This window comes from Ictidomys tridecemlineatus, chromosome X (assembly GCF_052094955.1).
Source record: "Ictidomys tridecemlineatus isolate mIctTri1 chromosome X, mIctTri1.hap1, whole genome shotgun sequence".
Lineage (NCBI taxonomy): Eukaryota > Metazoa > Chordata > Mammalia > Rodentia > Sciuridae > Ictidomys > Ictidomys tridecemlineatus.
Window position 1 is genome coordinate 67,811,103 of NC_135493.1, and position 288,358 is coordinate 68,099,460.

At 37.7% G+C, this 288,358-nt stretch overlaps 2 protein-coding genes and 2 pseudogenes across 10 annotated transcripts; 2 read left to right on the forward strand and 2 right to left on the reverse strand.

Annotated features, from left to right (window-relative positions):
• Positions 1 to 7,428: 7,428 nt before the first annotated feature.
• On the reverse strand, positions 7,429 to 150,106 carry Arhgef9 (Cdc42 guanine nucleotide exchange factor 9). Of its 9 annotated transcripts, none has more exons than XM_078034618.1 (11): positions 122,905 to 123,103; positions 107,450 to 107,488; positions 94,359 to 94,538; positions 71,806 to 71,997; positions 61,750 to 61,929; positions 50,936 to 51,168; positions 47,288 to 47,417; positions 39,297 to 39,428; positions 30,709 to 30,952; positions 13,382 to 13,450; positions 7,429 to 10,774 (listed from the first exon to the last, which is right to left on the reverse strand). In XM_078034618.1, exons 3-11 carry the CDS (start codon positions 94,482 to 94,484, stop codon positions 10,593 to 10,595), a joined length of 1,488 nt encoding a protein of 495 aa, XP_077890744.1. In that variant the 5' UTR covers positions 94,485 to 94,538; positions 107,450 to 107,488; positions 122,905 to 123,103; the 3' UTR covers positions 7,429 to 10,592. The 9 variants fall into 9 exon arrangements, with proteins under 9 accessions (XP_077890744.1, XP_021588848.1, XP_021588847.1 ...); XM_021733173.3 differs by lacking the exon at positions 107,450 to 107,488 and adding an exon at positions 120,231 to 120,284; XM_021733172.3 differs by lacking the exon at positions 107,450 to 107,488 and adding an exon at positions 120,231 to 120,284 and having other exon boundaries at positions 122,898 to 123,103.
• On the reverse strand, positions 123,013 to 123,777 carry LOC144371714 (uncharacterized). The gene has a single exon (XM_078034619.1). It carries the CDS (start codon positions 123,292 to 123,294, stop codon positions 123,115 to 123,117), a length of 180 nt encoding a protein of 59 aa, XP_077890745.1. The 5' UTR covers positions 123,295 to 123,777; the 3' UTR covers positions 123,013 to 123,114.
• Positions 150,107 to 201,951: 51,845 nt separating the features above from the next.
• On the forward strand, positions 201,952 to 204,906 carry LOC101955517 (small ubiquitin-related modifier 2 pseudogene; annotated as a pseudogene).
• Positions 204,907 to 275,365: 70,459 nt separating this feature from the next.
• LOC106145183 (melanoma-associated antigen B10-like) lies at positions 275,366 to 277,261 on the forward strand (annotated as a pseudogene).
• The last annotated feature ends 11,097 nt before the right edge of the window (positions 277,262 to 288,358 follow it).

Genomic DNA, 288,358 nt, shown 5'->3' on the forward strand with positions numbered 1-288,358 from the left:
ACTTTCTTCTTGTTTGTTTAAATATTTTTCACTTATTGAATCTGATCCATGGTTAGTTTATACGAGGTTTCCTATTTTATGTAATTAGACACAATTACTGATAAAAGCACCAATGCTTAAATTATAGAATATGCATAACACTCACACAATACATAGTGAGTATAACTTATGTCTTAGCTGATTCTCCCTAAGAAACACACCCTCTGATAGGAAGGGAGTGGGGAAATGATGCATGGAAGTGAAGACAGCCAATAACGGGTGTATTATTAAACCAGCTACTACACTGTTCAACTGAAACTTAGTCCTGGGGAAGCTCTGGGGAAAGGCACACATACTTCCTATTATTGCTGCTGAGAGGCAATGTAGCCAAGATATTAATATCCAATCATTAATCATTGGTTATGAGACATCTTGAGAGCAGGGGAGGCAGTAATCCCAGGCACTTTGGGTCTGCTATATTCTAGACAAAGTGGATTCCAGTAGCCTGAGGAAGGTCCTCTAACAATAGATATAGGTGCTGGATATTAGAAGTCATATTGGTATGCACAGAAACTGTAAGGGAAGATGGATGGAACACCAAAAGCCTCTCCTACAATATGTTAGCTTGCATCCTCATCAATATTTTTTTCAGTTCTGGTATAATTATCAGTTGATGGGTAGCCAGTCAAGTGTTGTGGTGCTACAGGAGTGAATGGCACAGTGTCATAGGTAAGAACCTTAGATGGGGCAAGTCTGAATTTTATGTCAAGCTTATGTACTGTTATGGATTGGATATCAGGTAACCCTCAAAATTTCCTGTCTCTGCAGGAATATTCAAAGGTGAAATCATGAGATCTGGAACGTATTTCGAATGGACTATGTGGTAACTGTAGGTAAATGGGGTGTGGCTAGAAAAGGCAGGTCATTTGTGGCATGCCCTGGAAGGGTTATTCTTTCTGTGGCCTATATATCCTACCCTCTGGTACCTTGCTACCATGAGTGGAGCTCCTTTTCTTTAATGCACCCTTTAGCCATGATGTGCTGCCTCACTTTGAACTGAGAAAAATGGAGTCATTTGTCTATGGACAGAGACCTCTGAAACTGTGAGACCTAAACTAAGTTTCCCTCATCTAAATTGTTCTTGTTGGGTATTTCAGTCACAGTGATGCAAAACCTAACTAAATTATGCACAAACACTGTGACCTTACTACTTACTTCTGACTCTATAAAATGGGAGATATATCCATATTTATACCTTACAATCATTGTGAGAACTTGTTACAGATATTAACACATTCACAAATGCTCCATAAATGCTAGCTAGTATTTATTAAAGCAAATAGAATTTAAATTTATCATGTTTAATCTATGAAACAGGGCTATATAAGAGTCTAGGTACAGGCATAGACCCATGGAATTTAACCCGGTGACTAGGAGGCTGGACATCTAGGAGGGTCTGCCTGTGCCTGTACTTGTGCTTCATTTTGGAGCTCTATTTGCCTATCCCAATAATACTTACTTACAGAGGTGTTTGTATTTCAAAGTGATTTATCATGCTATAAACACTATATATCTGAGCAGTATCTGATTTGTTCTCCTTTATATATATATCCCAGAGCCTGGAGGTGTTAGGCATTTGTGTTAGTCAGTTTTTTATTTCTCTTCTGAAATTCCTGAGCAGACTACTCATGAAGAAAAGAGGTTTGTTCAGCACAAAGCCCCCCAACCTTAGCTGTATCAATTGATGGCTGCTAGATAACAATGATAGGAACATATGCAGGAGCTAATGATTACACGTGGTTATAGGAAGCCAGTGGGAGGGGCAAGATTACTCATTTTATAATATCCCTCTCATGAGAAATACTAAGGTGTCATATGAGAAATACCTTCATTCTTTTTCAAGAGCATGTTCCAAGTAAGACCTTAGGACCTCCCCCTACTCTCCATCTCTTAAAAGTTCTGTTACCTCCCAACACCTCCACCCTGGGGACCAAGCCTCTAACATGTGGGCCTTCGGAGAACAACCAAGCCATATCCAAATCAGTTAGCAAGTAAATATTTATGAATTAATTAATCAATGAATACAAAGTGATATTCAGAGACTTTTTACTCAGTATGACCTAATCTGTAAGCTTAGGTCATGTTATTCCCTCTACATGGAATACCCTCTATTCCTCTTTCCATCCTCTGACCCATGCTTTTTTCACATGTAAAGATTTAATCTTGGCCAAAGAGAAATTTGACTCTTTCCCTCAGATTTTACTTGGTAATCTCTAAAGTCTTAAAAGGTTGTATTTGATAGGAGTATTTTTGTTTACCTGTGTTTCCTGGTCACTTGTCTAACAATGTGACTTAGGGTAGGCTTTCTCCATATCCACAATGTGTTTCAGGGTGGTTGCTTTGGGTTACCTGGCACTGGTTCATCTCCTAAAGAGAATAGAAACTGAGAACAGGGGCAGTGCTGGTATACTCACACAAATCTCTAGAAACTTGTACAGGTATTCATGTTCAGTAATAGTCCATGAATATTGCCATATATTGATGCTGGGAAAATGAAACTGTCTTGATTCTATGGGAAGAGGTAGCTCTGTGTTTTGGTACCGTCTTGGACCCTTCCTTATGTGCTCTTTCCATTGACTGTTTTTAATCTGTATTATTTTTTTAGCTGTAATAAACTGCACCTGTGAGCTGGGGTTGTAGCTTAGTGGTAGAGAGCTTGCCTAGCATGTGTGAAGCATTGCGTTCGATTCTTGGCACCACATAGAAATAAAATAAAAGTACATTAACAACTAAAAACTATTAAAAAATAAAACAATAAACTTTACCTGTGAGCATGAAAGTGAGTTGAGTATTTCTAACATTTATTGAGCCCAAGAATGATCTTGGGGCTCCCCAAACTTGCAACTGGCTCAGAAGTAAGGGAATTCCTGGGAACCTCTAAACTTGATATTTATGTCAGAAGGAAGAGTAGAGAGGTCTGAGAAATCCAAGTTCAGATGCTACCTATAGAATAGCCACAGCTTGGATCCTTTATTCCTCCATTTGGATATGTTGCCATTGTCCCTGTTATTGTGATAGTTTCTCACTTGTTCCTGTCATTGTTTAATAAAGTTCTAGATGTACACATGTGGAACAAAAAACCCAATGCAGGTACATATACCTTGAATTCCTGGATTGTGGAGAAAAACTTAAATTGCTTCAATTTCTTTTGGAAAACGTTGCTCCATGTCTTCTAAGACTCACAATAGAGTTCCTCAAATAGAAAACAAATTTATACACCAAATATATCATGAATATTCTACTAAATTAAAAAATATATTAGTTAAAAAGTGAATATGTTTATATGTGAATTTTCCTCTTAAGTTTTCAGTTATTCTAACCCTACAATATGGTAGAATTTTTCCTTAACTTTTGAGGAATAATTTAAATCTCCTTGGCTTAGTCAGCTTTTCATTGCTCTCACAAATACCTGAGAAAAACCATTAAAGGAGGACATATTCATTTTGGCTCACAATTTCAGAGGTTTTAGTTGGTGGTCTGCTGGCTTCATTGCTTTGTGAATGAGGTGAAGCATAACATCATGGTGGAACAGCATGATAGAAGAAAGCTGCTCACCTTGGCAGTCGGAAAGCAGAGGTGGGGAAGGATTTAGGGATAAGAAATATCCTTCCAGTTCACACCTCCAGTGACCTACTTCCTCTAACCATGTTTCACTGTCTAGTTTCTACCACCTCACATAGTCCATTCATTTGTCAATGGATTAATATACTGACAAGGTCAGGGCCATCATGATCCAATCCTCCCCAAAGTCCAACCTGTGAACATTGCTGCATTGGGGATTAAGCTTTCAACACCTGAGCCTTTGAGGGACATCCCAGATCCAAATCATAACACTCTGCTTTGGTACATATTTCCAATATTTATTAATATCTAGTTCTCCTGTCCTTTTGGGTTCATATGATTTTCACATATATCAGCTACTTTGAAGTTGTGTGGGGCATGTGACTATTTCTGGCCTTTTGGGCTATGATCAAAAGCAGGGTTAGATAATTTGTCAGTGAGATGATTAACACTCTGGGGTTCTCTGTACTGCTGTGGTGATTATGAAAGTATGTGTTGAGATTGAGATGCAATAAGGTAGAAGATATTCATAGCTATTCCAGAGAGCCACCTGAACCCATGACAGGATTTGAATGAGCAAGAAATAAATGTGTATTAAACTACTGAGATTTGGGGAATATAAATTAATGAAGCACAATCAAACTTATTCTGACCAATAAAGAGATTTTCTTCAGTTACAACTCTGTTTTTTGAGTCCTTCAGGTCCACATTCATACCTGTTATAGCCCTTGTTCTATATTGCCACTAAATATGAGGTGACTTGTGGTATTGAGTTGGAGTATTTTAGTCATCCTAGTATACTTACTGCGGACAGACACCACAAGACTTAACACAGAATAGGTACCCAGGATATATGATTTTAATCTAATTCAGTTTTCTGACAGTAGGACTGTGGAAAGGTATAGTTGTTGTGGAGATGGATGTTGCCTAGTCTAGGAACCTATCTTAAATGACACATTGGTGGAGATGAGTAGAAATGATAGAGTATTCAGAAGAACACAGGGCCATTCTATGCCTATGTGTCATTCTTTTTTGCTCTTCTCCTTCAACTAGATGACACAACATTGTTTGTCTGAAACTCAAAAGTCCAGTGGTGAAGGTGGTCACACCAAGGCAGAAATGAAAGAGAACCAGGACCATGTGCTTCTAAGGACAGGAATCTTACCTCCAAACATCCTTCTCCAGCTGCGTGGCAAACACAACTGGTCTAATATACCCATGTTGCAAACACAACTCATCTAATAAACCAGTGATCAGGCTTAATGGTTGTCCTGCAGGTTATAGGACTTGGGGGAGGATACTTGGAAGTCTTATTTTGGGTTATCTTGGGTTTGCACATAAAGTTTTGGACAAGCAAAATGTACTGCAACAACTCCATATCCTGATCAAGAAAGAAGTCTTTAAGCCACAGGTCAGTAGGTCAATATGAATAAAGAAATCCCTAATGGACCAAAAGCCAAGTGTGCCAAGCAGCACAGTGGTGCCTTCAGTGACTTTAATGCTAAAGTAAGCCAAACACACATAAGAGAACTTGCTTCTCTCCCCCAAATAAAAGGACCTAGTGGCCACCATTGTCTATTAGCCTAGATTAGAAAACTTAAGAGGTAGTGCTACCAAGAAGAATATGGGGAATGACATTAATTGACCTATATCAGTTTACTCCATGTTCTTGCCTTCTCTCACTCCAGCAATGCTGAGACCCAGCAGCTTTGAGGTCAGTTTCAGTGGTTATAGAGGGTAGATGAGGAACACTCAGAAGCTGGGTAATCCTGACTAATCACCTTCAGTCTCCGTTTTCTCCTGTGTTAAATGTAGTTAGTAAACCCATTGCCAAATGGTTGTCAAAAGTATTAAATAAGACCCCATATATAGTAATGTCACTGCAAATATGATGAATTATTAATATTTTATTTTTTAGCTCTAGTTGGACTCAATACCTCTATTTTATTTATTTTTATGTGGTGCTAAGGATTGAACCCAGGGCCTTGTACATGCTTGGTGAGCACTCTACTGCTGAGCCACAACCTCAGCCCATGAGGAATTATTTTTGGACAAGCTATAAGCCTCCTCCCTAGACCCACAGGAACTTTCCCAGAACACAGAATTGCCAGGGTCAACTTGTTCTAGGTAGAGATCTTCCTTGCAAGCTGTGATGAGGCTCCTTTCTCCATTCTACTTCTGATCAACTAAGCAATACACAAGGACAAATCTCCCCACCCATCAACCCCTCAGAAGACTCTGAGGAAAGTAAAGGGAAATGCCATGACCATGGTCCTTTGGCCCTTCCCTGATTGGCATTGCCTTTTTAAATGAAAATGATACTTCAAATCCAATGATACTTGGATACTTCAAAATGATACTTCAAATCTCTCTGCCCTCAGTCAGGGGAGAAATAGCAATTAGAGAAGACAAATTAGAAATGGTAATTAGACAAATGACATTCTCATCAGTGAATATGTCGTGATTTGTAATAATACCAAGAGCAGGTAGGGGTACATGCTCTTAGAAAATAAGTTCATGGGCTGGGACTGTGGCTCAGCAGTAGCGCACTTGCCTGGCATGTGTGAGGCACTGGGTTTGATTCTCAGCACCATGTATAAATAAATAAAATAAAGATCTGTCAACAACTAAGAAAAAAAATTAAAAAATAAGTTCATATGTAATAGAGATACTTTATGGTGATAAGGAATATGGATTTATCATGTGAACCATGTTGAGGCTTTCCAGATATAATTTTTGGTGATTTGCTTGATTTTTTGAGATGAGACTGTAGCTGTTCTCTTTGTTATGCAGGAGGTAATAGAGATTTAACTCCTGGAAGCTGGGGAGGGTGGGAACTGGCAAGATGCAGAATGAATTGCTTAGAGAAGTTAAGTCCTGCTGATTTGGGAGGGGAGAAAGGACAGACAAGAGAAAGAACAGCAATAGTAGAGAAAGAGTTAAATGAGGAGAGCCAAGAAATGGAAAAAGGAAAAGGTTCGTGAAGGAGAGGAAGATTTAATTATCATTTTTTCCAAATCCTTGGGTCTAACAGGGGATATCCCCAAGGCCTAGACAGACTAGAGGCACTAAGCCTATTCCCTCTGACAACTATGCAGCTTGGAATAATTATCTGCACCCTTTTAATAAATAAGCACTTTACTGCATTTAGTATTCAGTTACTCTGTAGAAAGGTGAGGGAGTGCCAGCATGATCCATTTTGGGGTTTCTGACAGGCAGCATAAGATATCACATGGAGACCTAAAAGAAAGCAAGAATCATGTGCATGCAGGAAACACCATGTTATAAAAAACAGTAAAGTCACTCTACCCCTCTGAGGGACAGATAAAGAAGGATCTTTACCACAGAAGAGAAAAGACCAAAGGCTTTATGAAGGAAATTGGAGAGGGGGATTCCTAAGTGATATGACCTTTGATTGGGTTCAAAAGGCAGATTTTAAGCTCCTGTGAATTCCCAAGGCAGGAATTAGACTGTAGCTACAAGGAAAAGAAACAAGGTCAGCAATGGTCAAAGTTTTATCAAAAAGCCAATTGACATGAAAGATAATGCCATCCATAAAAAACATTTGAAATGCCTCTGGCTACAGGTTCAGATTGGGTTCTTGTGGTCTAATCTTCCAGAATGAACATATAAAGTCACAGAAAATCCATGGGGTGCTTGGAAATGAAATGGCAGGTCTGAAAGGTCAAGACTTTTGAGGTTGGCTGTCCCACACCAGGCAAATTCCCTTTATTTTGCAATTGGCAAAAAACAAAACAAAACAAAAAACAAAAAAAACACATACACACATTCACACGCACAAAAAGGCATGAGAGCTGTGCCTGAAGGTATCTTTTTACTTCTTTTATTGAACTCCATAAATATTTTCATAAGGCTTTGTGTCATTACAACATCTTGTTTTGTTATTAAACATTTTTAACACACAACTTTGACACTTGTTTGACAGGGTCAAACAGTCAGATAGTAGAAACAAAAGAATAAACTGGCAAATGCAGAGCAGCAGGGGTAATCAAAATCACTGTTGCCCAACTATTCACCCCAGCCCACCCCACCCCCAAAGCACTAAAAGATCACTATTTGGCTTCACACTAGAATTGTTAGAACTCTCTTGTTGCTGTCCTTAATAGATCCATTAAAGATATACACATATAGAAAGGGGGAGAGAAGGAGAGAGAAAGAAGAGTTTAATTTCTGTATTAGGACCTCCCCACAGCAGGGCCCATAGAACATACTAGGAAAGTGTTTTACAGAGCAAATCCAGGCCTAACTGAGTTGAGGAAACAGGAGCTCAGGGCCATGCAGAAATTGGAGAATTACAGAGTTTGTGGGGATGGCATTGCTGTGGGGATACAATAAATTTAGATTTTGAGCCCAAGTTAATTATTGGGCTCCCCTTTGAGCTATTGGACACTGGTCTGCTTTGTTGCCATAAGTAGAGGGGACATTCCAACCCACGGAGAGATGATTTCTTTTTTTTTCTCTCATAAAATATTGGCATCTGATAATGCCAGTGGGTTGGGTAGAGTAGAAGGGGTGGGGGTAAGAGGTAATATCCCTGATCCTACAGCCCTGGATACAGGCCCCAGGGAGGGGAAGGAGATGAGAGTCACTGGCCCACTCAATTGATAGGTGCTATAGGCTCAGAGACTTGTCCAAGCATCTCCTCATGATGTGCTCCCAATCCCTGGAGAAGCATGTCAAGGCCAAGCCTAGTAAGGAGGAGTGGAAAGTAGGAAAAGGAGGTATACAAAGGGGAGGTCTGCATAGCAATTGAAACACACTTTATTTGCCAGAGAGGACATTTTAGCTTGGGTTCTGGACACCAGGGTCCTTGAAAAGGGGGCTTAAGTAGATGGGTCATATACTGAGCATGGTGGCCAGTCCCGAGCCCTGGCTCTCAGCTCAGCTCAGATTCATCCTTGACTTAACTCTGTAAGTCTGACTTGGCTGTGGTGGAATGAAAATTTCAACAGCCTGTAATTTAATTCTCACAGGGGAAAATTTCCTAGGCTGTGTAGAATCTGGCCTGGGTCAGGAGACACAAAACTGACCAAGCCAGCTATGAGGAAGCCCTCATGCAGCCATGACTGCTGCTTGATGAGATGAGGTCCTTTTGTGATGTAGTCTTCTCCCATGGGGTCCAGGACAGACTCAATCTCCAGATTCCTGGCTATAGTGGCTTTGCACAGTAGGGCCCATTATCACTCCTTTTTATCCCATTATCCTTGTTGTTCAAAGTCTATCCATGCAAAGGGTCACGTGGGGAGGAAGAACATGAACTCCTACACCCACAGGGATCCTGCTTCTTCAGGGGAGTAGTTAGTTCTGTCCATGTGGAACACCTACAAGAATTGATCCTGAGGATAGCATCTGTGTCTCAGACCCTTTGTCCATGAGGAAAAATATCCCTGGGCCCCTCAGTCATTTGCCTCAAATGTCCTGGGATAGGAGGATCTTAGAAACGGGGCCTTCTTTGGATGCCATAACTGTTTTAACTATGCCAACACCAGCAATCCTCCTATGCCAGGAAGGCAGGAGAAAGAAGAAAAGCCAGGGAAAGTGGAAAAAGGGAGCCAAGGAAGATTGTCCATGCAATCTAGTAACAATAGGGGAAGCCTTACACAATTGGGGTGGTAGGAACCGCAGGTACAATATCTTAGATGAAGGCTCTCTCTTTCCATGCTCTTCCCTGTTTTATCCTGTAAGATGTTCTATCAGCCTTAGATTCTGTCCAGATTAATTTAAAGGCAGCTGATGATCTTGGTCAAGTGGGTTCTATCTTGAACCCCTCCATAGACTCCTATCCATGCTGCCTTAAGAATCTACAAATGGGAGCAGGGATGACCAGAACACTGAACTGATTGTTGTAGGGAGCCCTGCCTTACCTTACACCTACTTGGTAGTGGGCGAAAGGAATGAAGATATTTCCTTCCCCCAGGAGGCAGAGTCTCAACCTCTTTGCTTCCAGTTCAGATCTTCTATTGGGCTAGAGGGGAGACAGGCCTAAGAGGATATTTCATTATAAAGGGGACTTGAAAAAGACACTAGTCGGCCCAAACTAACTCCCAGATGCACAACTGCAATGATTCAGCAGATTTGCAACATGGGAATCCCCAGTGCTAGAAGAAATAGCCCAAATGAAGAATGTTCCCTGAACAGATGCTCCCTTCCTTGTGTTTGGTTCTGTATCTCTCCATAACACCTATAACACAGTGAAAGCAATAGAAATACCAAGCAGTTATGTCACAGGGCACAACAAAGCATGTCCAGACTGGCACAACTGTGGACAAGGGTTTCTGGGAAAAGGCTGTTTGGGGCAACTGCAGGGCTACAGGAATATTTGCAAATGGTTGGCTGAGGGAGAGGAGATGGGACTCCTCCCTTCGTCCGTGAGAAGTGAAAGATGGAAAAAAGAAATCCCAAACCCACCATATCAAATTAAATTCAAAACTCATCAGCATTGGTATCATCAGATAAGAAATACAAGTACATCTATAGTAATAATGACAAGTCAATGAATCACTCACAGAGGAGCAAAGAGATTATCTTAACAGGAAAAAATCAAATAGAAATGTTAATTTCTGAAAAGAAAAGAGGAGGGGAACAGGTTAAGAACTGAAAACTTTTAGAAGGGTTAGGGTTTGAAAGTCATTTGTACCTCTTCCTACCAACTACAGATTTCACTTCCCCAAAACAACAGAAAATGTTTTTTGGTCCTTCTCTGTGTGTGTATATATGTATGTTTGTATATGTGTGTGTGTTTGTGTGTGTGTGTGAGTGTGTGTGAGCATGTGTGTACACACATGCTCACACACACACGTGTATATTCAGGGTCTGTGTGTGTATATATATGTTCATATATTATATATATATATATATACACACATATATATATATATATAAATTTTCAACAGTGCTTCTCCGAAAAAAGGTCCATCTATAAATATAATTTTATTTACTTTATTTTAAAATCATCTGCCTCCCTGTAGTTATTATTTTTTGAAGGGGGTTAACCTGCTGAAGTTTTGCCAGAATGGTGACTGGCTACGCTTGGGTTCGGTGAACTCAAAGACTTGTGACTGAGCGATGCCATCAGGGACCAGGTACTGGCCCTGGTTTAATGGGTCCTGCGGTGGTGGGTAAGAAGGAGGAACTGAGCGGGCAGAGTTGACACCTAGGAGATCAAAGAAAAAAAGGTTATAAGTTAAATACCAACAGGGTTTTCAAATCACCTAGCGACTACCCCGGGCAGACAATTCAGAGTAGAAAAGTTTCAAGAGTGTGTGAACTGGTACATACTGAGCATTCTTAATCTGAAAATCTGAATAGCTCTGAAATCTGAAACTTTCCTGCATCAAAAATTTCAGATATACAAATGCTTGTATTTCACATTTCAGATTTTTGGATTGGAGGTCAATTTCTGGGTTCTGTTCAATGGATCTAATATGTCTATCCCTCTGCCAAAACTACATTATCTTGGTAACTATAACTATATAATGAATGTTGAAAATGGGTAAATTGATTATTCTTACTTTATTCTTCTTTCTCAAGATTGTTTTATTTATTCTAGGGTGTTTAGTTGATTTTGAGCTGGGCCTAAAGCCTCTGGAGATGAAGTTGTGATCATGTTCTTGGGGATCTCTGTGTTAACAAATTTATTTGGGTTGATGAACCAGGAATATAGTACCTAACTTCCAAGAAGTTGTATGTCAATTTTTGAAACCAAGTCAGTGGGAAAAGCAAAGGTAAAATGAAAAGCTCTTTGATACTAAAGCTAGATAAATCAGTTCCTTTTTGCTATTCTCCAAGCCAGGCTGGAGACATCTTGACAATGTCCACTTGTAATTTCTAAGGAGGGGTCAATGGAAGGAAAGAAGGCTAGCATTCCTGGGTGTCTAAAAAAACCTCTTCGTGTTCTTTCCATATATGTACTATAACCACTGAATTCCTAGATTCACTTCCACTTGTGTAGCTCCTTTGGGTCTTAAGAAATATATCAATCACCTTAGCCCTAGACTAGGAAGATCTTGAAGACCAAAAATAGAATGGGAAGAGGATTATAAGCTGTCCCAAAGCTTTATGAATTTCTTTAAATATTTTAGAATTTCTTTTAGGGTAAGAAAAATGGGTAAACCATGTTTAAGACACTGGGATTTGAGGACCTGAAAGGGATAGTCTGGAGATTAGATAAGGTAATGGAGGAACCTGACCCAAAGGCTTACTATGATTTAAGACTGTCTTCTGGTTGGTTATCTTATTGTGTTTGAAGTATTCTCATGAAAATACCAGCCAGTCACAGATATGCTTGAGGGAATCTGGGCTGGGATAATGGAGTATCATCTCCATGATTGTCTGTGTACTAGGGACAGTAGAGTGAGAGAAGCTCAGAAGGTGAGAACCTTCAGGAGATAGAGGCAGGCTGCAAGTACAGTATTGCTTTTGTAGCCTGAGGGCTCTCCAGCTGGCTAGTACTATGTTTTGCTCACATCTCTGAGGAAAAAGTCATTCTCTCACAGAGAGTTCTGTAAATGCAGACAAGATCCTTATTAACTCCAGATTGCTACATAACATCTTTTATATTTAAACCCTAAAATTGGTGGCTGGCTTAATTCCCTACACGCAATCATTTTTGTATGACAAAGAAAGATCCAATGAGGGCCTCCAAAGAGCAGAAATAATAAAAGCAGTTGAAAAGAAGGCATGTCTTGTCAGAGGGGCCTGCAAGATGTATTACTTAATTGAAAATCAGATTTTTACAGGCACTAAGCCTCCTCAAAGAGTGTTTCATTGGAAATAATTAGGGGTGCTTTATATGGTTGCTGGAATTTCAGGAAACTTAAATCTGATAATTTTTGTACAGTGACTCATTCAAAACCAGAATGCCCACTAAGAAAGCAGAAGGGTGGACCTGAGAAAAATGAGGTCTCCTTAAGATGGTCCACCACTGGAGACAGTGTCAACAGCAGTTAGTAACAGACACAGCTCTCAGTAATTGAGGAGAGGCAATAAAGTGAGCTCTTCTTTCCTAGCAAGATTCTGAGATAGAGAGGAGTCAAACTCATTTAGGTTCAGAGTCATTTCACTTTGAAGACCCTTAATTTCTTCATCTAAGAAATGGGGCTAATACGGCCCATCTTAGGGTTACCATAAAGATGAAATGACAGAACTTATATAAAGAAACAGATAATGAATGGAAACTCCAATTAGCAGATGACTGTTCCTCCTTTTGCTCAGCTAAGTGTTTTAGTTTTGTTTTGGTTCATGATAAACAGAAAATAAATCTTCATTTCATATTTAAATAGATTTTCTGTGCATTTTTCTTTTTTAAGTACTTAGTTAAGTTTAAAATTCCCCATTCTGATTTGGGACTCCTGATTTGGCAATTGCCCCTAGACAAGTGAAAGAAAGCTGAACACATGACCTTATATGTATGTGTTTGGGTGAATGTGTTTGTGTGTATACATATCTCCTTTTTTCTGTCTCTAAATTATTAGTAAAATTTCTTATATTTTTAAGTAAAAATAGAAAAAGGTTTTGCTTTTGTACCCAATGAGCTTTCTTTGGACACGATTACACTATAACATTCACTACTGAGTGTTAAAAAACTTTGAGACAATTTTCTACCTGTTATAAGGGACACCTGGGAATCTAATAACTATCCCAGCACTCCAAATGATCCCCAGTATGTAAAGGGGACTAGAACTATTAAAGAACATAGCTAACATCTTTGTAAATGTCACTCAGAAAATGAATGGGACTAAGTGAGCAAAGACCAATTTACCTTTTTGCTTAGGAACTTTTCTCACAGTCATTGCAGCCTGCCTTTTCTGATTTTCAGAAATTTCAAAGCCTAAAAAAGAGAAATGCAAGAATTTGTTACCAGAAATATATTCCTTTCTTTAATGCATAAAATAATAAAGCTTTTATGTAAAAACAACTTTGTAAGATTTATGTCTTTTGGTATCATATATTCTGAAACACAAAAGGTCATTGTCTTTAATCCAGTAATTCCTTTATAGGACATTCATTAGAAAGTTGGATAAAGTCTTATGTATATTTCTTTTGGGTATATACTGAGTAGTAGGATTACTGGATCATAGTACTTCTAGTTTTTGGTTTTTTGAGGATCCTCCATACTGCTTTCCATGATGACAACACTAACTTACATTCCCACCAACAGTGTGTAAGAATTCCCTTTCTCTGCCTTCCCAACAGAATTTGTTATTTTTCATTTTGATAATAGCCAAACTGGGGTGAGGTTATATCTCATTGTGGTTTTGATTTGCATTTTTCTGATAATGTTAGAATACTAGTAACCCATAAAAATGATAAAATCCTGTCATTTTTGACAGAATGGCTGGACCTAGAAGACATTATGTCAAGTGAAACAAGTTAGGCACAAAAAGATAAACAGTGTGGGATTTCATTTACATCTAAAAAACTGATCTCAAGTGATATTAAACATTTTTTTAATATATTATAGGCCATCTGAATGTCTTCCTTTGAGAAATGCCTATTCAAATCTTTAGCCCATGTTTTAACTGCATTATTATGATATTTTTGCTATTGAGTTGAGTTCCTTATAAATTCTAGATATAAATACCTAGTTCAATGTATAGTGGCAAATATTTGTTCCCATTCTGTAGGTTGTCTTTTGGCTCTGTTGGTTGTTTCTGTTGTTGTGCAGAAGCTTTTAGATTTGCATGTAAAAGAGCCACCTGCTCTCATATGTTTATTGCAGTGCTATTCCAAACAGCCAGGATAGGGATTTAACCTAAGTGTCCATCATTGAATGAATAGATAAAGAAAATGTGGCATATATACACAATAGAATACTAGTAACCCATAAAAATGATGAAATCCTGTCATTTTTGACAGAATGGCTGGACCTAGAAGACATTATGTTAAGTGAAACAAGTTAGGCACAAAAAGATAAACAGTGTGTGATCACATTCACATCTAAAAAAAACTGACCTCAAGGAAGCTGAAAGTAGAAAAGTGGTTACCAAAATTGGGAAGAATAGAGGGGAGAGATGATGTGTAGAGGTTGGTAAATGGGCACAATTTATAGTTAGAAGGGAAGATGTAGTTCTGGTATTCTACAGAACTGCATATATTTATCTTATGAACATACACAAAAATGCATTTACATAAGAATAGTTAGATAAAGAGTATTTTGAATGTACTTGCCATAAAGAAATAATAAAATTTAAGGTGGTTTTATATGCTAATTACCCTGAATTGGTCATTACCCAATGCATACATGAATCAAACATCACAATGTACTTCATAAAATATATAAATATCATGTATCTGGAAGAACTAAAAAAAAAGACTTAGCTACAAAGCTGCATATCACATAATACGGTAGCAAAAATATTAAGAACATAGGTTAAGAGTCTATTAAATGGAGTATATTTAAACAAATTATGGTGATAAATGGGAAAAACCATAACCAAAAGCAAAAATATGGGGGAAGGAATAATGAGTTAAAAGATAAGTCACTTAGAACAGAAAATGTATATACAGAAATATTTCAGGAGGAGTAAAAAAACAAATAGAAATAATAAAAAATAATAGACATGTCCGTCTGGGACAGTAGAGAAAGGGGGTGCCATAACAAAGAGAAAAGAGAGAGATTTGGTAAAATTACTTTGAAAACAGAAGAAACTCTTAGCATGGACTGATACAAAAGCTGCACAGTAGGCTGATATAAGGGGAGTGTTTCACTCTTCTTAATTTGTAAGTGGAATACAATGACAAGAAGCCACTTATGAAGGTCATGCCTTAGCTTTTTAATTTGCTAATTAATACCTAGCAACATGATAAAAGCTAATTTCCAGCATCTTCTCATTCTTGCTCCTGCAGCAAATTTTGCAAGAGAGAATAACAGAATTATATACAGTGAGGTTGCAGTGAGCTGGGAGTGGAGCCATGGTGAGAGAGGGGCTGTGGCTGTGGCAAAGGCAGAACTGGATCAGGGTGCACTACTTTACCCAGTCTCAAGGACACACAAAGCCACTGCTCAGGTGGAGATGTTCCACTATCATCTATTTCAAGTGGCAAAGGGCTGTTAAGTAAGTGAACCCATAGAGAAAATTTTAGGACTACCTCATTGGAGCCAAGGTGAGACGTGTGCTAATAGCATAAGGTACAGACTTTATCATGCAAGCATATAGTCATCGCCAATGCCAGGATAGGTTTTGGCCTCTGGGCTACACAAATCTTGGGCCACCAGAGAAATCTCTGGCATGTGGCCTATAAAGGAATTACTATGCAGAATGACATGAGGGGGCATCATTGTTGCCTCCATCAAATCCAGAGACTTTCAGAGGTCAAACCATGGTGGCTTGAACATTTGGCACTTCTCCAATACCTCATGGATTCCTAAATCAGAAGTCCCCTAAAAGTGTCTGCACTGCACCTACCTGGGCAAGTAAAAATCTTTTCAACTACTCTTTTTGATTTTGCTTGCATGGCTTTCTGTGGTGGTTAGATTTTTTTGTTTATTTGTTTTGTTTTGTCTTTGATACTGAGGATTGAACCCAGGGGCACTTAACCACTGAGCCATGTCCCTAGCCCTTTTATTTATTTTGTTTTGAGACAGGGTCTTAGCTAAGTTGCTTAGAGTCTCACTTGGTTGCAGAATCTGCATTTGAACTCATGATCCTCCTACCTCAGCCTCCTGAGCTGCTGGGATTATAGGCATGCACTACCATGCCTGGCTTTTGCTGGTTACTTTCAATCCCCCTCATTAATTGTGACTTGGTAATTTCATAAAAATTTGCTTTTTAATTTGTTAATTGGACTTACTCTTTTTTATTTCTATACTATCCTTTTCAACTTTGCTTTTCTCTTAGTTTCATCTTCTATACCTCTTCACCTCCCTTTTTTCTTTCATTTTTATTTTGTTTTTGTTTCATACACACGCATGCATATGTATTTATAAAACTTTCTGCTTAAGCTGTATCTTTCACTTTTCTATGTTCTGTGTAGTTAAAAATTAATTGTATATTCTTTTCTTATTCTTGATTTGTTGTTGTATTAATTTTTTAGCTTTTATTGTTTCCCCCTTATCTTTCCATGTTTCATGTATTTTAAAATTTTAATTTTATTGTTTTTTTTCCTCAATCAGTACAAAGGATTTATCTCAGAGGCACTCTGCTGCTGACCTGTATCCTAGCCCTTTTCATTTTTAACTTTTAATTTTATGATGGTGTCTTACTGCAAGTGACAAGCTGGCCTGGGCTTTCCATAATCTTGCCTCAGCCTTCCCACTAACTATGATTGCATAAATATGCCACTATGGGCTGGGGATGTGGCTGAAGAGGTAGTGTGCTCTCCTGGCATGCATGCGGCCTGGGTTCAATCCTCAGCACCACATACAAATAAAGATATTGTGTCCGCCAAAAACTAAAAATATATATTAAAAAAGTTTCTCTCTCTCTCCTCTCTCTCTCTCTCTCTCTCTCTCTCTCTCTCTCTCTCTCTCTCTCTCTCTCTCTCTCTCTCTCTCAAAAAATATGCCACTATGGCTGGCTAATTTTATATTCTTTATTACCTAACCATTCATACTTTCCCATTTTATTACTCCTCATTTCTTCTATTTCTTCTTTCTGGTTAGTATAGTTCTAGAAAACATTTCCAAATAGTTTTTATTATAGTTTATGATAGAATTTGCTTTTGAATCATTAGTTACTGGGGGTTATTCACTCTTCTCAAAGCAGTGCTGGAGACTGAACAGAGCATTTTGGACATGTTAAGTGAGTGTTTGAATGCTAAGATAAACCCACAGCATGGGAAACACTATAATGAGAAGGCAGCACAATAAAAAGTTCTCAAAGAACAATGGAAGACATAGTCTTCACAATACATACGCAGTTATCAACATAGCAACATAAAGTCATAACTCCTAATACTAAATCCATGGATAGTGAAGAAAATACCTGACAAAGAATTTTAAAAGCTAAATGTTAAAATGATCAATGAATTAAAAGAAGTTCTATGGAAGGAACTAATAGAGACAATACAGAATATGAAAGATCATTTTAATAAAGAGATTATGGAAAAGAACTGAACAAATATTTTATAAATGAAGGTCACAATGAGTGAAGTAAAAAACTCAATTGAATGTCTCTCTAATACACTAGATCAAGTGGAAGAAAGAATTACAGGGCTTGTGGACAAGAGTTACAAACTTAAATATTCAGATGGAATAAAAAATAGAAACTATGACCATACTATACAAGAACAATGGGGCAACATTAAGAGACTTAAATTTAGGCTCATAGGTATTGAGGAAGAAGAGGAGATTAGGTTAATGGCACTGAAAACAGATTCTGTGAAATAACAGAAAATTTCACAAACCTTGGGAATGTGATGGACATTCAGATAGTGGAGGCATTTAGAACCCTGAATAGACAAGACCAGAAAATAACCTCTCCACAACACATCAGAGTTACATTACCAAAATATAGAAAAAAGAGAATTTTTAAGGATTGCAACAGAGAAACACCAAGGCACTTATAAAATGCAAACCAATCATAATGACAGCAGACAGCTCAATAGAAACCCTAAAGGCCAGAGGGCTGGGAATGATATACTTCAGCTCTTAAAGAAAAACTGCCAAGTAGGTTGCTATATTTAGCAACATTATCTTCCAGAATACAAGGAAAAATAAAAATCTATAAGAAAAGCATAAACTAAACATATATATGCATAACCAGTAATCCAGCATCACAAATGATACTGAAAGGAAGTCTACACACAGAATATTAAAAAAAAAATAAAGACATTATAAGAGTAAATAAGCAAATGATAATTATGATGGAACCAAACACCAGAAATAAAAGAAAATGACATGAAGTAATACATAGCTCTCTTTTATCACTAAATGTAAATGGTCTCAATTCTCCTATTAAAAGACATAGGTTGGCAAGTTGGTTTACAAAATGATGCCCAGCAACATGTTGCCTACAAGAAACACATCTCATTGGCAAAGATCCACAGACTGAAAGTGAAAGCAGGAAATTGACATTACATGCAAATGGAATCTGAAAATAAGCAGTAGTAGCTTCTCTCATTCCAGCAAAGCAGACTTCAAGCCAAAATTAATCAGAAGAGAAAGATATGATCACTATATATTAGTAAAGAGAACAAACCAACAAGAAAATATGATGATTATAAATATTTATACCTTGAATATCAGTGTACCTATCAGTGTACCTAATCTCATCAAACAAATACTAAGTGACACAAAGTCTCAGACAGGACTCCTTATACTACTAGTGGGTAACATCAATACACATTTCTCACTAATGGGTAAACCAGATATAAAATAAAGATACTAATGGGTTAAATACTTCTAAAGGTCAAATGGACTTAACTAACATTGACAGAATATTTCATCAAATCACAACTGAATACAGGTTCTTTTCAGGTACTCATAGAATATCCGGAAAAGATATAGATCATATAAAAGACCAAAAAGGAAGTTTTAGCAAATGCAAAAAAAGTTGAATAATGTCTTCATGGCATAAGATCATAATGGAATGAAACTAGAAAACAACAGTAAGAAAAACTACAGAAAGTATACAAATAGATAGAGATTAAGGAATACATTTTCGAATGATGAATGAATCACTGAGGAAATTGAGGTAGAAATTTAAAAATTCTTATAATTGAACAGAAACGTAAATACAAAATGCCAGAAAAGATAGTTCTAAGAGGAAAGTTTTAATCCATGAGGGACTACATTTAAAAAAAATCATGAAGTTCTCTTCAAAAAATCCTTAATGTTATATATAAAGGTCTTAGAAAAACAAGGACAAAACATCCCCAAAACCAACAGAAGGAAAGAAATAATAAAGATATTAGTGAAATAGAGAATAAATGTACAAGGATCAATAAAACAAAGGGCTTGTTCTCTTTTAAAGAAAAATAAGAGATTAAATGTTTAGTAAATCAAACCAAAATGAAGACAGAGGGCACTCAAATTAGTAAATTTAGAGAATAAAAGAGATATTAAAATAGACATCTCTGAAATCTATATGATAATTAAGGATAAATTTGAAATTTTACATTGCAATAAATTGGAAAATCTAGATGAAATTAATAAAGTTTTAGATATATGACCAAACCAAATTGAACCAAGAGGATATATAATATCTAAACAGACCAATAACAAGCAATAGGATTGAAGTAGTAACAAAAAGTTTTCCAACAAACAGCTCAGGACCAGATGGATTTATAGCTGATTATAGAAGACCTTTAATGAATAACTAACACAAATGCTTCTCAAATTGTTCCATGAAATACAAAGTGAGAGAACACTTCCAAATTCATTCTATGAAGTCAGCATCACTCTGAATACAAAATCAAAAAAGAACACATCAAGAAAAGAAAACTATGGACCAATATATTTGATGAACATATATACAAAAATCCTCAATAAAATATTAGCAAATCAAATTCAAAAATCAATTTAAAAGATCATAAATGATCCTCAGTTTAATTTGAGGGATTCAAGGATGTTTCATCATGCACAAATAAATAAAACCTAAAGTCAACATCATACTGAATGCAGAAAAATTTGAAAACATTTCTTCTAAAATCAGTAACAAGAGGAGGATGTCCATTCTTACCAGTCCTATTAAATATATCACTTTAAATATTGGCTAGAGGAACTATGTAAGAAAAAGAAAAGGGACACAAATAGGAAAGGAAGAAGTCAAATTATCCTTGTTTTCAGATATGATCCTGTAGTTAGAATATCCTAAAAGTTCCACCAGAAGACTTCTAGATCTGAAAAACAAATCCAGTAAAGTAACAGGACACAAAATTACCATACAAAATTCAATAGCTTTTCTATATACCAATATTGAAAGAAAAACAATTCCATTCAAAGTTGCTTCAAAAAATAAAATAATTAGGAATTAATGTAACCATATATGTAAAAAGGATTTATAAAAAATATTTCAGAATGCTGTAAGAAGAAACTAAATAAGACACCAGGAGAGAGAAAGTCTTTCCATGCCTAGAGATAGGCAGAATTAGTTAAAATGGCCATATTACTGAAAGCAATCTGTAGAGTCCATGCAATATTCATCAAAATACCAATAATATTGTTCTTAGAACAAGAAAAATCAATTCTAAAATTCATATAGGAGAAAAAAAGAAGATCCAAAGTGATTCTGAGAAAAAAGAACAACGTGGGAGGCTTAGCAATCCAACGTCATGATATACAACAGAGTTGTAGTTAACAAAAACTGGCATAAAAACAGACATGTAGACTAATGGAACAGAATAGAAGACACAAAACAAATCCACAAAGATACAATTATCTGATTCTTGACAAAGGCGTCTAAAACATACAATGGAGAAAAGGCCGTCTCTTTAAAAAGCAGTGCTGGGAAAAATGAAACTAGAAAAAGAGAAACTAGATCCCTATCTCTATCCTGTACAAAAATTATCAAAAACCTAAGAATTAGAATAGGAACTTTATAATTACTGAATAAATAATAGGGAAAATTCTTCAACATATAGGTTTAGACAAAGACTTGCTGAATAAACCCTATAGCTCAGGAAATAGATAATCATTAAATGGGATGAAATAAAATAAAAAAGCTTCTGAGTCTACATAATGGGAGAAAATCCTTACCAGCTACTATGCTGACAAAGAAATGATATCCAGAATTTATAAAGAACTTTAAAAACTCAACATCAAAATAACAACCCAATCGATAAATGGAGAAATAAATTGAACAGATACTTTCAAAGAATAAGTGCACATTGCCAACAATGATATGAAAAATATTCAACATCATCAGCAATAATGGAAATGCAAATCAATACTACACTGAGATATTATCTCACTTCAGTTTGAATGGCAAGCTTCAGGAATACAAACAACTATAAATTCTGGCAATAATGAAGAGAATAAAGAATGCTTACACAGTGTTGACAGGAATGGAAATTATATAGCCAATATGGAAATCAGTATTTAAATTCCTCAAAAAGTTGAAAATATAACAAACATGATCCATCTAGACCATTCCTTGCATTTATAAAGAAAAAATAAAGTCATCATGTTTTATAGATGCATTAATATTTATATTTTTCATAGTACAATTCTTAATAGGTTATATAATTATTCTGGGTATCCATCAACAGATGAATGGATAAAGAAAATATATACATATACAAAAGAGTTTTAGTGAGCCATAAAAAAGAAAACAATTATGTCATTTGTTACAAAAGGGATGGAATTTGAGACCATATTTTGAGTGAAATAAGTGAGACTCAGTAAATTATGTTTGCTCTCATATGTGGAAACTAGAGGGAAAAGAAAGGAAATATAGGAATGCTGTGAAAGCATTAGGAAAACCGTTAGGGTAAAGGAAAGTGATCAGAGGAGGTAAGGTGGGGGAGGTGTTTTGGGGAATAAAAATGATAAAATTAGGTTCTTATGTATGGGTGAATATGGCAGAATGAAACCCACCTTTCTGGGTTAATATGCACCAAAAATAAATAATCAAAAACTTGAGTAAACAAAAGTCATAATTGTTGAAAAGAGGAAAAAGTTCTTGCCACAATCCAGGCACGATTAGGATACATAGATACCTGGATGTTGATTTGTGAGTATAATTCCTGAACATCATGGATAAAAGACTGTTTCCGACTTCAAGAAAGAAAGGACAAGTCATTTATAAAGGGAGAGATAACAGTATGATTAGAAATCTCATCTGAAACAATGAAGTCTTCTGAAAAAATCTTTAGGTCAGAAGAAACCAGAAATCACAAATTATATAGAACATGAATAAAAATGATACATCATATCAAAATCTATCAGATGTTGCAACAGCTTTACCACCATAACATTTTATTTTTCAAGTATTTTTAGTTGTAGATGGACACAACAAGTGGTGCTGAGAATAGAACCCAGGGCCTCACATGTGTCAGTCAAACACTCTACCACTGAGCCACAACCCCAGCTCTACAGATATAGTAACAGCTTTAACCAAAGGAAAATGCATACTACAATGGCTTTATCATTTTTCAAAATTAAAACTAATCACTTATTGTAGCAATGAAAATGGAAAAAAATATAAAATAAATAATTAAAAATCATGTTATGACTTGGATCTCAAATGTCATCCAAAAGATCATATGGTGAAGGTGTCATCCCTATCTGATGGCACTATTTGGAGGCTGTGTTAACCTTAGGATGTTATGATTAGTTTAAGGAAGTAGGTCATTGGGGGCATTCCCTTAAAAGTATATTGAGACCCCTTCTGTCTCTGTTTGCTTCTTGACTATCATAAGTTGAGCAGTTTTATTCTACCACATGCTCTCTTCCATGATGTTCTACCTTACCACACACCCAGAAACAATGGAACCAATAACTATGGACTGAAACTTCTGAAATCATGAGTCAAAATAAATCAACTTAATGTTTATTTTCTCTTATTTTGTCACAGCAACTGAAAGCTGATTAACATAGAACATTGGTACTAAGAGTGGGGCTGTTCCTGTGTCTGTATCTGACCATGTGATTCAGAAGCTTTTGGAACTGGATTTCAGGAGGAATGTGGAAAGGTTTGAAAAAGCAGGATATAAAAATCTTAGAATGCTGTAAGCAGAGCTTAAATGCTGTAAGCAGAGCTTAAATGAGCTCAGCAGACCATACTACAGATAAGAATGCAAATAGTAAAGATGGTGCTGATGAAGATTCAGATGAAAATGGGGAGTCTATTGTGAATTGAACTAGAGGCCATTCATGTTACATTCTAACAAAGAACTTATCTACATTTTGTTCATGCCCTGAGATTTTATGTAAGGCTGAGTTTAAGGGTAATAATCTAATCAATATGGCCCAGGAAATTTCAAGGCAATATAGTATTCAGCCTGTGGCATGTGTATTACTGACGGATTTACAGTGAGAATCAAGATAGGGAAAAAAAGAGTGGAAAGATTTTTAAAACTTCAATTTGGTCATAAAAGAAGCCTTTGTAAAGGTGCAATCAATGGAAATGGTTTAAACTTGCCATTAAAATGAAGCCAAGTAATTTGCACAGGATTACCAGGAAAGATCCCTTGAGGGCATCTCAGGAATAAGCAGGACATGCCCCCCAAAGGCTCAAAAGTGTGAAAGTGTAAAGTGTAAACCATTAATTTAAGAAAATAGACTTGGGCACACTGTAGCTACAGAGTTGCCTAGTAAGTTGTTTCCCATGTAGTCATTTCATGGTGGTGAGATTTCTAGTGCTCGGAGGTTGCTGCAGTCATGGTCCTAAAAGTCTTGGCTACTGCTCAATTTGGTGGTAGACATTTTTGTCAACCATGTGGCAATGGTTTTCTGGCATGCAGAATTCAAGAGCTATCGGGTTGTGGAGGCCTTTACAAAAATTTCAAAGGAAAGTTTGGGAGGCCAAGCATTATATGGTAGGGATAGAGTCCTTATGGGAAGTTCCTTAGAGGGTGAAGGGTGAAGCTGTGAGAATGAAGCTGAAGTTGCAATGGAAATCCCAGAAAGTTATAGATGTCAGGAACATTGGCAGGTCTGCTGAGCCACAGATGTGAGCAGAGTCAGGCCAAGAGAATGGCCTTGTGGGTTTCAGCCAGAAGTCTGTAAGAGTAGGGCTGCCCATGTACTTGCAGGCACATACCCTGGATTGTAGGCATGGAGCTGTAGGATTTAACATTTTCTCTGCTGGGTTTCAGTTTTGCTTTGGTCCCCTCTCTCACTTCTGCAACAGGAAAGTTTACCCTATACCTTTCACGTCATTGTATGCTGAAAATATGTGATTTGCATTTTTAAATTATTTTCACAGGATCTCATAGCAAAGAGTTGTCTGAATCTCAGGGGAGACTTTGGACTTGGACTTTTAAGCAATGCTGGAACTATTGAGACTTTAGAAATTCATATAGATGGGGTAAATGCATTTTGCGAGATGAACAGGAGGCTTCAGGGACCAGGGCAGAATGTTATTATTTGGATCTGAAATGCTCCCCCAAAGCTCGTGTATTGAAAGCTTGGTTCCCAGTTGGTCTCACTATTGAGAGGTGGTGGAAAATTTAGGAGGTAGTGCCTAGTTGAAGGAAATAGGTCATTGGGTATATGCCCTTGAAGGGCATCTTAGGATCCCAGCCCCTTCCTTTCTTTGCTTCCTGGATGCCATAAGGAGGGCAGCTTTATTCCACCATGTGCTGTCCTACACCACAGACCAGGAAACAAGATAGCCAAGAGATCACAAATTAACACCTCTGAAACTGTGAGCCAAAATAAACTTTCCCTCATTTTAGTTGATTTTCTTAGGTATTTTTTCACAGTGACAAAAAAGTTAATACAGCATAAGTAGTACACAAAAGCTAAAATTAATTTTTTGAAAAATAGAAATAAACTGCACAAATGATTTTAAAAAAACCCAAACCACGTTCTTTCAAAAGATTAATGCTCCCTGATAAGCCTAATTAAAATACTAATGTCAGGGAGGTAGAACAGAAAGAAGTTGAATATGGGCACCAAAATACATTTAGAGTAGAAGAATTACTTCTGGTTCTTCAGCACAGTAGAATAATTATATGTTAAAACACTCTATTATACATTTCAAAATGGCTAGAAAAGTATGAAATTTCCAACTCATAAAATAATTATTGCTTGAAGAGATGACATACTTATTATTCTGATTCTTACACATTATATACATATATTGAATTATTATAATGTACCTCGTAAGGATGTACAGATAATATATCCTAATAAAAAGACTAATGAGAGAATAAAAATTCATAGTATTAGAAATATGAAAGAGCAATACTCAATTATGAAAGATATTAAAATAATAAAATAATATATAATTAAAATAAAATAATATATATAGCATTAAATTGAATATCCAGAGAAAATAATGATCTCCCAGCCAAATATAAATTATCCAAAGTAACATGAGAAGAAAGGCATAAAATTCAAATGAATAAAATCACCATTTTCGGGGGCTAGGATTGTGGCTCAGTGGTAGAGTGCTTACTTTCCATGTGTGAGGCATTGGGTTTGATCCTCAGCGCCATATAAAAATAAATAAATCAAAATAAAGGTATTGTGTCCAACTACAACTAAAAAAAATTTTTTTAAAAATCATCATTTTCCTGAAGTAGCTAAGAACAAGATGTGGATGAAAAGAGAAAAGGGCCATATTTCTGAATGAAAAAACCTAATAAAAATTCCAAATCTTCAAGTATTAACATTTTTAAAACAGTGCCAATCAGAATCCAAACTGTTTTGGCCTAGAAAAAAATAAATTTGATATTTATATCAAAGAATAAAGATTTAACAACTGATAAGAAACAATATGAAAGAAGAGTGATTAAGAATTCATATTACCAGGCATTAAAATTTACAGAAATCTACTATGATTTTGAAAGTATTGTCTTGACACAAGAATTGACAAATATAATAATAGAACAGGGTAGAAAGTCTAAGTCCAAGTATGTACATAGAGCTACTAAGCAAACTAGCATTTTAATTATGTGAGAAAGAAATGATTGATATAATAAATGATTCTGTGCAACTGGTTATTCACCTTAAGGAAACAAAATGTAACCCCTTCCTGCACATCATATTCAAAGTGTAAATTTCAGATGGAATACAGCTCTAAAAAATAAACAAAAATATCAAAAGGAAATTTAGAAATATGCAAAGTGTTCATGGAGAGAACAACTTATTCAAGTTGAACTTAGAAGCCAAATAGACATTTATCAAAGTAATCAAATTAAAATTTTTAAGGTTTCTATTTATTTAAATGTTATAGTATACATTTAAGGTATGCAAAAAAACTCAAACCAGAAGGCTTAAAAAGAAGGAGATCCTATCATTTGCCGCAACATCAATGGACCTGGAAAACATTATGCTAAGTGAAACAAATTAAATTTTTATAAATTTAAGTATCATAAACTCAAAAGACATGTAACAGACTCAGGAAAATATGTGAAAAAAATTCAAAACTAATAATGTACTACCCTCCATTATATAGATTCATTATAAAATTATAAATTTATAAATACCATCTTTCTTTTGTAGTGCTGGGATAGAACCAAAGGCATCATGCATGCTAGGTAGGTGCTCTACCACTGAGTTATAACCCCAGCCCACAAATTTATATTCACACACACAAAAAAGTAAACATAAAGTGTATGAACAAGCAATTCACAAAAGAATTGCAAATACCTAGCAAGCATACAAAAAAAGTTAATCGTTGACAAACAACATACTGAAAACAAATAGGTGCTATTTAGTGCTGGTGTGGGTGTAAAGAAACGAATAGCTACAAAATGATATTGGGAATGTAGTTTTTGTAACTTTATAAAAATTCAATATGAAAGACTATATTATAGTAAAATTCAAACTGCTCATATTCCCACACTCAGTTATTCTACTTTTGGGTATCTATCCTACAGGAAGAAAAACATCAATATATAATGAGATTCATTCATGGATATGTTTTCAGAAATATCTATAGTGGAAAAAATCTGGAAGTAAACATAATGTTTAGCAAGAGGGGATAAGTTGCTACAAAATACTATGGAATATTTTACAGTAATTAATAAAGAAGTTTGAAGGCTTTATTGATGTATTTGACTAGAGTATGACCTTAACTGACATAGGTGTTTCCATGAAGGTATTTTACAGATGTAATCAAAGCCCCTAAACAAGGAGATATAGGGAGAATATCCTGGATAATTTGAGTGGATCTGATTGAATATGATGAAAGGTTTCAAAAACAGGGCTGAGGTCTCTCCAAAAGAGAACAGAAATTCCACCTGTGGAACACAGCTTCAGCCCATGTCCACAGAATTCCATTCTTCTCACGACCTTGCCTTCCTGGCTGCCTATATATGACAGCTTTGTACTATGCCCATGTGTTTGAGCTTACCCATGAAATTCTGTTTCTGACTGACTGCACTACAGATTTCAGAGTCACCTAGGAAGCCTTTATTTCTAGTAATATATCTCTTACTGTTTATGCTACTCTGCTTGAACTCTGATTGACATAAGAAGTTACAGATAATATACTCTTACCTGTAGAGTTATTTATGATAAATTAAGTTTAAAAAAGTGAGTTGCAATGTGTGTATACAAATTAATCTGAAATATACATATATATATATAATTTTATAAATAAATATTTATAAATATTTAAAGAGCATAGCATAGGTATGTAAAGAGGCACAACAAATTGCAAATACTTATTATTTCACAAAGACTGAGCAAGAAAATAAAAGAATTTTAAATATTTTTTATACATTTCTACATGAGTTTAAATGGTTGTGATGGCCCTGTGTAAATTTTATAACTAAAAATAAAAACAATAATAATTATGGTAAATCAACATGGAAGTCATAAAAATAATCACTAAAAATATTAAAAGAGCCAGGTGTGGTGGCTCATGCCTATAATGCCAGCAACTTGGGAGGCTGAGACAAAAGTATTGCAAATTCAAGGCTAGCCTCAGCAACTAAGTGAGGCGCTAAGTGAGATCCTTCTGTAAATAAAATATAAAAAGGGCTGAAGATATGGCTCAGTTGTTATGCACCCCCTGAGTTTATTCTCCAGTTCCAAACAATAAAATAAATTAAAAAGGACTGGGGATGTAGTTCAGGGGTAAAGTGCTCATGAATTCAATCTCCAACACCAAAAAATTAAAAAAAAATAAATGATTTGACAATTCTAATGATACAATGTGGAGTGAAAAATGTTACAAAATTATAACTGTGTACCATGAAGAGGCAGGTATGGGGATAAAAAGATTTAGTCACTCATTTTTTTAACATACAGGAAAAATAGAATAGATGGAGATACATCAAAACAAAATGTTTACAAATTTCTTGCTGTGTTGTATGTACTCTGTGTGATTATTAATTTTTTCTCATTTTTTCTAGGTTTTTTGTTTCCTTACAATTTCCTACAATGAAAGTGATTTAAATGAGACTAAAAACAAAAATCTGCAAAACTCTCATTAAAAAGATGAGCATAGGTCTATCAGGAAACAATTTCTGGAAGCTTTTCTAAATTAGAAATAGACTTTTAAAAGTCACAGATTGGGCTGGGGCTGTAGCTCATTGGTAGAGTATCTGCCTCGAACATGTGAGGTACTGGGTTCGATCCTCAGCACCACATAAAAATAAATACAGATATTGTGTTCAACTACAACTAAAAATATTTTTAAAAAAGTCACAGATTATTAGTCAGAGATTATGTGGGAGACATGGTATTTGAACCAGAGGGAATGGGAAGGATCTCCTAACTGATTTAGAGTCTGCACATTAAGATCAATCTTTTTTTTTTTGAGAGAGAGAAAGAGAGAGAGAGAGAATCTTTTTAATATATATATTTTAGTTTTCGGTGGACATAACATCTTTATTTTATTTTTATGTGGTGCTGAGGATCAAACCCAGTGCCCCACGCATGCCATGCAAGCACGCTACCACTTGAGCCACATCCCCAGCCCAATCTTTAATGTCTCTACAGCCTGAACAGGATCAGTGGTTGCTGATGTCTGCAAATGGGAAAATAGCAACAACATTTCTATATTACTACAAAGCATGTCTTAATGCAGTACCCCTATGCTAAAAGCATTTTTTTACTTTAATGAGACTCAAAGTGAGTTATCAATGTGCATTCTACCCAATACCTGAGAAGACTGAGATTAACAGGTCTTTCTGAACATCCCTCCTGTCCTCTGACCATTTTGTTCCCCAATATGGAAGGGTAGGAGAATACTTCTGTACTCAATGGGTAGGCCCATTTTTCTAGAGGCAGGGTTTTTTTTTAAGCAACTTGAGCATATAAGCATTTTAACAACTCCATTTTCATAAGGAGTGGGGCAAAGACAAAAACTGTGTATCTTCTCAGATAATTACAAAGGCTGCTTGTTTGTTACTTCTATGACAGAAACAGTACCATAAACAAAATATGTGGTAATACTTTATAATGCACAAACCAATAACTGAGGCACCTGAATTCCAGAGTTTGGAAACAGCATGAGAAATTATATCACTGTGTAAAAGAGGAACAATCTGTTTCAAGCCAAAAAGTATGTTTAATTGTAAATCTAAATCATGCAAATGATGAAGGTTTTATACCTTGTTATATTTTCTACAATTTACTTCAAAATAGATCCACAGAGTATAATGTATACATGCATATCCTTTCAATCTACACTTTAGGGGTATTTACTTAATATTTAAAATACCTTAATCATTAATACTTACTCCAGAGGTGATTTGTAAACATTAAATACTTAAAAGCCTTTGCTTCTATCAGTAGTTCAGTCATTTCAATGGAGAAGAACTAATTAGCCTAACATATATAAAATAATTAATTTTTCTTAGTAAAATGAATGTCATTAAAGGGGGTGCACCAACCAGAAATGTCTTAAGGATATTTTAGCTTTTATAAAAAATTGATATAAGAATCTCTTTGATCCCATAACATATTCCATTCAAAGGGGGTCTTAAAGCTTACAATCAAAAAGGGTTCTTTGTCCTGGTCCCTATCAGGATTGTATTGCCAAACTCTGACCAGAAAGTTGGTTGACAGCTGGTGATTTAGCTCAATGGCAGAGTGCTTGCCTAGCATGTGTGAGGCAGTGGGTTCCATTTCTAGCACTACATACAAACACAAAAAGTTGTCTGAATCCCATCAGCATAATTCTACCAAATCTGCCTTGACCCTTTTACAGAAGGTCCTATTATGTACATAAAAACTGAAAGCTGAGACCTCATTGAGATTACAGAATAGGATATATGAATGATTTTGTGTGTTTGTTCATAAATGTTTATATGCTAGGGAGAATAAAGGCTAAGACTGGCTTTCAGTGCAATATGCTTGTCTGCTGATGTAACTTTATTGGAATCTAATAGGTAACTCATACCTACCTCTGACTAATGAAAGCTTTTGGTATTTATGAAAAAGAACCTAATAATAAGGAAAGGCCAAAGTGGCTTACATGAGTTTGTAACAGAAATCTTTCCTCTGACTCTAGAAAAATATAAACCAATTCAAACTCTAGGTTGATCACAGATTCTTCTATCTTCCCTCAGGTTACTTACCAATTTTTTCATCTTCCTGTACCATTTTCCTCTCTTCTCTGAAAGCCCTGAGCCAACGAATTTTCTCCTCCAGCTTCTTGGCAAAGAACAGATGTACCTCATTTTTCTCCTTGTTTTGAAGCTTGAAAGCATTCTTCATGCTGACATTAAAGTCATCATCTCTGCCATCTTCGATGTCAACCACCTCATATTTATCCATGTCAATGCGGCCTTTGTAGTACAGGATGTCTCTACGGATTAGATCCTAGGTAGGAAGAAAGGAAAGGTATTTTTTTAAGAGAAAGATTGACATTTATTTTTTAGTTTTCAAGGGACACAACATCTTTGTTTGTATGTGGTGTTGAGGATCGAACCCGGGCCGCACGCATGCCAGGCAAGCGTGCTACCGCTTGAGCCACATCCTCAGCCCTGGAAAGGTATTTTTGTGTAGGTACATGCAGAGTGGTAACAGGAGAGTTGGCATATGAGCACAACAGAATACTAATGCTGTCACTGTTTTGGAATACCAACGGGGGTTGTTAAGGTCTAAATTTGGGCATGTTAGATTACCAGTCTGACATTGACAAGATGATTAACTAGGTGTCCTAAGAGTTGCCCCATATCCAAACAATGTCTCAGGCCCCAATATAAATCCTTGAATGTGTTTGCAAGCCTGTTGCTGGGAAATATGAAGCAGCATACCACAAAAACACTGCTAACAGGGACTTTTCCTCTTTGAAAACATTGGCCACTCTACCAGAAATATGAAATGCACTGGCTTGTTGTCTGGAATGTGCTGAGAAATCCAAGAAGGCCAATGAAACTAAGGTATCAGAAAACAAACTTGCAGATGCATATAAACACTATGTTGCCTATCTGATATTTTGTTCTCAAGTACTAGATTAATCCTAATTTTCTTCAATGAGACATTCAAAATTAGTTTGTGAATAGTGTTCTTATTTCTCTACTTATTTACTTACATTTTTAATAATGTAATCAGTATTAGTGAACCTGCCCCCAATCCAAATGCAATGACCCAAGGTATACTCTACCCTAAATCTCATGTTCATTATTCCCCTGGTTTCCTTTGTGTGTGTGTGTGTGTATACTGGGGTGGAACCCAGAGACCTTATCTGTGAGCCACATTCTCAGGCCTTTTTATTTTGAGACAGGGTCTCACTAAGTTGCTTAGGGCCCCATTAAATTACTGAAGAGGCTGGCCTCAAACTTGTGATCCTCCTGCCTCAGCCTCCCAAGTTGCTGGGATTACAGGCATGCGCCACTGAGTCCAGCTCCTTTCTGTATAGTTCTATCTAATTTATATCTATTCCACCTGAAAACATACAAAGCGTGACCATATAATATTAAGATTTATATATATATACAAAAGTTATAAAGGAATATTTGACAATGATATATGCCAAAATCAAAAGTATAAATCAGAAAATGGGAAGAGGTGAAAGAAGAAGGAAATGGAAGTGTATAAGGGGAGGAAGTTTACAGTTTTAAATAATCATTTAAGTTAAACAGTAAGTACATGAGTGTACATTATATTATTTTAAATATTTATGGACATCAAATAAATAATAAGTCAAAAAAGCAAAGAAATGGAAGAAATCACATATGGGTCTATGTTAGATCTGATAAGTCTCTTGGAGTGGCCTTTTAGCCTAGCCTCTCCTCCTATCAACACTTCCCTCATCCTCCTCAGAGAAGAGATATTCATTGTAGTGGTTCCTATGAACTGTATTCCAAATTCTGAGATTATCTGTGAGATACGTGCTCAAAAAGTGGGCCCTATTAGGCTAATCTAACTGGATAAAAGGGAAGAAAATCTATGGATAATGGATGGAATCTATCCTGATCTCAGAAAGGTTTGAGTTCAACTTTACTATTCATAACATAATAAATAAAGACCTAGAAAGGCAGATCTGGATCATGCAGCTAAGAAGTGGGCACCTATAGTACTAAAACACTGGCAACCTCAACTACCCTATTCTGAACTTCAGTCCACAACTTCCTTCCCCCGCCTACTAAACTAATGTCACATTATCATTGTCAGCCTTCAATACCTTTTCTAGTTTCCAAAAATGGAAAGTATGTGCAAGATCTTAGAACTACATTAATTGAACCTTCTTGTTGTTTCTTTAGATATTTAAGGATGACAAGGAACTAAAGAGAATTTTAGCTTCTGTTGCAGGGTAACAGGGGTAGAGTGACATGTTATTAAAATTCTTTCTTTGCAGCTCCACAGTCAGTTGAATGTGAGTGTTCAGGCATCAGATTAGTCATAAGCCAAATGCAAGGATATAATAAGAATGGCTAAAAATGATCTACTGGCTTAGGAAGTTCAATCAGAAAGGGTAGCTAAGGCCATGAAACAACATGGGGCAGTAGAAAGAGCATGACATAGAATCCAAAGACCTGAGTTTGAATACTAACTGCTTAACCTACTAGCTGTATGGTCTTGGGTAAGCCACTTTCAGCCTCAATCATAAAATGAGAGTTTTATTTACACTGTAAAAATGGCAGAAAAATTCTAATCTAAACATGCAGCTTCCTGGTTATGAGGCAAGCCTTATTCACTAAAAACAGCCTTAAGCTTTCTTGCTCCTGTGCCAGTGCTTCATACCCGTTTGAATTCCCTTTTGATAAACTTAAAAATCATGCTGCCTCTTTCAGCTCATTTAAACTTTCCAAATAAGTTAAATATTATGAGTAAAAATACTGTCTCTAGAAATTCTACATATTCTTTCAGGATGGGGGAGGTATTTGCTAAATGGTATTTGCCACCTACTCACCAACATCACAGATCTACTTGGGCAGCTAATGCTTTTCCCCGAGGTTTTTGTCAAGTCTGTAAATGCCTAGGCCCTGGTCATAGCCTGTGGCTCCTGCAAAGAACCTCTGCTCATCGCTGATACTGCATAATTGAAATAGCTTCCAGCTATTTTAATTTGGCCTCTGTAGGTATTCCTGGGGTTTTGTAAGACAAAGCAAGACATTTTGTACAAATAACAGATGCTGCAATCAGGAGAATGCAAGTGTTCAGGACTGTAGCCTGCTTCATTTGTTTGTCAGTAGATCCTCCCTGCCACTTTAGAGGGGGGCCTGGTTACTATCACACAGTCTCGACAATGCCAATTTTCCCTTCAGATTCTGAGGAACATGAAGCTGGAACTGGGTTTATATTGGTCACTACCATATTCCAGCATCTAGAGTGCATGTTTTATTCTCAAAACAAAATTTTAACAATAAAAGCAACAGAAAACACTTAAATGGCAGACATATGTGCCAGATACTATCTTAAGTGCTTTGGTTTATGAACTTAAATAAACTTCACAACAATCCTACAGGGCAGGGGCTATCATAATCCCATTTAATGAGAAACTATAGACACAGGAGTTAAGGAACTTAATCAGAGATAAAAGCTATTAAATGGCAGAGCTGAGATTTTATTCCAGGGTGTTTGGCTCTAAGATTTGTGCTTTTGGTACTACAGTGTTATAATGCTTCCCAATAAAAATGCTGAATGATTGTTAACTCTACATACACTATAATAGTATCAATAGCTAACATTTACTAAGTATTTACATGACACCAGCCTTGTCTCATTAACTCTCATAATCTACCTTTGTTGTAGATAAAAATATGATTCCTATTTTACAAATGAAGGATTAATTATAAGCACTGAGAGCTTGATCAAGATCAGAAAGCTCATGGGAGAAATGGGAATAGCATCCTCTAGTCTTTCCCTAGTATCCATGATCTTAATACTCTACTACTCCCCATTACCCCAGATTGTTCTCCTTGAGACTTTGGGGATGACTTCTATCATTCACTTAATTTGACATTGAGGAACAAAAAGATGAAGTTAAATAACTGGCCAAAGTCTAGACAAAAGAATAAAGTCAAGTATCCAAGTACATTTTTTTCAAATTCCCATCTTCTTTTTGCTCTATCCCCACCTCTTTTTATTTTATTATGGTTTGTGAGTTGTCTCACAAACCTCCCAGTTGGGCCTTTCAGTCAGTGCAAGAAGAAATGGTCCCAATGCAGAAATTTCCCTGAACAAAAGTCTTCTGTCTACTACCATTACATGCTGTTTAATTATGATTCCTTACCGTATGGTGAAGGCAACAGAAACACAGAGCAATTATTACACATAGCACAAGGGAGCATGCCCAGGCGGATTGGCATGAAGTTTAAGAGAAGAGGTTGTTTAAGGCAACTATAGGGTTATAAGATGTTAGTAGATGATTTGGGAAAGGAGCTGTACTATCTTTCACAGTAAGTAGTGAAAGGGAAACAAAATAAAGGGAGAGGGGGAATCCTTCCAAAGCATCACAATAATCCAAAATAATCATGTCAGGAATTAAACAGCAAAACACATACAAAGCTAACATGACAAGGCAGTGAGACATAGAAGAGCAAGGACAGTTAGCAGAGAAGCTGAGAGACAAGAAATCAAGTCTTACCTGGATTTCTCAAAAGAAACATGACAAGAAAAGAGAAGGTGTGAGGGAAGCTGAAGAAGGGGTCACATAATTAGAAGCCATGGATGTCTTTCTCATGTACTATAATATAAACTGAAAAAATTATCTTCTCTCTCTTTCCCTCTAGTCCTCTTAAGTTATAAGCTGTACAAACGATTATAAGTGGCTTAGTCATTCCCAATTCCTAATCTATAAAATGGCGAGATTTTTGCATAAATGGGAATAAAGAGTTAAATAGGCTGGGCCACATGATTTTGGATAGAGAGCAGGTGGAATATTTCAATGTCTTCTAAGCAATCTCTGGCAGGTAATCATCTAGCCCATATTTGGATGAAACTAGAGATGGGGACCACGTTACCTTATAAATCTGCCTATTTCTTTTTGGGCATGAGGGAATTCCAAGATTAATAAGCTCCTACTAGATTCCATGCACTCTAACAGGTACTTTATCTGCATTGATATCATTTATTCTTCACAAAAATCCTGTACAGAATTTGTTCTCCCCATTTTATAAATGATATAATGAAGGCATAGGAAGTGATAGATCACTTGCTTGAAATAATACAGTAAGTTCTGGAACCAAGATTTGTACTGCAAATTGTCTGACCATAAGTTGTATATCTTATTATTCCATATTTATTCTCTCTGCAAGGAAATTATGGGAGAATCTGATATGCCAGAATGAAATCCAGATATGCCAGAATAAAATCCAGATACTCTCTGCCAGTTTTAATCCTCCCATTCACTAATCAAATTACTGGCAAAATAGAAATGAAGCTTTATGAGTCATGGCTTGCTCCAAATGCTGAGCCCTCATGGTCGCTGCATCTTTTTCTAAATGTTCATAGAATATTTTATAATTACAGAATTCTGACAAGCTCAATGGCAGTAATGATATTGAGGTTGCCAATGTAAAAAATAGAGCCAGCTTGAATGAATTCAATCCCTGATTCTATCACTTGTCAGCTATTATCACCTTGGGGGAATTATATAACTTCTCTATATTTCAATTTACATATCTTTAAAATGGGAATAGTGACAGTGACTTCCTGAGAGATTTGTTATGTGGATTAAATTGGGTTATTCAATGTAAAGTTCTTAGAACAGAATCATACAGGCACTCAATAAATGCTAGTTCATGATTTTTTTTATCAATCTATATTGTCCATAACATATTATTTTCAGTTTTTAAAACTGGTACATTTTCCTATCTATAGTGTTCTCACAGATTTCATAAGACCCATAATTCTAGAGAAATTCCACTGTGAATATCTGAGATTTATTTCAGTGTAAAGAAATATATATTTCTAAATTAAATCTTACTTAAATTTTATTAGACTATATATAAGCCCCATGAAGGCAGAGTTTGCAGGCCCAGAATAGGACTCAAAAATATTTCAGAGCAGTGAAGTGTTTTCTTATAACCTCAGATTCTTTGGGTCTCAATCCACTTGTAGTCAGTTTTATGCTCTCCTTGCCTTGACATTGAAGGAATTTATGTTACTCTGCTAACATTAAACCATCTGTCTAAGGCAAGGGGTTATCAGACTATCATTTTTTTTAATTTTTTCTTTATTTGAATAGATCTTTTAAAATCACTGATATAGAATTGAACATTTTTATACCAACTTTATTCATTGTAGGACTCATGAAACTATTTTTGCCACTACTGTTAAAAATCACATATAAAATGTTTTATTACCTATTCACTTGCTAGGGGCACTTACTTATTCCTCTTTAAATATAATCTAATCAGAAAGCTTACTGTAGCCACATCTGGCTTAGCTTGCGTTTCCCCCCATTTTTTCCTTGTAAATACATTTTTAAAATTACTGATGAGCTTTCAGGTATTATTTTAAATTGGATTCCTAAGGTGAATAAGGTGAGTAAAGAGAAACCTTCCTCACCTCTTTCTAGTCCTGGTCCTTCCCCTTCCTTTCCTTTGTCAAAGGAATCCTCATCTCCAGGGAGCCTTATCTATTTCTCTCAGTTCTATCTCAAAAAGAAAATCTTTTATAGTAATGGAAAGTGGTCCCTAAGCAATTTGGCAAACAAAATATCTTGTCTGTTTACATAACTTATTTGCACTGCATGATCATTTTTCAAGTTTAACTCCTATTTGATGAATAGGAAGTCCTATTGTAGATATCAAATAGAAATCTTCAACCACAGCCTCAACAGTAAACATCAGATATTTTTAATGACCAACAGCCTGTAGTTTCTTATGCTCTGGGAAGCCAGTGTCATGAAGAACTGGGTATATGGAATTGGTACCCTTATACACTGACCCTAGACTAGCTTTACTCTGGGGAGAAAGACTCTGGGGAGAAAGACTTCAAGATAGAAGAAGATATCTCCCTTCTGAGGGAAACTATGCCTGCAACAAGGTATCTTTCATTTTTGTCACTCCTGTTATCTACTTCTCCCATACTGCCAGTGTGGCTGGTCTGAATTCCCAAGTCCTCCTTTGACTTCTAGTTTCTTCCTTACAATTGGCTCCTACTAGTTGGCTTCGAGTTGACTCATCACTTCACCCTGGTCTTCTGTCCCTTGATTCCTAAACTTAGCCCACTGTTCATCTTGTTTCTTTCCCTTTATTCCTAGCCTCTGCCTTAGTGTTTAGCATCCTAGGTCCTGGTCATACCACCTATAAGCACTGCTTTCCAGAGCCTAGATTCACATTTTACTTAAAGTAACTGCAGTGTTTGATGAAAGATGTCTAAATCAACATGGTCTTTGGGATTGGGGACCCTAAAATAAACCAAGTTCCTGTTTGAAGTCTTTCTCAATGACTAGTTGTTCTGAGCATGAACATAATTTAGTAGTGAACGGGCACATGACTGTTGGTGACATGGTTTATATGTTGAGAATTCCCTTAGTTGCCTAAAATAATCTTCAAAAATTTGCCTTCCAGTTGTATGGAAGACCTGAGAACTGAGGAGTCTAAAGATAGATATTAGTTTGGGGCTGAAATCCATATTCAAAAAAAGTTTTCTCTTCCAGGGTTAACTCCAGATGGAGGCAATTATTATTCCTATGAACTAACTTGCTATTTTGGTTCCAGAGCCAGCATTCAGAGTTGATTGCCAAATATTAAGGCAGTCTGAATCTATTTAATGCAAGATATGGTACACATATACATGCACACAGAGTTTAGGAGGCTTAAACCAAATCTGTGGTTATGTTCCAGGCCAGAAAAATAACAGTGTTTAATTTGTAATGTTGTGACTCAGCACTCCTCTTCAGAAGCATTCACTATGGATGAGAAAGAGAACAAAGGGACTAGGTATGAAGACAGTGAATTAGGAAATTCACGTTAAGTACTCTTAGGTTTCTCCCTCATCTTTTACTTTCCCTGCTCCCAAATTCTTCCTAGCCAGTCACTAGAGAGAAAAGTAGTCTGAACTTTGTATCCTGAGGAAGAAGGTAGGGGGAACAGTATTCCATCAGGATCCCTCAGAAGGATTCAGGATAAGAATGTATACTGTCCTTTTTCATCAAGAATAAAAGGCTAAGAAACCAACATTCAGTTATCAAGGGGGTAACTGAGAAGTACAAATTTCTCCTCAAATGTATTACAGGGAAAGGGTAATATAGGAGAGATGGTTGGGAGTTGTGAGGAACCAATGAACCAATGCAGGAAACAGGGAGAAATCTTGTATCACAGAGGTACCTACCTGCTTGGGCAAAAGTAGTAGGCCCTTTGTTGGTTTCTATAGAAGAGAGGGGCCAGTTGGCCAGAGACATCAGATTGTAAATGGGGGAAGGTACTGAAGAAGCTATTGTTTACCAATTGGGATGAAACTATTATGATATTTTTCACAACTGATTTAAACTTGCTGGTTATCAGATCTGGGTATAAGGGAATGAGAAAGAAGTACCATTCAAGTCATGAGAGCAAAGGTGAAAAATAGATACCAAGACAAAATTGTTCATTGCCTATGATATTCATGCCACACCAGTGCTCCTTATATGGAATTGCTGCCAAACTCCAGCCTGTTTTTCTCCTAGCAGTTGCTGACCACTTCACTGGCAGCCTGGGTATGAGGAAAAGGAAGGGGATGGTGCCTCATGAGGTGTCCATCTCCCTCAGGGAAGAAAAGGTGGGGTTACCTTCTTGCAAAGAACCATCTGGTGGTCAAACAGGAAGAAGACCCGCTGCTGGTTGCGGCCATAGGGCTGGTAGATCCAGGCCATCTCCCCAGTGTAGATCAGCTCCGAGCTCCTGTCTAGGATATCCTCGCCCTAGGAAGGACATGTGATGGTGAGAGGCAGCCAGGTAGGAGGGATGGTCCCATTTCTTACCTGGAATCACCCAAAGCTAGGATAAGAGGAAGCCAGAGAGGGCCTGGTGGAAAAGGAGGGAGAAAGGGACTCCTTGGAGTCCTCGAAAAGCTTTACAACCATATTCTTTTTCACTTTGAGGCTACGGGCCTTACTACCCAGGATTGATACAGCCTTTCTATGTACTCTCTTACTCATGTTCTCTCATTCTTTGTTATCCATCTGTCTTCCTTAAGAATCCTTTTATGCTCCAGTTTCTCAATCCCTGCTCTATTCTCTCAGTATCTAAAATTGAGCAAGTGGTAGAACTTTTTATGCTTCCCAGACAAGTAGAAGGGAACAGGGAAGGGCAAGAAAAAAGATGATAAACAGAGAAAAAGAGAATAATTCACTCCCCCTCTTATAATTGTTTTTTTTTTCTTTCTCCTCTTAGTTCATTAAAATTCACTGATTAAAAAAAGAAACTTCACTACCACATTCTTCCTTGGTTTATTATCCAGGGAACCTTTAACTCCTCTGCTACATAGAATCAGATTTGAAAAAAAAGTACTAAGACACTTGACTCCTCCCTAATTGAATTCAATAATGTTTCCAAAGGCTCCCCTTCTTTTTTGGACTGGGGACTGAACCCAGGAGCACTTTATCGCTGAGCCATATTCCCAGTCCTTTAATCCTTTTTTTTTTTTTAAATTTTGAGAGAGAGTCTAGGCTGTCTTCAAACTTGTGATTCTCCTGCCTCAGCTTCCCAACTCACTGACATTACAGGTATGCATCACCATACCCAGCAAGGCCCCCTTCTTTAAGGCAAGTCTGCTAGGGCAGAAGTATGATGGGATGTCTGTAGATGCCAAGCCAGATGTGGTCCCCGTTTTCAAGGAGTTTACATCTCAGCAGGGGAGATTAAGGTAGGTGGGCTCAGAAATCATAGAATACAAGGAAAACCAAACCAAAGTCAAGATCACAGAGATAAGAGTTTTTAAGGTCTATGTGAAGATGTGAAATAAGAGCAGTAGCCCATGAAGTAGAAGAATTAATATTTTCTGAGTTCCTATATGCTAGATATTCCAGTCTACCATATAATTGTCCATGGGGTGGATATTTTTACTCCAATATGATAGTACAGAGAGTTTAAGCATTAGGCCAAGATCACCCAGCTACTTTGCTACAGATCTACAACTCAACTCTAATTTCTATGGTTCCAGAGATTGTACTCACTTTCTATCCTATATTGTCTCTAGGCCAAAATGTCACTGGAAGGTCTTCTCCCTGGCTTTCAGTTTTCTAAACTGAAAAGGATTATCTTTATAGCCCCAGACCTAATACTCCAACACTAAGATGTCAAGCCTTATATGCAAAAGCTTCAAGGAATGATTAGAAATATAAGTCCCTTCATCTGCCCATAAATAATCAGAGGCAAATAGCCCAGGCAGGATGGTACGCCATAGTGGGGGACATCTGGAAATGGTGTTCATGAGTATACCATTTGCTCTAATTTAAGTGATGGGAAAAAAGGGAACTCAGTGGAATTATTTTCTAATAATAGAATTTAAAAGAAGCTCAGAAATACTGTTTCAACTCTAGGCTCAGCTTCAGGATTATCTAAGATCTAGGTAAACAATCCTACTTGAGGGAATGAAATACTTTCCTCCAAGTTGGGAAATAGTGTTGGCTTTCCTGTTGGAGGTATGGGAAGTTAATAGTAGTACCTGTCTACCATGCCCCACCTTGAAAGAAAGCTATCGAAGGCGCCAATAATAGAAAAATATAGCAAAGATGCCTTAAGGTATTAATTGCTCAAGTGAGGATGATCAGACCAGAGGGAATAGTCAGAATTATCTGGTCTACCCACTGCACCAGCAACGGGCAGTCCAATTTTATTTTAAGTACTTGCCCCATATAATTCCAAGAAAAAAAAATTGAAAAAAAAACCTTATATACTCACCGAGCTGAGTGAGCTAAAGCAATCTAAATATCCTAATTGTGCCTCAGTTACCTCATACTTAATAAGGATAAAAACATTATCAACCCTATTGTGATAACTATTTAAATTAATATATAACAAAGTGCCTAGGAAGGTACACATACTGTAAGATCTACACAAATGATATTTATTATCCCATGGCTGCATGCCCTGGGTACTATATGTAACTTGTTTCCTACTAACACTATAATCTGATAAGGTTTGTACTATTTTATTCCCCAAAAGCAAGATCAGAGAAATTGGAAGTAACTTTCCCAAAGGGGAAGAACTCAGGCCAGACTCCCTCTAAAGCCCATGTTCTTATTCACCATACTGCATTAGAATGATGACACCTACCCCAGTGGAACAACCAGCTTCAATTGAAGATTTCTGAGGCAAGAATCTCAAAAGAGCTGAGCTCTGGGTCTAGTGCTGCTATCAACTCAACTCTGTGCCCTTAGAATGTATCTCTTTCAATCTCTTTCCTCATTTAAAGTGGAACAAATAATTATATCTACTGTTTGTTCCACTCCACATGGCTGCTAGAACACATCAAACTTTATTGTGATGAAAAGGGCCCTCTCATTGTTCACAGCTCTAATTCTTGTCTCTTCTGCCCAACCAGCACCAAGTATGTATCTGTTTGTCTTGCTCCCAAAACTGCAATACCTTCCCACTTCCCAATCCCCTGGGCCTTCTGTTCCATTCCTTCAGGATTTTGCCCATGCTGTTCTCTTTGCTATGAATGTATCTTCCCCCCATTAGATGACCAAGGGCATATAGCATTGATTCCAATATCCTCTGTTATGGTTTAGATATGAGGTGTGCCCCAACAGCTCATGTTTGAGAAAAATGCAAGAAAGTTTACAGGGGAAATGATTGGGTTATGAGAGTTTAACCTAATCAGTACATTAATCACCTAATAGGGAATAACTGAGAGGCAACTCTAGGTTAGGTAGGGTATGGCTGGAGGAGGTGGGTCATTGGGGGTACATGCCTTTGCAGTATTTACTTTGTTGTAAGTCAGTGGAGCTCTCTGAATCCTGGTGACCATGTTCTGAGCCATTTTCCTCCACCACATTCTTCTGCCTTGATGTTCTGCCACACCTTGTGGCCAAAGCAATGGAGCCAGCTATCTAACAACTGAGACCTCTGAAACTGTGAGCCTCAAATAGACTTTTCCTTCTCTAAAATTTTTCTCAGGTCTTTTGGTTACAATGGCAAATAAAGCTGACTAAAACATCCTCAATGACTAGTACACAGGGACTGGTAAAGAGATGTTAATAATCACATATTTGCTCAAAACCATCTAGTAGCTCCCAACCAAAGTGAAAGCCAAAGTCCTATAAAGACACAATCTTACCTCTCATTACTTTTATACCCTCATCTACCCCTACTCTCTCCCATTCTTATGCCACTATGGCCAAACTGGTCTAGTCCTTGGCATTCCTTGAGCACATATTTCCATATTTCATGGCCTTTGTATTTTTTTCTTCCATCTGCCTGAAATTCTGTGTTCCAAGAATGATATGCTCTTTAATCTTCTTCAGATCTTTTCTCAAAAGTCATCTGCTCAGGTACTACCCCATTACTCTAGCCTGTTAGCCTACTTTAATTTTCTTCATAGCCCTTATCACTCCCTGACAACATAGTATATGCTTGTTTCTTTCCTTTCTTCCCTACTGGAATATAAATTCAATAAGGGTGGGAATTTTGTCCCATTCATTGACATATCTGCAGAATCCAGAATGAGACCTGACACAGATTAGGTACTCAATAAATATCTATTTAATAAATGAACCAAGGAATATTAAATAAATAGTGGCTATCAAAAACTACACAGAGCTTTCTTACCAGTTCATTTGCCTTCCTGTTCTGAAGCCAAAGTCTCAGAGAAGAAACTTTACCTTTTTCTAATGAATTATAATTCATCCCATTTTGCTCAACTTTATTCCACTCTAATTACAGGCTGACTGATACGTGTTTGTGGTCTGAGAAGATCCAGAGAAATAAGGCAAGGTAAACACCATCCTTTTTGATCCACTTTGTCTTCAACACTGCCTACTGACAGAAGGGCAGAGAAATAAACAATCCATCCAGTCCCTCATTTGATTTTCTGGTTCTAGAAGCTTTTAAATAAATGATTTTGCTGCCTATATTACATTGGGATTTTGTATTTCCTCCAACTTCTTTGGATTCAATCATCCAGTAGTAAACTGGAAAGGACCTTGGGTATTATACAACCAGGATGGAAGGGGATGGGTACCATAAGACGGATATTATAACCACATAAAATTAAACTCCTGAACATGGGCTGTGAACATGGGCTCCTGCTAAAATTATACAGAGGAAAAAGATTTAAAAGAAACTGTCAGGGATATGTTCCTTTTCCCTTCGTTTCAAGAGGATTTAATGAATCTGAAAGGTACCAAAGTGACAGTTCAACTAAACCTCAGCATCAGAGAAATTATAAATAGAAATTTTCCAGAAACTGTAATTCCTGAGAACAGGTATTTCTACCTGCTGCTCACAGAAACTGCTCTATTATATTATTACTTAGAGAGATGGGTAACAAGTTGACTTATCTATTTATTTTTAAGAAGTCCTGAGGATGCGGCAAAGGGAAGGGTACTTCAAGATGACAAGAGTCAGGGATGATAACTGGAGTTGGGTAAAGAGACTCAAAATGTTCATGGAGAAATATGAGGGAAAAAACAGGTCTTGAAATAATACAAGACTTCCTGCTCTCCAGCCAGATGCTGTGATTTATTGAGCAAGCATCAACTGCCTACATTTCACCACTCCTCCCATTTCCTCTTAAAGGGAGATTAAACTCTAAAGGTTTCTCTTATGACTCCTGCTTTTCATTTAACAAATGAAGCTAAAATTACTATTTGGATGATTTTGACAGACACTCTATTTGTTCAAACATCTGGGAGGCAAGGGGATGGCAGAGATAGCAAAGCATTGCTTCTTTTTGGTTTGTAAGGCTTGTCCATATCAGCCCATAGCAATATGGCAAGAGCTTTTCTTTTTCTGTCTCCCCTCTCTCTCTCTCTTGTTCTCTCTTTCTCTATCTGCCTTTTCAATTTCTTGGGCAAATGGAATACACAAATAACCTATATCAGAGAACCAGAGAGGTTCTGTCACCTATCCCAAGAGGCAGCAATCCTTTGAATGTCCATGTTCTATTGCTTTCAGGGAAAGACTCTTCTGTACTCATCCATCTTTAGTTGTACAGGTATTTGGATCCTCCTCTCTCCAAGGTAGACTTACTCTCTTGTTTAAACATAGATTCTATTGAAAAAACAAGTTGCTATAACATTACAAAGGACAGCAACTGGGCTGCAGGAGGCAGAAGGTTAGAGAAATTTGTGGTTTAGTAATGAAAATAAAACGACAAAGGGAATCAGAAGACTAGATTCAAGTTCCACTTTTGTGACTGACTTGTGTGACCTTGGTCAGTAATAAGTCTCTCTCTGCTTCTCAGTTCCTCACTATCATGACAAGGTATGGGAAGGTAAATAAGGATGAATGTGAGTATAAATGAGTATTTATGCACACACTATAATGGTCAGGGCTGTTGGGGAGTGCTCTAAGAGCCCGGGAACTCTTGAAATTCTGTAGTCTTTAAGACCAGATTCAGCAAACATGACAGATACCTTCAAAGCTCTGGCCTCTGAAATGTACCAATCAGCCCTCACTAGAGGAAAAGCTTCCTAGACAGCAACACCCATAGAGCTAACAATTTCTTCAGTGACTACAGAGTCTGAGAAGAGCATTTTTTCTCCTTCCAAGTCATTACAGACTCAATGTTTATGCCCCCCCCAATTTTTTATTAAAATCTAATCTTTTATCTACATTCTTTGAAGGTGAGGTCTTCTGAAGGCTTCTAAAACTGTGAGAAATAAATCTATGTTGTTTACAAGCCACCTAGTCTATGATATTGTTATAGCAGACCAGAAGAAATAAGACACCAATTTATATGAGTAAAGGCTTCATCAAGCAGGAAGGTGCAGTGTTGTACAGGTTTAGATGAGATTACAGAATCAATCTATTGTACTAACAAAGGAACAATTAAAATTACTTTTTGTACCCCTTCCCTAGAGAAACATAAATGAAATGTCTTCTGAGATGTTGAGCCTTTAAATCACAGCTCAGGACTACAGAGTTGGGTGCTAATGAAGCTCCTGCTGTAGGCCAAGGGATTTGAAACTGTTATTTGTCCCCCATGGCCTATGATCCAGGTATTAGAGGCACAGAGCACATGGAGGAATTAAAAAGTCTTTTAGGAATAGAGATTTGGAAAGATGTTCCAGGAATAGAAAGACAACTGCTCCTGGACACCTTCTCTTACATAGAACCCTGCCATGGTAAGAGACAAAGGCCTTCTAAGTAGCCACAATTTCAGAATGCCTCAGAGTTCATGGGCTTGCTAGAAGGCATTTGGCCCTGACCTCTACCTTGAATCAGGAAACTGGCCAAAGCAAAAAGATACAAGGGAAGGAGAATCCACAACTTCTGAGTAAATCTTTGTCAGTACTGGCTTAATCTTACAAGCAAGAGGGTCCCATTATGTGAATTCATTTCTTTCTGTAAATTTCAAAGAGTCACTGCTATAATATTCTTTTATGAGGAAACTATCCTTCAAATAGGACCCCAAAATGTGTAAGCTGATCAGAATTGTGGCCTTTTCCAACATCTACATTGAGGAGGAACAGAGGTATTGCAAAAAAGAAAGATGATTTTTTTTTTGGTCTAGAACTTGGTTAAGTATCTATGTATAAGGCTGATGACAGTCCACTTGGAATAGGCCAATAGAGTTGCAATGGAGTTGCCTCTACTTCTACACTGTGACCACAAGGCATAATATTTCCACCCTCTCCCTATAGCATGTCTAGCCTTGGACAGACCTAGTGACTGTGTCAGGACAAAATGATCTCACCAACAAGAAAAGAAGTATGTTGCTGTCCCAAATGGTTAAGAACAAGAGAACCAACCCCATTGTGTTAGTTAGTTTTCTATCACTGTGAGAAAATACTTGAAAAAATCAAGATACAGAAGAAAGGTTTATTTTGTCTCACAGTTTCAGAGGTTTCTATACAGGCTCCACTGGCTCCACTACTATGAGCCTGTGGTGAAGCAGAACATCATGGCGTAATTACATGGCAGAGCAAAGCTGCACACCTCATGGTGGCCAGAAGTACACAGAGACACAGAGAGAATGTGTGTTTGAGAGAAAGCAAAAAAAAAAAAAATTGTGAACCCTGCTGCCAACACTGGGGCCAAGTATTCAATACATGAGCCTTTAGGGAACATTTACCATTCAAACCATAACACACATATTCGGTGACTAGGAGTATATTAGTACATACTACTACTTATCCAAGTGTGCATCCCATGGTCATAAATCTAGGACTTGAAAAATGTTTGAAGGGCTACTGACTTAACTCAATTGTTGTTTCCAAACAATACTCAAAGAGATAAACCTTTCTTTTCTTTTTAATTTTTTTTTAGTTGTGTATGGACAGAATGCTTTTATTTTAATTTTTTATTTTTATGTGGTGCCGAGGATCGAATCCAGTGCCTCACACATGCAATGCAAGCACTCTGCCACTGAGCTACATCCTCATCCCCTTTCTTTTCTTAATGAATTATTGTCACAAAGATTTCACTAATCTTCTTAGAAAGCTATTAATTACCTAATACCTCTCATTAGCAGGAAGCTTTGCTTTGGGCCTAATCTAAATCCTTCCGGTTGCTCCTAAAATCTAATTTCTCTTTGTTCCCCCCCTTGGCTTAGTTGAGCTTTCAGCAAGCTCCCTGGAATCCCCAACACCCCTATTGGTAAGAATCCTACCTCCCAGTCTAGGACAGAGGCCTGCCACTGGGCAATCTTGTCAATATTCTCCAAACGTCGCTTGCGTTCGTTGATTTGCTGAGTCACATTTCTCATGACAGCCAAAGCAGCTGCCACATATCTGTAATCACTGTGAAGAAACAAGAATGCAAGTTGGATGAACCAATATGCCAGAGAACCAATGTTCTAGATGCCAATCTTAACATCTACTCTATACTCTTTCTCCTTAGTAACAGTATTGATTTTCAGATGGGAACCCATGAGACATAGAATAAAAGACTACACTTCCTATCTTTTTTTCTCAGCAGGGATGACTATATGACTAAGTTCTGTCCAGTGATTATACAAATTATCATGTTGGGCAGGACTTTTGAGGTATCTCCTTTAGGGAACAGAGCACATCCTTCTTTAGTGCTTCCTACATCCTGATGTTTAAAATATGAATAGATGGCTGAAGCTGTACTCATATGCAGGATCATGATGACAAGGCCAATACCCCAGGGGTACAATAACTGAAAGCTGAAAGGAGCCTGAGTCACTGATGACCATGAAGCCACTATGCCAGCCATGGGCCTCCTAACTTATGGTTTCTTTTGCATGAGAAATAGAGTCCCTCTCTGTTTTTACACCACTATTGTTGTGTTGTATTTGATACAACCAACCAAAGTCTAAGAAGGGAGATTTTCACATGACATAGTCCAGACAACATAATCATCTCTCCCATTATTTCTAGGGAAGCCTCTGTCCAAAGTCACTTTTCTTCCTGCACACAGTTTTTAAAAATACAGAATTTGAAACCAAAGTCTATGAGCTCAAACTCCACTTATTTGGCAAGTCTCACTCACTCCCCCCTTAATTCAATTTTCTTTTATATAAAATGTGAAGAATCGTGGTAGAATTTATTGATGGGGTTAATAAATTAAATACAATCATCCATGTAAATTGTTTTACTCTTGGCCCATAAAAAGTGTTATCAGTATTATTACAAGTCATACATTTCTCTATTAGAGATATCCCATGGGATGTCTTCCCCTAAACCCAGAATTTTAACACTTGGCCCAGCTTCCTAGGACTTTGGATAATCCATGTATTGAGGTTTGAATCATTCTGCCCAGTTTTCTCTGTTTTTCTCTGATCTGATTTCCAATTGAATGGCTCCTGTGAAAGGCAAAATGAAAGTAAGATGTCAGCCATTGGATGGAGCTACAATAAACTGAGAAGGCAAGGCATGTGTTATAGTTCAGTCTTAATGCCTTTCCTTAGAAAAGCTGAAAATGCCTTGTGCTCATTAACCTGCTCACTTTCATAGCACCAATTAGAAAATAGAAGGGGAAAATGAAGAGGTACCATTACTGCCTTTTTCTTTCTGAATACTTTGAAGAATGTCGTAGACCAAACACAGGCACAGGGAAGGGAGTTCTAACTGCCAGGGCAAAAGTTATAGAGCATATCCCCTTAGTTGGTATCCATGACTAATTTGTACCCTATGTAACTTCCAGATCCATGGACCTCAAAAACTACTGTACTCTATCACCTCCAGTTATAGGTTACACCACCTAACCAATTTATTCTGTCACAAGAAACTTATTGGAAAAATTGTTTTAATTCTGAGCAATAATGAATGTTAGGTATTAACTGTTTTTCTAGTGGCTCTCACTAATGACTCATCTTGAGATTGTGACAAGCTGTCTAGAACATATATCTTCCTCAACCCGTTCCTGAGCAGCTAGCTATCTTACCATCTCCCACCAAACTCTACAAAAATTTGGGGTTCATATAGTTTTTAACTATGCTGAAAAACTGCCTTTCTGGAAGGAATTCTTAAGATCAATTATGGAATATATAATTTAACTAGTGAATATTATTATTCCACAAGTAAGATTTTTAGAGCTCTTGACAATGTCCATTCAACAGATACTCAAGATATAGGGCAATTTAAAAACTGTCATACAAAAACATATAAGAATCACTCTTTGATGGCTCACAAATCTCTCTGTGCACAAAATTTACCTAGATAATGCTTTTAAAAGCTAGATGTTGAGACTATTACTTATATTTTATGTCCTTATTTCAATATAGACTTGCACTCTGTCATTTTCCCTTTCTGGGTCTCAGCCTTTCCAGCTGTATAACAAGGAAATCTGACTACAAGGGATAGCTTTCCTAATCTAGGTAGGATATATATTCTTATTTTAAATTAATATTGAAATATCTTTTAATTTTATCAGGGGGTTCTTCAATGTCCTTATTTGCCCTCAAGAAAACATCTCAGCTGGGAATGTAGCTCAGTAGTAGCGCACTTGCTTAGTATGAATGAATCCCTGGGTTCAATCCCTAGCACCACCCCCACAAGTGCAAATAGATCCTCAGAAAGCTTGGAACTCAGTTCTGGTGATGGGCTGTACTAAGTCTGTTCAAGTGTGACCTAGTAGTCATCTCCAAATTTCAGGTCTAATAAGCAGCTAATATCATTGCCTCAGGGAGAAGAGAGTAGAGTCCTCCTTAATAAAGTCCTATTTCGCTTGCCTCCCTCACAGCAAACAGGTCAAGGAAGGCAGATCAATCATTGACCCTGTTACTCATACAAGAGGGAAGTCAAGTATTATTACATTTGTGTTAAAATATGAAATTTGCCTAGTGCTCCAGAACCACAGAAGCATATTACTTATACTTTACTAAAGAAACAACATCAATTTGAAAATGAACATGAGGATTGACCTAGAAGCTAACTTAAACCAAACCAACTGGTCCACACCCATGGCCTTATGCATTTGAATTTGTAAATCAGCACTAAATGTGCCAGGCAATGGAGCCAAATGGAAATAGAAAGTGGGCCTAATAAGAGTCATGGTGAAAGCTATGAGAAATTGGGCAAAGCCCTTCTTTCTTCTCAGAGTACTCAATCCAAGGAATAGAGCTGAACAAGTCTAAGATCAGGGATTCAAAATTAATTAAAATAAAGTTAGAAATAAGGTAGGGGTCAAAGTCTGAGGTAAGACCTATGAAAGAGTGGGAATGTTCATTGTAGGTCATACCTACTGTTGAGAGATTACCTGCAGCATGCACCTTAATGGTAGGAGGTGAGTGGTATCATTTATATTCTTGGTACTTATTTATTTTTTAATATTTTAAAAATAGGAAAAGAAAATTCAGGGGAAGCCTCAGTCTGTTTTCCAATAGCCATACTCTGGCTTTATTGAAAATACACAACTGGGTTGGGACACAGTAAGGTAAAAACACTAAAGAAGACCATGCAGAAGTTCAGAGTTAGTACAAGTTGTCCAGACTATCACCAGGACATTTGAGTCTTTTAACAAGAGTGAATTATATAGTTGAACATTTATTGCATCAGGGTTGATTCATGAAGCCAAGCTCAGGACTAAGGAAAAGCTTAAATCTTTGCTGCTTGAGAGTAGGGCATGCATTGTACAATAATAATGTGCATGCAGTTTGTGTGTGTGAACCAATTTACAACTTCACAAGCAACTCTCAAAAATATTCCTTCACTTCACACAAAGCAGCCTTGTGAGGTAAGCAAGCATGTATCATGCTGTTTTGCAGATAAGGTAACAGAAGCTCAGAAAAGGTAAAAATGATATACATCTTCAATAAGGATCAACATGTAAAATAAACTCACTCCTATCTTACCTGTGGTCTTGAGCAGTATACTTGAGGAGCTCAGCCAACTGTAAGGGATACTTGCAGATCTTTTGCACTGGAGTCAAAAGGAAACCATCAATAGCAATGTCAATCATCTGCTGCAAGAGGCGACAGGCCTCAAAGAAGTGCTGGTAGCGACTATCCTTCATCAGCTTGGAGAGCTCCATGCAGGCGTCCAGATGGTTGTTGCAATATTCAGAGTATATCCAGAATCCATCTTGCTATTGCCAGAAAAAAAATGAAAGAGAAAGGCTACTCAGCATTCCAAAGCAAGTCTTGAAATAATAGAAAGGAAGACCATGTTCTTATGTAGGAATGTTAAAATAATGTCAATTATGCTTAAATTGATCCATAATTTAATCATAAACATCTGAAAAGAAATTATTTAACAATTAGAGAAACAAACTGTAAAACTCAATATAGAATAAGTAGAAAATAAGTAGAAAAAAGAAAGGTAATGAGAGGAGACTGATTCTAACAATAATAAAAGAGAGCTTGGCAAGTATATATGATATTTGGTCATAAAAAGAGATCAGAGATTCTACTTTTGTCAATGACAAACTAAGGTGTTTCAATACACCTTGCCACTGAGAGCAGCTAGAAAAACTGAAAATTATAATAAAATCTCTCTGAAGAAATCATTATCCAGAGCTTCAAATTACCTTCATAAAATATACCTTCAGAAACATATCATGAAGTATTTAGGCCACGATGAGTGTAAGATGAGTGCTGAGGAAAAAATGTATGAGTATGTGTACCTATGTAAGTATTATATGCATATAGAGAAAAGAGAACAGTTGAGAAATAGGGAGAGCATACTCAAATGATGAAACAAAACAAAAAGGTGAAATGTTAACAATAGTGAACCTGGGGGTAAATAGTATATGGATATCTTTTGTATTGTTTTTATTTTTTCAACATTTCTATAAAATTTAATTAATTTCAAAGCCTAAAAAACCCTTATTTTTCTCATATGTTGCTAAATACTAAATAAAAAATCACCTGATACATAAGAATATAAAACATGAACAAAACATGATAGAAAAAGAAGCAATAGAAAATAGACAAAAAAATCAAGATGAAGTTATTACACATGTACTTTTCAAAACAAAACAAAAAAACAAAACAAAACAAAAAAACAGTATACAAAAAGAATAATATGCCATAAATACAAAGGATCTGTCTCCTCCAAAAAGTTAACATCATTCTCAAGGGTGAAATATTGAATGTTTTCTCCTAAGTTCAGAAACAAAGCTCCTAATTGAACCTATGTATGTATATTTCCTGCCTAGTTTTGCCACCTCTTCTCTCTTAGAAACTCCTCTCATTAGAGTCTCCCAATGATGGAAATTTCAAAACAAAAAGGATATTATATCTTCCTTCAAAGTCAGCTTGAATTAAACCCATTTGCCTACCAAATTGACTCCAAATATTGGTGGAACAAAAAGCAGTGTAGCTTAGCCTTTTTCTCTGAGTGTCAATAATACCAACCAGTATCAACATCAGTAATGTGTCAGGATACAAAGCCAATGTACAAAAATCAACTGTTTTTCTATATGGCAAAAACAACATAAAGTTGAACCTCAAAAAATACCATTCATAATAGTATCAAAAAGCATTAAATACTTAAAAAAATTAAATTTTCAGTAGAGAACATCAGCAAGGTGTCACAGTAAGACATGTCAGATTCCAAAACTTTGGCAGCTGTCCATTCATGAACAAAAATATTTCAGAAAGAGAGTAGGAGTCCACTTAAGAAGCCACAGAAATATAGCTGAAGAAAAAAACCTAAGAATAACTACACAAAAAGGGTTGGAATAACAGTTTCATTTTTCCTGTCTCATTTACATCCCCCAAATTCTGCTCAGGTCAGAGAAAGCACTTCTTTGGCTCATATGCCCCCTTGTGGGGAAAAGGAGAGCAGCATATACAATCAGATTCCTCAGCTTTTTAGAACATTGCTCAAATGACCAACTTTAGTTTCACACCACCCAGGTTTCTAGAGGATGGGATGGCTGAGATGTCTGGAGACAGTAAAGAACAAGGAAGAAGAATGGGCATCAGTATCAGCCAGGCACTGGGAATCACTGTGACGCCCCAGTGACCTGTTTAGCAAAAGAATCCAGCATCTCTCTGCTGAGGACTTCAACAGCCCTCATGGCTGTTGGGTACCACCTAGAACTTCCACTACCAAGTACTACTCAATATTCAATGTCACAGGCCATAGTAGTTTGTTCTGCAAAGGACCCTAGCAGTTATCAATGCTGAGAAAACTAACTACTAACTTAGCAACAACAGACCCACTACAACCTGTCACTGAGGGTGCCGGAGGTTTTGTTTGTTTGTTTGTTTTTTGTTATTTTTTTTTTATGTGTGGCAGGGATTAAACTCGGGGTGCTTAATCACTAAGTCACATCCCAGCCCTTTAGTTTTTATTTTTGAGGCAGGATCTTTCTATGTTACTGAGAACCTCACAAAGTTGCTGAGGCTGAACTCAAACTTGTGATTCTCTTGTCTTAGCCTCCCATATTGTTGGGTTTTGATTTATTTTTGCCTTAACAATCTACAGTTACATAATTCATGCTCTCTCTCTCCCTGCTCCCTGAGGCTACTTGGTGTTACCAAATTGCTATTACAATAGGTGCCCCAGTCCTACAGTCTTCATAAATTCTAGGTCCCTGACCCACAAGCTCTTTCTCTCCTCTGGGTCTGGAGTTACTTGAGCTTGCCCCTACCATATTCACTCTGTCCCAGATACCCAGCCTTCTCTAAGTGCCTAAGCCACCAGCCCTTTTCCCTATAGCCATCATAGCTACTGTCTCCTTGGGAGCTCTTGCTCCGTGACCCAGGGCAACTACCATGCATGTGTCCACAACAGTTCCATAGTCCTCCACCACAGTCTACATCCTCACTACCATGTACAACCAAGGCTTACTCATATAGTCAGATGCCAACCCTGGCCACCACAGTTATACATAGATAAGCAGGTAGCCTTGTACCTCAGAGACTGCTCTCATTACCATGCTTATACCAATAGCTGGTCCAAGCAATTTTGGACACATGGACAACTCCAGCTCAGATGTGTAGCTGTCCATTTATAAACAGATGGTTTGAACCTTGTCATTAGCCTGAAGAGGGCTCTGCAACTGAGAAAGATTCATGGCCCTTCAAGCTTGTGGCCACTGTTGGCACCACTCATTGCCAATGGCTCTAGACCTTGTCACCCTCTATAAGTCCATAGCTGGCCTCTGCCCAACATATATGTGCATAAACTGGCCTCTTCAATATAGGTGTACACATTTCTAGCTTTGGTATTCATCCAGTCTCTGAACATATAGGTATATTAAGACTTCAACAATTTTCACAGCACTGTTGACCTTCTACATCTTTTGCAGTTGCTAACATACCAGATCTCAGCTGCCTAACCCAACAAGACATCTTTCTTCCCAGATATGGAATCACTGCATACTCCTAGAAAAGGTACTTTAAGACACAACATTTGTTGCCACACTGTACCCCAGTATGCATACCCTCATTATCCATAGCAGAGGAAGGTCTTTCCTTATCTACACTAGTCTATAAAATCTAGAGGAGGTGAATATTTCTTAAAATTTGCAGTCACTTTCACAAAACTACAAAGATCTGGAAGAATCATGGAAATACAACACCACCAAAGAAATACAACTGACCGCAAAGAATTAGAGATGTTAAAAAAGAAAAAAAAAGAAGAAGAAAAAATAAAAATAAGATAAAAGAATAAGTGAAATCAATACAAATCATTTGAAATCACCCATAGTAGAAAAATAAATATGAAATAAAGGAGAGGGGAAAGTGTAGAGGATCTAATGTGACATCAAGAAAGCAAACATTGGGCTGGGGTTGTGGCTCAGAGGTAGAGTGCTCGCCTGGCATGCATAAGGCACTGGGTAGATCCTCAGCACCATATAAAATAAAAATAAAGACATTGTGTCCACCTATAACTAAGAAATAAATACTTTTTAAAAAGAAAGGAAACATCTGTAGAATTCAGGCATCCCAAATGAAGAAGACACAGAAAGAGAAAGAAATGTTATTTAAATAAATAATGTGAAAAGTCCCCAAACCTGGGGGAAAATGTAAACATTTAGGTGCAGGAAGTTTGGAGATCTCTAGTCAAATTCAGCCTGAAGAAGAGTTCACCAAGACAAATTATAAATAAACTGTCAAAAATCAAAGGTAGAGAATTCTAAAAGCAGCAAAAGAAAAGCATATCACATAGAAGCAAGTCTTGAGGACTTGCTATCACCATATTTCTGGAAGATTCTTAAATGCATGGTCCTATGGTTTATGGATGTCTCCTCCAAAATTCACATGGCAATTTAACTGCAATTGTAGCCTTTTTAAGAGGTGATTATGTCATGAGGGCTTTACCCTCAAGAACAGATTAATGCTGTTGTAACAAGAGTGACTTACTTAATAGGAGAAGTGGATTCCTGATTAGAGAATGATTTGGGCTCATTGCACGTGCTGCTCCAGAAGTTCTAAGCAACAAATATTGGAGGTGTCCTTGTGATATTAAGCCTATAGATTTGCAGAATTCAAGAGCTATAAGGATATAGTTTCCCTTACCTAGATTTCAAAGGATATTGAGCACTTCCTTGAGTCTCGAGCAGATACTTGTCACATGGGTAGTACCAAAGAAGAGAACTCTCACTAGGGCAATGACTCATGGAGTCACGGAAGTGGGGTTACCTCCCATTCCCAGAACTATAGAACTACCAGTGTACAATGCGAGACTTGGAGAAATGCAAGCCTGAGACTTCTGAGTGAATTGAAGCATTGGGCAATCCCATAGAAGTGGAGCTCCCTGATTTTGGTGGGTACAACTTCCCAGTGTGTCCTCAAGACAGCACAGGAAGTAGAATGCTATTCTTGAGTCTTAAGACTTAATATTGTTAGCTCTGTTCTTTTTTTTTAATTATTCATTTGGGATATTATATTTATCTTGTTTCCCATTTTGACTTTTTCAAGTGGGAATGTCTGTCTTATGCCTGGTCCACTATTTTGGAAGTAAATAAATTGCTTTAACTTTACTGGTTCACAGCTGGAATGAATTTGCCTCACAATAAATTAAGCCTTGAATTTCACTCATATCTAAATTAGATGATACTCTAGACTTTGGACTTTAGATTTGATGCTAGGATGTATTAAAATTTTGAAACTATTGACAAAGAAGAAAGTTTTGTACATAAGGATACAAGTTTTGGGAGGCAAAATGCTATGATTTGACTGTATAACCCAATCTCATGAAATTTGTCCCTGTAAGAGTATTAAGAGGTAAGGTTTTTAATAGTTGATTAGGTCATGAGGGGGCTCCACAATAACTAAAATCTCAATGCTATTATAGCAGGAGTTGGTTAGTTATTTTGGGAGTGGGCTCCTAATAAAAGGATGAGTTTAGTTCAGTTTTTCTTTTGTATATATTCACTTATTCTTTCATCAAGTTATAATGAAAGAAGGCCCTCACCTGAGGTCAATAGCATGCTTTTGGATTTCCTAGCTACCAGAAATGTAAGAAATAAATTAATTTTTAAACACATTAACCTGTCTGTAGTACTCTGCAATTGCAATATAAAATGGACTAAGACACATGAAAATTAAACAATGTGCTATTGAATAACGAATGGGTCAAAGAAGAAAAGGAAAATTTTAAAATACCTTGAGAAAAATGGAAATGGAAGCACAATATGGAGCAAAAGCAGTTTTAGGGGCTGTAGTAGAGCTCAGGAGCAGAGCACTTGCCTAGTATATCTGAGTCCCCAGGTTCAGTTCCCAGCATCACATGCGCAGCCCCCCCACACACAGAGTTCTAAAATGTAAATTTATAGCAACAAATGCCTATATTAAATAGAAAAAAGATGTAAAGGAAACAACCTAACATTACATATCAAGGTACTAGTAAATGAACAAACTAAAACCAATATTAGTAGCAAGAAGGAAATAATAAAGATCAGAGCAGATATAAATCAAAGTAATAATAGAAAAACTCTAAACTTTAATTTTTGGGGAAAACCAGAAAGCCTTTAGCTAAACTAACTAAAAAAAAAAAAAAAAGAAAAAAAGAAAACACAGAAATAAAATCAGAAATGAAAGTGGAAACATTACAAAAATGACTTAAAAATAAAAAGGATCAGAAGGTATCACTATGAATAAGTGTATGACAACAAGTTAGCTATCCTAAAGGAAATGGATCAGGGGCTGGGGCTGCAGCTCTGTGGTAGAGTGCCTGCCTCACACGTTTGAGGCACTTGGTTTGATCCTTGGCACCACATAAAAATAAATAAAGATATTTTGTCCATCTACAACTAGAAAAATTTGAAAGAAAAAAGAAATGGATGAATTCCTAGGAATGTAGAATCTACCATGATTGTCTCAAGAAGAAACATAAAGCCTTAACTGAACACCAAGACAGGCATTGAATAGTAATTAAAAATTTCCCAGTGAAGAGGAGCCCAGGGCTGGGTATAGTGGTGTATGCCTGTAAACCCAGTGACTTGGTAGTCTGAGGTAGGAGGATTACAAGTTAGAGGCCAGCCTCAATAACTTAGTGAAACCCTGTCTCAAAATAAAAAGGGCTGGGGACATAGTTTAGTGGTAAAGCACCCCTGGGTTCAATCCCCAGTACCAAAACAAAAGATGTTCCCAGGACCAGATGGCTTCAAGGCAGAATTCTACAATTCATTCAATTAATTAACATTAATCCCCCTTATACTTTCCAAGAAAATTAGAAATAGAAAGAATATTTCCAAACTCATCTTGTAACTCTAGCATTACCCTGACACCAAACATAGAAAAAGAAACATAAGAATAGAACACAGGCAAGTATCACTAATGAATATGAATGCAAAAAAAATCCCAACAGAATGCTAACAAACCAGATTTAATAACTTATCAAAAAGATTTTACATCATGACTAAGTGGGATTTATATCTGTGATCAGTTTGGTTTAACAGTTTGGTTTAACATATTCAATCAATTCATATGATACATCACATTAATAGAAAGAATGATTTAAAAAATGATCATCTCAATAGGAGTTTAAAAAACTGAAAAGTTCAACATCATTTTGCTATAAAATTTCGAAACAAAAATTTCCTGGAATATTATGCCTATTTCATGGAAATAGACACAATGGTAAAATTCATATGGAACCACAATAAGACCCAAAAGCAAACCTGAGAAGGAAAAACAAAATTGAGCATGGGAAGAATGGAGGAATTTTGGGCAAATGGGAGGGAGAGGAGTGGGGTACATGGGGGGGTAAGAAAGTTGGTGGAATGAGATAGACATCATTAACCTAGGTACATGTATCACTAGACAAATGGTGCAACTCTACATTGTATACTACCAGAGAAATAAAAAGTTGTGCTCCATTTGTGTACAATGAACCAAAATGCATTCTGCTATCATGTATAACTAATTAGAATTTTTAAAAAAGAAAAACAAATTTGGAGACATCACATCCCTTGATTTCAAAGTATATTATAAAACTATACAAATCAAAACAGTATGACACTGGCATAAAACCAGATACCTAGACCAATGGAACATAATGGAAGGCTCACAAACAAACTGAAGCAAACAGTAAACTAATTTTGACAATGGTATCAAAAAGACACAATGGAGAAAAAGGCTAATGTCTTCAATAAATGTTCAAGAAACTGGATATCCACATGCAAAAGAATGAAATTAGACCTTATCTTATACCATACACAAAAATCAAATCAAACTGTATATAAGAGAACTAAATACAAGGTCTAAAACCATAAAACTGCTAGAATATAGAGTATAAGCTCCTTTACATTATTAATTTTTTGATATGACAAACAAAAGCACAAGTAACAGAAGCAAAAACAAACAAGTGGGACTATATCAAGCTAAAAATCTTCCATAAAACAAAGGAAACAACAAAATGGATAGGTAGCCTACATATTAGCAAAAAATATTTGCAAATATATATCTGATGGGAGAGTTCAATATCCAAAATATATAAGGAACTCACATAACTCAATAGCAAAAAATTAAAAATAAAAAAATAAACCCTGATTAAATATTGGCAATGGAGGGCTAAGTTTGTGGCTCAATGGTAGAGTACTTGTTTAGCATGTGCAAGGCACTGGGTTTGATCCTCAGCACCACATAAAAAAAATAAATAAAATAAAGATATTATGTCCAACTACAACAAAAAAAAATTTAAAAAATATTGGCAATGAATTTGAATCTTTTTTCTCAGAAGAAGGTATAAAAGAAGCTGGGTGTTATGGTGAGACCTGTAATCCCAGCATATTGGGAGGCTGAAATAGGAGGATCACAAGTACAAAGCCAGCCTCAGCAACTTAGTGAGCACCTAAGCAACTTAGTGAGACCCTGTCTCAAAATAAAATATAAAAGGGCTAGGGATGTCACTTAGTGCTTAAACACCCCTGGGTTCAAGTGTCAGTACAGGTACATGAAAAGAATTCAACATCATCAGGAAAAGGCCAATCAAAACCACAATGAAATATCACGTCACATTTTTTAGAATGAATATTGCCAAAAAAGAGAAGAGATAATGTGTGCTTTCCAGGGTATAGAAAGAAAAATGAATAATTAGATTTCCACAAAATTAAAAGCCTATGGTTTTCAAAGACACTGTTGAGAAAATGAAAAGCTAAGTCTTGTACAGTGATGCATGCCTATAATCTCAGTGACTGGGGAGGCTGAGGCAGGAGAATTCAAGTTTGAAGCCAACTTAGGCAACTTAGATTGTGTCCCAAAATAAACAAAATAAATACAAAGGGTTGGAGACATGATTCAATGCTAAAAATGTTTCAGGGTTCAGTCCTCCGTACTGCAAATAAAATAAGAAAGAAAAAATGGAAGGCTATATCACAAACTTGGATAAAATTTTGCAAAAAACATATCTCTCAAAGGACTTATAAAAAGAATACATGAAGATCTCTCCAAACTAAGCAATGAGAAAATAACCTATTTAAAAATGGGCAAAAGACATAAACATATACTTAACTGAAAATTTTATACAGATGGCAAATAAACACATAAAAATGTTCAGCATCATTATTCATTAGAAGATACAAATTAAAACATCTATTAAAATGGCTAAAAGAAACATTACTGATGATATCATGTGTTGATAACTATGTAGAGCAACTGAAACTCATATTAGCAGTAATATACAAATTTTCCAAAACTGTCATTTGGAAAACTGTCATTATCTTATAAAAGTTAAGGAAACACCTACCATACAACCCAACAATTCTAACCCTAGGCAATTACCTCCCCAAAATCAGCGATGTAGGTTCTCATAAAAATCTTGTACTGAAATAGTCATTTCAACTTTATTCAAAACAGCTCAAAACTGGGAACCCATATGTCCATTAACATGTGAATAGTTATAAGACACAACTATTGACACATGCAACAACAGGCATATATAAGGCATATGTATTAGAGACATTATATTAAGTGAAAAATGCTATACACAAAATATCCAACTATATGATTTAATTTATATGACAGTCTACAAAGAAAAAATTATGATAAGAAAAAGCAGAGCATTGTTTACCAGGGTCAGGGGTGGAAGCACAGATTGACTGCAAAGGGAAGATAAGAAAATGCTTTTAGTTTCCAGTACTGGGGCTTGAACCCAGGAGAGCTCTAGCACTGAGCTACATGTCTATCCCTTTAAATTTCTGATTTACTTATTTTGATTTTGAGACAGGATCTCACTAAGTTGTGCAGACTGGCTTTGATCTTGTGGTCCTTCTGCCTCAGCCTCCCCAATAGCTGGGCATACAAGTATGTACCACCATGCCTGGCAAAGATAACTTTTATGGATTAATAAAAATTCATGCCTATAATCTCAGAAATTCAGGAGGCTGAGGAAGGATGATGTTGAATGCCAGCCTTGGCAACCTACTGAAACCCTATCTCAAAAAGTCCCACTTGTTTGTTTTTGCTTCTGTTACTTGTGCTTTTGTTTGTCATATCAAAAAACAACCAGGTTATCTGTGAATGAGATCCAAACCATATTAGAGAACCACAGAGGTCACATACAGAAATATCCCCATATTCTACAGGAGGCAAATAAAGCCCCAAGAGGACAGGGTACTTGTATAGAATTACCAAGACCATTATCATAGGCATAGATATCAAATCCTCAATGTCCTATTTCCTACTGTTCCCTCCTCTAGGCCCATACACCTTTTCTTGCACTTATTGATTCTACTACTCTAGTGCTCTCACCTAAATGCCTTTCAGAGTCCTACTCTCTTGCTAACTCTGGCCCCCTTTATTTCCCAAATCCTGGATTTACCATGTAATGAATATGTTGAGTTCCTCCCAAAACACTGATTCTCATGGAAACTGAACCCAACAAGAAAACAAAATAGAAGCTAAAGAAAAATCCTACTTATAACTATCTTGAAGTACAAGGAAAGGAGAGTGGAATTGAAAAGAAAGAGAATCCTAGGCCAAACCACAGTACCTTCTTAAACCCTCATATCCTTTTTAAAGACCAAGAATCAAAAGCTGGGCTAGAGAGGAATTTGTCCTTCACTACAGGATAAAGCAGATGAGTAGAACCAGACATGCTCCTTCTATTTCTTCCTAATGGTATTTCAAAAACCTCCCCAGGGTCGAGATATAGCTCAGTTATTAGAAGCACTTAGAGTGCTTGCCTTGCATGTACAAGGCCCTGAGTTCAATCCCCAGCACCACAAACAAACCAACAAAACACTTCCCCAAAGGGATAAGATACTTACATGCTCTAGGAAGCAGGGTCCTATCTCACTGAGGTGGGGGTCATCATTGTTGTACTGTTTCTCCAGGTCTCTCACGAAGCCCATCTGAAACCTGTAGATGTCTTCAATGTTCCCAAAGATTACCTTCAGTTGTTCATCACTGAACATGTCCCTTCTCTTCCGGCACTGCTTCAGGTAGCCCTGAAGACAAAGGAAAACTCCAAAATGAAGATGTCCACTACTCTCAGAAGGCTTCATTGCTTCCCAAACACTTGAGAGCATCACTTCAGCTCCATGAAGTAGGCAGAGAATAGTCATTTCCAATTTTCATATAAGGAAATTGAAATTTAGAGAAGGAAGGATACTTCACTAGTAAGTGATTTCCGCAAAAGTCTTCAGAGTATAAAGACACCAGAGTGCAGGGTTTTCCCCACAATTCTTTATGATTGGGACCCCAACATCAAAGGGCCCCTTTCCAGAAGGTGGTTTTGCACAAACTTGTCTTAGTAGCTATTGGTTTAGCTGGATCCATTCACATCTCTTAAGTTTTATTCCTTATAAGACAAACCCAAATGTCTTAATAATATTGAGAATAATCTGGCAATGGAGGGCAAGGAGGAAAATTTCCATTAAGGGAATGTTAATAGACCAAACTAAACCATTTTTTAAGGTGAATATCTCAGCTATTTAAGGTAGCTGGCCTGAAGCGATTATTCGGATGAGCTCAGCCCCAAAGCCCATGAGTGCCTGGGCATGGTATTTCTAAGAGGGTAAGTGTTAGGGCACATTGATAAATAAAGACATGTATTAACACAGATAATCATGACGAAAAGAGAAGGGATCAGACGAGATCGGGCGCATTCAGGGTGGTATGGCCGTAGACATAGTAGAGGATAGGGATAAGAAAGGCAGTAGAATACAACAGACACTAGTATGGCAATATGTAAATCAGTGGATGTGTAACTGATGTGATTCTGCAATCTGTATATGGGGTAAAAATGGGAGTTCATAACCCACTTGAATCAAAGTGTGAAATATGATATGTCAAGAACTATGTAATGTTTTGAACAACCAACAATAAAAATTTTTAAAAAAATTAATTGAAAAGATGTCCCTGTATATTTTATATAAATCAAACTATTAAATGTCATTATGTTGTTAAAAAAAGGAAAAGAGAAGGAATGAAAGGAATCTTGGTTTGGTAAATGAACACTGAGGCAATATAATGAGATCTGGGGCACACTATAAGTCAGGGAAATAAAAAAAAAACACAGCTGAGGGGCTGAGGTTGTGGCTCAGCAGTAGAGCACTTGCCTAGCACATGTAGAGGTGCTGGGTTTGATCCTCAGCACCACATAAATAAATAAATAAATAAATAAACAAACACATAAATAAATAAAGGTATTTTTAAAACACAGCTGAAATTGGGTCTTCCATTCTAAACCTACGTGTGTGGATTCTTTAACTGATGATTATGTCCTTATTAGAAATTGTAGTAAATAAAAATGTTCTAGGTGAGAACGAATTATGCTCACTTGCTTTCATCTAAAAACTAAATGTAACTTTCTGAACACCTTCATTATGTACTGAGACCCTAGTGCATGGAGTGTATTTAGTTTCTGATTTACCATATTTACCCTGCCTCCATCCTTACTTTGTCTCCTTTAACACAGCTGCCAATAAGGTCATTTAAGAGTACTCCAGGACGATTCTCATCCCTGGTGTCAATTCCTTTACCCACCAGTTTCAAAATCTCATTTCTATTTCTCTTCTCATCCACCAAATTCATCCATTAATTTGTAAGTATACTTCAAGTTTTCAAATTAATAATCTGTGCCTGTTTTGACATCTATTTAACTGAAGTCTTCTACCTCATAGACTGGCATGCTCAAGATTTCCTGCATCCTTTCATATCCAGTGCTTGACCAGAAAGAAGAAGCTCTATAATTCCTATAATACCTTTCTGGCTCCACTCTCTTTACTAAACAATCTCCCCAAATTCTCCTTTCCTAGAAAGATTTCCTTGACTAATAGAGAATCAATAAACTGTAGCCCCTTCTTGCTTAATATGTAACTTCTAGGGCTTAATCTGTCTGGGTTGGTCTGTGTGTCTGCCTCTGTGTGTATATATTTTGTGTCACCCTACCACCTTTGATAGTGTCTTAGCCACAATGGATTAGGGAGAGCAGTGGGCATAATGTAACAACATTAAGCTGAGGGACAGAAGCTTCCTCAACTCTGCTCCCATTTTTTCTCCCTAAGATAGGCCAAGGATGAAAAACAAACTTTAAGTATGAGCAAATTAAAATGCTAATACCCCTTTAAATTTTGAGTTTTTGATAAACACGAAATTTTTGGCATATTTAGTAAATTTTTAGTATAAATTTCTTAGATTTAGCATATCACTTCTTGGTAAGCAGTTGGTAATGATAAGTGATTGCACGGAGTCCAGCCTAGACAGCTCCTTTGTTCCCTGGGAAGTCATTCATAAGGAAGGAACCAAACATCATAATATCCCCAAAATGCAGCAAGAATGCTAGAATTCAATGTTATATTTCATATAACAGAAATATAAGAAAGAAAGTGATCTCTGGAAAAAAGGGTGGGAGAGAACATCAGTTCAGTTTCCTAAATTCTCCAAATATGCCATTCATTGCCATTATTAGGGATATTATTTTCTATTAGATTATGTTTGCTGGGATTAAAGATGCATATTAGGAAAAATATGACTGTCCACAGGATGGTGAGAACCTGGAGTGTTTTATCAATTGTTGTTCTTAATGCTAGATTGTAAATATGTTACATGAAGCTGGATGGAATATGACATAACTATTAAAATTATTATGAAGACTATGTAGAAACATGAAAGAATGTTTATGGCATCATGTTAAAAAGCAGAACATAAATGTTAGATCCCTATGATTAGAACACTTCAAATATATATATATATATATACATGTACACATTTGAAAGTGTTGAAAGGATTATGCAAACCAAAATTTTGTTCTATTTTGTGGGTATGACTGATTTTGGTACTATTTTTAAACTTCCTGTAATGCTTTTTTTAAATTGTCTTCATGATTAAACGTGAGAAAAAGTCTTTTCCAGAGAGTATAAAGAAAATACAGCTATAAGAAGGCTTCCTTGAATGCAATATTATCAATGAAGAGGGAAGGATTAAATGAATGCCTTATAGAAATTTCCTCCAGCACAAGGGTGTTTAAAACAAGTGACTTGCTGAAAGGTTTACAAACAATTTTTAGAAACTACATTTATCAAGGAATAAAGGATAGGATAAGAATATGTGAGTATTTGGAGCACCCCAAAAGGTTAACTTCAACCTCTATATCATCCAAATGTCTTGGCTTCTGGGAAAACAAAAAATGAAGAAATATGAACAGTTCACTGCATTCTTACCTTTATTTTTTATCCCCTTCCTTTGTTTGGCCTGATGACTATTGAAATTTCTACAGCAGTAATGAACAGAGATTTGGTTTAGGGACCTATCAGTATCTGTTGCTTCTCATTCACTCATTTTTGAAGGTATGTAAGTTTAAGATGAACTGGCCATGAAAAGTGACTGCCAAAAACCCCAAAACTTAATATCATTTTAAATTATTGAAAAGAAAAAAATTAGACTGAGAGGCAAAAATGAGAAAGGTAATGGAAGGTAGTCACACCACTGTAGGATAGTTACAATCAATTCTGTGGGACCCTTCTCTCCAGTCCCTTTTCAGAGAAGCACCAAGAAAACAGTGCACAGTCAGAAGGGAATAAGTAGGATCTAGAGGGACCTGAAAAGCAACACCATTAAAAATGGTGGGAGGAGTCTAGTATATTTGTCTTGTAAATTACTTAGGGGTCCTCTGAAGACCTATGACAGGTGAGAGAGGGAAAAGAAGGGGTCCATAACTTTTACTTTCAGGCGTGTTTCAAACACTCTCTCTGACCGCTGTCTCAATGGCAAGAGTAAATAGGGGCTATAGAAATAGGAATGAACTAATTCAAGAGTTGCTGTTTACTGAGCCTCACTTGTGTTCTGGGGGGTAATATGGGCATATAATAGAAGGAAGACCACAGAGAAGTTAAGAATTATGTGGGTGTTATCAAATCAGTCACAATTGGCATGAATCAGCACTGGCATTGCTATGGTAACAGCCAAGGAATGTTGCTCATCCATTTCACTTTGTTCTTAAACCCACAAGGGCTAATGTAGAATTCTAAATCTAGTGCGTTGATCCAGAAATAGTGCTTTGACATGGAATATAAACCATACCTAAGATTTGCAGGGAAGATTCCAAAAACTTCTGAGAAATAAGATGTATCAAAGAGCTTCTGGATCACCCATATTATGAGAAAATCTTTAGGGAAGTCTATATAGCATTAGTGTCTTCAACTCTAAGTTGAAGGTATCAAAAATTATTTCATTGGCTCCTTTCAGGTCTCATTTTCTTGGTTTTGTGGGTTTTTGTTTGTTTCTTTCTTTTTTTGGTTTTGATTTTGGTTTTTTTGGCCTGGAAGTCTGAAGACTGATGTGAGATCAACAAACCAACAAATATCATCTTGAGTATGAATTTAAGAAAATAGAGAGATAATAACCATAGTTATCTTATTCATAGCTGTTTCCTTAGAGTTTAACATAATACCTGGAATATAATTGTGCTCTGTAAGTATTTGTTGAATAAATGCAAAATGACTAACTCTTCCCATGCTAATGATGGCAAAACATAACTTAAAAGGAGGATATTCAAATTGATGGCTTTCTTTTTTTTCTCCTTTTTGGGATAGGAAACTCTTTCTTTAAATGAAATAAAACCATGTTTTTAAAAAGGAGATAACAGGAAGATTTTTTTTTTTTTTGGTACTGGGGATTGAACCTATAGCCACTCAACCACCTATTCATATCCCCAGTCTTTTTTATCCTTTATTTTGAGACAGGGTCTCACTAAATTGCTTAGGACCTCACTAAATTGCTGAGGCTATCCTCGAAAGTTAATCCTCCTGCCTCAGTCTCCCTTACTGGGATTATAGGTGATACCACTATGCCTATCAAGGAAAGAGATATCTTCAACAGGGAAAAATGACAAAACAACATATGGATTATTCAAGGTAGTCCTATAAATCAGCAAGAAAGATATGAGATACTATAGGAATATGGGAAAAGGATAGGAACAGTGCTTAGAATGTCCATGGGGTCTATATAGGGTAGGGCTTAATGTAAGCAAAAAACCCTGAGCTGGTCACTTTAGGCTAACTAGCAGCCTCATCTTTTTACCAAAGTACGCTATTGAAATATTACATTCTACATAATGTGTGATCTTTTTCTATATATGCCAAAATATAGGAACAATTGGGAAATACTGGGATAGTCAAATTAATAAGAAAATCCAAATAGCTAATAAATTTGAAATCTCGGGTTTGAACATATCAAGTGGAAATGAAACTATAGCATGATAAAATTGATTAGACTTAAGGAAGAATTACTTCATAGTGAAGGATATGAGATATTAATATAGGTATCTCTGGAAAGTTGCTCTGGGCTTCTTTTCCATGTTTAGAGGTCCCAGGTTGGCTTTTCTGTGTAGGTGCTGAATATTCCTAAGGAGCAGGCCTGGTTCCCAAAATCCCGAAAATGTGAGATACTGGAAACCTTCTAGGACTCTCTAAGTCCACAGGGTAGAAAATCTACTGCCTTAGATCCAGACTGTTGGATGGGTAGACACACAAACAACATGAAAAAGCAAGGGAACAAATCACTCCAAGCAAACCAAGATACTCCAATAACAGAACCCACTAATACCACAATGGAAGAAATATAAGAGAAGGAGTTTATAATGTACATAGTTAAACTGATCTGCGAAGTAAAAGACAGTATAAGGAGTAAAATCAGAGAGAAAATACAGGAACTGAAAGATCACTTCAATAAAGAGATAGATTCTGGGGCTGGGGCTGTAGCTCAGTGGTAGAGCACTGCCTTGCACATGTAAGACATTGGGCTCAATCCTCAGCACTACATTAAATAAATAAATAAATATATTGTGTCTATCTACAAAAATATTTTTAAAAACCCCAGAAATCCTTAAAATGAAATGTCTCAGTAAAGCTGGACTAGCTCCTGTGCATGCATTTTAAGACAGAATTTATTTCACAGATACAGAATGACTTGAAAGACCTCATCTTCCCCCAAAGAGTCAGACAAGACAGCTTTATAAGGCATCTTTAGTCCTGGTTTCCCTGTGCCTCAGTTTCCCTGATTGTTAAATGAGTACTGAGGTTACAAGAGACAATATAATCAATCGTTGGTCATGGTGATTTAGAGTTAAATTGAAGGTCTCATATACTACTGTCTGGATTTAGAAATAAGAATATGGTCTTAGAGTAGAACTTGGCTCATTCAAAATGACCTTTTATTGACTTTACTGAATAACTTTCATTAAAAATCATTTATTTACAACTTACTCATTTATAAAATGAAAGTGTTGTTGTACCTTAAATGTTTATAAAGCAATTTCTGCTACCATCAGTGTGTATATAACATAGATAGATAGATATACATACATATATATAGAAAGAAGAAAGATTCTCTAATAGTGTCTTTTTTCTATACTGAATACAGTGTCTCTCATTTTCCCTCCAACAAATACAAGAGTGAGAATTATTTAAGCTCTTCTTGACCCACAGAAAAAGAAAATCATGTCATATTGAGTAAAATGTGCCTCCATGGGTACCAAGAAGAAAGTAGAAACTTCAGAAGAATCCTGTAATACTACAACTTTCCCTAGTGACGACATATCTACATCTTACAGAATCACAAAAAGTAAGAGCCAATAATCACTTAAATAGCAACTCCAACCTACTCATTATAGAGATGAGTACAAGGTCCAGGGTGAAAAAGACTCTCCTGAGCCTTCCTAACCAATCAGTGACTCAAATTGAACCTTAAATGGGCGTCAAAAATTCTCAGTCTGGTGGTTTTTTTTTTTTTTTGATAGATCATTTGTTCCTCACAGGATTCAGTTTAGAGGTGACACAATCCAGGGCAAAAATACTGTCTCTGGCTCAACTAGATGCAGCTTTCTCCAACTGTCTTTGACATCTGTGGCTACAGGGACAAAGGGAAAGATTTCAAGACATCAACAAAAGCTCCTAATTAGGTTGGCTATATTGGGCAAATCCTCAAAGTAAGGTTATAGCACTCCATATGGGAAGATGAATACTTCCATTATGTGTTCTGTAAGAAGAGGCCTAGATATTTGGGAGTTGGAAACAGATGATCCTCTAAGACTAAAAGACTCCCACGGGGCCATTACCTGGAAACTCTTAAGAAAATATTCTGCTTCCTAGTCACTCAATCTGTTGATTCCAAAAATAGGAATAACAACTTTTGCTCTGTTTGAAAAAGAAATGGCATATAATGTAAATATATTTTGACATGGTAGTATGTATATGTGTGTGTGTATATATATATATATAAATAATTATATTTAATTCTTGTTTTAAGCAATACTTATGAAGCATCTACTATGCTCCAGGCATTGATTAGGGGCAATGCATCAGAAATCATGAGATGAAAACCCCTGCACCTCAACAGAATTTACATAATGGTGGGAGATGGACAATAAGCAAAATATATAAGTAGAATATATATCAGCCATAGTGTAATTGAGAAAAATTAAAAAGGAAAGGGAGAAAGGCAATACAAGTTTATAGATATAATTGTCAGGAAAATTTCTACAAAAATGTATTCCTTGAGTAAAACCTTGAAGAAGACAGGGAAGGCAGCCATGTAGACATCTGGAGGAGGAATATTCAAGGCAGAGGACAATACAGTGCAAAGACTCTGAGAGAGAAAGGAGGAAACTGAAGATCTGAAAAGTTAATGGGTCATCTTTAAGAACACAGGGATAATTAATAACTAAGGATGTAAAAGCCAGCACTCCCTGTCCCCAGAGTCCTTGTTCTTTTTCCCCTACCTTATTGCCTCATGAAGAGGGGGAAGATAGCCTTTAATCTTCAAAAAAAGGGGTAAGAAAATGTTGAGGTAAAGAAAGTTAAAGCCCATAGGTAATGAAAGTTAAGACCCACAGTCCTTGGCCTTGGTCTTCTCTGAAGAGCCCTGTCCAATATGGTTGCCATCAGTAGTATGTGGTTAAATTTAAGTAAATTACATTTAAATAAAATTGAAAATTATATTTCTCTGTCACACTAGTCACATCTAAAATGTTCAATTGTCAAAAATGGTTGGCTAATAGATACTGTACTAGAGAGGGAATGAAGAATACTTTACCCAGTAGGTAGCACTGATATAGAGAAACAAGAATGTTGAAAAATGTTGTAGTACTACTGACCTCAAAATGGCCCCAAGGCTGGGGGATAGAAAGTAGGATTTGATCTCTCCTCTAGAAGGAAGGAGACAAAAAGACTTAAAGAAGAATTTTCCCTGCATCAAGTGGAAAGCTATCATTGTGTGTGTTTAGTTCTTTTTCAAAAACATATTACTATAGAGTTGAGACTATAGCTCAGTGATGAAGTGATTGCCTGGAATGGGATATGTCCTGGATCTGATGCCCAGCACATAATTTTTTTCCCATTTCTCATAACTGTTTAGTAAAATGCCCTTTGACAATGTCAGCTTGCCTCTACTGAGCTCAAAAGAATATGAGCAGAAAAGCTCTCACCTTAGGAGAGGAAGATATAGAAGGGATGGTGTTAGATAATGTATCAAAGTGACATACTGAAGGAACTGAAGTTTGTACTTCTAGCCTTTATCTTTTATGGATTACTTTCCCCAAATTCTTTTCTGCTCAAACCAATAAATGTTCTCCAAGTAAGGGAGGAGGACCAGTAGCATCAGCCTCAGCCTTTATACTTAGAGATGCTTAAGCCTTAACCCAATCATAAAATTGACAACTTAGGTTCCAAGAGTGAGGATGCTGGGATCTGCATGCTTAACAATCTCTCCTGGGGACTCTGGTACACATTCTAGAATGCCAATTACTAGCTTGGAGGAACATGTGTTTTGATTTAATGAGTAAGGATAGGCCCTACATGAGAGCAGAAGCTGGATCCAAAACAAAGAGGGTAAGGGTAGTGTTATGGTTTGGATGCACATGTGTGAAACAATATAAAAATGTTCAGAGAAGAAATGATTGGGTTGTGAATGTCTTTTTTTGGTGGGGGTAGGGGGCAGTTATCGGGGATTGAACTCAGGGGCACTCAACCACTGAGCCACATCCCCAGCCCTATTTTGTATTTTATTTAGAGAGAGAGTCTCACTAAGTTGTAAACCTCGCTTTTGCTGAGGCTGGCTTTGAACTCGTGATCCTCCAGTCTCTGCCTCTGAAGCCACTAGGATTACAGGTGTGCAACACTGAACCCAGCTTTGTTTTGAGAGTCTTAACCCAATCAGTGAGTTAATCTCCTGTTAGGGAGTAAATGAGTGGTAACTGAAATGGTAGGGCGTGGCTCGTGTGGCATGCATATATATGTATATATATATAATCTGGTAAGTGGAGACCTCTCTTTGCTTCCTTATCACTATGATGTGAGCTGATGCCCTCTGCCACACTCTTCCATCATGATGTCCTGCCTCACCTAGAACCCTGAGGAATGGAGAAGGCCTTCTATGGACTAAGATCTTTGAAACCATGAGCCTTCAAATAAACTTTTCCTTCTCTATGATTGTGCTGGCCGGATCCTTTAGTCACAATAGAAAAAAAAATGCTGACTAAAAAGGTAGAGATTCAAGCTAAGGAAGGAGACAAACATGGGGGAAAATGTAAAGGGGAACAAAGAGAGAGAAGGGGAGGGGAAGGAGAGAAAGTGAATATGGATGTATGAATAATAATGAGAAAAGGAGAGAAACCAAAATCAAGAATCTTAAGGGAGTAGTTTCATACATTTTCCTACACAGGTTGTTTTTACCCCACTGAAAAGCTGTTGATCCCACTAAATAGAATCTGGCAGGCCAATTCATTTGCCCTTTCTAACATCTTGGGACCATCACAGGCAGGCCCATGAGGATTGTCAGTTCTTCATGAAAGTGCCCTCCACCCCCACATGTAACACCATGACTACCTCACAAATGTCCTTGAGGTGCTTGATGTAGTGACGCTCAGTACTCATGATCTCATTGATGACATTGGCCCGCATCTGGTCCCGGTTCTGTAGTGGCCGGCCCAGACAGAGGCAGTCTGAGTTGGGGTCCAGGTGGCCATTCTGCACATCACTGGGCCCTTCCTCCACCCCATCCTCCTGGTTCACCCAGAGCTGTAGAAGCAAGCAGAAAATAATAATTTATTAACCTCTCTTCTTTGAAGACTTTCAGTCAAGTAGAAAAAGGACAAATTAAAACTTTTAGGAATTCAGAGAGCCTTCAATCAAAGGTCCCTGCAAAGAGAAATGTCAGACTTGGCCCTGAGCATGATTCAAATCCTCTCTAGGTCTCTGGTGACCTATCTGTGAAATGGAAAATATGGGCATGAATAAATGATCTCTGGGTAGCTTCTTGGCCAAGAAGGTCTCAGAAGAGTGGGAAATGGTGGCAAGAAGAACTTTTTTATGCTGAAGCACATCTAGATAACCCAGCAGGATCAAATAAAAGAAAAAAATTAAACTATACATCTTAAGTGCCACACCTGGATTACTGTCAAAACACAGCATTTAAGTGCCTATGAGTGTGACCATCAAAGTTAGATGCTGAAGTGGGTGTCTCACAAAGAGGGCTTTGGTATGACTTCCATCATAGGGTATACAAATAATAATAAAATTTTAACTAAAATTTCTGGGACATGCAAATATTTCTAACTCTTCAAGATCATGATGGGGATGGCATAATATTTCTCAGGGACCTAAAAATAACAGTCACTGATTAAGCACTTAATATACAACAGGAACTATGCTAAGAACTTTCAGTAAACTTATATTCAGTCTTGCTAAGTAGGTTCCATTGTTACTCCCATTTCACAGAAGAGGAAACTGTGGCTAAAAGTAATTAAGGCATGAGGTTGAAGTCACACAGGAAGCAGAGAAGCTGAGATAAAAGCCAGACAATTTGATTCTACAGCCTACCCACTTAACCACTATTCCAGCAAATTTGTGCCTCTAACTCTTAAGGGGGGCATGAAGAAAGATAGAAAGGGTTTGGGCCAATGTGGGGTGAGAATTATTAGAATTATCAGAACTGGATATAGTTGACACAGATTGAAATTGTCTATTCCAAATCATGAAGTTGGAGGGAAGCTGGAAAAACTTCTTTTGGGAAAGCTGGGTGATTTGGAATAGACTTAGCTTGAATCAAAGAGATGACCTATTTCACCTCAGTCCTAGAAAGGGGGGAACGTATGGCAGTAGGGAGAAAAAGATGGCTTGGAACCCTAGGGAGAATGGTAAAATTTGTCAAGGTTAATTAGATAAGGAGCTCTCCAATTGTCTCAACATCATTAATCAACTCTCCATACTTCCCTTCCCTACTCTCCATTTTTTTTTCCACATCCCTGACTCAAGAAGATCAGGTCAAACAATTTAGATTCATCCTCATTTCTGCCATCTGAAAAGCCTGTTAGTATGTGGCTTTAGGATAATAGAGGCTTTAAGATGAAGCTAGAGAAAAAATAGTTACTTCTCAACTCTGAGTATTCTTCCTTCTCAGTTTCTTTTCTAGGAGGCAGGGAGCATTGTTATCTCCCAGGAAAACCTAGAGATGTTATTAGCATATATTCTACTTCCTTGCTACAGGCCAAAGCAAGTAGTGATCACTCTGTTTTAATACATTTTCCATAGTCAAGTGTACAAAATTTATCTAACCCCAAATCTATCACCTTCCTTAAATTGTCTATTGGAAATCTCTTCCAAAAGGTCAGTTTTGTGCCTTCAATATGCTAATAGCTACCCTGTAATATAATTGAGAGACAATATGAGAGATGATTATTCAAAGGTTGAGACCTGCTGAAAAGGTGATTCCAAGGCACTCACAGTAAACACCTCATATGCATGATGTTGCTATTTATAATAATGAAAACATCGCTCACAAGCAATCTATTAGCTTGCTCTACTTCTCAGACTGATCTAAGCCCTGCTATACAAAAGGTACCACTGGGAGGCCTTTAAAATATAAGAATCATTTATTTTCTTCTCTGGAGTTTAAGACAAATTCAAGTCAAAACATTGGTTTTTGGATGACTGAAATAAGATGGAATATTTAGAATAGTTCCAGTGGGAAGGAATACAGAATATGAGGCCAGAAAACTAAAAAGTGAGGAAGGCAACTTCATTCCAACAACCCCAGAAGCCCATTCCTTAGGTTAAGACACTGCTTTCATCCAAAATAACTATCAGTATATTCGTTCATTTATTCAATAAATCTATGTCAATGCCTACCATAGGTCAGATATTGGGGATAGAACAGCAAACAAAATAAACAAATCTTTCCCTTTGTGGATCTTAACTTTGGAGAGACAATGTTTCCTAGCCTAGAAAAAGGTGCCATGCAAGGCACAAAATATTGTGTTCCTGAACTCAGAGTCATAGAAAAGATCCTCTAGGCCTTATGATATGACGTTTTGGCCTAACCCCTAAGTCTCTGGTCTTGAGAGTTTCCCTATTCTGGGCAGATGAAGGCCCTAGTCCACTTGCATGTCAGAGTGCAGAGAAACAGGTGAGCCTATAAGCTTCTCTTCCCTGGGCAGAATTTCAGCCCAGAATGCCATTATCAACCTGCACAATGGCCTGTGTAGGTTAATGTGTACCTTTCTACAAGTGTTCTTCACGGATGCTGCAATTAAAACCTATAGGCTGCTGGATTATTAGTAAGAAGAAGGGCAATGTCCCAAAACTGCCAGGTTGGGAAACTTCCAGAAACCCTCTCAGAGTACTTAAAGGCTGGTTTCCTCAGCCTTAATTGAACACCAAAGTAGACTGGAGTAGTGTAGTTCAATGTAACAAATAATTACATGGGACCATTTCTGTGCCTAACTAGCATTAACTGTGAGACATAGGTGAGCAAGACAACCAACACCTTCATCTTCTTTCAAAACCAAGGTGTGCTTTCCAAATCAGAGACAATCTCTGGTCTCTCATTTTTCCATTGCAACTGGTATTGCCTTCATCTCTATATCTGCATAAGTTTCACATGTCACTATCAAACCAATTTCTTTGACTTTCACTTTGATTATCTATCTCATGCCCCCAAATTTTCATTGGCTTCCAACTGATTATGAAGCAAGTCCAAATCTTTCTTTTTGACATTCAAATCTTACTAAAATCTGACTCCAATCTCTATTTCCACCTTTACCTCCTACTACTCCCTTTAGGAATGTTGGGCTCCTCTCAGACTGATCTGTTCTCAAATATTCCAATTTATATTCTTTAATACAATGCTGGAACAAAAAAATATAATATAGTTCGGAGGCTTTCCATTACTTCAGTAACAATGACCCAACCTTTCAACTTACTGATAATTAAACTGAGGCCCACAGATTTCCATGGAGTTAGCAATATACCCACAATTTTCTACAAAAATTTATTGGTGCATCATAATCATATATAATAGTGGAATTCACTGACACACTCATATCATCAATGTGCCCATTTATTTACATCTTCCATTTTTCTTTCTTTTCTTTGTATTATTATTATTATTGTTGTTGTTGTTATTATCATCATCATCATCATCATCATCTTTGCATCAGAGACTGAACCCAGGGGTGCTTAACCACTAAGCCACATCCCCGGCCCTGCCTCCCTTTTCTTGAGACAGGGTCACACTAAGTTGCTTAGGACTTTGCTAAATTGCTGAGGCTGGCTTTCAACTTGTCATCCTTCTGCCTCAGCTTCCCTAGCTTTGGAATTATAGTTGTGCGCTGCTACACCCAGCTTGCATCTTCTATTTTTGGTTTTATTTTTAAATTATACAGTTTATACAGGAACATATTTGCCTTGTAAAATGTTGAAATAGAGAAAAAGGAAGAAGACTCAATTGATTATAATATGAGATGAGAGAAGAAATATCACTATCATTCCTACATAAGGATTAAATGGGCATACTATGAACAATGGTATGCTAAGAAATTAGTTAAAATGATGAAATGAACAAGATCCTAGAAAGACATAAATTACTGAAAAATGACTTAAGAAGAAATAGAAATTTGCACAGGACAATAAAAAGTAAAGACTTTGAATGAATGAGAAAATCTCCAATATGAGGGAAAAAACATGATACAGAATCACAGACAGCTTCACTCATGAACTTTACTAAACATTTAAAAAACAATTAACAATAATCTTTCACAAATTCCTCTGAAAATTAAACGTAGAACTCCTCAACAGAATACTAGCAACCTAAACCAAGCAACATAAAAAAAATTCCATCTTGCCAGACAGAATTGATCTTAGAAATGCAAGATTGATTGAATATATGAAAATCAATGTAATAATGAAATAAAGGTTACAAAACACCACATAATAGTCTCAATAGACATAGAAAAAAGATTTTAAAAAATTCAGCACTCATTTAAAATAAAGACAGAAAATAGTGTTTTGAGGGAACTTCCTCAAAATGATAATAGACATTTATGAAAAACCATAAAATCATTCCTAATGGTGAAAGAATGAATGCTTTCATTGTATACAATCAAGAACAAGACAAGGATACCTGCTTTCATCACTTCTATTCAACCTTGTACTGGGGGTTCTAGCCAGTAAAACTGGACAGGAAAAGTAAAGAAAAGGCTTTCAAGATTGGGCAGAAAGCAAGACTTCTTTCAAGTGCAAGAAGTAAAATCAAGAATCAATAAATGGGGGCTGGAGTTGTTGCTAAGTGGCAGAGTGCTTGCCTAGGACATTCAATCTTCAGCACAACATAATAATAAATAAATAAAAATGAAGGTATTGTGTCCATATACAACTAAAAATATTTTTAAAAAAGAATCAATAAATGGGATGGATTCTAACTAAAAAAAATTCAGCAAAGGAAGTATTCAATAAGGTGAAAAAAGAGCCTATAGAATGGGAGAAAATCTTTACCACATGCACCTTTAATTGGGCATTAATCTCTAGGAACTCAAAAAACTTAACACCAAAAACAAAAACAAAACAAATATCAAATAACCCAATCAATAAATGGGCTAAGGAACTGAACAGACACCTCAAAGAAGAAGAAATATAATCAATCAAAAATATATGAAAAAGTAATCAACATCTTTAGCAATTAGACAAGTGCAATTCAAAACTACACTTAAATTCCTTCTCACTCCATTCAGAATGGCAATTGTCAAGAATATAAGCAATAATAAATGTTGGTAAGGATGTGGGGAAAATGTTACACTCACAAATTGCTGGTGGGACTGCAAATTGGTACAACCATTATGGAAAGCAGTATTGAGATTTCTCAGAAAACTTGGAATGGAACCACCATTTGACCCAGTTATCCCACGCCTCAGTTTATACCCAAAGGATTTAAAATCAGCATATTACAGTGAAACAGTCATATCACTGTTTATAGCAGCTCAACTCAAAACAGTTAAAATATGGAACCAATCTAGGTGTCCTTCAACAGATGAATGGGAAAAGAAAATGTGATACATACACACACACACACACACACACACACACACACACACACACACAATGGAATACTATTTGACCTTAAAGAAGAATGATAGTATGGCATTTGCTGGTAAATAGATGGAGCTGGAGAACATCATGCTAAGCGAATTACGCCAATTCCAAAGAACCAAAGGCTGAATGTTTTCCTGATATGCGGATGCTAATTCACAATGGGGGGTGGGCTTTGGAATAATAGAAGTACTTTGTATTAGAGGAATGAAGGGAAGGGCAGGGGGTATGGGGTTAGGAAGCATAGTAGAATAAATTGGACATTATTACTCTATGTGCATATATGATTAAACAACTGGTATATTTCTACATCATGTACAACTAGAAGAATGAGAAGTTATACTCTATTTATATATGATATAATCAAAATACATTCTACTGTCATGTATAACTAATTAGAACAAAATAAATGAAAATAAGCAGAAGTAGTAAAACTATCTCCTGTTAAAGATCATATGATCTTATGTATAGAAAATTGTAAGGAGTCCACCCCCCCCAAAAAAAAACACCCTGTTTTAACTAAAAAGTGAGTTCAGCAATATTGTACAATGGAAGACAAATACAACAAAAATCAATTGTACTTCCATAAATTGGCAGTCAATAGTCTAAAGGTGAAATTAAGAAATAAATTGCATTTAAAGAGCATCAGAGAAAAAATACTTAGGAATAAACTAATAATTGAATTGTATATACTGAAAACAGCAAAACATTGTTGAAAGAAAGTAAAGATGATTTATCTAAATATAAAGACCTCTCCTTTTAATGGAGAGAACAAAATACCCCCAAATTGATTCAACATAATCCATATCAAAATCTCTCAGCTGGTTTCTTTTCAGAAATTGACAAACTGACCTTAAAATTCAAGAGATCCAGAATAAAACAATTTTGAAAAAGAATCAAGTTGGAGAGTTCACCCTTCTAGCTTTCAAAACTTACTACATATCTACAGTAACTGAGGAATGTGGTGCTGGCATAAGAATAGACATAAATATCAATGTAATAGAATTAAGACTCCAGAAATAGATGACACATTGTTTATTTTTTTATTTGTTCTTTTTAGTTATACATGACAGTAGAAACTGTTTTGATATACATACATGGAGTATAATTTCCATTCTGTACATGATGTGGAGTTACACTGGTCGTGTATTCATATATGTCCAATTCATTCTACTGTCTTTCCTATTCCCATACCTTCTCCCTTCCCCTAACTCTGCCCTGTCCATCTTGGTGAACTTTCCCTTCTCCCTCCCCCCCTCAACAGATTGTGATAGACCGCACATTTTTACTGGATTGATTTTTGTCAAAATGGCCAAGATGATTAAAAAGGGAAAGTATAGTATTTTCAACAAGTGCTATTGAAAAAAAAATGGGTATCCCACATGCAAAAAAATAAACTTGAACCCCTACCTCACACTATGTACAAAATTCGCTAAATCTGTTGAAAGGCCTGAATCTAAAGTTAAAAAAGGAAATTGAGGAAAATATTTGGGACTTCAGATTTAGGTAATAGTTTCTTAGATATGACACTATTAAAGCATAAGCAACCAAGTGAAAATAAATTGAACTTCATTAATTTTTTCATCAATGTGCTACAAATGATACCATTAAGAAAGAAGAAAAGCAGCTGTGTGCAGTGGTGAAAACCAATCCTAGGGACTGGGGAAGCTGAGAGAAGAGGATCTCAAGTTTGAGGTCAGCATCAGCAATTTAATGAGACCCTCAACAACGTAGTAAGACCCTATCTCAAAATTAAAAATTAAAAAAAAAAAGGGCTAGGTATGTAGGTCATTGGTAAAACACTCCTGGGATCAATCCCCAGTTAAACTCCTCCCCCCAAAATAAGAAAGAAAGTAAAAAGACAACTCATATAATGGAAGAAATTATTTATATATGTCTGATGAGTTCCACATATTCTGCATACTAGATCCTTATCAGATATGATACGCAGATATTTTCCCATTATGTGGGTTGTCTTTAATCCACTTTAAAAACATCAAAGCATTTCAGTAGATATTTCACCAATGAAGATATACAAATGGCCAATAAATACATAAAAAGACAATATTATTAGCCATCAGAAAAAGGCAAATCAAAATCACCTCACACTAGGATGGCTATAATAATGATTAAACAAAAAGGCCAATAATGTGTTGAGGAGGATTCAGAAAAGCTGGAATCCTCATGCACTGTTGGTAGGCATAAAATATGGTATAGTAACTGCAAAAACATTTTGGTAATTCCTTGATGAGTTAAACATATAGTTACCATATGATCTAGCAATTACACTCCTAGTGTATATACTCAAGAGAACTAAAAACACAGGCTCACACAGAAAATTGTACTTGAATATTCACAGCATTATTCATAAAAAGTGTAAATAGCCCAAATGTTTATGAATTGATAAATGGGTAAACCAAATGTGGTTTCTCTATATGAAAGAATATTATTCACAATATGAAGGAATGAAATACTAACATATGTTATAATGTGGATAAACCTCTGAAACATTATGCTAAGGAAAAAGAAGCTAGACAAAAAAGGCCATAAGTAATATATGATTCCATTTATAGGAAATGTCCAGAATACACAAATACATAAAGACAGAAAGCATATTAGTAGTTTCCAGGGGCTTAGTTGAGGGGGAATAGGGAAATTTTATACAAAGGGCACAAAGCTCAAGTTAGTTGAGAATACTGGAGCTGGGCATGAGGTTACATGCCTGTAATCCCAGCAGCTCGGAGGGCTGAAGGAAGAATGATTTTGAGTTCAAAGACAGCCTCAGCAATGTAGTGAGGCCCTAAGTAACTCAGCAAGACTCCTTCACTAAATAAAATATAAAAAAAGGCCTTGGAAGTGGTTCATTGGTTAAGCACTCCTGAGTTCAATCCCTGGTACCAAAAATAATAATATTAGATACCTTTTATAAAGTATGTTGACTATAATTAATACTAATATTTAGTGGAAATTACTGAGGGTAGATTTAAAATGTTCTCACAAAAAATGATGAATAATTCTGTGAAGTAATGCATGGTAGTGAAATAATTAAGGAAAGAGTGTGTGTGTGTGTGTGTGTGTGTGTGTGTGTGTGTGTGTGTGTGTGTGTATGTGTGACATTGTATCCCATTACTTCTGGTTCTTCTTTAGCATAGTATGGTATCTTTAGGTTAAAACAATATGATATATTTCAAAATGAATAGAAGAGTATAAAATTCATAACACATAAAAATGATTATTATTTGAAGAGATGCCCATACTTATTACCCTGATTTGATTATTACATTGTATACATGTACTGAATTAACATAATGTGCTCCATTAAAGAAACAGAAATATTTTGACCCAATAACAAATAAAAATAAATAAATAAGACCTAGAGTTTAAAAAACAAAATATATTTCTTCTCATCATGTGGCAAGATTCATTAAAGTTTTGACATAATGTTTATAGATCAAAAAGTAAATAAAACTGTTTTGGAATTAGGCAATTGTGATAGCTGCACAACTTTGCAAGAATACTACAACCCACTAAATAGTAAATTTTTAAATGTTAGATTTTATGGCATATAAATCTATAAATATAAACATATAAAATTAAAATAGTCCAGAAAAAGTAAAAATTTCTCTTGGACAATTCCCCTTCCTTCCTACAGTTTTATTTTTTTCCCCGAGAAAAGCCAGGTTATGCATTTTGTATGCAAAAAACAAAATCCAAGAAATTACTTACCTACATTTCTACTACAGTAGACTTGCCACAGTTCCACATGATAAACTGATGCTCACTCAGCCTTGGGCATATACAACATCTTTAGTAGCCCCTCCCTCAAAATGAATTGGTAGTTCTAAAAAGAGAGGTGTCAAAATATCCATCTGGTAGCTCCCTCATAACTTCAATAAAGACTTTTAGAGTGTCTTAGAAAGCTAGTCTATCCCTGGTTCCAGTAATGGGATGTTTCCAAGAAGAGAATGGATAAGCAATATTGTCTAAATCTCACTTCAATATTTTCGGAGGCCCCATCTAACCAGCCAGAGGAGTGATAAGTGAGCTATCCTCCAAGAAAGTGAGGAGTTACTGCCAGTCACATTAAACAACAGAATCTCAGAGCTGGAAAATAAGAGTTACAAAGGAGAATAGAGGTTACCTTTGTCCCCCAATCAATACATAAACTCCCTCAAAAACATCCCCTGCCAATACCTGCCCAACCCAATGGCTTAAACACAATCAGTGATGAGAAGATTACTGTCTCCTAAGGTAGCTCTTTCCTTTTTTGATAATTCTAATCGTAAACAGAGCCCTTAGCTCTGCTTCTGTTCAAATGAAAGCACCATCCTAACATCTTAGCAAACACTGCAAAAGGGCAAAACACAGGCAAGAGTGGGATTAGAGGGAACATGGATTCTCCTATAACAAAGGTCACCAAAATGCCTTTCTCTGCTAACACAGTAAATCATCAGCAAAGTTTGGATGTAAAAGTAGATGTGGCTGAAAGAACCTGGTTAGCTGAAGGCACAGCTTTCATTCATACATACATATACACACCGATCTGTTTTAGAGCTCCAATCCCAGTTTATAGGAGGATAAGGAATGCTTAGAGATCCCAGAAAATGTATGCCAGGAAGCATTTAGCATTCCTGCCTGGCACAAAGACAATCAGCATGGTGTGTACAGTCAAGCACAAAGCCACTCCTCAGCCCCTCGAGGGAAAGAGATTTAATAACTGTCACTAATTACATGAAAGATCATCATAAGAAGGCTACTAAAAATTGTTCTCTCTTTCCAGCACAGATGCAATGAGAAGAATGAGCTTCAACCACAGAGATGAAATTTTTCATTATATAACAGAAAAAAGGGGAGGGAAATGGTTGGGGGGGGGAAACCCATGTGAATATACTATCTTTGCATTCATGGCTTTCTATCAACAGTGTATCCCAACACACACCCATGACCTCAACCAGGCTACATTTTTCCATTTATTCCAACACATGTTGTTTATTCCAACTTCTATATCCTTGTGTTCTTCTAATGTGTGAACACTACCCCCACTCCAAGAAGGCCTTCCCCACTCATTTCTATCATTCTTTTGTCCCTGGCTTCCCTGAATACTTTGTCCAAGAACCAGCCCCTTTCCACAAACTTTCTTACCTGTACTTTAAAACATTCCTGCAAGGTAGGTAAAGCCAGGCTTATTATCCCAGCTTCCCAGATGAGAAACCCAAGGCCAGAGAAGGAGATGCCTCACAGTAAATAGATAGCATTCAGGACTGAAGCAAGACCTCCAGACCTCCAAAATCAGAAGAGACAATCTGTGATAGAGGTAAGTGGTACAGACTTGGGATCCTAGGTGCAATATTATTAATTTTGGGAGAGTTACTAGGCATTGAAATGAGGGTCATTCGACTACTGAGCCACATCTCCAGACCTATATTATATTTTATTTAGAGACAGGGTCTCAATGAGATTCTCAGTGCTTCACTTTTGCTGAGGCTGGCTTTGAACTTGCACTCCTCCTGCCTCAGCTTCCTGAGCTGCTGGGGTTATAGCAATGAGCCACTACCGCACCCGGCCAAATATTTTTAACTCTACAACTGCCTTGCTGTGTAACACAGAAAAATTTACTTAAGGGCTAGGGTTGTGGCTCAGTAGTAAAGCGCTTGTCTAGCATGTGTGAGGTGCTAGGTTCGATCCTCAGCACCACATAAAAAATAAATAAAATAAAGTTATTGTGTCCAACTACAACTAAAAAATATATATATTTTTTAAAAATTTACTTAATTTCTCTAATCATCAGGTTCCTCTTCTATGAAAAAGAATAATATTACCCTACTTTGTGGGTTGTTATGAGAATTACATAAGGTAATACACATTAAATAGTTCCTGACATAGAACCATTAGTTCTTCTTTTCATTATCCTTAGGTTGATACCATCAACATCTAAGAATAACTGCCCTCTCTAGGGGCATTATTTTCCCTGACACAATGGTTTTAGGAAGTACTTTTGTAATTGTTCTCATAATTTCCCCAAATTTCACACACTCCAAATGTCACCTCCTTTACAAGCAGACTCTAAGCATGCCTCTACCCCACAATCAAAGAGAGACTTACGTAGCCTGGAATGGGGATGTTTATGTCACCTTCCCATGACAAGGCTTCTTAAGGTAAGAGATCAAAATGAACTGGGGTGAGTTAAGGTATAGGGAAAACATTTACAAATGACAGTTTTTCTTTTTTTCCCTCCAGTGAAGAAAACTAGATGACTTTAAGATGAACTATATTCCACCCTACCCCTAAGCCTTCTCCTTTTGTTGGTTATCATGGGCCTATCCTGCTTAGAACCTTGATAGAATATGTTTATTAGTAGTCACCAAAGGAATACTCTGACAGGACCTTTAGAAGTTCATTTCTTCTACATTCCTTTGATTTTCTTTCTGTTTGAGTTAAAAGAAAATGAAGGCTTCTATTTCAGTTATCTAGATATAGAAGTACAAAGCCCCACTCTCCCTGATTTCATGATGAAAGTCACAATAAGGGAGGATGCTGAAAATCAAGGAGACCTGAGTTACTCATCTCCCAGAAAGCTTGCACTTATTTGACATTCAGAAAAGAAACAAAACAAAACAAAACAGAAAACACTTTAGGATGGTGACCTGGAAAAGCACTGGCTTTGGAGTTAGACCTTAAGCTCTTACCTTAGGAAGTTTGGTCATGGGACAAATACATCAACTGGCAAAATAAGAGTCACTTTTGCAGGGAGGAGGATTTAAAACTTGGCTCTGAAGGAGGTGGCATTTGGAGTATGAGAGTTTGGTAAAATTATGAGAGCAATTATAAAAAGTACTTTCTCAAGCCCTTCTCAGAATAGAGAAGGCAATTTTTATTAGATGTTGCTTTATTGTTCTAGGGGAAGATGGTGCCAGCTCAGGGGATAATAATAACCTAGGGGATCTTGTTTTGGCTATGTATCTATTAGCATAGGTAAGTTCACAAGGTCTCACTCACTATCTGATCTGCACAACTCTACAAGTGACCCAAATATGGTTTGATCCTTTTGAGGGTTCCTCAGCAACATCTACCTGGCATTTTTTAAGCCTCAGAATTCCCTACCCAGCTGTGTTATTCTCTCAAAGCCACCTGAGTCATTGCTTCTTCCTGACCTCAATTCCTACTAAAGCACAACCCTTCCCTAACAATCCTCACCTTTCAACCATATGCAAGCATTAAGGGATCCAGTAGATGGGAAAAGGGAATAATGGAGAATGACTGATAATGGTTAGGAAATTTCTTTTTTGGGTTAAAAAAGAGAAGCTCTATAACAAGATAGAGGTGATGGTTGCACAATATTGTGTATGTATTAAATTGTATATTTTTAAATGGTTGAAATGGTAAAATATATGCTTATTTTACCTTAAAAATAAAGAAAGAGTATGGGCTAGAAAGTTTCTTGGAGTTTATCTGGTCTAATCCCTCCATTTCTAAGGGAGAAAACAGACCAGGCCAAAGTAAATATTTTCACTAAAATCAGAGATACCAGGAGTGGGGGAACATGCCTGTAATCCCAGCTACTCAGAAGGTTTAGGATTACAAGTTTGTGGTCATCCTCAGCAACTTAGAAAACCCTATCTCAAAAAAAAAAAAGTTAGGATACAACTCAGAGGTAGAACATTTGCCTAGCATATGAGTCCCTGAGTTCAATACTCAGTACCCCCCCCACACACACACACAAAGTCACAGAGCTTAAGTAGTCACCTCCCTTCTCTTTATAAGTTCCCAATTCTATACTTAGCCTCCTGAAGAATGTTCTAAATGCTTCTGTACCTTCTCAGTAGTCAACTGAAGATCGGCTGTTGGATGAATTAATTTATACCTAAGCCCCTTATTCTACAGTTTTGGAAACTCTTTTATTACATACTGCCTACTTCTTAATTCCCAGTTACCATACTTGACCTCCTTATTAATGCATACTTACCAACTTCATGTTGTATTCTCTAGTACCAACCACTTGCCATGACAACAGTGCCATCTGTCTGCTGCCTACTGGTACAACACTCTATCTACTTGGTGGGAATTTCTCACAACATTTACAGTTGGGAGGGTTCTAACTGACTCCATGTGCTCCCCCACCAAACCCACATGAAAAGCTGAACTGCTGGGACTTACCCACAATTCAAGTTTAACTACAGAGCTAATACTGGCTTTTTTCTATAAGTAAGAACTTTATTAAATGTTCCCTTAAGAGTAGGCATTAGACCAGAGACCCTGCACCTATTAGAAGAAAATGTAAGCCCAATACTACAAGAACTCCTAAAGCACAAATTAAAATCAAGAATCAATAAATGGGATGATATCAAACTAAAAGCTTCTTCACAAAAAATGAAACAATCAAGAACATGAAGAGAGAGCCTAAAGAATGAAAGACAAATTTTGCCACCTGCACCTCAGATAAAGTGTTAATGTCCAGGATATATAAAGAACTCAAAACAACAATAAAAAAAACTTAACACCAAAACCCCAAATAACCCAATCAATAAATGGGCAAAAGAACTGAATAGGCACTTCACAGAAGAAGAAATACCAATGGTCAACAAATATGTGAAAAAATGCTCAACATCTCTAGCAAAGAAAGAAATGTAAATTAAAACTACACTGAGATTCCATCTCACTCTAATCAAAATGGCAATTATCAATAATACAATCTACAATAATAACTCTTGGCAAGGATGTGGAGAAAAAGGTACACTCATACACTGTTGGTGGGACTGCAATTTGGTGCAACCATTATGGAAAGCAGTATGGAGATTCCTCAGAAAACTTGGAATGGAACCACTTTTTAGCCCAGTTATCCCACACCTCAGTTTATACCCAAAGGATTTAAAATCAGCATATACTACAGTGATGTAGCCACATCAATGTTTACAGTGGCTCAATTTGTAATAGGTAAGCTATGAAACCACCCTAGATGCCCTTCAACAGATGAATGGATAAAGAAAATGTGGTATATATACACAATGGAATATTACTCAGCCATGTAAAGAATGACTTCATGATTTTTGTCCAGTAAATGGATGATTCTGGTTACTATCATGCCAAGTCAAACAAGCCAATCCCCCAAAATACAATTCAAATATTATCTCTGATATGCATATGCTAACACAAAACAAAGCCAGAAGAATAGAAGATCAATAGATTAGACAAAGGGGATTGAAGCGAAGGAGGTGAGGATATGAATAGGAAAGACAGTAGCACTAATTATACATAACTTTCCTATGTTCAAATAAAAATATACCATCCATAAAACTCCATATCATGCACAACCATACAATGTGATCATAATTAGATTGTTATATACTGTCATATGTATCTAAAAGAACAAATAAAAATGTACTGTACTGTCATATGTACTGTATTGTCATATGTATCTAAAAGAACAAATAAAAATGAGTAACCTATACTTACCTAATATATAACTGAATATGGGAATGAGTCTGCTCCACACATGGCCCTCAGGCCCAAGCTCCACTGAGCAGCAATGTCAACCTCACTACCTCAATAAGATTTTCAAACAAGTAACAAGCTGGACCAATGGGGCCAATTTACAAGTCTAATATTATTGCTTTTTTCCCAAATGTATCTTACAAACGATGTTTTCCAATCCATTCTTGGCAACTTATGCATAGCACAATGCTCCATCATTTATTTGTTCATAAATGAAAGCTAAATGCGGAGGTGCTACTCCACTAACAATATTATGACTCTTGTTAGAGATCAGAGAAACCAAGAAAGCAAAATGTCCAAGTACATGTTCAGTAGACTCATTAGTTGCAGCACCACTCCTATTAATCTTGAAACCTGGCAGTATCAGTATACCCTATATTCCATGTAGCCTGTGTCCTCATATGAGTGCTTTGCTGATCTTATTTGTGTTATTTGATGATATATTATTACCTACCCTATTAAATTGTTGCGAGAACTACACAGAATTATGCAAAAAATGCTGACAGTGGTGTATGACATATGGGAAACAATCAATAATACTAATGGTATTCACAGAAAACACTAATGTTAATGGAAAAGTATACTTCTTTCCCCTCGATCACTCCATCCAGCCTCTTGGGAATGTACTTACTCCCTACTCTGTTGGCAGCCCTTCAGAGGTCCAAAGTCTGAAATTAGATCTGCCAAGACTTTCCTGTCCTCCAGGCTTCTAGACTTTTACTCATCATTTGGATGAATCATTCAATCTGCAACAGCTTCTCATGAGTGTAAGATCCAAAAAGACAGATTTCAGTTTAACATAAAAACAGTCTGTCAAACCTATCCCTGAACCATAACCAGTGGAATAAAGAGGTAGGGAGCTACCTGTCAGTAGACATGTAAAATAGCAGAGACTGAGTAACCACTTAGGAAGCAAGACTATTTTAAGATGTGTTCAAATATCAGCAAGAGGACAAAATTAGATAACTTTTAAAATCTCCCACAAACAACACCGAACCAATTTGAGATTGGAACTGCTCTTCAAATCTAACCACCTACAGGTGGGTCATATCCCACTTGGAACAAAACTTCCCTCACTTATTATCTGTAATTGGGATAGGAAGGGTCATAATGAAAGGATTCCATAAGATATGATATGTCAAGTAATACACAAAGGTAAGGGGAGGGCATGGTGATGTAGTGATGCTAGAAGGGAAAGAGGGACATGAAGATAGGAAACCTAGATCCTTTAAATGTCTTCAATGATTTTATTAACAAGAAATTTCAGACCTCAACTACCCCAAATGGATTTTTCCTAACATAGCTGCCACCTTTGCCACCTCCTCCTCCTCTTTCTTCTTTCTTCTTTCCTTTTCCAGCAGAGAGGAGAAAAATCAAAGTGAAACAGAACTAGCTATTTAAGAGTTTAGAAATGCCTTACTTTTACCTTTAAGGAAATTACTTGTTTTGTCTTCTCCGGGATCGCTATATAGCAGGATCAAGGAGAAGGGGCTTGGCATGATGCCATCTTTGATGTTCTGTTACATAACACCCATCCCTAGCTTCCTTCTAAATACTTTGATCTCTCTCCAAACACAGACATGGGTATCTAGAGTCTTATGTGAGAAAACAGAAATTAAAGTTAGTGAATCAGAGAATAATTTAGAGTATCTTCTAATGTTGCCAGCTCTTAAACATCATCTTCCTAGCACAAAAGCCATATGTTTCAGGAAACTGGCTTAAAATATAGTATTAAGACTAGCAGCTGGAAAAAAAGGAAGTAGTTTGGGCTCTGCTACCAGATGCTGGCCTTCTCAAAAGTCAGAGTGATTTAGAAATGATCTTGATTGGACATTGCAGGATAATCTATGTGACTCTCAAGGTGGCTTTCAATTTGAGGCTTCTTCAAGAAGTCCATAGGGTGACTCATTGTATCTGAATTTGAAGGAGTCAGCTGGGTCATGAAAAAGCTAATTTAAGGTTTTATCTGAGCTAGAGAGGGCCTTGTGTTTTTTGAAATATTACCTCCAATTAGCTACATGATGTACTGGATAATTCAATCCAAAGCATGTGCACAATGACAAACTATTAAGATGGATCATACAAATGCAAATAAGTGCTAACAATGCTATTTGAAATTCTAGTATAGGAGAGAGAAATATTTGTAATCCAGGAAGAAAGATACTCCCTGCTATTATCAGACTTAAATCACAGAGCCTATAATATGTGACCTCTAGGATTAATAGCAGCACTTTCTACAAAGATGGTTAAGGCCACTTGAACCTTGAGTAGATAAACAAGGGCTTGCATATCTAACTTCATCCCAAGATAGAAAAAACACTGATGCTATTAATCTTGAGTGAAAGGTAAGTCTTCAAATGTTAAATGTTTCTCAAGGCTCTTGGCTGCAAAAAGAGACACTATAAAATAAAATAAAATAAACACTCTAAACAGTGGTCTTCCCAGTGAACAGGAGGGGTTGAGTTTCTGTGTCATCTGGTCTATCTATACAAAGGCAAGGAATGAAAAGTAATAAAATGCTTAGGCCATCCTTTCATGTCCCTACCTCTAAGCAAGCCAGAAACCAAAGAAATCTAGAATTTCTTTCTTCTTTTGTTATAAAATGAAAATAAATATCCCCTCCTGAAAGCATCTGGATAGGATCTTTACTTTCTGACCAAACCCATGCCTTGTCACACAAGGCCTCACCTCCGATCTGTTGTGTGTCCTATACACATCTGCCCTCAAGAAGGCAGCAAGCTCTATCCAGGCCATGGCCCAAAGCAAGACCAAAGGCCCTTTTTATGCACAGTTACAAAGGAGAAGAGCCAGAATGACTTGGAGTTGGGGTCCTATACACAAAAGGAAGCCTACTATGAGGATGAGATTTGTTATTTAGAGACACAACTATCCCAGCAGACTGTTCTTGGTTCCTTGGGGCAGGAGAAACCAACTCAGGAAAGCAATTAAAGATGACAGCAGCTAGATATGGGGAATTATATTCACCAACCTCTAATTCATTAATCTGACAAAATGCTAGGAAGGTATATCCACTCCTGCATTGCTCTTATAAAGCCACATCCAGAATAGAGAAGGAAAGGAACCTGAGAATACACACATATACACATATGAAATTCTACACAAGGGAGGCAGATTTTACTAGGTAGAAGATGGTGCAATGTGATGGACATCATTATCCAAAGTACATGTATGAAGACTCAAATTGGGTGTCAACATACTTTATATATAAACAGGTATGAAAAATTGTGGTGTATATATGTGTAATAAGAATTGTAATGCAAAAAATACATGCTTAAAGGCATGAATTGGCATGAACATACTCTATACACAGATATTAAAAAATATGCTCTATATGTATAATAAGAACTATATTGCATTCCGCTGTCTTGTATTTTAAAAAAAATAAAATCAATAAAACTAAAAAAAAGTATATTCACATAAAAAAAGACACATACCTGGTAACTTCTTGTATAGGAGTCAAAATGTTATTAGAATTTCTATTTAAATGTATCCATTATCACAGGTTACAAAGAATTTACACAAGACCAGTTATTTCCATTTTACAAGGAGGAAAGCTGAGCTTTGAAGATGCATAAGATGCTACAGAAGCTGTGTATCTAATGCAGAACTTATGCAAGAAACTGGGTTTCTCAGATTCTACATCTTGTTTTAACATGATCAACAACAGATAGGGCCAGCTCAGGCAGAACCTCACTAAAACACTTTTGATTACCATCCTGGGGCTAGAATGTTTATACAGAAGTGAGAATTCCAGGTAGGGAATGGAGATGTTCCAGTATATCAAATATCAATGTGGCCCAATAGAATACAAAGTATGCATTTGGTATAGGGTTAGGAGAAGACTTTCTCTTGTTACTGTGCTTTCCCATTATATTCTACATGACCAAAGATGCTACTAAATCTCAGCTCAGGATGAATCTGGACAAATCAGACAACTATCCTACAATGTGAAGGTACAGCACTCTGGGAAATCACCCATTCACCTACCAACTGTATGAGCAGTGATTGAACAGTTTAATGTGACCCATATCTATGTCTTACCAAGACATGTCAGAATTTGAATAGATTCTACAGTGCTTCAGAGATGAAGTAGAAAATAAAGCCTTTGATCATTTACAAAATGAATGATAGAATCATGACTCAATCTCAGGTCTGCCATTTCCTAATCTAGGTAGCTCTGTTTTCACAAGACTATTCTACCCTCAACCAAAAACAATGTAAAATAATGAATATAATAATTCTATTTTTAGAGATTTAATGGAAAAATGCTTTTATAAACTTCAACATACAATCCCTTGGGTATTATACAATATTACCTTAAATGTAAACCTAAAGATAAATACTTGTTCATGAGCACTGGAAGGTCTACCTTGGAATCAATACTCATTTCATTAATGCAACAGCCAATACCATTTCTTTTATGGTGACACCATAACAGCTGGCCTCTCAGGTTCCACGGTACTCTTCCTTAGCAATCTGAAGGCTGTTTGACTGCTTAAATCAAGCAAAAAGTTTCATGATGATAAAATAAATGCTGTGAATATAATCTGAGGCAACATGGAATAATATTTTAGTTTATCAATAACATTGATATAGACCTCTGAATTATGATTTAGGTTATATCATTAATACTCCAGGTCTATAAACAGTATTCATTATAGACTTGGAATTGTGCTCTTGATATAGCAACTAGCCACATATGGTTACTGAGCACCTGAAATGCTGCTAGTGTGAATTGAGATGTGTTATAAGTATAAAATACATACCATATTCCAAAAATTTAGTAATTTATCATTAATGAATTTATAGTGGAAATATATAATATTTTGAATATAATGGATTAAGGTAAATATATATGAAAATCAACTTCACTTTTAGCATTTTTAATTTTTTAATGTGATTACCAGAAAAATTTAAAATATGCTTGTAGCTTGCATTTGTGGCTCTCATTACATATAATATTCTCTTATAGAAATATAATGATCAATGCCTCTTAATTCTTTATGCACAGTAAAAGACATCTGGAAGCTTTTTAAAGTCTAATTTCTGGGTTTCAACTTTGAAGATTCTTATAGAACTAGCTTGGATTCTGGCTTTTAGTGATTTCTTTCTTTGCTTGTTTATTTGTAGGTTTATTTATTTATTTATTTATTTATTTATTTATTTATTGCTATTTTGTTTTTAGAAGAGTTGAGAACCACTGGATTAGATGCTACATTGTATACCAAGTGGCTGCTAGGAAAGTATGTCTGGAGGAACAATCCCATGGCCTTGGATTTAGGACTATCAATAATTGTTCACTGATATGCAGAAGCCTGACTGTCCTCTGCCTTCCAGAGCCATCCTGGTGTGCTCAGTCATTCCCCTCACCCCTTGATTTACAATTTATTATAAAAGTGATGTTTCCCTGAAAGTAAAATGCATTTGCGTTTGGGTGTGTTTTAATCCTTCTTTTAAACAGAGAGGACTGTCAGCACAAGAGACACAAACTGTCCTGAAGGCTAGGTTACTGAAATATCTTTCTGACTATCCCCAGAATTGATTAATTAACTAGCAAAGGTAAGCTGGGACACAGATGGCATTTTGAGATGCTGAAGGAAAATGCACATAAGCAGAGAAGAAAGGATTGGATATTTTATTAGGAGACTTCATGGCAGAAGGGGATGCAACTTCATTTTGTCTGCTTCCCTGCTTCTGGGCAGTGCCTTCACCTAAATCATCACAGTTTACATTCCTCCAAGGAAGGAGGCCTCTCTCAATCCCTAGAGCCAACCTTGAAACATGGCACTTCTTAGACCTACTAAGATGATATCATGATGATGATGATAAGTTATCATATGCCAAGTATCTAACATGTCAACACTGTGCTAGATATCTTACTTGCATATTTAACCTCATTAAATTCTAATAAGAAAAGTGTGCTATCCTTATTTTTTCAAATGAGGAAATCAAAATTTAGGAAAGTTAAAAATTTTGTCAACAGTCATAGAGTTAGGAAGTATTAAAGCTGTATCTCAGTTTATCTGATACAAAGGCCCTGCTCCTTCCTTCATATCACACTGTTATAATGTCAAACTTTAGACCAATCAGTCTCTAAGAACTAAAGACCCTCTAACCTTTCATTTGGGGTCTGGAAGACTTATCCATATCTTATAGGAGAAAACAACAAAAAAATGATAGGCTGTAGTATGGATGGTCATAATATACCTTCATATCCCTTTGCTATTTGTCTTTACATGAAACAATTTTCATGTTCTATCTCATTCACTATGACATCCTCTGGCACTAAAGAATTGTTGACACCATTTTGTAGATGAGGAAAAACAAATTCCAGCTCATGAGCTCAAGGAAGGCCAGGAACTGGGGTACATGGTCAGTTCTCCCCTCACAGTATTCTGCAAATTTGTGACCCAGAGGAAGCGGAAACTGATGGAAGCTTCATCCCAACAGTGACTGTTCGTGGCCAGGTTCTTCATGGCACAATGTCAGAGGCCAAGGCCTTGTAAGCATTTGTAGGATGCCTGCTTCCATGCCCAGCACATCTTAGATCCTAGATATTTGACTTCCTTGCAAAAAGTAAGATCTGCAATCCATAAATTCTAGATCCTGGGAGAGAAGATTACATATTTTTACACAAACCACTGAAGATATCCTCTGATAATATGCAGAGGTGTTCATACTTCCCTGGATGAGAGAAACAAGGCAAGGGAAGCATAGAGAAAGTAGAGGAAGGGAACAGATGCAAAGAGAAATAGAAGAAAAGCAAATAGGAGAGGAAAGGAGCCAGGCTCGATGGCGCATGCCCAGAATCCCAGCGGTCCAGGAGGCTGAGACAGGAGGATCACGAGTTCAAAGCCAGCCTCAGCTAAGGCAAGGCACTAAGCAACTCAGTGAGACTCTGTCTCTAAAAGAAAAAATACAAAATAGGGTTGGAGATGTGGCTCAGTGGTTGAGTGCTACTGAGTTAAATCCCTGGTACCCCCCCCCCAAAAAAAAAAATAGGGCTAGGGATGTGGCTCAGTGACTGAGTGCCCCTGAGTTCAATCCCTGGTCCCAGAAATAAATAAATAAAGAGAGACAGAGTTAGAGACAGAGAGAGAAAAGGAGGAGATGGGAAGGGACTATAAAAAAGAAAGGACACAGAGAAGAAAGCAGAAAAAGAATAGAGATAAGAAAGGTGAAAGTTCACAGAAATTTAGGGTTAAAAGGGTCTTCAAAATCATCCAGGCCAACCCCAGATGTGGGAAGTGATTTGTAAACGTGTGGGGAGGGGAGTAGGGGTTGTTCATATAAACAAGAGACAAAGAAAATATCTAAAAATTAGAAAAACAAAGATTAAAGAAGATTAACCCAGGTCCAAGATAGGGACAAAAAAAAAAAAGAAAAAGAAAAAAAGAAAAGAGAATATGAGAAAAGTCACCAAGGGGAGCAGAACAGGGGCTAGTGAAGGAGAAGCCAGGGATAGGTAGCCAAGGAGAAAGGAGAGGAGAGTGAAGGCTGACACTCACCCTCACAAAGCTGGCAGGAAACCATCCCTCCTCATCGTCGATCTGGCCCCACCACCAATCCTTGTTGGAAGCATCCAAGACTTTGATGACGTCGCCAGCCTTAAATGCCAACTCCCGGTTGGCCATGGTGACGTGATCCCATACTGCCTCAGCACTAACGATGGAATCTCCAGTGATCAGCTTAGGAGACAAAATGAGAATGTGTTCAGTCCATGCAGCTGCCTACCTTGATTGGCCCTCCCCCCACCCACAAAGCTCTACTACTTATGGGAAAACTTACATACTTAGCGATGAGGGATAGGGTAAGGGGAACAGCACTAGAGTGTAAGCTTTCTGGGGCCACAAGACAGACAATGCTGTCAACTCTTGATTATCCAGTACATGGAATGATCCAGTGTGTAAATGTGAACTATATGGGTATCATGCTTTTATCTCTACTCATGAATACTTCCCCCAGAAAAGAAAGCAAGCTCCAGTTCAACTATCCTTTGTGTTTCCAGCATCCCTGGGTCTGGAATGGGTAAAGAGGCTGATATTAATAGCTAAAATGAGAATTAAGCATATTTGCTTTCAATTCTCTGTGTTCCTTCTCTTTTCCGCCTCCTCCTTGGAACTGACCAATTGACAGTTGGTAGTATATTATTAATCCTCACTGTGCCCCTCCCCCTAGAGTAACAGACTATGACATTCCTCACACACAATGGACCCCAGTCCTACAGCCTCCTGCCCTCACCCACACAAGATACCATCCAGAGAGGTCATGGGTATGAAAGAATATGGCTTTCTGTGATGTCTTGTACCCAAGAAATTAAATGTTGGCTCAGATTCAGTCAGTGATTATTACAACCACCCTGTGAGATATAGTGGGGATCTGGGTTAACTTCTGCATCTAATAGATTGCAAAACTGAGCAACAAAGAAGTTTAGGGTTGAGGTAAATATCATCCAGCAAGGTAAAGGCTGTGCATGGATTCTAACCTAGGTCATCAGGCTTCATGGACAGCAGAAAACACAACAGCAGGAAAACATTGATCCTACTGCCACATGAAAATACACATAGATGCACATTCATGACAGTTAACTAAATACAATGATAAGGATGGAGGTGGGTAATAGTTTTCTTCCCCCTGGCTATCATTCTGACCACTGCTATTTTGTTCTCTTTTTCACTCCAACTGTTTCAGCTTGTATGGGCCTTCAGTCTTCCCAGCATTTGGGGAATGACATCCTAGAATAGAGAACATATGGCCTGTCAGGCAGAGACTGGAGCACTCTCCCCAGCATTGAATCACTGAACATGTCCTTTAGAAGTCAGCTTTTCCATCAGCTTTTTTTGAGGAAGGACTACCATGACAGCTCCATAACACTAAAAATAAAAGAGTTCAAAGACAATAGAGACTATCTGTGGACTATATATCCCCTCCCACAGGTCTGATATACAATATACTACCCAAAATATAATCGTATAGCCATATAATGTATGTATAACACATCACATACACACACACAGAACCTACCTTTTGACTTAAAGTTTACTGTTCATCAAGCCCTGCCTTAAGGCATATTTCATTGCTCAGGATTCTAGACTTCATGCTCTCTACAGACAGTAAAGCACAGGGAAACCTCCTCAGAATAGATGCAAAAGAAATTTCCAGCAGGACTTTTTTTTAAAATCATACTTCAATTACCTTGTGCTTTACTGCTTTAAAATGTTTTCTCATCTACTACATCATTTGATCCGCACTAAACTGGGTTTCACTATCACTTACATTGTAAAGATGAAGAACCTGAAGCTCAGAAAAGAGACTTGGTCCTTTAGACAATAACATAAGAAATAAATTATAGAATCAGGTTTTCTGACCTCATGTGCCCTTACATATACCAAACTATGCTCCCAGTGTCTACTCATTGGCTATACTGATTGTATAAAACTTGAAGCATCACACCATGAAACAGATGACTCCTTTGCTTAAAGAACCTTGAAGAAGGATTTTTAGATGGCCACCTTTAGTCACTGTTGTCCCTGTGTGTAAATAGATTCATTTTTATGTTGAACTTGCTTTCTTCCAATTGCACTAAAAAAATCAATCTCTCCTTGTTCTCCACTCAGTGGAAAAAGAGAAATTCTAGTTGTTGGCCTTACTAAAATAAATCTTAATGGAAAACTTTCCTTCCTCCTACCTAAAATAGATCCTAACTGGAAGTTGCTGAAGCTCAACAAGCACATATGGCCCTAACTTAGAGGAGCATTTGGGTTCATGGTTTAAAGCTATATCCAGGGATTTTGGTCAAGTGTCAAAAGAATATCTTGACATTAAATATGAACTTTCTGCTCCAGACACTATTTGTGATGCTGTTTTAGATACCCTAGGTCCAGTTATAGCTAATTTCACTGCATATACTCTTTACTTTGCAATCTTCTATTTAGAGACTCTATAATAGCTTCTACCAGCAGTATATGAATCACACTGCCCCACCTCCTGCCAATTTAGTCCAGTTGACATGCCTTGGCCCTCAGGTCATAAGACTCAGATACACCCTGGACATGGCCAATCCAGGATCCAGTGGTCAGGCTCAAGGAAGTCCTTTGAGGAAACACTATTAAAGGTTTAACATTCCTAATACACAAAGTTAAAATCAGAAATACTATAAAATCCAAAACTTAAATTTTATATTTTGTATTTTTGGATTAGGGATACTCAACAAGGTTGTCTATGCAAATACTCCAAAATCTGAAAAACTCTGAAATCCGAAATACTTCTGGTCTCTAGCATTTTAGATAAGCAATACACAATCTATATTTTCCCTATCTTATAAATGAGAAAACTGAAGGTCTCAGAGAGCTTAACTAATTTGCCCAAGTTCACACAACTCATTAATAGCAAAGAAAACAAATGCAGGCATAGTCTGACTCTAGAGACACTGCTTTTAACTTATAAAATATGCAGTGTCTGGGTCTCAGATTTTATACCTATAAAATGAGCTATAAATGCCTGGAAAGTTGTAAAACACTAAACTAAGAACTGGCAGGTGGGTGTCCAGAGTTGTGAGATGGACTAATCCACAAGAAGCTAGAAGTTGCATGGGTGTTATGGTTTGGTTGTGAGTTATCCCCTCAAAAGCTCATGGGTTATATGATATAGCAATATTCAAAGGTGAAACTATTAGTTTATGAGAGCTGATAACCTAATCAGTGGATTAACCCATTTGATGGATTAATAATTTGAAAAGACTACTGTATTAGATGGTAACAGTAGGCAGATGGGACATGGCTGGAGGAACTGGGTCACTGGGGACATGCCCTTGGGGATTATATCTTGTCTCTTTGGCTCAAAGCTCCCTTTTTATGCTTCCCAACTGCCATGAGCTAAGCAACATTCCTCTGCTATGCCCTTCTGCCATGGTATTCTGCTTCAACTCAGGCCCAGAGCAATGGAGTTGACCAACAATGGACTGAACCTCTGAAACTATGAGCCAAAACAAACTTCCTCCTCTAACCTGTTGTCAGGTAATTTGGTTACATAAACATAAAGGCATCTATCACAATGTGGCTCCTGTGCTCTTCCATGACAAATACCACCAACAGCAAGGGGATGCTCGTCTCCAATCCTGTGTACTATTTTTGTTTTGTTTTGTTTTGTTTTTGGTACTGGGAATTGAACTCAGGAGCACTCGACCACTGAGCCACATCCCCAGCCCTATTTTGTATTTTATTTAGAGACAGGGTCTCACTGAGTTGCTTAGTGCCTCACTTTTGCTGAGGCTGGCTTCGAATCCACAATCCTCCTGCCTCAGCCTCCAGAGTCTCTGGGATTATAGGCATGTGCCACCGCACCTGGCTGCACTATTTTTAAAAAGTAAATTAAATCTGGACTGGAAATTGGTTCCAAGTGTTCCTCTTATGTACCAAACTGAAATTTAACTTACTACAAGATTTTTATACATTTTCACTTGGCTCATTCATTTCCCATTGCACATTTATCCAGTGAGCTCCTACTGTGTGCTGCTAGGCACCATTTAAATTATCTGCAAAGATGGTTAAGGGTAAGCAAACCCAACTTCAATTCTGGGCTTTTCTGCTTTAAAATGTAGCAGTAACAATAGGAGGTAAGGAATAAAAGAGTAAAAAGGACAATCCAAAATGAAGCTGTCAGTATGTAACAAGGAGTGCAATTATACAAAAATGAATGAGAATTTCAAACATTTCAACCTTGCACCTCAGTTTCTTCATCTCAAAATTTGGAACGATGTTTTCCTCACAGGCAGGGATATAGATAAAGTGGGCTGAGATGCTGGGTATACAGCACCTACTACAGTATCTGGCATGTGCTGGGCTAGTACATGACTTCAGAGGAAAGAGGGAATTGGGCTCTAAGAAAGATGTTTTTTAAAAAAATTAGGTATAGATGGATCTTTATTTTATTTATTTATATGTGGTGCTAATAATTTAACCTAGTCCCTCACACATGCTAGGCAAGTGCTCTACCACTGAGCTACAACCCCACCACTCTAAGGAAGCCCTCTAAGATAACACTTAAAGATCAAATGGGACTGTGAAAGATATAAAGGGAATGGTTAGTGTGTTTGAGGTAGAAGAATGGCATTATATGAGTTTCAGAGGTGAAGAATATGGGGTACTTGATAGTGTAGTAGCAGTAGAGTTTAGAGAAGGTAGGGTTGAGAAGGGAAATTAGAGAGACGCACAGCTTCAAAAGTTGGCTACATTCATGTGTGAAGGGCACTGAATCAAGTTTGAAGACAAGGAGGAGGTTAAAGACAGAGGAGGTTATGAGGAGGGGGAATCAATCCTAATTGTGGCCATTAATAGCATAAGGGTATATTAGAAGAAAATGATGATTTTGAAGAAGAGATGGCAAATTTGTTCTTTAAAGTGTTAAGTAAAAGAGGTCAGAAGGACATGAAGGTAGGTTTGAAGCTCAAGAGAGATCAGTGGAGACAGATATAAAGTTTTGGGAATCAGTGGCCCAGAAGAAACCAAGGAATTTTGCCCTAGAAGAAAGGCCAGGAACCCAGAGAAATGGTGAAAATGGGAGGTGAGAAACAGAAAAACTGGAGGGAAAATATAAAACCTAAATGGAGCTGTCAGCATATCATTAGGATACCAAGGATTGCAATCTCACAAAAACCAAAGGCAGGAGTTTCAAGCAGCAGAGGCTTATTAACATTATCATATAGTACAGAGGTATATAATGGATGCCAAGGAAAGGCCATTGGGAATGGCTATACCAAGAAGTTTGATTTTCTATTCCCAACTGGGCTTATGTCCATCTCCCACCAAAAGCCCTGATTTCCCAACTGTCCCCATTCTCCATCCTGCAACCTCAACATTAAGCCAGGAGATGGTTCTTATGTACTCTAGCAAGGTACACAAATAGTTCTGGGGCATGGGACAGCACTTCTGTGACTTCTAACAAAACAATTTCCAAACTCCATGGCATTTTTTTTTTGTACTGGGAATTAAACCCGGGGGAATTTAACCACCAAATCACATCCTCATCCCTGTTTATTATTATTATTATTATTATTATTTTTAATTTTGACACAAGGTCTCACTAAGTTACCTAGGGCATTGCTAAGTTGCTGAAGCTGCCTTTGAACTTGTGAGCCTTCTGCCTCAGCATCCTGAACAACTAGGATTGCAGGCATTTGCCACTGCACCAGGCTCTGGGGCATTTTTTTAAAAATGTAAATTTTAATTATTTAGTTATTTATTTTGCATGGTGCTGAGTATGGAGCCCAGTGTCCCACACATGCTAGGCAAGAGCTCCACTGCTGAACCATAACCCCAGGCCTACACCAAAGACAGTTTTAGATATTAGAGGATAGAGAGGGAAGAGTCATAATATCATGCTTAAAAATTGAATGAGATTCTATTACTTTTTACCAAGATTACCCAAGATAATCAAATATTCTGTCTCACTGATACTACAAATAACTCTGTTATCAGACTCATGTGTCCTGATTTTTAACTTGGAAACTAATACCTGGAGACATTAGGAACTGAAATCTAAGATTAGTCTCTAGTCAACAATGGAAATGTCTTCAACTAACTTGGAGTGGCCAGTGGGCCCAATATGAGGGTGAGACAGGAAGAAAGAAGTGAGGAAGAAAGAAAATGAAGGAAGAAACAAGGGAAGAAGGGAGAAAGAAAAGGAAGGAGAGAAAGTTATATTTGTTGAAAACACATGCCAGGTGTTCATAAAGGCCTTTCTTTAGTGATCTCGAAGTCTACAAGCATGAACAGTACCATTTCTATTGAAGAGAACCTGTGGAGTTAAGCAAGTAGCTCATTGTCACCCAGATACTATATAGTACAGCATATGTCAATCTCCAGTTGGCTTCATTCTATAGCTTTGCTTTTGCCATTCCCTCACAGTACCTGTCAGGGAGGGAGAGAGTTATATCAGCCCACTCTGTAGATGAACTACAGCATTGATTCTCAATCCTCTGTAGGGCTTGTTAAGCTGGGCTTCAGTGTCTTGATTTGGTAGATCTGAAGTGGAGCTTGAGATCTTGCATCTCAATCAGGTCCCTAGCTGATGCTACTGGTCCTGGTCTGGGAAGTACACATAGGAAACCAATTGCTCTAGAGGTCTTTCCCTAAGTTGAAAGAGTACTTTTAACTCCTGATGCATCTTTCTCCTCAGGGATCTTCCTGCCACCAGGAGGTTGGGCTCCCTTCCTCTAACATTCCCAGTCTATCTTCAAGGCCTTCCCCAGGTGATACTGCATGCATGAGAAAGGGCATTTAGGGTCATTTAAGAAGCAAGCCTTGGGCTGGAGCTGTAGTTCAGTAGTAGAGCGTTTGCACATGTGAGACACTGGGTTTGATCCTCAGCACCACATACAAATAAATAAAGGTTAAAAAAGAAGCAAGCCTAATGGTAGTTTGTGCAAACACGGGGGATAGGGGGTGGGAACAGGATCACAGCCCTCAGTTTACTAGAGATATACTACCTGCCTTCCTCTTCATGCTCTTGCATGCTAGCTGAGCAGTACAAACACCAAAATAAATATTAATTAGCCTGGGTGTCGGTTAGAAATATTTAGAATTGGGGCTGGGGATATGGCTCAAGCGGTATTATGCTTGCCTGGCATGTGCAGGGTGCTGGATTCGATCCTCAGCACCCCATAAAAATAAAAAATAAAAATGTTGTGTCCACTGAAAAATAAATATTAAAAAGTTCTCTCGCTCTCTTCTCTCTCTCTTTTAAAAAATATTTAAAATTTGAACATCCAGAAGGAAGATTTTTTAATGAACTACTATTTGTTGCCTAGATAGTAAATATGCCTGTTGCTTCTGAGAAGCATAACATCCAGAAAAGAAAAGACATGATGGGGTTTACCTCTCTATCAAGTTTTCTCAGTTTGTTGTCTGATCCTTTCCTCTCAGAAGACCCTTTCCTCAACAGCTAAGCATGGACAAGAGCAAAATTATTTTCCTTGTTCCCTTTAAGCATATCAAAACCAAGTTGACATTTTATGTTGTTTCCTAAAAGTAACTAGGTATCATTTTAATACAGCATTGTAAATAGACTGGCTATCTTGCCAAAAGTGCTGAAAGATAACCACCCTCCATTTCTGGAAATGTGTGACCCAGATTGCTCCAACAACAGCTAGGAAGCAACATAGTATACGCAAAACCTGGCATTGCCTAGTGGAAGAAGCTCTGCCAGTAACTAAGTGAATGACCTGGACAGGTTCCTTTCCCCTGGATCACTCAATTTCTCTATCAATCAGGAGACAGACTGAAATCAGACATATGACCTCTGAAATCCCTTCCAGTTCTGGCAGTGTATTGAAGCTAACACTTCAGCCCCGCAAAGAACAATGATTTCATTATTGCAGTTTAGCTCTCTTCATCCTGATTTAAGCTTGATAGAGTATTTTGTTGTTGTTTGTTTGTTCTATTCTCTACTGAGGAAAATGAGAATTTGGTGTTGGATAGTCCATTCTTGAAGATAATTTGCTCAGACTCTGTTGGCAACACAATTAAATCATTGACTAGTGCCTGTGTTTTTTCAGACTGGTTAGGAAAACCAAGATATGGGTTTCCCACTTCAGCCCTTGACTACCCCATCAAAAGTCCATAGAGACACCAGGTGTGATGGCACAGGCCTGTAATTCCTTGAACCCCAAATTCAAGACCAGCCTGGACAACTTACAGAATAATAATATGGGGTTGAGGATGTAGCTCAGCAGTTGCCTAGGATGTATAAGGCTCTGGGCTCCAACCCTAGCATCACACATGCGCGCGCACACATACACACAACACAATGTCAATATAGACCTTTCATTTTTTGTTCTCTCCACTTAGTTCCCAATAGAAACCATCTTTCACAGAATATTAGCTCTCAGTTGCCTGTAGTTCCATACTTCTAACTGCCCGCTACTACCTCCAATAAAACATGTAAAAATTTTTCATATGAATTCATTATATTCCCCCTTTCCTAATTTTTCCTACTTCAGAAAACTCTATGAGACCTATTCCTTTCTAATTTTTCTGTCTCAGATATGACGATTTCTCCTCACTTCCACTGTTCCAATGCCTGGCTTTCATCATGTTGGGTTATCTCCCAACTCAACTTCCCGCCCTCCCCCTTTCTCTTTCGAGCTACTCTTGAATGATGTATTTCTCAAAATTTCTTTGCTGGTGTCACTCTCCATGCTCAAGGAGCTTCAATAACTCCCTGCCATCAATCTCTCAAAGACATTTTTAAACCTAGTACCATCTCTGAAGCCAACCCTTGCCTCTAGGCAAGGACCTTCACCTTCCTTTGTTTGTGGTCCTGGGGATCAAACTTAGGGCTTCACACATAGAAGGCCTGGGCTGGTGATATAGCTCAATAGTAGAGCACTCGCTCAATAGTAGAGCACTCGCTCTACTATTGAGCTATACCACCAACCCAGACAAGCTCCTTTGGGTATGATGCCACCCAGGGCATTTTCTCATTCATTATAGGCAAATGATGGAGAATGAATTCTTCCTCCACCCCTTCCAAAGGAAGTAAAAAAGTTATCTTAGTTAAAATGGTGGCCACACAGATAAGGTAAGGTGATTTATTTGCTTGGTCTGGACCTTAGTGATAGATTCTGGTATGAAACTTCAATCCAGTACCCCAATCAAATGGACTCAAAAGTTTCTGATGTGAAATCCAGCTGCTGTCTCAAAGTTCAGAAGGTTAAAAAAGTTTGGTCTTGTTGAAAAGTGAGTCCTTAAAGAAAATATAGCCAAATGGGACAAGGATTATACAAATCAGAGAGAAAGATAAGTTTATGGACTACAATCCATTATTCTCTTGGTGGGAGAAGTCTTCCACACTAGAGCAGCCCCCAATCTGGGAAACATTAACTTCCATCTTCAAAACATCTTGAAAATATTACTAAGTTGTTCTGGGTCCTTTGGTATCTCTCAGATACCTCTGATACATGAGCTAGGCACAGAAAGAAAAATACCAAAGTTTTTAAATGTGATTCACATAGACCCCTACTCAAAATCATTCCAGCAGTTTCTAACAAGCAACCCCAATGATTCTAAATTACATATCATATAGAGACCAACCATCTTAAATTTTCTGAGGCTAAAGAATTCACAGCAAGAATTTTCCCTTATTGCATTGGGTCACTCAGAAGAAACCAGAATCTCTGAAACTCTATCTTTAGGTTTCTCCTTCTCCTGTCAGGTTCCAGGAAAACTGAGGAATGGAAGACAGCTTTCAGTCAGCCTTATTAGGCTCTCTATATCTGCTCTGTTTCACCTCCACCCTTGCCCTAATCTTCAGCACTGAGGCCATCACTAGTCCTAATGAAAAGTCCTAGCAGGATCTCTCTATTCTATAATCTAGGAGCAATTTCCTATTTGCATTCTGTCTACTCACGGAAGTCTCTGATATTCAGAGACAAATCATCACTAAAATAATAATCATGATGATAATCATGATGCACTCAGCAATGTCCTTTTCATGAGCTGATGAACCAAAAGCATGTCATACCAAGCTGGAGTTTAACCTAACCTTTACATGTCTGTCGAGTCAATTTGGGCCCTATACTCAAATTATTCCTGCCACAAGTATCATGCCCTTTTCTTACCCTTAGTGTGGATACTAAAGTTCCACCCACTCACTGGGGTCCATTTTTGCCTTCATATCCTAGGAGATAAGAGAATGCCAGGGAAATCCTAGAGAAGAGGTAAGGAGGCTTAAAGAGCCCCCTCTCCCTGAGGTAACTTAGAACTATCCTGGGTCCTGTAACTGACTTCTTTCAAATCTTCCTGTGGTTCCACTAGGGCCCATCCTGGGATTCTTAATCTTTCTAGGACCAGGACTTGAAGCCTAATCTTGGAATTTCCTGGGCAGTAGTGAGGATAAGGTTGTTTAGGCTTCCAGAAGGTAGGAGGAGGGGGCTAGAACTACATGAAGAATCTGTCCTCCGTGCCTCCTACGTGCATAGTTCTATACTCATCAACACCACAGCCAGAGGGTGGGTGGGTAAGGCAAAGAGAATAAGGGAAAGTCATTTTTTATCCTTTTGACAGATGTCGTGTTAAAATCTTGTAGAGGAAAGAGAGCTGTAGGTGGGGGGGGCAGGGAAAGAGATAGGTTAGAACTAATGGTTCTAATGTCTAAATGTGGCCATCTGGTCTAAGGTGGCAAAAACATGAACAGGATTTAGTCAGAAGCACTGTGACCCTGGTTCTATATCTAGATAATATAGACAAAATAAATATATTTCAATTAATTTAAACTACCTTTTAAAATCTACTGAGTATCCCCACCCAGGACACAGGCTTGTAAAAGCTGGGGCCTTGGCATGCATTTCCAAAGAGAATGTGTCTCCTAGGGAGTCATTACAGCACAAAGTGGAAATCTTCATTTAAACCTCCCATTGGAAGGTGGAAGAGAATTTCTTTTCATTGATTTACTTCTGCCTTTTGGCTCCGGTGAGAGAAAAGACATACAGCTAAGGCCAAATAATCTAACACTGCCTCTAGTCCCTGTCAGGGGCCTTTTGTACTCAGGAGTGGCCATGTTTCTGCTAACAAAGTCTAGCATAGGTCCTGGATTTCTAGCAGACATTTGGTAAACAATAGATGAGTGGATGGCAAGGGAATTCAGCAAGCAACCATTGGGTCAAGCCCAGGGTCGTAAATTGACTGATCTGACTTTCCCTAGGACCTTGTTGTTAAAGACTTAGAGCAATACAATATCTAAACAGAGGCTTCCTGAGAGGACACAAGAGAAGCAAAATCAGACCCACCCTCAGGGCTCTGGAGGGATGGCACTAAGTCTATGTCTACAGGAAAAGTGGTTGTGCTTGTAACTAAAGAACTTCAAGTAGGTCAGCCAAGCTTATGTAAGGAAGCGTCTGCCTGTCTGGGCTAGGTAGAGGATGTGGGGGTGGAGAAGGGAGGGGACCCAGGGCAGCTGATTGAGGGGAAAAAAATTCAGTAAGATGCCAGGACTTGAATCTACTCTTCTTGACTCTGTCTGGGGCTCAAGACCTTAAAAGGCAGTAGGTTCTTATACTAAAGAGATGATCAAGATTGGAGATTCCCCAAAGCTATCACAACTAGTTCAGTCTTCCATTTTACAGAGAAGAAAACTGAGGCTTCGATTAATTATCAGGAAAGTTAATATTAGAAACCAAGCCTACACTCTTTTAGAAGGATGGCTAATGATTGTTTTTGGACTGTATATCTCTACTTTTTTTTTTTTTTAAGTCAGGGACTGAACTCAGACACACTTAACCACTGAACTACATCCCAGCCCTTTTTATATTTTATTCTGAGACAGGGTCTCGCTAAGTTGCTTAGCATCTCACTAAGTTGCTTAGGCTGACTTTGAAATGCAAGATCCCCGTGCCTCAGCCTCCCCAGTTGCTGGGATTACAGGTGTACACTGCCACACCCATCTGTATACCTCTATTGTTAAAGACAAACATTTAGTTGCTCATTTCATTAAAAAAAGTAATAATGTTCTGTGACAGATGTTAACCTGCTTTACTAAATTACTAATGATTTTAGTATATCCATATGTATCCCTTAACAGCTTGCTGTATACTTCAAGTATACACAATAAAATTCTTAAAACACACACACACACACACACACACACACACACACAAGAACAGATAGGCAGGGTTTGCACACCTATAATCTCAGGTACTTGAGAGACTGAGGCAGGAGGATCACAAGTTCAAGACCAGCCAGGGCATCTTAGTCAGACCCTGTCTCATGGTAGAGGGGTGGGAGGGAAAGGAAGGGGGCAGGGGATTAGCAAGGATGGTGGAATGTGACAGACATCATTATCCAAAGTACATGAATGAAGACACGAATTGGTGTCAACATACTTTATATCCAACCAGAGATATGAAAAATTATGCTGTATATGTGTAATACGAATTGTAATGCATTCTGCTGTCATTTTTTATTTTATTTTTTTAATGTGGTGCTGAGGATCGAACCCAGGGCCTCATACATGCTAGGTGAGCGCTATTCCTCTGAGCCCCAGTCCCAGTCCCATAGTTTTAAATAAACAAACAAATAAATAAATAAATAAAAGGGGCTGGGGATGTAGCTCAGTAGTACAGAACTTGCCTACCTAGCCGAATATATGTGAGGCCCTGGGCTTGATCCCCAAGACCATGGAGCAGAATTTTAAGAACAATGAGATTAACAATTTAATATATAAGAATTTCTAATATTTTCCTCTGGGATATTTTTGGTGCTCTTTCCTCCCAGAGCTCTATAGACATTATCCTTCAGTACTACATAGAGTACTTGCCTCTCCCTCCTCTGAGTTCCAAACATGTGGAACCCTTCTGAGGATTAAGGAGTAAGAACACCTCAGGTTGAATAAAGACACTTCCAGAATCTCCTTATCACCAGATACCTTTGCTTAGTAATCTCAAATTCAAATTCAAACTAAAATGCAAATGCTAGTAGAAAAAAATTGGATAGGAAGAATGGAATACAGGTTTGGCATGATTACTGACTTGCTATATGAACTTGAACAGATTGTGCTCCTCTATGAATGAACTAATTAATTATTTTAAATAAAAAGTTAAGGTTACCTTTGACTTTTTGATGCTGCCATGCTTCTGAAAGAAGTTCTTGTCAGAAGGGGAACATAGGAAAAAGAGTCAGGAGAGCAATGGTGTGAGGAAAAAAAAGTCAAAAGACAAAAACAACTTTTTTTAAACATTTTTGCCATGGGCTAAACCTACCCAGAATAGAACTTAGGTACTGAGATGACCTTTGGGTTTCATGACTGGAAGGAAAAACATTGTGTCCTCTACCTAGTTCAGGCCATTGAGTACAAGGTACTCAAAGTTAGCCTCTACTGAAACATTAAGCAGCACCTTTTCCATCTGTTCAACATATTATAGTTTCCAAGACACCTTCACACTTATGAATTCAGTGGATTCTCCAAGCAATTCTGAAATAAGAAGAGTAAGGATGAGCTCCATTTTAACGATGTGAAAACTGAGACCTAGAAAAAGGAAGTCACTTAGCTATCCCAGAAGCAGAGGCCAGAATAAAACCCAGATCTCTAGGCTCTCAAAACTTGAAAAGAAAGTGCCTCTACCCTTTTGTATTCTAGCACACCCTCCCTTACTTCTCCAGTCTCTTAGAAGGGCCAATACTGTAGGCATTCTGCAGTTTTTAATAGCATGAGTGAAAATAGCAATATATTGGGTTAGACCCTGCCATTCAATCGATGGAAGATAGAAGACTAATGCATTGGCAGCATAAAAGATGAAGTCTGGCATCCAAAGCCTGACCTCCACAGATTCTTCCATCTCTCCTTCTTACAACTCTGTCCCAATGCACCTCTCCTCCCCTCTCTTAGGCTTAGAATGGCTTAAATAAGCAAGCTATAAAGACTCTAGGAAATCTGGCCCATCTCAAGAGTCTTTGATTCATAAAGGAAAAGCACAGTAAGGGAGAAAAAATTAAGTCCAGTTGGTTTTTTTGGTCCACATTGAAGCCAGGTGAGAGTCAGCTCAAATGGTCTCTAAGGACTCTTCTCAGCTTTGGTTCTTGGATTTCCACAACCTTAATCCTCAAGAGTTGGCAAAATCCTCAAAAAAAAAAATCAGGGCCCTCAAACATTTCCTCAGATCCCTCATGGCCTACCCCTCAAGCAGGTCAGCCACAAAGGGCTTCGGCACCAGGTAGCTGTGAGTAAGAAGATGGGGGTGGCCAAGGTGGATCAAACGCCTCCAGGGATTCTCCCAAAGAGGCTTAAACAGGCAACACAATTCCCTCTCACAACAGCTTAACATCTCCAACGCTTCACTGCTTCCTTCATGCAAGAGACGAGTGGGACGTGAGCTGCTGTGGGAGGAAGGAAGGGTCAATCAGTGTGCCAGTGGGCAAGCAAGGGCAATGCTGGGGAAGGCCAGTACTCTGACACAACTCCCTCTAGTTGTTACTATGTCAGATAAAAATCTAAGCTTTTACATAATATTTACTTAAGCTGCTATTTCCTTTAGTCCTGGAAATCATTATGTAGCAGCTTGAGGCATGAGAGAGAGTATGTCCAGTTAGGAGTTCAAAGGCATGGCTTCTGATCCTAAATCCATCATTACCTAATCCTGTGTCATCAGACTCATTTGTCCCCTCTCTCCACCCCAGTACACATCTGTAAAATGAACCCAATAATGGTTTTTAAAAGTGACGTGGAAACATAGTGAAGAAACAAACTGAAAATAAGCTCCTCGATTACCTCCAAACTACCTATAATCACAAACTGGATGAAATCTTAACTTAAACATCAGCAACACATGCTCAATATTTTATAAGGCACTTTATACAACCTTTGTCACAATGTATTCTTGTAATTCAAAATCCCTTAAGACATTATGATTGAGCCTATTTTCAGAGCAAAAAACTTAAGTTCTGAGATGAATCATTTAGTTCCTGACCCTGTTCCCCTCAACAAAGCAGATGAAATGACCATGAGTATGAACACTCAAAATAAGTTTGTCTTGAACAATTAATAAAAAAAAAGAATAAGTTACTTTCCCAGGGCCAGACCTGGCACCCTAGACTGCTTCCAGGTTGCAGGTACAGGCAGCCTGGCTTTTGCTTTTCCAAGTTTAGGAAGAAGTATCTATTCCTAATGTTTCCCTTTCCTTCACTACCTAGGAGTCCTGAAAATATAAATAACCACCTAAATGCTGCAAGCCTGTTTTCTTTCCTAGGTCTGAACTGGCATTGAAAAGCATCTGTATGGGTAAGAGTGAACTCTGTATGACTGACCAACATGTTGCCACAAGCATGCCTTCCCTTGGCCAAATTTTTGGCTTTTTCTTCCTATGACTACTTTGATTACGGCCAGGTCTGACTGGTGATGGGCATTAAAACCAGATTTGGGATAGGGGAGATACAGCTTCATCGGGAGAGAACAAAAACTGCAAAGCATTTTCTCAACTCTTAACTTGTTTGATCCTTGATATCATCTGAGAATAATACTGATGGTTTACCAGTTGACCAAATAAGATCCAGACAGAAAAGGGGAACCTGACTGAGCCACAACCTAAGAAGCAGAGTAGTAACTGGAACTCATGTTTCTTGACTTTAGTTCCAAAATTCAGAAATGATAATGAGGCTGTCACAGTTAACAGTAATCTGAGTTTCTGAGGATGCTAATCAAGAGCAGTCCTGGCATATTCTATCTCACTGCTTTCTACCCTTTATCCAGATTCATTCTAGGCCCCCCCCACCCCATCAAGCAGTAGCTTTTGGTACCAAGGGCCAAAAAGGCTTCCCCAGGACACCATGACCTGGTTTCTAGCATGAGGAATTCTAAAAATAGCAGGCCCTCATTAGTGGGGCCAGATGGCCCAAGTTGCTGTGCCTAGGGGCTGGGTTGTGGTCATTAAGGATGTGGCTGGTCTGTCGGCCTACTACTGACCCAGGAGAGGCTGGGCCACTGCCCAACAGGGTCTTGCTTGATGCATTATACCATCTCTCCTCATACCCTCTCACCCATAATTTAGGTACTGATGCTGTGGTCCAAGTTGGTATTTTATTCTCAAGAAAAAAGAACTTTGATATTTAGTTACTTTTGGTTTTCTAGGGCACTGCTTCAAAATCATATTACTCCATAATGTTTTTTAAGTGGACATGGGGATGAAGGAGCAGACTTAATCTTTCTACATTGATCAATGCCAATTTGCTTTCTTCATCTTTCTACATTTGCCTGTTAACTCATCTGAGGCCTCAGATCTGAGTTCTGCTTACCTTCTGGAACTGCTATGACACATGCTGTTATTAGCATCCATTTTATACTGAGCTCACTGACATCTCAAGTCAGATTGCAGGAAAAAGGTCCAGAGCAAACTGATGGAGGCCAACCAGCTGGGGACTGTGACTACTGAGAAGAAAGGTACAGCTGGTTGACCCTAGGGGTAGGAAATGTTCTGCATAGGAGTGTCCAGGGCATGTGGGTGTGTCTCATGTGGTACTGTTTGTCCAAGTATACCCTTAGCAGTGTTTCTCTCAGGGATAGGAGTGCATGTCCTGGAGAGTAAGAGTATATCTAAATATGTATCTATGACATATGTGTAAATGGGTATATACTTATGTCCTATAGGCAACTATGTATGTTCATACATACAATATGAACAGGAATGCCTCATGTGTTTCCATGGGTGTGCACCGTCATTGTGTTAAGAATGGTCAAGCATGTGTGTGTGCACCATACTTAACTGAATATATGTGCTTTGAGTGTCGACATGAAAATATGGCCCATTTATGTATACCTTATGTGTTCCAAATACACTCCACATGTGTCTGAGTATGTTGTATGTACATGTGACTTATAGTGTGGGTGTAGGTAAAGGGCATGAATAGACAATAAAACTAAACCAATTTACCTCCCCAACAATTTGTTTCTAACAGCTTTCCTTAAAGACCCCTGGGTCAATCTGAGACTTTAGGCGAATCCCTACCTCTCCTTACCTCAATTTTCTCAGTAGTACTGAGGTAGTGAGCTCAATGTATGGGTTCTTTCCTCGTCTAGTTACTTATCAGCTTAAGAATAATAAGTTAACTCTGATTTCCCTAACCACCACCACAAAGTGTCAAAATGCAGACATGTACATGGGGATTAACACCTGAAGATGTCTCATCCCAACTCAGGCCCCTCGAGACATTCAACACTCATTTTTCCACTGGCCTAAGCTATCTGGATTAAAAAGAATAAATAGATAACCTCAGGACATACAATCTTCACCAAAGCCAGGCAAAATAACATTTGGTTTATCCAAATCATTCTCCCTCATATTTTTGAATGAATGTGGGAACCAGTGAGGGTAAGGAACCAGCTTTTAAGTTCAAGGCATACTCTGTAAGAATAAGACCAGAAAATTTCCAAAAAAAAAAAAAAAACCAACATACAAACAAAGCAGAGCACAAAGAGCTACAGAATTTAGAACTGTAAGCTTCTCATACATTCCTGGGCAAAATATATTCACTTACACTTATAGTAGATCTAAAAGATGTATCCAAAATTGCCATTAATGGTTCAATGTAACCTATGCCATTATCTAATGGCATCTGTCTAGTTCTTTCTGCTGTCTTGACTGATTTTTGTTAAAAAAAAATAGACCTAGATAGAAGCAAAGTGCAGAAGGCATCTTTAGAATGAACTACTTGCTCAAAGCTACCTCGTATTGGTGGACTGGTGGTAATTGCTAACGCCATATGCCATGCTCTTCCTAGCACACAACTGTCTTTTAAGCAGAACCACTAATCTGAGTCAATCAAAGCTATTTTCTAAGAGTCAATTTCCTAGTCATAATATGAGAACAGTCTTGGCCTTGCCCATCTCATATGATCATGGAAAAAAGACTAATGTGTCAAGAAAACTATACGATAATTTTATTTTCTTGCCCTACCCCAAGAGAAGTGAAAAGGTTCCAAACAAAATGATGCATGTAAAGGTGAACAGTGTCAATTTGTTCTATGTAGGTCATTAGTCAAAAGCCTGTGATTTCTAAAACAACACTTAATCATATCATGAAAACCCAGTAATGCTCATTACAAATCCTAGCCAAGGATTTGGGGGCCAAGAACTGGTTTTTAATTGCCAAGTGCCTAGGTTGTTCTGGCTTAAGAATGTGCTAAATAAAAACACAATTAATTTTGGCTTTCTTTCAAGCTCTTCTTTTAGCTTTGCAGGAGACAGGGACAAAGCTATTTTGCTATTCACAGCAACATGTGTGTGAGTCCATGGGAATGGAGTTGGGGGTAAATAAAAGAAAGGTTATTATTTTTAAAATCCAAGCTTTTGGCCCAGTACCTAAAGCATGGGCCAGGTCATAGGGTCCCCCTCCTTTCAAGAGAAAGAAGTTAAATCTGTGCTATGTTGGTGATAACTGAGGCACAAAGAAGTTAAATCTGTGCTATGTTGGTAATAACTGATGCTAACCTTGAACAAATTTTGTTCAAGGTTAGCTAGTGCACAGCTTAATATTTGCAGATGTTACTCTTTATTTAATGGAGGGCCTACTGAATGTCAGATCTCTTCTTGTGACAGTCACTCACAGATTTCTGCCTCAGAGAGTTCTCAGAGTTTACTGGACCCAATTTACAAAAAAGAAAATAAATTCAGAAAGGCTAATTCACTCAAGGTCACAAACTAAAAATGATATAAACTCCTAGTTCAGTGACCCTGTTTTCCATCGCACCATACAGATTTCCCAAATCACCCCTAAAAGACGAGTGTGACTTGTGCATCTCACAGGTCCAGGAACCTAATCCTTATCATGCATGTATTAGCTTGAGCACTACCACTACTGTATTTCTTGGTTAAATCATTGTCCTCTCTGAGAGGATCAGATCTAGCAGTTCTAGCATCCCTTCTGTAGACACTGAAGCAGGCAATGACTTAAAGTAGTACTATGACTTCCAGAGCCTGAAGCAAGAAGACCAGGCTGGAAAATATGAGTCTTTGAGCCTCATTTTGTTTTTAATCTGTGAAATGGAGATACTTTGTGCCCTATTCATTTTGCAGGATCAAAGAGAAGATCAAGTGAGTCAATGTGTAAAACCCTGAAAAGTTTAAGACAATGTTCCAGAGAGGGAGTTAAAAATCAAAGCAGTATTCATTAGACTCAGTTACTATCTTCTAAATCCAAGTAGAGGGTATATGGAAGTTCTGTCCAATAAATCCTGAATTCTCCTGTGCAGGTCAATCTGGATTTGTATGAAAAACACCTCAGTTGTTTGCAAGGTTCAAAGGAAATAAATCCCCCACTCCCTTTGGGCCCTATACACAAAGCACTCTCATCATTTTGCTTTTGTCTGAGCCCTGCCACCCTGCCAGACTTATAGAACCCCTCCTAGAACTATACACCTGGCTCCTCCTGTGTATCTGTCCCAATGCCAAGGCACCCACTGCCCAGCCCTCTTGCCAGCCAACATAGTTCACAGAGAAAGGAGGAAGGAAGAGAGTGGGTGGAAGAGAGGCTGTGGGTGGTTCAGCTAAAAGTAGCTGCTGCCTTTAGGCACCACACTCTGAGGGGGTGGAGGGTGGGTTCTTAGCACATCCTTCCTGCAGTCAGCTTGGGCACAGAGGTGCATGGTATCCCCTCCTCTAATGAAGGCAGGCAGGCGGAGAAATCAGCTGCCAGAGCCATTCCCAGAGCTGGCTACAGATGCACAGTGCTGGCCTCCTCTGGGCCCTGAGGGTGGATGGCTACTCTGCACAGGGCTGAATCCACAGCTCCCTGCCTTCAGGAGAGCTAATGTGGCCTTCAGGAGACTCTCTGTTCTCCCCACCCCCATCCCACTGCCTGGCACCCCAAGGACTGCTGACAGGCCTGCTTCCCTCCAGAAAGTTACATAATGCTCTTGTTCTCTGCTCTTAATTCTCCCAGCCTCTTCTCAGTTCACTTTCTCTAATCAAACCTAAAAGAGTATTAATGTCTCTGATCCAGCCATGACAGCACAGAACCAGAACACTATAAGGAAGGTAGCAACTTACAGTGGGCAACGGCCTGACATGAAAAGTCAAGATCAGATCCATCACTGAAACCTTGGACTTTTTTCCCCTTCTGTGGTTTTCTTTTATCACTTACAAAAAGGCAAGGGGGAGTCTAGGCAAGGTGCTGTAGACCTTGCAGGTACATTAGTCTCTTCCCTAAGTTATTATCTGGGAAGCCTGGCCACTTAAATGAATGACCCAACTCTACTCAATAGCCCAACCATGGATGTCCCCTCTCCCAGTTTGGATGAGCTGGGCAGAGCCTTCCCCTCTCTCCTAACTTCAACCCCCCTATTGACTAAATTCTGCATTGACAGGGACCTTGAGACACTGCCTCTACCTCCACCCCAGGCCTGTTTCAAGCTGACCCACTCTGCTTTCTCCTGTTTGTGTAGAAGTTTCTGGCTAAACATTCATCTAAGAACATGATTCTTCTGTTAAAAACACTCTGCATTTTAGTGACATGGAAAGTGAGGTCCAGGTGGGAAAAACCTTGATCAAGATCTAACAGCAAGTGCTTGATCCTAGAGCTCCTGAGGCCTTTTCCAGTGCTCTTTCTCCTATTGTAGATCTGCCTTCTATATGCCATCATTCTACTACACAAGAACAACTTTCCCTCTTCTCTGCTACCAAATATTCACCCTGGTGTTTGAAGCTCAAATGTCCAATCCCTGTCAGTGACCTGCAACTAGCACAGAAGAATAATATGGGTAAGAAAAAGCTGAATTCAGACATCTTTCTCTTCACCTTTCTTCTTCCTCCTGGTTGCCTTCTTTGATACTTTCTTCAAAGCTTTCCCCTGAGTATTGTTCTGTCAATAGAACCCCTTTCAGTCTCAACAAGCCATGACTGCATCCTGATCACAGGATCCAAAATGCAGGCTACATTGGACGCACTAAAGGATGTGGTGACAAGAGTCCTGGGTTCTAGGTCAGACACTATCACTTCCTACTTTATAGCTTTGAGAAAGTCACTTATTCTTTCTTGGCCTCACTTTCATAAACTTTTAGGTTGAAGAAGAAGCCAACAAAATAAATAGGAAATATTGTCAAAATGTTCACTACTATTTGTAGAGGAGGCAGTATTAACTAAGTTAATTAATTCTTAAAATATCACAGGAAATGACTCTGGGATGTCAAAGGAGCAAGTCCCTTATCTCCTATGCTTTCCCAGACCTATGAGACTGATTCTATAAATGATTCTATAATAATTATCAATTATTCATAAGGCAGATCTCTTCAAGAAGCTAAATCCCAAACTGGTATACTCTCACTATTCAACTCACTATATGGCTCCCTTCCCTGATTCACAGTCAGTGTTTGCTTAAAGAATACAACATATATTTCACCTGTTACAAAAGAAACATAAGCCAAATACAATTAAGAATACAAATCTATTACCGCCATAACCACACTGTGATTCTAAACCTGCTAAAAGGAATTGCTGGATTGCATACTGGTTTTGAATAATTTCCACAATCATTTTGATCATTAATATTATTCACAAAATGAGCACACATTAGAGCTGATCAAATCTTTAAAGGGATCTAACCCACCTATTCTTATTTTATAGATGAGGAAAAACAAATTTCAGAAGGGAGAAGTATTTTTATCTGAGGTCACCCAGCAAATTAGCAGAATCTTTGCATCATTACAAAAATGTGAAGGAATTTTTTTCCTGAAGGGTTCAAACAATCTGATAGCTGTTTATAGTTGTCCCCAGGTATCTGTAGGGGCTTGGTTCCAGGACGTATTTGAATACCAAAATCAGAGGATGTTCAAAACCCTTATGCAAAATGGTGTAGTACTGGCATATAACCTAAGTACTTCCTCCTGTGTACTCTTTTTATTTTTATCTTTCATTTTTATATCAGTGCTGGAGGTTAAGCACAAAGCCTCGTATGCTAGGCAAATACTTTATCACCGAGGTATACCTCCAGCCCCATCTCCTGTATATTTCTACTAGATTATAATATCTACTACAATGTAAATGCTATGCAAAGTTGTTATGTTGCATAGGTTTTATTGTATTATTATTTTTGTTTTTCTCAAATATTTTCTATCTGTTGATGCACTAAAACCTGTAGATACAGAGAGCAAACTGTATTTTAAATACAAATAGGCACGAGACTATCCACTCCGTAGGCTAAATTCTTTTCAGAGTGACCACAAACCTCTGGAATTCATCAAAGCCATCACAAATCCTGGAATAAAATTTCACCATCTGCAAAGCTTACCTATGCCCATGTGTGATAAGTTAGAGTCAAACTGAGCTAATATTTCCTTTGAACAATTCCATAGCAGTCTCTTTCGTTCATCCCTGGCAGAACATTCCCATCACCTCAGGGAAGTTTTAGAAAAATATTGATGCCAGGGCCCCACCATGACTAATTCAATCAGATCTCTCCCAGAGATTCTATGAAATGTTGTTAGTCTTGTTAACTCCCCAGGTGACTCCAATGTTCATCCAGGGCAGAAATCCACTAGGTTAATGGAAACAATTCAGCCAAGCAACAAGGAAAACATGTGCGGTTTCCTGGATTCTTAGAGGACAAAATACATTCTGTTTTAAAGTTACATCCATGATGCTCTGTTTTCCAAATAGGGGAAAGGAAAGTGATACACAGAAACTATAGTTGTGTTATTGGATCCATTTATGAAACATATAGTTTGTAGGCATTGAAAGAAAACGGGGAGCTCTGGAGACTGCTACTGGATTTTTCAAGAGTAAGATGCCAAGTAACTTATACTCCTTTTTCTGAAGGAACCATCAGAAATAACACCTATGTACCTAGAATATCATGATGTCTATAAGTATAAAACAAATCCTCATTAACATATTGGTAGGAGAGATGACAGCACAGCCTTATGGAGTCTGTACTGGTTGACCATGTACAAACAAAAATCAACTCCAAGAGGGGGCCCTGGTGAGATGCCAGAAGAGTATTAACCTCATCATATTAAATACTACTTTGAATCAACAACTTGAGTGATCCTTACTCAGTTTTCAAATGATACAATGCTGGAAGAGACTGGTAATCTTATATATGTCATGAAGAAGTAAATTTAAAAAAAAAAACACAAAAACTAAAACAATGACACACCAAGTAAAATAGAGCTTAACTGATACTGTTAGAAGAAACTGCTAATTTATTGCACAGCATGGAGAAAAAACATTTAAAGTTATAAAACACTAGAATAATGAACCAACCAAACAAAGTGTGCATTAATAAGTATGGTTCAAAAAATTTAAATTGGTTCAAAAGTCCAACTGCACAAGGGAATAGAGAACTGGACCAGATAGGAAATGGTTTCAAACTATAAGCTCCAAAGGCTAATGCAGTATCTCTTAACTTGGGCTGCATATTTGAATCACCTTGGGAAGCTTTAAATTAAAAAAAAAAAGCTGCCTGAGACCTAGCCCATTCCAATTAAGTCAGAAACTCTCAGAGTAGGGATCTGGCATAGGTATTTAAAATCTCCCCAAGTGATCTAAATGTTCAGTGAGAACTGAGAACCAGTAGAAGGATGCATTATTAGACATTTCACAGATAGATCAAAGTCCCTTTGTACTTGATCCCAGCCAGGTGGCACTTGGAGTAGCATGATCAGTTCTGGGCAGCACATTTTTAAAGAAATAAAGAAAAATACGTGTGTTTCAAAAAGAAGGCCAACTGCATAAAAACGGCAGTTCTTTCAAAACATTCTGTATTTTAGGGTTCAGCAATTCACACTGGCTTTAACCTTGAAGATCCCAAATAGTGTCTTTTCAGAAGTCTGACTAAAGGGAACTCTTTGATATATATCCAAGACAAAAAGGTGGCATTTCATAGACTAACGAATTCTGTGCAAAAGCACTATACAAATGAAAGGTATTAAAAAGCACTAAAAATGAAAGCAAGTAAAGCTGAGGAAGCTAGTATGACTTCAGGCATGACTCACACACACTTTCCTCCCCACCTAACCCCTTACTGTTTCACAAAGCTGGGAATGATCTGACTCTGACTCTCCCACCTCTCTGTTGGAAAGGAATACCCACTCTCATCCTACCAATCTCTCTTGCCTTTGCTCTCCTCATCTGTAAAAAAGAATAACAATCATCCCTGCAACTTCACAAGAATTATGTGATAGTCAAATTAGAAAGTATGTAACTTATTTTGTAAACTTTATTAGGCCCATGCACTGAAAAAGGGTTATTAATATAGCCATTACTGGACTGTTTCCCAAGCCTACACTCTCCTTGAGGGCCTTTTCCATTTTGTACTTTGATGCCAGGGAAAAGTACAATGAACTAAATACTCTAGAGCTAGATCCACCTATAGAGAGAAGAAAAAAAAATTCTGGGCACATATTGGAAGAGCTAAGCTTTAATCAAAGATTCTTGGAAAGCCAGAGATACACTCCACCTAGAACAAGTTGCAGTGTTAGAAATAAGGCTTAGAGAGTATAAGATTCACCTCCTCCATCCCATTCCTTGGGGCAAAGCCACTGGAGATAGATCCCTGTATGAAGTCTTCTGGAGAGGCAGTTATTTTGGGAGAAATGGCTCAATTCTCATACCTAAAAGCAAGTACTTGGTTAGCCAAAAATGAGATCATAGGTTGATATAGCAGACTAAAGAGGACATACTTCGGTATAATCCCTGGAACTACCAGTGTGCATCATCTGATCAGTCAAGTACTATCTAGGCCTCACTATAGAACACTACAGCCCCTCACCCACAAGACTATTGGAATCCCTCAGCTCCAGAAGCTGACTCCAAGTCCTGCTCACCAGCTTCACAATCAAACTGACTCTTCCAACTTGTCCAACTTCCCCAGTCAGAAACTATTGAATCACAGAAAGAACATCCCCTCCCAAATGCACACTACAGCTGGGTTAGTCATGTTTCCCCAAGCCTCAAACAAAATTGGGGTAAACTCTACAAGCAGATGTTGCAGGTTCTGACAGAAGCACTCTTAACAAAAGAAAAGTGCTCAGTTTGTTCCCACACAGCTATCACTTTACTCTCCTTGCTGAAGTCAAAAGTTAGGGTGAGGAAAAAAAATATTTTTCAGAACCTGCAGACCTTCTACACTAAAGTTAGGCAGTGGATCAGCTAAACTTAAGGAGGGAGTAGTAACTATATAGAGATACTTGAACCCATGAGTCTTCCAATAAACAGTCCCCATGATTAGGCAAGGCTAGGCTCTGTATGCCTGTTGTGAACGTGTTTTCTAGGCATTTGCAGCCAATGAAGATTTTGTTCTTTCTGTCTTCCCTCCCCCAAAGCACCTTTCCAAGCCCCACTTGGCTGTATCCCTTATAAGGAGATGTGGGGCCTGGGCCCTTAAATGACAGGCTCTGAAGTTCAGTGGGCACTGTGATACAGGGGTTGCTAGGATACCAGTAGAGGCCATTTTCTTTAATTCTTGGGTGGGAAGCTGGGAACCAAAATCCCTGAGCTGGGATTTTGCCCCTCCTAGTAGCAAAAGCTTATCCTATACTCAAATGGATCAGAAAGGAGGAAAGGGGGAAAAAGACATTTATGGGGAAAAGTCATGGCAATTCAAAGAGGAAAAGCCCTCTTACTTCTCATCCTCTTCCAGTGGAAGGGGTGGTGTTAGGGAAGGGAGAAAAAGGAAGAAAAGTAATGGAGGAAAGGGGAAAGACTAAGAGAGGAGGCAGGAGGAGGGAAAAAAGAAAACAGATCAAAATGCATAGGGTTCCATTTCTCTGGACTGCATTTCTCATATTCTCCCACTCTTTTCTCTTTTTGCATGCCCTCACACTTCTGAAGGAGAAATGCCAAACCTTTAGGATTCACACAAGTAAAAAGTCACTTTGCCACCTTTTGTTCTCTACTGCCCAAATTACCTTTTGGCTGTTCCAGGAAAACCGGCCATTTGACTAACTCCATCCCTTATTTACCTACAGAAAAATGAATTTGAAAGGTGTGAACTACAGTAGCTAAATTACTGGTAGAAGGGTTTTTCAAGCTACCCATAAAGCCCGAGGGGTTTTAGGTGGTAGGAGAAAGATGCATGGGTGACACCCATCCATCCTAGTCTCATTTAAATCTTCACAAGCCCTAGCACAAGGAGGCCATTCAGAACTGTGGAACTCAGTGCTGTCTTTCCTCATTCCTACCACCACCACCCTCCATCCACACTCAGGAGTGTGCACCCACACAAACACAGAGAAAGGCGTACACACACTCCCACAAACATACTGCTACCACCCTAGACACATACATTCCAAAAGGCTTTTTGCCAAGGGTCTGTCAAGCACCAGGGGGAAGGCATTTCATGACACTACTTAGTCATAAGCCAGGTTCAAAGATTAGTCTTAGAAATCCATTCTCCCTTTAGTGAAAATAAAAAGTCCAAAAAGAATTCAGTGTTGCAATCCCCATTTCCTTACCACATAGGTAGGACAAAAATTCCTTAGGTGAAATTCTCCAGATATTAGTAAAAATATTCAGCCTCTCCTCCCATCATCTCTTAATTAACATATCACTATCCTTTTCACTTGACTTTCCAGTCAAAGGGGATGAACTGGAAAGTACTTATGGGTGCCCAAATTATAGAAAGCAAGAACTTGGAAGTCAACTAACTAGTCCAATCATTTCAAAACGTCAATGTTACAGGGAATCCCAAACTCACTGAGGAAGGAAAAAAATTCCCCAAGGTCAAATAGCCACTGAATGAAGAAAATTCCAGTCTGCAGCTGCCCAGTCTTTTCCCCATTCTCCAACCCTGTCTAAAAACAAAGTACCCAGGTAAGACAGAAACTTACTTTAAATAATATCTCTCAGAGCTAACAGATTCAAAAATAAACAACTCACTAGATTCTTTGCAAAGAAACAAGTTCTTGGTTCCACACAAGGGGTCTTCACAAAGAGACCAAAGAGTAATCAATAATAATCAATGCCAGCAAACCTCCCAGATCATGTTTATACCGTGGTACGAAAGAAGAAAAAACATAAAAACACAACTCAGCCTCTCACCCACACTGAGTCAATAAGAATGTGCTTTGAGGCTCAAAATCTTGACTGACGCCATTAAATAACTCTGGGTCCTGTAGTGAGAACAATTAGAAGGACCCCTTCACAGCCCCTCTCCCTTTATCATCAGTTCCAAAGAGATTCAACAAAATGCCATGGAACTTGACAGCATAATGCCAGCAGATTTGCACATCATACATGAGCAGCCACCCACATTAGTGTAGGGGGAGAATGTGTGTGGATGTGTATGAACCCTGATTCATTGCTACATGAGCCAGAAATAGCAATATTTCAAGTCAGGTAAGCAATGGAATGAGGAAGACCTGCCTACATCAACAAAGGAGAAAAAAAAAAGTAATGTGTACACTGGCATCAGAAACAAAATTTTCCTAGTTTTTCCAAGAGCTTTTTTAGCAGAAACAGAAATATAAAAATAATAACAGCAACCACCACCATCATATGATACAAACAAGCAGACATCTCAAATTGGAATGTAGCTTCCAGCTCATGTTTCCTGAGCTCTCATCCCATTTCATCTAGACCTCTTTTTAGTGCTCAAAACTCAATTTAGCACATTACATACATTCAGTTATGGTAATGTGTCAATTAGACCTGTGCTCTTAAAGCAACAAACAAGAAGGCAAAGAATACCACCACTACTTTGTCATCAAAGCAATCAAGTTCTATTTAGAATGTAGTTCAAGAACATTATTGCAAATTACCCCAAAGGAGACACATCCAATACTATTATTCCCAAGGTAGGTAAAAAGCTGGATTTTGTTTTTTGGATGAGAACCAGAAAAAATCCTCAAACTCAAATCCAGGGGTACAATCTCTGGGGAAAGAAGCCCAAACATGTCTTGTCAAAGTCCTCTCTTGCCAATTCAAAATATCAGAGAACATTTTTATATCCCATTCCATGATTCCAAATAAATTGATATTTAATGCTTTAAGAAATACTTTAAAGGTGGCTTCTTTCCAAATTGGAAACTGTGAACCCTGGACAGCAAATTGAGATTCAAAGGACAGAGTCACCAACTGCCAGCTCAAGGAACCCCACCGCGTCACTTCCCAAATTCTTGCTTCTCATTATAGATTAAAGAATCATTTTCCCTAAATCCATTTCTTGAATCAATTTTTTCCCTTCTAAATATCCAGTGTACAACTGCCATTCCTAAGATCCAAAAATTCATCATGCTCTTCCACAAACCCCTTCCCCCTTACCCCCACCTCAAACAAACCCAAATGCACTCCAGATGGCAAGAGAGAAATTTTGAATAAAATTCCCTAATGGAGTTTAAAGGTAGTTTTCAAGAAAATGAGTTGACAAGACACCACAAACAGCGAAGCCACTGTTAAGGACGCAGAGCTTGCCCCATGAACGTCACACAGATGGAGGATGCACACACGCATGCACACTTAAAATAGAAAACATTTCTTTATCAAAAAATTTCACTCAAGCAATAAGCAACTACACTCACAGGCATACTTAAAAGACAAGACATGACAAAAGATTTAGGGATAGATAATATACCAACGTCATACATATCACAGCGAGGCCATGTTGAAGCTCAAAACGTTTTCCCCCCTGAATAAGAATTGCTCTTTCTCTCCCTCTCTTTCCCTGTCTCTGTCTCTGTCTCTCTCTCTCTCTTGCTCGCTCGCTCTCTCTCTCTCTCTCTTTTTTTTTTCTCGGTGGCTCTCGGGATGAAATCAAAGCGAGAGTTCGCGACAGCTCAGGTGGCTGGACTCCATTCAGCGCGTTCCCAGGAAAAACATGAGTATGACATTGACAAGCAGGAGGACTACAATCACAGCAAAAACGACTACAGTTTGCACATCCAGGGTCATGGTGCAATGCAGAACACTGTAGTGTTCCAGGTGGGGGGCCGGCAGATTGGGAGATGTCAGTCTCTGTTCTGTCAGACTGTCCATACAGCCACCATGCTAGAAAGGAGAGGAGGAAGTCGGATGGTTAGGGAAGGGCTGGGTTTGGCGCCCGAGTTTGGTGGGGGGGGGTAGGGGAGGGGGATGGGGACAGGGGCGCTTGTTTCCCCCTTCTCAGGATTGGGCTGCTATTCCTTCCCTAGCTGAGAAATCTTAGCTTGCGCTGAAGACGGCAGAGTCCAGCATTCTCTCTCGGGCGCCAAGGAAAAAGCAAAATCCTGGTTTTCAAAGGGAAAGGCGGGAGGAACCTATCAGAGGTTCTCCAGCGCCTGAGTCTGTCTGGGCGTGCGTCAGTCCGCCTGCCTGGCTAGCGGTCAGTCTCAGTCTCCCCTATTCTCTCTAACTCGCTTGCTTTCCTAAGCTGGCTTCCTTCCTTGCTCGCTCTCTTCGAGGGGCTCCAGGCTGCCAGCCACTCTTTCAAGCCCTTGCTCGCTGGCCCTCTTCCTCTCCTCTCCCCACCCCCACTTCAGCCCGTAGGCTGCCTTTTTATTCACCAAGAGACTGCGGGCGCCTGCGTGAGCCGCAGCCAGAGCGGCTGACAGGCCCACCCGCCAATAGCAGATGCTGCAGCAGCGCGTACGCAGCCTGGAGGCGGGACTTGCGCTGGCATGCTAGCTGTGGCAGCCAATCGGAGTTCCCAAGACTCCCTGAGCTGGCTTGCTCCATTCCAACGAACCCGGAGCCACTGGCAGTCAGTTTTGGCATGGGGGTGGGGAGGCTTGTTGGGGGTGGGTTGAGGGGGATGTAGAGAGGTAAAGGAGAGACTGGGAAAGAGGGAGGGAGCCAGCCAAAGGGGCTGAAGGGGAGCGAGCTTGGGCAGGGAGGGAGGAGGTGACCACAGAAAGAAAGGAAGGTGGGGTATGATGAAGAGGGAGAAAGGTTGGGAAATGGCAGGGTAAAAGATGAGGAGGAGGGAATAGGAATGGAAAATTGGGATAGGTAGGTAGGGCGGATGCAAATACCTTGGCAACCACTTTGGACCCTGGGCCTAGGGGGAAACAAACGGTATTTGGCCACTGCCTAAAGTATATATAGGCAACTTACAATTAGCTATAAAAAGCTCACAATCCAGTGCTATAGGGAGAACCACATGGACATACAACAAATTATTCAAAATCCAACTCTGTTTGGCTTTCTCTTATTTAGAGATGCTCTGGTCCTTTCCTAATTATGGTTTTCTCACACTACGACCATTCGCTTGCACTCTTTGAGCATGCTGAGTATCCAAACGGGAAGCCAGCCCAGGGTTAATGCCACATATAAATTTTAAATAACTTATAATCTACTTGTAATAATCTCCTCATAAAGTGACCTAGTGTCTAACCCTAGAGGGGAAATGTCCTAAACTAGAGGCTGGAAGTTTTCATATTTACTTCAAGCTCTACCTCAAGCTTGCTGTGTAACTTTTGGACAACTCCTTTCCAGTATCTGGGCCTCCAAGTCTCTGTCACATGAAGACTCATATCTGAGAATTCAGTGACACCTCAGAACCCTCATCTCAAAAAAATATACACAATTTCTGCAGTTTCATGAGCTCTAAGAGTTATGGATTACCTCATACAGAAGAACTCTCAGAGCTTTTCTTGCTCTTACATGCTGTATCTGTATGAGTCGATAAATAGATAATGGTGAGGGGTAAGAAACTGTTTTAGCCAGAGATAAAACAAATTAAGTACTATAAGAGGAATGAGAATTGCTTGCTATTCTCTAGAAATCTTTGAGGCTAAAACAGTAATCCATCTTAACTGGATTATTGGAAATTCTGAATGAATTGAGGTCATAAACAAAATGGCCCCTGGCCCTACAAGATAGAATAAACTCTAAATAGGTCCCCACTTAACAAGTTTCATAGCACCACTTGTGAATGATTCTTGCCTAAACTACAAAAACCCCTGAATCAGATCAAGTGTCTAGATTTGACTACTGATGCACACATGAAGGACAGAAAATAAAAACATTTTAAACTCCCATGCAGGGATTCAGATCATAAAAATATATACTATAAAATCTGCATGACCAACAATCTAGTTCTTTACACATAAACAGAAAACAAAAAAGACTGACTGGAATGGAACTTGTATACAGATACACATTTGTGAAATTTATAAAAATCTGGAAATAACACAAACCAAATAATTGGTGATATAAAGGAATTAATATTAATTATTTAGAAATGACAATGATATTGTGGATAGACTTGACAAAATAGGGAGAATGGGAGTAAATATTTGTGACTTTCCATTTGTTCTCTTAGAAATGACATGAAAGCAAGAGCAACCAAAGGAAAAAACAGATAATTTGGATTTCATCAAAGTTCAAACTTTTATGATTCAAAGGACACTATCATGAGTGTGAATGGTGAACTCAAAAAATAGGAGGAAATATTTGCAAATAATGTATCTTCTATCTAGAATATATAAAGAGCTCATAAAAAGAAATATAATTCAATTTAAAAATTGTCAAAGTATCTGGATAGACATTATCCAAAGACATGGTCAATTAAGCACATGAATGATATTCAACCTGGTTAGCCATCAGGGAAATTTGAATCAAATACTGGAAATACAAATACAGGATACTCACTACAGCCTTGTTTGTAATGCGATATCCACACTAGATATTCACTAGAATGTAGGCTTTACAGTATATATTTTTATAATCTGTATAATGGTACTGCAATTTAAAATGTTTTTGTCCCTGTCCTATGTGTATTCTATACATCTACATTTGGATCTAGAAGTTTGATCTAATGAATGGATAAAAACAAATAGCCAGATAATAACAAATGTCACAGAGGCTGTGGAGAAATTGAAACCCTCAAAATACAGCTAATGGAAATGTAAAATGTTGGAGCCACTTTGGAAACACTGTGATGTTTCCTCCAAAATTAAAGAGAGTTACCATTTGACCCAATAATTCTACTCCTCGGTATGTATTTATTAGAAGTAAAAATATACACACATAAAAAAAACTCACACATGAATGTGTTCATAGTAGCCAAAAAGTAATAGTGATATTCATAGTAGCCGAAAGATGGAAACAATTCAAATGCCCATAACTACTGCATGTGGTAGCACACACCTCTAATCCCAGCAACTTGGGAAGTTGAGGCAGGAGGATTGCAAATTGGAAATCAGACTGGGCAACTTAGCAAAACCCTGTCTCAAAATAATAGTTTATTAAAAGCTAGGGATGAGCCAGGCATGGTGGTGCACCCCTGTACTCCCAGCAGCTCAGAAGGCTGAGACAGGAGGATCATGAGTTCAAAGTCAGCCTCAGCAAAAAAGCAAGGTGCTAAGCAACTCAGTGAGACCCTGTCTCTAAATAAAATACAAAGTAGGGCTGGGGATGTGGCTTAGTGGTTGAGTGCTCCTGAGTTCAATCCCTGGTCCCAAAAAAATAAACAAATAAATAATGAAAGGGCTAGGGATGTAGCTCAGTGGTAAAGTGCCCCTGGGTATGATCCCCAGAACCCCCCTGCCCCGACAAATATGTCAACTGATGTATGTTGGATAACCCAATGCAGTATATCCAAAAAATGGAATATTATTCAGCCATATAAATGAAATTTGATCAATGCTACAACATAGAAAAACTTTAAAAATATACTAAATATAAAAGGCAGTTCCACAAAGTTTTTCTATGCTTCCTTGTATATGAAATGTCCATATATTTACAGTAAATATTTTTTCATGGAGCTTTTGGTCAGTTAAATTTATTAAGTTGTGATGTAAAATGTACTTGTTATAGCAAGTGATGTTCAAAACGGCCTGAAAGCCACTCTTATACATTATGTTGAGACAAGTATTGGCTATCCATAATGTAAGCAAGTAGAATTTTTCTCCATGTCTTTGAAAGTTTAATCTTATCCTGTCACTATTTCTCTAATATCTTTTGACCCATTTGTGCTTGATTCCTGGCTTTATACTGTCATCCTATAGAAACCTGGAAACTTCTGTGAATACAAACAACTTGTTGCTAAATCTCATGGCCATGTGTCCATCTTTATTTTTCCTGTTCTCTCACATTGGATTCCATTGATGCCTCCCTCTTTCCTTAAATGTTTGTTTGCCTTGGGGACACCATCTAAAGGACCTGTCTGCTTTATTGTCTTGGCTTTTTTCTGGGTTCTTCTTCATTCAGTCATTAATACCATGATTTATCAAGATTCTTCTAATTCCATGACTCTTTTCTTCTCATTCTGTACTTGCCTTGATGGGTTCATCTATTTCCAAGGCTTGAACAACCACTGCTTTTACAAATTGATGTACCTCCTTTATAATTACTGCACACCAGTAACAAAAATCCACATAGGCCCTTGCTCTCAGAGAGACTCTCTTTCTACTAAGTAATCTCAGGTACTTCTTTTGGACTCCAGAGATGAATCTCTGTTTTCTGGATATCTTCTCCTGAATATCTCACAAGTATTTCAAACTTTATAAGTCCAAAATTGAAGTCATTTTCTCTCTCCCGCCCCTAGAAGTTTTTTTCTTCAAAAGTTCTCTTGGGGATTATAGTCATATAGTGAACTAGCCAGAGGATATTTTAGCCCTGTCTCTCCATCACCTCATCCAAAGTCAACTAATCCCCAAGTCCCATTGATTCTCTTTTATCTTTTCATTTGTCCCTTTCTCTACTTCCTCCTCCTCCTCCTCCTCCTCCTCCTCCTCCTCCTCCTTCTTCTCTCTCTCTCTCTCTCTCTCTCTCTCTCTCTCTCTCTCTCTCTCTCTCCTACCAGTTCCTTTAATTAGTTCTTCATCATCTCTTGTCTATTACAATTAATTACCTGGTCTTTTGTGCTGCTCTCCCTCTGCAACTCAGCCTCTACTTTCCTGTCCAATTTATTTACCTCAAAAGCAGTTCTGCTCTTATCGGACTATGGTTTGTTTGATAAAGATCTGTGTCACCCTCCTTCTAGCCTAATTTTCTGTATTGCTAAAAAACTAAACCCCATAAACTACAACAAACTGGCATTTCCAAGACTTCTTTGAAGTCACTTTTCTCAATTTGATAGAATTCTGCCAGTCTCATACACATGCCCAATATTTGGAAGGAGTTGGTGAGGCAGAAACCATATCTCTCAAACTTCTGTTAGCAAGCACAACAATGGAAGTACTGAGGTTTTCTGTGATTGTGTTACCATAAATCTTAACTAGCTCTGCATTTTGACTGTCAGAGAATGAGATTTTATTTTCCTTTGAGAATCTGGCAGATATGATGGTCCTCTACCCAATGGTTAGGGCAGTGGCAGTATCCTGATTCCCAAGTCACAGATATGGTGAAGTGCTCCCAGAGTCTTTGATCCCTTACCTTCCTGTTTGTGGCAGTGATAGATGCTACTCTGCTGTTGTTCTGGGAGTCATTTCTGGAAGCCCAACCTAAAACTTGCCCCTCTGTCCCTTCCACCAATTTTGTAAGCACCTGATTTTCTGTATTAAGATGTTTTCTGCCAAAAAGAACTAGAGTGCATTATTTTCTGCAGCTGAAATCTGTCTTGAATTACTCTTCTACTCAAATGTCTTCAGTGGTTCTCCACTATCCCTAAGGCACATTCTATAACATGACATACACTCTCCTGCCCATAAGGAATCCTTTGGCCTCTCAGATCTTGCCAATGCCCTCTCATTCTCTATTCTTTAGCTACATAGAAGATACAGTAATTCTGACAACCCACTAGGTTATCTTACCTTGGAGCCTAGGTAACTGTTGTTCTCTTTCTCTGGCCCTTTACTTCAAACTCAGCTCAGGTGCTACCTCCTCTAGAAGGCTTTCTCTGATGCACCCCCTGCCAAATATTCTGGATGATATTCTTCTCAGACACCATATTTGTTGTATCTTTCACTGGAGGGAAGGACAGATATTATGCCTGTCTTATTCATTTCTTTCTCTCCTATGCCCAGCACATCACCTGGCATTTAGCACATGCTTCATAAACACCTGTTGAATGCAAGAATGTCTTCTTCATCTACTGTCACCACTCAAAGAATCCCATCTTCCAACTACAGAAGTCAAGACCTTATGAGACCACACAGAAAACATAAATTTTATGTTCCACGTTCCCAGAGAAGGAAAGTAATTTGCCCAAAATGATACCACTAATTGTTAACAAAGTAGGAAGTGGAACCTATGTATCATGAGTCTCAAAAGTTATTTTGAGAGATCTCACAATTTCAGTCATGGAGTTTGACCCTAGCTCTAGGTCTGTGTGGGGGTAGCTTTCTGAATTAGGTTCCCATTCAAGTCGACTCACAATTTTAAAAATGTAGGAGTTCCTCACATTTTGAATAGCTCTTTTATTGACAAGTTTCAAGGAATCAGAGAATCTCTTAGTCTAGCACAACCCCAAGTCCATCCTTCAGTCCCTTCTGCAACATCTTGTTTATCTAGTCTCAGTGCCAACATCCACAACAATATAGAAGATCCTATCAAGATAGCCATTTAATCTTTGGAACAATCTTAATTGGCAGAAATTTATTCAATTTCTTTGATCTAGAAGTTATCAGCATTTCTGCCACAGCCACAGATGAGAAACTAATCACTCCATGAAAGTGTTTGGAATGTATATACTCCCAAATTCACACTATTTCATTGTGCTAAAGGCAGTTAGTTAAACAGTAATGATAATAACAGCTTATGTGAAGTATTCTAAGCCCTTTTAATGTATTAATTCTCTCAAATTTCACAATAATCCTACAGGACATATACTATTATGTATGTTTTTATATTATACATGAGAAACCTAAGCAGAGTGAAGCTAAATGATTTGCCCAAGGTTACATGGTTAGTAAGAAGTGGAGACTATATGCAAAACTAGACAGTCTGGCTCCAGAGTCTATTCTCCTAAACACTGTGCTATATAAATGCTACTAGATGATACATGTCTCAAATTTCAAAAGCACCTGTTAAAACATCTCCTGGAATATTACTCAGCCATAAAGAAGAATGAAATTATGGCATTTGACAGTAAATGGATGAAACTAGAGACTATCATGCTAAATGAAATAAGCCAATCCCCAAAAAACAAAAGCCAAATGTTCTCTCTGATATGAGGATGCTGACTCACAATAGATTGGGTGGGGGGAGAAGGGGAGGTTTACCCAATTGGACAGTGTGGAGTAGGGGGAAGGGAGTGGGGATGGGAATGGGAAGAGCAGAGAATGAATTGGACATAACTTTCCTATATTTATATATGAATATGTGACCAATGAAACTCCACATTATGTACAACCACAAAAATGGGAATTATGCTCCATGCATATATGATATGTCAAAATACCTTCTACTGTCATGTATAATTAAAATAACAAATAAAAAAAGATGTCTCCTGTGTCAAAGGAATAAATTGTTTCAATGTCCTGATCTGGGCCTCAGTGTTGTACCTCCCAGATCAAAGATCTCTAGGTTGGAAACCTTTGCCTTCTGTCAGGGAAAAGGCAATTTCTGACTCGCCTTTGCTTCTCATGCTTCAAACAGCTCCCAAATTCCCACTTCTGCCAGGAGTACTTTCATGAAAAGTTCCAATTTTTGTCCTAATCTCTCCCACACTGCCACTCACTTATGTGTCATTCGGCCCCCACCTCAGCCACCCCATTATTCCCTGATGCTTGCCACAGGCAGTCTGCAGATATTGAATCCAGTTTGTTCATCATGTTGGTTACTTATGTGACTAGATGCTCTTGTACATTCATGCATGTCAGTTCTATTAAAGACAGTCAACTCCCTTGAGGACAAGAACTCCAATTTAGCTCAATTATTTAGCATAGAGATCTCCAATCCTCCAAAGTCAGTTCAATTCAATAAGCACTCATTCTGACAGGTAAGTGGTGCAGAGAGGCTCTCAGCGAGCTTATAGTCTAATTGAGGAGATAGTTGATGATGCACATAATTTCAGTGTCAAACAATGTGTCCCATGCATAATCAGATAATAAATAAATAAGATTGTTAATGATTATGGAATAAATCATAGAATTTCATGCTCAAAGGGGAAAATGGTCATCTTCACCCAACATCCCTACATAGGAATCCTTTCCACAATACACGTGATAAAGAAGAGGGAAGAGAAAATACTTTTGGTATACATGGAGCTAGGCCATTAAACATGTTATTTATTTAACTATTTCCAGAAGTCTGAGAAGAGGAACTGTTATCACAATTTTAAACACTAAGAAATTATAGCTCAGAGTATTTACATCATTTGCCTATAGCTATACAAGTAGGATGTAGCAGTAGCAGGATTTAGACTGAAATTCATTTTCAAATCAAACCCCTTTTCTCCACTAACTTTAATAAGTTTTGTCCAGCAGCTTCTGAAATAGTCAGTAACAGGAAATTCGCTCTGAAGCTTTCAAAGCCATTATTTAAGTTTAGCTGAAATTTGCTACCCAATGGTTTCTGTCCAATTGTTAGAGTGCTACAATCTAATACATGAAAAAAAAAACAAGAATAAAAGCCATGTCTTTGTAAGCATTAGTTCTCTGTTTTTGAAGTGTTTGAAGATATCAATAGTGGGTCCAAAGCCCAATTTCTCCTATATACCCCCACTGTGTTGGTGTGTGCACATACACATTTTCCATAAAGTAAACATGAACTTTACTTTAAGTTGTACTGTAGCATGGTTGTCAATACTTTCCCTAGGCTGATTGCTTTTCAGTCTACATCCCTCAGAACATATATCCAAGTATCCAGCTGGGAATAACAATAGGGAGTAGGGTGGGACTGTCACCTCCCTTATCAGGAACACTGGTTTTCCTGTTAATGCACTAAGAGTTACCTGTGAGCTCATATTAACTGAAAATGGATGATGCTCAAAGGTACTATTGTGCCTCTACAATGCTTTAAAAGCTCATGGCAGAGTGAAAAGAACAGTGAATAAGAAGTTAAAATGTTGAAATGTAAGCCTAGCCTTTGCTTTTTGGTAACTGTGTTAACTCTGACAAGTTTCTTAACTTCCCTAAAGCTCAAAAAGCTGTCTTGTCTACAGCTGTAACTTAAAATAAAGCATCCATTGTTTTAAGTCTTCAACAGCCTTACTGAAGGTGTGGCAGTATGGGTTTGGTCTCAGGTAGTATCCTAAACAAAGGGTGATGGGTAATTAGCTTAAGTTAAAGAATTTGGTTGCATATAATTGAGCGGTGAGGCTATAGTTTTAGGGCAAAACTCAGACATAAGATTATGAATTTAACTCTTGCCTGAAGACTTTTCTCCTAGCTATCTATAAGTTTTGCTCTTTCACCTCCTTTTATACTGTCATGTATAACTAAATAGAAAAAAAATTTTTAAAAATTAACAAAGAGTTTTTCCTGACCACCCTAACATGATATTACCACATCACTCTTTAACTTACTTCCCTCACAGCCTTATTATGCTTTAAATATTATATAATTCTTTTTTATTGGTCTACTGGCTTCCTTTCTAAAATGGAAACTCCAGGAAGGCAGAGACTTTTTTGTTTGTTGCTCCTTCTCCAGCACCTAAAATAGTGCTTAGCAATAAATAAATATATATTAAATTACTGACTAAATGAAGACCAATGCATAGCCCTGCTGACTCAATGTAGTATGTCGAGGAAGTCTATCATGAAAAATATTTTCTACTGCCGCCTCTGAATACCAGCCTTTGCCCCTCCCCAACCTCCCAGGACCATGTTTCATAAGAACCTCTCCAAAAGGGAGTCAAAGGTCTAGACTACAAGCTGAAAATCATAGGGTCTCTTCAGTTTTCAATTCCCTATTGGCAAGGACACCACTCTAAACAACCACCCAGAGGCCATACCTCAGGAAATGCTGCCTATACCGCCCTCCTGTGGCCAACAACTAAAGAAATATCTGAATAAATACCCAGGAACAGCAGTTTCCTCCTGTTCCTTTGCACAGATCTATTTCAGTCCTATTTCACATTTATTTTGGGCCTATTTCAGTTCTATTTCAAACAAGCTAGTGGGCCAGACCATCTGTCACTACTCAGAGTAGAGAGAGGACTGGTTGGAAAAGAACAGCAAGGGTCTGTCTAAAAGCCCCTTGAGAAGAAATAACAATGATTTTCTGTCAGGCTTAGGATCTTTCTGGGGCAGCCAAAACCAATCATGAATCAATTCAAGACTGATATGGGCAGTCAATTCTTTTTCAGTACCAAGACCCAGTATTTAGTTTTTCAGCCTGATCTCCAGGATAGTTCTATTCTTGGACCTCAAGACTCATTATTCAAGCAGCTACCCCATCTGACCTCCATGCCCAGGTTTTATTTATTTACAGGCTTCATTTCAACTGGAAGCCACTGGACATTCAGGACACTAAACATTTATCATCAAATTAAGCATGGGCCTTTGCTTCTAAGTGATGCTTAACAAAATTATAGATGTAAAGCATATAGGTTGATAGACATTTATACAGAATGATAGGAATAAGATAAAATTACAAAAGGAGGAAGAGGGTTAGTTGAGCTTGAGGGTTTGTAAGAAGCTGGATTGCGTCAAAGGGAGACTAAGGAAATGAATTCAAGGAATTGTATTTTCTGAAGATGTCCCAGATTTTTCAACAATGATACTCTGAGTGAAAATGTTACGATAAGGCTGGGTATCACCAAAGATTGGTAAAGAAAAGTATGCAGGACACGTAGATGGTTAGAAGCTTATGAAAATTCATGAAGGCCCACCTAAGATTATTGAAGTTCTCTGCAGACTTAAAGGAAGAGATGTCAAAGACATATTATGTAAAAACAGCCAGATGCAGACTAGTATGTATGATATATTATCTTCAGGTAAACCAAAGGGAAAATAAATATATCTGTTTCTAAATCTGCATTTAAAACCCTCTGGGAGGATACACAAAAAGCTATAGTAGAGCTGGTAAACTCTGATGAGTGGATAGAGAACATCCTCTACATACATTTTTAAGTTGAATTTTGTTTTACCATGTGGATATACCATCCATTCAAATATTAAACTTAAAAATGTTAAATAAGCTATATGGACTTAATAAGTCTGTATTTCTCTCTCTCTCTCTCTCTCTCTCTCTCTCTCTCTCTCTCTCTCTCTCTCTCTCTCTCTCTCTCTCTCCTCTATTAACTTAGCTGAGCTGAGTAAATAAAACCCTAGATTTGGAATCAGTCTAAGTCTAGATTGATAGTTGAGAACACAGGCTTGGGGCTGGAGTTGTAGCTCAATGGTAGAGCCCTTGCCTAGCATGTGTGAGGCACTAGGCCCAATTCTCAACACTGCATATCAATAAATAAATAAAAATAAAGGTCAACTAAAAAGACTAAAAAAGAACATAGGCTCTCAAGCCATACCGCTGATATCCAACCCTAGTTCTGTCCATTGCTAGTTGTGTGGCCCTGATCAAGTTATTTAATGTCCTTAAACTTCTTTTTTCTCATTAAAATGCAGAGGTTAGTAGAATGCCCTGATATTCTTTCTGTCCTTCATTCTGAGCAAACCCCAGATTCACAGTCACCTGGTTTCCTCACCTGCAAAGGAGAGATTAATGTGGTTGGTTGTGATGGGTTAATGAGGGCATACATATAAAGCACTTAGAACAATTCCTGACATACAATATTGCTCAATAAATGCTAATAAATAATATTTTTTGAGGATTTGAATATGTATGTTCCTAACTTCAGGCAAATGATATAATCTCTGAATCTGTTTCCTCATCTATAAATGACTCAAATAATGCCTGCCATGGAGATGAATGATATAATGATTTGAAAGTGCTCTATGGAATAAAAACTTCAGTTAGGATGTGAAGAAATTCCACAGTTGACAAAAGTAGGTACTATATGAAGATTCCATCTATTTGAGGTGATCTACTCCTACCTCCAGCATTCAGAGTGAGGTCATACCTCACAGGCATGTGTAGGTCTTTAAAGGTCATGAGTCATTTGTGCATTAAGTGTCAAGAAATGAGTCCCAGTTCCCACTTCCCCAAAACAGAGTGGCCAAAAGGGGCTGCACACCAGTGGGTTGTCACTCCATCGCAAGATGCCAAGTGATTATGTTAACTGTTCCTATTTCTAGGAGGTGCTGAGGCTCGGTGCTGCCCCCATTCCCCTCAGCTGCTTTTCAAAAGAGGAAAGGAAGTGGCACCAGTGCAGAAGGCTCACTCTCTCCCCTTCACACATATGCCCAGTTCACAAAGAAAAACAAGAAATAAAAAGGAAGAAAAGAAAAAAAAAATGAAAATTCAGTTAAGCAGTAACACAAATTCTCCAGATCCTAGCAACCACCCTTACAGTCTCACCATAATATGGCCTATTCAAACCCATTTCTGGTTTGAACCTCACAAAAGTACAAGGCATCTGGAAAGGGGAGTTGGGGAGGGGAGGCTCATCATTTGCATTTATAGAAGAGAAGGAAAATGAATCAGCACAGATCTCCCTGCTTCATGGGAATGGAAACAACAATGGATTAAGAGTCAGAAAACCTGATTCTCGGAAAAGCATTTTATAATCTGTATGGCTGCATATATTTGGGATTTTAGGAGACTGCCGTACCAGGGCCAGGCCTGAACCCAAGTTTGCCACCCTTCAGGTCAGAACTCTTGAATGTTTAATGTACTGATAATGGAGAAGTAAGCAGCAAATAAGAATCTAAAGAAAATTATCTCCCAAGAATAACTAACTGTATCTTACATTTAAATAGAACTTCACAGCTTCCTAAATACTGTGGCCTTTTATTCCATACCAACCTCATGCCAACCTTGTGAGGGAAGTATGAAGGAAATAGGAATCTAAATTTTTAACCACCTACATACATACTTCTTTATCCCTCTGCCCTGCTGTAGTTTTTCTCTATAGCTCTTAGAACTAACATACTACATATTTTATTCAATCACTGCCGAAGCATTTATCTTCCCTATTAGAATATAGGTTCCATAAGAAAAAGATTATTGCCTGTTTTGTTTATCATTCAGTGCCTAGAATAGTGCCTGCTATATAGCAGGTGCTCAATAAGTATTACCAAATGTATGAATAAAGGAATGTTTGCATCTAATGGGATAAAGGTTTCATTTTGCAAAAGCATAAACTAGTATTCAGGGGATTTAAGTAAGTTACCTGGGAAGCGTAATCCCCTCACCTCTCTGCCTACCTGGTTCAGCCACATCTTACCCAGACCAAAGGAAATATTTGATAAAAATACTTTTGTCCCCTCTTGGGCCAGCTCTAAGCTTGGTGGTTATGGGTGACCTAGGTTTCACCCCCTTTATCAGCTCATTCATCTCCCCACAAACATTTATAGAATTTCTTCTATGTATTCAAAAGCACTCTGCCAGGCCTCATTGCCTTTTCATACCCAAACACATGTCATATATATGTAAAAGCTCAAAGGGCTTCCTTCAGAATTTACCCTCTCTTGAATGCAGATTAGTGAGGGAGGAAGGAGAAGAAAGTGATTAAGTTTTCTTATTATGTGGCCTATAGATCCCTCTCTCTTCCACACTCTTCCTAGCAGTCTTTTTGACTAGAGAATTCTGTCAACCTGATAGAGATGTTGGGAAGATTAACTTAGATACACTCATGAAACAGAACAGTACCTGGCACAAATCTATGCTAGCTTGGTAAACGTAAGCATTATTCTCAAGACTTAGTGCATTCATAATTTTATTACTGGTGTCTCTCACTTTTGTAATGAAGGAGGACAGGCAAACATCCACTCCTGGCAAGTGGGGAGAGTAATGTCTAAGAAGCTACTATGGAGCTAACATACTTTTCTTATCCTCACTCTAGAGGTAGCTGTGTGGAAAAGATACTTCACTCCCTCCAGCCTTAGTTTCCCCAACTTTAAAGTAGGAAGAGTGTTGTAAGGATTACATTAATTCATGTATGTGAAGGTACTCTGAAAATGCAAAATGCCAAACAAATGTGAGGGGTTACTATTATTACTGTATTGAAATAATAGTTGTTACAAATTGAGTCCTTACTATGTGAATATAGTATACTAAGTGCCTTACATAAATTATATTACTTCATCCACACAATAGTATCAATAATCGGGCATTACCATTATTCTGGTTACATATTTAAGATGTGAGAGTTCATTTTATGTGTCAACTTGGCTGAGCTATGGTGTCCAGATATTTGGTCAAACATTACTCTAGAGGGGCTGGGCTTGTGGCTCAGTGGTATAGTGCTTGCCTGGCACATGTGAGTCACTGGGTTTCATTCTCAGCACCACATATAAATAAATAAATAAAACAAATGTCCACCAACAATTAAAACAAAAAAATATTTTAAAAAACTTATTTTCACTGGGCATGGTGGCACATGTCTGTAATCCCAGTGGCTCAGGAGTCTGAGGCAGGAGGATCGGGAGTTCAAAGTCAGCCTCAGCAAAAGCAAGGTGCTACACAACTCGGTGAGACCCTAAATAAAAATATTTATTTTATAAACAAACATTTATTTATTTGGGGATATGGCTCAGTGGCAGAATACCCTTAAATTCAATCTTCGGTACCTCCCCCCCCAAAAAAAAACATTCTCGGTGTTTCTGTGAAGGCAATTTTCTGGATAACATTTATATTTAAATTATATAATTTTTTCTTTCTTTGCAGTGCTAGAGATCAAACCCAGGGCCTCAGATGTGCTCTACCACTGAGCTTATACTCTCAGCCCAAGATATCCACTTAAATGGATATACTTTGAGTAAAGCAGATTATTCTTTCTAATGGATGGGTGGACCTTGTCTAATCAGTTGAAGATCTTAGTGACTCAAAGAGTGATTTTCCCTGAAGAAAAAGGAGTTCTGCCAGGAAATTGCCTTTGGACTCAGTCTATAGCTCTTTCCTGGATCTCCAGCCTGCCAGACTACCCTGCATATTTTGGACTTGCACCACCAAAACTACATGAGCCAATTCCTTAAAATAAATTGCTCTTTCACTCTATGTTCATATCTTGTTGTTTTGGTTTCTCAGGAGAAGTCTGACCAATAAGTAAGGAAACTAAAACTTTAATTAAGTTATTTGCCCAAAATTACACAGCTGGTCCAATGGCAAAACCAGAAACTCCCTGCTTCAATATTATTTTTTCCCTGGTCTACACCTCTCTCAATCAATACAGCAGTAAATTGCATTGATTCTACTTTCCAAATAGATGTCGATATATCAATATGGCTATATTTCTACCCATCCCTACTTTAACCCTCTTTAATCTCTTCTCTACAGAGCTGGAAAAAAAAGTCATTTTATCAGATCACAAAGTAAGCCTCATCATTCTACCACTAAATTTGGAATGAAAATATCATTTGACCCAGCTATGCTACTCCTCAGTATATAACCAAAGGACTTAAAAGCAGCATACTACAGCAACACAGCCACATCAAAGTTTATTGCAGCTCAATTCACAACAGCTAAACTATAAAACCCACCTAGGTGCCCTTCAATAGATAAATGGATAAAGAAAATGTCTATATACACAAAATGGAGTATTAAACAGCCATATAAGAGATGATTTATGAATTTTTGCCAGTGAATGGATGGCTCTGAAGATTATCATGCTAAGTCAAATAAGCCAATTCCAAAAAATCAAAGTTCAAAGGTTTTCTCTGATATGTGGATGCTAACCCACAACAAGAGAGGGTAGGGAGGAAAAGAACAGAAGTTCATTGGATTAGACAAAGGGAATGAAGGGAAGAGAGGGGAGATGGAAATAGGAAAGGCAGTAGAATGAATTGGACGTACTTTCCTATATTCATATATAAGTATATAACTAGTGAAACTCCACATCATGTACAACCACAAGACTGGGATCCTAATTAGAATAAGTTATGCTTTATATATGTGTAATATGTCAAAATAGACTCTACTGCCATGTATATCTAAAAAGAACAAATAAAAAATGGCCATATTATGAAAAACAATTCACAGATTCAATGCAATCTCCATAAAAATACCAATGACATTCTTCACAGAATTAGAAAAAAAAAGTCCTAAAATTCACTGGGAAGAATTAAAGACCTCAAATAGCTAAAGCAATTATAAGCCAAAAAGTCGATACTGGAGGCTTTTACAATACTTGACCTCAAATTATATTACAGAGTTATAAGACCAAAAACTGCAATGTACTGGCATAAAAAAAGACACATAGATAGATCAATGGTAAAGAATAGAAGACACAGAGACAAACTCACACATATACAGTCATCAATTCCTTGATAAAGGTGCTAAAAAACATATACCATAGAAAATGCAACCTTTTCAACAAAAGATGCTGGGAAAACTGGTTATAGTTATGTAGAAGAATGACACTAGACCCTTACCTCTCATACCACAGAAAAATCAAATCAAAATGGATCAAGACCCAGGAATCAGATCACAAACTATGCAACTCCTAGAAGAAAACATAGGGACAACTCGCTGGCATAGAGGCACAGGCAATCAGGCAATGATTTTCTCAATAGGACTCTTTAAACTCAGGATATAATACCATGGGTCAATATATGGGATGGCAGCAAACTAAAAAGCATCTGCACAGCAAAGGGCTCAATTAAGGATGTGAGGAGAGAATCTACAATCTTTGCTAACTACTCTCCTAATTGAGGATTAACTCAAAAAACAACCCCCCCAAACACAATTAATAAATGGGTAAATGAATTAAACAGATTCTTCTCAAAAGAAGAACTAGAAATGGCCAGTCAATATAAAATAAAACTGTTCAACATCATTAGCAATTAGGGAAACAAATCAAAATTACATTGACATTTTAGCTCACACAAGTCAGAAAGGGAGTCATCAAGAATACTAAAAATAGGGCTGGGTTTGTGGCTCAGTGGTAGAGTGCTTGCCCAGCATGTGTGAGGCACTGGGTTTGATTCTCAGCACCGCATATAAATGAATTTCTTAAAAAAGGGTCCATTGACAATTAAAAAGAAAATTTAAAAGAATACTAACAATAATAAATGATGGTGAGGATGAAGAGAAAGCATTGTTGGTGGGATTGTAAATTAGTACAACCACTATGGAAATCAGTACAGCATTATGTACAACTATAATGTACAATTAAAAATATGGAGCCTATAAAAAAGAAAAGAAATAGCATTTGCCATGTTCATAGCACTATCATATACACTGTTCATGAACATGTTCACTCATGTGATCCACACTATAATACCATGGACACATTACTATCCACAATTTTCAGAGGTCGTAACTTAAGCACAGAGAGATTAGATAATGTGCTTGAAGTCACATAGTTAAGACATGGTAGAGACATTCTTTGAACCCACATAGTCTGATTTCACAGCCCATGATATTGACCACTTAAACACTGCCTTTGAATTTAACAGTGCGCACCCTATCTGGGTTTATAAGGTCTATACGTGAGATAATCCCTGCATGACTCTCAGCTCTCTTATCATGCCACTCACCTCCTTTTCTCCTTATATTCCAGTCATATTGGCCTTCTCCCTATACTTCAAGCATGCCAAGTTTTTCAACCAGAAGGACTTTGCATATATTATTTCTGCTGCTTTCCCTCCATTCATAAACATGTCTCTTTATTGAATGATTGATTGATTGAAATTCCTACATAGCTGATTCAGCTTAAATATTACTACCCTGGTATGGTAGGCAGGCCTACCTTGAAAGGATATCTCCTCTTAGAGATAGTCCCTCTTAGAGACAGTCCCTCTTAGAGATAGCTGAATGCATTTCTCTTTCTCATTGTCTCATTTCCATTACTTGGCAGCTTTATCATTTGCAGAATTAGTCATGTTCTAACATATACACACACACACATACACATACACACACACACAAACAAACAAACAAAAAAATAGCATGATATGAGATTTTCAAAGCAATGGACTCCTAAGAGGAAGCTCTTCTCATCATGTCCTGGGGCCATTGGAAGCCTTTATTAGTTTTTCCTTTAACAGAGAATCCAGGAATTCTTAGGTTGAAGAATTGTTTCTTGTGAACAAAATTCCTGTTGGATCTCTTAGTACTCAAAGAAGAAGAATGCCAAGTTTGATCTAAGGTCTGAACTCAGGGCAGTGGGAAAGATCTTGACCCTGCCCACCAAATTGTGTGTCCCCTCTGTCCTGTCAAAAATAATAAATGTTCCCCTATGGGTACATAGCAGCACAATTTGCATATTCCTTTCTTGTCTATGTGTACTAATGCATGTGATTTTCTCAGTGGACTGGTAAGACAAGTGAGGCTAAGAGATAGTTTTAATATATCAATGTGATATATATTAATATATCAACATGATGCTTAGATATTTGGTTAAAAAAATGTGCTCTGGGTTTGCCTGTGAGGGTGTTGATGGCTGTGGTTAACATTTGAATCAGTAGGCCCAGTAAAAGCAGACTGAGTTGAGTTCACACAACGTGGTTGAGCCTCATTTGATTAATTGACAACCTGAATAGAACAAAAAGGCTGAGAAAAAGGGAACTCTTTCTGCCTGACTGCTTGAGCTGGGACATGGGTCTTTTCTGGCCTTCAGACAGAAAAATCAATTTTTCTTGAGTTTCAAGCCTGCAGGCTGGCAGGCTCAAGCATCCAGCTTAAATGTCAGTTCTGTTTCTCTGAGGAGCCTTTACTAATAATACAAGCTATCACCCTCATTTTATAGATAAGGATGCTGAACTTACATTTAGGTCTTATGTGAGATGATCCCTGTCTTACTCTTTAATAGTTCTCAGGACTTTTGAATTGGGCTGGACCTAAACACTTGCTCTCCTGGGTCTCCAGCTTATACACAGTGTATTTTAGGACTTCTCAGCCTCCATAATCATGTGAGCCAAACTCACATAATGTAATAGCTATTTATCTATTATCTATCTATTCACCTACCCATGTATCCATCATATCAGTTCTGTTTCTCTGAGAGGCCCTTACTAATATAAGGTATCAGTCTCATTTTGTATAGATAAGGATGCTAAAGTTCAGAGAAGTTTGGTGATTAGCTAAGGACACATAACTACAGCTGCTGGTGAAGGCAGGACTCAAACCCAGATTAATGTAACTTGTAATCATGTTTTTCCCGTGAGATTTTCACAATAAACACTAGTGTCAGAGTATTTGAATTCCTTATTGTTATATCTGTATAATTTGCCTCCAGTTATCAAATGGAATCCTTCCCCTCTATGTCACCAAAGAAATTCTTTGCCTATTTCATTATCATTGTCTTTCCTACCAGATAAAGCTTCTGAGTGTTGCATTCAAAACCCATCATGATCTGTTTCCAGCCATAACAGAGTACCTATGAGCCATTTGTAGGGAATATTATTTATTTTGTAGTTTTATTCTTGGTTTTATGATATATCCTCTACTTGGAACTTCTCATGTCTCATCTATATGCCTACTCCCCTCTAGAAGCTTAAAAGTACAGTTTAAATACCATTTTCTCTTTTTAATCCCACTAAATCCTCTGACACCTCCCCCAACATTATCTTGCTCTCCTGTCTTCTGAACACATACAGCCCAGTTGAACTGTGTTTCTTCCCTTCTCAGTCAAAAGCCCCTTAAAGGCATAAATTATATCTTGCTTTGACTCACCCACACTTCAGTCTGGTACAGTGTCTTAGAAATCATAGCTACTTAATAAATATCCATTTCTTAAAATATCCTGTTAAAATTCATTGCAGCATTATTTATCATGGCTAATGACTGGAAACAACCTAATTGGCCATAAATATGGAACACATTAAAATCTTATGTAGTTATACAAAAGAAGGCAATCTCTGCATGTACTTATGTAGAATGATCTCTGAGACATATTGTTAATTGGAAGGAAAATGTAAAGTATAGAATTCTTAGAATATGTTGCTATGTGTGTGTGAGGTAAAGAAAATATGTGCTGGTGGTGGTGGTGTGTGTGTGTGTGTGTGTGTGTGTGTGTGTGTGTGTGTGTGTGACTGTGTGTGTTTGTAGGTATATATTTCTAAAGGCGAAGAATATCTCTTCAAGAACACCTAAGAGGGCTGGGGCTGGGGCTCAGTGGTAGAGCACTTGCCTTGCACACGTAAGGCACTGGGTTCAATCCTCAGCATCATATAAAAAAAGAATAAATAAAATAAAGGTATTGTGTCCATCTACAACTAAAAAAACAATAAAAAAGAACACCTAAGAAAGTGGTGACAGTGGCTGCCTCTGGGGAAAAGGACAGAATAATAGAACCAAGGAAAAGAGTGAGATTTACTACTCAACACATTACTTTCCCTACTGTTTGAGTTTTGTACCATGAGCACATGTTAACCTATTCATGATAATATAATTTCTGTTATGTATCTATTACATGAGAAAGCAAATATGTTGAGTTATTAAGAATTGACATAAAATTTTCTCAGATTAGCATGAAAGGACCCTGAGGAATGTAAAATGATTAATCAGTGATCCTACACAGATGAAGCTGTTTCTGAGCTAACTGGGATGAGCTCTGACTCTCAAGGAAATGTAAATATAATAACAGCAAATATTTATATAGCTTTTAATCTGTACCATTTAATCTTTACAACTACATTGTGAAATACGTATGCACTGCTGTATTATGCATTGTAAAGATAAAGACACAAAGGAGTGAATTGTGATGCCTAAGATTACACAAACAATAATGGCTAGAGAAAGTATTTGATGGTTACAGGGAAACTGGGTTTGGGTCTGTGGGTTTTTTGTTTGTTTGTTTGTTTGTTTTTGGTAATGGGGATTGAACTCAGGGGCTCAGGGGCACTCAACCACTGAGCAACATCCCCAGCCCAATTTTGAATTTTTTGTTTTTTTAGAAACAGGGTCTCACTGAGTTGCTTAGCACCTTGCTTTTGCTGAGGCTGGCTTTGAAGTTCTGATCCTCCTGCCTCAGCCTCCTAAGCTGCTGGGATTACAGGCATGCACCACCATGCCTGGATGGATCTGTGTTCTTAACCACTAAACTATGTCAATCTTACCATGACAGAGGGATAAAATCTAGGTGACTGTTCTTGCTACATCACCAGCACTCAGCAATTTATAAGTGATCAATAAATACACTGAATGAATAAATGAAGGGATGGATGAATGGATGGATGTGTATATAGGTAAAGTATCAGGGGAGATGAGGGAGTGGCTAATGGAATGGGTAGGTGGGTGGGTTGCAGAAAGAGTAAGACTTTTGCAATCAAGTAGATCTGGATTTGAACTCTGCTGAGGTACTTACTTTATCCCTGAGCAAAATGCTTAAGCTATCTATCCTTGTTACTAAGTTGTACTAGAATATAAACTCTGGGAAGTTATGGATATTTTTCAATTCTGCTCCCTCTGTGTCTCTAAAGTCTAGAAGAATATCTGATACATAGTAAATGCTTAGTGAATATTTGTTACATGAATTTATAAGCTGACAAATGAACAAAGGTAGACATTAAGAACTATTTTAGAGTGGTTATTGTGAGGATTAATTGAGACAACATTTAGTATAGGTGGTGAACTTCCCTTCCCTTGGCCATGCTAAATTTACTTCATAGAATAGAACACATTCAACTGGAAATTTGGATCTTTGGAGTCTTGGATCAAGCACTCTCCCTCTCTGAACCTTACTGTTTGCAATCTATAAAATGATTAATTTTGTGGGATGGGTAGGGAGATTGTGAGATGGGCAAAATTCCTTCTTCAAAATATTAAGCAACAACTCACATATAAAGCAAATACCCAGTTGCTCAGGGCAAGTCAGAGGTGACTGATCAGATTCTTGTCCTACCCCTTCCTCCATCTTCCTAAGGCATTGCCATAGTAATCTTATGGCTCCAAGGCAGGAATTTACACACTTTTTTTTTTTTGTAAAGGGCCAACTAGTAAATATCTTAGTCACTATGTGCAATATGATCTCTGCAACAACTAAACTCTGCTGAAACCTGGAATTTGAATTTCATATAATTTTATATGCTTATATCCCAAAATGTTATTCTCCCCACCCCCGACCATTTAAAAATGTAAAAATCATTCTTAGCTTATGGGCTTAATTTGGTCATCAGGTTGTAGTTTAGTGATTCGTGATTTAAGGAGTTAGGCAAGATTATCCCCAAGGTGATCCAAGTTGGACATGACAGCTAAGTCAACCCAGAAACAACATGAGCACTACAGAAAGTAAATCTTGAAACTAAAGTGCTTCTCTGGAAGTTCTGGAAAAGAAAAAAAAATAAAATGGTTTGAATCTGCTCTAGGTTAGCAGAGCTCTAAAAGCTAAAAGTTCTGTTCCTATCTCTTACTTTCCCAGACTGAATAGCGCTTTTTTGGGGAAATCCTGGGGATCAAACATAGGGTCTCAAACTTTCAAGGAAAGCACTCTACCACTGAGCTACATCTGCTGCCCTTTTAATTTATTTATTTATTTTTATTTTGAGACAGACTGGCTTTGAACTTGAGATCCTCCTGCTTTAGCCTCCCAGGTAGCTGAGATTATAGGCGTGTACCATAGTTCCTGGGTCTGAACAGAATTTCTAAATGCTTATCATCATCTACTCTCAGAACTACAGCTATTTCAAAGCCACCCAATACCCTCTGATTTTGATATCAAGATATCAATTCCCTATTTCATATCTACAATGCAAGAGTGTCTAATTGTCTCAGATTCATCAGGGCTCAGACTGTACACATCATCTCCTTTCTCTACCCGCTCCCCAAACACTGCTCACTAACATTTTTTTTTTTTTTTGCATTCCTTCTCTCAATGAAGGGTATCACCATCCACTCGCTCTTACAAGAAGACTCTCACTGGAAACAGGAGGTCTAGGGTATGTCAAGTTCTGATTGATACTTCACTAGACTGATGGTAACATCTTTACCATTAGCAACATCTATCAAACTGACTCATAATCTAAAGCTCTTGATTCTGTGTTTCCATACTGGCAGGCATACAGGTAGAATAAGTATGACAATGACTGCAGGTTGTCTTTCAACAGCCTATTCTTCCCCCTTTCTTTGTATCAGAAACATCACCCACATTTTTTAGGTGTATACATTGCCACTCAGTTTAATTACATCATTGCCTAGCTTCTCTTGCAGTAGGGAGTGGCCATGACTCAGACTTTCAATGAGATACAAGTAGAATTATTAAATAGGACACCTGAGCAGACTTCTTAAAACATTAGGGGTCTAGTCCTTTACCTCCTCTTTTTACCTTCCAAATTATGGATGTTAATAAGTTTTCTTGGGCTTTACTATTCATCACAGAGCATGAAGAATGGAAGCCAAATGCTATGGATGATAGACTAGGGAAGTCCCCAAAAGACTTCCTGAAGCTGACCTACTAGGCCCAGGAAGTATACCTCCAAAAGTACTAATAACATACTTAATCTTCTTCTCAGAATCTCCTAAAGTAAGAAACTAAATTCACTGGTAACTTATGTAGAAGCAACCCTCAGTTTGCCTCACCAGTGGCCAGGAGCAGATCATTCAATCATAAACTTTTATATGAAATGTCCTTGCACCCATATAGCTACACTTTGCTATTTCTAGCCCCACTTTAAACCATTTGAGAATCCAAGTAGGTGATCAGAAAGGAGAAAGACACAGACTATCTATAAAAAATGCTGGGTACAGTTATTTCATTATATGGATTATCATGATTATAACTGTGTTTCAAGCTATCATCACCTGTAACCTGAACTACTGTACCAGTCTTCTCAGAACTCTTGTCCTGTGCCACCACAATCTAATCTTCTGTTAAAATTTGAGTTATGTCATGCTTCTTATCTGTTCTAAACCTTCTAATGGCTCCCCATCTCAGTTATACTAATTGCCCTATACAATTGGCCTGTTTTCTCCCTGATTTCCTCTATCATTTCCACTTACTAATTCTTTATCCCCAGGACATTGTTCCTTAAACAAATCAGTTGTATTATTTCTGGGTGTTCCTTATGCCTAGAACACTTTTCTAAATACACATATAAAGCTTATTTCTTCATTTTCTTCACATCTCTGCTTCCATGTCCTTTAACCTGAAAACTTTTGACTGGTCTAATATATCATTCTACTCCCTAGTTCTGTTATCTTAACCAGTTTGTTTCCTTAGTGCTTAATACATCTTGACATATTGTATATCCATTTGTGTGACTGTTGAGTAACCCACTCCCTAGAATATAAGCTCCTTGAAAGTGAGGAATTTGATTTTGTTCACTGTTATCTCCTTTGCACTTGGATCAGTGCCAGTCCATAATGAATACTCTGTATATTTTTAAAATAAATAAATGATCTCAATAGCACCTATAAAGTACTCTATGCCCATCTCATGGTGACAATACTGAAGTTTGAAAGAGTTTTGACACTTGGCAAGAATTTCAGAGCTAAAAGTATAAAAATCAGGCCCACAACCTTAGAACTGTGAAAAGAATTCTTTCTACTCTAGGAATATTTAGAAGTAAAAGCTAGCATTGCAGGCAGAAACTATGAATACATATACTGAATAATTTATTATCCTATGTGAACTCACAGTTTAGTGCCCTCTATCTAAGGAAACAGATTTTTATTCTGTAAAATACAGAATGATGTTTTATGTTCAAGGACCATGAGTTACATGTAATACTTGAAATAAGTTGCAATAGATGTTCTAAACAGAAATCTCACTGTTATAAAAAGCTCAATCTGTTTTTCAGGCACCTTGCAAATGTAAAAACAAGGAGCAAAGACCTTTTGACAAGCCACATTATAAAATGGTGGCTAGATATACAGTTCTTATTTTTTCATAAGCTACTACTTAACTTTTATCCATCATTTACTCCTAGGAATCTTAGAAACTCAGGCCTGAATGGTATTTTGGTGATCATTAATAGCCCTATTTAAAGGTGAGAAATCTGAGGCCCAAAGCATTCTTATCAAAGAGTTAATAGCAGGGCCAAGACTAGAGGTTTCCTGCCTCCCAGGCAAAAATATAGTTTATTATTCTTATCCCTTGAATTCTGGAAAGTAGCTAAATAAATACTGTCATCATATAATATTCACTGCCTCAGTACCCTAAAAATAATATACTGAGATTTTCCCCATCTCAATCTTCAATTACTTGGTGTTCATAATATGTCTACCACTCTCTTCTCTCATACAAATGGCATAACTTCAATTTTTTTCCCATAAATTTAGTATGTTTTCAGTGGGTGGCTCTGGGCCTCTATACTACAATATATTTGGAAGAGGAGGAAAGTCTCATTCAGACACCACTATCAGAAATGCCAGGACTGGCATAGGGGTTTTCACACAAATTTTATGTCATTTTTTTATACTGAAGAAGGTCCTCTCCAAAGATCATGACTCTTTGTCCCTTTCTGCCTCTCTCAGCACCATTTGAACAGATGATTCTGTGAAATAGTAGAGAAGGACAGTGAGGAAGAGTCAGGAGACTAAGGTGCTAGACTTGGATATACCTCCAAGAGTTTGTGGCCTTCAGCAAATCTCTCCCATTCTCTGATTTTGTTTTCCTGGTTGGTCTGCACGGACTCTAAGATCTTAACCAGCTCTAACCTTTTCTGGTTCTAGAAACATTTGATTAGCTTTAATTGGGACCCTGGGAAGCAAGGGAGGTCTGAGAAGAAAGGTCTCTTGAAGCCCTGGCATTTAGGCACATAAAATAGATGCCTTTAAGAACTACTGATATAGAGAGCCAGAGAATACCCTGAGGAAGGGAAGAGGACAACTCTCCTGAATACAGTCCTAGTCTACACACAAGATTCCCCTCTCTTCCAGAATGAGAACAAAAAGGATTTAAATATCAATTTTTGCTCAATTGCTTCAGGCTACTTTGTTTCAGCTCTGGGTTGTGAATGGCAGTGCAGAAGTATGGGCTGGAATTACCATCAGTGCTTGCTGACCCACCCCAACTGCCCTCCAAGACCCTCTTGTCCATGTCTCCTGGCTGAGGACAAAATCACTGTGGCCTCCCACTCCCCAGAGCACCTGACCATAATTAAGCTACCCCCCCGCTGAGTCAGAGAAGCATCAAGATGCAGGCACCACTTCCTATCTGCAAAGGGAAGTCATTCCAAGGTCTCCAGGTAGACAAGGGAGCACCAAGGCATAAAACGAACTGTTGGAGAATGATACTAAATACACACACTCTTTGTGGAGTGGGGGGGACTCTGCTAGTTAAAGGTAGTGCAGACCCATTTCCAGAATGGGGGTTCTGCAGCTGTCTCTCCTTGACAAAGCCCTAAGTGTGAACAGGGTGACCCCAGCCCAGGCAAGGGAGGGTTGCAGGGCTCCCTCAGAGTCGGTCTCTGGCCCTCATGCCTGAGGCTGACCAGGGGCCAGGGGTACATGCAGATTCATTGGGAGGACATGCAGCTCTCCCATAAGGACCCCTCCACAATCCCAGGCTTGCGACAGCTCCCCCCAGCCCCGTTCCAGGTTGCCAGCCTCCTCTTGAGTGTCACTGCTCTAAGATCCCCTATGCTAGCCCTCTGGCCTCTCTAGCCTCCCAGGTGACCTCTGGAATGCTCCTGGATGCTTCATCTAACCCCCACCCCAAACAGAGAGGGCGGCAGAAATGCGGAGGGGGATGGGAGGGGGCTTTCCTGGGCAGGCGGGCGAAGAGGGGCTCCTAAAATGGCCACAGCAAGCTCACTGGTGTCTCAAGGACAGCGGCGAGGGCGGTGGGCACAGGCGAAAGGGCTCCTTCACGGAGGCTGGTTGGAGGGACTGGAGGTGGGGCTGGGGGACTAAGACTTAAGCAGGGGAAGCCAGGACGGCTACGTGCACTCACCATTCCCGATCCGCCCCTAATCCACTGCATGGTGCCCGCGAAGTCCTGCTTCTCTGAGGCCCGGTGGCTGGCGCGGGTTGTCGCGGGCTGGATAAGAGGGCTGGGCTGGAGCGAGCGAGAGCCCCAGCGCCCCCTCCGCCTCCCCTCCTCCACAGCTTTACAGCCCAATCCCCTCCGCCTGGGACCTCGCCTTCAGTCAGGTTGTTTCATGCCAGGCAGCAGGCTCTGCCTCTCAGCCCCGCTGCTCCCCAGGGGCTTGGCAGTAAGAAGCACGCCAAGGGGATCCCAATAGGCTGCCTTTGTCCCCACAAAAGGCCTTAGAATGGGGGGGATAGGGTACAGGCGAGATTGGGGGTGAATAACCTCCGCCAGGGAGAAGGCAGCTGCCACCTCTGCCTGCCTCCCGTTGCGCTGGAGTTAGATGCTGTTTTTTTGGGGCTTCCCAATAGTGTTGAGTCAGCGGAAAGTCCTCTTGAAAGTTGCAAAAGGTGTTGAGCCAATCTCCTAATAAGATCCGGCCCCAAAGAAGCCATGCCAGTACTCTCATGCCTCCCTCCCCCAAGCTTTCCCTCTGCATACTCCCCTGGGGTATTCTCTCTTGCTGTGTACTATCTGGGGCTTTCATTTGCATTACTTTTACTTGTCCGAACAATCCTGTGGAAGTAGGCATTAGTATCTTCATTTTACAGATAAATAAATGGAGGTTGAAGGATGAAAGGATCGGTTTAAGGTCACATACAAAAAGATAAAGCCTTAATATTACTCTCTGAAGCTTTCCATACTTTATTTGGTTCTTGTCCTCACTCCTCCCACCCACTCACACACCACTTTAGACTTCTCCTTCATACCCTCAGGAACATGGAAGGTAGTTTGATGATGGATGAATTTTCCATTTGCTTATTTTGCTGAGAATAAGTCAAATGTACATCAGCAAAACAGGCAAACGGAGAAACCGCCCACCTCTTCATAATGCCCTCAACTCTGGGCAATGCAACCCAGGCTGGCACCTTTGCAATTGTTGAAAGTTGATGTTGTCAGTCACATTCACACCCATTATTATTTCACATAATCCTCACAATAACTCTGTGAGTTGTACACAACAAAGAGTATTAATTACCCCCATTATAGACATGAACAAGGAAACTCAGAGGTTGAAAGACACCTGCCCAAAGTAGTACAGAAAATGAGACAAGAATCCAAGGCTCCTGGCTTGCAGGGCAATCTGTCAAGAATGGAATTAAAAAAAAAAAATACCAGAGGTTGCAACCACATCAAGAGGGAATTAAAGTATGATTTCAGCAGTTCAGGGAGGTGACTGGCATGAAGACATCACTGGCATGGTACACAGACTCATTGTCCTCTGCTTCTTAGGAAACCAAAATTCATCCAAGCCATTGTTTTGGCAAGACAGACCTGGCCAAAGATTGAAGCCTTGAGGAGCTCCCAGTAAGTGGAGGTGCACAAGCAAAAACTGAATGGGTCTTAGGCAAGGGATTCTTGAATAAAATGGAAATTTGGCCTAGGTGACCTTTTAACATCCTCCCAAGTCTGTTGGTCTAGACATCAGTGATTCTACAATTTCTTCTCACTTTCCCAACTCTGGGCCTTCATTAATGCTAAATATCTTCAATGCACCTTCTCAAGCCAACCAGCCCATTCAAACTACCATGACTCTTTAAGATCTACCACCTTTAGAAAGATTGCCAGGAACATTTACAGGCCTTGGTTTTAACATTTTTTTAAAATCTAATTCCTATTGCACTTCCATTTAACTCTCTCAATTGAAAAAGATCTATTTTATTTCCTGGTTATTACAGGCTGAATAGTGCCCACCCCATTCATAAATTGATGTCCTAATCCCTAGTGCCTCAGAATGTGATTCATATTTGGAAATAGGATCTTTAACATAGTTATTAGGTTAAAATGAGACTATGAGGGTGCACCCTTATCCAGTATGACACAAGCCAGGTATACAGTGAAGACTTGGGGAAAAGATAGTTATCTACAAGCTCAGGAGAGAAGTCTCAGAAGAAACCAACCCTGACAAGACCCTGATCTCAGACTGCTAGCCTCCACAACTGTGAGAAAATAAATTTCTGTTAAAGCCACCTATCTTTGGTACTTGGATATGGCAGCCTTAGTAAATGAATATTCTGGTATATGTATGTTTTTCTTCTATCTGTATGTACATTTTCTTCTATTATTTGTTACTTAAATGAAATCATAACTTTTTATTTCTTGTTTTTGAAAGTACTAACTTATTCATCTTAGTATCTTCTACAACAGTATCTGGCACACAGGATATATCCAATAAAAACTTGAACTTTTTGATGGATCAATTCATTCAACAATATTATTGGGTCCCTATATGCCAAACTTTGTGGTAGATGCTCAGGATACAAGACAAAGTTCCTCATAGAGTTTACAATCTATTTGGAGTAGATGATATATGGGTAATAAACCAGTAAACAAATAAAAGAAAAGTGAGATTGTGCTCTGAAAGATATAAGCAGTTTATATGATATGAGTAGCCCTGGGATTATGGAAAAGTATTGGTTTACATCAGGGAAACAGAAACTACCCTATGTTTCTTTAATTTAAAAAAATAATTATTTATTTTGGTACTAGGGATTGTACCCAGGGATCCTTTATCATTGATCTATATTCCCAAAACTTTTTATTTTTTATACTGAGACAGTCTTGCTAAGTTGTTAAGGGATTTGTTAAATTGCTGGAACTGGTCTCAGATTTCAATCTTTTCCTGCCTCAGCCTCCAGGGTCATTGGGATTACATGAGATTACCTTAGGGTTTTTAAACCAGAGAATTTAATACAGTGAATACATCACATGTGCATTGCTAAAAAGGCAAACAGGAGTGGTAAGGTAGCCCAGAATTTGGTAAACAGAGAATGCTGCTACCATTCATAGCGCAGATGGATATTGGGAGATGGAAATGTTATTTGAACCCAGAAACAGGTGCTGCCATGCAGAAGCTAAAAGCATGGTGTGACAGTCTGTTAGAAGCAGGTATCATGAACATTGGAGTTGTTCAACAAAAGCTGAAGACATGGAGAAATACAGTTACCACCAGAAAATATCCCTCTGAAGCATATGGTGGGGAAAATACCCTGGCTTCTTTCTTTATCCTGCCCACCAAACTCCTATAGGTGTGTCTTCTTATGCAGACAAAAGAGGTGAGAAATCAGGGGAGCCTAAGACATGTAGTTTTGAATACAAGAGTGGGGAATGGATCTGAAAATAAAAGGATTAGAGACTCATGCAGAAGAATGGATGTTAATCCCAGAGGCATAATTAGACACCATTGAATCCAGTATGTCTAGAATACCTATTTGCCTAGAACCATGTGAATAGTTAGAGGGGATATAACATAGTAGGTACGATTATAGGCTTTAGATCCAGAACTGTTTGTATTCAATCAATTACTTGCATTGCCACTTGCTTAGCAAATGAATTTGAGATCTCAATTCAGTGTCCTTTGCCTGGACAGTTTCTTCATCTGTGAATAGGGCTAATAAGATTGTTATGAATATTTGATGAATTCATCCAAGGTAAGAACTTAGCATAGGACCTGGCAACCAGTAAGCACTCAGAACAGGATAAAGAAAATCTAGAGTTTCAGCAATCTCTGTGTTCCAGACCTCTCTTGAGGTCATAATCTCCTAGAAGCTTATTTGGTACATAACCTGGTACCTGATCTCAGTGGGGAAAAGCCAAATAATCTCCTCTTTTATGGCCATGAGCAGCAATGAAGAGGAAGATAATCTAAGGTATGTCCTCTTCTGGTGCATTTTCTTTGAGTCCATAGTGATTTGGAGAACCCAAAGTCAGGCTTTTAGGGACAGAGGTACCAGCTCAAGCTGATCCCTACCTGTTGTGGCTGTGGCTTTGTCCAGAGCTGAGTCAAGGGCAAATTAACTATTGGTGGGTATCATCAGGCAAGTACTTAGCTTCTCTATGTCTCAGGTCCAAAATTATGTACCTAAGAGTTTTAAGCAAACATCAATCCATTAGATATCAGAGTTGGCAAAGGTCTTAAAGAATATCTTCTCCAACATTCTCATTTTACTGATGAGAAAATACAGTCCCATGGAAAGGAAGGAATAATGTAAGTTAGTGGCTCAGTTGGGATAAAAGAAAAAATTTGAACCCTTGATTCTAGACAGTGAATGGAGTGCCATAGTGAAAATTTAAAGTACACAATTACAATAATGCAAAGATAAAATCTTTATTATAACCCGTGTTGTATTGATGAAACAATATTTGCTACATATATTACTACTCATTTTTACTTGTTATAAATTCAAAAAATATGTTTCTACTATGTGCCAGGCACTCTGTTGAGCATGGATGCTATAGCAGTGAACATGATGAACATAGTCCATGCCTTCATTTCTATCCAATAGAAAAGTAGATAAGGTAAATAAATACAGTAATCCAAATGGTAATAAGTGCTATGAAAGAAAGTGAAGAGGTAGAGAATAACTCTGGAGGAGGGGAGAGAGAGTTTAAAGGAAAGACTTCTCCAAGGAAATGGAATGTAAGTTGAGGCCTAAAGATTTAAAGTGAGCCAGCCATGTAAAATATAAGGGGACAGTATTCTAGGCACACACACATAAAAACAAGCAAATATACCCAAAAAATACATAGAAAGTAAATTAGGTCTAAAATATTAAACAGACTTGTAGTCCCAGGAAGTGGAAACACAATGAGGCTAAAACCTAGAGATAAAGGGGAAGAGTGATAGGAGACAAATTTATCAGAATCTAGGATGTGTAAAGCCTTTAAGAGTACAGAATAAAAACAACTTATATATATTTTAAGAGTTTCTGGAATAGAGGAGGGGAAATTGAGGGGGTTTAAGCAAAGTAGTTTACTTGATTACATTTCAAAAAAACCATTCATGCTGCTATATGGTAAGCAGACTAAAGGGGGTGGTGGTGGTAGAAGCTGTTGAAGTGATCCAGGGGAATGATAATAGTGAATTGGACTAGAAGAACAGTAAAAATGATGCACAGAGGTTAAAAATAGTTGAAATACTATTACAAGATAGAAACAGCAGAACTTGGTGATAGATTGGGTGTGGAATGTAAGATGAAGGAAGAAGGAATTATAGATAGCTTTAGGTTTTCAACTTGAACCACTGGCATCAGGGTTTTTTAAAGCTCTCTAGATTATTCTAGCGTGCAACCGAGTTTGAGAGTCACTGTCTTGTAGTGAAAAAGCAGACACAAAAAGAAGTAATAGAGTTTGTGGGGAATATTGAGTATCTAATTGAGGCCTTGTGGTAGAGCAAAATAAGTCAGCACAGCTGTAGGACTTTTCTCCAGTCCATTTTGCTAATCAGACACAGATATGGAGAAGACAAGTGGTTGAATGGAATCTGAGGGAGATTTGCAAAGCAAATAAAATGGATAAATTGGACAATGGAGTTGGAAGCATTTGCTTCAGGGTGTAACCATAGTAGTGGACCAGGGAATTCAAGCTAGACAGAAGAGAAAAGAGGACACAAGGAGGAGTGCTGAGTATGGGTTAAAGTTAATGGAATGATAGAGCCAATGAATTGGAGATCTCGACGCTGTAGAAGAATTTTTGTGAGGTGCCAAAGTGAGCTGGAAGAACAAGATACAGTGGTCAAAGTGGGGAGAGTTGAAATTCTGGGGGAGATCTGTTGCTTACTAGTTATGACAAGATATGGGGTACTACCAGCAGAAGTTTTCTGATCGAGCTGTTGAAAGTGAGGCCATCCTCAAGGAATGCTGATAATAGGCAGACAGGAGAAGATGTGAAGAAAAGTGATAGTGTTCAATGAATGTGGAAGAATGACCAGGAAGACAGTCTCTCAACCAAGAATTATGCATCAAGAACCTACTTTGTTCCAAGTTTGCTGGAGGTGCTGGGGAAACAGCAGGGAACAAAACAGACTAAATCTCTAAGCTTGAGGAGTTTATATTCTAATGGAAAGTTTATACCTTGAACCCCAAACCCCAAAATTAGGTAATATTAGGTACTGATTAATTATTATGAAAATGATAAACAGTATAATGTAATAGAAAGTGACCAGGGAGGGAGATATTGCTTTACTTAGGTGGTCAAGAAAGGCTTCTCTGAGGAGGTAACATCTGAGTTGACACTGAAATAAGGAGAAGAACCCAGTCATTTAGACATATGGGGAAAGAGCATTCCAAACAAGAAGGAACAACAAAGGAAAAAGCCCAGAGATGGAAATGAGACTGACATATGTAGAAGACAGAATAAGGCCAATGTGGCAGAACACAATGAACTATAAGTTAATGTGGGAGATGGTATCAAAGAATCAGGCAGGTCCAGAAATTCAGGAGATTAAAGCAAAAATAAGGGATAATAGGTGGCAGAGGCAAATGGCATGTGCAAGGAGTAAAGTGTTATGTTGTATGATAGAAGGGATAGAAATGAGAAATAATAATAATAATAAATCTAACAAAGAAAATAATTTAAACCAATAAGTTAGTGCAATTGGAAAATAGGTACACATATAAAATAGGCTGTGAGAAGAAAATCCAGCCAGGACCAGTGGTGCATACCTGTAATCCTTGTGGTTTGGGAGGCTGAGGCAGGAGGATCCTGAGTTCAAAGCCAGCCTCAGCAACTTATCAAGGCCCTAAACAACTCATCAAAACCCTACCTAAAAATAAAATAAAAGGCTGGGGATGTGCAGCCTTAGTTGTTATATGCCCCTGGGCTCAATCCCCAGTACCATTAAAAACAATCAGAAAAGAAAAATTCAGCTGGATGGATTCTCAAGGTCATCTAGCCTCTTGCAACTACTCAGATTGTAGACCTCAGACCAGCATCCCCCATTATCAGGGAGTTTAGTAGAAATGTAGACTACCTGTTGACTCAGCATCAACATTTTCAAAAGAGCCCTAATACTTCACATGCACATCCAAGTGTTGGAAGCTCAGCTCTACATCAAAGTACTTTCACTTTGCTGGAGTCTTTAAGATAACTTTCTTTGTCCAAAATTAAATAAGAAATATATTTTGCCATATTTGGCATATAAATGGGCAGAGATCCTGAAGACAGCCAGTGTTCCTGATTTGGGGAAGAAGGTTTACCTGGCATGTGAGCTCCCATCCCTGAGAACACAATTCTTCATCCCTAAGTTTCCCAAGCAGCAATTTGACTTTGCAAGCTAACTTCTTCTCCCCAAGTTTCTCAAGCAGCTCCCTGATCATGCAGACCCAGCAAGAGTAAAAACCCAGTGTGCTGTGGAAGCACTTGAATCGAGCCTGTAAAGTGGGCCTACAGCAACCAGAGGAAGTGCAGGGAGGAAGTAGTCACACTATTCTGTCTTCAGGCCACAGAAGGCAGAGCCTGAACACAGGATAAAATGCTGCTAATCAGGGTGCTTCAGAAAGCACCACCCTAGAATGTAGTGAGACTCAGCTCAACAGTCTCACAGGGACCTACCAGATGAAACACCTGTTTTTTCCACCAGGATAGGAACTCATTAGTTACTTTCCTACTCTATGTTCTCCATGGACTCTTTACTCTCAAATTTGTATGAATGATGTGACTTCAAGTTAAACCTCTTCCTGGCACCCACCCCTTTCCTTCTTAGCTCCTTCTTCTCTTTATTCCATGTCATGCCTTCAGCTCTAGCTTCCTGTCTACAAAAGAATTTGTTCTTAAGCCCTCTATTCATTTTTAAGACAAAGGCAGGACCTGCTGAAATAACTGAATAGTATCAACTAGATGAGCAGACTTACCTGCCCGCACATTCAAACAGCATTTGGTTAAATCATTTGAGTGGATTCGGGACCTACAAAACCCACAAACATTCCCTGGCAAGTGAAGCTCATATGTTAATGTCCACCCTTTTAAAGTCGCATCACTGAAGGTATCAAAGCAGAGTCTGGAAAAGTACCTGCCAGAGGTGCTGCAGAATGGATCCTCCATTGATGTAAGGCTGTGCTAGAGCATGCAAAGTTGGGCTGGGATATAGCTCAGTTAGTTGAGCGCTTGCCTTGCAGGCCCAAAGCCCAATCCCCAGCAAAACACACATACACACATACACACACACACACACACACACACACACACACACACACAGAGAACCATAAAAAGAAGTCAGTAAGGTAATTTGAGAAGAGTCTGGGAATAGAAGTCCAGTAACTACAGTGTAACCTTGGATAAACCACTTTGTCTCTTCATCTGTCAAATAATGGAGTTAAGAGTCTCTCAATGATTTTTTTGACTTCTGCTTTTGTACAATATCGGGAGGGTCTTTCAGAGCTATTTCTTGTCCTGGGGGACATTTAGGTGACAGAGTAGGAGGAGCTCTGAAACCCACTTCAACCAGAATGGTTCTCCTTTCATCTGCTTTATACATTAAGCTTCCAGGTAACATTTTGATTGAACAAAGAATCCCTGCTGCTAAAAACAAATAAACCTAGACTACATCAGAAGGTATAAACAGAAAGTCTTGACAAGAGCCCTGTTTAATTTGCCCACCAAAGTGTTTTAAAAGTTTGCTGGATGTTAAACAATATGTTTTTAAAATCAAGATATTTCATAAAAGTCTGGATTTCTAGCTTCTGTTCAAACATTGAGAAGTCTGGCAGCCCTAGGCTGGTATTCCTACTTTGTGACAATCAAATGGAGTTGATGGCAGCTGCCTCCTTTAGAGCCAGAACTCCCTGACTACTGACTCCTGCTTAGCTTCAAGAGGCATCTGAATGGTGACCCCTGCCATCCAGGGCTCTCTTACCATCAGTTTCTTTACTCTTTCACAGTTCTAGGAGACTTAACCCAGAATGTGTTGCTCTAGAAATGGCAGTGACCATACATGAGAAATGTGGTCTATGTAGACAGTGCTTTTTAAAATGTAATGTTCTTATTAAATGTTTTTAATAATGTTCTTATTAAAATGAAGATTTGGATTCAGTAAGATCAGAGTGAGGCCTGAGGTTCTGTATTCTTCAAAGGATGTTGCTGATTCATGGACCATACTTATAGAAGTGAGGAAGCCAGTAAACAAGAGAAAGAAGTGAAGAACTGAAAACATAAGAGCCCTCATTTCTGGTCTCAGTTTTCACTGACCTTCACTGAATGGTAGGGGAAATCCTAAATTTTCTGTTCTGTGGGCTTGCTAAGATATTCTCCAAGGAGTTGGTGAGGATACAAGTAGTTGAACTAAAAAACACTATAAAAATAATCATGGGAGCTGGGGTTGTGGCTCAGCAGTACAGCACTCACCTAGCATGTGTGAGGCCCTATGTTTGATTCTCAGCACCACATATAAATAACTAAATTAAATAAAGGTATTGTGTCCACCTACAACTAAAACAATGAAAACTGAGTTACAAAAAATAATCACGGTATTTGTTTAGCAAGAATTGGGGCTTCTTCCAGGGAACCTGCTGCAATCTTTGACCTGGGATGGCATGGATCATTTCTCAATTGCTGTGTGCTGATTCCTGAGCTCCCAATAAATCTTTTGTTTTTCTTTTTAGTTGTAGGTGGACACAATACCTTTATTTTATTTATTTATCTTTATGTAATCAAACCCAGGGCCTCGCATGTGCTAGGCAAGTACTCTACCACTGAGCCACACCTCCAGCCCTCCAGAGAATCTTACTTTGTTGCTGAAAGTTCTGAGAGTCAGGAAGAGAACAGAGAAGAGATGGCGGGAAAGGAGCAAAAAAATTTTTAAAAAGGAAGATGAAAAAGAGAATGAATAGGAAAGGAAAAGAAGAAGAGGAAAAGAGAAGGAGAGAAAAAGGAGAAAAAGAAGAAGGATGAGGACATAGTAATGAATGAGGAGGAAGGAGAAGAGGGGAAGAAAAAAGGAGAGAGGAAGGGGGAAAACAGAAAGGAGAAGGGTGGGGGAAGGGGCAAGCTTCAGAAATCAAGACTGAGGTTTCCCTAAAGGCTCATTTCTTGCTAGACTCTTCCATCCTCATCCGGCCCCTCCCCAGAGTAGGAAGTCCTCACAGCAGGATCCTAAGGTCTTTCTGCTCTAAAATTCTGTGATCTTCTGAATGCTATGGCAACAGGATGACCTGGCTCCATCTGGCCTTCTGTGATGATCTGTCTCCTCTTTCTTACGTCACACAGCAGGAGATACCACCCACACCCATTCTTCCTCTTCCTGGTATGTTGGATTCACAGAGTTCATCAGGCTGCTGTGGAAACCCTAGGGTGAGGAATAATTTGGCAGAGGAAAGCATCTGGGATGAGGGATAAACTGGGAAGGTGGAGGGAATATATATATAATTAGCTACCAAATCCTGTTGATTATATTCCTGTACCATTTCTTCTGTGTATCTCTTCCTCTCTATATTTGTAACCCCTGTCCTAGGTCAGGCTCTCATTTATGTCTCTCCTGGACCATCATAGCAGCCACCTATGTGTCTTTCCACCTTTAATTTTCTGCCCTCAAATTCATTCTCTCACTGCTTCCATAGTTATATACCTAAAGAACTGCTTGATCCAGATGCTCTCTTGATTAAACACTTTCAATGACTTCCCTTTGCTTAGAAGATGAAGTTCAAAGTCCTAACAAGATATTAACAAGAATCCACAGCCTGACCCTATATACTCTTCTAACTACTCTTTAGTCCATTGACATAGCCACATTTTCCAATTCATGTGCCCTTTGTAAAATATCCTCTCAGAACTCCTCCCCACCATTTCTCAGTCTGTGTTCTAAGGGGGGGCAGAGTGATCCAAGCAGGTTCCAACTTTCACCACTCTGAATCTTGCTAGAAATTCTTCCATCTCTCTTCTGATGCCTGATACTCCACAATTAAACAATAGCTTTTGGGTATGAAGACATTCTGTGGGTCTCTGAAAAATACAAAAATCCTTGAAAGGAGGTGGACAATGGTTTTCAAAAGGATATTTACAAACTTGTAGTGAATGGTAAATACTGAAGTAGACTCACGTGAGTGGTAAAGTCAATTAGATGTGTCCTAACCAGATTTTCTTTATTTTTAACAGAAAATATCAGAATAAAAAGCAAATAATAGGGTATTATTTCATGAAAAGTTTATTTAAAATTAGCATGTTAGTTTATATATACATATATACATAATTTAGAATAATTTATAACTATAAGTATATATGTTCCTAACAAGATGTTAATAAAGATATATATATATATATATATATATATACACACACACACACACACACACACACTAGTGTGAACAGTTTGAAATATACTATTCTAACAGTAAGACAGGTACTTGTACTGGTTATTTTCCCTCTCTTGGACTCGATTTCCTTATCTGAAAAATAGGAATATTAATAGTACCTATATCAAAAAGTTGCTGTGACAAGTAAACAAGTATATACATGTAAAGTCCTTAGCACAATCCTTGGCACATGTAAGCTCTGATGTTAGTGATTAATTGTGGGGTGAGGGTAAGTGTTTCAGCCAGCTCTTTTTGCTACTGTGACTAGAAGACCCAAGCAGAACTGTAGAGGTGGAAATGTTTATTTGAGGGCTAATGGTTTCAGAGGTCTTAGTCCATAGAAGGCCAGCTCCATTCCTTGGGGATCACAGTGAGATTGAACATCATGACAGAAGAGTATGGCAGAGGGAAGCAGCTCACATGATGATTAGGAAGGAGAGAGAGAGAGAGAGAGAGAGACACTCCACTTGCTAGATACAAATATATACCCCAAAGCCATGGCCCCAATGCCCACCTCGTACAGCCACACCCTAACACTTCACTTACCACTTAATTAATCATAATCAGTGGATCAATTCACTGATTGGGTTAATTCTCACAACCCAATAATTTCTTCTCTAAACCTTCTTACATTTGGGGGGACACCTCACATTGAAATCATAATAGTAAAGATAGGGTTGAGGGGATTTCAGAAGACCCCCTAAAGAGAGTCAAGGACCTTGACTGAACTAATACAAATTGTATGGTATGTTAAAGTAATAACCAGAAATGCTTAGGGCTGAAAAGTGTCTGGTGGCTCTAAAGAAGAGTGGAGAGACTGGTAGGAGTACAGTAGAGTGAGCCCTGGACACCAGAGTAGGAGATAAAGTCACAGAGTTAATAGGGGTCTGATCATGTAGGGTGTTAGAGATAATTGTGAGAATTAGGCCTTTATTCTTAGTGAGATGAGAGTCAATTGAAGGATATTGAGCAGATGAATGGCATGTGTCATGCTTTGACTTAACTTTCATATACTCAGTCTGGCATCTATGTAGGTAATTGACTGTAGGAGATTAAGGTTCTCCCTTAACAGAGCAATAAGGATGGGATAGGATAATGTAGTATTCCTAGTTAAATGATATAGAATTTTGTCAGGGGAAGTGATGAGAAGTAACTGATACTAAATGTTTTGAAGGCAGAACCAACAGGACTTCCTGAGGGATTAAATGTGGTATGTGAAAGAAAATGAGTCATTAGGATTTTGGTCTGATAATCTGGAAGGAAGCATCTGGAAGTTGCTTTTAACCGACCAATGGAAAAGTGCTAGAGAAGCAGATCTTGGTTTTTATAATGGAAGTTCAGTTTGGACATAGTAATTTTGAAATGCCTGTTAGATATCCATCTGGAAATGTTAAATAGTCAGACATATGTGACAAAAAGAAGGTTATCCTAGAGATATAAATTTGAGAATCATTAATGTATAAATGTTATTAAAAGCCATTAGGCAAGATGTGGTTACCAAAGAAGGAATACAAATGGAAAAGAGAAGCAGCCCAATGACTGAACCCTGAGACCCTCCAACAAGTAGCAAGCAGCTGGAGAGAAGAGTAGAAAATAGAAAAGTCTGAGAAGGAATGATGTGATTGGAATAAAACTACTAGAATATGGTATCCTGGAAGCCATGGAAGAAAGAATTTCAAGAACAGAACTGTCAGTTTTGTCAAGTACAGCTCAGAGAATTCTTTAACAGTTGAGGAGGTCAGCCCCATGGAAATTGATAAAATGGTGGTTTATGTTCTCAGCAAAGAGAGGAAAGGTTTGCTCCCAAATTTAATAATCCCTTCAGTGGCCTATACAGAGGCAATGTGACATCAAGGTTTGGGCTTGAGAGGCATAAGGATCTGGGCTGGATTGGCCAGCAATTCTTCTGTGTTTGTTGTGTCATCTCAGATTTTAAATACAGAGAGAAAAGAAGTTGAAACTGAGAGATACATTGGAGAGCCTGGCCCACTGGTCATAGATGTAGAGGTAATGGCTACCATAAAGTATAGCCAGAAGCATTATTGAGTAGTCTCTCTCCACAAGTAGACCTCCCCATTCTAATATCAGTGTTTAGATTTTCTTATTTTAAAACAGTTAGTCACTGTTTTGAACATTTATAATAATAATAAAAACAGTGAATACTTATAACATTACTATGAAATAAATTCTATAATTATAATATTTTTTACAGATGAAGAAACTGAGGCAGGGAGAGACTAAGTACCTTGTTCAATTGCTGCTGTCACCCATTGTCCTTACTCCTAACCTCTGTATCATGCACTAGCAAATATGGTGTTGGCCAAATTCTGCCTGCATCCTGTTTTTTGTACATTTCTATTGGCCTGTTACAAAAGGAAAAAAATATACAACACAGATCTAACGTGTCCCACAAACCCTCAAATATTTACTGTGTGGCCCTTCACTAAAAATTTACCAGTCCATATTCAGCACTATAAAATGGGAAACATAATGCTTCTAATTGTATTGTGTAGATCAAATTGTATAATTTATATAAAGTACCTTGTAGTGCTAAAAAAACACAGCAGTTTTCTATGATTCATATTATACTCCTGGGCTGGGGATGTAGCTCAATGCTATAGTGCTTTCCTAGCATGTGTGAGTCCCTGGGTTCCATTCCCAGCACCCTCTCCCCAAATTATATTTCTTTGGCCATCTGTTTTCTACTTCCTGTATTCTCCCCCAGAGGAATCCCCTTTAGATTTGACTCATGCCAAACTCCTATCTCTTCTTCAACCTTTGGTATAAAGTTACCAGAAATACTCAATCTATACAGCAATGCCAACCATTATTTGTTGAACATTCATATATTAAAAAATAAGCTGCTCATGTTGGCACAAGCCTGTAATCCCAGCTACTCAGGAGGTTGAGGCAAGAGGATCATAAGCTCAAGACTAGCAAAGGCAATGTAGTAAGACTCTGTCTTAAATTTAAATAAAATTTAAATAAATGAATAGTTGGAAATGTAGCATAGTGGTAGAGCACTTGCCTAACATGGGAGAGGCTGTGAAAGTGATCCCTAGTACCTCAAAAAAACAGTTAGTAGTACTTTCAGTGGCCTTAAAATTCCTAACTAAATTAAATAAATCCGGTAAGTTCTACCTAAGGAAATCTTGATGGTAAATGGTAAACAAGTGGCTAGATATTTTTCCCAAATGGCATTCTAAAAATAGCAAGTAAGGGCTTGGGGTTGTAGCTCAGCGGTAGAGCACTTGCCTATCATGTGTGAGTTGTGGGTTTTATCCTCAGCACCACATAAAATAAATAAATAAAATGAAGGTATTGTATCCATCTAAGCTACAGAAATATTTTTAAAAATAGCAAGTAAATATATAATATGTATATCTTCTAAAAGGTAAAATTTGAAATAAGCATCTAGAAAATTTTAGGGAAGCTCTTATTTCCTTTGCTTATTACATGTAAGGAAAAAATATAGAACAGTAGAACTTGAAGATTCCAAAGAAATGCTCTAGTCAAACACCCTGGAGTTAAATATAAAAAATTTGAAACACAGAGACAGGAAGATACTTAAACATGGTGACACAGCAAATGTGGAGCTAGAATCTGGTCCTTTTAATGTATTACCTCTTCTATTACACTAGTGATTGGAAATTAGTGTCCTGGGGCTAGATTCTATGATTAGTTTGTCCCACATAATATCAAAATAAATTTGTTCTGACATTTAAAAAGCAGAAAATTACACAAATACGCATTTCCAGATTCCATGGGGACAAAAAACCAGATGATCTGACCAGAACAAGTAGAGCTAGGGATAGGGCATGGGCTTTTAGACTGGGCATGGGCTTTCCAGTTTGACATGCTTCCAGCCACTCTCAAATGCATCCATCTTATAAGGTTTCTCATGTAACTTACCAAACAAGCACCTATACAAATTTCTGTATGATCTCCCCACCCTACACTTTGCTGCACTCTCCCAAATGAGGGCTGGAAGGTCCTTACCAAGGTTCCCAGGAGGACCATGGACTGAGGTAGCAGAACCATGGACCACAGTAAAAGTTTGTTTGCTTACTCTTGTCAATTGTTGCAGAGAGACTACTAATTATCTAAGATCAATTTTCCTTTTTTTCCCGGGTATAAATGTGCTCAGTCACCTTTGCTACAAATAAGAGGCCAGTGGAAGCTGGTAGGTGAGGCTTCCAGGAAAGTTACTTAATAAGGTGATAGTCAGCTAAGCAAGAAACATTTTTGCCCTTGCCACTGTTTTTGATGGGGATATGACAACTGGTGCTCCAGGAGCCTTCTTGTGACCTCAAGAATTGATATAGTGTGAATATGGTTTGACTTTCCCTTAAGGCTCCAAATATTAAAATTTTATCACCCTCATGAAGTGCTGAAAAGTATTGGGCCTTTGGGAAGTGATGGGGATCAGATGAGGTACTTAGGGTAGAACCTCTATGATTGAGTTTGGTAGCTTTATAGAAGAAGGAGGGAGGCCAAATTGATATATATAGAGATGCATAGGTACTATTTGTCTCTTGTCATGGGATAGTTTATGCCACCTTCAAACTCTGCAAGAAAGGCCATCACCAGATGTGGCCCCTTGCCTGAAGCATAAGCTAAAATGAACCTCTTTTCATAAAAACTTAATCAGCCTACTTGAGAACATCATGGTAAGTGAAATAAGCCAAACTCAAAAAATAAAGAGTCATATGTTTTCTCTCATATGTGGAAACTAGAGACGAAAAGGGAAAAGGTGGGGGGAAGCTCATGAAAACAGAAGATAGATTAATTAGAGGAAAGGGATCAGAAGGAGGGAGGAGGGGAGGGAAAGGGAAATACTAGAGAATGATATTGACCAGGTTATATTTTTATATTGTGTGTGTGTATGTCTATGTAACAATGCATCCCACCATTATGTAAAAGTATAATGCACCAATAAAAATATGAAACAAAAAAACACAAAAGTTACCCAGCCTGTGGTATTGTTATTAATAACAGAAAATGAACAATACAAGGATGAAACCCATGTGCTAAGAAAGATGGTGTCACACTACCAACCCTGAAACAACCTACCTCTAAACCTTTCATAAATAATACAAAAATAAATGCCTGTCTTACTTAAGCCACTGTAACATCTTATTTCTGTAATTAGCAGTCAAATATGATTTCCAAAGATAAACCAAGCACAAAGGTTGTTGGCCTTGGGTACTAAAAACAAATACTGGAGAGAACCCTATAACTAACCTCAGTGCACTTCAGCCTCCTTGTCTGTAAAATGCAAATAGTAATACACTAATAAAATTTCCCCCAAACATGTCCATATCCTATTCCCTGGAACCTGTGAATATGTTAGGGTACATTGCAAAAGGGAAATTAAGGTAGGAGATGGAATTAAGGTTGCTAATTAGTGACATTAAATTAGGAAGACTATAATGAATTATCCAGTTAGGCCCAGTATAAACACAAAGGTACTAAATATGGAAGAGAGGGAGAAGAATTAATCTCAGAGAAATGCAATGTGGAAAACATTTAACAGCTATTGGTGGCTTTGAAGTTGGAAGGAATTCGTCAATAAAGGAATACCTCTAGAAGCTGGGGGAAAAAAAACAGGAAACAACACTTTTCTAAATCTCTAGAAAGGAATGCAGTCCTCCTGAAACATTAATTTTAGCCATTGAGGCTGATTTTTAACTTTTACTTCCATAACTATAAGATAATAATAATATGTGTTGTTTAAAGTCAACAAGTTTGTTGTTCAGCAGCAACAAGAAACTAAAATACATAGTAGGTGATTTATAAATGATAAATACAAAATTATTTTCTTCTTGCAGTGTTGTGAATTGAACCCATGGCCTTATGCATGCCAGGCAAGCACTATATCACTGATCTGCATCCCCAACAATTAAATTAAATACTTGCTGAAAAAAGAAGACACTTCATTTGATCATTTCATTTCATTTTGCAAACTAGCCCCATTTACAGTTGCAGAAATTGAGGTTCAAAAATAAGTAACTTTCCTAAATTCATCCAGTGAGTTTAGTGGCTAGATGGCTTCTCTTTACTTGCTATCTGCATCTGCCTGACTGACTACTCTGTTTCTTGTCTTACTAGCTCCAGCAATGGCAGTTTTGCCAACAGATTCCCACATCTGTTGTAACTGAAGTGTGGTAATTGGTTGCTAAGCCATGCAATTGGTTGCTAGGCTCCCTTCCCCCTTTGGCCCCAACACACTTCAGCAACTGGAAGTTAATAATCTGCCAGCAAATTAAATTTGGTGAAAAGATCAGACAGCATGTTAATCGGAAACCAGGTGATCCAAGCTCATCTCTGAGGACTGTCTGACCTTCTATCAAGTACACCCCCTCTGTGAGCTACTGTCTCCCTACCAGATGTACGAACTCCTGGGCCTCTGTGAATCTAAAGGGGGATGCATACATTTCTTTGAGCTACTATAAACATCTTCATATCTTCATGCTTCTGCCTGAGCATTTCTCTCTGCCTCCAATGCCCTAAACTCATGTTTCCTAGAGTGTTGTACTTAAGCATGGTTATAAGCAGTGGAGTCTTTATTGCATAAGGAAGATGTTCTTACCCAGGAAGCTTTTCCAAGACAGATGCCAGATCCCCACCTGAAATTCTTATTTTATTGGTCTGGATAGAGCCTAGATATGAGTTAAAAAAAAAAAAAACAGCTGGGAGCTGTGGCACATGCCTGTAATCCCAGCAGCTCAGGAGGCTGAGACAGGAGGATAGCAAATTCAAATCCAGTGTCAGCACAAGCAAGGAGCTAAGCAACTCAGTGAGACCCTGTTTCTAAATAAAACACAAAATAGGGCTGGGGATGTGGCTGAGTGGTTGAGTGCCCCTGAGTTCAATCCTCAGTACACCCCTCCCCCTGCAAAAAAACAAAAAACAACAAACTTCCAGGTGATTCTCTCATGTGCATCCAAGAGTGAGCACCACTGGATTAGTAATTCATCATAGGAACCTGGAGCTCAAAGCCCAGCCTTCGATACTTCATAATTATGCAACACTGGTCAAGCTGCCTCAGCCCTCTGGGATACAGCTTCCCCATCTGTAAAGGAGGGGAGAAAATGCCCCTACACTGTAATACTGTCATAGGGATTATATGAGTTCGTAAAAGTAAAGCACTTAGAATAAAAGTAGTTAGTGTTAAGGCAAATGAAATAATTGATTTTCTGCACTTAAAACTACTAATAGCACATAGAAAGTATTGCACAAATGCTGATTATTATATCAATATAAATTTATAGATGTTTATTTTAATGTGTATTTATGAACAGATAACTAAAATTAATTTATAACACTAGAATAATTCTACCTCTTCTTCCAACCCCAGCAGAGCATAAAAAGTAGAAAGTCTTCAGTAGAAAGTCTTCCCTGGTATTCTCATTTGGAAATGTTTTCCTTCTGTTGCAAAGCTTCTTTGTCAAATCTCATTGATTTCCTCCCCTTACTCTATTTTCGCCATTTCTTTAACTAGCAGTGCCACCATACCCCTAGTTGATGGGGCTAAAACTTAGCAGTAGTCCTTGATTTCTCATCTCCCTATTTGGATAGTAAGTTGGAAAAGTCTATTAGTTTTACCTTCTAAATACTGTATAATCAGACTGACCACTTCCATTCCACCTTGGTTTAAGCCAACGTCCTATCTCATCTGAATACTACAGCAGCCTCCTCACTGAGCTCCTGGCTTTCTTTGCCCTAACACACCACTCTTCACACAGAAACCAGAGAACCAATTAGATCAGGATGCTGACCAGCTTAAGTCCCTCCAGTGCATTCTTGACGCTGAAAGAAATCAAACTGACCAGGGCCTTCAAGGTCTGTCAACCTCTCTGGTTTCACTTATCTACCAGTTCTCCATCTCTCCAAATGTAGCCATATAAGATTTCTTGAGGATCTTTATCCAAAAATCAAAGGAGAATCATTAAAGAGATTTTCTTAGATTTACATTTAATAAAGATCACTCTGGCTGATGCATAAAGAACAGATCTATAGAGACTGAAGATAGGCACTTTGAGAAGGTTTCTTTGCTATAGTCTTGAGTAGGGAATAAACATGTATTCAAATACCAACTCCAATGCTTCATTAGCTTTATGATGTTATATCCCCAGTCTTTTAAAAAAAAATTTTGTAGTTGTAAATGGATGGAATGCCTTTATTTTATTTGTTTATTTATTGAACCCAGTGCCTCACACATGCTAGGCAAGCACTCTACCACTGAGCTACAACCCCAGCCCATATCACCACTCTTTGACATGGAGTAACATTATGTGTCAGCAATCATTATTAAAAGCACTTAGCACAATGGACTCACATGTATACTTTATTTTGGGTACCAGGGATTGAACCCAGGTTTACTTTATCACTAAACCACATGCTGAACTTTTTTTTTTTTTTTTTGAAACAAGGTCTTGCTAAATTTCTTAGGGCCTCACTAAATTCCTGAGGCTGGCTTTGAAATTACAATCCTCCTGCCTCTGCCCACTGAGCTGCTGGGATTACAGGTGTGCACCACTGTGCCTGGCACATCACTTTATATATATTTTTATTCACTCTGACATTCATTGTCACATTTGACTTATACTACAGTCTTAGTGAACAAGTAGGGAAGGAATTATTCATTCTAGTTTCAGGATCAGGAAATTGAGACTGGACTGGACACTTTATTGACATTTCTGATGCTTTAAATGTCTAATTTTATTTTGCATGAAAATCTCAAAACTCCAACATATGTTTAGATGTTACTTACCACAATGTTACCTTTTTAAAGAGGTTTTAAATCTGCAAATTATCTATGATTCCTTTACAAGGACTTACTGAATATAATTAGCACTCCCCTTATTAAATATCAGCTATATCCTAACTACATATAAGTGTTAAGGTGTAATAGTCTCAAGTAACATGGAACTGTGAAAACACTTTCTTGTCTGGGAAATTATAGGTGTGTGCATGCGATAGACTTCCAAATGTCAACCACAATACAGTGTAGCGCCACCCTCTACAGGTAATGTCAGACACCTAAATCACTTAACAAGGATTAGCAATCCCACTCACAGCTTAATTCCCTCAACTTGCATTATAGCAATAGCTCAAACCTCACTGAAACATGTTCCCATGGAAGGTGTCCCTGACACTGCATCACAATCTCTGTGTACTGCATTTTATATTCTTTCTCTTATTAATGTGATTTCCCACCCATTTGGTCCTTCATCTCAGGAGCCATACAGAGTAAGCATTTGTATTGCACAAATGAGGAAACAATGACTAGAACAAAATATAAATGGTGCCTAGCCAGTACTTGTTCAATAAATATATGTGAATAATAAGTGTCATTTCCTAGATGAGGAAACTAAAGCTTGCAGAGCTTAAGTGAGGTGCTGAAGGTCACAGGGTTAATATGCAGCAGAATCAAGATTTGAACCCTGGAATTCATGCTCTTACAACCTGAGAAGTAAAGAAATTCTTCAGTTGTTAAAATCACATTATTCAATCAAATAACAGACTGCTTACTTTTCTGTGGCCCTAAGTCTACTAAGCATCATGCATTTTGATATTTGTTTACTGCCAATCAAACTCCAGGACCCATGCTCTTAATTTACAGGCAACACCTTTCCTTTGGTGTTTGCTATACAGCTACTTTTAAGGTTTCTAGGCTTCAGTCTGGGCCCCTCCTTTCCATGTGACCTTGGGTAAGTCAATGTTCCCTTCTATGTCTCCTGCTGGGAAGCAGGCAGAAAAAAAAATGGCTTTGTGTCCAGATTCAGTAACACAGGATATAAAAATGATTACTTTTGTATACTAAGTGACAGCTTAGAAGAAAAAAAAATAGCCTTCATTTCAAAGAAAAGTCAAAGTAATATTCAAATGAGGTTGTTTGCAATGGGGGTGAGTTGGAGAGGGCTCATAGGCATTCCCTCAACTAAATGCCTATGGGCCCTCTGCTATGTAGGTTTTAGATGATAAGCCATCTTGCTGTTAAGGTCATCATGTGTTTTTTTTCCCAGTATAAATCAGGTTTTGACCTGCATATCTAGCCCTGTTGCTCTCTGAGCCTCCTACATCCTACTGCCGAGCAGCTGCTGCTAAATGGGGGGAGCTCATCCAATCCCTTTTTGCCCCCAACTCCCTACCAGCTTGCTGAGAGGCGCTTGCTGAGGAGGGAGGTAAGCGCTAAGCAGCTGATATGCCTAGTCTATAAGCTGACCCAATTTAGAAGACTTTTAAAACCCAGGAGGGCTGCTTTTTATGCTGCAATACAGCAGTGCACAGAAAGACTACAGCAGCAAGCTTCAAGGTTTTTCAAATCACTCAACCAATATTTATTGGGCACCTGCTGTGAGCCAGACATCATGTAGAATATTATGATGAGGAAGACTCAGACTCTGCATTAATACAATAATATTGTGTTAGTATGTGTGTGGGAGGGTGATAATGATAAAGGAGATAACACATAACTATACAGTTCTGAAACAGGATAGAATATGTTATGGATTATTGAAAAAATATAAACACAGCCCAAGGGAAGAAGGTCACATGTTATGCAGAGGCTTTGTGGAGGCTGTAGTCTTTCAGCTAAAAATGTAGATGAATGTAAGGGGAGGGCATTTTGGAGAGCACAATTTGTACAGGCTAAGGATCAGAGATGAGAAAACAACTGCTCCTGAGGAGAGGAGCCACTGAACAAGCAGTAAGTGAAAATGGTGATTCTTTTATTCCAATAGAGGATGGACCAGAGAGAGGTGAGATGGGAAATGGAGAGCCACTGGGAGGTTATTGCACCCATCCAGATGAGAAACAATGAAGGTTTTAGATTAGAACAGTGGAAGTGGAGAAACAGGGGAAATATGAACACAGACATACATACAGGGAGAGCACCGTGTGAAGAGGAATGCTGAGATCATGGTGATATATATCAGACATAAAAGCAGAATTAGAGAACTGGGGATGTAGCTCAGTGGTAGAATGTTTGCCTAGCCTGTGTGAGACCTTGAGTTCAATGCCCAGCACTGCAAAAACAAAACAAGTAGACTTTCCAAGATTTGACAAATGATTACACATGAAGTTAGGGCAGAGAGAGGGATAAGTCAGAGAAGAATCTGAAGTTTCACAGCTGCATGACTAGAAAGATGGTATAAAACAAATAACCCAAAAAGCCCTCTCAGGAAGAAAGGTAAGTTTAAGCGAGGTCCTTCTAGTGGTAGTGAGGAAAGAATAAGCATTTTGAGGAATTCAGAGATGCCCAAAGGACATGCAGATGGACGAGTCTAGCAGGCAGCAAACATACAGATCTTAAGATCAACAAACAAAATACTATTGATAGTATTTCTAGGGAATAATCAGATGATGGGTGTCATGGGTTGAAGTACATTCCCCCAAATTCTTACGCTCAATTTTAGTATTAACCCAGGATCTCAGAATGTGAACTTATTAGGAAATAGTATTAATGAAGATGTAATTAATTAAGTGAAGATGAGGTCACCCTAGTGTAGGGTAGGCCTTTAATCCAATATGACTAGTATTCTTATAAAAAGGATGAACTTGGAACACACACACACACACACACACGGACAGAAAACACCATGTAAAGATGAAAACAGAGGTAGGGGTGATACTTCAAAGCCAAGGAATGAATGCTCAAGATTTCCAGCCAGCCACCAGAAGCTAGGAGAAAGGTATGAAAAAGATTCTCTCAGAGCCCTTAACAAATGGGAGTTCAAAGGCTAAGGTTCAAATTCATCTTGTGACTTCAGAGAGGTCACTCAACCCCATAGTGCCTGTAAAGTTGGAAAGATGTAAACCAAATGATGGGGTTATTGTCATCAAGTTTAGGTGAGAGAGATGGGAAAAGATAATCGTGATGCATTGATTGTGGATGAGATTTCCATTCTTGGTATATCCACTTCACCTGATGGTGAGTTAGATGTAGGAAATTAGTGCATAACATTCTATCTTTTGAGAACATTCAATGAGTGGACACACTGACATACACAACACATGATCTGAAATTCCCTTTCAAGCAAAGAATCATTGTCCTCCCCCTCTCCACACTACATAGAGGTATGATGGATAGGACTCAAATAATCAACATAGAAACAAGATAACAGTTGAGAAATTCACATACAAAAATTAAAAGATGGCCGTGTGTGGTTCAGCTGTTCAAATCAGCTAGGCCTTGGGAACAAAATGGGATTAGAGTATAACCAAAAATAGTCTAGTTGCTAATTACTACCCTGTGTTCAATCAAAGCTGACATTGTGCAAGGCTGGAGCAGACAGCCTCCTACAAGAAGAGATCTATAGGACTGATTTCCCCTGAATTTCACCCAAAGCACCAGCAGCAGCCTATTATGGTGCCTGAAATTCCACCATTATAATTTCTCTAAAGGATTGTTACTGACTCTAAATGACCCTGGAGAATGAAAGTATATACCAAGGTGGAGAAGAGCTTGATGCCCATGTTATGGCTTCTTAGAAAGTTTTTGAAAAATCTTTGTCTTCCCATTTTGCTGATACCCTTATAAGGGGTCATCCCTCAAAGAAAACATTTATATTTTCTTAGGGTTATAAAAGCCTAAAAAGTGCCTCAAGGAAGAGGTCCCCAAAGGAAGATCTAACCCTAAAATTAAATAAAATGTTGGAGGTTGGAGGGCTCTTTAAGTCCAGCAATTTAACAAAAGAGGAATGGAAATGAGCATCAGCAAATGGGAGTTCTAGTCCCAGCTAGGTAAGGAACTCATCCTGTGACTTTATAGCTGTTACTTAATTCCACAGCACTTGTAAAGTTGGGAAAAAATACTGGATGCTGGTAAGAACTGTCTTCATTAATTTGGTTTATGCTGTGAAGAGAATCAGGTATTTCAAAATTACTTTAACAATTGCAAGGACCCCTCTTAGAGCTGCTTTTGCCCTTTGTCTCCTATTTCTCTGTATCTTACTCTATCTCTTGTGCAGTTGCCCTGATACCCTGATATGGTACTAAATATATTTATTGAGACCTTACGTTTTTCCCATGTCCTAACTTCTACTTTCTCCTCAGCTTTAATACCTTTTGAGCAGTTTCTACTTTTTCTTTTTGGTTCTTAAGTTATAGTAGTTTCAATATTCTCCAGGTATTCCAGGCTGGCCCATATCCCCTCCAGTCCAGAACTCCTTCAATAGTGATTCCACAGGAGCAGGGTTTGAATGCTTTGTTGAAAATAAGCTCCAAGATGAGAGACACTGCCAAACATCCTTATTTTTCTTAGCAAGCTTACTAGAGTGTTGTCATTCAAGCATTTACTTCAATCTTTTATTTTATTTTAATTGATGGATAAAATGTTTACATTTTTATCATGAACAACATGATGCTTCGAAGTGTGTGTATATCTGTATGTATACACATTGTGAAATGACTTGATCTAGTTAAAAAGCATACATTACTTCATGCTGTTATCATTTTTTTTTTAGTGAGATCATTTTACATCCACTATTTTAGCACTTTTCAAGAATAAAATGGGGGTGAGCCTTGTACTTTCTTGCCACCATGTAGGGGCAGTGTCCAAGGTGAACTGCCAGTAGCCTAAGTTACATGCTCAAACCCCTGCAATTCAGATAACCCGAGGGTGCTGGGGAAGAGGAGAATTTGTGTATGTAGTTGAAATCCTACAGTGATCTGTCTCATCAGCATAGGAGAATCAGGCATGGGAAAAACGGTTCCTTTTTCCTCTGCCACAGAAATAGTATAATGCCAAAAGTGCTCTAATAATTCATGAACAGTGTGCAGCACTGCTCTGTGAATTCAAAGTTCAGCAGTTCCTCTTGGATCATGTTTATGAATTCACGAGTGACATTTTGTTTTTATGTATTTATCAGCTATCCAGTTTTAACATTAGTCACCAAGGGAAGGTGGTGAAATATCTGTTTTTTTTTATTTCAATTTAACTGTGCGTTAAAAAGCCACATTTCTACCTTCTTTCTTAATTCAAGTACAGGGCATTAGTTCCTGGAGTTGTTTACAAGTTATTCTCACGTCAATATACAGGGATTTAGACATTTAACTCTTTGTACCTTGATGAGAATATCACATCAGTTAACCTTTAGATACTTTTGCCTTTTCTTAAAAGCCATTATTTTATAAGTCTTAGTACTGACAAGGCAATTAACTAGTCCCACAACTGCCTCTTTAGAAGTTTCTTGGATATTTTTATTTTGAACTTATAAAATATTTTTCTAAGGATTTCAGGAAACATTTGAGAGTGCTCATCATTGTCAGGTCTGAAGCACTCTAGCTTCCAGGAGCCCAAAAGAGTACAGATGAATTGACCATCGCCTGCATTGGGAGCTGTGCCACTGTCATCACAAAGCTGTGCTGTCAGGTTTGTGAAAATGCACTGGGAGCTTTGATCTTGTTTTCCTTGTGGTCATTGTGGGTCTTAGGTCTTGTCCTCAGTGAGAATCTGTTCAGATGGTGTAAGCCTTTCAGTCCAGAAGCTGTTAACTTATTATCATTTATCTTAAATTTTATTCCACTGGGGCAGTGTGGGCCAAATTAAAACCAAAACCCTAACTCCCCCACAAAAACAGACACAGTTAATTCTACAGAGATGTCTTATTTGGTCAACAAAATGCTCTTCTAATTTATCCCATACCTTAAAAAATGAATTATGTTGCTTGCTTAAACTGTCATCCTATCTCTGCCACTTATATGCCATTTAGCTTAAAATGGAGGAAGATGACAGACATTTCTTACTTTATTTAAAAAAAAATCTCTACTACTTTCCCCTGTATTGGAGTTTCTAAAATACAATGGTGGTTGATTTTTGAGTTCCATGTTAAATATAATATGGAATAAACATTAACCTGTTTAATATTTAGACATTTCTAGGTAGAATTCCAACTCATGTTTGGTATTTTAAAGTAAAAACAAGTGTGACTTGGAGGACCAAAGAATTTGTTAGCTATAAATTCCTCTTAGCAGGGTTAGGGATATAGCTCAGAGGTAGAGCACTTGCCTACCATGTGCAAGGCCCTGAGTTCATTCTCCATCACTGCAAATACATAAAAAGATAATAATTTTTGGAGATCATTTGTATTTCTTTGGAATGACTTAGTCCTGACATTCCCTAGAAGTATTCTTAGAAAGTGTGATGTATCCACAGGTTTTTGTCTTATCAGTAAATGCAAAATAATTATCTTTTCTGTTTTACTCTGGTCTGTAGTATTTCAAAATTACTTTTTCATATTCACTGACTCTATTTTAAGAATTTGATGCATTTAAATATAGTTTTCAATTTTATGTATCTGTACCCCTGAAATTGGATCTATTTAAATTATTAAACAGTTATAACTTTAAAAAAAAAAAAAAAAGAATACAATACATTGTTGGCTGGAAATGAGCTTACCTAGTGTGTATGAGGCCCTGGGTTAAATCCCTAGCACTTAAAAAACGAATATGATACACTATTATTAACTATCTGTCACCATATTGCATAAGAGATATCTTGAACTTATTCCTCTTAACAGAAATTTCTCTCTTCATTTTTTTTTAATATTTATTTTTCAGTTCTCGGCGGACACAACATCTTTGTTGGTATGTGGTGCTGAGGTTCGAACCCGGGTCGCACGCATACCAGGCGAGCGCGCTACCGCTTGAGCCACATCCCCAGCCCCTCTCTTCATTTTTGATGTAGGAATTTATTGCTATAAACTTTCCTCTTAGAACTGCTTTTGCTGTGTCTCATAAGTTTTGGTATGTTGTTTTTCTATTTTTGTGTCAATTTTTTTTAAAATTTACTTTTTAATTTCTTCATAGATCCATTAGCTGTTCAGAAGCATGTTGTTTAATTCTCATATATTTCTGAATTTTCTTAAGTTCTTTCTGTTATTTATTCCTAGTTTTATAACACTGTACTCAGAAAAATTATGATTCCAATATTCTTAAATTTGTTAAGACTTATTTTTGACACTTAACAAATGATCTTTCCTGGCGAATGACACATATACATTTTGAGAAGGATGTTATTGAGTGAAATATTCTGTATATTGGTCAGGTCCATTTGGTCTACAGTGTATTTTATCCTTATACATTTCTGTATAAATGATCTGTCCACTGCTGAAAGTAGGGTGTTGATATCCACTGCTATTATTGTATTTCTCTCTCTCTCTCTCTCTCTCTCTCTATATATATATATATATATATATATATATATTTATACATATATATACATATATATGTATGATTATATATATATATATATATATATATATAAAATCATACTTGCTTCACATATTTAGGTCCTAAAATGTTGAGTACATATATTCATATATTTACACATATTTTATTACCTTGCTGAATAAATCTTTTTATCATTATATAATGACCATTTCTGTCTTTTTACAATTTGATTCAAATTTATCTGCAATAAGTATAGCTACTCCTACTATATCTTGTAGTTTCCATTTGTAAAACACATATTTTCCACCCATTCACTTTCAATCTATGTGTGCACTAACAGGTAAACTGAGTCTCCCATAGGCTACATATAGTTGGGTATTTTTATCCAATCTCTTCAGCCATTAGGTGTTGATGGAACAGTTTAATTCACTTGCATTCAAGGTAACTCCTGATAGATAAGGAGTTACACTGCTATTGCTATGGTTTGGGTGTGATTTATTTATCACCCAAAGGTTCATGTGTTGGAAGTTTGGTACCCAGTGCATTGGTGTTGAAATGGTGAGATTTTTAAAAGGTAGGTCCTAGTGAAAGGTAATTATGCCATGGGAATTCCATGCTCACGAATGGATTAATACCAGTCCTGTTGATTGAGTTGGGTCTCACAGGAATGAACTGGTTGTCATAAGATTGAGTTGTTATAAGGAAGGCCCATGTGCTTTGTCTTTCTTCATGTAGTCATTTCCCTTTCTACACTGCTATGTGGTGGTGTAGTCAAGGGGTTTCTCCCCAGGATGCTGTCACCATGCTGTTTGGACTTCCAGTCACCAGAATTGTAAGCCAAATAAACCTACTTTCTTATAAAATACTCAACCTCTGTATTTTGTTATAGCAATACAAAATATACTGATACAACTATTTTGTAAATTCCTTCCAGTTGTAGTTTAAGCCTTTACTCTTTTCTTCCTCTGTTCCTGAATTCCTTTGTGGTTGAATGACTTTCTCCAGTGGTTATGTTTTTATTCCTTCCTTTTTATCATTTGCCTATCTATTATAGATTTTTGTCTTGTGGCTATCATAAGGCTCACAAAAATATAGTTAGAACATATTATTTTAAGCAAATAACAACTGTGATTACAAAAAAACAAAACATAAATCTTTATACTTTGGCTACATCCCCTGCCATATTTTAAATTTCTGATGTCAAAAGTTACATCTTCTTATATTACATGTCCCTTAACAAATTATTGTAACCATTGTTATTTTTAATAATTGTGTATATTAATCTTCATACTAAAGATATAATTGACTTACACACTTCCATAACTGTGTAAAATTATTCTGAATTTGACTATGTTCTTACTTTCATCAGTGACTTCAATAAGTTCAGACACTTTTGAGATACTTATCAGCATTCTTTTCTTTCATCTTGAAAAGGTCTTAAGACATGTAAGTGGTGAAGAATTTCCTCAGCTTTTGTTTGAGAAATTCTTTATCTGTCCTTCAATTTTGAAGGGCAGTTTTGTTAGCTATAGTATTCTTGATTGGCATTTTTTCCTTCAGCATTTTGAATGTATAAAATACTGTCTTCTACACTGTGAGATTTTTTGCTGAGAAATCTGCTGCTAGCTGTATTATACTCTTGTTAGTGTTATTTGCTTCTTTTCTCTTGCTGCTTTCACCAACTTCTCTTTGTCTTTGATTTTTGGCAGCTTGTAATATGTCTTGGTTTACTTAATTTTTTAAAAACATTTTTAGTTGTAGATGGACATAATATCTTTATATTTATTTATTTATTTATTTATTTTATGTTGCGCTGAGGATTGAACCCAGGGCCTAATACATGCAAGGCAAGCTATTTACCACTGAGCTACAACCCCAGCCGATGTCTTGGGGTTTTCTTTGGATTGAATCTGATTTCGAGAACTTTAATGTTTAAATATTTTTCCAGGTTTGGGAAATTTTTTGCTGTCATTTGTTTAAATAATAATTTTATTTTTTAAATACATGACAGTTAAATACATTACAATTCTTATTACACATATAGAGTACAATTTTTCATATCTTTCTTCTTTAGCTTTATCTTCTCCTTTTTTGAATTTCTCTGAAAATTTGTTCTTTGGATAATGTCCCATAAATCTTTTAAGCTTTCTTCATTTATTTTCATTCCTTTATTCTTTTCTCTCCTCTGACTGTATGTTTTCAAAAAGCCTGTTTTAAGTCCATGTCACCTTTCTTCTACTTAATTCTGTTGTTGATACTGTTACATTTTTCATTCTATTCAATGTATTTTTCAGGTCCAGAATTTCTCTTTGCTTTTAACATTATTATTCTTATATAGCCTATTACAAATTTCCATCTGGTCACTTGTTCTTTTCTCATTTTAGTGAACTGTTTACTATATATTCTTGACTTTTTCTGAACTTCCTTAAAAGAGCTCATTTGAATTTATTGTTAGGAACTTCATATATCTCCCTTTCCTTCAGGTCGGCCATTGGTAATTTGTTTTGTTCCTTTATTGACATCATGTTTTCCTGAGTGTTCCTGATTCTAGTGGCTATGTGTTGATATTTATGCATTTAAAGTATTAGGTATTTATTCCAGTGTTGGTAGATTGATTTTGTTTTGGAAAGCCCTTCAACAGTCAGTCCATCCAGAGAGTCTGGGCAGTCTGTCCGGCATGGTTCTGATGGCTGGGGCAGCTGGGACTGATGCAGCACTAGGGCAGGCCTAAAACCTGATGCACCAAAAACATTGTGATTCTGCAGCCAGTCCTGTGCTGGCATGGCCTGGATGTTGGGGGCCCTTAAGGCTGGTCTGCTAGTATGGACAGTTTGTATTCCGGAGCCATTGATTCGCTCCACAGTTGTTTAGATCCGAGATTGTCTCCTCCTCATAGGCCTGAAGCCTGGGGCTTAGTGTTCTGCCTGGCACCAGGGCAGGTTAGAAGGCATAATCCTCACTCACCAGTTTGGAGTTTGGCAGGCAGACGCCCAATATATGATATATCTCTCCATGCTATGCTGCCTGGGGTTGAGGGAGGGCTGCCATGGGTAAATGGAAAACTGTTCTATCCTCTTCAATGCACCTTTACTTATTATTGTGCCACAGCCAGGCATTGTGATATTTCACCTGGTTAGCTCTTGTGAAGGTATTTTTGTACATTGATAGTTGATTGAATAAATGTTTTTGTAGGGTGGTAGTTGAGGAAGAGTTCTTTTCTGCCATCTTTCTGTGCCCCATCTCAATCTTTTTATTTTATCTGGAGAGGCAGAATGAACATTATAATAGGAGTCTAAATACAGTGTTAATCTCTGCCTCTTGACCTTTCTTCAAAACATCTGTGCCAGCACACTCCAACTATCCCCAACTCCTCTCTTCTCCTTTGTCTAAAGAGTGATTTGTGCATTTCATTTTGACCTTTAGTCACATGGCTCAGAATGCAAAGAAGAATAAAATCTATGTCCTAACTTTAAGGACATCTCCTCACTCTGAGGATATATTTTTGACATTGAAGCAACTTTCCTGATTTTAAAGACAAAGCAATTTGCTTGGAAAGGGCAAACTTATATGTTCTGGAGGACACAATACTAGACTTGGAGTTAGAAATCCTATTTATACTTCCACACTCTGCCACTTTAGGTCTCTCTGAGACCTCTTTGTGCCTCAGTTTCTTCATTTACAAAATAGTATTAACAGTATCTTATAGCACAACCTACATGTTATTATGAGGCTCACATAGATAATTTATTTTACTAAACTATTTAATCCAGAGATTGTTGGCCCTGACCATGCATCAGAATCACATGGGAAGATTTTAAAATTATAAATCCCCAGGTCAGTTACATCAGAGTCTCTAGGTGTGAGACTCACGCATCAGTAATTTCTGAAGATCCTTAGGTGATTCCAGTATACAGCCAGGACTGAAAACCATGATTTAAAGAGCAAAGCATAAATATACATTGGATAAAAGACAGCCTTTGAAACAAATGGTGCTGAGAAAACTGGTTATCCATATGTAGACAAATGAGACTAGACCATTATCTCTTACCCTGAACAAAAATCAACTCAGACATGGATCAAAGACCGAGGAATTAGATCAGAAAACAACTCCTAAAAGAAAATGTATGGCCAACGCTCCAAAACAAAGGCATAATTAATGATTTTTAATAGGTACCTTAAATCTCAGAAAATAATGCCAGGATTTAATAAATTTAAAAAGTTTCTGCACTACAAAAGAAACAATGAAGAATGTGAAGAGATGATGGTTCAAGCCTATAATCCCAGTGGCTTGGGATGCTGAGGCGGGAGGATCATAAGTTCAAGGCCAGCCTCAGCAATTTAGAGAGACCTTAAGTAACTTAGTGAGGCCCTGACTCAAAATAAATAAATAAATAAACTAGGGATGTGGCTCGATGAAGTGCCCAATCTCAATTCCTGCAGGAGGAGGAGGAGGAGGAGGAGGAGGAGGAGGAGGAGGAGGAGGAGGAGGAGGAGGAGGAGGAGGAGGAGGAGGAGGAGAAGTAGGAGAGGGATGAGAAGGAGGAGAAGGAGGAGGAGGAGAAATGGGAGAAAACCTTTGCTAGCTATTCTTGTGACAGAGGATTACTATCCAGAATACATAAAAAACTCAAAACTTTAACACCAAAAAAAAAAAAAGATCCAATTAATAAATGGGCAAAGAGACACTTCTCAAAAGAAATACAAATGGCCAACAATTATAAGAAAAAATGTTCAACATTATCAGAAATTAGGGACATACACATTAAGACTGCACTGAAATTCTGTCTCATTCCAGTCAGAAGGGCAGCCATCAACAATACAAACAATAATAAATGCAGGGGAAGATGTGGATAAAAAGGAACACTTTTACACTGTTGGTGGGATTATAAATCATTACAATCATTATAGAAATAGTATGGAGATTCCTCAAAAAACTAGGCATAGAACCAGAATATGAGTCAGTTATACCACTCCTCAGTATTTATTCTAAAGACTTAAAGTCTGCATACTACACCAATACATTCAAACTCATATTTAATAGCAGCACAATTCACAATAGCCAAACTACTGAACCAGCCTAGGTGTTTCTCAATCGATGAATGGATAAAGAAAATGTGATATATATATATATATATATAATGGAATTTTATTCAGCGATAAAGAAAATTACATCATGTCTTTTGTAGGAAAATGGATGGAACTTGAGAATATTTTGTTAAGTTAAATAAGTCAAACTCAGAAGGTCAAGGGTGTTATGTTTTCTCTCATATGTAGGAACCAGAAAGGAAAAAGAAAAAGAAAGGTTGGGGGGAATCTCATGAAAAGCAAAGGGAGATCAGTAGAGGAAAGGGATGTGGGGAGGGAAGAGGGGAAGTAAGGGAAAATACTGGGGAAAGATACTGGCTAAATTCTATCGTTGTATTGTATGCATGTATGAGTATGTAACAAAAAACTTTACCATTATATATAACTATAATGTAACAATAAAATATGGAACACTTTAATAAAATAAAATTATATTTAACCATAGGGTTAAAAAAAGCAAAGCATATAGGAATAATACCATACCAACTGAATGAACACTGGGAAGAGTAGCAGGTATGCATAAAGTCATTTATCTTAAGGGAGCCCATTATGATGTCACATGTAATCAATAGCAGCACATGACAATATATAGAGATGTCATAAGAGCTGTAGAAACAAAAATGTTCTGGTGACATAAAGAAGGTAGAAGTTCCAACTTAGGAGGCCAGGGAAGATTTCATAAAGGAGGAAGTATTTGAGAAAGACTAAGAAAAATAGTAAAATTTCAAGAAACAGAAATGGGGTGTCTATAAGGAATGGATGGAGATACATATGTGTATATATATATATATATATATATATATATATATATCTTACACTATATATACTATATATATAGTGTATCCTACACTATATATACTATATTCATATGTCTAATATGGATAAACCCATTTTATCCTCACAGCAACAAAGGTAATTAGCCCTATTTTACAGAAGTGGAAACAGGCACAGGGAAGTTAGTCATATAGCTATGAGCAACTAGGAAAGTTGTCCAAGCAGGAAGTCTGGCCCCCAAAGTTAATACTCTGAATTATGATGCTCTACATCTCCTCTGACATGAGCAAATCTGTGCCTTGGGAAGTTTAATCTATCCAAGGAATGATGGGAGGATTAAAAGATAAGGCAACAGGTTGGTGCAGTGATCAGCATAGGATGGGATGGAAGTTAGAACTAGGGTCCTATGCCCCTCAGTTATTTACTGTAGGTAGAGATGTTCTTCACCCTAAATGAGAAGAGAAAATGGGTTTTAAGTTTTGTCAGAAAGGATTTGTGTTAACTCCAAAAAAGAAATACCCAGTTAGTTGAATACAACATAATAGAAAAAGAAACAGAACAGGAAGGAAAGGAAATTAGGGTGTATCTTAGGAAGGAAAATGATAGAAAAGACCTCCTGAAGTCTAAGATTTAAGAATCTCCAAATCATCTATGATCAATTAGTAGCCCACCTGGATCCTTGAAATATGAAGGAACCTAAGATGTACAGAAATGAGTAGACAAACCAACCTTTGCATTATGAGACTGAACTTGACAAAGAGTAATCTCCAGGCAGAAACAATCTTTCTTTACCAGGCTTGGAACTCTCTCTTTCCTTCCACAAAAAGCAACAGCACCAAAGGATGCCCTCTTCTTTCAAGGTGATTTCTGAGAATTCTCTGTTCCATACTTTCTCCTATTTCCTATCTCTCATCTTCCCCTCCCTTCTCCACAGTTCCACTAGCACTGAGCCAAGGATGCACCTCTAGAAAGAGAAGATACCCTTATTACTCTTTCAGTCTCACCAGTTTGCAAGTATGTTCTACCTTGCTCTTTTGAGAAAAAAAAATTCCTTTCCTTCTTCATCTTGAAGGAGTCACCTTGACCCATCCTGTTTTGGATTTGCCAAAACAAGTATAAAACCCACTGCCATTTTTTTTCCAGACAAAGTCATTCTAAACTATACTGTAGAAATACTGATCTTCAGCTGGAGTGAGAGATGATAACTGACAAAAAGAGATAATGGCCATTATGTGCCATCATTATGGTCCTTCTGGATAGAGTGACACACACTACCTGTCAAGCCATCTTGACAAAAATTAAATATGAATCTAATCAAGTCTCTTGATCTCTTCAATTTATAGGAAAGAAAACAGAGAAGAACATTAAAATATTCCCACAGGGATGTAGTCAGTAAAATACAGATCAGATTATGGGAAACACTAAATGCTAAACCCAATAATTTCTTCAATAAATGTTACAAAGAGAGAGTAAGGGAAAAGGAGAGAGAAAACGTGATGGGGAGGAGAGGAGAAGGGATGTAGAACCTAAGCTTAATAGAAATTTAAGAAACATAGTCATTTGTAATATAGGAATGTAGGGACCGTGGACTTTATTAGGATGCTTATGGGAACACAAATGTTTAAAAATTACATTTGCGAGACAATTAGGGAAACCTGAACACTAAGTAAATACTGAATGATGCTAAAGAATTACTCTTAGTGTTTTTTAGTTTTGATAATGTTATTATAGCTATAATTTAAGAGTCTTATCATTTAGACATACATATTATTTTCATATAAAATGATATGATGGCATCAAATATTTGCTTTAAAATAATCCAGATATTTGGCTGAGGGCATAGCTTAGTGTTAGGGTGCTTACCTAGCATACACAAGGTCCTGGGTTTGATCTCCAGCACTGTAATCATCATATCATCATCATCGTTGACATTAAATCATTGTTATCATCTTCCAGAGATGTGTGGTGAGAAAGTAGATGAAGGCATAGGTAAATCACTAATTGTTGAAACTGGATAATGGGTATATGGTTTCATTATACTGTTCTAAAGTCCATTCCGGCTTCAATTTCAGCAATGCTATTTTTATATGCTTTCTTGATAGTTTGAACATTCTATCTTTGGCATCCACCTGCTTGTGCTTGGCTTGAGACTACCTAAGCCACTTACAATTTAGCCTAGAGGAGATCAACTCTCTTTTTCAAATCAAACAAAAGTTGAGGAAAACAGTATAAACAGATGACTTTCCAGTTCCTGTTTCTGGAATTCTTCATAGCTTAAGAGTCTCAAAATTCCTGAATCACTGCCCTCCAGGACCTTTGGTCTTGGTTCTAGACATAGACTGAGTTTAAGGAATATAACTTCCAATTTGCCTTGGAGAACCTTTTCTCCTTGTAAGGACTCATCCTGTCCCTCAAAGAATAAGGGACACCACATCTCCACATGGAAGATTTATTCCTTGGGGGTCTATTTTGCCCCCACTCCCACCTCCAGTAGTTTTTTAGAATCAATCATCAGTTGTGTTGAAATGTCTTTCACATAGAGTTCAATGAAAATTAATTATGTCTAGGAATAGGAGAGCTAGAAAGACTTTGGCAGAGGCCAGGGGACACAATATCATGTGAGGCCTGCCCTGATGGGGAAATAAAGGACTGGGAGACTGGGAGTTTTGCTGTGATGTGAACTCCACCAAGAGAACATGCCACAAGCATGCATATTATTAAACATGGATATGTTGGGCTGGGAGTCTATGGATGCTGAGTTTGGAGAACAAGTTCCTTCTCAGAAAATGCATGGGGCAGAAAATGATTCTTAGTTATTCAGGGAGACCATATCAGACTGCCTCTCTCATTTTCAACTCCATAGTCTGCTCCTATCTCGTAACAGCACCAAAACAGAAATAAAAGTAGCTCTGAGAAACAATTCTAGAACCCCTGAAGGGGAAGCTTTATTGTTCTTGAGGGACAGAAAGCAGCTAGGATACTAGAGTGGGGCAAGTTCACCCAGCCTCCACCTCTGAACTCCACTCTAATCCTCTGAAGGACAAATCTTTGCCTGTTCAATGAGGAATGCATTCCCTCATCCCTACTACAGCCCTAGCCCTTGGCTTGCAGCCATCAGCCCTCTGCAAAATTTGGCAAGCATAGTGTCATATTTAGAACTAATATGAAAGGACCTTCACGAAAAGGACTTTTTGATTTCTCCCAAAATTTGCTTTTGCTGAATGTCAAGTTGGAGGATAAACTTATTACTGACTTCATCTCAATTCCTTTTCATCCCCACAATAGATGCCTTCCAAGCAGCTTGGGTTGAGAAAGTCAAACCAGACATTTTTCGAATATTCTCATCTTAATGAAATGAGAGAGGCTCTGCTTTTCAGGGTTTGGACCTCTTCTTCAAGCCCTCTCCTCTAATCTGGTGAAGACACCAGAGTTCTAACTATGAAAAACTAATCCTTCTTCAAGCACTAGTTACTCAGGCTTCTATGGAAAGTAAGTATCTTTTGCTGGGGTTGGAATCCAAGCTTCCCCCCTGTCTGGGTGCCACAGAGCAGCTGGACATTTCTATACACAGGGCCCATTCTACTGGTAATTGTAATCCACAAATAATCCAAATACCTCATTTCAGCTACTACCATATGATTAGAGCTTTCTCTCCTACTACACTTTTCTTCTTATTTACTTTTTATAATGGAAAATTTCAAATATACACAAAAATAGAATCATAAAGTAGATCACTATGTACCTATCACCTAGTTTCAATAATTAACTCATAGACACTTTTATTTTCAAACTTTTTTTCTGGAATATTGTAAATCATATCCCAAATATATCATCATAACATTTCACCCATAAATATTTTAAGCTACACTTTTATACATTTTGAAACCAGAAGTGAATGAAAGATCTAAAATATCCTGTTAAAGGTAAAGAAATTTCAACTCTACTAATGATGCACACCCTAATTTGGGGGAAGTCCTTTTTCCTCTCTAGATCTCAATGTTCTCATCTGAATCATAAGATAGAAGAGGGGTGTGTGTGTGTGTGTGTGTGTGTGTGTGTTGGAGGTGATTCACTAAATAGTGCTTTTCAAAATTTAAGGTGCACAGGAATTCCTTGTTAAAATGCAGATTCTGACTCAGCAGGTCTTGAAGAGGGATATGGGATTCTGTGATTCATTTCTATATGATTTTTTTATTATTTGTTTCAGTTTTATTTTCTCAATTTTAGCAAAAGATTCAGGGAACTGATTGACATATCATAGGCTATCATCCCATATTATATATATATTTTTTTTCATTCTACCTTTTTATTGAGCAAGGCAACACCATCCTTGTTTAAGCCAATGTGCAAACGAAGAGATACTATAAATGAAAAAGGGTATGTCCAAGGTCAACATCATTCTAAATGGAGAAAATTGAATGCATTCCATCTAAAACCTGGAACAAGACAGGGATGCCCTCTCTTACCACTTCTATTCAACATAGCCCTTGAAACCCTAGCCAGAGCAATTAGCAAAAGAACCAAATTAAAGGAATACAAATAAGAAAAGAAAAGCTCAAACTATCCCTATTTGCCAATGTCAAGTTTCTATATTTAGAAGACTCAAAAATCTCAACATAAAAGCTTCTAGAACTCATAACTAAATTCAGTAAAGTAGCAGGATATAAAATTAACACCAATAAATCAATTTCATTCTTATATACCAATGATGAATCAACTGAAAGAGAAATTAGGAAAACTATCCCATTAACAATAGCCTCAAAAAAAAAACCCTTGGGAATCAATCTAATAAAAAAGGTGAAAGACCTCTACAATGAAAACTACAGAATACTAAAGAAAGAAATTGAAGACGACCTTAGAAAATGGAAAGATCTCCCATGTTCTTGGATAGGCGGAATTAATACTGACAAAATGACCATACTACCAAAAGCACTATACAGATTTAATGCAATTCCTATTAAAATTCTTTCTTCTCATAAATAGAAAAAGCAGTCAGGAAATTTATTTGGAAAAACAGGAGAACCAGAATAGCCAAAGCAATCCTTAGACACAAAAGTGATGCAGGAAGGATACATCACAACACCAGACCTTAAATTATACTACAGAGATATATTAACAAAAAAGCATGGTATTGGCACAAAACAGACATTAAGACAACAGGAACAGAATAGAAGACACAGAGACACATCCACATACAGTTATGTCATACAATTGAAGAAAAGACAGCCTGTTCAACAAATGGTGCTGTGAAAACTGGAAATCCATATGTAGTAGAATGAAATTTAACCCGAATCTCTCACCCTGCATAAAACTCAAATCAAAGTGAATCAAGAAACTAGTCATTAGACCAGAGACCTTGTGCTTACTGGAAAAAAATATAGGCCCAACTCTCCATCATGTCAGCTTAGGACCTGACTTGCTCCACAACAATCCTAAAGCACAAGAAGTAAAATCTAGAATCAGTAAATGGGATGGGATCACACCAACAAGCTTCTTTTTAAAAAAAATTTTGTAGTCATAGATGGACAGAATACTTTTATTTTATTTGTTTATTATTATCTGGTGCTAAGGATTGAACACTGGTACCTCACACATGCTAGACAAGTGCTCTGCCACTGAGCTACAGTCCCAGCTAACTAATAAGCTTCTTTACAGCAAAGAAAATAATCAAGAAGGTGAAGAAAGCCTATAGAATGGGAGAAAATCTCTGCCACCAGCACCACAGATAGAGCATTAATGTCCAGGATATATAAAGAACTCAAAAACTTAACACCAAAAAAATAAATAGCCCAATCAATAAACAGGCTAAGAAACTGAATAGGCACTTCACAGAAGAAGAAATATGAATGGTCAACAAATATATGAAAAATGTTCAACATCTCTAGCAATTAGAGAAATGCAAATTAAAATGATGCTGAGATTCCATCTCTCTCCAGTCAGAATGGCAATTATGCAGAATACAATTAACTTTTTTATAGGCAACCATATTCTAGCAGGCTCCACTAAACATTTTATGTGTGATATTCTCAATCTGATGTTTGGAATTGAGCAGAGTTGGAAACTAGTTATATATTTTATCTTGATGGAATTCATGTGTTCTCTGGGCTTGAATTATCTGTATGCATTTCTATTGGCCAGTGACAGTCTCAATGGATATAGTGATACATATGCCTAATAGGAGTAAGCAATAGATTCATTCTCATAGGAGGACAAAAATGATGTGAAACTATATACTCTATCATTTAGTCAAAGGTTCTCATGAGCCATTATCCAGTCTTCGCTCTTGAGGACAGATTCTTCACCTGCTTTCTTGCTTTGTAGCCTGAACACTATTTTCAAGCACCACAAAATCCTAGAGAGTCATAGCCATGTTCATTAAATAATCTTTTCTCATTAGATTCTTTGCCTAAATGACCCAGGAAAATATACTTGGTCCAAATGTAACAATAACAAAATATCAAAATGCAGAAGGTTAAAAACTGCCTTGTTCCCAAAGGCACTAGTGCTATTTTGCCCAAAGTGAAACTCTGTAGAGTTCAAAATATTAGCTACAAATACTGATGGTAATATCTTACAGTCTGGAAAAGAAGAAGCTAGAAAGACATTGATGAATCATTGGGGTCAGCCATTTGTAGGTATCAAACCCATTTGTAGATTGCAAAATGCATGAGAGGTCAGCTCATGGGGTGGCTTTGGTGAGTGCATGTGACCAATTTCCTGAAAACAAAAACTGCCTTTATCTGTCATCTTCCTAAGGCATGCCACAGGTTATGCTCAATCCACTGGTGAGTCTCTGTCATATTTCAGATCTCTCTTGACTCCCTGGTCTATTCCAATTTTTATCTTCTATGTTGCTGCTGCTGTGTAAAAAATAATTACTTCGTGGAGAGCATCAAACAGTGGCTCGTTCATATGGTACTATACAGCTCTGAAATCTATCGTTCTCCCATATTTTAAGTTGTCATTGACACCAAAGACAAAGGTGGAAATTTTATACCTATGCCTTGGAAGTTATAATCATTTTGTCCTCTCTCACTCAAACCTGGCTAAAAAGCCCCCACAAGGTCACTCTCACTATATAGAAGAACATGTCCGCACCAAGTAAGAGGTAGTGTGATAGAACAGAATAGGCACAGATTTTGGTTATAGACTTTTGGAATTTGTTTCTTTATCAATAAAATGAAAGTAGTATATATAAAGGATTTGACACAGAACAGACATTTGATAAGTGTATTAGTTCTTTGCCAGTACAAAAATGATCATTTTCCTTTAAAAAAGGAAGGTTCCCCACCTCAAAAGCTGGGAGGCCATTGGAGCCATTCTAGCCCGACCTTCCAATTTCTTTTCCCTTTCTCTTTCTTCATCTCCTAAAGGTCTGTTTAAATTTACTTGTAGGAAACAGCTACTAGAATGCATTTATAAATGGATAATGCAGAGTAACGATTTCAGCCTTCCCTTTCCCGTTCTCCATCCCTTGCTCCTCCTCTTTCATTTCTTACCACCCCCTTGGCCTTACTTCTCTTTCCTCTCCCTCTAGCTAACACAGTGAGTTCTGTTTGCACACAGCAGGTGAGAAAATGCAATTCAGCTGGATGGCAAATGACTTGCCAAGTGGATCTGATGGGTTGCAGACCTCCTTTCCTGCTGTGGTGCGTGATTATTATTTTGATTAAGCCTCTGGAGAAAACAGTGGTAACAAAGATAGACCAACCAAAGTACATCATCCTACAGGCCTTTGCTACAGGTCTAGCAGTTGATCTGACCTTCTCTAGCCCTAAGGCCACATATCAGCTTCCAGGTCAGTGAGCCAAGAAAGTTGGCTCCTGTTCAGGAGCCATAATGTATGGGGGTAGGGAGAGAGTGAGAGAATAGAATCTGTGTAACTAAAAGGGTTATGGAAATTGCCTAGATAAGGGATCATCTCCAAGCAGAAAATGATGATAAAAATAGTGACTTGTATCTGAAATGAAGCTATACCCAGGTGGCTTCAATTCATCCAATTCCCACTTTTACTGACACAACAAGTTTCTGCTACAGTTAGCATCACACAGGCACTTGGACAAAGACAGGGTAGTGCCAAGTCAGATTCTAGTGCATCTGCAAAGGAGCTGTCAGCAGAATGCCAACAGCTGTAGTAGCCACTGCATTTTTGAGATTGATGGCAGAAGCAGAGGAAACAGAACTGAATTCCCAGAACATAGTAAGGATTCCTAAACCAGGTGAAAATTGTTGGATTGTATATTAGTTACAGCTGCCATAGTGAAGTATCACAGATTGAGTGGCTTAAACAGCAGAAATGTATTGTTTTCACAGTTCTAGATGCTTGAAGTATGGAAACAAGTTGTCGATAGGATTGCTTTCTTCTAAGGGCTCTGAGGACATAACTTCTGCACAATGATAGAAAACTATCATTGGCATCTATTTGTTTATAATTTTCTGCTTCATCTTCACCTGCTATCATCCTCCCTGATGGCAAGTCTGTCTCAAAATACCCCCCTTATTTTTTCCTCACTTTTTATTGATGGGATTTGTTGTTACATATGAGAGAAATCACAGGACCCTTAACCTTCTGAGTTGATTTATTTCATTTAATATGATTACCTCTATTTCCATCCATTTCCTGCAAATGTCATAATTTCATTTTTCTTTATGGCTGAATAAAACTCCATTATGTATATATATCACATTTTCTTTAACCATTCATCTGTTGATGGACACTTAGGCTGGTTACGAAGTTTGGCTATTTGAATTGTGCTGCTATAAAAATGAGAAAATACCTCTTTTTTGCAGGACAAATTTTTTTTTTGTTTATTAGTTTTAGATACCCCCTCTTTATAAAACAGAAACCAATAGGGATCCACCCTACTCTAATAGGACTTTGTCTTAACTATCCCTCCATCAACCTTAGTTCTAAATGAAGTCATTATGATGTACTGGGGATATAACTTCAATATATGAATTTGGGGCATAATTCAACCCTTAACAGGCTGGAAATGTCAAGGAGCAAGAATGGTAATTCTTGGCATAGGAGTAGTATATAGAAGTATTTATTGTTATTATTAATAGTTACTATCATTTATTTAGATTCTGCTAGATATATTTCTGAATTATTTACATGAGTTATTTCATTAATTCCCACCACAAATTTATGAGGCAGGCATTTGTTATTATCCCTTAATTCATGTTGTTATAACGTAGTAGCATAGACTGGGTGGCTTATAGGTAATAAGCATTATTTCTAATGATCTAGAGGCTAGAAGTCTGAGATCAAGGTGCCAGCATGGTTGGGCTCTGGTGACAGCACTCTTCTGGATTTCAGATAGCCAATTTCCCATCATATCATTACATGATGCAAATTGCTTTCTGAGTCTCTTTTAAATGGGCCCAATCCAATTCCTGAAGCGCCACCATCATGACCTAAATTACCTCCCCAAACCTCTATCTCCTAATACCATCACATAGGAGTATAGTATTTCAACATATCAATTTGAGGGGAATGCAACAATTCATTCCATAACAATCTCCATTTTTAATAGGCTAAGGTGAGGTCCTAGAAGAGAAAGTAAATTACCCCACTGAGGATCATATATTCAGTAACTGCAAAGCAGAATTTGAACTCAGGATCATATAACATCAAAAGCTCTTCCTACTGCATACTCTTGTTAATTGGGAGTCTCCCACTTTCCCTATTTTATGAAATGCCAGAATCTGCAGAGAAGTTCTTTTGATTTCAGGACTGGTGAGGCTGGTTCAGAATGGCTACAGTATATTCTCTAGAGATATGTAAGACCAAGGTAGCTGTCTGCCAGAGCTTTATATGATGGGAGGTCATTTAAATGTGGGAATAAGCCAGGCACAGTGGCACATGCCTGTAATCCCAGCCGCTCTGGAGGCTGAGACAGGAGAATTGTGAGTTCAAAGCCAGCCTCATCAATGGTGAGGCACTAAGCAACTCAAGGAGACCCTGTCTCTAAATAAAATACAAAATGGGACTGGGGATATTGCTCAGTGGTAGAGTACCCCTGAGTTCAATCCCTGGTACCAAAAAATAATAAATAAATAAATGTGGGGCTATATGCAAGATGATATCCAGAGTATTCTTTTAGGAGTGATGGTTGTTGGAGTGAGGAGGAGGAGAAGTTAGGAAGAAAGGAAATAAAGAGGAAAAAGTTCAAAGAAACTGGTACTATCATGAGCTCACTTTCATAGAGCACTTAACACGTGGTAGGCATTGTCTGAAACACTTTATATATATATATATATATATATATATATATATATATATATATATATATATATATATATATATTTACTCATTTGATAAGCAAACCAGATCTATGAGATAGGTTCCATCTTCATCCTTGGCTTATAGATAAGAAAACTGAGGCACTGAATGGTTAAACTGTCTGAGGTGTTTTAAGGCTGTGATTTGAACCCTTTGAGCCCACGTATTTTGACTCCAACCACTCTCAAGTAATTTATTTTTCTGTTTAACTACCCAGTCAAACAAATTGTCATGATGAGATTGAATGTTTCCCAGTGCGATTCATGTTAAAATGCATTAAAGTGTTTCCTTTAGTTTTCACAACAGCCACATGAGGTAGTCATGTGGTCAGTAACGTGTGACAGCAAAGAAAACCAGGACTCAAAGTTAAATGAAATCTCTAATGTTATATAGTCACAACAGAGCAGAGCTGAGATTCCAACCCAGGCCTGGCTTACCCTGGGGCTAAGTGGCTCTGTATCTCATTGCCTAAAAGTTTACTGGCTGATTGATGAACCAGATTCTACCAAGACAGGAAGGCTGATATTAAGGTATCACTGTACCTCAAATGTTTATGCATTTTAACAAGTACTCCTGAAAACACAACCTTTCCCCCAGAGTAAAGATTCTGTTTGTTAGAAATTTCAGCTATTCAGACATGTGAGACTGCTGAACAGCACAAAACTTTTACAGGCAAATGCTAAGAATCTAGATGCAAGGTGTGGGATGGAGGAAATTTCTATATACATTAACATTATTTCAAGAGATATTAAATGAATGTGAAATTATATGCAAATGTAACATTTAATAGGTCTCTCTCAGGAGAAGGATACCAAGAAGACAATGAAGTAAATGCTTATAGCACATGGAGGACAATGTTTTCTGCCACATTAATGATTGACTTGGAGGCTCTCAGAGCCAAAGATGGCAGACATTTTTAAGTATAAGCAAATTGATACTGTTTTTCCATCTTCATTTTCAGGATTTTTTATGGTAATCCAAGAATTCTAAAGTCCATTGTTTTCCCTTCACAGTCACCTGTCTCATTTGTCACTGATTTTGCTCCACACTGAAGGAGGCCATGAATTAGTAGAAAGAAACTTCTACATGGGTCATAAGATAGGATCTGTTTGAGTTCCTGCTTTAGATTAGTTTATGTGTGTCCTTGGTAAAGTTACTTACCCTCTGTTTATATAAGTTACTCTCATCTGTAAAAGAGATCAGATGTGATTATTTTGGAGTTCCTGTTCACATATGGTGGTTAAAATGATCAAAATACTTCCACATTCTTAGCCACTGAAAGGATTCATCTCCTAAAGGTCTGTTTAAATGTACTTGTAGGAAACAGCTAATAGAAAATGGTTGTAAGTGGATAATGTAGAGTAACCTATTTCAGCCTTACCTCATACTTACAGGTATAAGGAATATCAATGCCTGCCTTGTAAAATCATTTCTAACTTTCTCATCCAGGTCCCTATCTCTCATGTCCTAACAAACTTAGCAAATTCAGTGTGTATTTTGATCCTAAATTTATTGGATCTTCCAATGCTTCTTTGAGTAACTCAGGTTCAGTACATACAAAGCCTCTTTTAAGAAATTATGTAAGGGGGCTGGGGATGTGGCTCAAGCGGTAGCGCGCTCGCCTGGCATGCGTGCAGCCCGGGTTCGATCCTCAGCACCACATACCAACAAAGATGTTGTGTCCGCCGAGAACTAAAGAATAAATATTAAAAATTCTCTCTCTCTCTCTCTCTCTCTCTCTCTCTCTCTCCCTCCCCTCTCTCACTCTCTCTTTAAAAAAAAAAGAAATTATGTAAGAAGGTTTTGGGGAATGTTTGGACAAATGGTTAAAAGCAGGAATTTTGGGGCTGGGGCTGGAGCTCAGCAGTGGTGCCCTTGCCTGGCATGTATGAGACACTAGATTTTATTCTCAGCACTGCATATTAAATAAATAAATAAATAAAAGGCCTATCAACAACTAAAAAATATTTTTAAAAGGAGGAATTTCAAAGTCAATTCTGTAGACCGCAAATTGTTCAAGGACTACTCTGGCATCTTGTAACTTATCCAACCATTCATCCATCTATCTTTATCTATCAGGATATTCAGAAGGACCAATGGAGGAAGTTATTTTGTTGCAGTGAATAATCACTGCACTGGAAGCTAGAATGCTTGAGTTCAAGGTTTATCAGCTATCAAATAGGCTAAAGTAGAATTAAAATAGATAATTCATTAAGAAGTCACCTTCTAACTCTATTGATAGAGTAATGTGGAATGATTAAGGATAAGAACTATGGAGTCAGGTTATAAGGCCCCAAAATTTCATTTTACATCTCACAAGCTACATGGCCTGAGCCAAACTGTTTAACCTCTGTATGCATGTTTCTCTTTGTGGTAGTAGTAGTAGTAGTAGTAGTAGTAGTAGTAATGCACCTACCTCAAATGGTTGTGATGCATTAACCAGTTTACGTGCATAAAGTGCTTCCATGGTATCTGGTACTTTGTAAGTATTCTGATAGCTATCATTAAGAGTCTGACAGTGCTTTTGGCTATTTATGCCTGAACTACCAACTGTATTGCAGAATGGGGGAAAACAGATAAAAACTCTCAAACTTAGCAAATGGATAGGTGAGTGCAGTATAATTTAACTTTCCAAGTGGTTGTTGCTGTTTGCTTGTGATGAAGCCTGAGACTTCCACCTCAAAGATATCACTCCCTCCTAGAGGACATCAACAATTGCCAATTGAATACTGTAAATTACCATACTGCCACTGAAGGTCAAAATCAATTTTGGAACATGTTTGTAAGCAGTAGCTGAGCACCAATCTTCTCTAAGGAAGCTCCAGGTAAAGTAGAACTAAAATTCAACAGTTTTAATTTTCTTCATAATTGGGAGTAATTCTTATTTTTCTTTCCACATTTTATTGGTGCCTTACGGTTGCACATAATGATGGGATTTGTTGTTACATATTCATACATGCACACAATAAAACTTGGTCAATGTCATTGCCCAGCTGAAAGCAATTCAAGCTCTACCTACTTGCCTTTTCAAACCCAACTCCTCAGAATTATCAAAGAGAAGGAAATTACATTTATAAAGAGCCTACTACATGCTTTATGCTATGCATACATTAACTTAACTAATCTTCAAAACAACAAGGTAGAACTCCCATTTTTATAGTGGAAATATTGAGCCTTGGAGGGGTTAAATATTATGCCAAAATCACACAGCTCATAAGTAGCAGGGTATAGTTTGAACATAGATCTGTTTGATCACTAAGTCCCTGTTCTTTAGATGAAACCACAGTGCTTTCTGGGAACTACTTATAGGCTACTTTTCGCAATGATAAGCCACAAATGAAGAGATGCTCAGTTTTCATTCAGTATTGGCAAATAAGGAGTTACTATGCAGGTTAATTATCAAATTTGGCCTCACAGGGGAAAACCTTAAGACCCTATTCTGAGCCTGGTGTGGTGGTGCACACCTGTCATCCTAGTAGCTCAGGACACTGAGACAGGAGAATCATGAGTTCAAAACCAGCCTCAGCAATGGCAAGGTGCTAAGCAACTCTGTCAGACCCTGTCTCTAAATAACAATACAAAATAGGGCTGGGAATGTGGCTCAGTGGTTGAATGGCCCTGAGTTCAATCCCCAGTACCAAAGGAAAAAGAAAAAGGCCCTATTTGTTTGGAGGTTTAAGAAAAGCACAACAAAATTTAGCACCTTAGAACGTTGTTGCCTGGTGATACCCCAAGAAAGTCAATGGTACAGTGTCCACTGGTGTTTCTTAATGAACAGGGTATAGGAGGAATGTTTGAAAGTGAGGGAGAATTTTGCATTTTCTCAATAACAAATTAGTGCTATTAGAATTTAGTGGAAGGAGGCTAGGGTTGCAAAACATACTGAGATGCACAAAAACAACCCATACAATTAAAAACATTGCCCCATTCAACATACTAATGGTGCTTCCATTTAGAAACAATTAATTAATGTCTATAAGACACAAAACTTAAAGTCAAGATTATAAAACATGAACAATTATAAATTCCCCCAACTTCTACCTCCTATAATAGTACTACAAATGATCTGAGAGTAATCCTGGCTGGTACCAAATTAATGCTGAGTTTTCTTGGCTGGGGAGATAATGAGGGATAGGCAGCATAGAGGTTAGTATAAGAGTAAATCTAAGGCTCAATGGAGATGAGACTATGGACTAATTTTAAATTCATCTGGATGCTAGGATTATCAAGTATGATAAAGATAACACCAGAAAACAGATTCCATTTGGAGCTATCATCCTTGGTTTACTATATATAACATACAGAGTTACTTCCCTTCTTTGACTGTCCAGCTGTCCAAAGGGTAAGTAAACCTTGTTTACTTTCCCTTATTCCAGAGTAGTGAAGGGATTTAAGATCTATAGGGTGTGTACATATAAACCTATGTGATGTGCTGTGCATAGACCAGTGGAATAGAATAGAGAATGCATTTATGGCCCAATTATTTGGCACAGAGTTCCCAAGAATATACAGTAGAGAAAGGACAATAAATAGTACTGGGTAAACTGGATATCTTCATGCAGAAGAATGAACTTAGATCCTTATATCATGTCAGATACAAAAATAAATTGAAAATGTTTTGAAGACTTTCAATAAGACCTAAAACTGAAAAACTATGAGAAAGAAAACATAGGGAGAAAGCTCAATGACATTGGTCTGGGCAAAGATCTTTTGAATATGAACCCAAAAGCACAGGCAACAAAAGCAAAAATAGACAAATGGGACTACATCAAACTTAACAGTTTCCATACAGCACAGGAAATTGTCAACAAAGTAATGAAACAACCTATTGAATGGAAGACAATATTTGCAAATCACACATCTGAGAAAGGATTAATATCTAAATTATATAAGGAAGTATTTAAGTAACTTAATCCCGCAATAAGAAAACAAATCAATATTAAAATGAACAAAAGACATGAATAGACATTTCTGAAAATATGACACACAAATGGGCAACAAATATATAAAAAACACTCAAGGTCACCCATCAGGAAGCTGTATGTTAAAACCATAGGGAGATGATAACCTCAAACCTGTTAGAATGCCTATCAAAAAAGGTGAAAGGCAGCAAGCATTGGAGAGGATGTTGAGAAAAAAGAACCCCCACATACTGTTGGTAAGAATACATTAGGATAGCCACTATGGGAAATAGTATGGAGGCTCCTCAAAAAATTAAAATACAACTACTACGTGATACAGCAATCCCACTTCAGGGTACCAATCCAAAGGAATGAAATCAAGATGTGGAGATGCCTGCATTCCTATGTCAGTTGCATCATATTCATAGTATTCAAGGTATGGAATCAATGTTCGTGTCCATCAAAAGCTGAGTGGGTAAAGAAAATGTGGTATAGATACATGACAGAATACAATTCCACCTTGAAAAGAATAAAATTCTTTTATTTGTGACCCCATGAATGAACTTGAAGGACATTATGTTAAGTGAAATGAATAAACCACAGAAAGACAATTACTAGATCATCTCACACATATGTGGAATTTTAAAAAGTTGAGCTCATAAGTAGAGAGTAGAACGGTAGCTATCAGGAGTTGGGAGTTCAGGTGGGGAAAGAATTTACAGAGATGTTGATCAAAGAATACAAAAATTCAGTTAGGAATAAATTTAAGAGATCTCTTATACAACATGATGACTATAGTTAATAACAATTCTTGAAAATTACTAAGAGTAGTGTTTAAGCATTCTCACTACACAACCTAAGGATGTGTAGTAACACATGTTAATCAGCTCAATTTAGTCTTTCCACAATGTATATGCATTTCAAAACTGCATGTTGTACACAAAACATATAGACAAATTTTATTGGATGATTTAAAAATGCTTAAGTTATAAGAAAAGAACCTAACTACTATGGAAATTAGGGCTTATTTATGTTAAGTTCCAATGTCTCTAGTTATTCAAAACTTGTGGTAATGTCCTGAGTCCTAGTTCTATCCACTCAGCCTGAGCTACCTAGTTTGAGCCTAATATTTTACAGAACATCTCATCAAAACACTCCACTTTATAAATTCCAATCCGAAATCACTGGAGTGACCTCCCTATACTATCAAATTAGATGAGAGTGCTTCAATTTTCTCTAATGGATGTTCTGTCCTTTTTCCTGTGGATAATTAGCTGGTAGCAGGAAACAGAAAAGTAAAGGACAATGTTTTTCATTAACCAGAAAGCTATTTTGTGAAAGTTGAAGCTGCAGAAATTATTCCCATCCCAACAATATTCCAGGAAAAAAATCTGTTCTGGCTATTTCTACTTTCACTTTTCCCTTCCCTTTAGATTATGAAACTGCACCATGTCTATTCTTTCTTGAAGATAAATTTACAAAGCAGTGTCTTGCTCACAGTGGACTCTTGGCAATGTTAACTAAAAGATTGATTCATGCTACTCAAAACTGAACCACCATGTAAACCTGTGACCATAGAACTACAAAAGAATGCAGTCCAAAAATTTGGCTTTGTATAACAAGATACAGAAAATAACATGAAATGGATACTGATAAACTTTTTCAAGTGAAAACACTGTGAATTAGGTTATGGCTTCTTATTGGGGACAGTATTCTTACTTTTTGCTGCTAGGAAATAAAACAAAAAACAACAACAACAACAAAAAAATGAATCCCCGATAAACCATCTCACAGATCCCAATACTTGCTCAAAGACTGGAATAAAATTCTGCCTTTAATAGTGGCATAAGGAATTTTTTGATTTGGGAAAAAAACTTCTAGCCCATAGTGTCTTTAAATTCCTGTATTGACAGGAAGGGAGAATGGCTTTTTAAAAAAAAGGTATCACCAATGATATTATCATATTATTACATTAACAGATAATTTATTAAGGTGAAATTCACATAACATAAATTTAACCATTTTAAAGTGAATAATTTAATGACATTTAGTACATGCCCAATGTTATGCAATCACCACCTCTATCTAACTTTAAACTACTTCCATTATTTCAAAGTATTCTTACCATTAAGCATTTTCTCATTCCTCTCCATCACCCATCCCTCACCCTCCCTCCCCAACTTCACTTCTGGCAATCACTAATATATGTTCTGTCTCTTCAGATTTATTTACTTGGGATATTTCATATGAATGGAATCATATGGTATGTGACATTCTATATTTGACTATATTATGTAGCAATGTTTTGGAGATTCATTTATGTTATAATATGTATCAATACTTCAGTTTTATGGCCCAATCATACTCTGTTGTATATATAGTTCACAATTTGTTTATTCATTCATCCATTAATGAGTAAGTGGGCTGTTTCTACCTTTTACTTATTCTTGTGAATAAGTGCTGCTATGAATGTGAGATTATTGTACTTGTTGAGTAACTGTTTTAAATTCTCTTGGCTATATACTTAGCAGTGGAATTGTAAGATCATATAGTTACCCTATACTTATATTTTTTACCTTTTTAATTTTTGTATTTTTTAATTAGCTATACATGACAGTAGACTTCATTTATACACTTTAATATATCATACAAAATATAATTTCTCATTTTTCTGAGAATACATGTTATAGAATCATATTGGTCATACAGTCACATATATAAAGTAATAACGTCTTTCTTTCTACTATATTTCCTATCCCCACAACCCCTCCCCTCTCCTCCCTTCACTTCCCTCTACCTAATCCAAGGTAACTCTGTTCTTCTCTAGTGCCTCCCACCCCCACCTTATTGTGAATTAGCATTCACATATTAGAGAAAACATTCAGCCTTTGGTTTTTTTGGGATTGGCTTATTTCACTTAGCATGATATTCTCCAACTCCCTCCATCTACTGGAAAATGCCAGAATTTCATTTTCTTTAAAGCTGAATAATATTCCATTGAATATATATACCACATTTTCTTTATCCATTCATCTATTGAAGGACACCTAGGTTGGTTCCACAGTTTAGCTATTGAATTGAGCTGCTATAAACATTGACATGGCTGCATTACTGTAGCATGCTGATTTTAAGTCCTTTGGGTATAAAGAAAGGAGTGGGATAGCTGGGTCAAATGGTGGTTCCATTCCACGTTTTCTGAGGAATCTCCATGCTGCTTTCCATAGTGATTGTAACAATTTGCAGTCCCACCAGCAAAGTATGAGTGTACCTTTGTCCCCACATCCTCGCCAACATTTATTGTTGCCTGTATTCTTGAGGATTGCCATTCTGAAAGGAGTGAGATTGACTTTTATCCTCACTGATGGTATTGATTATAATCCCTGAAACAATTAATAACTATGGAATATTAGAGCTGGCTGGTAGTTAGGGGAAATTTAGTGACAAAGCTTGCCTTCTCTTTGAAAGTTCAAATGAAATTCTCACCTGCAAAAACAGTCCCCCCTTCCTAGTAGGCTGCCAGTTCAACTGCAGTCAAGCTGAGACTCTGAGCTACCATGGAAAATGCTTAATGGGTAAGAATACTTTGAAGTTATGGAAGTATTTCCTGCAGCCATTCTCTACTGGGCAGCTCCAGAAGCAAGCTGTCAGGCATTTGAATTGTCTAATCTACGTGTTCAGTTGCTACTTGGCCAGCCTCTTCTGCCAAAACTTACCCAATTACCTTATATTTTTCACTATCAACTGATGTCTTGAAGAAAAATTGTCTGCAAATTGACCAACTGAGAAAAATTAAAGATGGTGGGATTAACTGGCTGAAGAAGATAAATGGAAAAGATGAGAAGGACACAATATTTTATCAAATTAAAAGCTATTTTTTCTACATTAAAGACTGTTCTTGGGCTGGGGCTATACCTCAGTGGCAGAGCTCTTGCCTAGCATGGGTGAGGCACTGGGTTCAAGCCTTAGCATCACATAAAAAATAAAATAAAGGCATGATATTCATCTACAACTACAATTAAAAAAAACTGTTCTCAGTAAGAATAGTAAAAATAAAGTGAACCAGGACTACAACTTCAAATATTTTAATTATTTTTAGGTATCATATTAGATAATGAGGCATCTCAGCCACTCTATAATTTTAGGTCCATGCTTAGACTCTTCCAGGTCAAGGGAAATCATCCCATGTGAAAGAACTCAAGAGATGTTCTAAGGCCTCTCTCATTCATCTTAAAACTTTAGTAGCTTAATATTTAAAATACTTTAAAATTTCTAAAAAAGTTTAAAACTTCAAGAAATTTTGTTTTATATTTATTCTGAATTATTCATATTAAAAATAATTCATTTTCTATCCAGGTACAGTGGCACATGTCTATAATCCCAGCTAAGGGATTGGGAGGCTAAGACAGGAGGAATTGTGAGTTCAAAGCCAGCCTCAGCAAAAACAATGTGCTAAGCAACTCAGGGAGACACTGTCTCTAAAAAACAAAACAAACAAACAAAACCAAAATAGGTTTGGGGATGTGGCTTAGTGATCAAGTGCCCCTGAGTTCAACCCCCAGCATCCCCTGAAAAATAATAATAATCCATTTTCTTTCATTCCAGTCTCTGGAAACAAAGGACAATTTATCATACATTTGAAGAATTATTTTGTAAAACTAGGGATGTGAACCCAGTGCCTCACACATGCTAGGCAAACACTCTACCACTGAGATATATCCCAATCCCTGCAGATAATTTCTAATGGCCTTATGGTCTATTCTTCTCTAAGTTTAACAATCTTAGCTCTTTTAATCTTTATTTGAAGTTTTTTCCCAATGCCCTCTGTAGTTCTACTCGGGACACCTTTCACTCTCACTTTACTCTGACTTTAAATGTGGAATCTAAAACTAGACAAAGTTTTCTAGTAAGTATGAAATACAATGACAAGCTTCCCTTTCCAGTGATAAATTTCACATACTGAGCTTCTTCAACATTCGTGATAGTAGACAACTCTCCTGTCATTGGTTACTGAGGTTGTTCTCCATTTCTTTTGCTAAGTACATTAACTTTATGGAATATTATGCAGCCAGTGAAAATGATCAAAACTAACAATAGTGTACAGCAACAGAGGGAGAAAAAAATGTGCAGAATATTGTCATCAAAACATTGCAAATTAGAAACTTACATGGATTGTTATGTAAGGCAACACATTACTTTATATACCACTTTATTATAGCACTTACCATTTTATATTCCTATAATTTGTTTCTATATCTTTCTGCCCCTCCAAGGCAATGTAAATTAACTCTGAGGACTTTGATAGCACTTGGTCAATTCTGTTACATCAGCACTGTGTGTGGGTCCTGGCAAAGAGTAGGTACTCAGCTATGTTAAGTGAATGGATAAATTATTACCATATAAAAATGCCTAAATATAAAAATGGAGTCTCGGAAATAATAGGAGAAAATACAAAAGATTGTTATTGGATTAATTTTATTCTTTCAAATTTTCTTTCACCTTTTTTTCTTATATAGAAAAAGGGAAGACAGTGAAAAACAAAATTAAAGTATTTACTCTTAGTCCTTAGTATCCTATTTTCTACCCATCCATCTTTTTTTTCATTGTTCCCTGACTGTCTTGGTATCTGATCAGGTCCTTAAGTTTACCTTTAATAATAATAAAAAAATCCTTGGAAATGTCTAGCTCATTTCCAGAGACACTGCTTACTAACAGTCCATTTACTCCCAACCTAATCTTCCCAGGTCTGAAACCACACTTGGGTGTGATCATAACAAGCATGTTTCAGGGTCATTCCCTCATCCTTACATTCTAACAGTATAAATTTCTATTTGGAAGTAGAGTTAATAAAGGGTTGGTTAGGATAAAACCCAGGTTCAAACTCCATGAATTATACCATCCATTGCTGTGCTGTATGATCTCAGATTTTACGATCTCAAGATTCTCTATGCCCCCAAGCCTGTCCCTATTTGATCCTTTCAGTAACTACTAAGTTAGAGTGGAAGTAAAAAGTTAATATGTAATGCATGCCTACTATGCATCAGTCCAACCTACGTATGACAAGTTCTAATACTATCCCGGCTTTTTAGAGAGGAGGCAACATAAGAGGGTGGTATCTCAAGATCACACAGAAGGTACATGGCAGAAAAGTATTTAAATCCATATATATATGCCGCTCCTGGAGCTGCTTGCATTCCGTGCGGATCTTGTACCTCTTTTGTGAAGCGGCAGCTGAGGAGACTCTGGCGCTCGCCATCGCTGAGGAAAAGCCCAAGGAAGGAGTCAAGACTGAGAACAACAATCATATTAACTTGAAGGTGGTGGGGCAGGATGATTCTGTGGTACAGTTTAAGCACTTAGTAAACTAATGAAAGCATATTGTGAACAACAGGGTTTGTCGATGAGGCAGGTCAGATTCTGATTTGACGGGCAGCCAATTAATGAAACAGACACACCTGCACAGTTGGAAATGAAGGATGAAGATACAATTGATGTGTTCCAGAAGCAGACAGGAGGGATCTACTAAAGAGAGAACCTGCAACTTTACTCCAGTACTCTGTTCTTACAGACCAAGAATACATTCTCAATTAGAAAACTAATTTGTTTCCCCATCCTATAGTAATTTGGTTCCACCACATCCTGACTACTACAGTGCAGTTTTCTTTATTCTTTCATTTTCCCCTTCCCCATTCCTTTATTGTACATTAAGTAACTGGTGTATGTACGCAAGCACATTGCATTTTTTTTAACTAAATGACCAATGATATGTTTTGATTGACATCAAATGGAGGTGGGATGGGGAAAAATACTGGTTCTGTGAAAATATCCCCTTTCTCCATTAGTGGCATGCTCATTCAGCTTTTTTCTTTATATTCATTAATAAGTTATTTTGCTCTCACTGTTTTAACAAAAAACAAAACAAAAAAAACTGAACAACATAAAAATCCTTGCATACCTTGTTCGATTAGAGAATTTTAATGTTTTTCATGTATCATTGTAGAACCAAGGACAATTTTATAACTTTTTTGTACATAGTTGTTACATGTAGGACAATCTGTCTTTAAGTAGGGGTAAATTACTCTTAAAAAGATTCCTACATAGTTTTCCCTTCAAGTCAAGCATCTTGTTGTTTAAATAAACTTCTTGTTTAAAATGAAAAAATAAATAAATAAATCCATATATGTCTGTCTTCAAAACCTAGGCTTTGGTACATATCAGACAGGTTGGGCTGGTAGCAACCAACTTTTTCTTGTGATCCATCACAATGATTAAATCAATCCTCTGCTGCTCACCATCCTATAGTAATCATTATGAAATGGTTTGACATCTGTACCAGAATTGTGCCATTTCAGCTCTAACCTCACATCAGACCACATCTCCCCTCTCACCACCATCATCATCTTTGCTAACTTGTGCTAATCTGAGTAAAAGTGCTCTATGCCAGACACGTTCTAAGTGCCCAATATACATAATTATCACCCTCACTTTATTAGGTATATATATTCATAGTCCCAGTTTTATTAAGGAGTAAGCTAAAGTGTAGAAGTATAAAATATTTGCCCAAGGTCACACAGCTAGTAAGTGGTATAGCCAAGATTTGAACTTGGGCAAATCTACTTCACATTCTTAATTACAACACTGTACTCTAACCCCAGGTACAATGTGAGAACTCAGCAACAAAGCAGAATGGAAAAGGCCTGAACTGATGATAAAGCCAACAGTAACATAGCTTTTATCTATATAATGCTTTGCAGTTTACATAAGCCAATTTCCACATTGGTAGATTCAGGCCATTCTCACGATAACTATGTGAGGAAGTCAGCACTGATATTATTATCCTCAGTTTTCAAAGAGACAGTATTGAAAAGGTATATAAAATCCAGGTCCTGAAGTTTCAAATTCTGGCTATGTTCTTTCTTAGCTATGTTTCACTGGACAAATCCTTTCTGACATCAAGTTCCTCATATGTAGAAATATCTTCATAATGTTATGGGGAGGAATTAATGCAGTAATGTATATACAGTATTTCACATAGTTCCTGGCCCAAAAGAACACATCAATAAACAATCACTATTATTATTAGATGAGGAAAATAAGACCCTGAGAAAGGAATGACCTATATGTAGCACTCCGGGAAGTATGAGCAGAGCAGAAGCTAGACTCTAGACCTCTTTTATTAATCCAGTGTTCTAAGGCTCTTACCCTAAAGCTGTCATTTTTTGTTTTCCCAGATAAGCCAGAGGTCTGCTGGAGGAATTTTAAGGATTGAAATGCTCATTTGTCTTACACAACCATTCTCTGTCACTGACAACTAAAATTCAGCAACTGGTATGAGGCTTGCAGGTATCAGGCCCTCAGTAAATATTTACTTAGTGAATAAGATACCTAAGTCATTAACATGTTATTATTGGAACCTGGGGAGAGAGATATATAAAATTATAGTCTGCCTTTAGGAAGCTCAGTCATGCCTTTTGGCCAGAACCATCATAATCTAGTAAGTTCCCAAAATGACTAACACAAAGGGAAAGAGGAGAGACAGCTTATTTTGTTTGTTAGGCCTTTTAGAAAACATAGAATTGTTCCTTTGGCCACATATATTTGAATCTACAAGAAGAATGATATTGTAGACAGTAAGTAAAAAGACAGTAAGTGAATGTGCACTGTTCAAAAAGGAATGTCCCACAAATGTTACACTGACAAAACTGAAAGGGTCTACAATGTTACCCATCTTGATATTGGCATTGTTGCAAACAAAGTTAAAGGCAAGATTCCTGCCAAGAAAATTAATGTGCCTTTTGAGCATATTAAGCATTAATACCTGAGATAGCTTCCTGAAATATGTGAAAGAAAATGATCAGAAAAAGAAGGAAACCAAAGAGAAAGGAATTTGTGTGCAGTGGAAGCACCAGGCTGCTCTGCCACAGAAGAGTGTTTTGTAAGAGTCAATGGAAAGGAGCCTGAGTTTATGGAACTTGTTCCTATGAGTTCATAGCATAATACATATATTTTAAAAATACCTTATACTATTAAAAAAGGAAAAAACCTCAGTCCTACAAGAGATATGAACTCCCAAGTAAATGAATGTCCAACAATATGGTAAGTAATGTTCTAGAAGGCCAAAAAGAGCTCTAGAATACCTTGGAGGGAGAAAAAGTCCCTTTCTGATAATTTATTGTTTAATCCCACCATTCTCTGGAAGCAGAAAAAGAGGATGACAAAACTATTTCAAAGAAAATAAAGAGCTTGAGGTGAAATGACAACCAAACCTCAAGTCCTGACTTCAAATCCAATGTGTTTTCAACTATGCCTTCAGGAATTCTATAAGGGAAACAGTTTTCTTTCAAAAGAGAGTAAGCAGAAAGTGACCAGTATTGCTTCATTCAAAAGTACTAAGGTTAGCTTTTTTATTAATAATTCAACTAAGAAGTTGGAGACATTGGATGGCACTGATCCAACGTAACTTTTGAAATCTCCTAGCTCGGTCAAAAGCTAGAAAATGATCTATACAAGACAAGCAGGTGATGAGCTGGAGGCACAGTGAAATCCTTCATGCCTTTGATAGGCCCAAGCTCTAATAATAACTTGGGGTGTCAAAATGGATTTTAACTCTAAAATTATATGGACCTCTAGAATCAAAACCATATTTATTAGGCAGTCTGAACTCACAGGCCATTGAGAATAGTTAAGTACTTTTCATGGTGAGTATATAGTCAGGAATACAAGGAATTTGTCAACTATAATCCATGATCATTTAGCATAACTGCATAGATATATGTATCCCTCAACTTGCTACAGAAAGGAAAAAGAAAAAAATGGTTATCATGATTATTAGTTAGCAGCAGTATCTCATTCAGTTATACCACAGAAATTATCACTCAGCATGAAACTTCAAGAAGGAACTTGTTTTGTGTCCCTCCTATATAGAAATATAGGAGATTTGAGCACCTCTACATTGACCCTCAGACCCAACACAGTCTCTCTTGTGCCTGCCTCTCTCTCTCTCTCTCTCTCTCTCTCTCTCTCTCTCTCTCTCTCTCTCTCTCTCTCTCTCTCTCTCACACACACACACACACACACATATTTCCTTTGGCTCAGGATGATATCTCTGCTAATTCAATGCAATAAACTCTAGCTTAACCATTTACTAACTGTGTAACATAAGCAAGTTTTTAACCACTCAGTATTTGCTTTTGTTTTTTTATTCGTAAATTATCAGTAACAATAAGAATGCTTGGCACATAATAGGGGTGTTCAATAATTGGAAACTGAGTCAGAGGTTGCAGTGTCTGCTGGATGGTAAAGAATGTACCTTAGAGTAGAGTGATTCAGGTTGGGAAGTGTTGGCTTTTCCAGAGATTTGAAAGACTGAGATGATGGGCTGGCTGACTCCTTAAGAATTCTGCTTACGTTAGGCAGCAACAGCAATCTTGATGCAGGCTATTATATAAGTTACAAGACAAAGCAACTCTCCTCTGGTATTAGAACTTGGATATCTAGACTGCTGTAACAGCATGATTTCCAATTCCCACCTCCTTTCTGTCTACCCATGACCTTTGCCAATTCCTGAACCTTTCACTTACTGGCCATGCCCACCAACCCCATAAAAGTCTGAACCCACTTTGTCACTCACCCCAATCTTGTCTCTCCCAATTAAAACAATACATCTCTTCCTCAATTCCCCTCCTCCTATTGATGGCTGACAAGTATGAGCTGTTGTAACAATGGAATCCCCAGGCAGGGCTTCTTAAGAAAACAGGGTATTGAAGATTATGTATACAGAGTGTTGGAATAATTTAGTTATATAAAACTGTATAAAATGAACTGTTCTGCTCTAAACACAGCAGTACTGATTTTTTTTTGTCTTGTCACTTCTGGCCATGTGATGAGAAAACTCATGCCCCACCTCCAAGTGACAGGTCAGTAAGTCCCCACTGCATTCTCTCTCTCCTGGGGCCAATGTGTGGGCAGAATTTTCAGCAGGGTCAGCTCTTTCAGCAGACTGCAGTAAGAGCAGCCTGGCATAGCAGGAGCAGCAGCTATTCAAAGGCCCTTAACAAACCCAGCACTCCATAACTCCAACTGGTCACAGGAGACAGGAGAGAGAGATAAACAGACCAACAGGTATTAACAGTATCTTGGGAAAGGAGAGACTCAGAGAAGGAGTCATAAGCAGACACACCATGGTCTAGAAAAGGGTTGTTTTAGTTTACTTTTTCATTGGTATGATCAAAACACCTAACAAGAATAAATTGTTTAGAGGAAGAAAATTTTATTTGAGGCTCATGGTTTCAGAGGTCTCAGTTCATACATGACCAGTTCCATTTCTCCTGGTCCACGATGAGGCAGCACATAATGGGGGAAGGGCCCAGCAAACAAAGCTGCTCAGCTCATGGTGGGGTCAGGACACAGGGGAAAGGCATGAAAGAAGAAAATTGTTCCTCCCATGGCAACAAGGAAGTAGGGGTGTAGCACAGGGAGGATGCACCCTTCTAGAGTATGCCCCCAGTGACCCACCTACTCCAACCATACCCCTCCTGCCTATAGTTCACACTCACTTATTCAAATGAAGATGGACTGATTAGGTTACAATTCTCACAATCCAATCACTTTGACTCTAAACATTCCTGAATTAACAGGAGCTGTTGGGAGGCATCTCATATCCAAACCATACCAAGATAGAATTAAAAATAAAGCAAAGAGAGAAAAGTCAGGTAGAAGGGAGGCAGGAGCTCACAAGTGAACAAGAGAAAGAAGGACAATATAAAGACTGGCCAGGAGAATGTGGGAACAAGTGAAAAGTCAATAAAGGAAAATGGAAAAGAAAAAGAGACAAAAAAGGCAGAAAGACTTTCAAATAAGGAAAAATGAGAGGCAAAAAGAGAAAAATCTAAAAATAAAGGTAGTTTAATGTGCTGGTGGAAGAAGAGCAGAGATCACCAGGATGCTAACTAATTTGCTTCTTACTTTGTATAAGCAATCCTTGTTACCTGCATAATAGTATTATACTTGACAACTGCCAAGGCTAGTGCCTTGACAGCAAATATGATAAGCAAATATGGAAGATATTTTTTATATTAATGACACACCTGATGACATTTAAAAGCCAAGGTAATTAGGGCAAGTTGAGGAGGGAGATGAAAAGAGAAAAGCCATGAAGAGGCTTAGCAAGTTTAGAATGTTTACTCAAAGTAAGGAAATAGAGCTGTACACATGTACAGTTTCAAACAAATTTCTTAGGGGTTTTAATAGCCTAGCCATATACTCTTCTAGCAAATGAAGGTGGTTATTTTTTTTCTGTACCTCCACCTCCAAAGTCTGCATCCTTTTTGCTTTACCTACAACTCCAGCCTCTATTGAGGCCCTCCTAAATCATCCCTAGGGAGATTAGAAACATCCCTCCTAGCTTTCCTGGTTCCAGCCCTGCCTGCTCATATAAACCCTTATTCCCAATATTTTTATGGGCCACCGCTGAACTGTCAGATAATTATCAAGGTATGCTGGACTTGGGGTTGCCAGACTAAGGATTGGAGACCATCTTTCTATCACTATGTCAGAGGTGGCAGATTCTGCTCCAAGTTGCACAATGTTGTCTGAAGGGGCTTATTTTCTCTGAATAAAGATTCCTGCAAAAGAAAGAGGGAGAGGGGAGAGGGCGAGGGAGAGGATTTTACATGTTTCCCATCCATTATTTTTCTATCAAGCTAATAACATCACTGTTCTGGTAAAAATATAATGCATTAAATTAGTTTGACCTGAATGGTCTTAAATTACATATTTCTTTTTAAAATCAGATGATAATTAATATGTCCAATGACTACCTAAGTATAGCTATGGTCTAGCTGATAAAAAACATAATTCAGGGTCAGGCAGACCTTCCAATATTTCACCTGCCCTGGCTCTTGAATGCTCTGTTACATAACATGTTCCTAATCAGAAGTTAGTGTTCCTGCTTCCTCAGCTAGGCTCGAGTTTCTAAAAGGTAACCTGCCTTCTTTATCTTTAAGTAGACTAAGAGATTCAGAGGAGTTATGAATAACTTAACAAATATCTATTTCTGAATTAAATAACTTCTCTGCCTAGTTAAATTCTGTAGGTTCAGTCATCATATTAAACAGTGAAACTCTTCTCTTAGCAGGGGACAGGGAAGGGGGACAATGAAGGAATGAACACCTATTGAGCACCTATGTATTGGGCACTGTGCCAATCCTTTTCACATGCCTGTTTTCCTCCAATTCTCAAGAAAATCCTAGGCAATAGATGCTATCTTCATTTGACAAACAGAAAACCAAAGTTTGAAGAAATTGAGTGACTTGCCTATTAGCACACTATTCATAAGTATCAGGGCCTAGATTTTTAGGCAAGTCTTCTCAATTAGAGTAGACTCTTATCTGCGCTTTTGTCTCTATATTCTTTTAGCTCCTAATGTTAGTAAAACCTGTTGACAGGCCAAAGTCCAATTGTCTTTCGCCCTATTCAACTCTTCTAAACATAGATGTCAGTAGGTTCCTTCTACTTCTTGTAAGTTTCTCTTCCTATTGTTTCTGTGACACTATTATGTCTTGGTTTTATTCCTATGACTTTGACCAATACTTCTCAGTTTTCTCTGCCTGACACTCTCATACTCTTTATTCTAAGTCTTCATATTCTTGTTTGGCAATATAATTGAATCCCATATAACACTATCCTGTTTCTAAAGGTCTAGACTCAAATCATTACTGCCTCCTGAGCCTCTCCACATGGATATGATTTGGCCACCTCAAACCAAACATGTTAAATAATCAAGTCAACAGCCTCACCCCTGATTCCTCATCTCTCCCACACTTGCTACCACCTCCAGATTGACAAATTCCAGTATGTCAATTATATCCCAATGAATACACTATCTAAACAAAAAAGAATAAACGAGGGTTTTCATTGAAGAATATATGAGCATATTCAATGAATAACTATGGTTTTCATTGTGGAGACACACACACAATTATACACATGCACATTAAAAATTTACTTTTCCAATTATTTTATGTGTACAACTCAGTGGCATTGAACATATACACAATGCTGTGCAATCATTATCCATTTCCAGAACTTTTTCACTGTCTCAAATATTCTGCATTCATTAAATAATAACTTCCTATTTTCCCAACATCTCTAGGCCCTGGACCTCTATTCACTTTCTGTCCCTATGAATTTGCCTACTCTAAGTACCTCATGTAAATGGGATCATATATCATATCCTATATGTCCTTCTGTGTCTGACCTATTTCACTGAGCACAATGTTTTTAAGGTTCACACATGCTGTAGCATGTATCATAATTTCATTTATCTGTGTTTGGATATTACTCCATTATATATTTATATACCTCATTCTTTTATTCATTCATCTGCTGATGAACACTTGGGTTGTTTCTATCTTTTAACTATTGTGAATAGTACTGCCATGAACATAGGTATACACGTATCTGTGTCTCTACATTTAGTATTTTGGGGTATATACCAACAATGTAATGGTTGGATCATATGGTAATTCTATATTTGATTTTTGAGAAATTTTCAAACTGTTTCTCATCATAGATTTACCACTTACCATTTTCATTAGCAAAGCCCAGGGGTTCCAATTTCCCCACAAATTCCTCAACAGTTTTTCTTTTTAACTATGGATGTGAAGTGGTATCTCACTATGGGTTTGATTTGCATTTCCCTAATGGTTCCAATCATTTTTTCATGTGCTTATTGGCCACTGGTATATCTTTGGAGAAATCTCTATTCAACTCCCTTGACCATTTTTAAAAATTATGTCATTTAGTTTTTTTAGTTGAGTTGTAAAAGGTCTTTATATATTGTGAATATTAATCCCTTACCAGATGTATGACTTGCAAATGTTTACTCCCATTATGTGAGTTGTTTTTACACTTTACTGATAGTGTCCTTTGATGCACAAAAGACTTTAAGTTGATAAAATCCAAATTACCTATTTTATCTTTTTTATCTGTGCTTTTGGTGTCATATACAAGAAAACAGACAAAAACAATACAATGTCATAAAGATTCCCCCCTGCTCTCTTTTATGAATTTTCTAGTTTTAGCTAAAGCATTATATTGAATAGCAAAAAAAGTGAAGAATTGGGGATGGGGCTCAGTGAAAAAGTGCTTGCCTCGCAAACATGAGGCCCTGGGATCTATCCCTAGGACCACACAAAAAAAGTGAAAATGGCCATCAATTAATTCTGGAAAAATAAATGATGACCTGTCCATATTATAGAAATCTATTTTGGAGTTAAAAAGAAAGAGGTAGGTCAATTAATACTGACACGGGAAACAATCAAAACAAACTATTAAATAATAATTCAAATTTTATCTTTTTAACCCAAAACAGTCTAAAAAAATACCAAAACACACTATTGATTTGCTTATTTGTACATAAGAATCCACACACAGACACACATATCCCCATAACATCCAATGACTCAGAAACTGAGAGAATGTGCTCATAGGTGCTTTCCATATAGAGTTTTTTCTACTTTCTGTAAAGAAATCAATGTGAACCAGAGCTTCTTAAAATGCAAAGAATATTGATTAAAATAGTTTCTTCCCAGCTACAAAGATAATACAAATTCTGATACAATATCTAATCTCCAATCCTGTTTAATCCTTCCCATACCCCTGAACTTGTGGAGGTAAAGAGGCAGAGAAAGATTTGTATAAAAGCTACAGAGGTGTAGCAGCTCAGGAGGTTGAGGCAGGAGGATCCCAAGTTCAAAACCAGCCTCAGCAACTTAGTTGAGGCCCTAAGCAACTTAGCAAGACCCTGTCTCAAAATGAAAAATAAAAAAGGCTGGGAATGAAATAAACCACAGAGGTGGCTATATTTTCCCTTGCATGATTATTCTGTAGTAAGTGTATAAGGGCTCTAGTTTATATTATGTGCCCTACTGTTTTGAATTTTCTGGATTTGTCCTGAGGAAAGGTTGAAATTTCTTTTCATATTTAGGCAGTTAGTACTATCTTCATATAATGTTGAGAAGGAATAATACCTGAACCTGTATACTTGGAGCCGATTTTAGCAGGTCAAATACAGTAACGGATAACAGTTTTATGAAACAAAACAATGAAAGAAAAGATTTCTGAAACTTCAAGTAACAATGCATTTTAGACACCTAGTTTGGTATGACAATTTTAGTAAAGTCCATCAGGGATGCTCCCATAAGATTATAATGAGATAAATGGAGTGAAAGAATAATATAATACTAAAGAAAACAAGACTGGGTATAAAAAATTAATGTCAAATTTAAAATATAAGAAAGAGATCAAATGGAGGTTAAATGCTTAGGACAGTTCTTGGCACATATAAATATTTGATAATATTTAAGTATTTCACTGTGTTATTATCAATGTTGTACTATGGTATATACCTAATCCTACTGTCAGTAATTATTTCTACCAACAAAACATGCAAACTATTACCAAATATTCAAGATCCACTGCTTTTAAATATGTGAAATAAAAAAAATATTCTCATATATTTCTTTTGGGTAGGTGTTATATATTTTGTTTTACTTGTCACTGTTTTGGAAGTGGGAGCCCATTTTAAGCTAATTCAATTGTTCTTTAAAAAACTAGTCCAGACATCTCTGAAAAGATTCTGACCTTATACAAATAGCTTTAACTTCTTTTTATTTCAGTTTTCTTTTCTGTAAAATGATGTTGTTAATAGTCTTTATATATGAGGACTAAATCAGTTAATTGATATAAAACACTTAGAACAGTGTCTAGATCACAGTATATTATTTTAATTGGCTAAGTCATTATGATTATCTTCAATATTATTTGTTTTCCGATAATGCAGGATATCCCAGGTACACATTAATTTTTCTTAACTCTAAATTCAGTGCCTGCTACCTTTCAATAATTTATTTTACCATTTATTTGAGAACAGAGTGATAACCCATTGATGAATGCCATTCCTTGATGTTACCTAGGAATGTTCACTGGATTATTTTGCCCAAGATTGGTAGCAGTTAGGAGGTCACTGGAGACTAGTCCCACCAGTTCTTTGATATAATGAATCATTTTATTAGGTAAAATATGCACATGATATAAAGTTCAAAAAGATACAAAAGTGTCCCCACCTCTGTCCCTGCCCCATTACCACCTACATTCCCTGCTGAGACCTAATCAATGTGGCCAGTGTTTTGAATGTATGACAGAAATCTTTGAAAGTCATGAGCTTATTTATCTTGATATTTTAAATTACAAGAAAGAGATCAAAACAAAGAGGAGACTCGGTAAAGGAAACTAACTTAAGATCATGTGGGAAAGGGTCTGAGTTTGGGAGTAAGAGAATATACTGAGTTGCTATTGGAAGGCTATTTCTCTCACTGACAAAACAGAAAATGAAACAAAAATTTCATGAAATGAAAATGAAAACAGAATTAAACCTCAACAAATAAAGTATTAGAATTAATCCATGCTGTCTGTTCTACATCCCCAGTGGACACTACAGGGTAATCCAGGACCCAGGACTGCAATATTTATTAATCTCTAAAGGATTTGGGAAAGTAACATAGGTTACTATGTTATTTTAGCCACTTATTAGAATGACGATTCTAATATCATGGCTTCCACCACCTACTCCTTGAGCAAATCAAGGACTGATGGTCTTCTTTGCCTTTATTTAGACTGTGATCTATAACTGTAATGCATGTTTCTAGCCCTGCTCTGTCAACCCCATTTTCAATGGCTTGAAAACTCCTACCTATCCTTCAAAATCCAATTTGAATGGCATTGCCAATGGCAGCTTACACAAATGAATTGGTGGGTTCCTTTGCTGTACTCTATTACGTGTTTCTTAATGTGTCTACATACCACTGCTATCCTTAATTATAAACAATTTGAGGGAAAATGCCTTACTTCTCTCTAGTGCCTAACACAGTGCCAAGATGGAGAAAGATGAGAGAAAATGACAAATTTTCATCATCATCATTGCCAATGTATCACTATCCTGAAGGACCAGCCTAAATGTATCTAGTTATTGGGCTAACAGCTTAACAACTTCATAAAAGCATTACATTTATGGAATATGGTAGATATGGGTTTAAATTCCAACTTTACCAATTACCAGCTTTATGACCTTAAATAAGACACTTTACTTCTCTGAGCATTAGTTTCCTCATCTATACAAAGATCAATAATTGGATTTTCCTCATGGGGTTTCTATAAGGATGAAATATAATCATACAGAACACATAGTGTACAACAAACACTTAAACAGTAGTCTTTACTATTAGGGCAGTGTAATTTTGAGTCCCTGTGAAGATCCTGACTGCTTGGACTCAGCAGTTTTCCCATAATACTCATTCTCCTAGCCACCATACAGCAGAAATGTTGTGTCAAGTCATTTCTGGGCTCTTGAATAGTACCACAGACTAGAAACATGCCAGAGTATGAATTTCTGTCATGGATCCAAGAGAAACTTCCATGAGAAGAGTGGTTCATTGCTCAGGATGACAATTAGTTTGCTCCCAATTCCTAGGAGACCTCCAGTATAACATTCTATTTGTCATGGCATCAATGAAAACCCAGTGTAGAAATGTGAGTCTGACAAACAAAGTGAGTCCAAGATTAATAAAGTCAACTCTCTCCTTCCCTCTTAAGCTGGCTTCTGACCCTAGCTCGGTCACTTGCTGGGTAAGTCACTTCCCTTCCTGGACTTCAGTTTTCCTAGCTGTAAAACAAAGCTATTGGATCAGGTGGTCTGTCCAGGCCTATCAGTTTAGATACTCCAAAGTTCTCTTTTCCTTCCCTTCCTACATGCTCCTCTACCCTTGGCAAACAATAAGTTCTTAAAAGAAAGAGTGGGGACTCACTGACCAAAAAAATAAAAGGATGCACTCTCTACAATAGGAGGTGGCCTGGGCTGGGGATGTGGCTCAAGCGGTAGCGCGCTCGCCTGGCATGCATGCGGCCCGGGATCGATCCTCAACACCACATACAAACAAAAGATGTTGTGTCTGCTGAAAACTAAAAAATAAAGAAAGAAAAAAATAGGAGGTGGCCAGATTTTCAAGTTAAGAAGCAAAGCCCTGGTTTTTGACATTTAAGGTACTAAATGTGGGCCCAGGATTATGGGTGATGCCACTTCCTAAATGGTGAAGAAAGAGTGATACAAAGGGAAGAGACTCTCCCAAAGGAGGTGATAGTTTTAGAAGTCACCATGCCCCTGACAAGTAGCCAGGCCTGGCCCAGGATTTTGGTCAATCCAACTCACTTCATACAGTCCCACGAGAAAAAAAGGAAAAGCCAAGGGAAACATGAAACCTGCCCTTCAGTTGTACAACTTCCCCTCTATGCTATTTAGAGTCCAAGTGATGAGAAAGACGGTCACATCCACTCCCAAATGTCTAGGCAAAACCTTTAGTCCCTGTTATAATTTAGATGTGGTGTCTCCCAGAAACTCATGTATGAGACAATGCAAAAAGGTTTGAAAGGAAAAGCATGAAGTTATAGTCTTAACCTAATTAGTGAATTGATCCGTGATGGGATTAACTGGGTGTTGACTGAAGGCAGGTGGGGTGTGGCTGGAGGAGGTGGTTAATTGGGGGCATGGCTATGGGGTATATATTTTGCATCTGGAAAGTAGAGACATCTCTCTCTCTACTTTCTGATTGCCATGAGGGCTGCTTCCCTCTGCTACACTCTTCTGCCATGATGCTTAGCCTTACCTTGAGCCCCAAGAAATGGAGTCTGCTGTCTATGGATTGAGACCTCTGAAACCGTTAGCCCTAAATAAACTTTTCCTCCTCTACAATTGTTTTTGGTCTGGTCCTTTAGTCAAAGCAGCAAAAAAGCTGTCTAAAACAGTCCCCATGGACTGGAAGGAACATGTCAAAGTAGGAAATGGAATTAGCATTTGTTGAATCCCTGCTGTTTTCATATAAGTACATGCAACTCTTAGAGCAACTTCAGAAAAGTAGGGTGGAAATTGCCTGCCCAGCTGTAAAAATGCAAACAGGATTTGTGTTTCAGAAGCTATGGATATCTTATTTTCTCAAGAAAGCCTTGTCAAGAAAATAAGTATCTAAATGTGATTCCTCTGTTGACAGAGACAGGCTCTAAATGTCTATATAGAGCACAATGACAAGGACGAGCTCAAGTAGAATCAACTAAGTGGTAGAGTTGAGAGATAAGTAGCCAAGATGCAGATAAGTGAAAGAAAGAAGCTTCTCTTCAGAAACAAAGCAGCAGAGAAAGAGGTTAAGTGATAAATTGAGGCACTGACAGGGAAGATGGGGGCATAGAAGGTACACAAGGGTTTAGGGAGAAGCGGGACCTTGAAGGAGAAAGAAGATCATAGCTAAATGATGGGGAACTTGGAGGGGACCAGGTGATAAGAAAGAAAAGGAAAGAGTTTGGGGGTTACAGAAGAGGGAAAAAAAGAGGTGACTTGGGCTATAGGAAAAGAAGGAATTCATACACAAAACTGACGGCTCAATAATGGGAAAGAAAAAAATCTAAATGTCAGGCAGAAGAGACAGTGGCTTAGAAGGTAGTTAAAATAAGCAAGGTATTAAAGAATTAAAGGGCTGGATATGGGCTAATGATGAAGGGATTCCTAAATGACGTGACCAGAAGTACATGAAGGGTAAAATGCACTGTGGGAGCGTGATCTGGGGAGCCTGTTAATTAAGGTGCAAATCTAGATTATACCTGGAAGGCATAGAACTATAAACTTTTTTAAACTGTAAACTTTTTTAGAAAAATAAAAGAAGAAAATCTTGAGAATATAGTTTGTTAAGGAGTTACACATGCTGATAAAAGCACCATACATAAAAAGAAAAAACAACAAAGTGAACCCTATCAAAATGTAAACATTTTGCTCTGTGAAAACCCATGTGAAGTTGATGAAAAGGCAAGCCACAGACCTGGGAGAAAATACTTTGAAATGTCATATCTGACAAAATACCAATATCTAAAATATATAAAAATTCTCAATACTTAATAGTAAAAAAAACAATCCAGGGCTGGGGTTCTGGCTCAGCAGTAGAGCGCTCCCCTGGCACGTATGAGACCCTGAGTTCGGTCCTCAGCACCACATAAAAATAAACAAACAAAATAAAGATACTGTGCCCATTTATAAATAATTTTTTAAAAAAACAATCCAGTAGGAAAATAGGAAAAAAGATATGAATAGACTAAATTAGCTTTCCTCTGCTGAGACAAAATACCTGAGAGTATCAATTTAAAGGAGGAAAGATTTATTTTAGCTCATGGTGTCAGAGATTTCAGCCCATGGGTGGTGATTCCCATTGCTATGGGCCTGGTAGAAGGTTATGACAAGAAATTTTCTCACCTCAGCGTAATCAGAAAGCAGAGAAAGAGAATGAGGAAAAGGGAGGCGGCAAATAAACTCTTCAAAGGCATGCCCTCTCCCCAAACCCCAGCCCTGTGACCTTCTTCCTCCAAATAAGCCCCATATATTAATGTTTCCACCACCTCCCATCTGTGCCATCAGCAGGGGACCAAGCGATTATCACACAGCCTTCAGAGAAGTCATACATTTCTCCAAAGTTGATGTCCAGATGACCAATAAGTGCATGAAAGGGTATTCAACACCATCAGACATTAGATAAATTCAAATTAAAATCACAATGAGATGTCACTATTATAATATATTATATTCTATTATATATAATATATTATATATTAATACATAATTAAAATACAATATTATTAATTATAATTATAATTATTAATATATAATAATATAGATTCTATTATATATAATCTATTATATTCTAACATCTATTATAATGGTTAGAATAAAAAATAGTGACAATATCAAATATTGGTATAAATGCTTAAAACTGGATTACTCATGCAATGAAACATGACACATAATTTGCTGGTGGGAAAGTAAATGGCATACCACCCTGGGAAACAGTTTGGCAATTTCTTACAAAATCAAAATTAAGCATGCAATTATCACATCACTTAGCAAATGTAATCTTAGAAGTTTACTTCTGAAAAATCAAAACTTATGTTCATCCAATAACCTATTCATAAATTTATATAACAGCTTTATTCATGATAGCCCTAAACTGGACATACCCCTAATGTCCTTCAATAGGTGAATGGTTTACTGTGGGACATTAATACCATGGAAAACTATATAAGGCATAAAATGGAATGGGTTATTGATACAAGGGAGTTAGGATGAGTTAAACAAAAAAGCCAGCCTCAAAAGATCATATACTGTATAATTCCTTTTATGTAACATTCTTACAAAAGCAAAAGTTTAGAAATCAAGAGTGGATTAATGTTATACAAGGGTTGGAGAAGATGGTGAGAGACAGGTGAGGATGGCTATAAAAGGGCAACAGAATAAATACTTTTGGTGGTGCAATTGTTCAGAACCTTCACCGAAGTGGAAGATACATGAATCTACGTGTAGGATAAAGCTGAAAAAAACTAAACACATCCAAAAAAGTTAGTAAAACTTGGGAAACTGAATAAGATTGGTGGGTTCTATTAATGTCAGTAACCTGATTGTGACATGGTATCATAGTTTTACAAACTGTTATCATTGGGAAAATTGGGCAAAGATGCTTGGGAATTCTCTATATTATTTCTTACAAATGCATGTGAATCTACAATTATCTCATTTTATATTTTCAACTTAAAGAAAAAGAAAGAAATTATAAGTGATAACATGATCTAAGTAGCAGTGGAACCCATACCTGAGGATAAGTTTGAGTAGCCTTGTACTTAGTGGGGAGTAGGGTCTGCTAGGAGTGCAGAGCAGGGCTAACAGAATCCAACAGCTAGGTATGAGTTATATCACACCTGGGTAGAGACAAAAAATTTGGACAGCAAGGTGTTAAATGGGAGTCTCTTTGGTGTTCACATCCTCATTGCCCATAGTCCCCAAACGGGCACCTGAGCCACACAGGTGACTGTAGGATTGACTTCAATCAGGCCATAACCAGGGACTATGAAAATATTCCCATAAGACCTATGAAAGTGACAGTCTGATCACACAAGTTAGCAACACTCAGACATGACAACTGAGATGTTCTACATATATTAAAATGGCTTGCCTGTCCTAGAGTACTGAAAGGCTTCTCTTTCTGTCTTTCAGCATGAATCTGAAAATCCAGAAACAAATTATCACAAACTAAGTGGCTTTGAATGAAACAAATTATCTTTTAGTTCTAAAGAAAAGAAATACAAAATGAGTCTTACTTAACTAAAATCAAGGTGTACTCCTTTAGGAACACTGGGCATACTACTGGTGGCTCTAGGGGAGGATCTGTCTGTTTGTCTTTTGCAATTCTTTTCAGATGCCTGAATTCCTTGTCTAAAGGCACTTCTTCCATCTTCACAGTCAGCAGAGTAGTACCTTCCAACATCTCTGATTCTTCTGCCTCAGTCTATCACATCTTTCCTTATCTCTGCTGCCCCTCCTTTCCTTTTTAAGGAGCCTTATGATTATGACAGCTGCACCTAGATAATCCTGAATAATCTCACAATCTCAAAATCCTTAAATTTAGTACATATACAATGTTACTTTTGCCATATAAATTAACACATTTACATGTTCCAGAGATGAAGACAAAGATTTCTTTGGGTGTCCATTATTCTTCCTACCACAGAGGTGAAACGAGGCACAGTACTGAGACTTTCTTCAAAGCTGATTGTGATACATGGAAGAAGGGTAAAATGATGAACACCAGGTCCTGGTATGAGCAAAGGAGAGAGAATTTCAAGAGAAGAAGCTGATTTTCACCTTTCCCAGGCTTTCTAGTTTAAAGAATTATGGACTTTAAATACTCAGGCTAGAGCATAGCATATGACAGGTGCTCAATCAATGGCCCTGTATCCTTACTTGGAAGCTCCTCCAAGGCTTCTCTAGTTTAAATAATTACTGGGCTTCCAGAGGTCTTCAAGATCTAGCTCAAAAATTATGCCCTCTCTATGAAATTTCCTATGATTCTTCTGTTCTTCCCCACTTAGTAGTCAGATATAACTCATCATCTGGGTTTTTATAGCACACTATAGACCATATAGATCTCTATTTAGGTACTCTAAAATTTTGCCTCTAAATCAACAGGCAATGAAGGGAGTTGCTGTGTTGGCTGGGGCGACTGATCTGACTATCACAGGGAAATTTGCAAACCCCACAATGGAAATATGGAGAAATATGTCTGAAATATAGGGGATCCCTTAAGGTATCTCTTGACATTACCATACTCTGTGACTAAGGTCAATGGAAAATTCAATCTAGGCAGGAACACTGATGACACAGACCCTTCAGTAGTGCATGTTTGGGTGACCCTTCCAGGTCAAGAACCATGACTTGGCCAAGGTGCTTGTTGTAGGGAAAGGGAGTACCCTATAGATAGTGGATGATGGTAGTTACAAATACCATCTACAACTGCATGACCAGTGACAGAGAACTGTATTTGTCATGAGTATCTCCTCAATTTGTTATAAAACATTTGAGTGTGAGTGTGTAGCAAATATCTTTGTGTTCTTCCCCCTCTTATCCCCCTATCATGTAATAGATGATGTACTAACATTATATCATGACATTTAAGTATAGTCAACTTTATATCATAGTATATAAGGTATGAGAGATATCAAGGAGAAGAGTAAACATTATCCAAATCTTTGTATGCTCCTCTGGGTAAAGCGTTAATGCATTTTCAATTGTACACAGAACAGTTGAACCATGTTAGGTGGAAGTATGTACACACTTTTGTCTTTATTTGGAGATACATATGGGTACCAAATTGACAAGGCGTGGACTTGTGAGAGTTAATTTTACGAGTCAACTTAACTGGGTGTATTAGTCAGGGTTCTCTAAAGGAAGAGAATCAGCAGGAAGTATAATTATAAAAAGGGGATTTATTAGGTTGGCTTACATGACCAGAAGCTGGATAGTCCACAATAGCCATCTGCAGGCTGAGAGCTGGAAGAACCAGTAGCTGTGCAGTCCAAGAAACTGAAGCCCCAGAACAAGAGGGATCAAGAGTGCTACACTAGTTCAAGACTGAAGGCTTCTGGGGAATCACTGGCAAAGTCCACTTTGGAAGAGTGAAGAAGTGAGAGTCTCATATCCTCAGACAATTGCAGTACCAATCAAGAATTGGTTTAAGAAGAATCGAGCTTTCATCTGCTGCTATTTCCTTGTTCTTCCAACTTTTATTCAATCCAAACCATCATCCTATTGGACAGTGCTGCCCATGCTTAGCAAAGGTCTCCATTGCAGTTGGCTATCCCACGTGCCAATCATTCCTAGACATACCCTCACTGACACACCCATAAGCCTCTTAATTGTCAGCATCTCTTAACTCAATCAAGTTGACAATTCAAATTAACCATTTCACTGGGCTACAGGTTACCCAGCCACTTGGCCAAAGTTTTTGGATGAGAGTAACATTTTAATCAGTACAGCAGATTGCTCTTCATAATATGGGTATACCTCAACCAATCAGCTTAAGATCTAAATAGATCTATCCTCCCCAAAATTACAATTCTTCCATCTATTGGAGAGTTCATTTGGAATATTAGCTCATCCTGCCTCACAGCCTACAAATTGGAACATCAGTCCTTCCTGCATGTCCATTCTGCTTATTGGACTTGTCAGTCTCCATAATCACATGATTTAATTTGGTTATGTTTCTCTGGAGAACATTGAATAATACAGATTGGAAAGGAGACACTGATTTCAGGTTGGAGGAATCTATGCCTTTACCCCCTACTAGAACAGGCAGGGGCTGGGTAAGATTCCTACCTCTATACTGAGAATTAAGCCACAGGACCTCAAACAAAGTGAACATTTGAGTAGTATTTATCAAGTATATGAGAATCAATTAATTGACTAATCAATCAATCACAAGTCTAACCTTTGGCTTCAGAGAGTTCTACATTTAGGCAAGGCCCCATACATGTCTTTAGCCTCAGTGAAGAGAAAGTAGAACATGGGTATAATTCTGGAACCTCAATGAATTTCTACTGGCTATGACACCTTAAGTGGCCCTGCTGGTCACAGTGTAGGAAACAGTTCATCAAAAATAGTCCAGCACTATCTAAATAGTTTAGATAGATCTATACAAAATAGCCATTGTCTACCCAAATTTAAATACTATTTGTTTCAGGAGTCATATTAAATGAAAAAGTATTTTTTAATATATATATATTTATTTGTACATATTTATGGAGTTTACTTTGACAATATGATACAGGAAATAAATTTTAGAAGTTATGTACTTCATTTTTGATTTATAAATAAAGTTGTTCTCAAAGAAATTTCAAAGAACAGCAAGAAGGATGACCCAACGACCTGCTTCAGTCACATTACTGCAGTATCAATACTCATATTCAAAGAGTTCTAAACCAACCTCTTCCTAAACATAACAAGAACAAATGTTCACTGGATACATACCACATAATAGATTATTTACTTAGATATTCATATATACTAATTAATTTAACCCTCAGAATAGCCCTATGAAGAAGGTATTATTTTTGTCCCTATTTTACTGAATGAGAAAGTGAGACTCATAAAAGTTAAGTTGTCCAAGGTCATAGAGGTAATAAATAGCAGACTTAACATTCACATACTGGCTGTTTGGCTCTAGAAGCCCTACCCCTAACCATTATGTTGTTCTACACCTGTCACTATACATAAGCTACTTTGTGTAAAGAACAAGTACCAAACTTATGCCGAAACTTGGCTTTCTCAATCTTGGATTCCTAAGTGAGGCATATTTTTTTCTATTAGGGAGAAATATAAGGGAGGTAACAATGGCACAATATGGCACACCAAGCCATATTGGAGTCCAAGGCTAAAGGGAAGTTTGGCAATACTGATCTCATTTTATTTAAAATTTTACTATGTTGTTAATGGTGGATTTTCATATTCATTAATTTTGATTTTAAAGTATTATATTTAAATACTATTAATCCTGATTCTTGAGTGTTTTTTAGTACCCCCTTAAATTTTGCCCCTAAGTCAAGTGCCTCACTTGACTCTACTTAGTCACAACATAGCCTGAGGGGGAAAAAAGAAGAAAGTCCTAGATCACTTTGTTCTGTCCCACAGTGTTCTTTTTTAAAATATTTATTTATTTGTAGGTAAACACACAGTATCTTCGTTTTTTTGTGGTGCTGAGGATCGAACCCAGTGCCTCACATATGTGACGCAAGTACTTTACCACTGAGCTACAGCCCCAGTCCCCATATTGTTCTTGTTATGAAACTGTAGCACTTGTTTGCTGAGCAACCCAGACAATGTTGAGGCCTGGTTCTATAAGAACAACTACAGGGACTTCTTATTTAGCCACCAGAATACACCTTTTGAAAGGACAGAAAGAACCTGTAAGGGTATCCAATTAAACTTTCTTATAATCAGATTAGTAAACTTGATTTCTTCACACAAAACTAAGCACTTCTATAGTCCCAGATTAAAGTCCTTAGTCCCTTTAAGACTCAAGCAAGGTAGGGAAGAAAATAGTACCCAAATTACCCAGGACCAAGACTATATTCCAGGACTCCTGACTCTTCATTCAGAAATCTTTCTAGACTTTCTGGCAGAAGGGGACTTTGGTTTCCAATTCCAGCCAAGTTGAAGATGAAAACCCCTATATTTCTGATTCCAGAACCTAATTTCTGAGCTCTATGCTAAGTGGTTGAAAAAGGAAAATATCTCCTTCAGGGAAGGCTCAGGCCTGTGGGAGAGATTTATCTAGTTCTAAAGACATAGTGAGATGCAGAAATGCTGGCAGTTTAACAGTTTTATGACAAATATACTCATAGCCTTGAGATCCCCACCATCTAAGGTCTCCATAATATGTAGACAATATGGGACTGAGCCTCTACTGCTTCTGTCCTCTTAGGAAAAAAAAAAAAGTCATGCATTGTCTTTCAGGTCCCTGGGATAACATCTCTTTGCTATCTAAACAAGGAAATAAAAGCAATCCTCAAAATAAACATTTTTCAACCCAAACATTCTTGAAATTCCCAAAACATCAGGGCTTAACAAGATAATTACCACACTGGCACTCGCTTAAACTTTCCAACTAAGTTAAGATCAAGGATATCAAGTCAAATAGGGCTCCTGACCTTTGGGGATCCTTTGAGATTTTAACAGATATCTACCAACTCATGCTTCCATCTTTCCATTCTCCAAGCCCAGTGTGCTAATTCTCCTCATATTTTCCTTCTCTTGGCCTGGAAAAAGACATCCAGTGCTGTCCCTTTAACTTCTACCACCTATTTCAGAACACCTGATCATTGTTCTAAAAACACCTACTCTGGAATTCAGGATCTGGTCTTTTTCTTTGACTTCTCCAAACAGAACTAAGCACTTCTTAGTCCTGGATTGAAGCATTTTTCTTCAAATGTATCTCATTGCTCTAATTCTTCATTTGGTTTATGGGTCTCCTCTGATTAGACTGTGAAAACTTTGAGAGCATAGACTTTTAAAATTTTGCATGCAGCATAGATTCTGAAATGGAATCACTGTTTTCTGAATGAATGAATGAATGGATAAGTGAATGAACAAACAAATATTTTGTCTGACTTATAGAAAATTATTTCACTTCCCATAGGTTGCAAGATTCAAAACAGGGATCATTTTGCCTACACAGGTTTTGAAGACAAACTGATTATTGCCAGTTTAAAAGTTCTGGCATAATTATAAAGATAAAGAGATGATCTGTGATTGCCAGGGAGTAGAGGGGAATGAACAGGCTACAAAGTGACATGAGGGAATTTGTGGAGGTGATGAAAATGTTCCATATCACAACTGTGTTGGTGATTGCATAACTATACACATTTGTAAAAAATGCATCAAATAGTATACTTAAACTTGGTGAGTTTAGTATATGTAAATTAATGGTAATAAAGCTGTCTCAAAATGGTCTGAATTTCCAAGACAAAAAGAGCTTTGAAATCTAAATCTATCAATGTAATCCAGGTGGCTGTTATAAAAAGAACATGGACCTGAGAGTTCAGACACAATGTTCCAATTCTGGTTCTACCAACAGTTATCTAGGTGATCTTAAATAAGATCTTTTAGTTTTTCTGAGACATCTCTTCTGCCTCACTGAGATAGTAGGTGTGGATGCACTTTGAAAAGTTCATCACTTATTATGATCAGAATATCTACCATGAACAGCCAAATTTAAATGAGATCCAGAGACTTTATTGCCTAAAACTTAGGAACAAGGAAAAGTAACTAGATCCTGAATCTCAAGGCTCACACTTGCCAACTCCTATAAACCAATTTCTCTTCATCATCTGATTAATAAACTTCCTTTTGAAAATGTTTTCTTAGAATAGCCTTGGGGAAAAGAGGAGGCTGGCTAATTTTAACTACTGGGAGAAAGTGTGGCTGGCTTTTTGACAGGTGACACGTAAGGGTTGCACAAGGGAAAAGAACTGAGGGGAAGCCCAAAACAGCAGCTTTCTTCTTTCAGACTGCTGGAGATCTGAGTGCTGATCTCACCTCCAGAGTGTTCCCATCAGAGCTCCCTGATTTGGTAAGGTGGGGGACTGCCACAGCAGGTTTTCCTGATAAGATCATCAACTGATGCCTACCTGTCAAGGCCAAAGCCAATAAATATGTGTCCCTAAAAAAGTTGGCAAATATTAGGAGTGGTAGGGGTAGAATATGGATAGATCCATATGCTTTTAAACCTACTGTAGATACCCTGCCATTTTCCCTAATTGTACCATGGAATGGGCATCAAGCCATTGGCTTGGGGCCACAAGAAATTATAAACTGCCTCTGATAGAAATTTATTTCCTTCCAGCCCCACTTCATTACATGGAAAATGGAAGTAACATAGTATTTCCATGATGGCTGTGATAATTAAAAGACATTATATGTGCAAATGTACTCTCTTAACTGTAAAGTATACAGACATGAAAAGAGTGGCTCCCTTTCATTCCTAGAACTGTTTATAAGAGACCAGCTTGAAATGACTCTTCCCAGGGGACAGGGATATATTATATAGCTCCTGCTGTCTGAAAAGGCCATCTCCTTTTGCTCTATTTCAATCTTCCCATCTTTCAGAGCCCAGCTCAAATTCCACCTTATAAAAAGTATTGAATATCACATAACTAGATTTTTTTTTACAATTACCTTGGCTCAATCCCTTGAAAAACTGTTTTGCTTACAATTCTGGATTTTTGGGGATCATGAAAGACAGCATAGATAAAAGCCTTGCCTTTTGATTTAGAATTATACAGTGAGTTCGGTTCCTGGCTATACTACTTACTAGTAAGATGCCCCTCTTTGAGCTTCAGAATTTTCATCTACAAAATAGGGGTGAGATTAATTGACAGCACTGCCATGAGGTCAAATAAAACATTGAATTTGAAATAATTTTTCAAATGCCACAGAGATATGAACTATTATTATTACTAGTATTATTATTACTTTTTATAGAATTATAGTAATATTATATTACACATAATTACATATGACACATATACTTTTATTATATTAGTAATAACAATATTACTATAGGGCTGATAAGGGCTACAAAACTGTTTATTAACAGTTATAGTCTTTTTGGTAGCCCCCTAAACTACTGGATATTTTATCTTACTGGAAACACTTCCTTGGATTTTACCTCTAGGGGTCTTACAAAGATTGGCTTACCTTGGGAAAGAATATTATCACAAATGCCTAATTGCCGTCTTTGAAAATACAGAAATTTCTAATTAAGAGGAAGCCGATCATTTGTTCTCTGACTGAAAAAAAGCCCAGCAGGATGTAGTTCAGTGGTAAAGCTCCACTGGGTTCAATCCCCAGTACAAAAAAAAAAAAAAGCCTAAAATAAAGACATGGCTAAAATGTAAACAAGTGTACAGAAGAGTCTGTTGGTGTCCTTTGTCATGAGAGGAGTGGACCAGCCTAACTCTGGACCAAGTGAATTAAGTGGGAAGGCTAGGAAAAGGAAAACTCAGCAGAGGGAAGATAATGAGAGAAAGAATCCAAAACCATAAAAGATTTCCTGTGGGCCTCACTTTGCAACTCTTAAACTACAACAGAAAAACCAACAAACTTCAATTTCATGACACATATCCCTGGCCAAGATATCTAAATAAATGTGTGCTGTCATGAAACAGGCCTAAACTGCTGTGAATCTGTTTCTGAGAGGGCATATTCAAATTGGAGGGCAGTGGTAGTGAAAGTTAAGCCACCAGGCCAGACACCTCTGAAAGCTCCATTTACCGGTATTATTGCTCACCAGGGCTTAGCCATAGAAATATAACCTATGTGCCCAAACACATGCTCTCAGATATACTGACTATGCAAAAATAAAGACTCAGAGGAAAACAGGCATTCATAGACATCTTCAAGGAAAAACATGCAAGTGAAAAGGTCTACAGAATCAAACACTTACAAAAAGGCAGCACATGTCAAAACACCCAAAGATGAAATCTGACAAAAAGGAGTGTATGTGTTTATGTATGTATGTATATACATATACATATACATATATAGATAGACATAAAGATACATCGATAGATAGAAGCAGCAGAGGGTAAAGTTAAGAAAGAACACATTGTAGTCATACTGAAAGACACCCACACATGCACCAAAGAAGCATTTAACAGGCATGAAATGTATAAAGACACACAGAGAGGCATACGTGGACAGACAGACATATTCACAGTTATAGCAAGAAAGCTACAAATGTCCATATAGTGCCCAACAGGCACAGGTATAAAGAATCCTGCTCACACTGAAATCCTAAGTGCCAGTTTTTTATGTCTGTATTTATGACAAGGAATGCCTATGAATATGTCACCAGTTAGTGCTGAAGATGATCATGAACCTAAAGGATATAATAAAAGCAAACCAAAGTACCCAGGGTTTAAAATGTAACAGTTCCCCCATCTGCTACAGCAAAGGCAGCCAAAGACAACAGAAGCAGCAAGCTGCATGGAAACCACAAAAAAGTCCTTGATTATTCTCATGCAAAAATTAATCCCAGGGGAAAAAGTTCAATGTTTCCATCTTTTATATAGCCATAAAATATCTCCAAACCCCATTTATAAATTTCTTCCATTACACATGCTAGAAGCACCAATACATGTAATATGTGCAGGGAAAAGGAAGCTTAGAGGAACTAAGGTACTATGAAAGGGGTCTTACTTCATTTATTGGCTTGTTTCCTGGTCTCTGCAGCTTCCAGTATCCACCAATTTTCTTGCAGGTTTCTAGAGTCTTGGAGCCCTGGTCCAAGTTACCTGTGGTAAGAGAGTGCTCTTTAGACTGAGTCGAGACCCCAGCTCCTTTTGGGGAGCCCTGACTGTTGGTCACTTTTGCCCATCTTTCAGACCCACCAGCATTAGGGCTTAAGGGGGAAGGGAGGGAAGGGTATGCTCATGTAAATTTAGTGATAGAAAGTTAGCTGAAAGTTCTCAATTCAAAACCAGTATCTGAAGTACCCCAGACCTACTTAAATTGCTCTTGGGAAAAGAAAAACCTCAAGCTCTTTGGAATTATAAAGAAAGAATTCCAATTCTGGACAATTTTCATGTAACCTTGAAGTCTTAGGTTACATGTATAGCCTGGTTAATTAAAGTACACAATAGCTCAAATTTCTTGCCTCTCCCAACACTTCCCCAGAACAACATAAATAGTTTCAAATTTTCATCCGTTTCTGTAGCCCACCCCTTAAGAGGAAATGTGAGCAGTAGATGTGTCCAAAAACCAGGGAGTAGGAGGATAAACCAAGCATATATCTAATCAGATGCAATTAGTAAGTGAAATCTGTGTTCTCAGAGCAGCCAAACAGCACTGCTTCCATTTCCAGTATGAGGATACTGAGGTTCTCAAAAGGGGTTTGTTATAATTCACTACACAGAAGTATCTACAGAAACCCAATAATAGACCTCAAGTCTCCTGACACCTGGTTCAGTTATCAAACATGATTAAATTGGTACTACTATCATAGAAATATTGAAATAAGTAAACATACATAAGTTTCTTCTTACCTGCTCAGAAACCAGTGTTTTGCTTAAAAATTCTTCTAATTGTTCCAGGGTTATTCACTCAAATGGTATTAAGTTCTTCCAGTTGTACCCTACAACTCTCTAGATCAATACCAACCCAGAGCCAACCCTACTGAGAAGGGCAGGGTCTCAGGGAGAAATGATTTGAATGTTACTTCCAAAACAGGATTCTGAGTCAGCCCAACCTCAAGTGGTTTGAGCAGAGCTCCGCCAATATGTGGGGTGACGTGTGTGGGTATGCTTACAGTAGGACTGTTTCTGATATTCTGTTTTTTTTCCAAATACAAGAACCCCTCATTTAATGAGGAAAACAAATCTTGATTCCTAATAGTGGCATCTATAGGTATTTAAAGACAATGCAGAGTACCTGGATAGATAAAAAACATATTCCTACCTCTAATTGTTTTATTGTATTGCCAAAATTATAATTTCAGGCTAGTTGAATAGCACCTCACCTCATAAGGCCTTTCATGTTTGTTAGCCCTTTTAATCCTCACAGCTTTGCTTGTAAGATCCAAATGATTATCCCAAGTTGCATATAAGAATACTGACATTTATATATACACAAGGGAATATTACTCAGCAATAAAAGAGAATAAAATCATGGCATTTGCAGGTAAATGGATGGAATTAGAGAAGGTAATGCTAAGTGAAGTTGGCCAATCCAAAAAAAAAAAACAAATACCAAATGTTTTCTTTGATATAAGGAGGCTGATTTGTAGTGGGATAGAGAGCGGAATGAGAGGAATAGATGAACTCTAGATAGGGCAGAGGGGTTGGAGAGGACGGGAGGGGGCATGGGATTATTAATCATAGTGGAATATAATAACCATTATTATCCAAAGTACAGATATGAAGATACAAATTTGTGTGAATATACTGTGTATACAACCAGAGATATGAAAAATTGTGCTCTGTATGTGTAATAAGAATTGTAATGCATTCTGCTGTCATATATAAATAAAAAAAATTTTTTTAAAGGATAAAAAAAGAATACTGATGTTCTTTTGGTGAAAGTTTTCCAGGCCTTTTTCTATATATGTAAATACATTTTATTTTTCCCCTCAAAATAAAATTAGGCTTATATTTAAAAAAAGAATACTGATGCTCAAAGAAGTATAATGACTTATTCCAAGTAACACAGGTATTAAGTAGCAGAAGCAAAATTCAAATCTAAGTATATCTCATTTCCAAACTGTTGCTCTTTCCATCACTCTAAGTTGTCAGGAAACAAAATCCACTGACTTTCCAATCTTGATCAATAAATGTCTGTTGAATGTGCAAAAGAGTGAGTAAAAGAATGAATGAGAGGGAGAAGCGCATGTAGTAAAATCCAGGTTGAGCTCCATAGTGGTGTATGTATGTATATGGAAAAAAAAATTAGGCACATGATGGACAGTGGAGAAAAGAAGCAACCTGCCATCATTGAGCACTTTTGCATGCTAGGAACTGTGCTGCAGCATTCACACATTCATAAATTCTATTTCATTCAGTGCTCACAACACTCCTGTGAGACAGATGTTATTCAGTATCCCACTCCCCAGATGGGGAAGCTGAGGACTAGAGATCTTATGCACGTTTACTAAGGTGGCAGAGCAAAAATTTGACACTGGATCTATCCAAATCCAAAGTTGTTCCTCTTTCTATTATAATGGTCTGCTCTGGCAACCTCCAGGTTAGAATCTTAGAGGGAAGTGTTGGTAAGAGTGTATGTGAAGGCAGATGGAAGTGCAGAAATCCAGCAGTAAAAAATGAAATGAAGTTCTTCAGGTCCTGAGCAAGATAGAAGTAAATCAAATACTAATCACGATCTGAATGTGGTTCTCGGATCCTATCACTAGCAGAATCAGAGACAGAAGAGGAACTGGATGACAACCAGCTTCCTAAATGGGGTCCTGATGTCACCCTGTTTCCCAGGGATATTTTTAGACTCAAGTGTCTAGTGGGGACCTTGAGAAGCAGAACTGTAATGTGGGAGCCATTTATATCTCAAAGGTGAGAGTGGCTGCTGAGGTGATGCCAAAACATAAACCAAAGTTGGGGATACATTTTCCCACCCTTGGCCTATAAATAAGCCCAGAGCAGTCACTATGGTAAGGACTATTAACCCTGATGAGCCCTCACCCTAAGGGGCTGTTATTTCTTTCTAACAATTAGGAGGCTTGTGTGGGAGTCTATCTGATGCACTTGGCAGTGGGGGCGGGGTGTTAGCAGCTGCTCAAAAGCCTCTAAATTGCCAGGGGGTGGGTCTGCTTCCTAAGAGAAAAGGAGAGAGGGGAGAAACAACTGTGACCAGTTCTTCTGCCATAGGCCCCCTGACCTGACTTCCTAGGGGATTATAGGAGACTCCTAAGCAGGAGACTTAGAAAATATGGCAGACATCTGCTGCTCACTTAATGGCTTATTTTATATCCACCACCTGCCGTTTCTTCACAGGAGCGGAAAGGGGTAGTAACTACACTGCAGGTGAGTTTGGGTGGAACCAGAGCCTTGACATCCCATATCTCTCACACACACACACACACATACACACACACACACATACATATATACACATACATAAATATATGCATGTATATGTGTATATATACACATACATATATGTATATATGTGTGTATATATATGCATATATATCCCCACATGTGTGTATACATATGTATATTTTTTGGAGGGGATACCAGGGATTGAACCCAGGTATCCCCCCCACATCACTAGCCCATTTTTTACAAATATTTTTTTTTGTTGTTGATAGGCCTTTGTTTTTTATTTATTTATACGTGATGCTGAGAATCAAACCCAGTGCCTCACACATGCCAGGCAAGTGCACTACCGCTGAGCCCCAGCCCCAGCTCCCCAAAGCCCTTTTTAAGTTTTTTTATTTTGAGGGCTGGGGTTGTGGCTCAGTGGTGGTGTGCATGCCTAGCATGCATGGGGCACTGGGTTTGATTCTCAGCACCACATACAAATAAATAAATAAACAAACAAACAAACAAACAAATAAATAAATAAATAAATTCCATCAACAAATAAAATATTTTTTAAAAAATTTATTTTGAGACACAGTCTCTTGTTGCTTGGGGCTTCATTAAGTTGCTGAGGCTGGTCTGGAACTTGCAATCCTCCTGCCTCTGCCTCCCAAGTCACTGGGATTACAGGTATGCACCACTGCACCTGGCTGAGTATTTAAGACTCCACACCAAAACTGGAGAAAAATATCATTTGTTCATGCTGGAAATTTAGGATACCAAAGCCCTCAGTCATAACTGACTCTGTGACCTTAGGCAGATCCCTTTACCTTTTGAGACTGTTTCTCCATCTGTAAAGCAAAAGGACCACTCAAACTCTTAGGACCTTTGTAGTTCTGATTGTGAAGGATCAGATTTCCCTGTTCTCAAAATTCTTTACTCTTTCCTTTTACTACCTTCATAGCTTCTAGGGAGTTTTGAGGGTAATGATGCTACAGAAGATCCAATCAGCTATTTCTTTTGAGTCCTACCTTCCTGCAAAGCCAGGAAAGAAAGGTGAGAGATAAGCTCTAAGACAAGGCAACCCATTTTCCCCCACACATGGAGTAAAATGAATAAAGGAAGAAATAGGAAAAGGAGTAGGTTCAGAGCAGCTTTATATCCTTTGGGGTTATGAGAATCTTGTGGTATGGGGAAACAAGACTGGAGTTCTCAGAACTTTTAGAGACTTTGGAAAGTAATTGTACATGGTCCTAGTTACCATCAGCATTCATACTAATTTTGTTGCTGCAAAAAGGACTAGAAACAGGCCTGAAGCATGTTAGGATATGGTGTAAAGCACAGGCATCCAAGAGCATGGATTTCCCCTCAATGTGGCAGAAGATGTAGCTTTACTTGTGAGTGAGAAGAGCCTGGAAGGCAAAGCTAGTGGGCTGAGTCTGAAATGACCCACTCTGAAACTCTGGGAAGTAACTAGGTTTGGGAGTGGAAAGTCTTGGGTTTTGAGAAGGTTAAATGAAGCTGTCCCAAGCTTTGAGGAGTTTCCCATAATTGGTAGTCAGTGAAGGAAATGAAGGACCTAGGACCCACAGAAAGTGAGGTAAGAATCAAGAGAGACAGAACTAGGATGACCCCATGGAGGTGAGAACTATGTAAGACAGGTCCCTTTGAGGCCAACATGGTATATATAAGTGCACTGTGAAGCAGGGAGAGCAGAGCAAGAACTGGAGCATATCATGAAGCCTAGAAAGTACTAGGAACAGAGGTCCTGGGAAAAAGAGAGATTTTGGGAAGAATGTGATTCCCAAGGGCTTTGAGCTAAAGGGCCACCCAAATGGGTATATTTGCATTTTAAAAGAAGAGCATGATAGAGCTAACTCTATGCTGGGTTGTGGCTCAGTGGCAGAGTGCTTGCCTTGCACATGTGAGTCCCTGGGTTCAATCCTCAGCACCACATAAAAATAAATAAATAAAATAAAGACATTATGTGCATGTATAACTAGACAGATTTTTTTTAAAAAAGGCTAATTCTATAATAAGGCATGGCTAAATTATGAACTTCAGATGCTAATGAGAGGGCATAAAAGACATACCAGTGCAAAGCATCATGGGTCTCCTCCAGCCCACTTGGTCCAGCTCCACAGGGATACTCTGTGAGATGGGCAGAGAGTGGCATTTTTCCAAAAGGATTTTGAGTGGTGGATTCCTTGGTGATGGTTCAGCTGGGGGAAATAAGGCCTGCAAAAAACAAACAACAACCAAATAGAATTACTTAATAGAAGTGAGGAGCAAGCCAGCACTTGGCTTAAATGTCAGAGCTTCCATTTTGAAATGTCATTTGGTCCAGGCCCCAAATACAAGCAGGGTGAACATGTGCCATTAATAAATTCAAGCAAATACTCAAATACCAAGAACTTAGAAGATACCAGGGAGTGGAAAAAATGAAAAACGAGCAACTCGTTTAAAGAAAATAACAGTCATTGTTTCTCTTTTCTAGGGCGTGTGTGTGTGTGTGTGTGTGTGTGTGTGTGTGTGTGTTTGGTTTATATTCAGATACAAGGAGTGAGGGTTCTGCATTTGCAAGACTTTATCATTTACTCATTGTAAGATGGGGGGGGCAAATGATTCATCTCTCTGAGTCTCACTTTCTTCCTTTGCATATAAGGAATAGTCAGATTATGCCCCTTTCAGAGTTGTAGGGATGAGGAAATTAGATAATACAAGTAAAGCACAGAATAAAGTACTTTGTTAAAAACAAGAGACAGAGAGACAGAGAAATGCTCCCTTGCAAAAGCACATCTTAGCTAAGATCAAACCCAAGTCCTTCCACTCACCATCAACATAGCCTGCTGTCTTCATCCCAACTCCTTTTATTTTCCAAAATCTTGACCTCCAGGTAAAAAACATGGAAAGGAACCAAGATCTATGGCATCTCTGTGGTGTATCTGATATTATCAGAGACCCTCATAAATCATCCTATTTACCATACTATCTCATTATTCATAACTACTTCACAATGTAGACAGTAGCCCATTTTACAGTCAGAAAACTAAGGCTAGAAAGGGAAATGCATTTCCCAAGGTCATACAACTAATAAGTGATAAGTCTATCTGACTATAGTCCTGCCATACTGTATTTCTAGACAACATGAAAATAACACCTTGGTGCCTACATCCTTCATTCCTCCCCAACGCTCCTAAGTCACTATGGAAACAGTAGAGATTTCTTCCACCCGTGTTCTTATTCCACTTATTCATAAGAAGATTGGATATAAGTAGCAGTTAACAGTCTATATGACCCTTGGAAATTAGTTTAGCAATTGGGTCGAGACAAATTCTCAATTCAGTCCATTCTTGCAACAGTCACTAGGTCATACTGAAAACAGAGCTTCAGACAGTAGCTCTGTATGCATCCAATGGCATGGTCTCAGGGTTGATTTTAACCACTCCTCTTAATCCTAACTTATTTACTTTGCCTTCCAGACCCATAAACCATTAGAACTGGAAAGTTTACAAATCAAAAATTCTAATCTCCCCACAATGAAACAGATGGGAGAAAAAAAAACTGAAGCCCAGCAATGAAAGGGACTGGGCCCTTGAATTATTTTTATTATAGGTAGAAGTAAGAGGCTAACTATACAGTATATTGTCAAACTATGTACTTTTACTGAGGCCCATACTAAATTAAGGAAAAGTTGGACCCATCCAGAATATATAAGAGTTGAAGGAAGGGAGGACAGAGGAAAAAGGCAAGAGTGGCTGGCAATTTGGTTGGGAAACCTAACTATTGTTTCTTTTACAGAGCGCATATTGTGCTACCAGCTTAAAAATAGGCAGCAGGTAAGAGACTGAAGAAAGTGAACTTGATAATTCTCACAGAATTCCAGTATGAAGTAAGAGGCTATATAGAACCAGCACTGGCCAAAAGTCTAATTCCTTGTATTCTGCATCTACCACCAATTCATTCTGTATATCCTTAGACAGGCTCAGTCTTTTCATCTGTACAACAGAGACAGTAGCCACTGCCTTAACTACTTCTGAGCATGGATATGAGTATTATTTGTAGGCATAAGCTTAATAAAATGAGATAATGGTGATAAGACCAAAACAACACTGGAAGGGAGAGGAACACTGGGGCTTCAAATGAAATAATAGAATTAAAGGCATATAGTGTTTGATATAATATTCATGTTATAAATAGTATTTGATATACTAAGTATAATATTCTTTATTACCTAGAAAGGAAGCAGAGGGGACTTCTTATCTCCAGTAGAAAAATAAAAGAAACAAAACTACCATAGGTACATATATGACTACACCCATGGTGCAGCACTACATCATGTACAACCAGAGAAATGAAAAGTTGTGCTGCAATTCTGTATAATGAATCAAAATGCATTCTGCTGTCACATACCTAATTAAAATAAATAAATAAATTTTAAAAAATCAAAGTGGTTAAATGATTTATCAAAAGTCACATGTCTGGTAAAGTACAAGATCCAGGACTTACAACTAGGCTTTTTGACTCCAAGTCCAATGTTTTCTTTCTTTGTATGTCATGCCCTATCATCTGTAATATGAGAATAATGATAATAATATTTATAATTATATAAGTTTTACAAATCACTTTATGCACTGGAAAGAATTATGCAAAGTATAAAGTCATGTCTTATCATTCTTCCTCTTCCTCATATAATTTGTATCCTACTAATTCCCACTAAGGTGTTAGCTAATGATAGGCTTAAGTTATAGTCCTTTCCTGTGATATGTGCTTTTAATAGTGAACACAATAGCTAACATTTATTGTACAATGTCTCTTGACCACACATTGTTATAAGTACTCCTGTGTATTTACTCATTTCATCCTTAAAACAAGCCTATAGGGTAGATATTATTATCATCCCATTTCAAAACTAGTCCCTGACTCATAAGGTAGTTGTTTTGATAAAATTGAGTTCGTATATGTAAAATGCTGAGAACAGTGTCTGGGCACAAAACAAACACTGTGTAAATTCTGGCTATAATTAGTGGTATTACTCTCCCCATTTTCTACGTACATAGAGTGAGGCTTGGAGACCTTTAATGAGACCCATTCACAATCTCTGATATCTTTAAGGTGGATGATATTAGAGGAGGTGATGCAAATTGCAACTTATAGACACATAACCCATTAGAACTGGAAATGTGTCCCACCTCCTCTAACATCATTCACCTTAAAGTTGCAGAGATAGAGCTTACCACAGCCAAATCTGGGCCAAAACAGTCAGTTTCAGGAGCTTCTAGCTCTGAAAGATTGTATGAGTACACCACAAAAATAAAAACACTCCAGAAGAAGCTAGCCAAAGCCCACTGTAGCTCTGAGTAATGCAGAAGAGCCTGGGCCTTTATCAGGTTTTTTTTAGTTACATTTTCATATAATAATGGAATGCAATGTGTGGGCATTGCTACTTTACAATGTATTGTTTTCATATCCAATATCCCAATTTAGCCTCACTAGAGACCTGAGAGATGCCTGAGGTGAGAATGAGAATTTTCAACTGGCAGAGAAAGCTGCTAAAACCCAGAGGGAAGGTAAGATTTGTGGCAGAGATGAGACTACAATTTTCATATCCTATTTGGCTCCCAGTTTCTGTGTGTCAGAGGAAATCCTTTCCCTTCCCTCAGACTCAGTGTAAATCATCTGTAAAATGTGTATCATCTGTAAAATGAACTGAATGAACCAGATGGTCAACAGGACCCCTGACCTACACCGATGTCCCTCACATTCACAGCTGTTTTGCTCCACTTTTGCAGTTTCACTGGGCTGGTTGTTGTTGTTTGTTTTGTTTTTTCTTTGTACTGGGAACTGAATCCAGGGGTGCTTAACCACTCAGCAACATCCTTAGCCCTTTTCTGTATTTTATTTAGAGACAGGGTCTCACTGAGTTGCTTAATGTGCCTCGCTTTTGCTGAGCCTGGCTTTGAACTTGCAATCCTCCTGCCTCAGCCTCCTAAACTGCTAGGATTATAGGCATGCACTACTGGCCTGGGTAGGCTGGTGTTTTAAACACCAAGGACAGCTAGACAGTATCTCTGTGAAACCAGCAGAGGGCATAGGATGCCTGCAGAGAAGAGCCACTAGGAAACCACTAAGCAAAAAGGAGGTGACCAGTCTCTCACTGAACTTAAAGAGTTAATTACAAGTTTAGACTGGACGCAAGAATCAGTGAAAAGATCCCCAGGAACTGTCTGGTTCAAATTCACATTCTTCTGATGGAGAAACTGAGCTCCAATGAGAGGAAGAAACTGGACTAAGGTCACAAAGCTGATCATGAGTAGAAATGAAATTAGAACCCAGTGTTACCTGATTTTCAGACACTATTATTTCAACAGTACCAATCAGCTTACTGCTATATGCTACTCTCTTGAATTCTTTTACAATTATTTATAGTTTACCAAATTTCAGTAGTAGTAGTAGTAGTGATTGCTACCACTTTGTAAATATCCACAAAGAGCATTGTACATAGTACTAGGCTGCATACTTTACATACACTGTTGTTGTTTTTTTTCACAACAGCCCTTTAGGTAGGCAGTATTTAAACCTTTTTCACAAATGAGAGGGCAATTCACATCCAATCCTTAGTAATTTTAAAGCCTGTACTTTTAAAGATCCCACAAGGCATCTGCATCTAGCATATATGGCCCACTAGGAATGTGATTAGTCCATCTGTGACCCTCTTCTAGGTTATAGGTGACCCTGGACATGCCGTGCCCGATTGCAATTGTTAGCTAATGGAGTAAACCGGTATATTTATTTGCTTGTTTGTTTGATTGTTGGTCTTAAAACCACTGCAATAAAAATTACTTCCACAATATAACTCCAATATTTATGTTTTATAGTTTACCATAACTGAAAAATATAGAAAGAGAATGCTTGTAAACATATTAATGCCTTTCTCCAAAAAAACCAGGACTATTGCTTCTGTCCTGATGGGGTCAAAATGCTCTAAAAGTGGGATGGGAGAGATGATAGAAACAGCTCTACAAAGGTAATCCATTTCACCCTACCATAATGAAGAATTTTAATTAACTATTCTTTAAAAAATAGTTTTGTCCTAAAATAATCTGGAGAAAGGATATCATGTCTCCTTATAAAAACATTCTTAAGGCTCAAAGTCAGATTTCCCTCTAGTGTTTATTCAACATTCCTTCCACAATAATTCTCGCATATTTATTTTTTCGTCCTTGAGTAGGGGTATGCTGAAGAGCTGCCTGTTACTACTCAAATTAAGTCCCCTGGAAACAACAGATAGAATACTTGATTTAAAGTCAAAAATAAGAACCTGGGGCTGGAGATGTAGCTCAGTGGTAGAGTGCATGACTTAGCATGCAGGAGGCTCTGAGTTTGATCACCAGCACATACACACACACAAAAAAATTAAGAACTCAAATTTGAACTCAAATTCTATCACAATCTGCATGACTGTGGATAAGTCACATTGAGCTCCAGTTTCCTCACTGGTAAAATGAGGATAGTCTCACCTATTTTACAAGGTTAGTGTAAGAATTAAATGGAAACAATACATGACAGTATCCTGCCAGATACTGGATATGAAGTTCTTCTCAATAAATTATGGGAGAAGAATATAAATGAATTGTCCTTAGTTTATATTCTTCAGGCCAAATAATTTAGGGTGTTGTTACTAGAAAAGTACCTAAAGACACCAAGCGCAGCCTACTGCACTAATAAGGAAACTGAGATCCAGCAAGATGAAAGGATTTATCTCAATATAATATAGACAACAGAGCACAGAGCTAGGACACAAATGCAGATCTTCTGTCACAGCTCAGAGGCTCCCCTGGAGCCCAGTCTCTAGATCTACTTCCTGCTGGAGGGGAAGGGAAGGAAGAAGGCAGACAAAGCCAGGGAAATGTCTCACAATCTAAGAAAAATGGGAGAGCATGACTCCCTTAGACATAATTAAATGACCATGGCCACTTTCCTACTATTTTCAGGGCTTCAGGATCAGTCAAGTTCCCTGCACCTGACTGCTAGGAGCATTCCTTTCAGGACATCTCTGGCTGATGGTGGGATATGGGGTATGAGGTATGAGTTTAGCTGGCTTCTGGGGTCCCAAATATTTCAAATAGTTATTTGGAAAAGCCAGCCTTACCTGAGAATGACAAACTCCAGAGCAGGCCTTGGTGGCTTTGCCTTCTGCATCCCCTGCACTCATTTCCATCTCAAGCTTCTGGGGCTTCCTGGCCTGGCTGGACTCCTCTGGTTCCAAATTTTCCTCCTGCTCTTTCATTTCACTGGGCTTCTCCTCCAACTTCTCCATGACAGCCTCAGTGGTGAACCTCTTGGCATAAGCACCCAATTCAGGGGGCTCTCTGGAACTGTCCTCTTCCCTGAGGAAGCTGACCACCGTCTCTGTGTCTTCATCAAGCTCCTCAGAGGAGGAATGCTCCCTGGTGGAGGTATGACAGTTGCTATGGCAGTGGCCTTTCTGCTTCACTGGGTCATCCTGGAACTTGAAGACAGCTGAGGTCATAGAAGAGGTGGCAGCATCACAGGGACCTGATAGAGCCTGACCAGGAATCTCCTCACCTTCAATGCTCATCTCAAAAGTGCATGAAGTGTGTGGGGCCTTCCGGTGATGGCGTCGGCACCTTCCCATAGCATTGCCCCACAGGTTGGATTCAGTGGTTTGGCAGGGCAGATCAAGTGGGAAGGAGACTTGGGAAGTAGTGCCTTCCAGGACGAAGCCATCGCTGCAGTAGGGTTCACGGTGGCGGCGGCCCAACTGTGGCTCTTCACGGGAGAATGACCGCCACTTGCGGGCTGCTTCAGCCATATTGTTGAAGAATTTGACAACGACACTGAATGGAGCCATCTTATCTCTGTGCTGGTGTCCAGGGCTCTCCTCATAGATGCCTTCTGTGTCTCCTTCCAAGGTGGAGCCCTCAATGGTGGTCTCAAGCCCCTGGATTCTGGTGTCTTCTACCCAGGCAGAAGGGGACTCATGACTCCTAGGAGACATGTTTTTCAGGTAGTTTCTGCATTGTCTGTTACTACTGAAGTGCCCAGGAACCTCTTCCTCCTCCCAGAAATCTTCCTCCACTTGGATGCCAAAATCCTCAGAGGTTAGCACCTTCTGGTTTTCCCTCTTGGGTGCTTGCACAAGCCCCTGCACATCTTCAAGGAAAGGCTCCAACCCCTCAATATGGCCTGCATAGGAATGGCGGAAGGGTTTTAGAGCATCCTCAATATTCCGTATCCTGTAGACACCTGTGGCTTCCTGTGGCTCCTGGACCTTACTACTCCTGAGGGGAGTATTCTTAGAGGCCCCAGTAGAAGTCTTTGACCTCCTGAATGACTTCATTCGATCCATGAAGGTGACTTTGGATTTTACCTCTGATGGTCTGGAGATGTCTTCCAGCAAAATCATGGACTGAGGTCGCTTTCTCTGGCTGGAAGCTCCTTTTCTGCGACTCATAAAGTTCCAGATCTTATTGACTTTTGTTTTCTTCTTGTTCCAACCACTCTCTTCCTTGGGACTCATGTCTCTCTGGATACACTGCTCAGATCCCTCTAGCTCCTCCAGCCTCACCTCCTTAGTCAAGCCTTCTACCTCAGGGGGGTCTGGGAAGACCTGAACCTGGCAGCCATTGGGCACCAGCTCTGAGAAGGAAGCAGTCCGGCAGATGCTGAGAGTCTCCATGGTCACAGCAGGAATGGGCCACCAAGGCACAGGGGGAGGGATGGCCAGTTATTTCCAGCTGAAGGAGAGAGAGGGAGAGGGAGAGGGAGAAGGAGAGGGAGAGGGGGAGGGGAGGGGGAGGGGGAGGGGGGAAGGAAGAGGGAAAAGAAAGAGGGAGTGTGAGGGAAGGAGAAAGAATATTAATGATAGAAAGAGAGAGAGAGAGTGAGAGAGAGAGAGAAGTGCTAGGTTAGGCAAGGCTAAAAACAGGATACTTTATAGATTTGTAATGATCAAATACATAGAACACACTTTATCACAACTGGAGTGCCAAATCTTTAAGACCTTTACAAAGCAAGAACTCATTATTTTGGACCCACTAGATTAAGATCTGGATCCAAGATTACAGTTTGTGTGTCAAGGAAAGCTTTGATTGACATTTAAATACAAAAAAATTGAGAAGGGCATAACTTAAAGCTATTATTATCAGACTATGACAACTGAGGAAAATGCATTAAAAAAAAACTAAAAGAGAGAAGGCTAAAAGGTACCTCAGAAATATGTGTGTTGGTTCTCTCAATTTATAGGGAAGCACTTGAGATTCAGAAGACATATGTCTTGCCCAAGCCACAAAACCAAGGGAGCAGCAGGTAGGGTACAGTCCATGCTTCCCTCTAGCGTTTGCTCCTCCATTCACTCAGGAATCCAGCCTGAGAGAACTCACCTATCAGATTACCTGCTCAAGCAAACATCCTCCAGCTAAATGCTGGATCCCAAAATGAGTCAGACATACACAGTTAGTCATCCAGGTTCACAGGCTACTGGGAGAGACCTGTGGATGTAAACAAACTATTACAATTGAGCCAGTACTATACATGCCCTAATAGGTGTATGCACAGCAGCAGCAAAAGCTTGGAGGTAATAAAGGAGAAGATAGTGGACTGGGAGGTAATGGAGGTTGAGCAGAAGACCAAAGAGGTGATTATGGCCCCTAAGAATACCTCCCAGAATAGCTGGGACCAGAAATGAGAGCTCTCTTATGATGGATTCTCTCTCTCCATATAGTCAGTGCCCTTGACCCTTCTGCCCTGCACAGTCTGAAAACAAATTTGCTAAGAAGGAGACCAAGAGGAGAGGGCAGACACATCAAACCATCAAGCTGACAGATGCCTTGACTGCTTCTGCTTTCTTGGTGGTTTTTCTTAGGAACCAGCTCACCAGGCTCAGAGGTGTCTGTTCCTCCTCTGTTCTTCATAGCTAACTTTCACTTGATATTTTCTAAGCCAAAAAGGAAAAGACTGAAACCGTACCTCAGAAATCCATTCTGTCATTTTGCAGAAAGGCACTGGGAATCCAGAGAAGACATATTACTTGCCTAAGTCACAGAGCCAAGGGAGCAGTAGGATGATGCATTTTACCTTGTGTCCTTCCTGTATGTATGTGAATAGCCTACAGAGAATGATTCAGAAAATGTTCAAGTTGGAAGAGACCTGAAAGATGAGCTAGTTTGGGAAAATGGGACCAAAAGCAGGCACAGACTTGATCATGATCATACAGCAAGTCAGTGGCAGGCCAAGAAGAGAAGCCTTAGTCCCACTGCCTCCTAGGACACGCAGAGTCTTTATCTCTGTACTACACTGGCATCCTTATCCATGAGTTCTGTTTCCTCCAAGTAGGCTCAGGATAATAAGATTTTAATATTCATAAGTGCCAGACAGTGCAGTAAGTTCTTTATATTTTTAGTTCTCACATCAGCTCTATGAGGTAGATACTACTACTTCCATTTTAAAGATACTTCAACTGAGACATAGAAAGCTCAATTGATTTAGTCTACATTTTCCATAGCTGCTAAGTAATGGTGTTGAGATTTGAATGCAGAAGTGTGGATTTAGAGGCCATGCTCTTAAATATACTATACTACTTTTTTAGAACATGGGTTTATACAGAAGATGGTCCATATATAAGTCTGCCTGCCTGCCTCATGAATTCTTTTGGTAATAAGAGCAGGATGTGTTTCCTAAAATGCATCTGGACACAAAATATCAGTATCAGGGCCTATAGTAGGGATAGTGAAAGAATGGGTTGGTGGGAGATGATCACCATACCTGATAATCTTCCTATAAAAAGCCTTCCCAAGTTGGGCAAGTTAAATCAGGATTTTACTTTCTGCAGTTGTCCACCCAGCCATAGCCCTTTCCTTTGGAATTTACTCCAAGTGCATTCCAAAGCAAAACAACAACAACAAAAAAGAATATACCATGAAAAAATTCAGCCTTGCATCTAAGTACAAATAATGTTAGCAAGAGCTTTGAGGATCCCTTCACTCACCCCATCCATCATTTGAAAGGATGAAACTGAGGCACAAAAAATGCTAATGAAAATCATGGTATCTGGAAAAAATTTTTAAAAGATTATATTTACAAAACTACTAAAACATTTAGAAATAAATTGAACCAAAGAGGAGAATGACTTGTATACTGAGCACTATAAAATATCAATGAGAAAAAAGAATCAGACACAAATATATGGAAAAATGCTCCATATTCATGTATTAGAACATATAATATTTTAACATGTCCATACCACCTGTCTTAGTCTGTTTTCTATTGATATAACAGAACTCTTGAAACTGGGTGATTTATAAAGAAGAAGATTCATTTGGGCTGATGGTCCTAGAGACTAGGAAATTCAAGAACATGGTTCTAGACTCTGCTCATCTTCTGGTAAGAGAAAAAAAAAACAGAAGAGAAAGTAGGCATGTGCAGAAGTAATAAAACATGAGGGATGGCCTTGCTGTGTAACAAACCACTCTTGAAAGAAAGACATTAATCCTTCTTAATGACCTAATCACCTCTTAAAGGCCTCACCTTCCCTCACAGCCAGTAATGACAGTCAAACCTCAATATCAGTTTTGAATGGGACAAACCATAATTAACCATAGCACTACCCAAAGCAATCTACAGGTCTACAGGTTCAATGCAATTGCCATGAAAAGTCCAATGACATTTTTTCACATAAATAGAAAAAACATCTTAAAATTCATATGAAACCACAAAAGATTTTGAAGAGTCAAAGCAATCTTGAGCATAACAACAAAACTGGAGGAAATTACATTGTCTGGTGTCAAAATGTACTACATGGCTCTAATAATAAAAACAGCATATAATTGGCAGAAAGGTAGACTCACAAAGCAGTAAGTGGAAAAGAATAAAAAGCCCAGAAATAAATCAACACACAGTCAACTAATTTCAAAACAAATGTGCCAATAACACAGTGGAGAAAGGATTCTCTTCAACAAATGGTGTTCTGAAAATTAGATATCCACATGTAGAAGATTGAAATTGGACCATTATCTTACCCCATATGCAAAAATCAACTCAAAATTAATTAAAGACTGAAACATAAGCCCTAAAAATACAAAACTACTGAAGAAAACTGGGGGGGGGGAAATAGCATGACTTTGATTTTAGCAAAAGATTTTGGGATATGAACCCAAAAGCAAGGCACCAAAAGCAAAAATAATAGACAAACAAGATTATATCAAGCTGATAATCAACAAAGAGGCAAAATATGGAATAAGAAAAAAATATTTGCAAACCGAACATCTGAAATGGGTTACTATATAAAATATGTAAGGAAGAAACTCAATTCAATATCAAGAAAAATAAATAACCCATTTTAAAAAATGAACAAAAGACATTTCTCAAACAAAAGACATATGAATAGCCAACAGATAAAGAAGAAATTCTCAACAGCTCTAGTCATCATGGAAATCCAATTAAAACCACAATGAGATATCACCTCATAGCTGTTAAGATAACTACTATAAAAATGACAAGCAATGACAAGTTTGGGGGCCTGCACCACTACCACCATTGCTGCTGCCTCTGAATCCACTGCTGCCAGCCTGAGATTGCCTGGAGGTCTTCTTTCTGGGTGCTGCTGCCATAGAAAAAAAATCTGCCCCAGATACAACTGAAGCAGACACTGCTGCTGAACCCTAGAGATCGACTGGTGATGCTACCCCCACAGCTGCAGCTGCAGCTGCCACTGCAGCCACTGTTACTGCTGACCCACTGCCTGCTGCAACAATCACTGCCAATACAGGTACAACCACAGCCTAGAGGACTGCTTCAGGGGAGACTCCAGGTTTGGTTGCACATGGCTGCACCCATTTTGGGACACTAACCAGGGCCTGAGGCCCAGGTGCCAGCAGGTTTACCACCATGAGAGCCTCTGTTTAGTGACACAGCTGGAGCCTGCAGGTCCAGTGTGGGGGTGCCTGTGGATTTGAAGGAGCCTGGGGTCTTCCTGCTGAGAGTGCTGGTGGCCCTTGTCTTGCTGCTGCATCTTGGGGTTGCTCCTTTGCATGAGTGTGTCCCTGGTGGTCTCTCTGCAAGTAGGAGCAGCATTGAGATCTTGGGACTATAGCATGGCTGATCCTGAGGTATCTGAAGCCCAGATCGGTGGGATAGAGACTGGGTTTGTGAGGGCTGATCTGGGTTTGGTGATCCAGAGGGACATCAGAGACAGGGCTGAGAAACTGTTGAACACTGACAGAGATAGTTCAATTTTTCAGCAAGATTTATTTTATTTTATTTCATTTTTTGATTCACTAATCTCTTTATCATATTTGGAACAGGATGATTTTTATGCATCAGTATGTAGAGGACAATGATATAGGAATGGTGTTTTGCATTTTTGTTGTATTCTTATGCCTTTAATTTTTTCTCTTTGTTCATACTCTTCCTCTTGTCTATTTTCCTGGATTGTCTTTCCAACTTTTCTGCAACCAACAGCCAATCACTGTCAACTCCTCTTGCTCTCTTCCTGTGAAGTTTTACATCTAGCTTCTCTCTTACTCTCTAATGAATCTTGTATACTACATTACCTATGTTCTCTTATCCACCATTTGAAATTGTAAATCATTTTAACAAATATTATTTTTGTACTATAGATAGTTATTGAACTCATCATTTTGGTTTAATGGGAAAAAGCAGTAGACCCCATAGTAGGATCTATTATGTTTAAGGGTAAATATTATGTACACTGGGTGCTGCTGACATTGGTCTCACCAGTAAAGGCAAAGTGCTGGAAATCTTCAGGGACACCATAGGTCTAATAGGGTAAAATTTATCCTGCCTTAGATCCATACTTTTAGATGAGAAAATACACTAACAATATGGAAAAAACAAGAGAATAAAGTGCCCCAAACAAACCAAGATGCTTCAACAACAGAAGCCACTGATAACACAGTAAAAGAAGTGTCCAAGGAGGAGTTCAAGTTGTATATAGTTAAACTTATATGTGAAGCAAAGGATAGTATAAAGAATAAAATTAAAAAAAAACACACAGGAAGTGAAGGACCACTGCAATAAAGAGTTAGAGAACATGAAAAAAAAAAGCAGAAATCCTTGAAAGGAAGGAATCAGTAAACCAAATTATAAATCCAATAGAAAGCATCACCAACAGACTAGACCACTTGGAAGACAGAACCTCAGATAATGAAGACAAAATATATATTCTTGAAAGTAGAGTTGGACATCCAGAGAAGGTGGTAAGAAATCATGAATGGAACATCCAAGAATTATGGGATAATATGAAAAGACCAAATATAAGAGTTATTGGAATAGATGAAGGAGCAGAGATACAAACCAAAGGAATGCAAATTGTTTTCAATGATATAATAGCAGAAAATTTCCCAAACCTAAAGAATGTAATGGAAAATCAGAAAGACGAGGCTTCAGGACCCCAAATGTACAAAATTACAGCAGACCCACACCAAGACACATTTTAATGAGAATGACTAACAACAGAGAATAAAGATAAAATCTTAAAGGCTTTGAGAGGAAAAAAAATTGAATTATTTATAGGGGGAAAGCAATTTGGATCTGAACTGATTTCTCAACCCAGACCTTCAAACCTGGAAGGTCGTGGAATAATATATTTCAAGCTCTGAAAGAAAACTAATGCCAACCAAGAATTTTATCTCCAGCAAAATTAAGTTTCAGAATTGAAGATGAAATTAAAACATTCCATGATCAACAAAAATTAAAAGAATTCACAACTAGAAAGCCTACACTACAGAATATTCTCATCAATATATTCCATGAGGACGAGGTGAAAAAGAAGTGAAAACCAGCAAAGAGAGGATGGATCTACACTAAAGGGACATTCAACCAAATAAGAAACTAAAACAAATAAAAAACCAGAAATAAATAAAAATGACTTGGAATACAAATCATATCTCAATAATAACCTAGAATGTTAACAGCCTAAACTTATCAATCAAAAGACGTAGACTGGCAGATTAGATTAAAAAGCAAGTCCCAACAATATGCTGTCTTCCAGAGACTCACCTCATGGGCAAAGACATCCACAAGCTGAAAGTGAAAGGATGGGAAAAAACATATCACTTATATGGATTCTGTCAATAAGCAGGGGTTTCCATTCTCCTTTCATATAACGTAGACTTCAAACCAAAGTTAATGAGACAAAGAAGGACATTTCATATTTCTTAAGGAAAGTATATATAAGCAGGACATAACAAGTATAAATATTTATGCCCCAAACAATGGAGCACCTATGTACATCAAACAAACCCTTCTCAATTTTAAGAGCCAAATAGATCACAATACAATAATACTGGGTGACTTTAACACACCTCTCTCACTAATAGATCTTCCAAACAAAAACTAAATAAGGAAACTATAGAACTAAATAAATAAAGAAAGAAACAATCAATCAATCAATAAATAAATAAATAAAACAATAACTTCAATTTAAATTATTGATTTAGGGCATTTAGAATATTTCATATTCTATATATAGAATATTTCATCCATCAACAAGCAAATATATTTTCTTCTCAGCAGCACATGGATCTTTCTCTAAAATAGAACATATCTTATGCCACAAAGCAACTCTTAGTAAATACAAAAAAACAAAGATAATACCTTGCATTCTATCAGACCACATGGAGTGAAATTAGAAATCAATGAAAAAATAAAAAATATAAACTAATATAACAAATGAAGACTAAATAATATACAATTGAATGATGAATGGATAATAGAAGAAATCAAGGATGAAATTTTAAAAATTCTTAGAGATAAATGAGAACACTGATACAACATTTCAAAATGTCTGGGACACTATGAAGGCAGTACTAAGAGGAAAGTTTAATGAATTGAGTGCATTCATTGAGAGAATTAAAAAGTCAACAAATAAGTGACCTAACATTACATGTCAAAGCCCTAGAAAAAGAAGAACAAATCAACACCAAAAGCAATAGAAGACAGGAAATAATTAAAATCAGAGCTGAAATCAATGAAATCAAAGCAAAACAAACAATTGAAAAAATTGACAAAACAAAAAATTGGTTATTTGAATAAATAAATAAATAGATAACCCCCTGGCCATGTTAACATATTAACATATTACTAAAATAAAAGATGAAGAAGGAAATATCACAACAGACACATCTGAAATACATATTTTGAAAATGTATACTCTAATAAAATAGAAAATATCAAAGACATCGACAAATTTCTAAAGGTATATGACCTACCCAAATTCAATGAGGTCATACATGATTTAAACATCAATTTCAAGTAATGAAATAGAAAATGTCATTAAAAGCTTACCAACCAAGAAAAGCCTATGACTAGATGAATTCTCAGCCGAGTTCTACAAGATATTCAAAGAAAAATTGACCAATACTCCTCAAAGTATTCCATGAAATAGAAAAGGAGGGAACCCTTCCAAACTCATTCTATAATGCTAATATCACCCTGATACCAAAACCAGACAAAGTCACATCAAGAAAATAAAACTTCAGTCCAATATCCCTAATGAACATAGATGCAAAAATTTTCAATAAAATTCTGGCAAATCACATACAAAAACATCAAAAAGATAGTGCACCATGATAAAGTGGGGTCCATTCCAGGGATGCAGGGTTGGTTCAATATACGGAAATCAATAAACATAATTCATCATATTAATACACTTAAAAACAAGAATCAGGGGCTGGGATTGTGGCTCCGTGGTAGAGCACTTGTCTAGCATAGGCAGGGCCTGGTTCAATCCTTGGCACCACATGAAAAAATAAAGGTATTGTGTTGTGTCCATCTATACCTAAAAAATAAATATTTTAAAAAAACAAGAATCATATGATCATCTCAACAGATGCAGAACAAGAATTTGGTAAAATACTGCACACCTTCATGTTCAAAACAAAAGAAAAACTAGGGATAGTTGGAGCCTCCCTCAACATTGTAAAAGATATATATGCTAAACCCAAGATAAGCATCATTCTAAATGGAGAAAAATTGAAAGCATTCCAGCTAAAAACTGGAACAAGACAAGGATATCCTCTTTCACCACTTCTATTCAACACCATCCTTGAAACACTCTAGCCAAAGCAATTAGACAAAAGAAATAAATTAAAGGGATACAAAGAAAAGAACTTAAACTATCACTATTAGCTGTTGGCATGATTCTCTATCCAGAAGATCCAAACAATTCCACCAGAAAACTTCTAGAACTAATGAAGTCAGTAAAGTAGCAGGGTATAAAATCAACAACCATAAATCAAACATATTCCAATACATCGGCAATGAATCCACTGAAAGAGAAATTAGGAAAACTATTCCATTCACAATAGCCTCAAAAAATAAAATACCTCAGAATCAATCTAACAAAAGAGGTGAAAGACGTCTACAATGAAAACTACAGAACACTAAGGAAAGACATTGAAGAAAACCTCAGAAGATGGAAAGATCTCCCATCCTCCTGGATAGGCAGAATTAATATTGTAAAAATGGCCATACTACCAAAAGTGCTATGTAGATATGATGGAATTCTTATTAAAATCTCAATGTATTCTTCATAGAAATAGAAAAAGCAATCATGAAATTTATTTGGAAAACTAAGAGACCCATAATAGGTAAAGCAATCCTTAGCAAGAAAAGTGAAGCAGGAGGCATTACAATACCAGAGCTTAAACTATACTACAGAGCTATAGTAACAAAAATGGCATGGGATTGGCACCAAAATAGACTCTTAGACCAATGGTACAGAATAGAAGATACAGGTAAGACAAACCCACATAAATACAGTTATCTCATACTGGACAAGGGGGCCAAAAATATTCACTGTAGAAAGATAGCTTATTCAACCAAATGGTGCTGGCAAACTGGAAATTCATATGTAGCAAAATGAAAATTAACCTCTTTCTCTCACCTTGCACAAAAATCAACTCAAAGTGGATCAAAGACTTAGGCAATAGAACAGAGACTCTGGGCCTAATAGAAGAAAAAGTAGGCCCAAATCTTCACCACATTGTCCTAGGATCTGACTTTCTTAACAAGGCTCCTAAAGCACAAGAAGTAAAATCAAGAATCAATAATGGGATGGATTGAAATATTAAAAAAGCTTCTTCTCAGCAAAGGGGTCAATTAATAACATGAGAAGAGAGCCTATAGATGGGGAGAAAATCTTCACCACATGCACCTCTGATAAAGCATTAATCTCTAGGATATATAAAGAACTCAAAAACTTAACACCAAAAAAAATAAATAACCCAATCAATAAGTGGACTAAGGAACTGAACAGGCACAGAAGAAATACAATTAATCAAAAAATATATGAAAAAGTGTCCAACATCTCTAGCAAATATAGAAATGCAAATCAAAACTACTCTTAAGATTTCATCTCACTCCTGTCACAACTGCAGTCATCAAAGATACAGGCGAGGATGTGGTGAAAAAGGTACACTCATACATTGCTGGAGGTACTGCAAATTGGTATTTCACTACGGAAAGCAGTATGGAGATTTCTCAGAAAACTGGGAATGGAACTACCATTTGACCCAGCTATTTCACTCCTTGGTTTATACCCAAATGACTTAAAATCAGTGTACTACAGTAATGCAGGCAAGTCAATGTTTATAGCAACTCAATTCACAATCGTTAAAGTATGGAACCAACCTAGGTGTCCTTCAATAGATCAATGGATAAAGAAAATGTGGTATATATACTCAATGGAATATTATTCAGCTTTAAAGAAGAGTGAAATTATAGCATTTGCCAGTAAATGGATGGAGTCGGAAAATATCATGCTAAGTGAAATAAACCAATCCCCCAAAACCAAAGGCCAAATGTTTTCTCTAATATGCAGATGCTAATTCACAATTAGGCAGAGGGCACTAGGAAAGAATAGCATTACCTTAGTTTAGGTAGAAGGAAGTGTTGGGAGGGAAGGAGAGGGGATGTGGGGATAAGAAAGACAGTAGAATGAAACAGACATTATTATTTTATGTATATGTGAACTACATGACCAATATGATTCTGAAACATGTACACTCAGAAAAATGAGAAATTATATCCCATCTATGTATGATATATCAAAGTGCATAAATGCATTCTACTGTCATATATAACTAAAACAAATTAAAATAATAATAACAAGTTTTGGCAAGGATGTGGAGAAAGAGAAATCTTGTACACTATTAATGGAAATGTAAATTAGTTGAGCCATTACGGAAAACAATGTGGAACTTCTTCAAAAGTTAAAAATGACTTGGCAATCTCCCTTCTGTGTATATATCCAAAATAAATTAAATCAGTACATGGAAGAGATATCTGGACTCCAATGTTAATTGCAGCATTATTCACAATATCCAAGATACAAAATCAAAGCTAAATGTTTATCAATGGCTAAATGGGTAAAGAAAAATTATACACACACACTATACACACACAAACCCCAGAATATTATTCACCTTTAAAAAAAAAGAAAAAAATCTTGTCATTTGTGACTATAAGAATAAACCTGGTAACATTGTGTTAAGTTAAATGAGCCAGGCAGGCACAAAATGATAATTACTTCATGATCTCAGTTATTTGTGGAGTTTTAAAAACTAGAATTCATACAGTAGGATAGTGATTTTTGAGAGGGTGGTTGGAAAAAAAGTGATAATTGGGAAGAAGTTAGCCAAAGGATACAAAAATATGTGTTAGGGGGAATAATGTCAAGTGATCTATCATTGAATATTTGATAATTGTTAAGAGAGTAGTTTTAAATGTTCTTACCACAAAAAAAGGTAAGATGTGAGGCAATGGGTATGTTAATTAGCTTAATTTAGTCTTTTCACCGTGTATACATATATCAAAATATATTGTTACATATATATATAGTGTGTGTGTATATATATTAAAATGAAAAAAGCAGGTGCACAATATGAATTTTTGCACCAACCATAGCTGCAAAGATTGATGAAAACTTAGAAATCACCTAAGTATCTCTCTTGCTGCAACAGGGGTAATTAGAAGATGAACCAGGTCAAGGAACCTCACCCCAGCATACCTTGTTTACCTGCTATCTTTAGTGCTTACCAGGTACCTAGCATATTACTAGCATATTAGTGTTGTTCAGTAATGAAGAAATAATACAAACCAAGGCCTGCTACCTATTTTCAAAAAGTTTTATCAGAATATAGACACACTTATTGATTTACATATTTTCTATGGTTGTTTTGTGCTACAAAAGCAAAATAAATAGCTGCAATAGACAATACATGTCCTGCAAAAGCCTAAAATCATTCACTGTCTGACCCTTTATAAAAAAAAATGGTTGTCAAACCTTCTGTGAGTAGTATTTTGCATGTCAGTCCTCTACAGTTTACCACTTTTATAGCCCTCTAGAGTATATCTATGGCTCCATTTTACAGAATGGACCAATGATATGTGAGAAGGTCAACTGACTTTTATCACTCAGAACTATTTCACACATGGGTATAATTTTGCAACAGAAACATCTTTCATAAGCCTAACTAAAATTTTCTGGTCACACAGACAGTGAGTAACAGAGCTAGAATAAGAATACTGAACACCTGGTGCCATGTCCAATGTCCACTCTCCCACACCTGTCCTTCCTTAGAAGCCTTAGTAGGATAATAAAAGATATTCTGCTACTAATACCTACTTGAGTACTACTGCATGATACCAGAATTGTTTGAGTCAGTGGACATTCATTGCTAGGCTCACTGGAATCTGAATGCAATTTTCCTAAATATCAATCAATTACTCTTGCAATCAGCTCTCTGTGGCATGTAGTTATTATAAATATGAGAGGACATGATGCCTGACATAAGAATGATAATGGCTAATATGCCTTCAACATTTACTGTGAACCAAACATTGAGTTATGCACATCCTTAATGTGCATCACCTCACTAATCCTCATCACACAGCTAGAAAATGTTCTGATCCCCATTTTAGATGCAGAAAAGAAAGCTTAGAGAGGTGTCTTTCCTATGGTTATGCTTAGAGCTGGGATTCAACATGGGTGTGTTTGATATCAAAGCCTGTGTTTTTTACCAACCAACCACACAGCTCCTTTTAGGCTAACAATGCCTGGAATATCATACTACTCAGTTAACAATTTCCAGGATTATGCTTTTCTTTCTGTTTTATCAGCAGATACCATTTATTCAATGCTTGCTACATAGCAGGCACTGAATATGCACTTTCTCAGTTGAACTTTCATAACCACATAATTAAGCTGGTACTGTTAGCTCCATTTTACAACCAAGGAAGCTGAGGTGCAGAAAGACTAATAAAATTGCCTAAAGTCACATGGCAAGCACATGCTTGTTTTTAATTTTAATAATGTTCATGGAACCTAGCGAGAGGGCATGAGTGTAACACCATCTTTTATAAAGAAATTCACATTTGGAAGAGACGTGGAAAGACACCTGGATGTTCCTACCCCACCCCACATTTCCAAAGAGAATGGGCTGTGGGGTCAGTGGTACCTGGGATAATAATGCCTACATTATCCCACATGGTTCTAATACAGGATGACCTACCTTCTAAATTTTTCACCCTCAGTAGAAAGACAAACAAAGCAATTCATTGCATGGGACCGAGCCACCAGAAAATGAAGGCTCCTTGAGATGAAAGTACTAATGGACTCATTCCTTGGGACTCACCTCTAATCTTCTCAATTAACTCAGGCCACTGAAGTTTGTTCTAACTTACCAGACAGGAACAACAGTTTACCTGACCATCTGTCCCATACTTTTTAGATTTCACTTTAAGTCTTCAAGATTTCACTTCAAGTATAAGCTCAAGGTTTCTAAACCATTCTTGTCACTTCGCCATTATGATCTTAGGCATACCACTTTCTTTTTCCAAGACTCAGTTTCAACATATGTAAAATAGAGAGAATGATGTCTGTTTCATTGGGTTGGTATGAGGACACAAGATAACATAACATTCAAAAGACCCCAGTATATTCCTTGCATTCAATAGATATCAGGATAGAACAGATATCCACGTCTCCTAAAATCACCCAAGTGAAAACTCGAATCTTTCAGAAATCACCAAAGCCACTCTGGCTCAGATTCTCTGAGGTGCTTCCATAATGAGTGGCATTCTAAGTAGCTGTCTGTTTGGTGTTGAGGAAAAGAGCAAATTGGAGTATGAAGCCCTGAGAATAAAGCCTGATTTCAGCCTGAAGAATGGTTAAAATCATTGACCAATTTGGGCCACCAAAGAAGATATGGTCAAAGATCTCCATCCCCAGAAACGAAGTAAGGATTAAAAACTCTAGAAACAGATAGCTAGTATTCCCTTTTTGATTACTTTGCCTGCCTGTAGTCCTTACTAAATGGAAGACTTTTCAATTTTCCTCTCCTATAGTCTCTCTGACACCCAAGACCCAAGTAGATACATACTTAGTCTTTTCCTACCTCAAATCCAGTAGTGGTCTAGAAAGCCACAATAACATGACAGAGCTAGAGCTCATCTAGCCTAACCCTTCATCTAACAAATTGGAAACCTGAGACCCAAAGAGATTAAGTAGCTTAACTACATCCATTCAGAGAGCTGGAAGCACAGAAGTCATCAAGAATGGGCTAACTTGAGTGTAATACATTTTGCTTAAGAAGGCAGGGAAATGAGTGATGCATATTTAGATATACTTCCATATAAATAAGAATTAAATGTTCAAAAAGCTTTGGAATTTAATTGGATTTACTTCAGCTATCTGGACAACTCATCTCTAGTGGAATCCTTTTTAGCAGAATGCCTCATTCCCTTAAATTATTGAATGAATTATAAATAGCTTTACAAGAGTTTTACATATCAAAATTAATTTATCTTCAAATGTCTGTACTATTGCACATCTAGTTACCTTTTAAAACTTGTATAGTCTTAATTGTCCCCAAATTCAGGACAGAACCTGGTTTAGCCCTGGTGAGTTCATAAACACCTGCTTTAAATCAGTCTGGCAATAAAATGATTGATCAATCTTCTAGAAATCAACATCTAGGGCCTGATTGTGACTTATCCATATTAATAATGTGGATATCAAGAAATATGTAGTTACTCTTCTCAAAGGAAAACATTAAGCAAAGCTGTCTATCCTTTATTAAAAAGAAAGTGACTAAAATCCATTTGATTTCAATCAAATCTAGACCTCAATACCAGCAAATAGTACTCCATTAGACCTCGAAAGAATTTGGACCTGGGTCTAAAATAAAGCATACTCCTTGTGTCATCATTCAAGTCCTTTTTTTTTCTTTGGTTTTCATGGAAACATGAGGGGGAAGATAGCATCTAGGTGAGTCTACTACTGGCAGAACGTAACAGATAAGTTCCAAGAAGAGAAATAAGATGTGAAAGGAGCGATGGAAATCCAGGAGATGACTAAAGAGAGCGTTTTCTAACTTGGTAAAACAAAAAAAAATTATAGTGAATTTTAACCAAGGATGCATTAATGGACTTAAAACTGCATTGAGAGTAACTGAGGATGGATAGAGGGAAGATTTGAGGAGGTAGTAAGACAATCCAGAGCTGGTAGAGTGGAAGTATTTCGACCAAAGGGTTTTATTCTCACCCCTTGCAGTTTCAATTTCCCCATCTAGAACTCAATAAAGACTTCAGTTCTTTAATTTACCCAAAGCCATGGTGCATAACTAAGAGAGGGAATCCCTCAAGGAACACTTTTCTTCTTTAACATAAAGGTATTGCAGAAATCTAAGTAATTATCAATGCTATAATTGAACCATTATTTCAGTGCATATTTTCAAATACCTGTCACTAGAACTATGATGTTACTAATAAGATAATTGAGAATTTGCTTCACCGTCCACCACACAGCAACAAAACATAATAGCAGCTCCAGTTTGTACTGGTTTTGCTGCTGTGACTAAAGGATCTAACTGTAATTTACGTCTGACCAGTACATTGCATTTATACCATTTTATTTAATCTTCACTACCATCTCCACTTATTAATGGAGGAACTGAGAGTTGAGGGATTGTAATTTGCATCATGTCTCAGAAAAACAAATCGAAAAAGTTTTGCCAAAAATATACTTCTGTTAAGCCCTAGATTCAATGTGACTTATTATACTTTTTTTTTAGATCCCTAAGATAAAAAAGAAGTTCCAGAAATAATGCTTTCCATATCTAGCCATTCATGGAAATTTTTTTTCTTGAGCACATTTCAGAAATCGTGCTTTTTTCAAAATTTCATTTTCATCTGAGTTATCAAATTTGTTGGAATAAAATTTGTCCTAGTATTTCCTCATAGTTTTAAAATATGGAGTATCTATAGTAATGTTACCTTTATCATTTTGTTATTTGTAATATGTTTTCAAACTTTGATTTTCCTGGACAATCTGTTGATAAATATTATTGCTGTTCTCAAAGAACCAGATTTGGGTTTTATTGATTTTTTTTTCTGTTATTTTTCTCCTTTCTGTTTCATTGATGTCCACTATGATCTTTACTGTTTCCTTTCTTCTGCTTACTTTGGGTTTAATTTGCTCTTGTTTTTATAGTTTCTCAAAATGTAAGCTAGGGTCATTAATGAGACTCTTTCATTGGTGACATATAATATGAAGGAGCTAGCCAGGTCAACTTCTGGGTACAAAGCATGTTGCTATGCTAATATGATGCCAAATATTATGTCAAACTGGATGTTGTGATGTGTTAAGGGATTTGGGGACTATTTTAGTCAGGATTTTTTTCTGCTGTGACTAAAGGATCTAACCAGAACAACTGTAGAGGAGGAATAGTTTATTTGAGGGCTCACAGTTTCAGAGGTCTTAGTCTGTAGAAGGCTCCGTTCCATGGGGCTTGAGATGAGGCTGAACATCTTGGAGGAAAAGTGTGGCAGAAGGAAACTTCACCTCACATGAGATCAGGAAGCAGAGAGAGATTCCACTGTCAGATACAAATATATACCCCAAAGCTACATCCCAATTCCCATCTCCTCAAGCCACACACCCTACCACTTCCATTAATCCCATCAGGGATTAATTCACTGATTAGGCTAAAGCTATAACCCACTCATTTCTCTTCCAAACCTTCTTTCAGGAGACACCACAGCTAAACCATAGCAAGAATCATAACAATGATCTATCTAAATCAAGCCTGTTATGTGCTACTGCCCCTTCATTATGATGATCACAATGAAGGGGCAGTAGCACATAACAGGCTTAATTTAGATAGATCATTGACTGGTTTCATGCTAAGGAAGTTTTCCATAGCACAAGACATTCCATAGGCAATGGTGAGGCACCACCACCTACATAGGCAGGAGGGTAAGGGAACCCCAAGGGAGAGCAGGACCAAAGAGGGGGCTTGTCTGTCTAGGTCATGTCATATGGTAACAAAATGGGAAATCTCTGGGTCAGAGAACTCCAGAGGCAGGCAGGGACGTGAGGTGTCTCCAGCTATCAGATCTTGGGTGTACTTTTCCAGTGTACATTAAAAAAAAAAAAAAAAAAAAAAAAACTGTAGGAGTTGGGGTTGTGGCTCAGTGATAGAGTGCTTGCCTAGCACATGTGAGGCACTGGGTTTGATCTTCAGCACCACATAAAAATAAATAAACAAAATAAGATATTTTTAAAAAAGAAAAAATGTAAATGGCTTTAAATTATGCTTATTTGCATTATTTTTAAGACAATTAGATATGTAAAAATTTGAATTTGGAACAACAGGTGGACAGCTTACAGGTCCCAATATACTTTGAAGAAGTAAAACCATAGCACCAATATATAGGGACCATCTTTAGCCATTTTTATAACACCATGGTTAAACAATCAGTATTAACAATCCTTTGCAGTATTTTCCTCCAATTTCCTCCCAATGCTCATACTAAAACCAGAACTGAGAAATGAGCTATAAAAAGCTAGTAAGACGACTGGGATTGTAGCTCAGTGGTAGAGTGCTTGCCTAGCATGTGTGAGGCCCTGGGTTCAAGTCTCAGCACCGCATATAAATAAATAAAATAAATGTCCATTGACAACTAAAAAAAAAATAAAAAAAATAAAAAAAGCTAGTAAGAGAGTTCTGGGATGATTGGATTTATTTGAATGTGGACCAGGTGTAATTCACTCTGGATTTATTCTTTTTTATACCAGGGATTAAACTCAGGGGTACTCCACCACTTAGCCACATACCCAGCCCTATTTTGTATTTTATTTAGAGACAGAGTCTCACTGACATGCTCAGCACCTTGCTTTTGCTGAAACTATCTTTGAACTCATGGTCTTTCTGCCTCAGCCTCCTAAACCACTGGGATTACAGGCATGCACGACTGGACCTGGACTCAGACCATTTTTAAATATTTTATTTAGAGACAGGGTCTTGCTGAGTTGCCGAGTTGCCTTGCTAAATTGCTGAGGATGGCTTTGAACTTGGGATCCTCCTGTCTTAGCCTCCAGAGCTGCTGGGATTACAGGCATGCATCACAGGACATGCATATTCTTTAACAGCTTTATTGAGAGTTACCATTAAGTTCTTTTTGAAAAAAAAATAGCTTTATTCACTTCATTCATCCAGTTGTACTGCAATGAGAAAATACTACAGATGGATAATTTTATCAACAACAGCAACTGGAGAAAAAACCCCCAACAGCAACTGATTTCTTAGAGTTTGGGATGCTGGGAAGTCCAAGATCAAGGCACCAACAGGTCTGATATTTGGTGAGGTTCCAATCACCACTTCCACTAATACACTTTATCATTGCATCCTCCAAAGCATTTGTACACTTTGTCCACACATGGCAGAATCGTGGAAGAGCAAGAAAGACAAATATCTCTGAAGCCTCTTTTGCAAGGGCATTAATTTTTCATGGGGGGAGAGCCCTCATGATGTAATCATTTCCAAAAAGCCCAATTTCCCAACAATGTTGCATTAGGGTTTAAGTGTCAACATGAATTCTGAAGGGGATAAGATCATTTAAAACATATCATTGAGAGAGGATTCAAAATGGTGGATTAGAGGAAGACTGCATTCCTAGTTGCTCTGTGGCTCAAGATTCACACATCAGGAATATTGTTTCACAGCAAAGTGGGTGAAAGAAAGATTTCATTTAAAATTCAATATTGGATAGTCAAAGTGTCTTAGAGATTCAGAAGTTTGGATGCATTGAAAAAAGAAGAACAAATGCATCAGAGCCAGGTTAGCTGCAGCAGTGGCAGCAGTGCTGATCCACTACAGAGGTAGGGGGAATAACACACAGAAGAAACACAATGAACATATTCTGTATGAAAAAACCTGACATCAGAAAGGCAGCCTGAACTTTATTGATCCAGAGCTTGCCCTGCAAGCTGGTATTTGAAAAGTGCTCTGTATTTCCCAACCAGAAAGTGAAGAGCTGAGGTGACGGCAATCTTGAAGAGGCTACACTGCAGCTTACTGCTGTGAAACCAGGAGATCATAGCAAACACTGTCATACTGCCCCATCAAGTGCACACCCATATGGCCTATGGTTTACCTAATAGAATATGAGTGAAACAGGCACAGAGAAGATTGTCCCCAGGGGGATTCCATTCAGAAAAATGAAGGTCTGTCTAACTCAGTTTTTCCTTTGAGTCTGGTGACTCACATGACTAACTGAAGTGGGTTAGGAATCTGAACAGGTCAGTGTGAATACACAGAGGGACTAAGGCTAGGAAGGTTGTGTCTATGGACAGCAGAATGTGTGGAGGATTATCTGTCCTGCCCCATGGGTAGAATTCCTGGGAAGCTCTGATAATGTAGACACCCAAAAGAGATCAGCATTGGCCTGGACCTAGGGATGTGTTAGTCTAATCTCTTCAGAGCAGATACCACCCATACAAAGCCCCCTAAGGAAAGATTAGAACTTTGTCCCAGCCACCTGAACTCCCCTCATAGAAGTATATACCAGCCACATGCTGGGAGTGCATTGATATTGTCTGTGCAGACAAAATTCCTAATGATAGTACTTCCTACTTCATCATACCTTATACTGGTGAAAAGGGAAGCTGAAGCTGAGAGCTATTTCAACCAGTTTCAGCCCTAAACTACTCCATCTGGCAGCTCATTGAGCAATACAAAAAAAGGGAGAATTTGGGAGCTGGGCTGTAGCTCAGTAGTAGAGCACTTGGCTAGCATGTGTGAGGCACTGGGTTTGATTCTCAGCACTGCATATAAATAAATAAACAAAAAAGGGCCTTGCTTTCTCTCTTTCAGGACATAGCCCAAGAAGAAATGGAAAGAAGGAAAATTGTGCATAGGCATTGTCCATCCATCCTCGGTGGCTCCTTTGACCACTTCAGTGGAGACAATTCCTTTATTTTTCATTAAGAAATTCTTTTGTTTTTGTTTTTGTTTTCTTGCTGTGATGATTGGTTCAAGAACATATATGTACATATTTATTGATTTATTTTCATTTTACCATTTTTAAATGTAGCTATTTTTCCTTGCCATATCTTTTGAGAGTTAGGATTTATAGTTTATTTATTTTGATTTAGTTTTGTCTTTTCTTATTTTTCATTGTCTCCTTTCTACTGGTACTAACAGAAAAATTGTCTTGTTCTTACTTTCTCTTGCTTTTTGCTCTGTTTTTCCTATTTTTCTCCTCCTTCTTTATGCTATGACCTGCTACATTTCTTCTGCATTTGTAAACTCTCTTTTACCTTCATATCACGTTTCTTTCTTAACTGTATTTTTAACATCTTTTAGAACTAATTATCTTACATAAGTCCTACCCACACCATTCATGTTGTCTAAATTATTACTGCTATTGATGGCAAAGTTGACATCTGCTGTTTACTTTAACATCAGATCTAGTTCATAGTTACTTATTGTTTTTGCTGTAGACATTTTCTGACCACACCATTCCTGTCTTTTTGTGGTAATGTTATAGATAACGTAGTAGGAACCAGCTATTTATTTTAATGCTATATATTGCATTCATTGGTTGTTTCTATTGTTTCCCCTATCCTGTGAGGTTCTGGGGACCTACAAGGATACAGGGTAGATACATTGATGCTGAACTAAACTCATCCAAAATATGGTGCACCTTGCTCCACACACAAATTAATGACATTCAAACTGCAGCAATACTTTAATACAAAGAATGAAAGTGACAAAAACACAAACCAACAGCCAGGACCCAAGTAGGAATGGAAAGAGATTAGCCCTCAGGTCCCAATCATAGATATTCACTGCTACAGCAAAAACATAGGGAAGTAATACAAAGGCTATAGAAACCACACTACAAGGAGGTTCAATCTAGATCACTCTAGGAAATTTGACAAGTGAATGTTGTACCTCAAAAAGGCTCACACATAAGAGTACAAGAGAAATCCACCCAAACAGATGTGTGAAACAAAACACAGGAATAGAAGTAATATGACAAATCAAGGTACACAAAACCTCCTGAAGTTCATAATTCACCAACATCTGAGCCCAAAGGTATTGAATGGAATAAAATAATAGATAAACAATTCAAAAGAGGGCTGGGGATATAGCTTAGTGGTAGAGCTATATTTAGCAGGCATGAGGCCCTGGGTTTGATCCTTAATACTGCAAAAAAAAAATCAAAAGAATAATTAGGAAAATAATGAAGTAACAATATCAGAATATGTAAAAATGCTGGGACAACATTAACAGACCAAATTTAAGAATCATCCGAATTGAGGAGGGTTGTGATATGCAGGCTAATAGAATGAGTAATGTCTTAAGGGAAATAATAACAGAAATTTTTCTGAACCCTGAGACCACAAGACACATTGAGAATCCCAAATAGACAAGATGAAAAAAGAACCTCTCCATGACACATTATAATTAAGATGCCTAACATACAGAATAAGGAGAGAATTTTAAAAGCCTCAAGAGATTAAAAAAATATCAGGCCACATTTAGAGGCAAGCCAATCAGAATTAATTTTGATTTCTCAGCAAAACTTTAAAAGCCAGGAGGTCTTTGGGATGATGCATGACAAATCCTTAAAGAAAATAAATGTCAACAAATACTGCTATATCCATCAATCTGAGCCACATCCCCTGACATTTTTTTTTATTTTTTACCCTTCAAAATCAAAGAGAAATACAAACCTTCCAAGATAAGCAGAAACTAAAACAATTCATGACTACTAAGCTATAACTACAAAACTTCCTTAATGAAATACTCCACACAGGGCTAGGATTGTGTCTCAGTGGTAGAGAGCTCCCCTAGCAAATGTAAGGCCCTGGGTTCGATCTTTAGCACCATATTAAAAATAAACAAATAAAATAAAGTTATTTTATTTAAAAAAAAGAAAGGAAGAAAGAAATATTCCACACAGAAGAAATTTAAAAAAATAGAGTTCACAAAAGAAAAAAAAATATCATTTGAAGAGTAGCTAAGTAAATGAGAAATAGGAACGAATTAAACATTAGAAGTAAATCAATATGGTAGGTATTAATAAACATCTCTATAAAATCATTGAATATAAATGGTCTCAACTCTCTAACTAGAAGACATAGGCTTAAAAAAATGAATAGAAAAATAAGACTCAACTATATTTTGTTTGCAAGAGACTTACCTTATGGGCAAAGACAGACAAAAGGTGAAAGACAAAGGCTAGGAATTGATATAACATGTGAGCAGAGCCCAAAAAAAAAGCAGGAGTAACTACTCTCACATCTAATAAATGATATTCAAACCAAAATTAACTAAAAGGGAAAAAGAAAGTCACTTCATACTAGTAAAGGGAAGAATCCAATAAGAAAATATAACAATAATAAATATTTATGCCCCAAACATGTGTGCAACTAATTACATAAGAGACATTACCTATATTTAAGCCACAGATAGAACCCAGTACAAAAATACTGGGTAATTTCAACACACCTCCTTCACCATTAGAAGGTCACCTAGATCTAAATTCAGTAAAAACTCTTTGAAGTCCAGGCATGGAGGCACATGCCTGTAATGGGGCTTGGGCTGCTGAGGCAGGAGGATCATGAATTCAAAGCCAGCCTCAGAAACTTAGTGAGGCCATAAGCAACCCAGGGAGACCCTCATTGCAAATAAAATATTTTTAAAAGGTCTGGGGATGTGGCTCAGTGGTTAAGCGTCCCTGGGTTAAAACCTCAGTAATAAAAACAAAAACAAAAAAGACTTTTTGGATCTGAGAAGTGTTATAAATCAAGTGAATTTAATAAACATGTATAAAATATTTTATTTAACAACAGGTAAATACACTTTTTTCAGCAGCTCATGGAACTTTTTCCAAAACAGACACTATAGGCCACAAGGTAACTCTTAGAAAATAATAAAAAAATATATAATTCCTTGCATCTTATCAGATCATAATGGAATGAAATTAGAAATCAACATGACCAAACCCTATAGAAACTATATAAATACATGGAGATTGACAACATCTTTTTTATTAATTTTTTTATATTTTAGAGGTTCTTTTAGTTATACATGACAGTAGAGTCTATTTTGATATAATTCTACAAGCATGGAATATATCTTATTTTAATTAGGACCCCAGTCTTGTGGATGCACACAATGGTGAAATTCACTGTGGTGTATTCATATATGTACATAAGAAAAATTTGTCAGAATCATTCCACTGTCTTTCCTTTTCCTATCCCCCTCTTTCCCCTTAATTCCCCTTTGTCTAATCTACTGAACTTCTATCCCAAACCTTATAGTGGGTTAGATTTCACATATCAGAGAAAACATTTGACCTTAGTTTTTATTTTTTTTTTTTTTGATGGTGCATTGAGATTGAACCCAGGGCCTTGTGCATGTGAGGCAAGCACTCTACCAACTGAGATATATCCCCAGCCCCTGAACCATAACCTTTTGAATGATTAATAGGTTATAGAAAAAATCAGGCAGAACATTTTCAAAATTCTTAGACTCAAATGACAATAATGATATAAAATAGCAGAACATCTAGAACATTATGAAGGCAGTTCTAAGAATAATTTTATAGCTATGAGTGCCTACATAAGAAATTCAGAAAGATCCAAAACAAACAAGGCCTTTAAAAAATCCCAATGCCAGTAGAAGGAAGGAAATAAGATCAGAGATGAAACCAATAAACTTGAAAATAAAAATAAATACAGTGTTAGATAGTAGCTAGCAATGAACAGTGAAATTCATGGAGAGGTCACAAGTGTTCTTTAAATTACTCTAAGGTCTTCTTTGAACTACTTTCAAAGTGGACAAGAAAGGAAATACAGGTAATTAATTTGTATAAAATAAACAGAAGCAAAGGAGCTAATGGGAAAATATGTCAAAAGTAAGGTTCAGTGGGGGGATTACCTCTTGATAGGGTCCATTGAAACTGGTGAGAAGCTAGGAATTATGGCTGTAGGCATCTCCATTTGTCTGGGAAGGAAGATTCCTTTAGTAGTACAGGCACATTAAGATAACTTCTGACCGGCTATTGACCCTAATGCCCACATTAATATGGGGTTGACTTGTAGTTGAAGCCCCCCTAAATAGAATGGCCACCTTGACAGTTCCAGAGAGAACCAACTAAGGTCAAACACTCCACCAACCAATGAGAAAGAGGAATTGAACACCTGATTGGCAAAGAGTACAGAACCTGGTCTCCAGTTCTCCTGGTAAACATCAAACAGGAATAAATTTGGAGATAGCATTACCTCCTTTGTTGCTCTCTGCTCAGAGACGGCCTACTCTGTCTCTAGAGAGTACTTTCTGCTTAAGCCTCACTTTGCTTTTACTTTACTTTCACCTCACTTTCACTTATAATAAAGTTCTCTTGCATGGCTTTTAGTGTCTAACTTTAAATTTTCTTTCACGGGAACACAAGAATTAAGGTTTGGAGTTTCAGCTTCCTGCTTTCCTGTGAGCAGAAAGCAGAACAAAATATTTGAAAAACTTGACCTTGAAAGGTGGGAGTAAAACTGGGACTAAGAAATTGCAGTTTTTAAAGACATTACTGCCACTAAAGAAATGCTAGATGTTGCTGAGAGGCAATAAGAAATATGGCTTGGGGGCATCTCAGGGATTGGCAAGATCAGGCTAAAGGGAGTAAAAGTAAAATTTCCTTTGTGAAGACACTTGCGGTGCACCATGCTTGCACAGGGTGGCCTAGGAAGTTGTTTTACCTTGCCAAGCCACACAGGAACTCAGAGACTGCTGCAGCCAGGATCCCTAGAGGCTTAGTTACTCCTGGAGATGGCAACAGACCTTGGTGCCAACCACATGGTGCTGTTTCTTTCAGGATTGCTGGATGCTGATTTTAGGGGTCATGGAGCCTTCCATGAAGATTTCAAAGGAGTGCCTGGGAAGCCAGGCAAAATGTAGCAGGATTGGAATCCCTGCAGGATGCCCCTGATAGGGTGATGCTTGGAGATGTAAGAAGGAAGCCATAACTGCACTGAGACTTTCAATATTAATAAATGACAGTAATGTTGGATGTCTATTAAGGAAAATTGCAGGAATTCAGTAGAGACAAGCCAACACAGAGGTCATGTTGGCTACAACCAGCAAAACCATAGGGGCAGAGCTATGTAAGCCCTTTGGAGAGAACATCACAATGCCATGTGCTCCACATGCAAGACAAAGAACTACAATTCTGTTGATTCCAGTCTTGTTTTGGGTCCATCCCTTCTTTCTATGCCCCTATTTTTCTGAATGGAAATGTTTACTCTGTATTTTTATATGTTGGATATTTGTAAATTGCTTTTGATTTTCCACAGAAGCTCATGATGAGAGAAAGCCTTGAGTCTCATAGGAGACTTTGGACTTGAACTTTGGGCAATGTCTGAACTGTGCAGACTATGGGGACTCTTGAAAATGGATTAAATGTATTTTGCATTGTGAGATGAGCATGAGCTTTTGGGGGTGAGGGGAGTAATATTATGATTTAGATATTATGTATGAGACAATGCACAAACATTAAAAGGGTAAATGATTGGGTTATTAGAGCATTAACCGAATCAATGAATTAAACCCCTAATGGGGGTTAACTGAGTGATAACTGAAGGCAAGTAGGGTGTGGCTGGAGGAGGTGGACACTGGCAGGAATGCCAATTTGGGGTATATATTTTGTATCTAGTGAGTAGAGTCTCATTCTCTGCTTCCTGATCATCATGGGAGCTGTTCCCCTCTGCCACACTCTTCTGCCATGATGTTCTGCTCCACCATGAGGGCCTACAAACTGAGCCACTATCTATGAACTGAAACCTCTCAAACAGTGAGTACTTAAATAAACTTTTCCTCCTCTAAAATTGTTCTTGTCAGGTCTTTCAGTTACAGCAGTGAAAAAGCTGACTAAAACATATTGGCACAAAAAAGACACATACCAATGGTAGAGAATAGAGGACATGAAGCCAAAGCCACACATCTACAGTCATCTGATCTTTGATAAAGTTGCTGAAAAGATATATTGAAGAAAACCCAGGCTGTTTCACAAATGGTGCTGTGAAAACAGGTTATCCATACTTGCAAGAATTAGAATAGACCTTTATCTTTTGCCCTAAACAAAAATCAAAAAAAATGAAAATGGATCAAAGATATAGAAATCAGACCAGAAACTATTCAACTCCTAGAAGAAAATGTAGGGCCAACACTCCAGCATATAACCCAGCAACAACTTTCTCAATAGAATCCTAAAGCTCAGAAAATAATGCAAAGGTTCAGTAAAGGGTACTGCATCACATTTAAAAGGTTCTGCACAGCAGAAGAAACAATTAAGAATAAATATATAAAGAATTCAGAAAACTTAACACCAAAAAATGACCCAATTAATAAGTAAACCAAATGGACACTTCTCAGGAGAAATAAAAATGTCCAACAATTATATGAAAACAATGTTCAACATCATTAGAAATTAGGGACATACAAATCAAAACTAAACTGAGATTTTTGTCTCACTCCAATCAGAGTAGCAGCTGTTGAAAATGCAAAAAATAATAAATAATGGAGAAGATATGGAGAAAAAAGACCACTTTCATACTTTTGGCAGGATTGTAAATTAGTATAACCACTATGAAAATCATCATGGAGGTTCTTCAAAATACCAGGCATAAAACCATCATATTACCAAGCTATACTTCCTCATTATTTATGCTAAAGAATTGGGCTGGGGCAGGGGCTCTGCAGTGGAGTACTCACCTGGCATGAGTGAGGCACTGGGTTTGATCCTCAGCACCATATAAAAATAAAAAAATAAAGGTATTATGTCCACCTATAACTAAAAAAATAAGTGTTTAAAAAAATTACTGTCATCATACTATAGTGGTACATGCATACCCATGTTTATAGTGGCACAATTCACAATAACTAAATTATAGAACCAGCCTAGGTGTTCCTAAAGAATAAAGGGATAAAGAAAATTTGGTATATACACACAATGGAGGTTTAGTCAGCCATAAAGAAAATGAAATTGTCATTTACAGAAAAATGGATGGAACTAGAGACCGTTATATTAAGCAAAATATGCCAGACTCAAAAGGTCAAGGGTCATATGTTATCTCTTGAACATGGAAACTAGAGAAAAAAACAGAAAAGAGAACTGAGGGGTTGGGGGGGGTGGTCGCATAAAAACAAAGGAAGAATAGTAGAATGGAGGAAAGGGACCAGAATGTGGAAGGAGGAGAGAAAGTGGGAAGATGAAGAAGATCTGGAGATGGATGTTATACTCGTGGTTTGTTCAACACTGAACAACACACTAGAATGGTGAATATTATGTCTACCCTACCACAGTACAGAAATAAATATTCAGAATCAAGGACTAATGACATGAAGCGATTCATGGGGCATGACTTCATGACCAAATCACCTCTTAAAGGGTCTTCCAACCACAGCACACATCTCACCTCTATTTAGGAAACTGTTGTGTGCAGGGGTCTGGGACTTCCCCAAAACACAAAGCTAGGCAAGACCTCTGGGATTAACACGTGCATTACAGTTGTACATAATGTTGGAATTTGTTGTTATATATTAGTACATGCATGCAATATAACAATTTGGCCAATATCCTGCCCCAGAACTTCCCCATTGAACATTAAGTCCCCACTCCTCCTTCCCTAGCCCCTGGCTACCATTTCTATCTGTCTCTTGGAATATTTATTTTTTTTAGTTTTTGGCAGACACAACATCTTTGTTTTTGTATGTGGTGCTGAGGATCGAACCCGGGCCGCACCTATGCCAGGCGAGCGCGCTACCACTTGAGCCACATCTCCAGCCCATTTATTTTCTTATTGGTTCTTTTTAGTTATACATGACAATAGAATTCATTTTGACATTATCATAAAAGCATAGAATATAATTTGTTCAGATTCAGTCTCCAGTACTTCCCCTCCCCCCTCCCCCATCCACCACTCAGTTACAGCAGTGAACTGAGTGGAGAGAACATCACAATGCCCTGTGCTCCAGAGGCAAGACACAGAACTACAATTCCACCACTCCCCTCCCTCCACTTCACTGATCCCTCTGTCATCTGCCATAGTTTTAAAATTTTAAAATTAGTGTCTTTTGGTTGTATGAAACAGAGATACACTGTGGTTTATTCACACATGCACATAGGAATGTTAGGTCATTCATGGATCCAACAAATATACACAGAACATTTCATCCAATAGCAGCAGAATATTCATGATTCCCAAGCACATACATGTTGAGTTAAGAAAATCTTAACAAATGTAAAAATACTGATATTATATCAAGTATGCTTTCTTACCACAGTGGCGTAAAACTAGCAATAATCAATAGAAGGAATTTTGGAAAATTCACAAATACATGTAAAGTAAAAAACATACTTCTAAATAATAAATTGGTCAAAGAATAAATCAAAACTTTGGTAAAATTATCTCAAAACAAACAGAAATGGGAATACAACATATCAAAATTTATGGGATGCTGGAAATACAGTTCTGAGAGGAAAAGTTACAGTAAAATACCTACATTTAAAAAGAAGATAGCTGGGTTTCATGGTTCACATTTGTAATTTCAGCTACTTGGGGGCTGTGGCAGGAAGATCACAAGTTCAAGGCCAGCCTCAGCAATTTTTTAAGACCCTTGGCAACTTGAAAAGAGCCTGTCTCGAAATTTTAAAAAATAAATAGTTGAAAAGGACTGGGGATGTAGCTCAGCGGTAATGTGCTCCTGGGTTCCATTTCTATTATCAAAACAGTAAGGAAGAAGAAGGTGGTGGAACTGATCTCAAACAAACAACCTAGCTTTGCACTTCAAAGAACTAGAAAAAGATAAATTAAGCAGAAGGAACCAAATAAAAATACAGCAGAAATACATAAGAGACTAGAAAAATAATAGAAAAAATTTTTAAAAAGTAGAAGTTGGTTTTCTGAAAACATCGAAAAAATCAATAGCTCTTTAGCTAGAAAACAAAAAAAGAAAAGAGAATTTAAATAAATAATATTATAAATGAAAGAGGAAACATTGCATCTGAGACAACAGAAATATAGAATACCATAAAAAGCACTGTAAAAATTATAAACCAATAAACTGGGTAATCTGAGCAAATCGATAAATTCCTAGGGTCATATCATCTTCAAAGACTGAATCATAAATAAAGAGAAACCAATAATGAGAAAGACTGAATGAGCAATCAAAAACTCAACAACAACAAAAGCCTAAGACCATATGGTTTCATGTGCAAATTCCACCAAACTTTCAAATAATTAATGAAATTAATTCCAATCTTTCTGAAACTTTTGCAAAAAAATTCAGGAGGTCAGCATTACTCTCAGAGCATGCCAGATAAGAATAATTTTTAAAGGAAAGGTAAACATTCCTGATGAACACTTGTTGAGAGCCACCAGCAAACTTCCAGCTGCCAGCTGATGATTGGCTCACAGCGGCCCCAGCAATCTTCTAGCTGCCAACTGATTGGCTCCTCTGTGGTGATGCTCATTGGGCTGTCTCCCGGCCCTTTCAGACCACGGAGCTACTCATTGGGGGACTTTTTTGGTTCCGCCCACATGACCCAGCCAATCAGCCTCAAAAGCAGGAGGAGTGGGGGAGGTTGAGAGGCTTGTGGGAAGCCAGTGGTGGCAGTTGGGCTCTGAGGGTTTTCCTGAGGAGCTGTATGGTGCGGTGTGTGTGTTCTAAAAATAAAGTTCATTTCTTTTGATAAGTGGCTCCTGAATTGTGCCCAGCCAGACTGCGGCAAATACTGATGTAAAGATTCTCAAGAAAATACCAGCAAAACAAATTCCACAACACATTAAGAAGATCATTCATGATCAAGTGGGATTTATCCTTGTGATGTAAGACAGTTCAACATATGCAAAATAACACAGGTGATGCACTACATTAAGAGAATGAAGGATTAAATCATATTATTTTCTCAAGAGTTGGAGAAAAAGCATTTGAAGAATGACAACATCCTTTCATGATAAAAACTGTCAATAGATATGTAAGGAATGTGCCTCAACCTAATAAAGGCCATATAGGACATACCCATAGCTGCCATCATACTCAGTGTTGAAAAGCTGAAAACTTGTCCTTTAATATCAACATCAAGTCAAGGATGACCACTTTTACCACTTGCATTCAATTATGCAAGAGAAAGATATAAAAGGCACTCAAATTGGAAAGAAAAATGTTAAATTGTCCTGTTTTCAAATTATATAGACTTGTATAGAAAACCCTAAAGACTCCACCAAAAACTGTTATTCAGGGAAGTTGCAGGATACAAATCAATATATAAAAACCAGTTGTATAAGTACTACTGATGAACTACTAAAAAAAATAATAGACTAAGAAAATGATCTCATTTACAATATCATGGAAAAATACTTAGAAATAAATTTAACCAAGGAGATCTGAACACCGAAAGCTATAAGAAATCTGTGAAAAAAAACTGATTAAAGCACACAAATAATAGAAATATAACCAAAATTCAAGAATAAAAATTTTACTATTGTTAGAATGTCAGTACTACCAAAGTGATCTACAAATTCAATGTATGTACTATCAGAATTCCAATGGCATTTTCTCAATAAATAGAAAAAAACCCTTGAAATTGTGAAATCAATTTTCAGAGGAAGAAAAAAAGGCTGGAATCACACCACTCCCTAGTTTCAAAATAATTTATAATGTTGCATTAATTAGAACTGCCTAGTACTGGCAAAAAAAAAATATACCTAATAGAATGGAACAGATCATAGAGCCCAGAAATAACACATACATATACGATTAATTAATCATTAACAAGGGCACCAAGAATACACAATGGGGAAAAGGAATTTTCTTCAGTAATCAGTCCAGGGGAAACTGGCTATTAATATACAAAACAATGAAATCACACTTTTCTTATACACCATATACAAAAATGAAGGCTAAATGGATTAAAGGCCTAAATGTAAGATTTGAAATCTCAAAACTTCTAGAAGGACAACTGTGTCTTCACATGGTCTTGGAAGTAATGTTTTAGATACGACACCAAAAGTACGAAACAAAATCAAAATTTAAAAAGTAGGACAACTTCAAACTAAAAAGACTCTTAACAACAAAGTAATAATTAACCAAATAAAAAGACAACATATGGGAGGAAAAAATACCCAAACCATACATCTAGAAAAGGGTTAATATTCAAAACATATAAGGAATTCAGTCAGCACAATAACAATAAAAATAACCTAATTTTTTAAAAATTGGCAAAGGACCTGAATAAACATTTTTTTCAGAGAACATATACAAATGGTCAACAGATACATATAAAGGTGCACAACATCACTAACCATCAAAGACATTTTAATCTAAACCTCAGTGAATACAGCTCAGTGGTAGAGTACTTGCTTACCACTAGTTCAAGGCCTGTATTCAATAACCAGCACTACAAAAAATGAATTATTATATTTGGTAGGATTACTATTATCAGAAAAGCAAAGATAAAAAGAGTTGGAATGGATGTGGAAAAAAAAGGAACCCCCATACACTGTTAGTGAGAATGTAAATCAGTACAATCATTATGAAAAACATTATGGAATTATTTTAAAAGTTAAAAATGGAAATGCCATATGGACCAGCAATCTCACTTCCAGTTATATATTAAAAGTGGCCAGGCATGGTAGCACATGCCTACAATCCTAGCCACTCAGGAGGCTGAGGTGGGAAGATCGCAAGTTCAAAGCCAGCCTCAGCAACTCAGTGAGGCCCTAAAGCAACTCAGCGAATGACACTCTGTTTCAAAATAAGATATGAAAATGAGGCTGGGGATGTTGCTCAGTGATTAAGTGCCCCTGTGTTCAATCCCTGGCCAAAAACAAACAAACAAACAAATGAAAATGGGTTCATGAAGAAATAGCTGTAATACTGTGTTCAATGAAACTTTACTTATAATAGCCAAGCTATGGAAACAAAATTTTCCGTGATGGACGAATGGATAAAGCAATTGTATATTATATTACTCAACCACAAAAAGGAAAAACCTGCCATTTGCAACAATTTGGATAAATCTGAAGGACATTATGCTTAGTGAAATTAGGAAGACACAGAAAGACAAATACTTTCGGATCTCATTTAAATATGGAATCTAATAAAGTGGAACATATAGAAACACAGAGTAGACCTGTGGTTATCAGAGACTGGGAGATGAAGAAGTGGAGAGAACAAAGGGTATGGACTTTCAGTTATAACAGAAACAACTTCTGGGTTTCTAACATACAACATGGGTGGTAGTATATTTCATTAAGTTGATGGTGGTAGTCATTACACAATATATATATATATATATATATATATATATATATATATATATATATATATATATATAAGTCAAATCATCATACTGCACACATTGAATACATTGAGCCTTTATTTGAAAATTAAACTATTTATAATTTTAAAAAGTAGTGGGAAAACATTTTTTAATTATTTAAGTCAATGGTTCTTAGTATATTCACAGACAATGTACAACCATCACCACAGAACATTTTCATCATCTCAAAAAGAAACCTCAGGCCCTATCTCGGTCATCTCTTTGCCCATTGCCCAGATCCACATCCCAGCTATAAACAACCATTAATATACTGTCTCTATATTTCCCCTCTTCTGTACATTTAATATGGATGGAATCATACAATATGTGGCCTTTTATGACTAACTGTATTCATTTAGCATGATTTCAATGTTCATCCACATTGTAGCATGTATATATTTCATGATTTTTTATGGTTGAAAATATTTCATTGCATGTATATAACCACAAAATTTTTATTCATAAATTTATGTACACTTTATTTTTGTCCTCTTTCCCACCTCTCCTCTCCACCCTCCCCTTTCCCCGTCTCTCATCCTCCCCCTCCCCCCTCCTCTTTCCTTCTCCCCTCACCTTCCCCCAATAGAGGCATTACAGAGCCATGTACCTAACTTGAGCCTTCAGAAACCACTGGCTTGCTGTACAGCAGAGAGCACTGAATCACCTGTATTTTCTCTGACACTCCTGCTTACAGTCTCTGGCCAGTCATCTTGCCTTGGGTTCAGAAGAGTAAGCTCCTTGCTGGTGAGAAACACTGCCAGGCACAAGAAGAACCCAAGAATGGAAGTGATATTAAAGCTACTCTCTTTCTTATGTCCTCATTCATCTACTACTGGAGCAATCAGCAATCAAAAAGAACTTGGGAGAGCCATCTACTGTGCCTGCTACTGCTACAGCTGTTCCATATACAACAGCTAATAGACACACCAATCACAGGTTGAGGGAAGGCCAAATGCCTCACAGGCTATCACTGAGCATTGGCACAAAAGTCTTCTAGACCAGAAAGTTACTGTATTGGTTTATCGCCTGGTGTACAAGTATTGAATGAAAGATCCCAGTACAAAGGCAGATATGCTGAAAAATATAATCCAAATGTTCAAGAATCACTAATCTGAGATACTGAAGCAAGCCTCAGAGCACCTAAAGCTGGCCTTTAATCTTGACATAAAAGAAGTGGATCTGAACAAGAATATCCATGTCCTCATCAATAAATGGGACTAGACTACAATGCAAAAGTGGCCTGCTGATGAAAGGGCAACTGCACCAATGAGGATCAGATCTTGGCAGTTCTAAATATGATAGGGGTGTATGATGGGAAGAGGCACTTCATCTTTGGGGATCCCAGGAAGCTGATAACCAGAGATTTAGTGAAAGAAAACTTCCTAGATTATTGGCAAGTGGACAACAGTGATCCTTCATGCTATGAATTCCTGTGGGGTCCAAGATCCATACTGAAACCAGCAAGATGAAAGTTCTGGAATTTTTGCTAAGATCCATAATACCATTCCTAATGCCTTCCCAGGCTAGTATGAGGAGGCTTTGAAAGAAAAAAAAAGGAAAAAAGAGCCCAAGCCAGACTTACAGTTAGGGCTCATAATCTGCCATGGCCATTTCATGTTCCAAGGTCACATCCAACAGCTTTTCTTGTTCCAGATGAAGGCTAAGAAAAAATTAATTATGTTTTTGAAGAGGAAAGCTAATATTCTTTTTAGTGGAAGGTGGATAAGGCGTGGTGACAACACAGTGTATAATGTGTATCATTGTTCTATATGGTAACTTGGTTATTTGTCTAACTCTTGTTCCATTTAATAGAAGGTTTATGCAATTTCAGCATCCAAATTATGAATGATATGATTCATACATTTATTGATTCTTATAAGTTGTAAGTCTTAATATTTTACAGAAAACATTGAGAGACTTTCCATCTTATTTAGTGATTTCAAACAAGGTAACAGAATAGTGGATTATGCATTTCCTTGGAAATATGAAAGGACCCAACAGCAAAATAGACTGAAAAACTAAAGAAAATAAAAGTAAAAGATGATAAATTGCTGTATTGTGTTATCACTACTGGTCTGTTCTGTAAAATTAAGAGATTTGTTTAGCTTGGATTTGTTTAGGTTCTTCAAGAATAGAGAAGAAATTATATCATAATAAATTATTTTGCACAAACAAAAATACATAGACATTTAAGTTGTTTTCACATTTTGGATATTGCAAATAGTGCTGGTCTAAATATTCATGTGGAAATTTCTGTGTGGACATAAGATTTCATTTCTCTTGGGGATATGGCTAGGGATGGGATTACTGGGTCATAATATAACTCTGTGATTAAATGTTTGAGGATTTTCTAGACTGTTACCCAAGTCAGATGGACATTTTAATTTTACACTGTATAAAGATTCTAATTTTTCTGCATGGCAACTCTTGATTCTCACCACTGTACCTGTGGTCTTAATTAGCATTTTACTGATTAATGATGTGAAAAATATTTTTGTGTGCTTGTTGGACATTTTGATATCTTCCTTGGAAAGATTCTTTCCCATTTTAAAGATTCTTTGCCCATTTTAAAAATTATGTTGTCTTTTTTCTTGAGTTGTAAGTGTTCTTTATATATTCTAGATACAAGTCTCCTATCAGACATGATTTACAAATACTTTGTCTCATTCTGTCTTTTCACATTATTGACAATGCTCTTTGAAGAAAAGTTTTTACTTTGAGAAAGTACAAATTTATCTATTTTTCCTTTTATTTTTCATGCTTTCAGTGTCATATCTAAGACTCTGTTGCCAAACCCAAGGTCATGAAGGTTTACCCCTATATTTTTTTTCTGCTATTGTTTGAGTATGTTCTCCAAAGTTTATGTGTTAGAAACTTAGTCCCCAATGCAACAGTGTTGAGAAATGGAACCTTGAAGAAGTAGATTATGTCATGAGGTGTCTCTACCCTCATGAATGGATTAATGTCATCTCCATGTTTTGTTATTCTGAGAGTGGGTTTATTATAAAATGAATTCAGACCCCTTTTGCTCTCTCATTCTATCTTTCCCTTTCCCTTTCCTCCATGGAAGGTGCTTCCACCACAGGGCATGAAGGAACTTGCCATATGTGGATCCCTTCTTGATCTTGGACTTCCCAGAACTATAAGAAATAAATCATTGTACTTTATGAGTTACATGGTTGCAGGTATTTGATCACAGCACCCCAAAGTGGACTAAGACATCTTTTAAGAGTTTTAGCTTTTACAGGTAAGCTTTGCATTTATTTTTAGTTAATTTTTATAAATGGTGTGAGGCAAAGGTCCAACTTCATTCTTTGGCATATGGCTAACCAGTTGTTCCAGAACTATTTGTTGAAAAGACTATAATTTAATCCATTGTATTGTCTTGGGCTCCTTTTTGAAAATTACTTGAATTATAGGTGTACTGTTTCATTCCTGATCACAGATACCATACAGTGATCTATGATGCCAGAAATTTTAGATATAAGTATTGAAAAAACTAAATCGCATGTAATTTTCAACACTTTATTATAAAATAGACTTTGATGATTTTCCCAATTGTAGGTTAATATGTTAAGCTATAATGTTTGGTAGATTGGGTATATAAAATGCATTTTGACTTGAAGTATTTTCAACTTTCAATGTGTTTATTAGGAGGTAACACCATCAGAAGTTGAAGAGTATCTGTAAATTGATCTTGTATCCTGAAACCCTGGTAAACTTACTTATTAACTTTATTATTTCTTTACTGGTTTATTTAAGATTTTCAATATTAAATATCAAATTATCTATTACTGAAGATAGTTTTATTTCATCCTTTCCAATGTGGATGATTTTTATTTCATACTTTTGCCTAATTTCACCAACTAGAAATATAGTGAAATGTACACTAAAAGTGATGAGAATGCCTTTGTCTTGTTCCTGATTTTAGGAAAAATACATCCAGTATTTCTCCATTTAGCATGATGTTAGCTATGTGTTTTTCAGAGACGCATTATACCAGGTTGAGAAAGCACCCCTCCTGTCATAGTTTGTTGGTTATTTTTTTTTTTTTATGAAAGGGAAGGGCACTGTATTTTCTCAGATGACTTTTCTGCATCTATTGAGATGATCATGTGAATTTTTATTACATGAATATGATGTATTAAATTAATTGATTTTATGGTGGTAAACCAACGTGGCATTCCAGGGATAAATTCTACTTGTTCAAGTACATAAATCTTTTTGTATATTCCTGAGTTTGATTTGGTAGTTCTTTGTTGAGGATTTTTACATCTATAGTCACAGGAGAAATTGGTCTTTTTTAAATACATCCTTGTCTGATTTTATTATAGTAATACTGACCTCATTAAAAGAGCTAGGAAAAATTCCTTCTTATAATTTTGGGAGGAGTTTATTAAGGTGCATTATTAATTCTTCTTTAACTGTTTATAGAATTCAGTATTGAAGCATCTGGATATTGGCTTTTCTTTGTGAGTAGTTTTTATACTATTCATACAATTTCCTTCCTTATTGTAAATTCAGTAAGCTTAGCTAATTCTTCTTGGATCATTTCCAGCAGTTTGTGTCTGAGAATTTGTCTACTTCATCTTATTTAATTTGTTGGATTGTAATTGTTCATGATATTTTTGTAACATTTTCATTTGTTTGTTTCTGCAAAGCCAGTAGTGATGTCCCTTCTTTTATTTCTGATTCTAGGTATTTGAATCTTCTCTTTATAACTTGGTAAATCTAACTAACGATGAGTAAGCTTCATTGATTTTTTTCAAAGAACCAACTTTTGGTTTCACTGATTTTTCTGTCTCACTTTCATTCATCTCAAAATATTTTCTTATTTTCCCTTTGATTTCTTTTTTGTACCATTGTTTATTTAAATGTTTTTAAATTGCACATATCTGTGAATTTCTCATGTGTTTAACAGACAGCTTATTTTTAATTGATAATGTCCTAAATCACAAATTGCCTTACAAACAACACAGTCAAATTGTTGATACTTTAAAGGAATAGTTTTTAAGATCACTTTTTGGTATTCATCTGACCATATAGGGCTCCTCCCTCTCAGCTGTCTTATTATCCACTTCTCATCTGTAAGCTCAAATCTCCAGTATTCTTGAGAGGGCCTTTAGTTTTGAACTTCATGTTTCCTTGCAAAATGATGTTAAGTTTTTCTGTAAAGACATCAGTAGCTCTCTGTTTACAGCCTGCTTCGTTTTTTGGCATAGTCACTGAAATGGGGTTCCACAGCTGGATGTGGGGACACTGGCAAGCTTCTGTCTGAATGATAGCTCCACTCTAATATATTGGTAGCAAACTTAAGTTTTCTCCCTTTGACTCTCCTGATGTGCATCCACAGCCTCAACAGCTATATCAAGGTGACTTGGGCCAAGACTTCTTAGTATGGGGTGCCTAAGGTACAGCTACTAGTGTACATATGGGAACTGAGAAACAAAAGGAGCCCAAATAACTGTACTCCCCTTATTACTCAGCCTTATCAATATGTAATGAAGAGAAATGCTGCTCATGTGGGGAAGAAAGTCCTCCAACTGGGAGCTGGTAGGAGAGGAAGTCCATGGTTATTGGCTAGAAAATTGTGGAATAGAGTCTCTGACTCTCTGGGCTTAAAGGGAGAAGTGAAGAAGCATTTTTGGTTCACATACCACAGACACTCATTTGTATTACTATATTTTCATACTTTTTGTCCAAAAGATGTGTTTTCACTTGCTGTTTTCCCTTAGAACTGTTTCCATCCTAGATTTTTTACAACTCAAATTTGTGTTACCTAGTGAAATATCTACACAATCTGCCTTGCCTGTTTATTTTGCCTACCACACTCTGTTCTCATTTTTAAGAACAGGACATCTGGTGATTCTTCAAGGTTATCAGTTAAAATCAGCTGGGACCAAGGTGGTTGCCCAAATGCCACTATGATATCTCAGACATCATTATCATCTAATCTTCATGCTACATAACATGTCCACCAGTGCCATGTCAGCTTGTAATCAACATAGTAACAAACAGGAAAGACCATACAAGGAAAAAAAAAAGGCAATGCCAGTCTTCCTAGAAAACCACCACCCTTTTCCCAAAAATCTGATGAATATTCCTTCTCCTAATTTTTGCTGCCTTATCTCTATAACTCCACAAGCCCCAGTGGGTCAAGAAGTTGATCTTTGAGCCAGACATCCACTTTTTCCATTATATAACCATTGAATAAAACGTACACAGTAGACACTCTACTTCCTTTCCAATATTGGCTTCGGGAACCCAAAGAGTAAAAGGACCCTCTTTTGAGAGTCTATACCTCATAAGAGAAGTGAGCATTTTGTTGGTAACACTTTTTGTTTGTTTGGGGGGATGCTAAAGATCGAACCCTGGGCCTCACATATGTTGAGAGCCACAGCCCAAGCGGCCCCAGCAAACTTCCAGCTGATTGGCTCACAGGGGCCCCAGCAAACTTCCAGCTGATTGGCTTCTCTGTGGTGACGCTTATTGGGCTGTTTCCCCGCCCTTTCAGACCACGGAGCTGCTCATTGGGGGACTTTTTTGGCTCCACCCACGTGACCCAGCCAATTGGCCTAAAGAGCAGGAGGAGTTGCCGGTTGAGAGGCTCCCTGGAAGAGCAGGTGGTGGCAGTTGGGCTCTGAGGGAATTCCTGGAGAGCTTGCATGGTACAGCGTGCCTTCTAAAAATAAAGTTCATTCCTGCTTGACAAGTGGCTTGTGAATTATGCCCAGCCAGACTGCGGCACACATATGCCCAGCAAGCGCTCTAGTGTTGAGCTACGTACCCAGCCCACACTTTGTTGTTTTACTCTATTTATTAACTCCTATTCTTTTCCATAATCAAGATGGTGTTAAGGGCAGCAGTGTCTGGTATAGATTTCACTAACATATAATCAGCACCTAGCAGATGATTTTCAAAAATATATATGTGGCAACATTTTGAAGATGTCCAAAATTGGTTGATGTTCTGGAAATACTAACATAGGAGAAAGCATAAGGACATTGAAAGTAAATATACTTTCATTCATTCATTTAATAAATATGTATTGAGTCCCTACTAGAGGCCAACCACTGGTCAAAACTATGGAGGCATAACAGTAAAGAAAACAAACAAAAACGTTCCTAGCCTTATGGCAATTCTATCACATTTAACACATGAAACTTTTATATCCTGCTACTTTGCTGAATTCATTTATTAGTTCTAGTAGTTTTTTTGTGGACCCTTTTGGTTCTTCTAGGTATAGAATCATGTCGTCCACAAAAAGTGATAATTTAAGTTCTTCTTTTCCTATTTTTATGCCTTTAATTTCTTTCGTCTGTCTAATTGCTCTGGCCAGTGTTTCGAGAACTATATTGAATAGAAGTGGTGATAGAGGGCATCCCTGTCTTGTTCCAGATTTTAGGGGGAATGCCTCTAATTTTTCTCCATTCAGAATGATGCTAGCCTGAGGCTTGGCATAAATAGCTTTTACAATGTCGAGGTAAGATCCTGTTATCCCTAGTTTTTCTAGTGTTTTGAACATAAAGGGATGCTTTACTTTGTCGAAAGCTTTTTCTGCGTCTATTGAGATGATCATATGGTTCTTATCTTTAAGTCGATTGATGTGGTGAATAACATTTATTGATTTCCGTATATTGAACCATCCTTGCATCCCAGGGATGAATCCTACTTGATCATGGTGTACAATTTTTTTGATGTGCCTTTGTATCCGATTCGCCAGAATTTTATTGAGGATTTTTGCATCTAAGTTCATCAGAGATATTGGTCTGTAGTTTTCTTTCTTTGAGGTGTCTTTGTCTGGTTTCGGAATCAGGGTGATGTTGGCCTCATAGAATGAATTTGGCAGAGCTCCCTCTTTTTCTATTTCCTGAAATAACTTGAAAAGTATTGGTATTAATTCTTCTTTAAAGGTTTTGTAAAACTCCGCTGTATACCCATCCGGTCCTGGGCTTTTCTTGGTTGGAAGTCTTTTGATTGCTTCTTCTATTTCATCTATTGATATTGGTCTGTTTAAGTTGTGGGTATCCTCCTGACTCAGTCTGGGCAAATCATATGACTTAAGGAATTTATCGATGTCTTCACTATCCTCTATTTTATTGGAATATAGGTTTTCAAAATAATTTCTAATTGTCTTCTGTATTTCTGTTGTGTCTGTTGTAATATTGCCTTTTTCATCCCGTATGTTAGTAATTTGAGTTCTCTCTCTTCTTCTCTTCGTTAGCATGACTAGGGGTCTGTCAATCTTATTTATTTTTTCAAAGAACCAACTTTTAGTTTTGTTAATTTTTTCAATAGTTTCTTTTGTTTCAATTTCGTTGATTTCCGCTCTGATTTTAATTATTTCTTGCCTTCTGCTACATTTGCTGTTGTTTTGCTCTTCCTTTTCTAGGGCTTTGAGATGGAGTGTGAGCTCATTTATTTGTTGGTTTTTCCTTTTTTTGAGGTATGACCTCCAGGTGATGAATTTCCCTCTTAAAACTGCTTTCATTGTGTCCCATAGATTCCGACAATATCCTCAAAGAAAATAAAATACTTGGGAATCAACCTAACAAAAGAGGTGAAAGATCTATACAATGAAAACTACAAAACCCTAAAGAGAGAAGTAGAAGAAGATCTTAGAAGATGGAAAAATATACCCTGTTCATGGATAGGCAGAACTAACATCATCAAAATGGCGATATTACCAAAAGTTCTCTATAGGTTTAATGCAATCCCAATCAAAATCCCAACGGCATTTCTTGTAGAAATAGATAAAGCAACCATGAAATTCATATGGAAAAATAAAAGGCCCAGAATAGCAAAAGCAATTCTAAGCAGGAAGCGTGAATCAGGCGGTATAGCGATACCAGATTTCAAACTATATTACAGAGCAATAGTAACAAAGACAGCATGGTACTGGTACCAAAACAGACGGGTGGACCAATGGTACAGAATAGAGGACACAGAGACTAATCCACAAAGCTACAACTATCTTATATTTGATAAAGGAGCTAAAAGCATGCAATGGAGGAAGGATAGCATCTTCAACAAATGGTGCTGGGAAAACTGGAAATCCATTTGCAACAAAATGAATCTGAATCCCCTCCTCTCGCCATGCACAAAAGTTAACTCAAAGTGGATCAAGGAACTAGATATCAAAACAGAGACTCTGCGCCTGATAGAGGAAAAAGTTGGCTCCGATCTACATATTGTGGGGTTGGGTTCCAAATTCCTTAACAGGACACCTATAGCACAAGAGTTAATAACAAGAATCAACAAATGGGACTTACTTAAACTGAAAAGTTTTTTCTCAGCAAGAGAAACAATAAGAGAGGTAAATAGGGAGCCTACATCATGGGAACAAATTTTTACTCCTCACACTTCAGATAGAGCCCTAATATCCAGAGTATACAAAGAACTCAAAAAATTAAACAATAAGAAAACAAATACCCCAATCAACAAATGGGCCAAAGACCTAAACAGACACTTCTCAGAGGAGGACATACAATCAATCAACAAATATATGAAAAAATGTTCACCTTCTCTAGCAGTCAGAGAAATGCAAATCAAAACCACCCTAAGATACCATCTCACTCCAGTAAGATTGGCAGCCATTATGAACTCAAACAACAACAAGTGCTGGCGAGGATGTGGGGAAAAGGGTACTCTTGTACATTGCTGGTGGAACTGCAAACTAGTGCAGCCAATTTGGAAAGCAGTATGGAGATTCCTGGGAAAGCTGGGAATGGAACCACCATTTGACCCAGCTATTGCCCTTCTCGGACTATTCCCTGAAGACCTTAAAAGAGCTTATTACAGGGATACTGCCACATCGATGTTCATAGCGGCACAATTCACAATTGCTAGACTGTGGAACCAACCCAGATGCCCTTCAATAGATGAATGGATAAAAAAAATGTGGCATTTATACACCATGGAATATTACGCAGCACTAAAAAATGACAAAATCATGGATTTTGCAGGGAAATGGATGGCACTAGAGCAGATTATGCTTAGTGAAGCTAGCCAATCCCTAAAAAACAAATACCAAATGTCTTCTTTGATATAATGAGAATAACCAGGATCAGAGCAGGGAGGAAGAGCAGGAAGGAAAGATCAACATTAAATAGATACAATAGGTGGGAGGGAAAGGGAGAGAAAAGAGAAATTGCATGGTAATGGAGGGAGACGCTCATTGTTATACTAAAGCACTCATAAGAGGTTGCGAGGGGAATGGGTAAATAAACAAGGAGAGAAGTGAAATACAGTAGATGGGGTAGAGAGACAAGATGGGAGGGGAGGGGGGGATAGTAGAGGATAGGAAAGGGAGCAGAATACAACAGATACTAATAGGGCATTATGTAAAAATGTGGATATGTAACAGATGTGATTCTGCAATCTGTATTTGGGGTAAAAATGGGAGTTCATAACCAACTTGAATCTAATGTATGAAACATGATATGTCAATAGCTTTGTAAAGTTTTGAAGAACCAATAAAAAAAAGAGAAAAAAAATAACACATGAAACTGTCAATATTTGACTATTATGGACCTGCAACAACAGCAATTTCATATGGTTCAACCTAGTAGTAATGGAGAAAACCTCAGATTCATCACTTGGTAGCTATGTGACTCCAGGTAAGTCACTATACTTCTTTGAGCTTCAATTTTACCATATGGAAAATTAAGATAATGAATTTTTCAGGGATGATAATTCTATAAGATTTACAGTAGGGTGGCTGGGGATGTGGCTCAAGTGGTAGTGCGCTCTCCTGGTATGTGTGTGGCCCGAGTTCGATCTTCAGCACCACGTACAAACAAAGATGTTGTGTCCACCGAAAATTAAGAAATGAATATTAAAAATTCTCTCTCTCTCTCTCTCTTTAAAAAAAAAGATGTATAGTAGGGAAAGTGTCTATCACAGTGCTTGGAACACAGTAGGCACTTGATATACATGAGTTTTCTTACTTCTGTACAACCTCTGCTAGAAACATTGGTGGGGTTTATTATTTCTAAAGTAGGGTAGATAAGACATAGGAAAAGTATGCCACACTTCTCTTACAGCTGGGATAGCAAAAAATTAACGGGGAAAAGAGAGAGAGCAGGATAGGAGCCAAATTTCTGGGGCATGAAGGAGAAAAAGGCACAGAAAGACTCTGTGGAACAAAAAGGAAAGAGACTAAAGTTTAATTGAGAAAACAAGCTCACTGCCACACATAGCTTCCATTTGAGCCTAATGGAACTTGGGGAATAATTTGAACAAAATTTAGACTGTAGGTTACAAAGATTCACTTATCCAGTTTCACTAGAAATTCTGGGGAATGGGCAACAACAGTACAGAATGAGCATTTGAGGAAAAAGAAGAAATAAAAGAAATTTACCATTGACAAATAGCCTTTAACTACACCATGCAGGACAAAATTAAATGCTGAGAAAAATTGAATTTCTTCACAGTGAAGATTATTTAATTATAGATTGGGAGACTAATCTAGAACAGATGCCAGCAAACTACCATGTATGAGCCAAAATCAATTTATAACTTTCTTTTGAAAGGCCACAAAGAATGAGTTGTAATTTATTTTTAGTTTTAGGTGGACACAGTATCTTTATTTTATTTTTATGTATTGCTGAGGATCGAACCCAGTGCCTCATGCATGCTAGGCAAGCACTCTACCACTGAGCTACAACCCCAGCCTGAGTTGTAATTTTTAATAGATTGTAAAATAAAAGAATTTGTGATAATGTGATGAAAACTGGAAGTGACCTACAAACCCTAAAATATTTGTATGCTGCCCTTTTATAGAAAAAGTGTGCCAACCCCTGTTTCACAACCCCTGTTTCACATCCTTAGTTACCTCATATAAAATTTGGATAGTAGGAGAGAGAATTTGAAAGTCACAGAGGAGGGATGGAATAATAAGAAGGTGTTGAACAGGAAATTACTGTTTGGTATACTATATTTTGAGGCTATGTTTTGGACCAGGGTGTCTTTGGGAGGTTTAGAAGGACTGGAATTAGAAGTGCAGAAGGACATTGTGGTAAAGGGAACAAAGAGGACGCAGAAGGAACAGATGCAAACAGTTCACACTAGCCCCATTCCATGGGCAAAGTCTCAATGAGGATAAGCAAAAGGAAGGGAAACAAAAAGATGTCAGACTTTTGCCATTCAGCCCATGGTGTTGCTCTTAGAAGAGATGCTGAGAGGAAACAGATGTTCAGCCTAGAGAATAAGGCATAAAAAACTACCCATTCATTTGTGTACATATTAATTAGCTGGACTGAAGTCAGTGAAACAAAAAGGGACTTGGCCTCTTTCTCAGGGTGTGTGTGGGGGGGGTGACGGGGGGGGGGGGCTTGGCATGCTGAGCAAGTATTTTAGAGCCACGCTTGCTCTGAAAAGGCCAATTTTGGGTCACTTCAGAAGGCATCCATCATCATCTCTCCTTTCCAGATTTGGAATTATTCTTTAACATCTCCAGCAAGAAATCCTCTATTCTCTATTCCCTCATGTTGGAGAGCTCACTGATTCAAACAGCCCTCTATGGCCAACCTAGGCTAAGATCTTTTTGTTTGTAAATTGATATCTATTTTCCTATCTTCTGATGCTTATATTATTCTTGGTAATAACACATAGTTGGTCAATTCTTTCACCCATAAGATGAATGTGTGATAAGTTTAAGAAAAGAAGTTAGATTTGGGATCAGGAAACCTGGTCTGCAATCCTGGCTCTTGAGCAATAACCTATCCTGCTGAACTTCATTTACCTCATCTGGAAATAAT

What these genes read in the sequence shown, in the direction of transcription:
- LOC144371714 (XM_078034619.1), bottom strand. Translation starts at nt 123,294, where the DNA reads ATGGACAGTCTGACAGAACAGAGACTGACATCTCCCAATCTGCCGGCC.
- Arhgef9 (XM_013362823.4), bottom strand. Translation starts at nt 149,988, where the DNA reads ATGCAGTGGATTAGGGGCGGATCGGGAATG. An exon ending in ACCTCAAGGACATTTGTGAG is followed by an intron (nt 61,930 to 71,805) that starts GTAGTCATGGTG and finishes CTTTGTCTTCAG; the next exon opens with GGCTACCTGAAGCAGTGCCG. An exon ending in GACCCTGCTTCCTAGAGCAT is followed by an intron (nt 51,169 to 61,749) that starts GTAAGTATCTTA and finishes TTCTGGCAATAG; the next exon opens with CAAGATGGATTCTGGATATA.